The 204665-nt window shown below is 44.9% G+C and overlaps 14 protein-coding genes, 4 long non-coding RNA genes and 11 other non-coding genes across 47 annotated transcripts; 14 read left to right on the top strand and 15 right to left on the bottom strand.

Moving 5' to 3' along the window:
• The first annotated feature begins 5023 nt into the window (after positions 1 to 5023).
• On the top strand, positions 5024 to 6540 carry LOC111946369. Its single transcript, XR_002872049.1, has 2 exons — positions 5024 to 5589; positions 5884 to 6540. It is a non-coding gene; the product is annotated as an uncharacterized LOC111946369 (long non-coding RNA).
• Positions 6541 to 16276: 9736 nt separating this feature from the next.
• LOC110016521 (glutamic acid-rich protein-like) lies at positions 16277 to 19644 on the bottom strand. Its single transcript, XM_023949081.1, has one exon. The coding sequence runs from the start codon at positions 19421 to 19423 to the stop codon at positions 16661 to 16663; it is 2763 nt and encodes a 920-aa protein (XP_023804849.1). The 5' UTR covers positions 19424 to 19644; the 3' UTR covers positions 16277 to 16660.
• Positions 19645 to 20912: 1268 nt separating this feature from the next.
• arpc2 (actin related protein 2/3 complex subunit 2) lies at positions 20913 to 28403 on the bottom strand. Its single transcript, XM_004066628.4, has 10 exons — positions 28178 to 28403; positions 26144 to 26178; positions 25776 to 25888; positions 23551 to 23596; positions 23269 to 23455; positions 23067 to 23160; positions 21851 to 21977; positions 21675 to 21775; positions 21498 to 21598; positions 20913 to 21307 (listed from the first exon to the last, which is right to left on the bottom strand). Exons 1-10 carry the CDS (start codon positions 28249 to 28251, stop codon positions 21286 to 21288), a joined length of 900 nt encoding a protein of 299 aa, XP_004066676.1. The 5' UTR covers positions 28252 to 28403; the 3' UTR covers positions 20913 to 21285.
• An 8686-nt stretch (positions 28404 to 37089) lies between these two features.
• On the bottom strand, positions 37090 to 37593 carry rnase4 (ribonuclease A family member 4). Its single transcript, XM_023949873.1, has one exon. The coding sequence runs from the start codon at positions 37591 to 37593 to the stop codon at positions 37090 to 37092; it is 504 nt and encodes a 167-aa protein (XP_023805641.1).
• A 9811-nt stretch (positions 37594 to 47404) lies between these two features.
• On the bottom strand, positions 47405 to 57069 carry LOC110016517. 4 transcript variants are annotated; one of them, XR_002291833.2, is made up of 3 exons: positions 56957 to 57069; positions 52163 to 52266; positions 47405 to 51431 (listed from the first exon to the last, which is right to left on the bottom strand). It is a non-coding gene; the product is annotated as an uncharacterized LOC110016517 (long non-coding RNA). The 4 variants fall into 4 exon arrangements; XR_002291834.2 differs by having other exon boundaries at positions 52163 to 52269; positions 56957 to 57068; XR_002872027.1 differs by lacking the exon at positions 56957 to 57069 and adding an exon at positions 56326 to 56438 and having other exon boundaries at positions 52163 to 52269.
• On the top strand, positions 52144 to 55703 carry LOC101170744 (C-X-C chemokine receptor type 1). The gene is made up of 2 exons (XM_004066744.3): positions 52144 to 52245; positions 54310 to 55703. The coding sequence occupies exon 2, from the start codon at positions 54324 to 54326 to the stop codon at positions 55380 to 55382; it is 1059 nt and encodes a 352-aa protein (XP_004066792.1). The 5' UTR covers positions 52144 to 52245; positions 54310 to 54323; the 3' UTR covers positions 55383 to 55703.
• Positions 57062 to 61501, top strand: slc19a1 (solute carrier family 19 member 1). The gene is made up of 5 exons (XM_023949036.1): positions 57062 to 57381; positions 57741 to 58494; positions 60166 to 60358; positions 60436 to 60577; positions 60935 to 61501. The coding sequence occupies exons 1-5, from the start codon at positions 57091 to 57093 to the stop codon at positions 61112 to 61114; spliced, it is 1560 nt and encodes a 519-aa protein (XP_023804804.1). The 5' UTR covers positions 57062 to 57090; the 3' UTR covers positions 61115 to 61501.
• An 884-nt stretch (positions 61502 to 62385) lies between these two features.
• LOC101160468 (carcinoembryonic antigen-related cell adhesion molecule 1) lies at positions 62386 to 69883 on the bottom strand. Its single transcript, XM_004066626.4, has 11 exons — positions 69641 to 69883; positions 67282 to 67431; positions 67090 to 67215; positions 66863 to 67020; positions 63590 to 63698; positions 63424 to 63522; positions 63300 to 63320; positions 63028 to 63048; positions 62927 to 62953; positions 62814 to 62855; positions 62386 to 62741 (listed from the first exon to the last, which is right to left on the bottom strand). The coding sequence occupies exons 1-11, from the start codon at positions 69687 to 69689 to the stop codon at positions 62737 to 62739; spliced, it is 807 nt and encodes a 268-aa protein (XP_004066674.1). The 5' UTR covers positions 69690 to 69883; the 3' UTR covers positions 62386 to 62736.
• A 774-nt stretch (positions 69884 to 70657) lies between these two features.
• LOC101170499 (docosahexaenoic acid omega-hydroxylase CYP4F3) lies at positions 70658 to 75561 on the bottom strand. Its single transcript, XM_023949022.1, has 14 exons — positions 75424 to 75561; positions 74025 to 74250; positions 73812 to 73956; positions 73694 to 73747; positions 73493 to 73620; positions 72721 to 72842; positions 72499 to 72645; positions 72313 to 72415; positions 72179 to 72245; positions 71982 to 72111; positions 71771 to 71904; positions 71251 to 71315; positions 71099 to 71181; positions 70658 to 71024 (listed from the first exon to the last, which is right to left on the bottom strand). Exons 2-14 carry the CDS (start codon positions 74226 to 74228, stop codon positions 70817 to 70819), a joined length of 1590 nt encoding a protein of 529 aa, XP_023804790.1. The 5' UTR covers positions 74229 to 74250; positions 75424 to 75561; the 3' UTR covers positions 70658 to 70816.
• Positions 74484 to 77737, top strand: LOC111946350 (insulin receptor substrate 2-B-like). 2 transcript variants are annotated; one of them, XM_023949008.1, is made up of 6 exons: positions 74484 to 74745; positions 75481 to 75901; positions 75983 to 76226; positions 76325 to 76574; positions 76636 to 77140; positions 77320 to 77737. In XM_023949008.1, exons 1-6 carry the CDS (start codon positions 74730 to 74732, stop codon positions 77567 to 77569), a joined length of 1686 nt encoding a protein of 561 aa, XP_023804776.1. In that variant the 5' UTR covers positions 74484 to 74729; the 3' UTR covers positions 77570 to 77737. The 2 variants fall into 2 exon arrangements, with proteins under 2 accessions (XP_023804776.1, XP_023804784.1); XM_023949016.1 differs by having other exon boundaries at positions 74486 to 74632.
• A 1034-nt stretch (positions 77738 to 78771) lies between these two features.
• cfap47 (cilia and flagella associated protein 47) lies at positions 78772 to 104415 on the bottom strand. 3 transcript variants are annotated; one of them, XM_020709437.2, is made up of 57 exons: positions 104013 to 104404; positions 103087 to 103244; positions 102897 to 103012; positions 102466 to 102607; positions 102094 to 102178; positions 101877 to 102017; positions 101639 to 101808; positions 101210 to 101316; positions 100620 to 100849; positions 100364 to 100538; positions 100129 to 100291; positions 99846 to 99998; positions 99596 to 99767; positions 99417 to 99513; positions 98838 to 99054; positions 98526 to 98770; positions 98318 to 98448; positions 97807 to 97929; positions 97595 to 97726; positions 97444 to 97521; positions 97107 to 97358; positions 96732 to 96900; positions 96579 to 96655; positions 96325 to 96511; positions 95255 to 95462; positions 94336 to 94453; positions 94161 to 94261; positions 93331 to 93431; positions 92713 to 92829; positions 92455 to 92632; positions 92322 to 92393; positions 91995 to 92132; positions 91802 to 91883; positions 91624 to 91719; positions 91257 to 91547; positions 90668 to 90784; positions 90451 to 90585; positions 90245 to 90357; positions 90019 to 90163; positions 89859 to 89947; positions 89714 to 89785; positions 89595 to 89635; positions 89235 to 89371; positions 89001 to 89100; positions 87651 to 87856; positions 87425 to 87560; positions 87183 to 87304; positions 86424 to 86489; positions 86192 to 86335; positions 85224 to 85397; positions 84610 to 84721; positions 83533 to 83586; positions 83353 to 83450; positions 83082 to 83257; positions 80178 to 82558; positions 79642 to 79694; positions 78772 to 79540 (listed from the first exon to the last, which is right to left on the bottom strand). In XM_020709437.2, the coding sequence occupies exons 1-55, from the start codon at positions 104154 to 104156 to the stop codon at positions 82474 to 82476; spliced, it is 7488 nt and encodes a 2495-aa protein (XP_020565096.1). In that variant the 5' UTR covers positions 104157 to 104404; the 3' UTR covers positions 78772 to 79540; positions 79642 to 79694; positions 80178 to 82473. The 3 variants fall into 3 exon arrangements, with proteins under 3 accessions (XP_020565096.1, XP_020565101.1, XP_020565099.1); XM_020709442.2 differs by lacking the exons at positions 78772 to 79540; positions 79642 to 79694; positions 80178 to 82558; positions 83082 to 83257; positions 84610 to 84721 and having other exon boundaries at positions 87645 to 87856; positions 104013 to 104415; XM_020709440.2 differs by lacking the exons at positions 78772 to 79540; positions 79642 to 79694; positions 80178 to 82558; ... (1 more) ...; positions 83353 to 83450; positions 83533 to 83586 and adding an exon at positions 83593 to 83731 and having other exon boundaries at positions 87645 to 87856; positions 104013 to 104414.
• trnag-gcc lies at positions 85760 to 85830 on the top strand. The gene has a single exon. It is a non-coding gene; the product is annotated as a tRNA-Gly (tRNA).
• Positions 101366 to 101437, top strand: trnad-guc. Its single transcript has one exon. It is a non-coding gene; the product is annotated as a tRNA-Asp (tRNA).
• On the top strand, positions 102093 to 106492 carry LOC110016515. 2 transcript variants are annotated; one of them, XR_002291829.2, is made up of 3 exons: positions 102093 to 102205; positions 103160 to 103263; positions 106130 to 106492. It is a non-coding gene; the product is annotated as an uncharacterized LOC110016515 (long non-coding RNA). The 2 variants fall into 2 exon arrangements; XR_002291828.1 differs by lacking the exon at positions 102093 to 102205 and having other exon boundaries at positions 103149 to 103263.
• Positions 106493 to 106971: 479 nt separating this feature from the next.
• Positions 106972 to 107042, top strand: trnag-gcc. The gene has a single exon. It is a non-coding gene; the product is annotated as a tRNA-Gly (tRNA).
• A 151-nt stretch (positions 107043 to 107193) lies between these two features.
• trnad-guc lies at positions 107194 to 107265 on the bottom strand. Its single transcript has one exon. It is a non-coding gene; the product is annotated as a tRNA-Asp (tRNA).
• A 236-nt stretch (positions 107266 to 107501) lies between these two features.
• trnak-cuu lies at positions 107502 to 107574 on the top strand. The gene has a single exon. It is a non-coding gene; the product is annotated as a tRNA-Lys (tRNA).
• Positions 107575 to 109990: 2416 nt separating this feature from the next.
• trnad-guc lies at positions 109991 to 110062 on the bottom strand. Its single transcript has one exon. It is a non-coding gene; the product is annotated as a tRNA-Asp (tRNA).
• A 592-nt stretch (positions 110063 to 110654) lies between these two features.
• Positions 110655 to 110725, top strand: trnag-gcc. The gene has a single exon. It is a non-coding gene; the product is annotated as a tRNA-Gly (tRNA).
• A 547-nt stretch (positions 110726 to 111272) lies between these two features.
• trnad-guc lies at positions 111273 to 111344 on the bottom strand. Its single transcript has one exon. It is a non-coding gene; the product is annotated as a tRNA-Asp (tRNA).
• Positions 111345 to 111803: 459 nt separating this feature from the next.
• On the bottom strand, positions 111804 to 111876 carry trnak-cuu. Its single transcript has one exon. It is a non-coding gene; the product is annotated as a tRNA-Lys (tRNA).
• A 202-nt stretch (positions 111877 to 112078) lies between these two features.
• trnam-cau lies at positions 112079 to 112151 on the bottom strand. The gene has a single exon. It is a non-coding gene; the product is annotated as a tRNA-Met (tRNA).
• Positions 112152 to 115934: 3783 nt separating this feature from the next.
• Positions 115935 to 128031, bottom strand: LOC101159729 (N-chimaerin). 3 transcript variants are annotated; one of them, XM_004066624.4, is made up of 15 exons: positions 127916 to 128031; positions 127556 to 127640; positions 125355 to 125393; positions 125223 to 125278; positions 124054 to 124085; positions 123837 to 123950; positions 121914 to 122040; positions 121687 to 121842; positions 119334 to 119411; positions 118966 to 119050; positions 118708 to 118881; positions 117897 to 117974; positions 117689 to 117826; positions 117503 to 117608; positions 115935 to 117422 (listed from the first exon to the last, which is right to left on the bottom strand). In XM_004066624.4, the coding sequence occupies exons 2-15, from the start codon at positions 127584 to 127586 to the stop codon at positions 117251 to 117253; spliced, it is 1386 nt and encodes a 461-aa protein (XP_004066672.1). In that variant the 5' UTR covers positions 127587 to 127640; positions 127916 to 128031; the 3' UTR covers positions 115935 to 117250. The 3 variants fall into 3 exon arrangements, with proteins under 3 accessions (XP_004066672.1, XP_023804761.1, XP_020565108.1); XM_023948993.1 differs by lacking the exon at positions 127916 to 128031 and having other exon boundaries at positions 127556 to 127890; XM_020709449.2 differs by lacking the exons at positions 127556 to 127640; positions 127916 to 128031 and adding an exon at positions 125720 to 126273.
• Positions 128032 to 128123: 92 nt separating this feature from the next.
• Positions 128124 to 128197, top strand: trnai-aau. Its single transcript has one exon. It is a non-coding gene; the product is annotated as a tRNA-Ile (tRNA).
• A 176-nt stretch (positions 128198 to 128373) lies between these two features.
• On the top strand, positions 128374 to 163002 carry LOC101170009 (FERM, ARHGEF and pleckstrin domain-containing protein 1). Of its 4 annotated transcripts, none has more exons than XM_023948962.1 (28): positions 128374 to 128635; positions 132657 to 132843; positions 143750 to 143854; positions 144213 to 144255; positions 144394 to 144472; positions 146152 to 146249; positions 147079 to 147193; positions 147766 to 147913; positions 148076 to 148171; positions 148244 to 148410; positions 149429 to 149497; positions 149577 to 149652; positions 149815 to 150007; positions 155318 to 155514; positions 155590 to 155679; positions 157096 to 157229; positions 158140 to 158221; positions 158296 to 158357; positions 158430 to 158605; positions 158677 to 158807; positions 159010 to 159078; positions 159144 to 159233; positions 159302 to 159384; positions 159459 to 159559; positions 160643 to 160797; positions 161010 to 161117; positions 161196 to 161347; positions 162448 to 163002. In XM_023948962.1, the coding sequence occupies exons 2-28, from the start codon at positions 132673 to 132675 to the stop codon at positions 162521 to 162523; spliced, it is 3066 nt and encodes a 1021-aa protein (XP_023804730.1). In that variant the 5' UTR covers positions 128374 to 128635; positions 132657 to 132672; the 3' UTR covers positions 162524 to 163002. The 4 variants fall into 4 exon arrangements, with proteins under 4 accessions (XP_023804730.1, XP_023804736.1, XP_023804728.1 ...); XM_023948968.1 differs by having other exon boundaries at positions 132654 to 132843; positions 155593 to 155679; XM_023948960.1 differs by having other exon boundaries at positions 132654 to 132843.
• Positions 163003 to 164713: 1711 nt separating this feature from the next.
• Positions 164714 to 167002, bottom strand: ggact (gamma-glutamylamine cyclotransferase). 2 transcript variants are annotated; one of them, XM_020709427.1, is made up of 2 exons: positions 166796 to 167002; positions 164714 to 165704 (listed from the first exon to the last, which is right to left on the bottom strand). In XM_020709427.1, the coding sequence occupies exons 1-2, from the start codon at positions 166982 to 166984 to the stop codon at positions 165237 to 165239; spliced, it is 657 nt and encodes a 218-aa protein (XP_020565086.1). In that variant the 5' UTR covers positions 166985 to 167002; the 3' UTR covers positions 164714 to 165236. The 2 variants fall into 2 exon arrangements, with proteins under 2 accessions (XP_020565086.1, XP_011483982.1); XM_011485680.2 differs by lacking the exon at positions 166796 to 167002 and adding an exon at positions 166140 to 166244.
• arl13b (ADP ribosylation factor like GTPase 13B) lies at positions 166906 to 171370 on the top strand. 5 transcript variants are annotated; one of them, XM_020709415.2, is made up of 11 exons: positions 166930 to 167420; positions 167745 to 167906; positions 168330 to 168400; positions 168491 to 168740; positions 168815 to 168920; positions 168986 to 169188; positions 169262 to 169370; positions 169438 to 169573; positions 169675 to 169788; positions 169994 to 170062; positions 170512 to 171370. In XM_020709415.2, the coding sequence occupies exons 1-11, from the start codon at positions 167362 to 167364 to the stop codon at positions 170586 to 170588; spliced, it is 1356 nt and encodes a 451-aa protein (XP_020565074.1). In that variant the 5' UTR covers positions 166930 to 167361; the 3' UTR covers positions 170589 to 171370. The 5 variants fall into 5 exon arrangements, with proteins under 5 accessions (XP_011483962.1, XP_020565074.1, XP_020565078.1 ...); XM_020709419.2 differs by having other exon boundaries at positions 169672 to 169788; positions 170675 to 171370; XM_020709412.2 differs by having other exon boundaries at positions 169672 to 169788.
• Positions 171371 to 172242: 872 nt separating this feature from the next.
• Positions 172243 to 174636, top strand: LOC111948850. 2 transcript variants are annotated; one of them, XR_002874847.1, is made up of 4 exons: positions 172243 to 172335; positions 173313 to 173507; positions 173729 to 173865; positions 174338 to 174636. It is a non-coding gene; the product is annotated as an uncharacterized LOC111948850 (long non-coding RNA). The 2 variants fall into 2 exon arrangements; XR_002874844.1 differs by lacking the exon at positions 174338 to 174636 and having other exon boundaries at positions 173729 to 174330.
• Positions 174637 to 182053: 7417 nt separating this feature from the next.
• LOC111946323 (formin-like protein 20) lies at positions 182054 to 185986 on the bottom strand. Its single transcript, XM_023948908.1, has one exon. It carries the CDS (start codon positions 183537 to 183539, stop codon positions 182355 to 182357), a length of 1185 nt encoding a protein of 394 aa, XP_023804676.1. The 5' UTR covers positions 183540 to 185986; the 3' UTR covers positions 182054 to 182354.
• Between the last annotated feature and the right edge of the window lie 18679 nt (positions 185987 to 204665).

Raw genomic sequence — 204665 nt, 5'->3', positions numbered from 1 at the left:
TTCTATTTTCAATGTTCAGCTTTTTCATAATATTTCTACTTTCATTCAGAAATACAGCATTCAACCCTGCATTTTCTTCTGGAAATGCAGCTCCTTCTAGTGTTACATTTGTTTTCCTCTTATGCTATCTTCCGCCGTTTTTCGGCACTTAACTCCTTCTACAATTTTTAACTTATTTTAACCGTTCATCTTTTAAAATGTTCAGCTCTTTCATCTTATTAATGCTATGACTTTTGGCTTTTGAAATCCTTGTACTTTTTAAGATATTTTAGGATATTTCAGGATTTTTTGCTTCCTTGAAATACATTGAAAATCCTAGCCCCGCCCACGGCCTCTACGGCTCATGGGAAGTGTTGATTCCCACACCATGAGTTAGGTGGCTGTTACGAGAAGTCACTATCATGTTGTTACACCATACATGTCAGTGGTTAAATGACAAAATGATGCTGTGTCATTCAGCTAGCTTGCTGATGATCCATATATCTCATTCATTATACGTGGATGAGTGTGCTAACATTGATGGCACATGCATTGTTGACAAAACTAATCTTGAGGCTCAGCATTTGCCAGAATGTACTCTGCTGCAGGACATGACCCCACTTTTACTGTCAAATGATCAGTGCTTTGGATTACAACATCAATGTTTGAAATCATCATGGGATGGAGATTGTTTGGCAGCCATTTTGTGTTTTTCAAATCTGAAGCCTTTGTTTCTTTAAACAAATATAACTTCAACATACTTGTAGCTAGAGACATCGTTCAAACATTAAAATGATCACAAGGCTTTGGACTATAAAATACGTTTAGAAATCATTATGGGATGTCGACACAACCTAATGTTGGTGGCCTTTTTATGACAAAATCTGAAGCAAATGTTGCAATAAACTTCATCCATGGCTGGAACTGAACATATTGAAATTCACTGGATCTGGACATATAAGGAATGTGGGCGTGGTTAGCCAACAAACTTCGTTGCTAAGGACGTCCAAAGGTTTACTTTTTCCGATTTGTCTGAAACTGACGTCGATTTGTTCGTCATCCCATGTCGACCCAAACGAAAAATGGTTGCTATGGAGATAAAATTAATAGAAAAGCCGCCATTTTGAAAAAAGTGGATTTTCTGTCAACTTAGAACATGTAGCTTTTACCAATATGATACTCTTAAACAATGTGGTTTTTTGAGTCAGTTGATGATGCTGATGCTAGCACTTTTAGCCATTTTAGCATCATCTTCAAATTTTCAACAGTACATCCATTTTTTCCACAATTTCAGCTTTCATGCTTAACTCCGTCTACAAATTTTGACCTGTTTTGGTCATTCTACTTTTACAATGTTCACCTTTGACTCTTGGTACTTTAATTTTTCAAAATATTCCAGGATTTTCCAGGACATTTCAGCCATTTTTTCAACAATTTTTTAGCTTTCATGCTTAACTCCTTCTACAATGTTTGACCTATTTTAGACATTCTACTTTTACAATGTTCAGCTTTTTCATCATATTTCTGCTTTCATTCAGCAATACAGCATTCAACCCTGCATTTTCTTCTGGAAATGCAGCTCCTTCTAGTTTTTATAGTATCTTCCGCCGTTTTTTGGCGTTTAACTACTTCTACAATTTTTAACCTATTTTAACCATTCTACTATTAAAATGTTCATCTCTTTCATCTTATTTCTGCTATGACTTTTGGTTTTTCAAATCCTTTTACTTTTTAAGATATTCCAGGTTTTCCGGGAATTTTTGCTCCATTGAAATACATGGAGAATTTTTCGTTCAGAAGTTCACAGTTAAACTCCTTCTACAATTTTTCACCTATTTTAACCGTTCGACTATGAAAATGTTCAGCTCTTTCATCTTATTCTAGCTATGACATTTTGGTCCTTCAAATCCCTGAATTTTTCTATTTATTCCCGGATATTCCTGAATTTTCCAATCTTTTTGCTCCATTGGCCACACCTTTGCTTCTTTAAACAATTGTAACTTTAACATTCTTTTGGCTAGAGACACCGTTCAAATATTGAAATGTTCACAAGGTTTTGGACTTCAACATAAGGTTTAAAAATTATTATGGGATGGCAACACCACCTACAGTTTGGCGGCCATTTTGTGCCAAAATGTGAGGCAATTTTAAACTTCTTCAAACTTTCACCTATTTTTACCATTCTACTATTACAATGTTCAACCCTTTCAGCTTATTCCTTTCAGCTACGACTTTTAGTCTTTCAAATCTTTGAACTTTTCAAGATATTCCAGGATTTTCCAAGATTTTTGCTTCATTTAAATACATGGAGAATCCTTGAAAACCTTTGTTGCTTTCAAGCATTATAACTTTAACAAGCTTTCAGCTAGAGGCACCGTTCAAACATTGAAATGCTCACAAGGCTTTGGACTTCAACATACGTTTTGAAATTATTATGGGATGGCAACACAACCTACTGTTTGCTGGGCATTTTTTGACAAAATCTGAAGCAAATATTGCAATAAACTTCATCCATGGCTGGAACTGAACATATTGAAATTCACTGGATCTGGACATATAAGGAATGTGGGCGTGGTTAGCAAACAAAGCTCGTTGCTAAGGACGTCCAAAAGTTTACTTTTTCCGATTCATCTGAAACCGACGTTGATTTGTTCCTCATCTCCAGGCGACCCAAACATAAAATGGTTTCTATGGAGATAAAATCAATAGAAAAGCCGCCATTTTGAAAAGAGTGGATTTTCTATCAACTTAGAACATGTAGCTTTTACCAATATAATACTCTCAAACAACGTGTTTTTTGGAGTCAGTTGATGATGCTGATTCCAATGCTAGTACTTTTAGCCATTTTAGCAACATCTTCAAATTTTCAACAATTCAGCCATTTTTTCAACAATTTCAGCTTTCATGCTTAAGTCCTACAAATTTTGACCTATTTCAGCCATTCTACTATTACAATGTTCAACTTTTTCAGCTTATTCCTGCTAGGACTTTTGCACCTTTAACTTTTCATGGTTCTTCCAGTACAGTTCAGCCTTTTCTTCAGCTAATTCAGCTTTCATTAAGCAGTACAGCATTCAACCCTGCATTTTCTTCTGGAAATGCAGCTCCTTCTAGTTCTTTTTTACTTTTTAGAAATATTGTTAGGGAATAAATTTGTTAAACTTAATCCGGCCGAATCCCGTGGTTTTCTCCTTCTCGACTTTATTGAACATGCAACAAGGAAAGTAATCTCAAAGCGACAGATTATATTTTCCAACACTGTTCACCTGTTCAAATCCTCTGCAGCTGAGAGTTATTTTTCCCCGCGCTCCCAGTGTATTCCACAGAGAGCACGCACGATAGTTGGGGCAGCAGAAGGATGAAAGAGCTGTGACTCTATCTGGCAACACTGCACTGGATGAGGAAGGAAGGAGCAGGTTTCCTGGCAGGGACATGATGTCAATTGATAAAGCAGAAAAGAACCTCAAACGAGCTTCATCGTGAGACACGCATGGTGTTCAGATCTGCGTGCCGATGCCCAACTGAGGCCAGAACAGCAAAAACGGGAAATGGCTGAAGCTAAAAAAAAGTATTTTTCCATCAGGAAAAAATTCATTCATAGATTTTCAGCTCTGTTGAACCATTACAATTTTTTTTTTTACTTTGACCTGCATCTTTACCAGCTGGTTTAGCGCGCTTCAGGCCGTCTGTCTGCACGCGGACACACGCACACTTTTAACCGAACAGGATTTGTGAAAATATATTTAATAATTAAGTTGCACATTACACAAAGGAGGAATGCATGAAAAGATGAGGCTGGAGGAGGGACATGAATCTTTTTAATAATATCAATACCAATACCTGTTTTTTTCCTGCGGGGCGGGGGACGATACAAAATGATCTCACGAAAAACGGTTGAATTATTGCCATGAACTATTGCCATCTAACAAAGTTTAAAAAAACTGTCTCTACTGAAATGCCTTCCGTCGTTTCTATTGAAAATTTCAGTAGTATGTGTGTGAGCATTTTCAGTAGTGTGTGTGAGAGATTTCATATGTGTTTATGAATGCTAATTCTGAATAATGTCCTACACGGCACCTCATACATTCTGATTTCTGGAGTCACCAAGGAAATGCGTGGTGAAAAAAAAAGAGAGCGCTATACTTCAGTGAGACGGAGTCGGAGATTTTAATGATGGAGTATGAAGATTATACGTCCATCAAAAAAGTAACACGGCTGCATCATCAAGAGAGAGTTTCTGCTTGGAGAAAAATAACAGACAAAGTAAACGCATGAGTTTCTGATCTTGTTTCCATTTCCTTGTGACGCATATACATATATATATATATATATATATATATATATATATATATATATATATATATACATATATATATATATAAACTTATCCAATTTTGCCGCCTTAAATGAATTACTTCTATTGGTAACAAGTAATTGAGTTAAATGTATTCAACCTTATTTCTTAGGGTCCGTACACACCGGGACGAATTTCGCGCGTGATATTCGCCGACGTTTAACGCCTCGTGACTAAACAAAGGGCACCAATGTGAGTGTGCACACCGACGCGAAAAACGCCACATGTCAAAGCGTCATTTTGGATTTTAGATCCATTGGCCTCTGTGAGTGAATGAGTCATAATAAGTAATTAGGTACCATGTTGGTATTTTTCCAACTGAGATGAACAAACCCAAAAACAAAGCCACAGATAACCAGCTGACCAGAAGTTATTTGGCTTTAATGTTACGGTCCGGCTCACTTGAGATCAGAATGTGGCCCTGAACCAAAATGAGTTCAAATCCCTGCTTTACGCGGTTCATGGTATCACCTCACAGGCTCCTCTTGAAGCTCAGTTACAGTCAGACAGAGACCAGAGATGAAGGATGAAGAGCGAGGAGGAAGAGGAGGAGATCTTCCTCTTTGGTCTTTAAATGTCCATTTTTTGTCCATTTCTGGTGACCAATCAGATGTCTTTAAATCCCAGCGCCTGATGATGCCGACCACCAGAACCTCAGCTGTGTTCAGACTTGGGTTGTTCCTCCACCTCATCGGCTGCAGTTCCTGCGTCCATGGAGTCCCTGGATCAGTTGGTATCGGTTACTTGGTTCTGACACATGGACTGTTCTGGTCATGTGATTTTCCTTAAAGCGATAAGATGACCAACACAGGGTTCTGCTGTCTCTGCTCGGCACATGCCAAGGTTTCAACATCGTCAGATAACTGGAAACCCCAAAGTCTAAATGGGAAACACCTCTAACCTAACCTCTGATGAACATCTAGAAACCACCTCTGTTGCTAAATCTGACATGACTGTCAGTCTGAACATGATTCTTCATTTCTAACAGTCAGGCTGAAGAGAGGAAACCTGAAGGAAACAGTTTTGCTGAGAAACTTTTCTCCTGAATGTGGAACTTCTTCCTCATCTTCACTTCCCTTTCTCTGATCTGCATCTGTCCCTGCAGACGTTTCCTGTCCGTCTGCTCTCTATAAAGAGCCTGTGAGATCTTCAGAGACTGAAGACCTTCAGCAGCTGACGCCTCAGAGGTCCTCCTGCCTGAACCAGCGTGGGTCCAGCATCCCGTTCTGAAGCTCCTGAAGAACCAGAGACTGTGGGTGAGACCATCAGCCATCAGTTCACTCTCCAGAAAGTCTGGAGTTCCTTTCAGACCTTTCAGTTTGAGGGACTTTGAAAGTGTCCTTAGAAAACTGCTTTATCTGCTGGTTCCTTCTTCTGAACGGAGACAGACAGACGTTTAGAACAGAAGGTCCTGGTCCTTCTTTGGGGATGAAACAGGGAATTCCAGGAATGTCATGGCTAAACGCTTTCTGGAAGAAAGTGTTGAGGATCTGCAGCTGCTTTGGTAGAAAAGCTGAAAAACCAACAGATGTTGTTGTTTCTGCTTCCAGGTGACCATGAAGATCCTGCTGAGCTGTTTGCTGATCCTCATGCTCTTTGCTGACTCTTCTATGGCTACATATGAAAGTTTTTGCAGGAAGCACATAGACATAGACATGACAGACATGGTAACAACGGTAAACAACAAATGTGACTCAGTGATAAAAGACAAGAACATTTACGACAACAACAACTGTAAAAGAATCAACACTTTCATTGCCTCTGACCTGGCTGAAGTCGAAAAAATCTGTACAAGTGAGGGAACCCTAAACAGTCAAAGTCAAATGATGGAGAGCAAGAAAATGTTCACACTCATCAACTGCAAACTGAAGCACAACGATGCCAAGAAACCCAACTGCCAATATGAAGGCATTCTCCTGACTAACAGGAAGCTGTTGGTCCAGTGTGACAACAACAACCGGCCTGTTCACTTTGGTGGTTACATAGCAGAGCCTGGTTTCTGATGTCTGGATTCCTGAGGCGACAGTGAAATGTCCTGCTGACCTTCTCTGAATCCCACTGAACATCTGGCTTTACTGCAGCAGAGCCGCTTATCTAGATCAGCTGATCCTGTTCTGTGCTGCTCACAGGTTGCATTCCTGTACTCTGCTTGCTCCAACTCCAAACAAAGAGGAGTTCTGCTTTCATCAATAAAAGTATCAAGTTGACTCACAAGGACTCAGTTATTGACCCACATTTGGAATCCTGATCAGTTCAGAACTAGGACTTCTGTAGAGCCAGTATCTCTGGTCCCAATGATGGATCAATAAACCTGCAGGAATGAGTCTAAACCTTTAAACTCTGCAGAAAGCTGTGGAGGCTTAGAATGACCTCACTTCCACTAACAGATTACAATCCTGTCATTTCTAGTGGAAACTTTCCTTTTCTGATGGAAACATGTTTGACTTCCACCAACAGAAAGAAATGTCCTTCAAATGTGGATGTTCAGCTCCACGGAAATACCCGATCTTCATCGAAAGTGGCCGATCCGGTCTGTGACGTCACGGGACTTTCGTTTGACTTCTGGTCTTGAAGGAAAACTTGAACTGAGTCAATGTTCTCTCTGACAAGAATGTCTGATGTTTCCTCATTTATTGTCCTCACCTGAAGAAACAAGCGCGTGTCACCCGGAAATTCCGGCACACCTGCATTCCCACAATCCTTTGCAAACATTGTTTTTTTACATCTTTATTGTACAAAGTGGAATTGCATTGCAAAACACAATTTTACAAACTAAGCTTCAGATATTCCAGGGGAGCAGACATATAACATGCATTTACATAAAAACATTCAGGTTTCTACAACTTTCATATAAACATACAGCTTTCTGATTAAGACTCTTGGAGATGTTACCGATATACATTTATATTTGTTTGATTAACACAGGAGAAATAAATAGAAGATGAAGAATATTTACATTTATGAATATAAAATTTAACAAAAATAATAATACAATTAATTATGAGTTTTTTGTTCGAGTTCAAGTTTTTATTATGAAAGCCAAAAATTATATATTTAAACTTTACAGTAAAGTTGGGGTGAATATGATGTCTAATAAATTGTAAAAACTTTTTCTAAAAATTCTAATTTCAGTAGAATTCCAAAAAAGATGGTTAATTGTTTCTGGATATTCTCTGCAAAAAGTACAGTTAGAATCAATTGTTTTAATGTATTTTAGCATGAATTGATTGGGGGGGGGGGGGGGGGTAAATGTAGTGAATGTAGTGAATTATTTTCAAAGAAACTTCTTTCATTTTATTATTTATCATAAATGTTTGGGTCACACTCCAGCCTTTCCTCCAGAAACTGTCAGGAACAAAACGTCTCCAGTAGGTTTTAGTACAGAAATGACATCACTTTGAAACAACACACGTATTTATTTGTTGTTATTCTTGTGGGTGGGGGTAAAACACATTTTTCCTGTGGGGGTGTCAGTTGCATCCATGGGGGGCTTTTCTTAATTCGTAGCAGTTGTTTTGAACATTTGCCATATTTCTGTGGAAACAGCATCAAACACAATGAATATTCTTTAGGAGTCACTAGATTGTCTGTTACATTCAGGAGATCTACATAAATGCCCATGACCCAGATTCATCTGTTTGCTCAGCTGTTGGACAAGTTCACAAAAAGAAACTAGGAGTCCATCTGCTGCTGTGCTGCAGACACAACGGCTCAGTGGAGGCACGGCTGACCTTTCAATCAAAGAGAGAGGGTTCAAATCCCACAAAGTATGGTCCAAAAAAGTGTTTTTTGAATAGAGTGTGGAACATCTTCACTTCAAAACAGAGACCAGCTGCTGATCTGCTGCAGACAGATCAGCTCAGTGGGAACCACTTGATCCTGGGAGCAGAAGACTGAGGGTTCAATTCCCTCCTAATGTCTTTCTAAATCCATCAACAGTTTTTTCAGAGTCTGGAACGTCTTCACCTCATCAGAACGACCAGCTACTGCTCTGTTCCAGCCATGAGGGCTCAGTGGAAACACATCAGACCACCAATGCAAAAGGTTGAGGGTTCAAATCCTGCTAAGTATCTTTGGAAAGAAACTCCTAGTTTTTCCACAATGTAGACTGTCTTCACCTCATCAGAACGAGGAGCTGCAGCTCCAGTCTAGGTAGAATAGCTCAGTGGTAGAGAGCAGGTTATTAACTAGGAAAAGGGTTCAATTCCCAGCTGGAGACAGAGGCAGTAACTTACCTCTGTCATCTAAAAACAAGAACTAAAGAGAATTCAACAGGAAGAAACAAATGATAGGATTCATTGGTAAGTCAGTGGAGGGGGGGTTAGTGGGGGGGGTGGAAACTGGCCACAAAGGAGGAAATGAGAGGAAGAAGACTAATGTGGTCAGTTTCCAAAGGGAGCATGGGGGAGATGATAGGAGGAGTGAAGGAGGGAAAGGATGAAGGTGGAGATAGAGGGAGGTGTGTTTTGAAAGTTTATAATTCCCCCCAACCCAGATACATTTTAGTTTATTCCAAAAGCCAAATATTCTCTAACCTTTTTTCCCTTTGTTTAGCCTATGTCTTCCTCCCCCAGAGGGGCTGGTCACATGTTTCTGTTGTTTTCCATGTTTCTTTTCTGTGACCAGCCCCTCATCCTTCCTCCTTCACTCCATCTGTGCTGCTCTTCTCTATCCTCCAACCTTTTCTAGCATCTGCTGCTGCTTTCTCCCATTTCCTTGACCTTTGCCAACCAGACAAACTCCACTGACCTTGATTGACCTTCAGTCTGACAGAGGGAAGTTACTGCCTCTGTCCCAAGTTTGGAATTGAACCCTGCACTCCCACCCATAATAGCCTCTTCTCTACCACTGTGCTATACTTCCTAGACCAGAACTGCAGCTCCTCGTTCTGATGAGGTGAAGATGTTAGACTCTCTGAAAAAACTTGGAGAGTTTCTTTCCAAATCCATGCGGTGGGATTTGAACCCTCACTCATCTGCTTGTTAGATCAACTCTACAACGCTGAGCTGTTCTGCTTGTGTCAAATCAGGTGCTGGTCTCTCATTTAAGGTGAAGATGTTCTCCACTTTGAAGAAAATGACAGAGATACTCAGTGGGATTTGAACCCTCACAGTTGGGAATTGAGGTCAGGCATCATTTCCCTGAAGCCATCAGTCTGTCTTAGAGGAGCGGCTGGTGGTTCTGATGAGAGAAGATGTTCCACACTCTGAGAAATGTTTTAGATGAAAGTTGGGATTTGAACCATCAAGCTGGTGTTTAATGGTCAGCTGTGTTTTTCCTGAATCCTATTGTCTGAACCAGACCTGCAGCTGGTGGTTCTGATGAGGTGAAGATGTTCCACTCTGAGAAAAAATGATGATCTTCTGAACAAAGACTCTCAGTGGGATTTGAACCCTCAGGCTTTTGTATGCTCTTCTGGTAATGCTCAGTGAGAAAGAATTTTGCGACAAGTTTCCCAGGGTGGATGTTAAAATGCAAATGCAATCCCCGCTTTGCATTTTCATTTTAATAATGACACAGAATAAGCGGTTTTAAGTAGAAAATGAAAAAGCATTTTGAAATATATATATATATAATAATAATAATAATAATAATAATATATAAATATTGCTTTTTCCTTTTAATTTTGTGGCATTTGATGCAGCTACATTTTGAAAATGAAAAAGCATTTCTAGTTATGACTTTGCTTTTTATTTATGATGCAGATTGGCTTCCATAGTCTGAGAGGCGAACAGCACAACTGCAGAGGCAGCAGATAGTCTCAGCATTATCATTATCAGCTCCTCGTTCTGATGAGGTGAAGATGTTCCACTCTGAGAAAAAATGATGATCTTCTGATCAAAGACTCTCAGTGGGATTTGAACCCTCACCCTTCTGCTCACTCTGCCTCCAACTCCTCTATTCAAGCCAATAACTCTATGCTGTTCTGACTGCATCAGAGCTGCAGGTCATCTAAATTATGAGAAAAAAAAGAGAATAAACCTGTTAGATTATTTACCAAGAGACTAAGTGGAATTTGAACCTTCAAAGGTCAAATTAAGGTCAGGCAGGATTTCCCTGAACTCTTATGTCTGCGTTAGAGCAGCAGCTCTTGGTTCTCATGAGGTGAAGATGACTTCAAAGTCTGAAAAAAGCTATTTTTTTTTTATCAATGGTGGGATTTGAACCCTCACCCTTCTGATCAAGCCAATAACACTAAACTGTTCTGGCTGCATCACATCACTGCAGAAAACTCCCACTAAGTGTCAGGTTTTTTTCAGAGTGTGGAACATCTTGACCTGGTTGCTGCTTCAGAGCCAATGGCGGCACGACAAACCCTTTTCCCTTTTTTAGCTTCTATTGTTTTTCATTGAACAATTGGAACTTTCAAAAAAACATGACTGAACATCAAACATTTGAACAAAAGAAGGTTTTTTTTGGCTCCTCTACCAGTTTGAATTATTTTAACTGGATTTGAAATTCACTAATAACTATTGTAAATTGGGGGTGGGGTGGGGGGGCTATACATTAATATTTATGCATATTGAATTTGGCATAGAAAATAGTTTTATTCTATTGTGTTTTTCATTCTGAGACCAAAGATGATGATGAAAAGAGTAAATGTTGGTCATGACGGGTTTCTATTTTTCTACTTATGTTTATTTTTGTCCAAATAATTTGTGTTTGGGGACATGACCCCCCCCCCACTAAATCCTAACCGATGTCATTTAGTTTGGGGGGAAACAGAATCTTTCATTGGTTTGTTTTTGATGAACTTCTTTGCATCGGCAGCAGAATAGACTAAACTCTGGACAAACATTTCACTTTAGTCCAATAAATAGACTGAAAAATCTCAAGTTGAGATGAATATGAACTAGTTTGGATTTGATCCTTTACAGAGATGGATTCCTAAATCAATTCTTTCTGATTTGAAAAGGATACGACTATTTCATTCAAAATGGATTGACTTAGTTTGAACTTGAAATCTAAGGTGTTAGAGATTCATTTGACTTTCTAAAACCTGGAGTGCCACACTAAACCCCTCACGCCTGAGACTGAGGCCCACCAGATGGTTCAATCCAGCCCAGTCATGAAGAGTAAAAATTATAAGAATGTTTAAAACAACAAGCACGTTTGTAGTCCATTCCTGTGGCAAGTTATGATTTTTTAAAGAAATAACCGAAATGTGCAATCCCGCCACTAGGGGAGCAAAGAATAAGCAAAACAGGTGAAAATGCATATCTTTACATCTGCCAAAAGTGAAACCTAACGGCTCTGTGTCTGAATTAGATGTAGTTTAATTCCCCGCAAGCCCCACTGCTGTCACATTGTTATAAGAATGATCAGTAGCGACACCCTAATGACCAAAATGTTGTCAAAGAGAAAAAAAAGGGTTGAAGTGAAGGGCTGAGCTTTCCAGGAAAAATGGATAAAGTTTTATTTGTTTACGGAGTTGAATGCAAACCTGCATGCTTGTTATGTCATCAATAGGTCTCAGTGCTCAAAGAATATAATATTCAGTACCACTATGAGACAATGAGGAAAGTTTCACTATTTGCAGTTAAGAAAAGAGAAGATTTACGAACTAAAAGCTGGACTGAAAAAACAACCGTCTGCATTTACTGCAGCTTGACGTCAGTGATGGAGCAGTGATGGACACCTAATTACAGACAGGTTGGAGCAAACATCCAAAAGATTTCATTGATGGCGCTCCATCAAAGGTCAGGAAGAAGGCAGGTGTTGCCACAAAATTGAGGCAGAAACCAGGAAAAGATTCTTGGACATTTCACTGTGTTTTGCACACTTGAATGACAGTAAACATGTTTCTGCACAGGATCTGAATCCTGATATTGATTGCTCGCTGAAGTGTCAGGAGAGAAAGGAGGTTAACTCCAAATTCTTCTTATGTTCACAAATGTTTGCAAGTTTGATTTAGTTTAATTATTCATTGATTTACACATTTACATTTTAGGCAGGTGTTTTATTTTTTTCCGTAGCTCCTCTTGAGTTTATTATAAGGATTGATTCAGTGTCAGATGTAAAATATTCAGTCTGAATAAAATTAAATAAACTAATTTTTTAAGTGAAATGCATTTTATTTTACATCCATTGGCCTCTGTGAATGAATGTGTAATAATAAGTGATTAGGCTTATTTATTTTTTACCAACTGAGTAAAAATAAATAAATAAATATGTTTTTTGCTTTTATGTTACTGCTCCGGCCCACTTGGGATCAGACGCCTTGAATGTGGCCCCCGAACCAAAATGAGTTTGACACCCCTGCTGTAGGGGGCGCTGTGTCAATAAGGCAGGGGTGTCAAACTCATTTTCGCCGAGGGCCACAGCAGCATAGTGGTTGTCCTCAAAGGGCCAGATATAACTTATACATGTAACCAAATAACGAAAAGCAAACGCAACTACTCGATGTTAAATAACTCATCATTTAGTTATTGTGACAATTCCAGTTGCATGGAAAACATGTTTGCTTGTAACATTAGCATAAATCCTTTTACATTTGATTCTGTCAGGTTAGGTTATATATATATAACCTAATATATATATATATAGGTTAGGTTATATATATATAACCTAACCTATATATATATATATATATATATATATATATATATATATATATATATATATATATATATATATATATATATAATTATAATTTTTTTTTTCTGTTTTAATTTTTATATTCATCTACAATTTGTACACATTTCTATTCCCCCTGAGACATTCACATTGTTGTTGTATTATGGTGTTTGTCAATAAAGTCTGAAAAAAATCATTTTCCATCGGCGGACGGGAAACAAACCTGCAGGATGCACAGCAGCTGCAGTTACCGGTGACTGCCACGAGAGGGCGCCAAACAGCTGCATATTCAAATCTGCTGCCTGGAACAAACGTCAACACTTTCCATTCAACGACCGACTAGAAGAGCATTTCAAATCTATCCAAATACCTTCTGGACTGAGAGACTCTGGTGGTTGTGAAGTAATTTTGAGAAGTGTTTTTGTTTTTTTTGTTTTTTTTATTTAGGTTCTATCAATTTGTAGGTAGATAGAAGCCTTGGCTTCACCAGACACCTTTTTCTGTTCATGTTGATCAGTGTTTATGTTGATGTTTTAAGTTTGTGTGTTTAACATAACCAACATAAATCTCTCTCTCTCTCTCTCTCTCTCTCTCTCTCTCTCTCTCTCTAAAAAAGTTCCCGCCTTTCACTAATGCAGAACGGGTTTAGTGCTGGACTTAGCATTAACAAACCTGGAGACAGAACCTTTAGAACCTTACTCCATGAAGAGCTGTGATGAAGAACTGTTCACCATAAACACTCAGACCACAGAGGATCTAGAACCAGAACTTTCAGAGGTTCTGATGGTCATATTTCTCCATCTAATGCTGAACAGAAAGGATGTCAGCTGGAATGGAAATGTGTCTCATCACAGTTTAGGTCCAAAGACGTAGTTCAGCCTCACCAATCAACACGCCTCCACAACAGAACAGCTGATGCTGGACAGCTTGGTTGGAATATTAAGTTTAATGAAGAAATGAGAACATTGGTGGAGCGCTCTGATTGGCCAGAGAGGTGAGTCATGGCTCTCTGTCCAATCAGATTTTGGAACATGTCCCACAAAGCTTCCTTCATGTTGAACGTCTTTCTCTGTCATCCATTCACTGGATTTCTGATTTCATGCTCAACATTTCAAGCTGATGTCTTTGTGTCTCAGCCTCCAGAAGGTTTCAGCACCACCATCCGGACAGCTCCCACTGCATGTTCTCCTTTAAACCCAGCCGGGCTCCAACCAAGAGTTTGGGAAGAAATCAGGAGAAACTGGAGAACAGAGGAGGAGATCTGAGGATCTCTGCAGAGAGAGATCCTCAGAGGAGACTGTTCCTTTCATGTCATACTTGAAGTCTTAGTCACATGTTCCTGTACAGGTGCTCCAGGTTTCTGGGTGGGAGGGTTCATGGAGGGTCATAGAGAGGAGTACAGGTGTGTCTGCAGGTCCCTCGAGGCTGGTACAGCCACCTGAACGGACATCATAGACATCAAATGGAACGTACCATTATCCCCGTTTCCATCACATCAGGGGTCACCACAGCCGTGCCCGCGGGCGCATTGGTCGCCTGCGAGGACCACTTAAAGCGCCCACGAGTCACGCTCTGAAAATCTCACAGATCACAATGAAATTCAATAGAATTTAGTAAAGTTTAATTCATGTTGGGAACAAAGTAGAAGTACAAGGATCAGTACAAAAAGACATCATAGCATTCACATCTCTGCTAGCAAGACGTCGGCCGTTAATTGGAAATCTATTAAATGTCCATCTATTTCACAAATGAATAAATGATGGGATGTTTTTTTTTAAATCAGAGAAAATTAAATACACATTGAGAGGACGCACGCACACATTTGACGACAAATGTTTCATTCACTACTTTTCACATTTAGATCTGTTACCGGGATGAGTTTGTGTCTGTGGTCTACTGATCTATGTCAATATTATTTTTATTCTCTGTCTGATTTTCATGCTGGGATGGGGCGGGGGTGGGTGGTTTGTTCCATGATCTGAATGTTTAGATTTTCTATTCACGTATGTTGACTCTTGTACAGACAAAATGGTTCAAAGTATCTCTCAGTTGGATCATTTATTAATATGTTCATAAAATAAAAAGAAGTACATGGATCAGTAGATTCTGCTCACATACTGCAGATTAGCCCCCCTGTCCTCCCCCCTCCTCTCTGTGAAGACCTCTCTGAACCGAGACAAAGTATCCATGTGCTTAATGTTTGAGGCCCCCTTGAGGCCCCCTCAGGCTTCCCTGGCCCTCCTCAGGCCTCTACGGGGCCCCGTAGGTCTCCTCAGGCCTCCCGGCCCTTTTTGTCTTTTATTTACTTTTTTTTGGTTTGGTTTTTTCTGTGGGACGTCCATCCAACAACCCTCTGCATTTATCCGGACTTGGGACCGGCACATGTGAGCACTGAGTGGTTCCACATGTGGTTGCATTAAAACACGCAAGAACCTCAAATATTCCAAATACCATCAAAGTACTTTATATACTTTATTTATCGTGTTTTTATTTGTTTTAGGAATGATTGTATTATTATTAAAAATTATCAAATCAAATCAAATCAAACTTTATTTATAAAGCACTTTTCATATAAAAATATAACACAAAGTGCTTTACATTAAAACAACAAAATATAAAAACAAGCAAGCATTAATAAATAAATAATAGGGCCCCCCTCCCCGTACCTAGCCCCCCACGCCTTTCACACCTCCCACTCTCCAACTGATGGAAAATGACAATGAAAAATAGGCTGTAAAACATAGGCTGAGCACAAAAACATGATGCGGGAAACGCTAGTAATTGGAACCTCCCCCCCTGTGAACAGCCGCATAGACAGCCAAATGCAACATCACAGGCGGGGACCGCTCCACCACAGCTAAGCGGTGATGCAGGTCCCCACCCAGAGCCGCAGTGGCTGAACAGCAGCCGTCCCAGAGGGAGAGGTTCCAGCTGAGGAAGCACCGGAAATAAAAATGAATAAAAAAATTATGAAGTGATAAAGCGCCTAATGCCTTGCTTTACTGTCCTGGCATTGCTCCTGAGCTTCTCTACAGACAAAGACAATCCCATTTTCTCAAAACTCTTCAATTCTTTTTGGATCGGGGAAGCCGGAGCGCCCGGAGAGAACCCGTGCCAACTGGATCCTCTTCCAGTGAAGCCACAGTGCTGATCCAAAGAGCACTAGAGCGGGAAAGACTGCTGGGACTTCCATTCAACAACAACCTTCAGTGTCTTTGCCGGTTACCATGGTGACGGCATTTTTAGATGGAAACGGTTGGGTTGAAGGTTCCACTTCCCTGGAAGAGGATCTGGTTTAAAATCCCAAGTGGATCAAAAATACTTTGACTAATAATGAAATAAAATATTTTAACAAACAAAAAGTTTGTATGTTTTTTTTTACTTTGTGATGAAAACATTTTAGAAATTCCTCCTGATTGGAGGAAGAATCAAACTGAAAGGCTGAAAGCTCACATGCTAATGTTGGAGCTCTGCTGTTAGCTAAGATAAACCCAAAAACAAAGAAGAGAACAAACCTACAGAGTCTAAAATAGGATCCTAAAAACCCCTTTCCTACTACGATCTAAACAGATTCCTAATCTGGATGTCTAATCATCTAAACAGATTCCTAATCTGGATGTCTAATCCTCTAAACAGATTCCTAATCTGGATGTCTAATCCTCTAAACAGATTCCTAATCTGGATGTCTAATCCTCTAAACAGATTCCTAATCTTTGTTTCCTACTAGTGATCTAAAAGTGTTCCTCATGTTTATGTCCTAATGTTCCTGATGGAGCCTGTTCCTTCCTTGGAACTCACAGAATCTTCATCATCTGAAGGATCCTGGAGCTCTTCATCAGAACCAAAGTCCTCATATTCCTCCTCTCCCTCATATTCCTCCTCCTCACACTCTTCCTCATATTCCTCCTCACACTGCTCATCATTTGAAGTATTCCAGAACTCTTCATCATCTGAGAGATTCTGGAGCTCTTCATCAGAACTGAGGTCCTCATCGTCTTCCTCTTTATTCTCTTCATCTTCCTCAGTCAGTGAAGAGACAGAAACTTTCTTTTCAGTGATGAAGACTGTTCCTTTAATGGAATTCACAGACTCTTCATCATCTGAAGTATTCTGGAGCTCTTCATCAGAACTGAGGTCCTCATCATCTTCCTCTTTATTCTCTTCATCTTCCTCAGTCAGTGAAGAGACAGAAACTTTCTTTTCAGTGATGAAGACTGTTCCTTTAATGGATTTCACAGACTCTTCATCATCTGAAGGATTCTGGAGCTCTTCATCAGAACCAATGTCCTCATATTCTTCCTCCTCACACTCTTCCTCATATTCCTCCTCACACTGCTCATCATCTGAAGTATTCTGGAGCTCTTCATCAGAACTGAGGTCCTCATCATCTTCCTCTTTTTTCTCTTGGTCTTCCTCAGTCAGTGAAGAGACAGAAACTTTCTTTTCAGTGATGGAGACTGTTCCATTAATGGAATTCACAGACTCTTCATCGGGGAGCTCTTCATCAGATCTGATGTCCTCATTTTTGTCTTCATCCTCTTCCTCACATTCTTCCTCCTTTTTCTGTTGGTCTTCCTCAGTCAGTTCAGTGATGAAGACTGTTCCTTTAATGGCATTCACAGACTCTTCATCATCGGAGAGTTTCTGGAGCTCTTCATCATCTGAAGAACTTTGGAGCTTTTCCTCATCTGAAGTTATCCGGAACTCTTCATCTTCATCAAAACTGATGTCCTCATACTCCTCATCATCTTCCTCTTTTTTCTCTTGGTCTTCCTCAGTCAGTGAAGAGACAGAAACTTTCTTTTCAGTGATGAAGACTGTTCCTTTAATGGCATTCGCAGACTCTTCATCATCGGAGAGTTTCTGGAGCTCTTCATCATCTGAAGAACTTTGGAGCTTTTCCTCATCTGAAGTTATCCGGAACTCTTCATCTTCATCAAAACTGATGTCCTCATACTCCTCATCATCTTCCTCTTTTTTCTCTTGGTCTTCCTCAGTCAGTGAAGAGACAGAAACTTTCTTTTCAGTGATGAAGACTGTTCCTTTAATGGATTTCACAGACTCTTCGTCATCTGAGAGATTCTGGAGCTCCTCATCATCTGAAGTCCTCTGGAGCTCTTCATCAGAACTGACCTCCTCATCATTTTGGATGCCTGATGAAGAGGAGGATGAAGACTCCTGGAGGCTTGCTTCCTCCTGGTCTGTGAGGATGTTCCTGATGGACTCTGTCAGGTCCTCCTTGGTTTTCTGGAGGTCCTGGTTCTCCAGCTGAAGAACATCTGCTGCAGCCTTTTGCTTCTTGAACTCTTCCATCCACTCCTGAGCTTCAATCTCTTCCACTTTCAGGCGTGAGATTTCCGTGTCCAGACCTGCCTGCTGGTTCTGCAGGCAGCAGATGTCCTCCAGCATTCTGGAGTACTCCTCCCTCATCTGGTCTCTTTGGTGGCGTCGGTTCTGCAGCGTCTGACGTTCCTGCTGCAGAACCTCCGTTTGCTGCTGGAACTGCTGCATCTGGAGGTGCAGCTCTTGGATTGTTCCCTGGAGAGAGAGAGTTTCCTTCTCCATCCTCTCTCTTTCCTCTCTGGCGGCACAGACTCTGTCCTCCAAATCCAAATGAAGACTGACTTCCTGTTCCAGTCTGGAGATTTCCTCTGAGAGGTCAGAGTTGATCTGGACCGCCTTCCTGGTTTGAGCTTGGAGATGCTGACATGCAGATTGCATCTCCTCCACACCCTGAAAGGAGCGTTGGACTCCTTCCCGTCTCCTCTGCAGGTCTTTGGTTTCTTTTCTGAGCTGCATCAGCTCCAGGCTGAGTCTCTGGTGCAGCATGCGGAGCTGGATGGCGTCGTTGGGCTGCTCTCTCAGCTGGGACAGCTCTGCCTGCAGCTCTTTCTTGAGTTCCTCCAAACGGCATCGTTCTTCAACCATGGCGGGGAACTCTTCTCTCAGTTGGTCTCGCTCCAGGATTTCTGTCTGCAGCTTCTGAAGCTCCGTTTTCAGAGCGGCGGTCTCCTCTTCCAGAGCGTGGAAATGGTTGAACTCCAGCTTGTAGTCCATTTCCAGGACGGCTTGGTGGCCGACCTTTTTCTGCAGCTTCTGCAGCTCGGCTTTCAGAACTGCAGACTTCTTCTCCATGATTTTCCTCTCCTGTTTCACCCGCTCCTGCTCCAGTTTCAGCTCTTCGTCCAGCCAGAGTTTGGACCTCAGAGCCACCATTTCCTCTTTGCTTTCACGGATGTTCTCAGAGAAGGCAGCGATTGTCTGTCTTTCTGCCTCACATTTCTCCTGGATCTTCATCTGTTGCTGAACTTGTGTGTTCAGGGTCTGCAGGGATTTCAGCAGCTCTCGGTTTCTCTGAGCAGTAGCTTTCCTCTCCCTCTTCAGGTTCTTGCGGGTGCTCTCCAGATCCTTCACGTTGGACAGGTTTTTGCCAATCTTCTCCATCTGGCTGACCATGATGGAGTTCTGGGTCAGGATTTTCTGCGTACTTTGGCTGATTTCTTTCAGAGACATTTTCAAACTTTCTTTTAGAATTTCTGGAACTGTTCCTTTGCTGCTTTGAGTCTCTCTTGTCGCTTCTTCTCTTTCTGTATTCCCTTCCACTAGTTTCTCTCCAACCGATTTGATTCCGTGAGTTGCTCAGATGGTCTTATTCAAAGACTTTGGAGGTGAAGTTTCATGTTGTCATCTGACCCTGAATGACCTCATTACCTGCTAAACAGTCGTAGTCATGACGTCATATGCCGTCATCTGTCTGAATGCAACCTTTTCTGACGACATGTGAAGTGATCACAAACGTGATGTGACGTGCTGACAGACGTTATTTTATGGATTTATGAAGCGCTTCATGTTCACGCATGCGCGCTGCATGCGACCTTGTAGAGGAGCCGTCACACACACAGACAGCGCGCATGCGTGCTGACGCCGTTCCACCGGCGGCGAGAGGAATCTTTCATCACAGTATTGAAGCTTCTGGACGCTATCGATCAATATCAATACTACAGTGGTATCGATTGATTGATTTTGAAAAGCCCGCGTGCTGCCGTTATGAATCACAGGTGTTCAAAGGAACCGCCGAAGGTCTGCAGACTTCTTCCGGTTCTGAACCCGGAAGTCGCACCGGAGACAGACGGACGAGTTGAAGATATTATTAAAAATAACAATTAACGATAATAGGAAGGTTATAGACTAAAATAAAGGTTTCCAAATATTTTCTTATTCTACTGTAGAAACAATTACAGGAATTTATCAAAAATGCTCCAATTATCAACAAAAAAAATGTCAAATACCTTTAGTTTTATACATTTATGTCTACATTTGTGATTTAATGTTGTTTAATGTCCTCAGGTTGAATTAAATCTGGACCTGCTCCAAAGAAAATCCTGATTTTGGTGTTTTCCATCATGTTCTTTTATGATTTTTCTCATGATGGACATTTATAAAGAGAACTAAGGAGGTGATGGAGAGGAGGTCACTGAACAAGCTCTTATCCATCATGGACAACCCAGAGCATCCTCTCCACCCTGTTCTGGACAAACAGCGGAGCTCCTTCTCTAGAAGGCTCAGACAGCTCCGCTCCAAAACTGCCCGGTACCAGAAATCCTTCCTGCCAAATACGATAACCCTGTTCAATAATTCACAATGCAGAAGATAACATTTGCACATTTTTTTTTTCTCTTTTCTTTATTTTGCACATTTCTTTTGCACAACTCTTTACCTGCACTGTTATGTAAATAGCTCTTTAAATTATACCACATTTTCCTTGTTCTCTTTTTTTATTTTTATTTATATTATTCTTACTCTTTTTTTCCTGTCAGTTGTTATGGTAACGAACAAATTTCCCATGTGTGGGATCAATAAAGTATTTCTGATTCTGATTCTGATTCTAAGCTTCAAAGTGCATTTCCGAGGATTTCTTTCTTTAATTTGTGGTAAATCAGGAGCAGCTGAAAAAGATGGAATTTGTGACACAGAACCTGAATGGAAAGAGGCATCAAAGGAGTTGAAAGGAGCCAGAATTTTCTTCTGATTTATTTTGGACCAACAGTTCAGACGACATGAAAGCACAGAGAGGAAATCCTCTCACACACATGGACCCGTGTGTTCAGGGCTGAAGGGCGAGCCAGTACCAAATGGAGGAGAAATTCCTATCAAAAATGTTCATATATATATATATATTTATAATCTATTTATGACTAATAATTCTCTTTAGCTAAGCAAAGCAGAAAATGCCCTTTTTTCCATTTTTCATGAGCCTTTTTCCATGTTGGCGTTAACATGACGGAGCGTCAAACAGAGGAGAGAATGGAGGCTTTTTGGGAGGAAACGTGTGGAGGAGTCCAACGCGGCGCCGAGCTTCAGCGTTTGGGTCGGCCTTAACGGGAAAAGGTTTTTCCGCTGGAAACAGAGATGACAAAGCAGACGGTTAGCGGTAAATCAGCACAAACTCTTCCTCTATTCCAGCATTCTGGGTCAGAAACTAGAAATGTAGGAATCAGACACAGAAATGAGGTCCAGCTGATGTTCTCCAGAACTCAAATGCTCATCTTGGTCCTTTCAATCTTTGGAGTTTCTGCTTTCAACTCACGATATGGTCTTCATCTCCTTCTTCTCGGCGTCGGGTCGAGCCCGGTTCAGCACCTTCAGGAAGTCGGAGGTTTTGGCCCTCATGCGGGTGTGGATGTAGGCCTGGAGGGAGGCGACAGATCAGAGACCGGAGCCCCCACCTCACACAGGTGTCCCCCCACCCCGCCCCCCCGCTCACCTTGGAGCACTTGATGTGGTAGTGCAGGTAGTCCCTGAAGGTGTGGATGAGGTTGATGGTGTTGTCTCTGGCGTTGGCGTTGGTGTGGCGCGGGAACAGCACTGCGGCAGACAGACGGCCAGCGTCAGTCAAAGGTTACCAGAGGTCAAGCGGGCCGAGCGGCGCCCGGAGCTCACCGAAGGTGATGTATCCGATGTTGTCCCCGACGGCGGCGTCCGTGTCCTTCAGCTCCAGAGGAGGCTCCCTGTGGCTGAAGAGCACCTGGGGGGCCGTGTGGCTGGCCCTGCGGCCCTCCTTGAACTCCTGGAAGCAGAAACATCCAGTGGGTCCTTTCTACGCGTCCTCCATCAGGTTCTCATCAGCCTCTGGCAAATCACGGCTCAACAGGGCCACAAATTTGAAGCTTTTCCCCGAATCAGCTGATTCACGGGGATCGGGTCAACAGCTGAAGATTTACGGCGTGTTGAGGAGTCCGTGTTACTTAGGTGTGAACTACTTACAGAGTTAACTACGGTGGCCCTGAAGTACAAACGCATTTAAAAAAAAAATCATAATGCAAAAACATTATTCAAATCAGAACAATTAAGAAAGATTTTAAAAACCAAAAGTAATTTTCAGTAATGAAGTGTGAACCACAAACATGAATGTTGTTCCTGCCGACCCAAACAAAGCTGCTGCTGTCAAAGAACATTTTCATTCAGGAACTTTCTGGATCTGCTCTGAACTAATCACTGAACTTTAATGACTTCCTCTTCTTTTGGGTTGAAATTTCAGCTCTGATGATGATGATGATGGTGACGCCGTTTTTATCCAAAAATTAAAACCTGTGTGGCTTCTAGGGCACAGAGTCTCTTCAGAGCAGCATTAGAAATTCACCTCTGAGTTGTGGGAGGAATTGTTGTTGCAGAGTAAGCCTGCCACTACTTCCCATCATCCCTTTGTTCCCACTAGCTTACAGCCTCTCACAACCTGACATTAGCGGTAGCAACATCAGATCCATCCATCCATCCGTCCGGTTCTGATCCAGATTCCAGCTCAGAGCAGGAAAACAAAGACGTTCATGGATCTGTTGGTCTGCAGGTGGATGATCAGAATGGAGCAGAGCAGGAAGACTGTGGAGGCCAATTGGTGTTTGTACACAACTAAGAGCTTTTTCAAATGGCTTTTTTTCATCCTGATTCACAAAGATTTAAATAAAGAAACACTCAGAAATGCAGGGTTCATCCCAGTTTCATTCCTTTTCCTCCATTGTGGGGAAAAACGCTACCAGAACGTGTTCAAACAGCAGCACCTCATTGGAGTGGGTCTTTAAAGAGAAGTAAAACCAGTAAAAGGATCTTTGAAAACACCCAGATGACTAACTTCCTGCGATCTGGCCCCGCCCCCACTGACCTGCATGAAGACCTTCCCGATGATGACATCGTCGTCGTCTTTGAACACGGTGCTGAACACCACCGTCACCCGGTCTTTCTTGGCCTCTACATACCTGAAGCAGCCATGGAGAATTTGTCACAACCAGTTCTTTAGGGACATTTCTGACAGAGAACGTCTTCACGGCGTGTGAACTCTAAGCATGTTCCACACACAGACGTACATGGACTCGTCGTCCCTGTAGTGCACCACCGCCCTGCTCTCGCCCTCTCTGCCTTCTTCCTGGAACTTGAAGTACTTCTCGAACACCGAGGCGAAGCAGTTCCTCTTCAGCATCCCCGCCTGGTGGATCACGTCGTCTTTGTTGGCGGGCAGGGCCTCCAGGTCGTACAGCAGAGACACGTTGTAGCCTGAAAGCAGCAGCGGCGGGCGCCGTTAGTGCCGGCGGCTTGAAAGGGCGAGCAAAGACAGACGAAGACCTTCATCACGGACTGTAAGAACTCACCGGCTTCTGTTGAGACCAGGAAGTTCCCATAGATCCTCTTGAGGAGCTGAAATCAGGAAGAGATGTGGGCTTTAGGGAACGACGCCCCATCATGTTATTCAGCTTTAATTATAATAATAATACAGAGGAAGAAGAGAAAATGGATCTGCAGCCAAACAGACCGAAACAAGAGAGGAAGATGAGGGTTCACCTTCCTCTCTGAATTCATGGCTGTCATTCACTGAATGCTTTTCATGATTCTCCATTTCTGTCCATGTTTGATGAACAAATAAAGTCATTTCAGTTCCCCTCCTCCGTTTCCATGACTACAGAGCTTTAACCCACACCGGGCTCAGGAATCTATCACCCCGTGGAACTCTGACCAATCAGAGACCTGGATTTGCCTGAGAGATTTCTGTTTTTACAGCAAACGTCATGTAAAATTCAGGTGTTTGTGGAACAGAATGAAGCTCAGCTGCTGCCTTCTGTCCATGTAGGGAAGAGGACACAAAGTGCAGCTGAACACACAAAAGACGAGTTTTTCAAATAGATTTTTGAATTGTTTTGATTTTTATTTCTTGTTTTAGATCTTTTAGAAAAATGTGTACATTTTTATTCTATTTATGCACATTTAATCTATGTTATAAGACATAAAAACACTTTGTTCTCAATTTTCTTTATTTCACAGCATTACCTTATAATTATAATTATACAATTGCTTAAGTAATTGCATGTATTTTTTAATCTTAGTCAGGATTTTTCTAATGAAAATAATCCAAATATATTTTAGATAACTGATCTGCATTTTCTATGTTGATTTCCATAATATAGTTTTGTCTATTTTTTACATAATAATGAAGTAATTCTTCTTTGTTATGTGATTTATTGATACTTAAGGATTCTTAATTCTGTCTGATGAAAGTTATGAACCAGATTATGATAAATAATGTCATAAAATGGTTACGGTAGAACAAGACTATTTAAGTTTAACTATTTGATATGTATATTTATATAAATGTATAACTGCTGATCGTAGTGTTTTGAGCATTATTCTTATTTGATTGCTTGAAATAAACCATTTCAAATCCAATCAAATTTTTGTGGAATTAATTGTGTTTTTCGTGCAGTTTATTGTGGGTTTTGCTTTTTTTAATGTCACGACCATCATTAAAACGTCTGCTTCCTTACATGAAACTCAATTACAGAAAGATTCTCAGACAGAATCTTTAAAAAAATAAGACGCTCTGGCTGAGGGACGAGCTTCTCCTCCTCCTCATCCTGTACCAACGTCTGCTGCTCTTTTTTTCATTCCTTCACTTTAAGCTGTGTGGGAAAACGTTGGACGGCAGCCAAACCGCCAGCAGAGCGCCTGCGCAGCTCTCAGCCGGCACTTCCTGTGCTGAGGTGACTCACTTCCTGTTTCAGCGTCTGCTTTCTTCCTTACATGGCAGCAGGGCGGCTGCAGTGAATGAATACAGAACTTCTGCTGGATAAATATGAATTCAGAGGAGAATTTCACATTTCTGTGGGCTTTTATCTGCTGACAGGAAGAGCCTCTTCAGAGAGTTTCTAACTTCCCTCAGCAAATATTCTGGTCTTGGTTCACTTGTTGCTGCTTGTTCCTTTGTGAGGTTTTAACTTTGTTTTTCTGTTCTGTGTGGAAACTCATATTTTAAGCACAACATTTATAGAATTGGTTTCATTAGCTGACGGTTTATCGTTCTGCTGAATAGTCTCTGAAACCAGAAGCCACAGAGTTTTTCATGTTTATCCTTTGATTTGATGTTTTTAATTGATTGTTTTTTAGGATTATATTTTTTTAAACCATGTTTATCCATGTCTTGAATGTCAAGATCCTCTAAAAATAAAATGATTGATGGAGTTCTGCAAGGAAAAGCTGGGTTTTTATATATTATATGTTTAAACAGAAGAAAGTAAACTTTAAAAACCAGATTTTCTAATTTGGTTTCAGCTCTATAAAAATGGAAACTATGAGCCAAAGATGTTGAGTCTGTAATCAGTAAGACCCTTTCAGCACTCCTCTGCTGTAAACATCTCTGCTTTTAAGGTGGATTTTTGTCACAATCGTCTGATTGGTCAGATTTAAACTTCTTCTGCTCAGCTGGATGTTTCGTTTGAGGTTCCTCAGCTTTAGCCGACCTCTAACCTTTTCTGATTTCTGCCTTTTTGCTATTTTAGATTTCCTTCTTAAAGGATGTTTGTGAGCTGCTGGGCTCCTCGTGTACCTCATCGGCGCCGTGCTCCTGCAGCTCCTTGTAGAACTTCAGGGAGATGCTGACCATCAGTTTGGTCTTGTCCCCATTGGGGTTGGAGATGTGGTACAAGACGCCATCGAAGTCTGCAGGAGTGAAGAGCAGCGTTAGTCGTGCTGGAAGGGTTTCCTCTGGACTCAGTAACGCTAAAGAAACAAAGTCCTCATGCACGACTGCAGACGCACGAGTCACAGCAACCAGCAGAACCAGAAGAAGATGCTTCCAGAACTACAACCTGTGAAGCTTTCAGCACTAAAGATTCAGAGACGTTCTCTGGGAACTCCAACCGCTCTGCAGAGGAGAAATGTAAGGACAGAAACCAGGAAGTAGGAAAGGTTTACCTGCAAAAGTCACATCGACAGCTTCTGGTTTGGTTCTGAAACATAAAGAACACGAAGAAAAAATGAAATGAAAAAATGAAGGCGAAGCTGCAGCGAGACTGAAGGAGAACAGGAAGTTGTAGTCCTTAACATTCAATTTACTTTTAATATGCCTCTCCCCCTAAGTATGACCTGTGATATTACATCTTTTATAATTATTTTAATGTTTTGTAATGGATGTAGCCTTTTTTTAATCAGTTGGTATTAAATTATTTTAATTGATCAGTGAACTACAAAAAACCCATAAGGACACATGTCCCATAATGCATTGTTTTGTAGTCTGTAGGGCAGCTTTCAGTCAGTTCAGTACTAAGTTTCTATCTGCGTTCCCTCAGGTTGGGGTCTTGCTTCCGCCCCTTTCTGGTGATATTTTTGTTTTGATTGACAGGTGATGTTAGAGCAAAAACAAAAATATACATCTCACACCAGGTGATCTGTGCAGCGTTGAGTCCACCTGGGTGATCTCAAACACACTTATTGTGCATCTTGGCTGCACCTATTTGGTGTCACCAACATGAATTTCCATCCCCTAATGTTTACATACATTTAAGTATTGTTTGAAACTGTGAAATGACCGAAAGGTTACTACGGTAATCACTTTGTTACTAAAAACTTTTTTTTTATTCTGAATGTATGGTATTTTCTTTACTATTTGTACTGTCATGACAGCGATGGCGATGTCAGTTTACCTCGTTGTTGCATCTTCAAAAGTGCAGAATAAAATGTGACACTGAATTTAAAACAGCACATTGTAATTTCTGCATCTATTATTAAAGTATTTATTCGTAATACAGTGGAAATTAGTAGATTGGTTAGCATGTTGATTTACAGTATGCGCCCCTAAATTTTCTGGTTGTGCCCCAAAAATTTTCAGTTGGGGGCCACAGGGCTCCTAGTGAAAAAAGTTAGTCTGGAGCCCTGGGTCTGATTCTGCAGCTTCACATCAAACCTCAAAGCTCAGAACAGAGACTGACTACTTCATTTTCAGCATCACCACAAACAGAAATGAACTCTTCAATCCGGTAATAATAACTGAAACTTCTCCAACGTTTTGCTCTGAGATGTTTGTGGATAAAGTCAACTAGGAAGTACATAACAGAGGGCGATATTGTGACGATCATGTGACACATCGAGGCTTTTCAACTTTTAATTGCAGGTCATCCTATAGTTTTCATGAAATTACCTTAATTAGTTTGTAATCATTTTTTTATACAATACACTTCCACGGTGGGTTAAAAATATAAAGTCTGTTTTCCAGGTATAAAATTACTTCACACATTTTATTAAATGCACTAACACACTAGAAATGGTAGAAAACCCCAGAAAGGCCAAAACCCAAATGTTTCATCTGTCAGACTGTGTTGTTTTAGCGGGGATCCTGCAGGGACTTGTTCATGTTTGGATGCTGCAGGCGGAAGCAGCAGAAGCAGGAATGCGGAAGTAAAAAAAAAACAGCGCTTTAATGTAATTAAAAATATGTGGGGAAAATACAAATATGTGATTTTACGGGGGGAACGTATATTCTGAGATTATTGACTCAATTAGAAGTAATTAAAACAAAAAGGTTTATTGCAGATAATATTAATAAATTCTGTATGCCTTTACAGAGTTCCATTTTGCACAAAACAGACTCAGAGCAGGAAATTACACGTTTAAAAATAATAACTATAGGCAATGAAAAAAAATAAAAACAAAATGAAATGATTACTAGGTAAAGCGCTAGGGGAGGGACTAAAAAAATGGGGTTACAAACACGGTGATGCACGCCCAGCGCAGTCAGTCAGTCACACCCCAGCTGGAGGCAACCAAGAAGGCAGAAGTAGCTACCAGCGTTAGCATGTAACGAAAAAAATCTAAATAGGACTATAGAAGCCAGTTTTGATCAGCGGCAGGGTGGTGTATTGCATCAACTGTTATTTAAAGACGTGCCTTTGGGGGGAAATGCGGAAGCTAGCTCAGTTAGCCGAGCTAGCCAGGTGTAACAAAGATCCTCACCCGTTTGATGCGCCGTCAAACTTCAGCGTCAGCGTCTCTTCGATGATGCGGTTGTTGACTTCTAACAGGATCATTGCCGCTCACGGTGACGAGGAGGGATGGGGGCAGAAAAAAGCAGCGATTTGGTCGCGTTTTCAGTCAAATTCTGCAGTTTTCCCTTCCTTTCACAAACGACACCGTCCAAGCTACTTCCGCCCGCTGCTTCCGCGAACAGAGTCTTCAGGACCCCGTCAGATTTAGGTGGCTAAAACACTGCCTGCAGAAGAGATGGCTACTTGCACTGAGGAGAACCTACAATTAATGCATTGCATTTTGCATACAAAGCATTACACATATGCCACAGAATACAAATTAATTTCTTTGTAAATTAATGTTTTTTTATTTTTAATGTAAAAGTTTCAATATTTTTACGAGATGTAGATAGTATCAATTATGATATGCTGGATGACCCCCCCCCCTTTTTTAAATAAACGATTGATTTACCTTACTTTGAACAACAATAACAACATTACCAGGAATAACGATCACCATAACCTAACATCAACAGCATATATAGAACATAATAGGAAAATAATAAACAGAATACACACACACAAAAAGATTTTTTAACTACAAAATATAAACATTCCAAATTGTTTAATAATTTTTACGTTTATATTTCTTTACAAAACCAAATAATTTCAAGCCATTCTTCTTTTTCATATCATTGAGTGATTGAAAATAAAAATAGAGCTCTTTATGGAAAGTATTAAAAAGGTCTTTAGTCTTCAAAATCTTTTTTTTTTGTGAATATAAAAATTTCCTTGCAATGTACGGACATTAAGAACAATATTTACTGGTCTATTAGATGTTAGCACCCCGAATAAAACATTTTTTGCATCTAAATGAACTGGAATTGCAATTTTGGAAGATTTCCAAAAGCAGAACTCTTCTCAAAAGGTTTTTATGTGACTCCTCAGTTAAATAATCCACAGTCTCAATGACCTTTGAACAAAAACTGCAGCTTATATATATATATGCTGGATGATTTGTCAAGTTTTTGTTTACAACAATGTTAGTTTAAGATGCAAAAATATTCACAACAGTTTAGAAACAAATCACCTTCTTTACCCACTGTCTCACATTTGATCAACACATTTTTTTCATGGTGTAACTGTATTATAAAGTTTTACTTATTTAAATATTTTGCATTCTTTTAGCTTACCAAGTGGTAATTTAAAAAAAAAGAAAGAATAATTAGATAAGTTTGAGATTTCATGGCAGCTGCTCTTTTCAAATGAGCAGGAAAAGCTATTCTACTGCCCCTAGTGGAATGATGAGGAACTACAGGTCAGAAGTTATGATAAAAAGTTATCTCATGCTACTTAAGTAAAAAAAATGTGTTCAATAAAGGGTTAAAGTGACAAGAGGTCAAAATACTTACATTATATGTGTATGTTAATAGTTCTACACAACCAGGGTTGTTGGAAGTAACTGTTAGAAAAGTAATAGGAAACAGAAACACCTTTGTTTTTCCTGTAACCAAGTGCTACAAGGTGCTACTATGGAATTGTTCTGACAATGTTTAGCTTGTTTATTAAAGCAGATCAGCCGCGCACAATGGAATTCAGCAAAAACCCGACACATGAACCAATAATGATTTGATTTATTGAAGAGAATGAGATAAAACATGCAAATATATGAATCACATTTCAGATATAAAGTAACAAACTGAAAAGAAAATGAATAAAAAGTTCACATATATGTTAGAAGATGAGGGTATCTTCTTGAAGAAATGGTTTTAGACTTTTTCAGGTGGCTATAGAAAGTACGGGCTGTGCTCATTTCTCAGTGCTTAGAGTTCATCTGATGCATTTCTAAAGTCCAACAACGTTCAGATTATTTATTCTTTTACCGTCTGTGGTTGATTTATGTAGAAAAGTTTCCAAATGTGGTCAAATCCTGTCAGCTCAGAGTGAATTATGAACTCTCACATCATCTGAAAGATGAAATTCAGTTAGTTCAGATTAGAATGAGACGTGGAAAATTATTTTTACTATAGCTGTAGTTTCTCTGACTGTAAATAAAAGCACAATTACAGTTTGAATCTTTATTGTTTTTGCATTTAAAGACAAAATAGGCTACAATAGTTTGGTCTTGTCTGCAAAAACACAAGACACTGATTCGTTTTTGTGTCACTTTATAGTAAATTTAAAATGAACTGTTGTTATTTTCTCTTTAAAGTTCAAGAGAAAAAAAGCCTTTTTCAAAATATGAAATAGTTTATTACTTTTCACAGAGGTTTACACGACTTCCTTTCAAAATAAAAGACACCCTAGGCTCATCCCAATAGAGTTAAAAAAAAAGATGTATTTGATTTTTTTTTTTGCTCTTAAAATCATTTGATTTGTTCAAAAATAGAAATTTAGTTTCTAATCCAGTGTTTGTGAAGGACAGTACTGCTTACTTACTTCTTACTTTACAGTTACTTTTTAAAACTCAGACCTATGGAGCCCCAAGAGCAGATCCAGACCTGCAGATCCAGACCTCTGGTCTTGAAGAAAATCCAGTTTGTCCTAAAGAAAACTCGCTTTTTACAGCCATAAATCAAACACTACAATGACTGAAAAACGTCAAACCGCCCTGCAGGAATGTGGTTTGATTGACACGAACAGATTCCAGCCTCAGCGTCAATCCTGCTGAAAGACGTCAAGAGAAAGCTGTCAGAAGAGGATTTGGTTCAGTTTCATGCTGACAAACCTGGACAGTCTGCAGAGAAAAGCGATTCTTCTGCTTTCAAGGATACAAACCAGCAGATCCACTACAATTAATGCTTGAAATCAAATCAAATCTGTGATTTCCACACAAGAATAGGTCCATTTATTCAGAGTTCTTCAGGTTTCTGGACCGTCTACTTGACCTTCTTAAAGATTTGAAACTTTGTTGTTTTGACTTTTACAGTCCAGAGTTTTGTTCCTTAAAGAGCTAAGAGCAAATTAATATTAAAATGAGTCCATAGAAATAATTGACAATGGAAAAACTCGACTAAAGACTCAAGAAAACTCAAATTTCTCTGTAATTTTGGTTCAACTTTAAGATGTTTATTTAAATTTCCATAAGGTTATTTAGCCATTAATTGGCATTTTTTTGGAAACAAAAATGAAGATTTATTTATAAGAATAATTGCTAGTTAAGCCAACTTAAGATTCTCATTTTGTTCTAAAAGGAGTCATTTCCACTGTTTATTCTAGTTTTGTGTCACTTTATTCAAGATAAACTAGGATTAGGAGCATAAAACTTCAAAATATGAACTACTAATTATTATTAATGGGCCAATAATAGGGGTAATTTTATCTAACAGCTTTTTTAGCCTGTTTTTCCCCCTTTTAAAGTTTGTGTGGAACCAGATTTGGATCTTTTATAACATTTATTGTTCAGATCTGCATAAATAGATCATAAAGAACCACTTTCTAGGGATTTTGTTCAGAAGATTATTTTTAGGCGAGCTCTGTTTTCTTTAGAGCTTCTTGAAGAGCAGAAACCGCCCGTCTGCAGAGCAAACACAGTTTTTCAAATGTGCAAAAGATTCACCGGATGAAGCTGAAGCACTTCAAGCTTCTAGAATTAAAAGGACAACAGATTCTTCCGGTTTTCTCCAAAAAACACTTAAAGGAAAAACACATCTTCATCTTAAGTCTTTGACCGCTCAGAATCGAGTGTCTGATCAGAAATGACACCAACCCAAACGTGAACTCCTTTCCTGCCCTGCGGCGGCATGAAATGTTCCCTTTCGCTTTCTTTGGTGGAGTCAAACCTTTTCTCTCTGCATAGGAATCTCATGCATTTCCGCACATAAACAGGCAGAGACGGGATATTTTCTAACTCACCTTCAAACCTGGTTTTTAAAAATTCACTGAAGCAGAACAGAAATCCGACAACGGATCAGCAAACATAAGATTTAGGCTCTTCTCTTTCATAAATCTGTGCTGCAGACCGACTCACTTCAGGTTCATGACATCAAAAGGTGGAAATGTTATTAATATTAGCTTTCACTGAACCATCAGGTTTACCATAAATGTTTTATTTGTTTTATTCATTCAAAGATGTTGGCATTTCATTTACACCACAAGGTTCTACTTTCCATTACATTTGAAACAATAGGAAATAATTTAGACATATTTTGGCACAATACCTGATAAGTAAAAGGAACTGATATAGCAGACTCTTATTTTGGTAAATCTGGACTACAGTTGATCCTCTAATGACTGATTTAGCTTCACTGTGACCATGCTGTCTTTACGTAGGGATGCTTCTGGATTTGGACTTGGACTTTTCTGCCAAATATTCGAGTTTAATGAAATTGTCTGTCAGTAAAATATGTTGTTTGAGGCTGCTACTCTTCATAACAACCTGGTTTCTTCATTTAACACGTTCTGGCTCCTCAGTCACAAACTAGTCATTACTGACACGGTTTCTCTTGACCCCATGACCCTTCAGGAAGTCTTCATTTAAATCTGAGATGCTCTCAGTGCTCAGAAGAAAATACATTTTTGATTTTTGATATATTTAATGACCATAAAACCATCAACCAACCTGCAGAACTGTGGTTTGTTAAAGGAACAGACTCCAGCCTCGGCGTCCCGCTGACGGCCCCTAACGGTTGTTAGGAGAACATCTGAGCGCGCTCAGTTTCATTCTGACAGACGATAGTCTGCAAACAAAGCAGATTCTTCCCCAAAGCAGACAAAACCGGCCGATCCAGAAGGGAAGAATTCTGGCGTCCAGAACAGACAGGAGTTCATGTGTTCCTGACTCTCTGTTTGAGAAACTGAAGCTGAACAACAGAAAACATCTGCTCCTCCAGCCCGGCGGGCCTGCTGCCTCTGGGACTGACCCACGCAGGGCGGCTGGACCAGAACACAGCGCTGCTCAGAACCTCAAGACCCACCTCCATGTTTTGAACATGTTCCTGTGGCATTTTTCAAGATCGAGATTCATTTATTTTGTCATTGTCAGTGAAAACAACAAAAATGCGTTTGGAGCATCGACAAAAGTCAGTCAGTTCAATTCACCAAAGAAATACCCAAAAAATAAATAAATAAATAACCATTTCTGATGTTGGAGGTCATACGTTCAAAAAATGTCAGTTTTAAACTGCATTTCTGAGTATTGCAGGTCTTAGTTTTCCTGGTCTGAGCTGGAATCTGGATCTAAACTGTTCGGCTGGATAAACACGACATTGCACCAATAGCATTGGGTTGGGGGTGTGGCTGTAAGCTGGCAAGAGAGCGTGTAAACTAGGGGCGCCCAAATCCAACCCTGCCTTATCTGCTGCTGATCACCTGATCAGGTGTGTTTATCCAATAATGGCAGGACGGTTGGAAAACATGTGGGACACCGGCCCTCCAGGCCTGGATTTGGGCACCTCTGGTGTAAACAAGAGGATGATGGGAAGTGGGGCCAGTATCACTCCGTGCCAATGGTCCCGCCCACATCTCAGAGGTCAATTTCTAATGCCGCTGTCCTAGAAAACCCCACAGGTTTTTAGATTTAGGCTAGAAACGACATCGTCATCTTTTAAACACGAAAACTTGACGGAATTGAGCTGCAGAGCAGGAGAATGTTAAACGCTAACAAACAGCCCAGATGATGGTACCAGAGAAACATCCACCGCCATGAAGTGCCTGCAGACGCTGGATCTGGAGGACATCAGGTCACATGACCCATTGTTCACCGCTCTCCAACTGGACTCTAATGTCGTTTCTAGACTTTTGCTCAGTTTTTCAGCCCCCAAAACTCTAAAAAAACACACAGAAGACCTCTCTGTGCCAACAGGGGCTGGGGTTGGCATCATCACCTCAAGAATCCCCCCCCCCTCTCATAAGGCTGAGGACAGGCGCACCAATCTCTGAGAGACGGGTACGGACCCCAGAAGAAGACCACCACAGCATCCCCCACTGACCATCAACAGCGCTGCTGTGGAGACACGTCCTTCGGTGTGGACTCTGCTCCTGGACTACCAACAGGAGAGCCCTCAAAGTCTTTATTAGGATCATGACAGGAGAGGATCAACTATTTATTGGTTGTTGTTTTTTTTGGTTTGTTTTTTTATGTATCAGTATATTTTTCCTGAATTTTTGTCTTTGAAAATCATAGTGCTATTTGGTCATTGTCTTATTTCATAAATAATGTTATTTATTTTATTAAAAGAATCATGAATGAATGAAACTTTATTCATACAGCACTTTACAACTCGTTGAAGGAACCAAAGGGCTTTACAATAAAAAAGAGATCTAAAATGGGAACAAAGGTTTTCAACTAAAAACTCTAGAATATTCTGTTTTAGTTGCCCTGTGATTGTCACATTGGGTTTAATTCCCATGTGTCAAAGCGTCCTTGGGTTAGACTCTAGACCTCTTGATGCTCCTGGAGAACGGAGGAGGAGATCGGAGGATCTCTGCAGAGAGAACGTCTGTCCTGCTTGACACATGTAGCGTGTTTCTCATGAGGACTCGGTCAGAGAACTGGCTACATTGCACGTCTGTCTTTTCTCCACACCTTCTCTCTGCAGAGATCCTCAGATCTCCTCCTCCGTTCTCCAGTTTCTCCTGATTTCTTCCCAAACTCTTGGTTGGAGCCCGGCTGGGTTTAAAGGAGAACATGCAGAGGGAGCTGTCCGGATGGTGGTGCTGAAACCTTCTGGAGGCTGAGACACAAAGACATCAGCTTGAAATGTTGAGCATGAAATCAGAAATCCAGTGAATGGATGACAGAGAAAGACGTTCAACATGAAGGACATGGACATTTGTTAAATAAAGTTGAACAATCAGACACTAAAAAGGTATGTTGGTCAGGACTTTCACAATAAAACAAATAATTAAGAAGCATGTCTGTTTTTCAAAATAAAATAGTTTCCAGATCAACACGCTGCAGAAAAATCCTCTCTCATTGTGTGAGGCAGAAAGGCGGGAACTTTTTTAGAGAGAGAGAGAGAGAGAGAGAGACATTTATGTGGGTTATGCTAAACACACAAACTTAAAACATCAACATAAACATTGAACAACATGAACAGAAAAAGGTGTCTGGTGAAGCCAAGGCTTCTATCTACCTACAAATTGATAAAACCTAAATAATAAAAGTAGAAAAAACAAAAACACTTCTCTAAATTACTTCACAACCAACAGAGTCTCAGTCCAGAAGGTATTTGGATAGATTTGAAATGCTCTTCTTGTCGGTCGTTGAATGGAAAGTGTTGACGTTTGTTCCAGGCAGCAGATTTGAATATGCAGCTGTTTGGCGCCCTCTCGTGGCAGTCACCGGTAACTGCAGCTGCTGTGCCTCCTGCAGGTTTGATTCCCGTCGGCCGATGGAAAATGATGCGGAGGAACATTTATGTTTATAAAGCAGAAATGACGTCAGCGCACGTTAGCCGTCTGTGGCTGCAGATTGTGGAAACTAAATTATGGGATATGTTGGCATGTATAAATGCACACAAACATCCCGCCGAATATTTTTTTTCTTTTTCTTTGACATATTCAGGCTTTTTTTAACAAACTTTATTGTACATGATGTCATTTTACAAGGATTCACTTTCAGGTTTGCAATAAGAACATCATTGTAAATAACAAATACACACATGTATAAATCTACTTTAAATGAAACCATGTCATTGTAATTTTCAAAATAAAAGCATGTTGTTCAACAGAGTTGTACTTTTCTAGCCGCAGACGTTTTTAGCGTTTGAAAAAGTTCTCATCTGCTCCAAAACAGCCACCAAAGTGTATTTTGGAGATGTAGCTTTCAGCCTTAAAGGAGGCGGTGCTGTCATGGTGTGGGCTTTCCACTCTGGGATCTGTTTGTTCCCAAAAAGCATCTCAAAGCCATGAGGACTTTTCTGAACTTCCAGTCCCACACAGACACATGAGTTGGTTTGGTTCTCCTGTGTTCTGCAGCAGAGACGTTTTCCTAAACTTGTTGATGACTAAAGTTCTGCTGGGATTTTTCCTCTTCCAAACAGAACCAGAACCTTTTGTAGAGCTGCTTGCTTCAGTGTGTAGAGGAGTGTTTGATTCTCACATCTGGATCTATTTTGGCTAAAGGTGCTGTTTGCTCGTCCAGAACATCCAGCAGCTGCAGCTCTGCAGTCTGCCAGCAGAGGGCGCCCTTCCTGAAACTCTAATGCATCAGGTGTGGAACATTGATGTTAAAACACGGAATGATGAACTAAAATACCAGAGTATGAATGAAAAAAACACACAATGAGGATTTAAAACCACATCAAACATCACAGATTTAACACTGAAACAGTTTGATGTTGAGAACAAATTCATGGACTTTAGAGCTTTTTGTTTTTCTACATTTAGTCTGACATCCACAAAATAAAGAAACATGTGGGATTTAGTTAGAAAATGGACATTTATGGACATAAATGAGCAAAGAGTAGGAATAAGTTTCTGAGACATTTGAAGGACATTTCTTTCTGTTGGTGGAAGTCAAACATGTTTCCATCAGAAAAGGAAAGTTTCCACTAGAAATGACAGGATTGTAATCTGTTAGTGGAAGTGAGGTCATTCTAAGCCTCCACAGCTTTCTGCAGAGTTTAAAGGTTTAGACTCATTCCTGCAGGTTTATTGATCCATCATTGGGACCAGAGATACTGGCTCTACAGAAGTCCTAGTTCTGAACTGATCAGGATTCCAAATGTGGGTCAATAACTGAGTCCTTGTGAGTCAACTTGATACTTTTATTGATGAAAGCAGAACTCCTCTTTGTTTGGAGTTGGAGCAAGCAGAGTACAGGAATGCAAACTGTGAGCAGCACAGAACAGGATCAGCTGATCTAGATAAGCGGCTCTGCTGCAGTAAAGCCAGATGTTCAGTGGGATTCAGAGAAGGTCAGCAGGACATTTCACTGTCGCCTCAGGAATCCAGACATCAGAAACCAGGCTCTGCTATGTAACCACCAAAGTGAACAGGCCGGTTGTTGTTGTCACACTGGACCAACAGCTTCCTGTTAGTCAGGAGAATGCCTTCATATTGGCAGTTGGGTTTCTTGGCATCGTTGTCCTTCAGTTTGCAGTTGATGAGTGTGAACATTTTCTTGCTCTCCATCATTTGACTTTGACTGTTTAGGGTTCCCTCACTTGTACAGATTTTTACGACTTCAGCCAGGTCAGAGGCAATGAAAGTGTTGATTCTTTTACAGTTGTTGTTGTCGTAAATGTTCTTGTCTTTTATCACTGAGTCACATTTGTTGTTTACCATTGTTACCATGTCTGTCATGTCTTTGTCTATGTGCTGCCTGCGAAACTTTTCATAACGTGGATTGGGGGTGGGCTTGGGGGTGGGCTTGGGGGTGGGCTTGCCTTTCCTTTTGCGAGACTGAGATGAGTCAGCAAAGAGCATGAGGATCAGCAAACAGCTCAGCAGGATCTTCATGGTCACCTGGAAGCAGAAACAACAACATCTGTTGGTTTTTCAACTTTTCTACCAAAGCAGCTGCAGATCCTCAACACTTTCTTCCAGAAAGCGTTTAGCAGAAACCAACACGTCTAGAGATCCTAATGGGACCAGGATCACAGTGATGGATGGCGTTTCTGCAGAAACCATGACATTCCTGGAATTCCCTGTTTCATCCCCAAAGAAGGACCAGGACCTTCTGTTCTAAACGTCTGTCTGTCTCCGTTCAGAAGAAGGAACCAGCAGATAAAGCAGTTTTCTAAGGACACTTTCAAAGTCCCTCAAACTGAAAGGTCTGAAAGGAACTCCAGACTTTCTGGAGAGTGAACTGATGGCTGATGGTCTCACCCACAGTCTCTGGTTCTTCAGGAGCTTCAGAACGGGATGCTGGACCCACGCTGGTTCAGGCAGGAGGACCTCTGAGGCGTCAGCTGCTGAAGGTCTTCAGTCTCTGAAGATCTCACAGGCTCTTTATAGAGAGCAGACGGACAGGAAACGTCTGCAGGGACTGATGCAGATCACAGAAAGGGAAGGGCTGCACTGTGGTTAGCGCTCTTGCGTCACAGCAAGAAGACCTGAACCAGAACAACAATGCGGGACCTTTCTGTTGGAGTTTGCATGTTCTCCCCGTGCATGTGGGGGTTCTCTCATGGGGTCTCCAGCTTCCTCCCACCGTCCAAAAACACGTTTCATAGGTTAATTGGCAACTCTACAATGTGAGTGTGTATAGGAGTGTGATTGTGACCCTGCGACAAACTGGTGATCTGTCCAGGGCGTCCCCTGCCTTCCCCCATAAGTGGCTGGGATAGGCTCCAGCAGCCCGTGACCCTGAAAGGGAATAAATGGAAGAAGATGAATGAAGGAATGAATGAAAGAAAGGGGAAATGAATAGCATAGATCCAGATAGAAATGCCTTTATGGTCACTGTCCACTTGGACATTGAAGAACTTCCTGTTGAAATTGTTTTCTTACATTTATTGTTAGAATTTCTTTACTCTTTTCTTCTCATTCCACTTCAGATCATGACATGAATGCTTGAGTGACCATCTATGGTGATGTGTGAGCTGTTTAGTTGTCAGAGTTTGTTTTAAAGGAAAGAAATGCAGCCACAGTGACATTTCACACCTTTTTAACAACAGCGAGGTGTGAAATGTCACTGTGGCTGCATTTCTTTCCTTTAAAACAAACTCTGACAACTAAACAGCTCACACATCACCATAGATGGTCACTCAAGCATTCATGTCATGATCTGAAGTGGAATGAGAAGAAAAGAGCAAAGATATTATAACAATAAATGTAAGAAAACAGTTTCATCTTTATTCCCTGTTTATGATATATTTGCTCTAAAATAACATGACTGAAATATTCCTTCTAGTTCAGATCTTCAGTTAACGGGTCATTCTATGATCAAAGTAAACGTCCACTCAGGGGTCATGTGAGACAGAATCCTGCTGAATCCTCCAGCTCCATGTCTTCAGTTTGGTCTCCACCAGAGTTAACCATCAGAGGCTGCAGCTCTGCTGGAATCGCTGTGGAGGGGAGACGATTGCACAAAGAACACAGACCAGAATGCAACAACATCCCCAGAGGTCAGAATGGCAGCAGATCCAGCTACAGACTCCAATGAGGAAGCTAGCAGTGAGCGGTATTCCCCAACACTCACAGCCAGGAGTCCCACATGGTGGGATCCACCGGAATGTTCTCCTTTCTGACCATTCAGGGAGTGACGTCCTTCAGTGGCCGTGGTCAGACTGCCGTCTGAGGCCGTGTTGTTGTCATTTATGGACATTTTTGGTCAAATTGGTTGGTTTTCTTGTCATGCCATTGTTTAGTTGCTGTCATGTTTTTTTCACAGTGTTTTTCATTTTCTGGTGTTTGTTGCTGCATTTCTTTAGGAGCAGTGTTGTCTACTAGTGTTTGCTCCTCCATCACTAATGTTTGTGTTGGTTTGTGAGCTGCTTCTTTTGCTGTTCTGTCTGCAGATGTGTTGTCCAGTGAAACTGCGTCTTCTCCTGTTGTGTGTGTGCTGCACATTTGCATGCTGCCAATGTTTTCTGTAACTTGGAGCAGCTGTAGCAGGATTTTAGGGTGTGGAACAGGTTTACCAGCAGAGTCCCCCCCCCCATACTGAGTGAATGTGAGTCCTGTAGAAAAGTGTTTGTGTAAATCGTGACGTCTTTCTCTTTCTTTATCTTGCACGCTGCAGCTAACGCTACTAAGTCTGCTGAAAGTGAGAGAGGAGAGCTTCAGCTTCTAGAACTCTGTTGTGTTACCACAGTGGAGCCTGTTTGAGTCTCCCAGTCATTTTTAGAGTTGAACCATCTACTAAAGCACCTCTCCTTTCTCTCAGGCCTGATGTTTTCAGTCTCTCCTGCTTTAGCAGTTTGTTCTGTTCCACCCTGACAGTCATGCTGTTCACCGTCTTCCTGCAGGGGGACGAGTGGAGCTGGACTGAGTGTTTCAACCTTCTGTTTTTAGATGAAGCCGTGACAGAAATGTGACCGTGCACTAAAGGTGTGGCGCTGGGCAGAGAAAATGTCAGTGAGTGTGCAGCAGCAGAGCAGCAAGCGCATGTGGAACTTTCCGTGTTCATGGATGACATCACACTATGGCTGCAGCGGCTTCAGCAGACAGAGATGCTGCAGCCACTGCTCACACACAGGGAGGTAACACACACTGTCCAGTTTAACCCTTGTTCTATCCTAGGCACTTTAACATTGGGAGTTGGGTCATCTAGACCCACTAGACAGAGCTCTGAACCTTTTTTCTTCAATGATTTGTGATCTTCACTGGTGTCCATGGATTACATGAAATCTTTCCACCTTTATCCACCTTTGTCATGGTGGGGAGAACACGTCAGTGTAAGGGGGGGGTCATAGTTAAGCTGCTGGCTTCAGCTTAGATCCATGCTGCTGTGCTAGGAGAGACGTCCTAAACGGATCTGTTTCCACCATTTGGATCCATTCTTTGCTAAAGCAACATTTGATGCTAACGCTTGTTTTATTGGACCAAATGCTGTTTCTGCTTCTTCAGTCCACTTCAGAGGAGATCATTTCTAGATCTTCCTCATATTTAACTTTTTTCTTTTTTTTGGGGAGGGGTGGGGGGGCTGTTGTTTCTGCATAGTTTGACACCCAGCTGTGGCAATAGTTGGTTAGGCCTAAAAATGACATCATTTGTTCTTTTATTTGGGGTTCAGGGGCCTGGAGGATCACGGTTTCTCTGTCTTCCAGGATGGAGCGTCCTCCTGCACTGAGACCGGGAGCCAAATACTTGACCTGTCTTCTCCAAAACTGCAGCTCATTTCTGCTGCTGACCTTGTGGTCTTCAGCTGCTAAGTGTTTCAACACACCCAAAGAGTCCATTTAGCATGTTTCCTCATCTGGAGAGGACAACACAACATCATCTGCATACAGGAGGATTTGGCTTCCTCCAGGTGGTTGAAACCTGCTGGTCATCAGGACCTGAGAGGAAATAGTAGGGCTCTCACAATACCCTGGTGGTAACTTGTTAGGGGGGGTCCACAGTGTAATAATAGTGGAGGTCCCCCTTTCCCTGCATCACAACAATCCATCTTTTTGATCCTCACGCTGATGCCTTTTCTCCATCATTTTGTTGTCCAATCAGGAAGGAGTGCTTATCTTAGCATCAGAATTCCATCACGTCCTCATCCATTTGCTGGACTTTCTGCAGATTTTAAACGGATCATTTCCAATGGTGGCCATCTGGGTCCTCAATCCCATTTCTTCTTTCAGCATCAGCTGCACTCACTCTTCCTGGATTCAGCTGTAGAGGTCAGTTTGGGACCTGTTCTCTGCAGTGGTCCTGCATGCTCCTGTGTCACACACAAATGCCCTTTTCTTTCCATTTATCAATAAAGTTATTCCAGGATAGCTCCAGAATAAAGTCATTCTAAACAAAGCTGCTAATTCAACACCATTTCCTCCTCCTCTGTCATTTCTACAGCATCCTCATCTCATCATCACTTTCTCTTCTCCATCCAGTCCTGCTTGGTGAAATCCTCCCAGATGTATCTTTTCAGCTTGCAGGGACAGATTCATGATTCAACTCATTTATTGTTCTTAAAAAATTTAGAGACTTGATTGTGTTTGACTTTTGTAACTGTACAGCTTCCTTCAGTGTTTTGAAATAAAATGCATTATTATTATTAAAATGTATTTTAGATTTTTTTACTGATAATTTGATCATTTTTGATAAATTCCAGGAATTCTTTCTACAGTAGAATCAGAAAATGTTTGGAAACTTTTATTTGACTCAAAAACTTCCTTCTTATGATCATTAAATGTTTTTTTTTACTATTTCTTCAGCATAAACTGGTCCGTCTGTCTCCAGAAGTTCAGAACTTTGGGCGGTTCCTGTGAACATCTCTGCTTCATGACGGCAGCTCCTGAATGACCCTGATGAAGAACTGTAGTTTGTCTGTAGTTTGAAGGCTGTTCTCTGCCCAGCAGCTGCTCACAGGACACTCATTTATTTCAGCTGGACACCAAGAAACAGCTTTAGGAAACTGATAAGGAAAATATGAAATGTAAAACATGGAGACTGCAGAATGACAGTCGGTCCAGTCGTTGGTACCGGTTCAGAGTAGCAGCAGTTACAGTTGTGTGTGTGTGTGTGTGTGTGTGTGTGTGTGTGTGTGAATGAACATCTGTTTTTCATTTATTGACCAAAAAAAATACTGAAAATGTTTTGAACTCTTCTGGTTTCTACATTTGTTCTATGATTGTTGTTCAATAAAAATGTGTGTATTTTATTCCACGTAGAAGTTTGTTGCTATAATGTTTAGAGAAATGTGAAACGATTGTGATGGACTCCCAAAAGGAGAGAAATCAAAGTGACGGCAGCACATGCAGAGTTTCCCTGCAGTGTGAGGATGTTTGTAGTGTTCTCACTGGTCTGATGTGTCAGTAGATCCAGTTTGTGTTAATGTGGTTTTAGGTCCAGCAGCAGGATCCCACCTCTGGGAGAATTGTCTGCTGTCTGTTGGTCACTTTTCTTGGTTTTCTTCATTTTTTATTCTTCATTTCTTGTTGTTCCTGTTTAGCTCACAGTCTCAGTCACTCTAACTCAGGGGTGGGCAAACTACGCCCCGCAGGCTGCATCCGGCCCGCCTCCATGTTTGGTCCGGCCCACTGAACAATATCAGAGACCCATGTTTTTTATTTTTATCTGAACACACGATGAAGAAGTGACATTTTCTTACCCCCTTCTGCAGTCTGTGTCCCGATCTGAAACCCTCTCAAATCTCTGTCTAACAGAACAGAAGACAGTCTTCCTTTTCTACGTCGCAGTTTATCTTTCCCGGTTTAGCTCATTCTTTAGCGATTATACTACTGCAGCAGCTGCAGAGGATGTGATGAACAGGTGAACAGGTGGAGAGGAGAAGCAGGTGGAGAGGCGGGGGGGGGCTTTTTGCTTCAAACTCTGTTAGAGATGGAAACACGGGCGTCAGATATAGACGCAGGTTTCACTGCAGGAGTTGAAGCAGATATTTTCTCTGGGTTGATCTTATGAACTCAAACATTTATTTAATTTGTTTTATATCTACATCATGACAGCAATATGTCAAAACATTGCTGTTTATTTTTCTTTAAATAACTTATTTTTTCATGTATTTTACTCTTCAAGTTGGAAAAATGTATCAAGTAAAATGTTTTGTTAAAAAAAAAACAATATTGCATAATGAGGAAATAAAACCCTTTATGTTCTTAATTTGTTATTTATTTATCGTCCTTCAAAATTATCCATAAGAGTGTAGCTGTCACAAAATATGTTTTAATTTTGTAAATGTTCCATATGTTCAAATTTTTGTGACTCATTGCTGACCCCTTGTGGTGAACTGAAAAATTGACTGTCCATGTGAGGGCACACAGTAATATTGTTTCATTATTTTGTAATTTTGTACAGTGTTTTTCCTGATCATATCAAAGAACTTAAGGAGCAGCTATAGTGAAAAATGTTATTGATGTTCTAAGTTACTTGTTATTAGTGTGTTACTTGATGCCTTTTGAATTTTGTTATTGTTGAACATTTAAAGATAGTGATTTGTCAATACTGTTCTGATGATGACTACTGAAACTTAAGAATTAGAGGTAATAATTAATGCGTTACAGTCTGAAAATGCTCAACTGGAAGAAAAGTTAAACAGTGTTTACCTTGATGAGTCAGAAAAGGAACAAATTGAGGTACGCATAGGAGAGATTTGTGCAGACCTGGAAATACACAAAATCGAAATACAACCAGGTTCTCATGCTGACCCGCAAGTTAGACGTTCTGAAAGAGAGAAACGTTTGACTGAAAGGATGTTTGAGTTGAAGAAAGATGAGTTGATAAAGAGAGAGAAAAGCTTTTTGTCAACTTACATGCAGCTCAAGGCAGAAGTTCTAAACTTGAAGTGCAATGCTCCAAATCAGAGCTAGTTGAGAGAATTCGTTCGATTGAACAGTCTGAATGTGAAGTCAAACATCATTATGAGTCAATACGTGAAATCACTGCACCGCCTCAAGACATTAGGAGGAAAATGGACAGTTGTACATCAGTCTCTGCTGAAGTCATTCTACTGTTGAAAAGGCGTTATGCAGACGTAGACAAGGAGTTTGACGCTGAAGCAGTAAAAGAATCACTTCAGAAGTTACTCCAAAGACAGGATGCGAAGTGGATATATGGCTCAACCGTATCAACAGCAGAAAAGAGTCAGCATGATTTAAGTTCTCAAAGCAGTCATGTAACAGCAAAAAGGGCAGAAGCTGCTGCACACTTAGCAGCAAAAAGGGCTGAAGTTCATCGAGAAATTGAAATATCCTCGCAGAGACGGGAGATTGTTGTTCAACAAGAAAGGCTAAAAATGTTGGAAATTCACAGAGATCTTGAGGCAATCGAAGCAGAATATAGTGTGTATGTCGAAGAGGAAACAAAGGCAAATGCTATAATAAGAGACATTGAGGCAGAAGCCACTTCACTAAGTCAGCCGTTAGAACAGTGGCACAGTTCCTTGCAACCTCAAGTTCATCTGAGTGCAGCTCCACTTCCTTTTCCAGCCACAAGAAATGTTCAGGATTCCGAGAAAGTTGCAGTTCCCCAAACTAGTGACATTCAGATCCCAGGTAAAGATAGTGAGGTGTCCCTAGTTGAGGCACTGAAGGAATCCCTGACAATGACAAGACTTCCAGCTCCAGAACCGTTTGTGTTTAGTGGAGATCCTCTCAAGTTTGTGGAGTGGAGAACATGTTTCACGGCTCTTATAGAAAGTGGTTGTGTAAGTTCAGCACATAGACTGTTGTATTTGAAAAAATACATAAGTGGAGAAGCTCTTAGTGTGTTGGAGGGAACGTTCTATCGCAGTGACGAGGAAGCCTACGTTCAGGCTTGGGGGGCCTTGAATAAGCGATATGGCCATCCTTTTGTAATTCAGAGAGCATTCAGAGGAAAACTTAGCAGCTGGCCAAAGATTGGGTCGAAAGAGTCGCTTAGATGGAGAGAGTTCAGTGATTTTCTCATTTCGTGTAAGAATGCAATGCCCTATGTGCAGGGTGTCAAGATTTTAGATGACTGTGAGAAAAATCAAAAAATACTCCTGAAACTTCCTGACTGGGTGACTGCTCGATGGAATAGACATGTGACTAAAACGTTGGATGAGGAAAAAGAACATCCTGGATTGGTTGGGTTTGCAGAGTTTGTGGCAAAAGAAGCGCAAATAGCATGAAATCCAGTCTCATCTTTGTTTGCATTAAAAGGACTTGAGAACCCAGTCAAGGAGCAAAAACGCGTTAAAGCAAGTGCCTTGATTACAACAAAGACAATCAAAAACTCAAGGACCTGTGGTGCAGTGCAGAGTACCAAATCAAATCCTGACACCTTTCCAGCTCGGAACAAAAGTCGGATTGAATCGCCAGAAAGCCAACTGTAATATTTGCAGGAAAAACCATCCCACTCCACTTCATGAAGATCATCCTAAAGTGGACAAATGTGAGACGCAGCTGGCAGAGGAAAATGCATCAGCAGTGTCTAACAATGTGAAAGTGGACCACAGTGATCACACGTCAACGATTGTTCCTGTCTGGCTGTCATGCACAAAAGGTAATGAACAGGAGACCTTGGTTTACGCTTTGCTAGACACACAGAGCAGCAATACATTCATTGACAAAGAAATTTCGGACAAGCTCAAAGCCGACTCTGAACCTGTGAAGTTAAAACTTACAACAATGACAGACAAAGGTTCAATCAGACCAAGTTTCCGAGTAATTGGATTAAAAGTAAGAGGGTACTACTCACAAGAGTACATAGAACTACCCCCCGCATATACTCGTGAGCATGGCCGGCCCTCCCTATACGCGAATTACGCAGCCGCGTAGGGCCCCCGTCACCAGCAGGGCCCCGAAGTGGCGACAAAAATTAAATTAAAAAAGACCCAAATCTGGCGACCCATTTCATAGAACTTCCTTACCAACGTGTGCTCTGAATGTTGTGCAAAAGAAAGTTGCCTGCACTTTAATGATCCCCCTTGTCAGCACACATGAACCAATTTGGCAACCCAAATAATGACGTTACACCATTTAGCAACGATTGGTCAACATAATTACATCTGAGACTGGCATGGTGTGCATTTACGAGCGCATTTTGTTTCAATAAAGTTGGGGAAAAGAAAAAAAAACAGCACATTTTGTCACGCTGATCAAAGCGACAACAAGAAAACGTCATGCCTCTGAGACTTTATCCACCACCAGGAGCTAAAAAAAGATAAAGAACTTCAACATCAATCACAAGGTAAGTTTGGAGGATGTTGGGGCTTTATTTTTACATTATCCAGCATTTCTGTGCAGCTGCGCAATTTACGTAAAATACGAAGCGATCTGAGGTGAAGTTTGCACATAAACGACCCCGTTTGTCGTAATTTCCCATGGAAAACTCGAAAATAATTTTGATACCCAAGTTTCCAAGATGAGGTTGGACATGACCTTCTAAAACGGGGGAAAGTAAAGAAAAGTAAATAATGACAACTATATGGTGGCTGAAAAATGTTTTAACTCACGTTATCGTTTTGTTTCATTGTTTTGCTAACACATATTTAGTGCGTTCTGCATTCTCCGGTTAATTACAGCATAAAAACTGCTGTTTATCTGTTATAGACAGGTAGTCAGGTAGTCTGAGTTTTACAACAATGAGTGTGTCATAAATCTTGCATTGGCATGAAATATGGAGAATAAAAACTACCAAATACATAGGAAATAAAGGTTCTCATCTATAAATGACAAACAATAAATGTACTAATTTTAAAATTATGAACATACAAAATAATACAAAAAGAAGTGTATAAAAGGCTTATATTTCCACTTATTCTCAAATTAGTGTTCACGTTTTATTATTTATAAGTAGGTACATTTATTTCTTATTTGTATTTTGCAGTTTTGGTTCTACGTAGTGATGATGTTTTGCACAGTTCCGTCTCAGCCGACAGCTTCTTCTGCTCTCAAAAAGCATCAAAAGTACTGGAGGAGGTGCAGCGTCCACATCCCAAGATGTTCCTGACTTCACTGAAGATTTCATCTCAGGTCATTTTAAAAGCATGTAAAGTAATAAAAAAACAGTGTCTGCATAAACCCTTTTTTCATAAACAGCAGCTGAAGAGTATGGAGCTCCAAACTGTTCATAATTAAATTAATGAAATATGACCTTATGCAAATATACAATCAAACAATAAACCTCTCATAAATATATCAAAAGATCATGAAATTGTGAAAAACCTGCACACAGATTTTAAATGAGCCACTAAATCAGAATCAGAATCCTTTTATTGTCATACGCACAGCTTTTACACTGACATACGATATTGTTCCAGTGCAACCCGAACAAGATCAGACATACAACAAATACACATACAGTTCGAGTTTTACTGAGGCAGCAGCAGCAAGTGCGCACCTATTTTTCTTAGGGTGGGTAAAGATGGTTACAATAGGTGGGTAGGGTGATTGGTGACAAAAAAAGTCGTATCTCAACACTGTGATACAATGTGTAGATACAAGAAAAAAACACCGTCTGAACACAGAAGCACATATTCTCACGGCCACGCAGTACACAAGGATCACTGGGAAGGTTGGATAGGGGGGGTGGGGCCCCCCCCTGTGTTACACTCCGGTCGCAGCTGCTCCTCACGGGCGCTCGCGTCTCCAGGAGTGCTCACTCGGGGGCGGGGGGTGAGTTCCGAGGAATGTCGAGGTCGAGGGGGGGTTGAGCAGCAGCATCGGCCTTCAGCACAGCGGCGGTTTTCACACTCTGAGAGCGAATTATGTTTTGGTTGGAGCCAAGGAGTCTCAGCTCAGGGGGGGGGGTCCGATTAGATTAGATTTTCCGGCGCCAGCAGGTTGTTTGCTCTGCTGGCTGTGTCCTTGACTGGTCTTGCACTGAGAGGCAGATTTGATCCAAAATGTTGGCAATTTAGACCTATTTAGAAAGTATTATTAGTATTCTGCTAAAGTTATTTTATTAGCTTTATCATTGATTATTGTATAATAATAATTCTTGTTTTTTAGCTGCAGAAGAAACTGCTGTCACCACATCTACTGTTGAAAGGGAAACATTTGACTGTTTGACTTTTCACTGTTTGCTTTTATTGAAGTTCTGTCTCTTATGTTCCAGAGGCTCCAAGAGAGGCGTATATGGAAGAGGAGCCGACTGGATCCAAAATTCCACCTACCTCAAATCCAGTTGGTCCAGCTGAATGGCCAACCACACTCTCTGATCCAGTAAGAATGGATTTGGTGCAAAGAGGTCCTTTTCAGACTGATAAAGACTCTGACTTTCCAAACTCCCCCTCATTGAGCTGTTGTTTTCTTTACTTTGGATTGTTTTATAGTTATTTGATTTGCTATTAAGTTGCTGTTTGTAATAAGTTGGAGTTTTGTGAATGTCATTTGTTGACTGCCTAATAATACATTAAAAAATATATATCTATATATCTATATACATTTGTCATTGATTTTTTTTCTTTGCATTTAAAATTTGTTTGGCACCACTTAATGTGCATCCAACATCCAGGCAATATACTGTATTCAATTATTTGGCAGCAACCATAATTCACAAATGTATTAATAGAGATATCTCATTTATATTACAACAACAGTTGCGTTTTTTGGTGCTGCTGATCAGTTAGAGGGCCCACAAATTAAATTTCGCTTAGGGCCCCCAGAAGACCAGGGCCGGCCCTGCTCGTGAGTACATTCCGCTTGAACAAAACAGTGTACCCACTTGTAAAACAGCAGAAGCATGGCCTCACTTGCACAGTATTCCAAAAGAAATACCCAATCTGTTGGATTGTCCTAGAGCACTTCTGATTGGTTATGATTGTGCAAGAGCTCTAAAACCAAGAAAAGTAATCCCAGGCAACGACCATGACCCCTCTGCAGTGAAAACAGACTTAGGATGGAGTATAGTGGGATCCATGAAGCCTTGGACCAGTGCTATGGATATTACTGGAACATGCCATCGTCTTAACGTGAAAGAGCTGCCATGCATCACACCCGCTTCAGTCATTAAAGTGTTGGAAACAGATTTTATGGACACAAATCCTTCAGAAGGAAACATCTCAGGAAGACTTCCAGTTTCTGCACTTCCTGAATGAAAACATTCACTACAACAGCGAAGACCATTTGGAAATGCCTCTACCTTTCAAAGAGCGCCATCAACTTCCAAACAATAAACAGCTTGCAAAACTGCGCTTGAAACATCTAAAAGGAAAGATGCAAAGAAATCCAAAATACAAAGAAGACTATGTGAGATTCATGGCCAGTGAATCTAATACTCTCATAGGAGTTCTTTGCAGATTCCGCCAACACCAAGTTGCAATCAGTTGTGATGTGGAGAAGATGTTTCATCGTTTTCATGTTTGCCCCAAAGACAGAGACTTCCTAAGATTTATGTGGTGGCAGGATGGAAATATTGATAGTGAACCCAAAGACCATTGCATGCGAGTTCATATTTTTGGAGCGTCATCTTCGCCAGCATGTGCAAACTATGGACTGAAGTTTCTTGCTCAAGAACACGAGAAGGAATACCCCGAAGCAGCCAGCTTTATTCACAAAAACTTCCATGTGGATGACGGTCTCATCAGTCTTGATTCAATCCAAAAGGCAAAACAGCTAGTCAGTGAAGCACAAGAAATTTGTAAAAAAGGAAAGTTGCGCTTACACAAATTCATGTGCAACAAGAAAGAGGTCCTGGATGCCATACCAGTGTCTGAGCGTGCTTGTAATGACAAAGACGTAAGTCTGAACTACTCTGAACTTCCAATGCAAAGTGTTCTCAGAGTCAAATAGAATGTGGAAATGGATACGTTTTCATTCAGTGTCAATCTCAAAGAAAAGCAAAATACACGGAGAGGAATCGCAATTGTGTCTGATCCACTAGGATTTCTTTCTCCCTTCATACTGACTGGAAAGCAAGTTCTACAAGAAATGTGTAAACGTGGAGTTGGATGGGATGAACCCCTCCCACCTGCATTGGAGACCAAATGGAAAGCATGGCTTGAGGATCTGGAAAACTTTCTAAAGGTTCAAATAAAAAGATGTCTCATCCCTGAAAACATTGGTGCAATCCAGAAAATAGAGTTGCATCATTTCTCAGATGCCAGCAGTAGCGGCTACGGGCAGTGTTCATATGTAAGGGTTGTGTCAAGTGACAAAGTACACTGTGCCCTGGTTATGGCAAAGGCAAGAGTAGCGCCCACAAGAGTAGTGACTATACCATGTCTGGAACTGACAGCTGCTGCAGTTTCTGCAGGAGTAAGTCATCTTCTCCGAACAGAAGAATTTTTCTGGACAGATTCCCAGGTGGTACTAGGGTACATAAAAAATGAAGCGCGTCGCTTTCATGCTTTTGTTGCCAATCGAGTGCAGAAAATCAGAAGCCTCACAGATCCAAACCAGTGGTTTTACACTGAGACAGACCAAAATCCAGCAGATCATGCATCTAGAGGACTCAAGGTGGCAGAGCTTACTGAATCAAACTGGATCACTGGGCCTAATTCTCTATGGGAACAAACATTTGTCATGAAACAGCATTCTCCAGAGCTTTTAGGTGACCCTGAGGTAAAAGTTCTAAAAACACAAGCACAGCAGAGGGACAGTTTTCCCGAGAGGTTCTCTAGATTCTCTGACTGGGATACGGTGAGCTTTGGGAGAAAAGGGTGAACGCTTGAAGCAAGTGTCTTTTCTTGAACGCCCAGTTCAAAAACTTGTAGTTTTAGTACAACATGAGTAAGATGTTAAAAATGAAGGTTAACGGTTTAAGGTTCTTTATATTGTTATTTTTTTTAAATGACAAGATTTTACATGTGTACATACAAATCTTATGTAATTTTGGTGGCAGTGAACCTGTCACAAAATTAGGTTTTCATTTTGTAAATGTTCTACATGTTTAATTTCTGTGACTCATTGCTGACCCCTTGTGGTGAACTGAAAAATTGACCGTCTGAATGAGCCGAACCAGCAGATCTTTCCGTTCATACCACACGGCTTTGGTCAGAGTGGACGTGTTCTCTTAATGCTTCTGGACCTTCTGGTGACGTTGACCATCTGCCTCCGAAGCTCCTTCATGTCTCCTAAAGAGAAGAAGCCGTCCTCCGCCAGCCGTCTCCGTTCAAACATCTTCCCTGTTCAGAGGTTCTGCTGCACTTTGTGAGCGTTGTAGATCAGAACTTTAACGAGTCCTGCAGTCCTTCTCCTCCCGCTGAGTCCATTCGTTGGTTCTGAAGGAACTTTTCAGGCAGAGTTACCCGATAATCCAACTGCAGGGGCACAGAAACCCTGCAGGAGAAACATGAAGGTTCAATGAATAAATGTGACAAAGGTTCAGAGAGTCCACCAAACCAAAACGGGTCAGAGGAAACGGAAACTTCCATCCTAGCAGAGGGTGCGTTGTCATGGTAACAGCTTTCTGCTGCTAGATTCCTCAGCTCTCAGCCTGTTTTTCTGTGAATGCGTTAAACATACCGATGAAAAAACGATTTATGGACATCACTAGAAGAAGATCCATCAGTCTATGGATGATGGAGATCCTCCTGCTGACCAGTTCTCTGTTCTGTACTGAAAAACCGCTTAGAAAACATTTCCTCACTTCCTGAATGAAGCCCAAACGACAATTTGAGAAAGACTTTTCTTCACATCTCCGTTTGCACAACAGGATCTGCAGATCCCCCCTGTGAATCGATGTCACCGTACAGACGACGATCATAGAGAAAGAAAAGAGCTTGTCAGGAATTTGTTATCATCCATTATTCTAAGAGAAAATCAGTTAAATGTGTTTTTTACTGATCTTTTCTAATGTGGCTTTTCAAATTATCATTACGTTTTAGTCATATCTGACTCCACTGTGGCTCCTGCGTCCATTCAGGTGAAACTAAACCGGTTTACGAGGATGACGATGATGCTCAGGGGTGTTTTGAAACCCCTTCCCTCCCCAGCGGTGACAGATTTCAGCCAGAAGATGAGATGACGCAGCCTCCCCCGTGTTGAAATGCGAGCAGACGTTGGGTCACCTGTCCAGGAAGTGAGCGGAAACACAGAGACGTGGACTTTGAAGAGACGCCGGTCCTCCCTGAAGGTGTAGTGGACGCAGAAGGTGAGATTCGCCGTCCGCCTCCTGCTGGGAGACAAAACACAGATGGAGTCCTGAAGAGGGGACTGAGGCGTTGTTCGGACGTTCACCACTAGAGGGCGCGGCCCTTTTTTGACTGAACACAGTTAGAAACTGTAAACAGAAGTAAAAGAGCACCAACATTTCCAGAGCAGTTCTGTTCTAGCAGCTTGAGGTGCGTCCATGAGAGCAGTGAGCCCATTTATTGTGTTTGTATTAGGGAGAAATCTGCTAGTTTGTTGTTGTGGATGTTTTCTGCTCACTCAATAAGTTAAGGAAGTTTATTGGATTTCTTTAGTCACTACAGTTAAAATCATAAGTTTTTTTGTATAATATTTTGAGTATTATTGCTATAGAGGTTTGTGGAATGTTTGTAATGTGCAGATATGATAGGCAGCATTGTTTGTTTTCTTTATTCTAGTATCTTTATTAGTTTGCTATCTCTGGGTGGGGGGGGAGTGTCCCTCCCCCAGGTGGAGGAGTTTAATTATCTGGGGGTCTTGTTCACGAGTGAGGGAAGACCGGAGCGTGAGATTGACAGGTGGATCGGAGCGGCATCCGTAGTTATGCGGTCGCTGTATCAGCTCTCAATTTACCGGTCGATCTTTGTTCCAGTACTCACCTATGGTCATGAGTTCTGGGTCATGACCCAAAGAACGAGGTCCTGAATACAAGCGGCTGAAATGAGCTTCCTCCATGGGGGGCTGGGCGCTCCCTTAGAGATCGGGGGAGAAGCCCGGCCACCCACGGAGAGCTCGGAGTAGAACCGCTTCTCCTCCACATCGAAAGGAGCCAGCTGAGGTGGCTCGGGCATCTAGTCCGGATGCCTCCTGGACGCCTCCCTGGAGAGGTGTTCCGGGCATGTCCCACTAGGCGGAGGCCCCGGGGAAGACCCAGGACACGCTGGAGAGACTACGTCTCTCGGCTGGCCTGGGAACGCCTCGGGGTCCCCCCAGAGGAGCTGGAGGAAGTGGCTGGGGTAAGGGAAGTCTCTGCTTAGACTGCTGCCCCCGCGACCCGGTTCTGGATAAGCGGAGGAAGATGGATGGATGGATGGATGGATGGATGGATGGATGGATGGATAGATGATGGATGGATGGATAGATGATGGATGGATGGATGGATGGATGGATGGATGGATGATGGATGGATGGATGGATGGACAGATGGATGGATGGATGGACAGATGGATGGATGGATGGATGGATGGATGGATGGACAGATGGATGGATGGATGGACAGATGGATGGATGGATGGATGGATGGATGGATGGATGGATGGATGGATGGACAGATGGATGGATGGATGGACAGATGGATGGATGGATGGACAGATGGATGGATGGATGGATGGATGGATGGATGGACAGATGGATGGATGGATGGACAGATGGATGGATGGATGGATGGATGGATGGATGGATGGATGGATGGATGGACAGATGGATGGATGGATGGATGGATGGATGGATGGATGGATGGATGGATGGATGGATGGATGGTTTTCTTTTTTCTGTTTTAGAACCACACACACAACCACCTACATGTGCTGGACTGTAAATCCAAACCCAGACTAAAGAAGGAACAGAGAAAGGTCATCCTCTGGTCTGTCAGTGCTTGGGAGGATACACAGCCTTGACCAGTGTGCTCTCTGTGATCATCCACATCCAGAACCCTTAGTAGAGACCGAAGTCTCAGATCAGATCGAGTCCTCCATCCGGTTACATTTAGAAACGTCTGTTCCCAGTCCGCTTCAGGATCCATTTGAGGACTTCTCTTATTGCTTCATGAAAGTCTCAACAGAATTATTATTCTATCAGAACTGCCTTTAGTTCATGATGCTCCCAGAATCCTCTGGTCCTTAGGTTAAGGTCTGCTGGAACAGAAACCCTCTTCTAGCAGCGTGACCTTTGACCCCAGGAAGAGGCTGCCATCTTGACTTTTCCTCCTAGAGATTTCAATCTATCACCCCTGAACTCCTCAAGCCTCGTTAGGAAGCTTTAAGATTTGTGGATTATAAATTGAACGCCACCCGTTTTCCCTCCCCAGCTCCGTCCGGCACCATGTCGTCCGTCACCTTCACCCTCGACAGTGACTACTTTGAGAACGACACCGACCTCCCTGACCTGAACACGCAGCCGTGTTTGCTGGTGTCTCTGGGACCGGCGGTGAGTCTGGTGCTCAGCGTCCTCCTCGTGGCCACCTCCGCCCTGGCGATCCCCGGGAACCTGCTGGTGGGGTGGGTGATCGGCACCAACCAGCGGGCTCTGACGCCGTCGGACGTGTACTTGTTCCACCTGACGGCGGCCGACGGGCTGCTGGCTCTGACGCTGCCCTTCTTCGCCGTGGCCTTCGTCCGCGGATGGATATTCGGGGACTTCCTGTGCAAGTTCCTGAACCTCATCATGGAGGCCAACTTCTACACCAGCATCATCTTCCTGGCGTGCATTAGCGTCGACCGTTACCTCGCCATCGTGCACACCAGGGGGTTGCAGCAGAGCCGGCGCGGGTCGTGCAGCCGGCTGCTGTGTGCAGTGGTCTGGGCGGTGGGCTGGGCCCTCGCCCTGCCGGCTCTGTTCAACGCCACCATCGCCGTCACGCTCAAAGATGGGTCTGAGACGTGGCTTTGCACCGAGAGCTTCCACGTCGGCCGCCCCACGGCGTGGAGGCTCGCCACACGCGTACTCCGGCACGTCTTTGGCTTTGTGCTCCCACTGGTCGTCATGGTCGCCTGCTACGGCGTCACCGTCGCCAAGCTGCTGCACACTCGCGGTTTCCAGAAGCACCGGGCCATGAGGGTGATCATGGCGGTGGTGGTCGCCTTCCTCCTGTGCTGGACGCCCTACCACATCACTCTGATGGTGGACACTTTGCTGAGGGCGGAGCTGATGGCGCCAGGCTGCGGCGTGAGGGGCGCGGTGAACGTGGCCCTAGGCGTAACCAACAGTCTGGCTCTGCTGCACAGCTGCATCAACCCTTTCCTCTACGCTTTCGTGGGGAGGAAGTTCAGGACCAAAATGAATCTTCTCCTCCAGAGGAAGTTCAGACGTGACAAGATGTCTGCGTCGAGGGTCAGCAGGTCAACCTCCCAGACTTCAGAGGGAGCTGGAACGGTTCTCTGAGAAACCCCATTCCAGTTCGAACTGATTTTCAACGATAAGTAGGAATCAGTTTAAGTAATCATTTCATGATCTTCATTTCCTTTTTTTGTTCCAAGCTGCCTTTTTTCTGCTTGGGGAGCTCTGCTGCCATCTGCTGGGTGCGCTGCGGTACTGCAGCAGTTAACCCTTTGCATGCCAGTCACATCCACTTTTTAAAACCTGTTGGGAGTTTTGTTTCCATTGCTTTTATACTTTCTGTGAAAAAAACTGTGTTTGTTTTGTCTATGAATGTATATGTCTGTTAATTTTTTTTACCGTAAAATGCAGAGAAATGTTCATGTATTCCTGGATATATGAATAAATAATTGGTACAATTTTCAATTGTCAAATTTTTCAATTTCTGCTGTTTTTTTAAAACATTGATGGATAAAGAACCTATTATGTTGCTGCACAGTAAATCTTCCCTAACGTGTAAAATTATAACGAAGACAGTCGTGGTTATTTATAATTGAAGCTTTTGTTGAACAAGAACAACATTTTGCCTTTTTTTTTTGATAAAGAATAAATCTGTAATAAATACTTTATTATTGTTTAGTTGGTTTTAATGGTTTGTACATTTTTTAAACATGTGTTTTAAAGAAATAAACTCAATTAATTTGATTAGGAATAATTGATTTAACAGTGTCCTTTTGTCACATCTGTTATATTTTGCTTCATCACTTAAAATACTGCGTTTCCCTTAAATTATCTTATTGAATATTAATTCATACGTGAGTTTTAAGCGTTTTTACAGAAGCAATAAGTCAAAAACTTCTAAAAATGCTTGTAAAAGTTGTTTTTGAATTCAGTTTCTTAACTTAACTACAATTCCCAACAGCCACTGCGGTGGGATGATCTATTCTTCGGCGCGAGGAGCTTCATGTCGTGGACTACAGACACTTTTTAACTGGTTTTTCGCACTTACTCAACAGTTTCGGTCCTCCGATCGCAGTCGGACGTTTTTATCGGACAGTTTGCTCATTTCGTAACACATCACGTGATGTGACGTCGTGCAGGAATCCGTTTTTCCCCCTGTACTGTTAGCCCGCCTTAAAAAAAAGATTTTCATGTGAACCTTGTTTTAGGGGACTCGCTGCTAACGAGCTGTGTCGCAATAAGGCAGGAGCAGGGATCGCGTGCGTGGCGCCCGCGTGACCCGTTCGTGTTCTGCTGTGGACGTTCTCTCTGGGTTTGTTCCGATTCTGACAGAACCGCGTGCGTTAAGCGTAACAATGCTTTTATTTTGAAGTTTAGTCGTTGTTTCGTGGACATAAAGGAGTGAATTTTTATATAAATATGAAACTAAATCAGATCTGATGTTGTTTTATGACCTTTTGTAGTCAGAAACCCGCTGTTTGTCTGTTTTGAATGCCGGTTCGGTTCTGATGATTCTGGGTTTCTGTAGAACCTGTCTGGGCTGGCGTTGATGCGTAAAGGCGCGCGCGCGCTCCTGATGCTTCAGAACAGCTGGACTTAACGGTTCCGGTCTTCGCTGCTGGCGGCGCGTGCCACGTTGTGAAGAAGCGGGTCAAAGGTCACATCGGAACCGCCCTCACCTGGACATGGACCCGTCTGCTGCTCTTCGCTGAAGGTGTTGTGCTTTTCAAAATAAAGGCGCTGGCGGCGTGCCTGTGCTTTTCAAAATAAAGGCGCTGGCGGCGTGCCTGTGCTTTTCAAAATAAAGGCTCTGATGGTGATCTGTCACAGCAGAGCCCGTCCGCTCCGCAGCGGTGGTGGCGGCTTGGGATCGGAGAAGGACATGGATCTGAAGAAGGACGCCGTGGTGGAGGAGGATGGGGGGGCCGAGGCGCCACCGCCGCCCCACCAGGAGGAACCCTCTGAGAACGGCGAGAAGGCCAGACCGTGGAAGCTGTCGGTGTTCTTCCTGTGCTTCTACGGCTTCATGACGGCGCTGAAGCCCGGCGAGGCCTTCATCACCCCCAACCTGCTGAGCCCCGAGAAGAACTTCACCAGAGAGCAGGTGGGTGAGCGGCAGCAGGCGGAGGACGCTCCTCCACGGCGTTCTCCTGCTTTAGGACTCATTAACAGAACGTACAGCTCCCATGATCCTCCTCCTCACTGTGGCTAAAGTTCACATTCCTTCCAAAGTGGGTCAGCGAGGCGGACTCATGAGGTGGAGATGTGGTCCGTTTGTTTGCCTGCTGCTGACCGTGACCCGAGAGCGGGTCATGCAGGCAGAACCTTGACCTGTCCGGGACAGAACCGTCCCTGAACCGTTAGAGATGTCGCCGCTTTCTTTGTCCGGCCTGCCGTGGAGAGGAGGCCCAGCTCCAGATCTGGGTTTCTTTTTCTTTTGGTTAACCCTTCGGTGCTCTCCAGGTGACCAACGAGATCATGCCGGTGCTGACCTACTCCTACATGGCGGTGCTGGTGCCGACCTTCCTGCTGACGGACCTGCTGCGCTACAAGCCGGTCCTGATCCTGCAGGCGCTGAGTCAGGTGGTCATCTGGCTGATCATGCTGCTGGGGGACCAGCTGCTGCACATGCAGCTCATGGAGTTCTTCTACGGAATCACCATGGCGTGCCGGGTGGCCTACTCCTCCTACATCTTCTCCCTGGTCAGCCCGGACCTGTACCAGCGCGTGGCCAGCTACTCGCGCTCCTCAGTGCTGTTCGGCGTCTTCACCAGCTCCGTCCTGGGCCAGCTGTGCATGTCTCTGGGGAACGTCTCCTACTCCACCCTCAGCTACGTCTCCCTGGGCTTCGTCGGCTTCGGTTTGCTCCTCTCCGTCTTCCTGCCGTGGCCCAAGCGCTCCTTGTTCTTCAATCGGACTGCAGGCGGGGAGCGGCCGGCGGCGTCTAAGTCAGAGCTGGACCGGATGAAGCCGGCGCCGGGGGCGGCGTCCCCCGCCCCGGCCTGGAAGGAGTCGGTGTTTGTGCAGATGCTGCTGGAGGTGAAGAACGTGGTGAAGAAGCCCCGGATGAGGCTGTGGTCTCTGTGGTGGGTCTTCAACTCCACGGGATACTACCTGGTGCTGTTCTACGTCCACATCCTGTGGAACAAGGTCTACGCCGCCACCGAGAACAAGCACGTCTACAACGGGGGCGTGGAGGCCGCGTCTACGCTGCTGAGTGAGGAACGCCATTGACGCCACCTACACACCGACATGCACGCCGCCAACAAGAACCCCATAAACACGGGTTCCTGAGCGCCTTTAGCTCACCATGTTCACACTGGACTGTCGCCACCCGATACCACCGCATGGACCTACCAGCGTGTCAATCTGGTGCATGTCGCTCCAGACTGTTGCTTTCTCAGCTCTATTCCGATTAATGAGACTCAAGACACAAACCGCTATTATTCAGTTCTCCTCCATGATCAATTTTCAAGCGTTTGGTACGTCCGTGACTTCAAATGAATCCAAGCGTGACTGCCAAACGTGAGTCCTAAATGGGTCAGAGTTCAACGTATTTAACTTTAAAATGTGCGTTCAGTGACCGCCGGTTTGGTATGTAAGACCCAAAACGTAGGGATGCGTGAATAGAGGAGTCACTGGTTGAATGTGCTTTTCAGAGTCCGGTGTGATCCACTGACTGTAAATACAAACTGGACTGAGTGACCCCGCCCCCTGACGTTCCAAACAGGAAGTGGCTTCAAGAAGCCAAACTCCTATAGACGTCTATAGAGACACAAACAGCTGTTCCTCAGTCTATTGGTCAGAAGAACCGTTTTGGATCTGATACCTTTTTAACATTTTCTTGACAATCCTCTTATTTTTCTTAGTCTCTTTTCTTTGCTGCAAGTTATGCACGTTCTAAACGGACCAATCAGACGCCTCAGTAACTGCATGGGGTGTCCGCTGGCCCCCCACCTTGAATGTTGAGCCGGTTGCAGTAGAAGGCGTGTGGACTTTGAACAAGCCAACAGTAGTTGCCCTAGAAACTGATACAGACCAATCACCGTCATCTGGCTCCTAATGTCGGCGCCCGCATCGTGGAAGAATGGCGACTGAATTGGCTTTGTTTTTGCTGGGGCAGGAGGAAAGACATTTCCCCATCTCTGTGCACGGACGATGGCGTGATGAGGGTTCGTGGTCAGCTGGTAGATTTATGGGTAGTTTAGCAACAACGCTGGGTGAGGTTTCAACACGTCGGTGGATCTGGACCTCAGGAACCAGGATGTTGGTGCAAAGCTACGTTTACAGCGCCCTCGGAAACGTTCACTCGAGTAGGATAAAGTCTACTTGAAACACGCGTGTAGGACTTCAATGTTTAAAACTCGTGTTGACGTGTTGCTGCGCGAATTTTTGAGACTCAAAAGTTTTGGGCTTTTGAGTACAAAAGTCCAAATAGTTAAACTAGTAGAACTTTGACCAATCAGGGACTCCGATTTGGTGGTGATGTCACATCATTTTTCAATTCACAAAAAAACAACCGTTTGAAAATGAATATTGGAACAGAGCTGGGAAAGACAAAGATTCACAGCCGGACTCTTCCGGCTGCAGGATCCTGTACTGGTGTCAGCGACGGTCCGGTGTGAACGCCGTATGCTAAAGCGTTTCTGAGACTCATTTTTTAGAAAATACTTTTGTTTTTTTACGTTTTCTTCTGGTAGATGTTTGACTTGATTGGAGTTTTCTGATTCTTTGCCGATTCTCCCTAACATACCTCACATTTAAAGCATATCTTTTTTAAAGCTTGTCTTTGTATTTTAGGCGGATAACGTCAGAATCAGAAAAATGATGGTCTCAGAGCGTCATCCGTGGAAACTCCACCCACTCTGACGGCTTCTCCCCCCCACAGGCGCCGTGGCGTCCTTCACGGCGGGCTTCGTGAAGATCCGCTGGAGCGTGTGGTCGGAGCTGGTCATCGGGATCATCACCGCCGTGCAGGCGGCGCTGCTCTTCGTCATGGGCTACACGGACAACATCTGGGTGTGCTACGTCTCCTACGTGCTCTTCAGAGGCTTCTACCAGTTCCTGGTTCCCATCGCCACGTGAGCGCCTCCGTCCCCGCCGTCCCGGTGCCGACCCGCCGCCGCCGAAGCTCTGAGGGTTTGTGTTGTGCCGCCAGGTTCCAGATCGCCTCGTCGCTCACCAAGGAGCTGTGCGCGCTGGTGTTCGGCATCAACACCTTCCTGGGAACCATCCTGACCAGCATCATCAACCTGATCTTCTCAGACAAGAAGGGCCTGGGTTTGGACGTGCACGCTCAGGTGACACACACACACATCAGCTTTAGGGGGTCTACAGAAACCCACATCAGAACCATCTCACAGAACTGTTTCTGCCGATCAGCCGGTGGTCCTGGAACCGTTTCCAGGACACAGAGTCTCTGCCTGATCAAATGTTTTCCCTCCTCACAGCTGAGGACACAAAGGCTCAGGAAACCCGCCAGTTCACAAACAAACAAAGTGGCGAGGCTGTAGAGAGCAGGCTTTCAGGAGGGGAGGGGCTTCAGGGGGATCGCAGCAGAACCGGTTTAGAGTCCAGAGTCTTTTCCTTCCAGCCAAACAGAGTTCATCGCGGCGTCTTTTCCTCCACGGACGCTGACTTCCTGTTTTCTCTTGCAGTTCCTGGTCTACTTCATTTACTTCACCTTCCTCACCGCCGTTTACCTCGTCTGCGCCGTCGTGGTCGTCGTCCGCCACTTCAGGAATCAGCCAGAGGGGGGGGCTGAGCAGCCCACCGAGCTGACCCCCGTGGCGGCGGAAACGGAACCGCTCTCCGGCGGCCGGGACACAAAAGCCTGAGGCGGCGGACCGAGCTCCAGGTTCTAAACAAGGAGCCCGTATCATGAAAGTGCCTCCGCAGCTGCGTCAGCCTAGTTTAATTCAAGGGATCATCAGCAGAACAGAACCAGAACCTGAAGGAGGGTAGGGTTCTAGAACCACTCCTGTTCTCCGTGAAGAACCTGCATCAGATTACAGTTTAATATGCTGGATTGAAGCGGATTAGGAGCTGCTGGATTCTCCTCTGCAGCTTCTGCACCTGATGGGATCAAACGTCTGATTTTAGATCGATAGTCTTAAATCATCTAAAAAGTAGGAACTGTAGTCTTTTATCTTTAACTAATGATAAAAACTGTAACTTCTATGAATGTAAAAAAAGAGGAAATAAATCATTGGAACAATTAAAAATGGTGAAATGTTGTTTTTGTTCAACTTGTTCAATTCAAATCCGAATATTTTCTGAAAATGTAACATTTTCTAGATTATATAAAAATAATCCAAAGATTTTCCAGAATGTAAAAAAAAAAAAAATCTTTTAGGAATATTTGAAGAAAATCTAAAACAAATTTCCAGAAAATCTTAAAATTCTCCAGAATATTTGAAAATAATCACGATTTTCCATATTTAAAGTTAATATGTATATTTTTCAGAATATTTGAAAACAGTTGTAGATTTTCCGTAATACTTTTAAAAAATCTCATGATTTTCTATATTTTGAAGATAATCGGATGATTATCCAGAATAAGGGAAAATAATTTGTGAAATTTTTAAAGATAATTTGAAGATTACCTGAAGATTTTTCAAGAATATTTGAAGATAATTTGATGATTTTTGAGATTATTTGAAGATGATTTGAAGATTTAACAGAGCATTTAAAGATAATCTTCAGATTTGAATTGAATAATTGAATTAATGATCCCGGTTCCAGGGTTTGAGCTCCTGAAGATCAGTTCTGCAGAAATCAGCGCCTGCAGTTCTGCCGTTCCTGCTCAGGTGTGGAGGTTGATTTTCTTGGTGGCAGGAACAAAGTCGGGTTTCTGAAGTGAAACTGAAGCCGTTTTCTGTTTTACTTTGACGGCTTTTTGTGTCTGATGGTTTGAAGAAAAGCAGAAGCTGGAGCCCCAACAATCAGGAAGATCTTCTTTTTGATTCTCTTCTCTGCTCTCTGCCTTTTCTTGGTTGGAAACTGAAAGTGAAACTTATTCTGGTTCAGCTTCAACTCTTAAAACCACAAACTAAAAAAACCTTTTCATCTGGTTTGCTGCCCTCTAGTGGTTGGAGGAAACACGCCGTTTGTTTTTAGTCTTTATTAAATATTTTCCGTTTTTGGATGAAAACATGCAGAATAAACTCCCTTCAGAATCTCTGCTGACCTCTAGTGTTTCTGTAAAAACAACTGTTTCTTCCGACCGCCTGCACGCCGTCAGACGGCGCCGCTGCACAAACCTCCAATTGTTGCAGGCGGTTCAGAATGACCTTCTTTTGTCTCGCTGCTCCTCGCGACCCGCTCAGATCAGGTACGCCGTCCGTCACAGGAAGCGCCTGGACTTCCAGGAATTGTCCGATGGATTCTCCTCACCCTGGGAGAACGGGGTTCCTCCTGGTTCTCTCTCCGTGGCGAGGAGCGTCTCCGGTTCCGGGTGTCAGTCTACAGACGGAACAAAAAGGTTCTGCAGCCACGGACCAGAAAAGGCGTCTCTGCGTTTGAAGATCGGCTCACCTTTTTCTGAAGCGGCGTCGTCCGTCGGCACCGACGTTCTCTCTGGATGAACAAAAGACGGATTTGTAACGGGGTTCTCTAGGGGGTCAACAGAACCCTGAGGAGAACCTTACCTGGACTCCCGTTTCTCCTCCAGAAGTCTGGAAAACAGAAAAGAGGCGTCAGCGACAGCAAAGACACGCTGCAGACGGACAATCCTAACAGAGATACTGACCTGCTTCCCAGGGCATGGAGTCTGCAGAGACAGAAGCAGAACTTAGACACAACAAGCAGGAGAACGTGCAGAACAAAGCGGTTCCACCCTAAATGTGAGCTTTCCCTGCAGCTGTGCTGCTCCCTAACCCTCAGAAAACATCAGAACCAGCAGGTTCTATCAACCACCAGCAGATCTGATCCTCTGGTTCATTCTCAATAGTCATGTCTGCTCATAGAACCCTCTGCAGAACCGAGCCGCAGCAGCAGCAGAAACCAAGGAACCCGACTGACCTTTCTGGAAGAACCAGGACCCTGAAAGACGAGGAGGAGACGGTTTAGAGGCTGAGGACATGCAGACCATGACAAAGCAGCAGCAGCAGCAGCAGCTGATGATGATGATGATGAGGATGATCACCTGTTCTCAGCCTGTGGAGGACCCCCAGCAGCAGCACCAGAACCAGCAGAACCACGAAGACCGTCACTCCGGTGGGGATATTCAGGCTCCCTGCAGCGCCTTGAAGACCAGCGGGTTTTAGAGAGTCTGGAAGCGTCAGACGCCTCAGAGACGGGAGCAGACTTACCTGGAGCCTCAGTGGGGGAGGAGGAGAAGGGGTTGGGGGAGGAGCTGCTCTCCTGGCTGACCGGGTTCCTCAGCTCACAGAGGAACTCCTTCACGGAGGACTCGTTCTTCTACCAGCAGAGGGTTCACAAGAAACGCCTTTTTAGTTTGTTTGTTCACAAACGAGACTTCCAAGTCTTTGAGACGACAAGTGACTGCTGTTGCTAAGCAACAGAAAAGCAGAGAGGACACCAGAGAGGAGCTGACCAGCACAGTTACTGTCATTGATGCTAACGTCCTAATGACGACGTCTGGTTTGGGTGGACGCCGCCGTGATTGTTGCTGCTGCTCACCGGTAACTCTTTGTCACCTGACGTCACGTCTCTGGAAGTTTTGAGGCAGGATATCACGTTTGTTAAAGTAACACTTGGACTGTGTTGTGGTGCCCTGACAAACAAAATGACAAACTTAATTCAAGTCCGACTGCCTCCTCCTAACCGCGGCCTCCTCCCCCCTTGGAGCTTCCTGTCTGTCACATCAGCGTCTGGCCTCCTACAACCACCAGATATGTGGTCGTCCAACCTCCTCATCTGGTCAGCTCTCACCTGGATTCTCCTCTGGCTCTCCCATCATCCAGATGCTGGGATTATCCGCTCACTTTCCAGCAAGAGTCAGGACTTCATTTCTGACCGTAAGCTTGACTTCCTCTGTTTAACGCAAACCTGGCAGCATCCAAACGACTTTTCACACCTCAACGACTCCACCCCTCCCGGCTTTGTTTACATCTGCAAACCTCGTTGCACGCGTCGCGGGGGAGGTGTCGCGATGTTACATCACGAGGAAGTGGAAAGTCTTGCCTGTTGAGATTCCGTCCTTCAGCTCCATGGAATGCATTGCCTGCATGCTTCCTGGCCCCACCCCAACTGTTCTGGCTGTGGTTTATCGCCCTCCCAAGACAAACTCTGACTTTCTGAATGAACTTGGAACTCTTCTCTCCCATCTCTCATCCCTCTCACCCAATGTCATACTGATGGGTGATTTCAATGTTAACTTTGAGAACAGCCTTCTTCCTCTCACCAGAGACTTCAGCTCATGTTTGGACAGCCTTAACTTTACCCAGCACATCAGTTCTCCTACTCACTCTAAAGGACATATTCTAGATTTATTCTGCTGCTCTGGATTAATCCCAACTAACTGCTCTGCTGATGAAATTCTTGTAACCGATCATTTTCTTGTGTCATTTAACATCTCCATCACTCTGTCACTAAACCCTCCCGTCTCATGTCTTTTCGTAATGTCAAAAATATCAATGTGAACGCACTTTCCTCACTCATACGTGAGATTCCGATCCCTAACACACCAAACCCTGATCAACTCGTCTCCTCTACAACAACCTTCTCTCTGATTCTCTCAACCATCTCGCTCCTGTCAAAACTCGCCCTTTCTCCTTCTCCAAATCTGCCCCCTCGTTCACCCCTGACCTCTGTCTCATGAAAGCCAAAGGTCACCGGCTAGAGCGACTCTATAAAAGAACTGGCTTAACTGTTCACAAAGAAATCTATGCTTCACATCTCACTCAGTATAAGGACCTGGTTTCTACCACTAAAACAAACTATTTTTCTGAACTCATCTCCACAAACAAAGGCAACTCAAAAACTCTGTTCTCTCTGATGAACACTGTTTTCAACCCCCCTGACTCTCTCCCTCCCCATTTCTTTTCCACTGAAACCTGTAACTCCCTCAGGAAAATTCATGTCATCCATCAACAGCTTAGCTCTCCTCTCCTCCCTCCCATCCCTGACTCTTTCTCTCTCAATCACAAGTTTTCCTCCTTTCAACTGCCTGATAACAATGATACTTCCTCTCTTATCCTAAAACCCAACCTGTTCTCTTGATCCCCTCCCATCATCTTTAGTTACAGCCTGCCTCCCCACTATCCTTCCGCTCATTACTGCCATTATTCACTCGTCACTCTCATCTGGTACTGTCCCATCACTTTTTAAAATGGCAGCTGTTAAACCCATCCTGAAAAAACCTGGTTCAGATCCCAACGTATTCAATAATCTCCGTTCAATTTCCAACCTTCCCTTCATTGCCAAAATTCTAGAGAAAATAGTCACCTCTCAACTCTATGATCTCTGGAACCTTTTCAGTCTGGCTTCCGCCCCTCCCACAGCACGGAGACTGCTCTCCTCAAGATCACCAATGACCTCCTCACTGCAGCTGATTCTGGCCTCCTCACCATCCTCATCCTCCTTGACCTGAGTGCAGCCTTTGATACCATTTCACATTCCATCCTCCTCCAAAGGCTCTCCTCCCTCGGTATCACCTCCACCCCCTTCACCTCTCTGACTGAACCCAGTTCATTCATCTTAAATCCTTTAAATCTCAGCCTTCCTCTGCCTCTTCTGGTGTCCCCCACAGTTCTGTCCTTGGTCCTCTTCTTTTCATTACTTATCTTCTTCCCCTTGGCAATATCTTCCATAAATTTAATGTTAATTTTCACTCTTTTGCGGATGACACCCAGCTCTATGTATCCAGTAAACCTGACTCCTCTCTTCCACCCTCCTCCCTCCACTCCTGTCTATCTGAAATCAAAAACTGGTTCACCTCCAACCTTCTCAAACTCAATAGCGATAAAACCGAGCTACTTCTCGTCGGTTCCAAATCCACCCTCTCCAAAGCCACAAGTCTTCCTCTTTCCATCGACTCGTCTTCTGTCTCCCCCTCCCCTCAGGTAAAGAGTCTGGGTGTCATCCTAGATAGCTCCTTATCTTTTCAGTCCCACATCAATAACATTACTCGGTCAGCCCATTTCCATCTACGTAACATTAATCGTCTACGCCCCTCCCTCACTGTCCCCTCTGCTTCTATCCAGGTCCACAGTCTGGTCACTTCCCGTTTAGATTACTGTAATTCCCTCCTCTCTGGTCTCCCCCAGAAAACCCTCAATAATCTCCAACTGGTCCAGAACTCAGCTGCCCGCATCATCTCCAGAACCCCCTCCTTCAGTCATATCACTCCGGTTCTCCACCAGCTGCACTGGCTCCCCAGAACCTCCAGAATCCAATTCAAACTCCTCCTGTTCACCTTTAAGGCCCTCCATAACCCGGCTCCTCCTTATCTCTCCGACCTCATCCATATCTAAACCCCCTCTCCTTCTCTTTGTAAATTATAAACCTTTGTTAAGTGTCCTTGGGTTTCTTGAAAGGTGCTTTAAATAAAATGGATTACTATTATTAATGATCTAATCCCAAAGATCTGGTCTTTCAGAGTCATGGATCAGGATCTGTACCTGGATCTGTAGAGTCTTGGACCGTTGAACTTCTCGACCGTCTGCCTTCCACACAAACGTGGCGGGTTCGGCTCCTGCCGTGTCTGCCTCACAGGTCATCTTGCAGAGGGTCCTCTCCTCATTGCAGGAGGCTGTGATGGAGGGAACGGGGACGGCGGCTGAAAGCAGACACACATCTCCAGACCCTGAAGCTCCTCCTGCTGCTCACAGACCAAAGATGAACTCACCGATGACGGACAGCTGGACCGGGTCCAGGATTCGGTTGTTGATCTCCGGGGTGTACTTGCCGGTGTCGGTGCGGTTCAGGCTCCTCAGCACCATGGCTCCGGTGGAGGTGTTCAGCTGGGTGCGACCTTCAGGCAAACATGGCGTCAGCTGAGATGTCCCAAACAGAATCCCCCCCTAAAAACACAGCCGACCTTCGAAATGACGATAGTAATCCACCGTGGCTCCATCCCAATCCGCGGCCAAATCCGGCCCAAACTTCCAGGAGATGCTGGTTATGGTGGGAGGGGCTCCCTCAGCTTTGAGCTCCACCTCCCCACCTTCCTGCACGTATGTCCTGCCCCCTGCAGGAAGAACAGCAGGAGTCACATTGGGAGGAGTCCTCAAGTGAGTCGACATCTGTGGAAGTGTGGTCTCACGGTCAAATAACATGGACAGTGCTCTGAAATCAATGAGAGCGATTGGAAGCCCTATATTGTTATTTGATGTAGAAATGTATTCATTTAGACTAAAGTGAGCTTTAACACTGATGAGTGTTTTGTGTTGTTGAGCATAACATGGACTGGAATGAAGAAACTCCACGTAAAATCACATCTGGTCCTGTCGACTCTTTCTAAAGTTGCTTCATTTAAGGTGATGTAAGACTTTCACTGGATTATTGTTGGTGATGAAGTTCATGATCATCTCAGCAAGTTTGAAGGAAAATGACTGTAGAAAAGTAGAGAGTCCTAAAGAAGCCTCAGCTGGCATCTCTGTCATTTTATTGGATTTTTTAAACATTTTTAAAAACTTTTCTTGTAAACAAACACATTTAAAAAGTAGATTTACTATTAATTGAAATGAAAACATCCCTGCTGTCTCCTTTCAAACACCAATAGAAGCGGTTCTGATGAGGACTGAGTGGCTTTTCTTTAGAGTAAACATGTCCAGTCTCTTCTTTCTCTTTCGGCTTTTCCCATCAGGGGTCGCCACAGCGAATCATCCTTTTCCACCTCACTCTATCATGAACATCTTCTACCCTAACGTTAGCCAACTTCATGTCCTCTGTTAAGACATCCATATATCTCCTCTTTGGCCGTCCTCTTGCCCTCCTGCCAGGCAGCTCCATCTCCAACATCCTTCTACCAATATATCCACTATCCCTCCTCTGAACATGTCCAAACCATCTCAGTCTGGCTTCTCTGACTTTGTCGCTAACACAGGCAACATGAGCCGTCCCTCTGATGTACTCGTTCCTTATCCTGTCTAACCTGGTCACTCCTAAGGAGAACCTCAACATCTTCATCTCTGCTACCTCCATCTCAGCCTCTTGTCTCTGTCTCACTGCTACCGTCTCTAACCCATAGAGCAGAGCTGGTCTCACCACTGTCTTGTACACCTTTCCTTTGAGTCTTGCTGGCACTCTTCTGTCACACAACACTCCTGACACTTTCCTCCACCCGCTCCAACCTGCCTGCACTCGCCTCTTCACCTCTTTTCCACAATCCCCATCACACTGAACTGTTGACCCCAAGTACTTAAACTCCTGCACCTTCTTCACCTCAGTCCCCTGTAACCTAACGCTTCTACCTTGATCCCTCTCGTTCAGACACATGTATTCTGTCTTACTACGACTGACCTTCATGCCTCTTCTTTCCAGAGCAAACCTCCACCTCTCTAGCTGTTCCTCCACCTGCTCTCTACTCTCACTGCAAATTACAATGTCATCCGCAAACATCATTGTCCAGGGAGATTCCTGTCTTACCTCGTCTGTCAGCCTGTCCATCAGCATAGCAAACAAAAAAGGACTCAAAGCTGATCCTTGGTGTAGTCCCACCTCCACCTTGAACTCCTCTGTCTGACCTACAGCACATCTCACCACCGTCATACTTCTCTCATACATGTCCTGAACTACTCTGACATACTTCTCTGCCACTCCAGACGACCTCATACAGTACCACAGCTCCTCCCTTGGCACCCTGTCATACGCCTTCTCTAAATCTACGAACACACAATGCAGCTCCTTCTGACCTTCTCTGTACTTTTCCATCAACATTCTCAAAGCAAAAATGGCATCAGTGGTGCTCTTACGGGGCATGAAACCATACTGCTGCTCACAAATCTCCACCTTCTTCCTAAGCCTGGCTTCCACTACTCTTTCCCACAGCTTCATTGTGTGGCTCATCAACTTTATTCCTCTATAGTTGCTGCAGTTCTGCATGTCACCCTTGTTTTTAAAGATCGGAACCAGAACGCTTCTCCTCCATTCCTCAGGCATCTTCTCACTCTCTAAAATCCTATTGAACAACCTCGTTAGAAATTCCACTGCTGTCTCTCCTAGGCACTTCCATACCTCCACAGGTACGTCATCAGGACCAACGGCCTTTCCGCTCTTCATCCTTTTCAGAGCCTTCCTAACCTCATCCTTTCCAATCTCTGCAGTAAACATGTCCAGTCTGATCCAAACAAACCGGTCTAACGGCTGTGGGCGCGCGCGCTCTGGGTGCGGCTTTGATGAAAACCCCGCGCGCCCGTTTGGGAGAAATGACGTCTGGATCGTGGATATACGTTCACCTGGATCGGCGGAAACGGCGGAGAGGAGAAGCAGAAGAAACCCCAACATCGTCCGTCTGACTTCAGGGCCGCTGTCCGTCACTCCGACGGGGAAACACGAAGCGCGCTTCGGCTTTCTTCGGGTTCCGGCCCGCAGAAACCAACCGGGAGACGTTAACGGAAGACAAACATGCTGGAATTCCGCCTAAAACGCAGTTGGCGTGAAAACGATGCGACTTCAATGCTGGAGGAAGAAAGTGAAACTAGGAGGAGCCTCTTCCTCCTCCTGCTGCTCCTCCTCCTCCCATGAGGAGAATGACTCCTCTGTTCTGCTCCCAGCCTCCAGAACGGTGCTGGACGTGATCCAACCTGAAAGACTCTGTGGTTTGAAGTTGAAGATGTTTTTTTTTTTTACCAACATCATCGCCGTTCCTCCAGTATTTAGAGATTATTTAACTTAATGTAACATGTTTGGAATAAACTTAGTAAAGTTTTTAGTAGGCTGGAAGTTTGGTCTGGTCTCTGCTCCCACACTTGGCCGTGGACCTCGTCTGGCGCCCCCAGCCGCCCCCCCAACTCCATCTGGATGAAGTCCATCAGCTGGACTTTAAACATGTAGTTGTAGAGTCAGATAAGTTAATTTATCTCTATGAGGTCTGGTCCATCACCTGTCTGTCCTGGGGGAGGATCCCTCCTTCATGTGGAGTTTTTCCTTACTGATAAGGGGGGGGGGGGGGGGGGGGGTCTTAGGGCAGGGACCCCCACTGTAGTTTAGTATTCTCCTATTGAATTCTATGCATTCATGATCCTTGATTGTACGTTTACTTTAGAATTCCCGGTACAAATCCCACTGAGACGCCTGTTGCTGTGAATTTGGGTTTTATAAATAAAACTGAATTTGGGTTAAATGTTCCTCCCCCTCCCTGAATCCTGTGGTGTAGATCATTAGTGGGTCGCCCCGTCTGAACCAGGTTCTGACACACAAACGTGACTTTGTTTGTTTTTTCATGTAGTGCTGAAGACATTTCTGAAACACAATTTCACCACAGTTGTGTTTATCATCCAGTTAAAGTAATTGATTACAGAGTTTATTGATCTTTATCATTAAATCACTGAAGCTGAAGTCTGTTGACTTTTAGATGCATAAATGAACATTTTTCAGGACAAAGCTCAGCTTTCTGCATCGCCGCATTCCCTTCACGGGTCGGTTCCGGCTGGGTCCAGAGGCTCCAGCTGCAGCCACAGCCCGCCTTCGGCCCGCAGCACCAGCTGGGGGAGGCGGCGGACCGGGCCGGGGCTGCCCCCCAGCTCAGGGTTGGACCCCGGGTGGAGGCGGAACCGCAGCAGAGTCAGCGCCACCACCACCCGGAGCTCGGCCATGGCAAACTTCTGCCCGATGCAGTTCCTGCAGAAAGACGCCGGTTAGTCCCCGTCCCAGTGCATGCTGGGATTTGAAGTTTCACGGGGATCACACTGGACCTGGGCCCCGAGGAGAACGGGATGAAGGCGTGGGAGGAGACCCTCTTCTTGTTTTCCGGGTCAAAACGAAAAGGATCGAACTCCTGCTTGACAGACGGGAGGGTTAGACAGGACGGGTTCTAGAACAGAAACTAGAACTCTGGAGTTCTCACATGGGGGTTTGTCCAGACCGCCGGGTTGTGGTGCGTTCCATAAATGCTGACCAGACAGATGGCGCCTGGGGAAGTGCACAAACAGAAACTGCAGTTCCTTTTTTGCAGAAAAAAAACCCCACCAGGCTGGAACGCCGTGAAGGAACCCGCCAGAGTTAAGGGTTCTAACAGCTCTGGACATGATATTCATGAACACAAACGGTACCGTCAAATCAGTCATTTGTGGCTTGGGCCCACAAAATATTAATTCTACTGCACAAAAAACTAATTTTTACCCAGAATAGACTGATATGTATACAAAAAAAGACTATAATGCCTAGAAAATATCACTTTGATTGCACAAAATACTAATTTAAGGCAAAAAATGCTAACTTGTGAGCACAAAATGCCACTCAGTGGTCCTGCATTTTTATTTGTAGGGAACGATCCATTTTTTGTCACCGTCTGGGCTTCTTAGGCTTTAAAACACATAAAATTCCGGGTGTTCCTGAGTCGTGGTGTGTCTCGGTAGGAACCTGACCCTGTGGAACGGTGAGGTTCCCCGGCAGAGGCATGTCCTGCGTGTACTTCCTGGTCACGGCCTGCACGGGTGGGTGGAGCCTGAGGCTCTCGCGGATGCACATGGAGGTGAAGGGGAGGTTGGACAGGTCCTCCCTGTGGATTCAGAAACGCTTGGCATCAGGGATCTGAAGGAACGGGGTTCGAACTGTACACGGGCGCCCGCGTCCGACCATTCGATGTCACGGCCGGCGCGTCCTCGCATCAGGTCCATCACTTCCTGTCGGCATTCTTCCTGGTAGTGTGGATGCTGGGCTAAATTGTACAGCGTCCAGGAAATGGCGCTGGCTGTGGTGTCGTGTCCTGCCAAAATAAAAGCATGGAAAGGCTGTCAGTCAGAACTCTCACAGCCACGGCTGTGGAAGCCAACCTGCAAACATGAAGGTGTTGGCCTCGGCCTGGATCTCCTCGTCTGACAGGCTGCGCCCGTCTTCATCCTGTTTTAGAAGAATCTGATGAGAGGAACTTCCAGAAACTCCCTGATCTTCCTCCTCCATCATCTACCTTGGTGGTCAGGATGATGTCAACAAAGTCCCGGCTCTTTGGGGCCGTCTCCCCCTGCTGGCCAATCAGCGCCCGGCGCTTCTGCACCACTTCTCTGGTGAACCTGTGAGGACAGGAGAGCGGTAGAGGCTGCAGCAGATCCAATGTTAGGAAACATTCATCCACGGTTCACATAGAGCTCCGTACTCGTGAACAACACTCAGAGCCCGCCTGAACCTCCTCCCCTGCTGGGTTCTCCAGTAGATCCAGTCCCAGTGGTGGAGGATCCTGAACCTGCGGTCGATGATGAGGTCGCTGAGCTCCACGATGGCGGACACGTATGCGCAGGTGGACCTGCAGACAGACAGAGACCTCTGTGAACGTCACGGCGCGGCGGCGGCGAGAGCCCAAGACAAAGACTGAGTTTACTCCTGGCAGTCGCTCTGGAAGCTGAAAGCACACTTCAGCAGACTGTCCAGCGTCATCAGAGTCACGTGACCGAACATCTCCAGGCTGGTTTCCCCTGTAGCCACCAGGCGGCGCCATTTCTCCTTCAGAAGGGACAGAAAAGGATTTCCTTTAACATTGAAATATGATCAGATTCCTTTAAAGGTGATTTTTCTCCGTCTGTGAGGACGATCAAATAAACCGACTGAAGTTAGCAGCTTTGAACCACTGCAGAGCAGAAAACCAGGAAACAATTGGACTCATTTCAAGTCATTACTTCCTGTTTTCATGTGAAACTAGTACTTACACTAAGTACTTCACTGTTTTGTTTACTTGTCCATAGTTTTTAGGGGGAGTTTTACTGTTGCTCAGTGTACTTTACAGTTGTTATTCTGTGTACTGTAGTTTTGTACCCTTGTTAAATATTTCCTGCTGTGAGGCACCACATTCAGGTACTATTAGGTGGATTTAACCCCCCAATCTTAAAGCTGAGTGTCAAGAAGGGAAGCATTAGGTCCCATTTTTAGAGTCTTTGATATGACTCAGCCTGAGTTTAAACCCACAACCTTCCAGTTAAAGGGCGGACACTCTAACCACTGTCATTTTGTGTACTTCCTGCATATCCTGTTGTCAGTCTGTGAACTTTGCTGTAGTTCAGTGTATTTTTCTGTAGTTTTGTGTACTTCCTGTATATTTTGCTGTCAGTCAGTGTGCTTTGCTGTGCACTGTGCAGCCGTCATGGCGGCGGTCTTACGTGCATGGTGTGGGTGGAGGAGTTGAAGGTGGAGACGGACTCTTTCAGGACGTCGAAGTGAAAGGCTGGAGTCAGCAGTCGTCTCTTGCGGGACCACTCCTCCCCGTTGCTTAGCAACAGACTTTGTCCTTGGATGAGTTTGAGGCGATGAAGGTCGTTTTATTTTAAATACGGATCTGGAGCACAGAGCGTGGAACTCACCTAACCACGGACGCAGGTGACCATAGATCAGGTCGTCCTTCACCGTCATCTTGGCTGTTGGACATGAGAGTAGAGTCAAGTCGGGGTTTGGTGAACGGACGTTCCCGCCGCGACTCACCTGACGCCATCAGCAGCGGTTTGACGTAGTCGGGGTGGAAGACTCTGACCAGGTGGTAGAACGGGCCGAGGAACCAGCAGCAGCAGTGTCGGTAGGTCTGCACCAGCTGGTCCACGCGCTGGAGGCCTTCCTCGCTGCTCTGCATCTGCACACCACAGTTTGGGCTGAGCGCTCCGTCCGCTCCGCGCGGGCGCCGCCCCCGCCGCGTCTTACCTGGCCCAGGTGACCCAGCAGCCAGGAGCGCGTCCTCGGCCTGCTGAAGCGGGACATTCTGCGGGTGAACCAGGCGTGGCGCAGCAGCAGCCTCGCCGCCCAACCCACCAGCAGCGCCAGCAGACCCGTCCCGACCCACCGCAGCATGAGGGGGGGGTCGGCCCAGAGCAGAAGCGGAGCCAGGGCTCTGAGGAGCAGCGTCATCCTGAGTCCGCGGGTTTGAGTCCTGCTGTCACAGAGAAGAAGCCGTTTATGTTGAAAGAGTTTCAACACTCTGGGTTGTGACACAGCTTCCTTCAGGACCGCTGGTCTCACCGACCCGCTTTCAGGCCCTTAATCCAGACAGAACCTCAGATTAAGGTTCATCCTCCTCAGACTATCTAATGCATCATCTTCATCCTATCAATCAAATGTTTGTTTTCTGCTTTGTTGGTCCTGTTTCAGGTTCACCCTCCACCCCAGCGTGGGTTTTTACGAGGTGCTCCTGAACGCCTCACTGATTTAGCACCTGATGCAATCAAACCTGCAACCAGATGCGTGGTGTGTTTGTCCTGCATGCGAGACGGACGCCCGCAAAGCGGCGTGATGCGCTCCTCCACCACTGTAAGGTAATCCTAATCTGCAGCTGATCTGACATTTCCTCCATGAGCAGAAACTGAAACTAACGGAGACGCATGAACGCTCCTTTAAAAGGAGAACCTGCTGATGGTGCTGCGTTCAGGTGATCTGCGTTCAAAAAAACTGTTAAAGGTCGTCTGAAATACCGGATTAGGCTCAGATTACTGGAGGAAGTTCAGGAGGTTTGCGTCAGGTTTTTCAAATTAAAAGATGCAGAAAAATCCACTGACTGAACCAAACCACGTGTCGGGGATGTCCAACAGAAGTGTTGATGTTATTATGGGATGGGCACACGACCTGTGGCTTGGCAGCCATTTTATAGCAATGATAAGGCGATAATAAGGCGATTTGAACATTTTCCCAAAATATGAGAAAAGAAAACTTAAGCTGTATTGACCTTTGACCTAGACCCACAATCTTTAACTTTACCATAAAAAATCCCCTCCTCCTCCTCACATGCTGTGAACATATCAGGAATGTGGGCGGGGTTAACAAAAACCTCCGTTGTCAAGGAAATCCCAAAGTTTACTTTTGCCGATTCTTCTAAAAATGACACAGACGTGTTCGTCGCCCCCAGGAGACCAGAATATAAAATGGTTGCTATGGAGATGAAACCAACAGAAAAGCCTCCATTTTTGAGTGAGTTTTTAACATTTGGCTCTGACCAGAGGGCCACACGGGAGCGGCGAGGGTGGGTAGCACCACACAACACCGCTTCATTGTTCTTATCATTTCCTCATGAAAGCAAAGAGTTTGCTTGTGACCGACCGTGTTCAAATACCTTTTTCTTTAGTTTTAAAGGCATCAAACTTCTCATGAATTGTTCTTCTGCTTTCAGCGTCTTGGTTCTGCTGGGCTGAGCCTCGGTGTGTCGTCTCCGTCATGGCTGAGGGACACGATGAGGACTCCCTGCTCCTCCCTCCCTGCTCCTCCCCTCCCCAGCCTCCATGGAGTCTCTCGGAGCCGGATAAAGCCGTTCCGGTCCGGCAGCCCTCCACTGGTTTCTACGAGGAGCTCTTCTGGAGCCTGCGGGCCCCCGTCCCTCTGGCCGGGGCGTTCATGTCCTCTGGACCCCAGAGCGACGTGGTGAAGCAGGGCTACCTGGGGAAGCTGGACAGGAACCGCAGGAGGTACTTTGTGCTGAGAGCGGGGAGCCACACCGGGCCGAGCCGGCTGGAGTGGTACAAGAGCCGAGAAAGGTTCACGGCCGTGGAGAAGTCCGCTGGGAGGTCGGTGCTGTTCGGATCCAACAAGCAAGGGTTTGTGAAGGAGACCTCCGGCAGCTCCTCCGTCCACGCCGACGCCAAAGGCCGTGACGTTTCTGCGGATCTCTTTCCCAGGGTCGTCTACCTGCGCTGCTGCCTGGGCGTCAGCCGGATCGGTAACTCCCGCAAAGGCCACGTGGTGGAGCTGTACGCCAAAGACCACACCGTGGTGCTGCTGGCGGAGGACCAGCAGCAGAACCAGGACTGGTATGCAGCCATCAAGACCCTGATGGAGGAGGAGCAGAGAGATGAAGAGCACGGCGCCGAGGAAGACGACGATGGGTACTGCACCCTCCCCCCTGGATCTTTCTTTAAGGAGGTGGGGGCGTCTTCTGAACAAACTAAACGTCAGATACCGCGTCAGCTATGGAACAGCATCTCCTGTCAGAATGACCTTTGACCTCCTCCCCGCCACAGGTTTGGCCCGTCTCAGTGAAACCTCGCGGTCTGGGCAGCTCCAAGCCCCTCAGCGGGGAGAACCGGCTCTGCCTCACCGCCACCTCCCTGGTGTTGGTCCGGCTGGGAGCCGGTTCGGAGCTGCCGTCCGTCACCATCCCTCTGCTGAGCGTCCGCAGGTTCGGACACCTGGACGGCCTGTTCTACCTGGAGCTGGGCCGGTCGGCGCCCAACGGTCCCGGGGAAATCTGGATGGAGGCGAAGCAGCAAGGTACTGAAGTGGCGGTGAGTTGAAGTCCTCCGAGGTTCTGATGTCTGGTGTGTGGGAACAGCCCTGGCCCAGCAGATCCACGAGTCCATACGGGAGACGGTTCGAGCCCTGCGAGCCCTTCCGGGCCTCAGCGGGTCACCGGCCTCCAGCCACAGCCAGCATCCGGGCCTTTGGGCCTCAAAGCGCTGCCGGCCCAAAAACAGAGACAGGCCGGGGAACGTGAGGCCGGCACAGTCCAGAACCTCAGACCCGCAAAAGAGTCCCGCCCCGAGTCCCCTGAGGTCCAACATGAGCGATGACGGCAAGCCGGACACCACCAGCTCTCCCCTCAGTCCCTCCAGAACCCAGCAGGGCCCGGCGTCGGGGGCCGCAGCGGCAGCCTGTAAGCTGCAGAGCTGGAGCTCCTCAGAGGGGGAGGAGCTGCTGGGGTACATGGTCATGACCCCCCAGGCCGGAATCAAACCCTCTGCTCCGCCTCAGGATGACTATGTGACCATGGAGAGCCCGCAGAGGCTGGACCGGACGGCGTGCTCCTCCTCCTCCTCCCTTCACACCTTATTCAGCAGGTAACTTTGCTTTCCTTACCGGTTGATGTTCTGGATCAGGGATGGGCGGCTCCGGGCCTGGAGGAAACACCTGAACCAGGTCACCAGTCATGCGTAGGGCTTCCTGCAGCCCTCCAGGCCCGGAGTTTTCCATCCCTCCTCTGGACTCGGACTCCTGACGGCGTCTCCTCTGCGTTCAGCCTCACCTGCGACAGCCCGTCATCTCTGCACGCTGTCGACCTTCGCTGTCCGCTTGCTCTGCTTCCTGGCGCGGCTCCTCCAGCTGTCGCCCGGCGGGACCCGGCTCCGCCCACGGCCTGTACTCCACGCGTGTGGAGGGCCTCCAGCGGCTCGGCCGTCCCGGACCCCGACCTCCTGCGGTCTGCGGTCAGAAGGTCCTGGCTCCCCGCGTGTCTCCTGTCCTGTCTCAGAGGTGGAGACAGAGGCTGACGGGTGGAGACGACTCCGGACCCTCCAGACCTGCAGCTCCTCTGGGGTCTTCACCTGGAGCCTCAGGTGTTCCTCTCCTGTGCATTCTGGGGTCGAAAGACTCAAAGATCAGAAGTTCTACAGGTTTCAGAAATGTGAAGGAAAATAAAGTTCATCTTCTTGAAGTTCTTAAGACTTTTAGTTTTTACTTTACTGTTTAAATGTCAGAACCAAAAAAATCTGCTTAAATGACGTGACACAGATTTGAAATATTAAAAAAACAGCTGGGTTTTATAATGTTAGCTTGAATATTCTCATTAGTTTTAGGCAGAGACGACCAGGACAGAATTCTGCAGCCCCCCCCCCCCACAAACCCCACAAACCCCTGCTGTTCTTGAGGCATTCAAATGTGTTCTTGGTGAAGCAAATATTTAGGAAAATGATGCTTTTACAGACACAGGAAGTTGGTTCCAGTTCCCATAAATCCCCCATCTGTGTTAGTCTGGTATCACCTGAAGGACATCACTGCTGGACCCCCGTTGGTCACCTGTCAGTCGTCACACAGCACCGCCTTCTGCAACACGCCGGATCTCCTGGGACCAACGGGAGGCGGAGCAGCTCCCTTCCCTTCTGCGTTGTGATTGGAGGAGCTGAAACCACTGAAACAGCTGAGATGTTGGTGGACTTTAGAAAAGCGGCACAACCTCGCTCCTCTACAGAGGAGACCTTTGGGTTCCTGCCGCTGCCAAAGAACATTAGAGTCATCAAGAGTTCTATCAAATCCGTTCCTCTGTCCCCGACTGCGACCAAACGAGTCAGAATCAGAACCACAGGTGATGGAGGACCTGAAGAACAGCTCCCATCACTAACGTAGACCCAGAAAACCCAACATCAACTAAACTCCTCCCCTTCTGACATCTGTAGGTGAAGACCAGACGTCACAACCACGCTCAGCTCATCACAAACGCCTGAAACCTCAATGTTTTGTTGTTAATTAGATGAAACTGAAACCAGATTGAACTTCCAAGTGAGTTCACACACCTGACCTTAAAAAACGGATTCTGACCAGAGACAGAATCCAGGTGAGAACCTGATTTAGATGTGAGAACAGCTGTGAAGATGATGAAGGAACAGATCTGTCTTTTCCCACAAAGATCACGCTATATTCCACTAAGAAACTCATTAAAGTGCTTTTAGAACAAAAAGGAGCCAAAACACTGAAAGAGACTCAAAGAGCATTTTATTTTGAAAAAAACAAGAAAGGAAGCAGCAGGTGCAAAGCAGAGAAAATCATTTATCATTGGCTGTTTAAAAAAAAAAATAAATTTAGTCCAGTTTAAACATTCAAATTCAATTCTGTACTTGAAACTGTGAAACATTTTTTATCTTTTAGCAGGAATTCTCAGAAGAACTGCATCATAGAAGATTCAATGCTGTTGGCGGGAAAGCTTCTACCAGAACACGTGCACTAAATTATAGATGCAGTTACACTTTCAGAAAGTTTTCTCTCAGTCTATCTGCAGTCAAAGCTGAAAATCGTAAAATAAGAAAGGTTTCCCCTTCAGAATGAGAAACTTAATTTTTCTTTTTACCGGAAGTCTTCTTGCTATAAGGCTTCCCATAATGCACAGGTTCAATTTTTTGACCACACACAACATCAATTTTGATTGATTTTCCTCCTGTCTCTGTGTAGGTGCATACTGGGAAGTTATTGTCTTTTAGTTCACAAAGGTGTGTGACAAACGGGTCTTTCGATGTAGCAGGCTCTTGGTCTTTCTTGCCATCACAGATTTCATGTAACGAGTGACTTGGATCAACAATAAACGTATTTTTATCTTTACATTTATGTAAAGGTTCATTGATGGCTTTCATTTTCTCGTCACAATTCCCGTTCCATTCTTTTACGACGTGTTTCTCAAAAAAGTTGTGTCCGAAGATGTGTTCAGCAGAGAGAAGCAGCAGCACAGAGATGACCTGGATCTTCATGGTTCCCTGCAGAGACAAACATCGTCATGACGACACGAGAAAAACGCTGCAGTCAGATCTACAAACCTGCAGAATGACTGAGGATTCACAAAGTCAGACAATCTTACCTCAAAGTTCAGTTTCTCCTTCAGGCTTCCTTTAAAGATGTCTGAGGTTAGACCTGAAATGATGGAAAAGTCGACATTTGACCAAAGCAGAACCATTTATGATAGAATCAAATAAAAAACTAAACAACTTTGACTTTAAACATGGTGACATGTAGTAGTTATAAGTAGTTTTCCTAAACCAAAACTGTGGAGAAAGAAAAGTCTGTCCAGGAATGAAAAGGAGTTTTTATACATATTTAAATTTGTAGTACAGTTTGCTGATTAAAGAAAACCAAGTGTTTATTGTTTCTTGTATCAATCTGACAGCATCACAATCACTGGATGTCTTCTTGCAAATATGTTTGCCTCCATGATGCCTTTTCAAAATACAGTTCATCAATGACTTACAAAAAAAAAGGTTTAAATGACCAAAAAACAGATTCCTCACAGACTTTTGCTCTTCTGAAAATTAAACAGAAATAAATCCCAAATCTGTGTTTGGTAGCTTTTAAATAAACTGTTGTGCAGAGATAAATCTACAGCAGGACTCCTCTTACCTGGTGGGGGGCTCAGGTGTGATGTCAGCGGCTGACCGTGAGAACAGACGATTAGGGAGGAGAGCAGCGTCTGAAGATGCGGTCCAGCTGAAGGGAGGACTTTATAGAGGGACAAATCCACGACAGATGGAGACGGGGAGGGACGGCTTGATAAGGTTTGTGGGTAAATTTGCAGAAATGAGTGATAGGAAAAGATGTGGCCGCGCTGTGTTTGGTCTGAAAATGGTGAGAATTATGAACGTTTCCTAAAGAGCTGCGACGATGACATCATAAGAACACCTGCCTGCTCTGACTCACCAGGTAACCAGAACCAGAACAGTTCCTCATGACACCACCAACCAGACATTTACCCTAAACTACATCACAACCGTCAAATATTGAAATCTCCAAGTTTGCGTATTATCCGATCATATTAAGGTCACCGTCTGAATAATCTGGATTTCATGCAAACATGTAGAGTAAAGACATGATCCGTCAAAGACGACGTGGACAGGTTTTGCTCCCTGTGAGCTCCAGCTCCTGAGGAGAGGTCCACAGCAGCCCACTGCAGTCCTAGAGTGTTCTCACAGAGGCTGGAAGGGTGGCCTTTGGGTCACACACACCTTTTACAAAAGGAAAATCTGTTTAAACGTTTGCTCAAAGGCCTGGGAATGTGATCTGGACTCTGTAAATGTTTTAATCTTTGAATTGTTCACAATGATTCATCCAGCGTGAAGAATCTTCCCTGCCTCACTATGTAGCCACGGGGAGGGGGCTCAAGTCTGGGTCTCCCTGTGCCGGTCCCCAGCCCGGTCAAATACAGGGATCAGTGAAAGCTCAGGTGACCCCTAAAAGGATGTGCTGAAAGGTTCGGCCCCGCTGTCTGGACCAGGACCCCCCTCAGAATGAGACTGGACTGAAGGAGGCTTTTCCTGGTCAGATAAAGGCTCGTTAAAGCGGAGGAACGAGGAAAAAGCTGCAAGAATCACGTTTCTGTTTTAGAAAAACCTACTTTCAAATAAAAATATCCAACTTGAAATGTTTCAGAGTTTTGTCTATATATAAAAACTAAACATTTTTGAACCCTTTGTTACTAAAAACTGAATTTCTTTGGCCTTCAAAGTATTCATAGTCAAATTTCAGCTTCAGCAATCCGTCCATTAAGGAAAGATAGAAAGTTCTTTGTAGTTTTATCTGTAATGCAAATTTGAGCTAATAGTTAAAGTTCACTTTGACTGTTAAATATCGGGGAGGTGTCTCCTTAAATCTCCTTATCAGTCCATTGAAGGTATAGAAACGCTGTTAGAGTGTGGATTTCTGCTTCTTTTTTATTCATCCAACAGGCTTTTCTCTCAGAAGAACTCAATCTGACAGGAAGAGCTTCATTTCTCTGAAAACTAAAACTATTTGTTCTGAAAAATCCACTGCAGATCTACTGTGGTAAATGTTTTAATTTCTTACCCCAAAAAAAACTTTTAGAAAAGTTTTGTTATCATTTTTTAGTCATTATAATGTCAGTTCTATGGTTAGAAGAGATTTAGAAAAGAACGTTGTTCATCCAGTTTGTGGCTCTCTTCTGGAAATATGTTTTTATCAATTTAAAAAATGTATAAAAATGTAGAATTTTGACTTTCTCTGTTTGATTCTTTAGTGTCTTCCTTTGATCGCCTTTTTGAAAGACGCACATCTATACAACACAGCTCTACGTGTTCCAGCTCTGCTTCATTCAGACAGAGAAGGTTGGAAGTGGAACATCTTTCAGGTATCATCCACCTCTGTTCCACAGAAACTCCAACTATTCATCGGTTGACTAGAAACGTCATTCAAGCTGTTTATCCGACCATCGTGACCTATAACCTTTGTCCTTTAGCCTATGCTTCAGGGTAAAACGAGGCTGGTCCCTTCATTTATCGTGGTTCTGTGACGGAGTGGACCGGTGCGACCCGGCACAGGACCAATCAGGAGCAGGAGGTTTGTGTGATGGGACCATTCATGCCTTTATTTGAGGTAAATGGTGCGCGCTAACAAAGAGTTCACTAAGTCACATTAACACAGGGCAGGCACACACATCAACACGTGAAGGCAGGGCTGAAACCTTCCAATCCCAGGGCAGCCACTGCCCCACAGCTGCAGCAGCAGTAACTACAGCAATTATTTTACACCTGCATGGATGACAGCTGGATGAAGTGAAAGAAAAACAGGAACATCTCAATTGTTCGTTTGTGTTACGTGTTGTGTGAGAAAGTCTCTGCAGTTTTAACGAGAACTTCTCCTCATGGCGGGTTTCAGACCTGCGTCAAGTGTTTCTGATCCGACCTCAGGCCTGTGGATCTGCAGGAGGGAGACCACAGAGGTCCAACTGGTACCAGAACTCCTTCATCTGCTCGGACTGGAACACAACACTGCAGAAACCCAAAACGGCATCGGTTAGTTTGGGATCAGAACGTCTGAAAATGTTCAAAAAGTTCCTAGAATCTGTTCCACAAAAGTATCAGACAGAGTTTTACTGTTTTCATAAAAAGACGTTCCATTAGAACATGGGCTGCTGTCTGCTTTATCAGTGGGCGTGGCTAAAGCTCCCATAGGTCCTTTTACAGGTGCCATGTGTCCTTGCTATGAAGCCGTTTCTGATGAATTTTAAGAGTCAGTCTGTGAGATCCACATGGATGGAAATGTCCTTGATTCAAGACCTGGACAGCCTGTTTAGCTGGAGCGATCGCCGGATCCGGGAGTTAGCGAGCTCAGCCATTGGTGAGCTCCACTGGTCAGTGGCGCCATCGTTCCAGCTCCACAGGCCCAACAGAGGCTGGGACAGTTTCCTCACATGTTGATATGACTACTACATTGACTTAACATTGAAACTTGAGGCGTGAATCCCCTCCGGCGTGAATGCTGCTTCAGAGTCCCTCCAGCTGAGAGCCTCACCTGCCCGTGCTCCTTCCCGCCCTGACGGGACAGAAGGTCACTTTGTAGGTGAGGGTTTCCAGAGCGGGAACGCAGAGCCCACCGTCTCCAGTCAGACCGTCTCCTTCCAGCAGCACCTCCAGCATCAGCGGCTCTCCTCCCCCATTACAGACCGGAATCTCTACCACAGCGAAGCTCTGGACACAACAGACACGTTTGGTTTCTTTCTGTGTCACGTCCAGAACACAAACTACGCTGATTCCAACAGAGTCAGGAAAAACCACTGCCTTACCTCAACGACACACTGTACATGAACGACCTTCAGGGGGGCTGCAGGCTCACAGATGACCTCCAGAGAGAACGTGACTTCATGGTTTGGTCCTGAAGCTCCTAAACACAGAAACACGCCGCGTGTCTCAGTGTGTTCCAGCAGACACCGTCCTCAATCTGGGTTTGCATTCAGAAACCTCACCTTTTCTGTGTTTCACCTGGAGACCGTCACAAACTTCCAGGAACGACAACAAACCTGCGTGGGAAGATAGATGAAGAGTTGTTCCTGTAGAACCGTTTCTGTTTGCATGATCCTTTCCATCTGCAGGTTTTCCATCAAATGTTCTGTCCACAAACAGCCCAGTCTGTGTGACCAGACATGAGCGTTCAGCTGCATCAGTCTGACCAGAGAACAGCGGTGACAAATACAGACGAATACATAGAAAAACACAGCAGCTTACCACCACAAATCAGACAAATGTCCAAGAATGAAGGAAACGTGAAAGTGTGGTTTTAAAATCTCCATTCTGCAGACAGACAGCTTTTGGGAAGTTCTGCCTGGTACGGTTGTGTAGCGGCTGCCAGAAGGCAGCAGTGTGTAAAGGTGGAGACCGGGGTGATGTTTCTGGCTCTGCTGAGGCAGCAGCAGGTGCAGATGGATGTCACTGTGGGTAGGGGGTAACCGCTGATTTTCTGCAGTGGCCTCAGGAGGCGTGTTCTCAGTGGTGGAGCGATGGAAGGTCACCAGCAGGTTTGGGTAGAAGTGTAGCTGCTGCCAGGCCTTTCTGACCAGGTCAGAGGGGTTGGACGTCCAGGACAGGTCTGCAGAGAGGTGGACTCTCCCTGCTCCACCTGTTCGCCGTGGATGCATCTTGGCGCGTGGGCGGCTCTGTTCTGCAGGAAGTCCAGGACGAGTTCCTCAGTCTTGGAGATGTTCAGTACCAGGTTGTTAGATGGACTCCTCTCTCCATGTTTCAGGACTTCATCTGTTCTTGTTGTGAAACGCCCAAGTGTCTTCATCAGTCTGAGTGGTTCAAGTCCCACAGACGACCTCCGGGTGAGTCCTTCACATTTGTGATTGAATGGTTCATTGAGAATCCAGACTGAAAAGTCTCTCTTTCTAATCCCTCCTGGTCCAGCTGGAGTCCAGGTCTTCTCAGGGCCCAATGGAAGGACAGCATGGTGACCAGGAGACAAAGTCCGCCTCTAAATCCAGACGCCAGGACTCAACTCTAAGACAACGTCACCTGGATGAAAAGGGACCTTTATCGACAATCACCTGAGCCTTTCCCCCGTTTCCATGGCGACACAGTCAGTGTGTACGGCGATACGTCGCCAGGTTTAATCACCAGGCGGGGTTTGCCGCTCACAATAGGTAAATCCGTCACCACCTCCATGCAACAAACAAGAAAAGGTAGAAAAATATAACATTTGGAAATATTATAGTCCTGTGTGGAATATACATGCTCCTACTGTCAGCAGCAGTCTAGGACTGCATGGACTCTACTGTGACCACTATCTCTATTATTATGGTCTGTTGCAATGCTTTTTTATTGCACATTAGTGTGTTAGTGTGTCCTTTAAAATCACCAAAGTTGCCAAACACCTGGTGAAAAATGAACAACTCCACCAGACGAGTGATCATCCCAGAAGGAGAAAAACCCCAATAAATGGGCGGGGCCAATGGCTAGCATTTTTAGCTATTTCAGCATAGTTTTTGTTTTATAGGAATGTATTGACAGAGAACCTTTAGGTATTTTAGTACAATTAGCATCTTTAGTGAAATTAACATGTGAACAATTACTAATTGCTCATTCAAATTAGAGAAGTTAGCATAGTTAATGGTGACAGTGTTGACCATGCTGAGGATAAAAACATGCCGTCTGTCTTCACCTTCAGAGTGACGGGGGTCCTGCTGGGGTTGGGGATGTCCAGCTGAGTGTGGGAGGTCCTCCCAACAGGGCAGTGAAGCACCACGTGGTCCTCCGGAACAGGGGGCCCCCCGACCCCCCTGAGGGCAAACACACGCTCCGAGTCGGCACAGCCCCCCTGCAGGGACAGCTTCCCCTGTGGGGAGGGGACGGAACCCACACAGAGAGACAACGTTGTGATTCAGGAGTTTGGTAACAGACAACATGACGAGTGGAAACAAATATAAACCATGAAACATCTAAAACATAAACCACAGTGTTTGGTCCTGAATGAAAGTACAAAACAAACAGGATGTGTTTGGTTTTTTTGTGTCTCTGTGTCAGAACCCCTCTTCAGTATGAGAGAGAGGGGGAGGGAGAAAGAGAGAGGGAGGCAGGAGAGAAAGACAGAGGGAGAGAGGGAAAGGGAGGGGGGAGAGGGAGCGAGAGAGAGAGAGAGAGAGAGAGAGACGCTCTCTACATTCTTATACTGCCCTCTGTCCCCTTCCACATATATAAGCATTGGTGGTTCAGTGGTAGAATTCTCGCCTGCCACGCGGGAGGCCCGGGTTCGATTCCCGGCCAATGCAGATAGTTTTTGCCCCTGACATTCATTTATGACCTTTTTTCTGCATCTGAAGGTAAGGGAGGGTCCACATCAAAGAAAACCTTTACTTGGTGACAACGTGATGAAACCACCACGTTTTGAAGGACCTTACTGCAAACATCTGAACAACACTGAAGACTCAAACCGTAAAGCAGCTTCAGTTTCTGCTCTGATCTGACATAAACCAGTAAATGTGTGGCAGGAAATGAAAAGACTTCACATTACATAAGAATAAGAAGTGTGTGTGTGTGTGTGTGTGTGTGTGTGTGTGTGCGTGTGTGTGTGTGTGTGTGGCACTGCTGATGGTTCAAGACAGAAACCACAAATCCCTCATCGGGGGTTACCGTGACGACGCCCGGAGCAGCAGGCAGGAATGTGAGGGGGTAGGACTCCTGAGTTCCTGACTGGACGTGTAAAAGGTTTGGGCCGGAGAAGCCTTCACCGCGCACGACAGCCTCCATTCTCCAGTTCTGCTGCGTTCCGTTGTACTGCAGCAAACAGAGTGACGTCACGTCACCAAGTTCACATAAATGTTCTGAAGCAAAAACAAAGAAGGGGCTCCTTAAGTCTCCTCACCACAGGTATGTGCTGAGTGAGTGAACGGCGGACAGGTGAGCTGAACTCCAGGTGGCTGACTCCTCCCTGTTGGGAAAAGGAAAACTGTAAAAACAAATCCCTGCTGTCATTGTTAGAAGCAGCTTCATAATGTGAACGGTGGAGAGACGGCAGAACGTAGAACACTTGCTCTAACGTTTATGGGATGTAGAAACGGTGAGTTCAAAAGACTAGAAAGATGTTTAGATATCAAAAAGCTGGAGAAGTCCCACAAATGTCCTGCAGAGCATCTAGTTTTGTGTTTTGCAGAAGGAGGAGGAGCTAGCGTCTGTGCATTACACAATTAGCAGAGATAATGCCGGGAAAGGTGTGCATTATTAAAAACTGACGGACGACACGCACATCTCGTCGGGCATTATCCAGTTTATACCATGATCACTTAAGACAGAAATATGCAAACTTTAGTACTTAGATTTAATAGCTTTTTCACAAAAAAGCGGACTATTTGTCGTCTGAACTGGCTAAGCCGGTCACCTGAAAGAAAGCCAGTTCAGACCTCGACGGCATCGGTAAAGGAAAGTGATATCTATGCTGATGATCACGATGTGTTAACTAAAGCATCAGTTCAGAGAGAACTGATCTTACCGCTTGTTTCTGTCCCTGTGATGAAGCTAAAGTTTGTTTTAAAGAATCCAGCGCAGTGATACAGAACATTGAACTACTTTTTTACGTGTGCATTATCACCTTTTAATGCACACCCAGCAGCCTACCTGCACCTACCTGTGCAGTCACCAGCACCTCCAGCAGGTACAGCCTGGTATCCAAGCAGGACTCCATCACCATCTGGCATGTAAACTGTCCCACAGAGTCTGCTCTGAACCGGAGGGGGACGTTCACACAATCTGTGACGAAACACACACCGTTCATGGCATCAATGCATGGACGTTTGAGGGGAACACACACGTTCAGATGTCAGTCGGGCAGTGGTGAAATGCATCGTTCAGAGGCTCAGGTGTTTGTACCTGTAGAGTCGTCCCATGGTGCATCTGCATCCTCCTTCACAGGTATGGAAACAGAGGAAGGCAGAACGAAGTATCGGGGCAAAGAGACCTCCACTCTGTACTCTATCTGCTTCTCCTGGTAGATCTGCCTCCACAGCTGAACCAAAGAGAACCAGGTGAGCATTTCAACGCGTCCTGCAGCTCACCTTTGACATCTACAGATAGTTCTGCGTGAGCACGCCTGTACCGACTGTCTGCAGGTCTTCATGAAGGCCATGCTGGTCCTCACAGTGCTGCTCTGTAAGGTGTGCGTGAGCTGGCGCCTCCTCTGTTCGTCTTCACTCATGCAGTGTTGAGCCCAAACGGCCAGAGCCTGTTCCCACTGCAGATTGATGCGAGGGATCTGCAGAACCTCCTCGAGAAGGTCTCCCACCCTGCAGTGAAGGTTCACAACTGACGAGGAAAACATCAGAAAGATCAAACTAGTCCTGGTGGGAACAGAAACAATGATCTAGAGTCCAAGCTGCAGGTTAGCGTCAGGTTACAAACCTGGAACGACAAAATTAACTACAAGGTAAAAGCTCATGCAAGAACTAAATGAACTAGAAATCCTGCCTGATGCTTCTGCTTGAAAGCTGCAGCTACCAGAGTGCAGAATAAAGAGTGTTATACGAAGTATTCAAAAACAGAATTCCTTCACTACATAGTGCACTATCTAGTGCGTTCTCCATTTTCTAGTGCTGTCTGAATCTACAGTTCCAAAATGCAGAGCCCTAGAAATTACCCAGAAGTCTCTCTAAAATACCAGTGTGCTTCGAAGCCCACTAGATTGTCGAATATAGACCACAATGCATTGCGTCAAAACAATTTTTGCAAAGAAAATGTATTTTTTAAATAAACCATCCATGTTTTTATTGTCAGAACTCAGTGGACTCACAAACAATCATCATAAAACGCTCATATTGATAAGATTTTAACTTTGTGAATTTGATGATGTCATAATCGCCGTTTAAAAACAAAAAGTAGAGAGCGTGGTGTTAGAATAGCTTTTAAAATCCAGGGCACCACATAGTGCTACTATATAGTTTTTTACTAGATTAGGGTGGGAATTCAGACACAGCCATAAACACAGTTATAATCCTCTTTAAGTCACCACCAAGGGGCGCTAGAAATACTAGACCTTTGAGCAACACCCACTTCCATGTCCGGGCCTCTACCTATTGTAGTTTTAGGGATACAAGGCTAAAGGCTGGCACATTTTGCAGCGCCACCTATGGGTCAGTTAGCAACAAAACTTGTTCATCACCCGTATAGCCACTATAGTTTAAACTTTGATGAGGGAGGGGGTTGACCTGTGGAGGATTTATAGCAGCACAAAGTTCCTGTGTAGTCTGGAATGTAAAGGTTTTGACGGACACATTGGGACGTTAAACTGCAGATGAGAGCTAACAGTGTGAAGGTGGGATAGTTAGTTAGTGTGAAGGTGGGATAGTTAGTTAGTGTGGAGGTGGGTTAGTTAGTCAGTCAGGTCAAACAAATCCCAGTATAAACACACAGTTGGTGCAGATAAAGTCATGTGATCGCTCTAGTGAGATACCAGGAGTCCTCAGAGCCAATGGAGAGCTGGTCCTGACAGAGAGAGGAGAAGGAAGAGGAAGCTGTGAAGTTGCCTTCACCAGGTGAACCATGTCTCCCACCTGCAGGGACACAGTTCCACACATGACTTTGCTTCAGGTCTTTACAGTAAATGTCCTCAGAAAAGCCAAATGCAGCAGAGTCTTAAAGTCACTGAGTTTGCATGCGTTTGTGTTGTGCACACACACACACACACCTGTGGGCACAGCAGCAGCACGCAGAGGTGTTTTTTTCCTGGGAAAAAGGGCATGTAGAGGACGTTCAGGGAGTCTTCCTGACTGGCTTTCAGAGAAACACTTCTGGCTTCACTCAGGAAGTCCCCCTCAGCTCCATCTGTGCACAACAACAACAAAAGTTAGGAGGAAAAAACGAGAAACCTTCCACAGATTTACTGGATCTTTTCATTTCTTTTTCAACGCTGCTCAGAGGAAAACATGAAAAAAAAAAGGAACCGGGTTTACATGGAGAACACGGCTAAAGTGGGCTAACATGGAACCAAATTGTGGAACCACCAGAACCCTTTCTGACACTCAGACTTGTGTTGAGGGTTCCTTACCCTGCATTCCCCCCTCAGCAGTTCCGTCTGCTGTTCTCGTGCTGTGGAGGAGGACAGGAACCCGTTTCAATCAAGAGCAGAGGATTTCCAGAACACGAGCTGGGAGGAGAGCGTCTTACGCCTGATGAACGATGCTGTCTATGCCGGATTCAGACTCCAGCGGGTTGAAGCTGGACTCCACCAGCACCACCCTGAGCACAGAGGTGGAGGCTCCGTCTCATCATACGTTGCTGACACAGCTGTTCTCTGTAGGGATCCACATACCTGAAATGAGCTTCTGTCTGGAAGCTGTTGGTCAGCGGCAGCCGGATCCTCCTGAGCTGGTAGCAGGGAGACTCACAGGTCAGCGTGCTCTGCAGACAAACAAAGGTCACAGCTGGAGCTGCAGGTCTGCAGGACGATGGACCGGCGTGAAGATGCTCACCGTAGGAGAGATGTGAGAGACCCGGGTCCTCAGACTGAAGGCAAGAGAGCAGACGTCAGACGCAGAGCTGCAGATCAGAACCAGAACCGCCTGCATCTGGCGCAAACAGAGGCAGCTGGACTGGACGGTCAGCTCTGCACTCGATCTGTAACAACAGTAAATATTTCTGTCTGAATCCAGGAGGTTGAAGGACATCTGTCCGCTCATCTTCAAACATCAGACGCACTTTGGGGGAACGATGACCTTTGACCCGGCAGGAAAGGAAAACCACCGAGCGTCTTCTCCGAACAGTGAGGCCTGGTACCTGATGGTCTTTGAGGACGGGTTTGTCAGACGCACCTGCAGCTCACAGAAACACAGAGGAGAGGAAAACGTGAAAATATCAACTGAAAAACTTTGCAGATGATTGAGCACTGATGCGGTTTCTCCTGCCTGTTTGCTGAGGGTGCCGTGCAGATTCCCGGACAGACTGATGGTGTCCTTGGGGAGGAACTGGGGCAGCGCCTCATACAGGTGAGCGCAGAGCATCAGCACCTGCACCGGGTTTGGCTGACACAGGTCTGTGGGCTGAACACACATGGCAGAGTGCTGAGAGGAACCAGCAGCTTCATCCCAGAATGTGGACTTCAGCCTTCAGCTCTGGGTTTACCTGAACATTCATGCTGAGGTGAAGTCTGCTCAGGACCTGAACCACCAGCAGATTGTTGTGAAAGATTTCCTCCAGACTGCTGGGATCCGCGTACGTCCTGGACAGGAAGCCTTTGATCTGACAAGGAAAAGGCGGTTTAGGGAGGAGCTGCATGAATGCTGGTTAGACCACAGAAACACAGAGGTTTTCATTTTACTTCAGATTTGATGCACAAATCAAGCTCAATGATTCGCTGATAGATCCACTGTTTTTACTTTTTAATATCCACAAAACAAAACATAAATAAAACATTGCCTATTTTTTAGCTTCAGATTCTGCTGGATTCACGTCAGTCGGTTCAAGAGTTACCGTAATCAAAGGAGATAAAGCAAGTTTGTTTTTTCTGAACGGTTCCTCACACAGCATCAGAGAAAACCTTGTTCTCTTTTGCTGGAGAAACTGCAGTTTAAGGTATAAAATATCTGTGAAAATTGACTTTTTTCCCTTTTGCTTTTGTAGGAGCCTTCAAAGTTCCCGAGTTCTGGAAGGAGCATCCCTTCCTTCAGCAGGAACATCTGTGGTGCCCAGCAGACAGCGCTCAAACACTAACCAGGTAAGGGCAGTGAGCGGCCAGCAGAGAGGCCAGCACCAGCCCGTCCGTGAAGTCCAGGTCAAAGTTGACGATCCAGCGTGCCGGGGTGTGAGCGGTTCCTCCCGCGGCCCACGGAGACCCCCTCATCCGGTGGTAGTGCGTGTTGAGCCAGAAGAGCAGCAGCAGCTCCTGGGAGGAGTAGACGTTGCTCTGCACAGACGGGTAGCTGCTGAAGAGGAGGCCCGCCGCCTCGCTGTGGTCCAGAGGTGAGGTCTGACATCCAACCGACACGCGCCGCAGCACCAGAACCTGAGCGGAAATGACCAGGAAAGACCAGAGTCCTAGAACCAACCCAGCCTAACCAGAACGGAAGGTGCTGGCTCACCTTGTAGGTCTGCAGAAGAACGTCGGTCCACGAGCGTCTGCTCAGAGATTCATACTCAGCACCTCTGCAGTCCAGACCTTGGTGCCAGGATCCTGCCTGAGGGAATACACTCGTCTGTGACCTTCTCACACAAAAGGGCGTGGAAAAGCGGTAGCAGCAGGTGTTTGGGTGTAGGTACCTGCAGGAGGCACCAGTGTTCAAACTCCTGCTCATCCAGGAGGTCCTGCGGTCTGATGTGGGAGAGGCAGGCTCCCTGCACCCTGAAAAACCACAGATAAGTGAGGAGGGAGCAGATACTGAAATCATAAAAACCTTCATGGTTTTACAGAGACGAGCTGAAAGCTTTGTAAAGCGTCTGCAGTGAAGCTCACGTGAGGAAGGACAGAGCGGCTTGGTGGCGCCGCAGCAGCTCCTGGACGCGGCGTTCCACGTCGTCGCTGAGGCTCCGGCAGACCGGAACGCCAGGAATCTGTCTGCCGCTCAGATGCTGAAGCATGTCCACGAAAGACCTTTAGAAACATGGAAGCCTCACATCTGCACGCTGACAGGACTGTGACACGCACATGTCCAATACAACACAACTTTATTTATAACACAAACACGGTACGGAGCAAACAGAGATACTATAAAAAGATGCAAAAATAAGACTTTGGGGTTGAATAAATAGATGTAGGCCGTTGGACGGCGTCCACTCTCACCTCGTGTCTCTGTTTTGATTGACACGGCGACTTCCTCCATCAGCGCCGCTGCTTTGAGCGTCTAATGAGACTCTGAGCAGACAGCATGAGTGAGAAAGTGTTCTGCATTGTCAGCTGAGAGCTCGGGGTCTACCTTCTGAGCGTGTGCGGCACGGTGACGGGGTGTGGCCCCGCCGGCCATCCAAACAGGCTGAACCACCTCTCCACAGCCACCAACACGGACCGCTCAAACGCCCCCTCCTCTGTGTCGGCGGCAGCAAACTGTGGGGCGGAGGCGTCCCCGCCGACCGACTCTGTTGATCCGCCGCCGTCTGAGTGAGAGAGCGAGGAGAGCACGGCGCCGGTAAAAAGACGAAGAAACGTCCCGAAATCAGTGGAAATGCTTTCAAACCTGAACTCTGGTTTGCTGAACTGCTGTGATGGAATGAAGACGATGACAATGCTGAGGGTCCGGACGCTGAACTCGGGGAGCTGACGCTCTGAAGAAACGCCGTTACTGTCGGATCCTCTGGAGGGAAAACATTCCATCAATAAACAGAGTTCTCTGAGAGGATCCCTTTGCATTTGTCCTTCAAACAGAACCACTGAAATGATTCAGCCTCATTTCTAAACTTTTCCTGTCACAGAGGTGAAGCGGTTTGTACCTTCACCTCACAACAAGAGGGTCCTGGTTCAAATCCCAGCTCTTCCTGTGAAAGTCTTCAGAATAGCCTTTAAATTACTGCCTGCATGTATTTTGCTGGCAGACAGGAATATCTACAAAGGAAACATCATTCCTGAAAGAATTTTCCAGATTTCAGAACAGGACTGCCAAACCCGGATCTACAGTCCAGTTTGTTTTTCCGACACCTCAGTGTTCCAAAGTTTAGAGAACCTGTCGTTCCCAGTCTATCAGAATCTGGACCTGACTGCTGATTTAACATTGTAATACACTTCAACGCTGAAATAGTGGATTTGACATGATAAGGACCCTTAAGGGTGGTTCTTTAGGGTTCCATCTAGTGAGTACCTATCTTCACGACGACCCGCTGGTTCCAGTGATGCAGGGCCAAGTATGGCCAGAGAGTCAGCAGACTGTTGTCAGCAGCAGCACAAACCTCAAAGCTGAACCTGGAGGAGAAAACAAAAACACCTTTTCTCACAGGTTTCATCCCGCTGGAAGGAGGATGACCAGTTAACCTTTATTTAAAAGCAGAACATAAACAAACAAAGGTCTCTGTGGTCACTAAACTGAACTGTGTTTATCCACAAAACCCGTTTGTAAAAAAATTAAGGTTTTCTGACATGAAACTACTGTTTCTGATCATGTGACCGATGTCTGGTCACAAGAATGAAGAATGGCGGCTACAGCGAGAGACGAACTTAGTGACAAGTTGGTACCAGTACCAACATGTACAGTACTGTGTTCAGTTTTGCTGTACTATTCCAGCGATTGTGGGCGGGCTCATATTTCAAGGGGTCAGCCCGTGAAGGTGGGCAGAGTCTAAATGGCAAAGCTAACGTTTTTCTGAACTTCAGTTTCTTTCCTCAATCAGAGACCTGACGGGTCAGAGAGACATGCACAACGCTCTGAGAAAAAAGAGCAGCACGGTCGAGGTGAAACGCACGTTAACGTCAGCGCGTGTGAAAACAGACGCAGCGCCGCAGGGCGAACTGTCAGAATGAAGGAAATAAAGCATCTTAGACGCCTCTGCTTCACCTGGTCACGCTGCTTCATCCCTCTCAGCGTGGACGGGTTTTATTTACACTTTTTGAAGCAGCGTTTAGGCACCGGAACCGTTTCAACAGTACCGTTTCCAAAATCCAACAGTAGCCATCATCCTGGGGTGCAGCAGGTACCTGTTGTGCATGTGGTCGGTGAAGGTGATGTTTGTGCGCAGACACACACGGACGGCAGAACTGAAGGTCACGGTGCAGGTCAGAGATGCAGCACTGGCCTCCTGTTCCAGAGACATGGAGAGAACCAGCTGTTCTCCAGTGTTCCAGCCTCACTTTCAGGACTCAGCACCGGTACCTGTTTGTGGTTCTGAGCAGGAACCGTGTTTCCTTCAGGAAAGGCGACAGAGAAAGGCCGACTCTTCGTCCCGTCCTCCAGCTCCACCTCATCGACTTCAGCAGAAACCTTTGTCCCACTAAAAGCAAACATGAGCAGGAACCCTGAAGGTTCTGGTCTCATTCACACCTCTGACTGATCAAAGATTAAACATTAACATTTGTTCATTCATGAGCAAACTAAATCTGTTGTTTTATACAAACGTGATAAATGACTAGAACTCCAAAATCAGCCGTGTTCTAAAGTCTACAGTTCTCATTGAATGCTCTGCGTCCAGTTTCAATGTGACGTCAATGTTCTGATGCCATGAAAGGTCCAGGAGCGTTGTGAGCATTTATTGATGTTTCGATATCAAACTGTGGTGTCAACCAATCGGGGACTCAGCTTTGGTCTGTGACGTGTTGATGATGTAATCAGTGGGTGGAGTCAGAAACCAATAGGAAGGAGAATCTGACCGTTCTGCTTTTGAACTTTAGGACATTTTTCTTTTTCCCATCAAGACGATAATAAAAAGTTCCACTGATTTTATTTGTACTTTTTGCCTCCTCAGACCAACAGAAGTCCCGCTGAACGCGGCCGTCGTTTTCAGACGCTGCTCATGCAGAACACGGTGAAGCTCGCCGTAGCGGGAGAATCTCTGAATGACATGGAGTCGCGGTTACCGACGTTCTTGTAGAGCCCTTCAAAATAAATCAACCTGATCTCTTCACATCAACCGTGTCTTCCATGATGCAGCGATGAGGCTAAAAACCTGATGGAAGCTCCACCCACATGTGGTGGGAGATTGACGGCGTCCAGACAAGCGTCCAACCTTGTGTTCAGCGTGAACGGAGCTTCACATCGTATTCAGTAAAGGTGATGCATCTCTGTAGAGACTAACCTGGGATATCCGTCAAGTTTCAGCGTGAGTCTGGTCTCCACGCTGCTCCTCAGAGGAGCTGGGCCCACAAGGACTCTGCGGGGCTGCAGGCTGATGGTCGGGAGGTTAAAGGTCACGGTGACCAACAGTCTTCTGTATGGAGATTGCCCTTTGACCTCCTGCTGTGGTCCCAAGTAAAGAAGGATAGATGCTTTGGTTCCTCGAGTTCCTGAAAGGAAGACAGTCTCTTTAAACTCTCAGAGCGGGTTCTGGAGAGGTTCTTGGCGGGGATGGGAAAATAACACAACCTCTTTAAACTACGGCTTGTGCTATGAATGTAATGCAGAGAGCTGGGAAAAGCAGCTTTGTGCTGAGGCAGCCGCAGTGGGAGTGGAGCTCTGCTGAGAAGAGTTGCTGGTAGAAATAAGGATGGCTTTCAGCTGAGTTTATTGGTTCTATGCAGTGGAAAAAGTTAGAAGTGTTGTGAATATTGAAGGCTTTCAACCCGTGCGTGGAGAGCTTCTGCTGCTTCTTAGGAGGAGGAGAAGGAGTTGGAAAGACACTAATGTGCCCAGATGTAGTAAATAAACATAGATGTAATGTTGATTGATTATTGATTATTAGTGTGTGGTTTCTGTGGTACTCCTAATTTGTGGATATCTGTTCCCAGAAATACAAGATGCTCCTTCCGTTCCTTCCCTTCACTGACTCACATCCCTCCGTCTGCGTTCAGAGTTTCTTGTGATGAGGGGATATCAGAGGAAGGTTTTCTACAACAGAAGCATCCCTTGGATGTGTGAAGAAAGTGAAGAAGGAAAGAAAGGTTCACTTTTGTTTTTGTGCTTTAAGAAGCTGTGGCAGAAAACTGAACCATCCAGATAAACAAAACTTCACGTGCTGGTTACAACAGTCCTGTCAAACCCTGTTTTTTGTTGTTATTTCACATAATTTAGGGATCTGGAACATAAAAAGAAACATTTCTTGACTGATGTTAGAAGAAAAACTTATTCTGGAAAAAAGGGGCAGAAAAATGTCCCACTCCAGGGAAACTTGTGGGTTAGCGTTTTCTGACACGTATGCAGAAAGCGGACCTGCAGGGAGGACCTCTGGGTGGACGGTCACCACCACATGGACGGACTGGTCCGGCTCCAGGCTGCCGGATGATGGAGACACGGACAGCAGGCCTGCTGCTACTCTGCAGTCAAACCACCAGCAGACCGGATATCCTATCAAACTCCAGCAGACGCCGTCTCTGCTCGCCGCTTTCAGCTCAACCGTCTGTCAAAGCGAGAGAAAACTTTGAAAAAATGCAGAGAGAGAGGAGGCGAACGGGAGGAGGGGATACCTGAGAGGACAGGTGAGACTGAGGATCCAGATGAAACTCCAAAGCGTTGGGAGACATTTCCAGAGGGGGGGGCAGAGCTGAAGACGGTTCAAGCACAACGTTAAGTCAGAGAAGCTCACGGCGTGTGGGAGCGGTCACCTGTCGCCGCCACACCTGTCGCGTGTATCAGCGGTGCTGCTTCCAGGCTGTCAGAGCGACAAGGAGCTTTGATGAGGCTTCTGCCTCTGGCTGTCCGTGAGGAAGAGGAGGGCGGGGTGGGAGAGGAAGGTGGCCAGTGGATTCCATTGACATTCAGATGAAGGTGGAACTCGTGGCTGGCCACCTGGAGATAAAAGGTCTCTTCAGGGACGGATCACCCATCACTGATGACTGTGGTTGTCATGGTAACCAGGAGTGCATTACATTACAAACATTAAATTACAATAATATTTCATTAACTTTTCTAAAAGACACAACTTTATTTGTTTCATTTGAAACTGAAACAAATAAAGTTTCCCTAAAACCTGCAGACTGGTGGTCCACTTTGACCTGGGTGGGGGAGAAGACGAGGGAGCACTCCTCCGTCTGGCCGGCCTGGATCTCCACACCGTTCAGGCCTGGATCTGTTCTGTGCTGTTGGTGAGAACTGGTACTTGGTGGGGGTGGGGGGACCTGGACGAAGAAGTCTTTGTGGTCTGGCAGATGGAAGGCGACTCTGGCGGTGGTCGCACTGCGGTTGGTGAGGCTGAAGGGGATTCTCTGCTGAGAGCCGACGTAAACGCCGTGAAACTGGAAGTGGGTCTGAAATGAGCAGAAAAACATGGCGGTTTTTCCTAAATACCACAATGCATTCTGGGGGAAACCTTTGTCCAGGTCGGCCCCTCACCACGCTCACGTCTACGTTTGGAGGCTCCACCGTTCCCACCACCCTGAGCTCCACAGACTTCATGTTCCTCAGAGATATCTGTGATAAACCCAGAGGGAAGCTCCTCACAGTCGGGTCTGAAAACTCTCTGCTTTCTGCTCATCAAGCTCACCTCCACTCTGGCGTCCAAACGAGCGACTTGTTCTGGACTGTAGCGGATCTGTAGCGCGGCCTGACCTTTGCTTGGTATGACTCCTTCACCCGGACTCACCGCCATGCCTGCTGGGAGATGCTCCTCTGCAACCTGCCTCACACCAAGAAAGACGATCGTCTCAACAGACGTTCCTGAAGAACAGCCTTAGTTCAAAGAGCCGATGGGAGAACCTTGTAGTAGGCGTGGTTCTGTCCGCTGTTGTGTAGGACAGCAATCCTGACTGACGGCGCGTTGAGCGGCACGGATCCAAACGTGATTCTGTCCTGGGCCGGCTGCACGGACGTGGATCCCAGCTGAGAAACCAGAGTTTCAGTTTGGAATCATTTGATGCAGAAATGAAGTGATTCCAGCAGAAAGCGGATCAGGATGTGAACCAGCAGCTGAAGGAGACTTCCTGGTGTTAAAGTTCTGCTAAAGTGGACTGGGTCTATTGTCTTGACCCAGAAGAACCAGGAAAGACAAGTGGGATAGACTGAGTGGAGCACAGAACACGCCACACCCCCCTTCATCTGGTTTCCTTCCACAGACGGACTGAACCAAAGTGGACCAAACCACGCATCACCAACACCCGCTCATTAGGGGGCGTGGCTGGTTTTTGCTGCTTGTTGATTCATTTACATCATTGTTTCCAGATTATGAATCACTGATTACTGTTGAAAGATCAAACCAAATCCCTGTCACCTTGGCGACACAGTGCAGTTGTTGCGTGTTGCCCTCGTGCACAAAGACCTCCAGGTCTCCTTCAGAGGAGGAGGAGAAGGACGGACGCCACACCACCTCACAGTCTAACTCACTGAGCGGCCGGACCGTTCCTGGAAAGTACCACGGGACATCGCACAAAAGACAAAACAACAACCAAAGAAGGGAAGCAGGAGTTGCACCGGAGCACCTGTCGCCGGTCGAACGGAGAACGGGAAGTCGTTCTGCGTGACGATGGGGCGCCAGGTGAACTCGGCGGCTCGATTGCACGGGTTTCGTAGGGTCACGGCGCTCCTGTGCCCTGCTGCTGCCAGCACGGTGGGGGTCGGGGGGAGCGCCAGCAGGGTGGTGGAAAGCTCCAGAGACAGAGGGATCACCTGGGCCTGGACCACTATCTGACCAGGATGACTCTGGTTCACAGAGTAGGTCAGAGGTCTGGAAGGAACCGCATCGGTGTGAGACGACTGTGGATCCCTCTGGTCCGGAGGAGCCGAGCACAAACCTGCAGAAGGAGCCCGGAGCGCTGCTCTCAAACACCAGAGGGAAGCTCTGATGGGAGAGCGGAGGAAGGATGTGGGAGAGGGGGGCGGAGCCTCCAAGCTCAGGACAGTCCACCTCCAGATTCAGCCACACGTGAGCTGGTAGAAGATTGATGAGCGTCAGCGTCTGAACACACTGTGAATCCACACACACCCTCCCAAAGTCCAGGAGGCGGGGCTCTGTGGAGGAGACGAGCTTTCAGACAGAATCTGCAGCTGAGGCCTTCATTCCAGTCCTGTCACTGGCCTTCAGGCAGCAGTTATGGGTCAGAAGAAGACCTTTCTATGCGAGCACTTACAAACATTTATACAGAATTTATACACGAATGAATCAGGAGCGTATTCGTGGCATGGCCACACGCTTCCTGCTCTGCTCTATTCTGATCATCCACTGTCAGACCAACAGATCGATGAACGTCTTTGTTTTCCTGCTCTGAGCTGGAACTATGCCATAGATAACGACACTAAAAACCTACTTAAAGACGACTGGGAAGACGTTGACGCTAGCTCAGAGGCTGATGGGAGCGACAGGAAAGTCTCACCTACGATAACCCGGTAGAGCTCCTGAGGGGTCAGAGTTCTGCTACAGTCCTCCTCCTGCTGACTGGTTGAAGGAACTGCATTCGTCATCTCTGAAGGCTTTGCAAAATCCAAACAAAAGGACGTTTTTAAGCTACCTTGAAATGAATGATTCTAAATACTAAACCGTCTCAGAGTTTACCTGAAGTCTGGACTCTGTGTCCAATGAAAAGCTGCGTTTGCTTCCTGACAACAAGCTGGCCTTCAGCCTCGGCTCGGAGGTTTCGTTCTCCTCCGGGTGAAGTTTGGGGGGGAGGAGGCCGTGGCAGGGAACGATCCCGATGTCCACGCCGTCCTCCAGGCTCTTCTGCTCTCTGCAGGAACACGGTTCACCTTAAATCTGTTCTGCTGAATTGTTGTGAAAATTTAACGGACTGATAAAGCAAACCGACCTCTCCTTGATCTGATGAAGTCGTGTTTGTCGGCGGCGCCTGATGAAGTCCACGTAGGTCTGGCGGTGCTGTCGTCGCCGCTCAGAGTCTTCCTCACTCAAAAGGTGCTGGTTGTCCACAGACCGACAGGGTGGGACACCAGAACCCATGGACCTGATCTTACAGAAACACAGAAGAACAGATTTCTGACTGACTGTGACTTCTAGATCCTTCCTGATGAGATAAACATCTCAATAATCCTCAGAGGATTTATTACAAAGTTTAGGAAAAGAACTTCTCTCACCTCCTGCTGGTTTCTCTGTGAGGAGACGGCATTCTGATGGCGGGCGCTGGGCTGTGGTGATGAAGAGCGCTCTCTCCATCCCTGCTGCTGCTGCTTGTCTCTGTCTGGCATCTCTTCAGCTGCTGGTCTTCCAGCTCACAGTTGTGAATGGGACGCTGCAGCCCTGTGGAGATCCCTTCTGAATATATTTCAAAGGCACAAACCTCGCAGTGAACCAACGGTGAAGTTTCCTGACCAGCACTTTGCATTTTGCAGGTAGCAGAAAGATGCAGAGTGATGGTGTGGAAGCTGCAGAGCTTCAGATCCACTTCCTGGTCTTCGTTCCTCGAGGAAACGCGTCCCTGGACATCCAGCTTCTGCCGCCCACAGAAGCTGCCGTGCTGACGGGCCTTAAAGGTCAAAACTACATCCTGAACACAAGACAAATGCAGACAGTGGTCAGAAATGCTGCACAGTCGTGGAGGGACTCTCCACGCCAGCCTCACACCCACCAGGCGCTGGCCTGGGCCGACGGTGGCACCGGAAGGTTCTGCGGAGAACTGAGCCAATTTCCGGAAACGGAAGGTGACAGGAAGTTGCTGGCAGAGATTCTGCAGCACGCACAGGACGTCCGCACGCTGGCCGGGCGCACAGCTGGGGAAATCGAATCTGTGTGAGGGACTGGGCACCAGACGCACAGGGAGGCCTGAACCGGTCACGGCCACCTCCACGCTGCTGCGAGCTGAGAGGAGACCAGAGGTCAGTCCTGCTCCTTCATGACACACGGCTGATTTAAATACACAAAACATACGTTTAAAAAATACAATAATTACTCTGTGAGGTTTATCTGCTCAGAAACTCACAGAAATAAGTCTTTGCTTTATTTTATCTGTTAAACTTCTTTTCCATGATACTCAGAATACCCTACAGATTCTGTTTTATGTCCATTTGACTTGATTATTGTGTGAATTTTACATTTCTCAGTGAGACAAGGAAAAACAAATCACATGTAACTCAATACACCAGTTCACACCAGGTCGTATTTTATTTTTGGATCTTCTGAAAATACTCTGTAACATGCAGCATGGGGGGAGGGGCGTACCAGCACCATGAGTGAAGCCGTGTCTCCTCCCCACGGAGTCAAACAATAGGAACAGGCAGTAATCCTGTCTGCGGGGGGAAAGGTCACGTGCCCTCTGGCCAGCATTCCTGAAAGAGCAAATAAAAACCCTTCTAACACAACCTGACTCACAGCAGCTCCTCGTTAGTATAGTGGTAAGTATCCCCGCCTGTCACGCGGGAGACCGGGGTTCGATTCCCCGACGGGGAGTTACATACTTTTTATTCTTCTCCTGTACCATTACTTATCTTTTGTTTTTATTAAAATGTCATTTTAGAGTTAAAAACTATCAAACTTCATCACTGCATGAGCATTTCAGAGCATAAACCACTCTGATGTTTAAACTACCGGGAGAAATGTGACATCAAAGTCTAAATTTACACGCAACACATGTGGAAATAGATGAAATACCTGCTGTAGACGGGGCTGAAGCACAGAGATAATGTGGTTTTGTCATTTGGACTGAGCCGACCCTGATCCGGCACGCAGACCAGGGTCTGACGGACGTCATCGTTGGCTGAGCTGCACTTCCTCATTTCCTCCAGCAGGGCGGCGTCTGTGCTCCTCTGAAGATCGGTTCCCTGAATAGCAGCCAAAGTCAAACCTCTGAGGTGTTTCTCTGGGCTGTTGCATCCACAGAATCACTCACCAGCTCAGTGCCTGCAGCCGTTTCCTGCAGCAGACAGACCCAGTCACAAGCCGCTGGGCCGCGGTTCCTCAGAACCGCTTCCTTCACATGGGATGTCCCAAAGTAGACACATCCAAACTCCAGGCAAGGCAAAGGTCTCCCCTGTGCAGAAGCCCGTGTTTACAAGATAGGAAATGACCCCCCCCCCCCCTTCCCTTTGTGAAATGTGATGTTTTACCTGCAAGTCAGAAACTTCCAGACGCTGCTCCACCACCTCTGCACTGATGCTGAGGACAACCACCGGTCCGTTCTGGAGCTCCACCCTCACACAGAAACATAAGGGAAGCTAAGTAAGCATAAGTTCTAGCTGTAATAAGTGTTTAAAGTAATAAATCTATTTTCATTTAGGACTGTATTCAGACTGGAAAAATCCTTTGTTCCAGATTGAGTCCTGTGTTCAGACCGGTATCAAGAATCCTATCGTGTTGCAGACCAAAGCTTGTAAACAAAACCACGTGACTAAAGATCTCTTTAGTCATTGGCCAATAACTATGAGGGTGGGGCAAAACTACAAGAGCTGCGCTTTACAATACAGAAACATAAGACACACAGAAATTGTTCTGAAATCTGCTTGGGCCTGTCGGTGTTCAGTTCCACTTTCAGCCACTTGGTGGCGCCAGCGGCTACGACTCCACGGTGGGGTGAAAGGCTGAGCTGAGCATCTCTGCCGTCACATTGAATACGAAACATGCCTGCGGAAAATAAACAAATACTAGCAAACACTGTGAACGTTATCAAATATACTGGGTCTGATTTAAACAAATATGTTAAATAAAACATTAAGGAATAAATGTAATGACAGGAAAAAACAATGACCACAAGAAAACAACAGAAAAGTCCCAACTTGTGTACTCATACATTGAACTCAACAAAACATACTGACGTGCTTGTATATTTCATTATTCCAGAAAAGTATAAAAATTATATAAACTATGTAAATAAAAGAGCACTAAAACACAAAGGTTTTTATTTTGAGCTTACCTGGCGCTGATCCATGGTTAGTTATAGGATGATGTTTGACGATCACTTCACTGCTGGCAGCAACACAACCAAAGTCAATGGATGAATCCATGGAGAGCAAACACACCCTGGGAGGCCTGAACCAAAGAAGAATATTAAACAATTATTCAAAGATGACTTTACTGACTTTCAGATAATGAGAGAAACCTACACCAACAGTGGGATAGAGATGGTTTCTTCGTCGTCAACGTGAACTTGAACACAGTCTCTGATCTCCTCGTCAGACTCCGGCGAGAACTTCAGAGAGACGCTAACCGACAGGCCAGAGGCCAGAGAGACAGCTCCACATGGTGGATCAAGCTGGAACACCTGAGGGGGAAATGGACAGGTGAGCTGTTTCTCAAATTGGAGGTGTGCACATTTTCGGTCTGCTCTTCAGCATAACTGACTTAGAAAAGTTTAAACTTGAAATTCAAAGCTACTTCTTCAAATTATGTCCTTTTAGGTCTAAATAAATCAATATAATAGACCAATAGGGAACAAATAGCAAAACAAATATACAACTTCAATCTAATGTGTTACTTTTGACAATAATTTCATTGCAATAAACTACATGAGTAAAAGAATAGTTAGCTTAGTAGCTAACATTAAGTATTTGCATTACTAGCTGAAAAAATCTTTTAAAATACTTTATTTACACTGTTCAACACGTTATTACAATATTTAGAACTTCTCAGATTTAGGATACAAATCAAATAACTAATTAAAAAGTTTTTTAACATTGTAAGTCAGAAACTGTTAATTTTTTAACACCGTATTAGCTAACCGAAAAACATAAATCATGACATTGCCATTACTAAACATCATGGGTAAATCATTATATTGAAATGTGTCTTAAAAATTTTAATTAACAATCAATCAAATCAATGAAGACTAAAATGGTCGCTGATGCCTACATTTATTTCAATTCAATTAATCTCTTAAATACATGGTTTACTTTTTCACAAGCTAATGATCCATTTTGTCACGTGCCTCGTTTTAGCAGCATCTTTTTTTTCTCAAGGGAAATACGTTATTCCGCCGTCTATAATTAGTTTTCTTATATAAAAATAACGCAAAGGTGTTATAGGAGGTTACCTTCAGTGTAGGTTTAGTAAAAACGATTTTCTTCACGCTTTTCCCGATGTTCGTCACCGCTAAGACGGTCTCGTAAACCTCCCCGCCTCTCGCATTCTTGAACTCAACCAGTGGCGGGTCGACCCGAACACAACTTCCAACCATCGCGGTACGAAGTCACACTTATAAGTTTGTTTAAAAAAATAATTCCGAGGTCAAAATAATAAAACAAATTTACTCTTACAACCGGGATATGCCGCTATTAAACGAACGTTGTCGGCGGCTGTGGTAGTTTTTTTCGTTGCTATGATAAACGATGATCGACAGCTGTTACTAGGCAACATGTCGCAGGGGGGGGGGTCGCTTGTTTTATGGCTCGAAGGAGCACAGAAGGGCGGTGCAGCGGCCACCCCTTACACCGCCTCACCTCAGTGGCAGCTCTGGCTAAACCAAACATGAGAGCAATGCCAAATCCAATGTTCTTCAAAATAAAAATACTTTTAACTAAACTAATTGTGTTGGGAAAAAAACAAGTTTTAAGAATAGAAACAATAAAAAAAACAGCAATACATTATATATCACAAATGACAAACTGTTTCATTATAGTTAAAAAAACGAAGTATATTTTAAATTAGAGTCAGATTTTCAGGACTAAAACTCTAATTTCTTGGAGAAACGTCACCTGAATGACGGAGAACCTTTACTGACATATTCAGAATACTTCACAGCTCAGTGTGGATGAGAACTGTTCTTCTGAATCTTTTCCAGTAAATGTGAAGATTATTGTGCAGTTCCTCTTCCAACGGTAAATACCAAAAAGTGAAAGGATTTTTAAAGTGAAGACCACTTCAATAACAGTCATATCGGACTAAGCCGCAGTTTTCCCCAGTATTCCTATGTGGGAACCACATCCTTATTGATGCAGCCCACAGCTACAATGACACAACCAAACTGCTATTGTTACCCGTTTTTGGTGCAAATTTGGGGCTCCCGGTATTTTGTGTAGCTCGCAGCATCCCACACTCCACTGGAATAGGTTTGTTGTGCTGCTTTGTTGACACAAATTTCAGGCAACACAGCTAAAAAAAACCATGCCTCTCTTGTTAGGGTCTTTTACTTCCAGAAGGGCCATGCCATCTTTTCAGAAATAAATCCATTCATTTATCTTGACAAACTGAAATCATTTGATAAATATCGTTTTTGCTTTGTTTGTCAAAATCCCAATTTTGAGTTAACTAAGAAAAATTAAGAATTCACGCAGCTCTGAATTATATATTTGTGACAATCAACTATGGTCTTTAGCTGAGTTAAAGATGGTACTTCACTGAAATCAAAATCAAGCAAAAATAGTTTGTTAAATCAAAAGACTTGAGTATAAACATTCAAAGAAAATGTCAAACAATACCATCAACAATATTTATAATCTCATCAAAACTGATACTGTAGTTCATAATCACATTTTGTCATGAATTTCAGGCTTTTTAAACAAAAACTAGTTTCAAACACAAAACGCAGGACACAAGTGTTCTGCAGTGAGTTTAAGATTAACTGTACGTTCATTCGTTAAGAAATGAGCTGCTGGAAGGAAACCGCCATCCCACGGAAAGTGGTTTGCTTCTTATGTGACCTCTGCATTTCTTAGGTTGAATCTACTGAAGTAAAATCCACCACAATGTAGTGTAACAGTCCTTTGGAGGTCAAGTATTAAGCAGTTGGGAGGTCAGAAATGGCAACAGGGTCTTCAGTGCTGTGGTGGTGATCTCAGGGTATTCTGCCATGACCTTAATCCAAAACATGGGTCGAGTTGTTGTCAGTCATTACCATCAGTGATGTTTTTCTTGCACAGAGATGCTGATTCAATTAAATTCAATTGTTTTGGTATAGCCCAGTATTACAACACAGTTGTATCAATGGGCTTCACTAATTGTAGAAAACATAAAATCAGTTATAAAGTACAATGGGTAATGGCTTAATTACACTAAACTAGACAAAACTAAACTGGGCATCCCTGCCTTTCGACCCTCCTCCTCAGAAAAAGAAAAATTCCAAAAAAATAAAAACGATACCAGCGAAAATAGGAAGAAACGGACAGGTGTTGTACCAGATAATTAGCTTATCTTACTCTACAACTACAACAGATGAGCTTCATCCAGATGGAACTGGGCGGCTCGGAGTGCGAGACGAGCCAGGGGCAGGGTCCACGGCCAAGTACAGTAGCAGGAGCAGAGACGAGCCAGAGGTGAGGTCCACAGCCAAGTACAGGAGAAGGGGCAGAAATGAATCAGACGCAAGGTCAACAGCCAAGTACAGGGGCACAGACGTCCCAACTGGAATCTGGAATCACTGCTTCTCCCCTGGAGAGGAGTGGGAAAGAGTAACAATGCATGTACAAAATATAAAATCAGTTATAAAATACAATAGATAATGGCAAAACTAAATTTAACAGACCAAGCTAAACAGGGCATCCTTGCCTTCAGATGCTCCTCCTCGGTAAAGAAAAACTCCTAGAAAATAAAAATGACTCCAGATGTAAAAAAGAGTACATCTCAGGGGTTTCCTCATAAAGGAAGATCCTCCCCAAGGATGGACAGGCGATGTACCAGTACTCTTAAAGAAAAATTTGGCTCATCTAACTCTACAACTACATGTTTGAATATTGTAGCAGATGGGCTTCATCCAGATGGAACTGGGCGGCTGGAAGCGCGAGACGGTCCAGAAGGGGGCTATAACCAAGTACAGCAAAGGACAGGCACAGGGGCACAGATGAACCGGAGGCAAGGTCAACAGCCAAGTACAGGAGCACAGACGACCCAACTGGAATATGGCATGCTCGAGAGGCCAAGACACAAGCCCTTAACACACAACACCCTTGACAGCACCCAGCTGAGGAGCACGCCACGCCCAGGAGTCTTGAGCTGCATCCAGTAGTCTTGGAGTCAGTTGTCGAATGTGGTGATACACAATCTTTCTCATTTCCAGTGCATTGGTGGTTCAGTGGTAGAATTCTCGCCTGCCACGCGGGAGGCCCGGGTTCGATTCCCGGCCAATGCAACGTTACCTTTTATCTTTGCATGATAACAGGAGAATTTGTCAAAAATTGTTGAATATTGCAGTATGGCTTATGTTTACTTTTCGGGTTAACATTAGAATGAAAGTGACAGGCTGTGAAAAAGTATTTAAATTAGGGTTAAAACAAATTGAACTCCCCGTCGGGGAATCGAACCCCGGTCTCCCGCGTGACAGGCGGGGATACTCACCACTATACTAACGAGGAGATGACGCAAACATTGCACAGGCATGACTTTGTCGGCAACAACTGGGTGAGTCACTCTCCATGACTCTTCTCATTTATCCTCTACATTAGTTCTTAAAACTTTAAATCCAATATACCTTTTCACCGCTTGTGAGATTATGGCAGTGCTGTTACCACATTGACATTTTAACTGCCGTTAAAACACCCATGCACCTCCTCCACACTGAAGAAGGAGTAATAAAAATAAACTATGACAAGCCCGGCTAGCTCAGTCGGTAGAGCATGAGACTCTTAATCTCAGGGTCGTGGGTTCGAGCCCCACGTTGGGCGCTAGCTTTTTATAGGTCTGTTTTCTACTTAAATTTCTACATTTTTGATGGCTGTTTTTTTCTGGTTCTGTCAGTAGTGGTGCTTGTCAACCCCAAAACTTGAGGATTGTAGCAGCTATCAAAGTAATTCAAGACCAACTTTATTAATCCCCGTAAGGAAATTTAGTTGTAGTAGCAATACCATGGAAATAGGGGAATAAAGATAAACACAAGACACAGAATATACAGGGAAGAAAAGAGAAAAAATAAAATAACTATACAGTCAATAAACTCTAGAACACTCAATCTTATTTACATCCAAGTCTGCCAGATGAATTGTGAAGTCTAATGGCTGATGGCAGGAATGACTTCCTCTATTGTTCTCTGGCACAGCGGGGGTGTATAAGTGCTGTTGAAACTGCTTCTCAGTTTGTCCACGTCCCTGAAGAGGGGACTGGAGGGATTGTCCATTATGGTCCCCAGTTTAGCCAGTAGTCTGTCCCCCACTACCTCCTCCAAATTGGCAAGCTTGGAGCCAATAACAGACCCTGCTTTTCTAATGAGTTTATTCAGTCTGTTGGCGTCCTTTGCTTTGATGCCAGTACGACAGCACAGTGCAGCAAAGAAGATGGTGCTCGCCATGACAGACCGGTAGGACATGTGGAGCATCCTACTGCAAACATTGAAGGACCTGAGTCTACTCAGGAAGTAAAGTGTTAGTGTCAGTGTTAGTGGACAAGTCCAGTTTATCGTCCAGATGTACACCCAGGAACTTGTAGGACGAGACAATTTCTACATCCGTCCCACCGATACAGACTGGGGAGGGCGGAGACTTCCTCCTGCTAAAGTCAATCACCATCTCTTTTGTCTTGGCCACGTTCAGCTGCAGGTAATTTTCCCCAGACCACCTGACGAAACGCTCCAAGAGCCTCCTGTACTCCTCTTACCATCCATTTTTCACACATCCGACTATAGCTGTGTCGTCAGAGTACTTCTGAGGTTGACAAAACTCAGAGTAGTGCTGGAAGTCAGCTGTGTAGGTGGTAAATAGGAAGGTGGACAGCATGATTCCCTGAGGGTCTCCTTTGTTGCTTATAAGGGTGTCAGACACACAGCTCTGCAGTATCATAAACTGTGGTCGACATGTCAGGTAGTCCTCAATTCACAAGACCAGGGGGGCATCCACCTGCATCTTCCCTAACTTCTCCCTCATCAGTCTCAGCTGGATGGTGTTGAAGGCTGAAGAGAAGTCAAAGAACATGATATTCACTGTGGTGTTCGGGTTTTCCAGGGAGGAGTGTGCCCTCTGCAGCAGGTATATCAGTGCATTCTCCACTCCAGCCTTGGGTTGGTATGCAAACTGCAAAGGGTCTTGGAAGGGGCTCACCAGGGGTCTGAGGTGTGACAGCACCAGCTCCATGACCTTCATAACATGGGAGCTCAGTGCTATAGGCCTGTAGTCACTAGGGGCCTCAGGATGGTTCTTCTTTGGCACTCCATAGAACTGGGATCCTCTGAAGGTTAAGGCTCAGGTTGTACAGGTGCTGGAGTACACCACATAGCTAACTGGAACAGTTCTTGAGTACCCAGGGACTGATGCCATCAGGTCCAGCAGCCCTTTGCTGGTTGAGCCTCTCCGGCACTCTCCTCACTTGAGTGGGTGTGATGAACAGTCCAGTCTGGGGGGTGGGGGACGTTGCAGGGTCTGTGAAAGATGTCAGCTGTGGGGAGGGAGGTGGGGATTTCAGAGGTGCTGATGGCCCTGGAAGGTGAGTGGAAGAAGTCCAGTGGTCGTTCAGAGGAGAAGTGGGTGGACTGCTGGGGGAGGGGGAGCAGGTATCGAACCTGTTTAAAAACTGGTTCAGGTGCCTTGCAGGACAGCTGGGGGAGGGAGGTGGGGAAAGCAGAGGTGTTAATGGCCCTGGAAGGTGAGAAGAAGTCCGTTGGTCACCCAAAAGAGGAGTGGGGGGACAGCTGGGGGAGGGGGAGCTGGAATCAAACCTGTTAAAGAACTTGTTCAGCTAATTCGCTCGATCCACATTTCCTTCAGCTGGACATTTTCCCTTCCTCTGTAGGCCTCTTTCCTATCATTCAGAAGGGCCTTCAGCTCACAAGTAACCCAGGGTTTGTTGTTTGGGTAACATTGCACCCTCTAACACGGATGGAGTTGTCCGTGCAGAATTTGATGTAATCCGAGAGACAGTCTGTTAGTCCATCCGGGTCGTCACCATGAGGTTCATACAGAACAGACCAGTCTGTGGTTTCCAAGGCATCACGCAGGCTTTCCATGGCACCGTCAGACCATTTTGTAACAGTCCTCACAGTGACTGGTTTCTGTTTAACCACCAAGCTGCCTGTTGGGCTTCCGTTAGATTCCCGGCCAATGCAACTTCAAACAATATTGTTACCCACGGTGTTCCAGAAAAAAATTATTATCACTCCCCGTCGGGGAATCGAACCCCGGTCTCCCGCGTGACAGGCGGGGATACTTACCACTATACTAACGAGGAGATGATATAACATGTGCCAGCACGAGATCAGAACATTGTAAGATGACACGAAAGACCACGACATATTAGACTCTCGCCAACTCTTGCCTCGAAGAGGAGTTATTATTGCCGCCACCGCCGCTGCCCTCTTGAACGAGCCCTTCTTGTTCCCGTGCATGCGCAGATGCACCCCAGCTCGACTCTGTTCCAGTGGTGGTCTTGGAGGTAGTACCCCATCGCGTCTCTGTTCCAGTGGTGGTCTCGGAGGCACCCCATCCTTTAATTTATGCCTGACCTGCCAGCTAACTGCTGGCCTGACCCGCCTGCCCTCTAGGCCAACTACTTAGTGGAGACCTCTGTTCCTGTTTCCGCTTCCTCTTTGTTCCTTCTTCCGACCCACCAGCGCACTCTGACCTTCCTACAAGTGACGTTCCATGTCGGCCCTGTGACTGGAAGGTCATGAGTTCAAACCCAGGCTGGGAACACCCAAGGTGTAGGGTGGAAGGTCAAGGTCTGCCACAGACACCACGTCAGCAGCCGCTGGCCCACCCCACCCAGTAGTCTCGGCGTCAGTTTTGGAATGGGGTGATAGAGGATACTACTCAGTTCCAGTGCATTGGTGGTTCAGTGGTAGAATTCTCGCCTGCCACGCGGGAGGCCCGGGTTCGATTCCCGGCCAATGCATCAGTATCTTTTTCCTTAACAGGAGAACTTGTCAAAACTCGGCGGAATATGGCAATGTGGTTTTTGTTTACTTTTCAGGTTCACATGAGAATAAAAGTGACAGGCTATGAAAAAATGAGGGGTAAAACAAATTACACTGGCCGAAACAGACCAAAAACTTAAAAAATGGGACATAATGGCTCCCTGCTTGACATTCAGCATTAAGGGGTTGGATTGGGGGTGGTTCAACCACCAAAATGGTTCCTGAGCGCGGTTGTGTCTGCAGTTCACTGCTCCCCCAGGGGATGGGTCAAATGTGGAGAACAAATTTTGCAAACTTAGGTGTGTGATAGATAGTGGAACTATAACTTTGCTTTTGTGTCACCCCTGTGCAGAGAGTGGAACTTTCACCACTGAACTACCAACACATGATTGTTAGGGATGATCAAACCAAATTCACATGAATAAAAAGTTTGAATTAAACCAAACCAAAACCAAACAAGAATTATTTTTTTCAGCTTTAAGAAAGTATCATAGAACACATAAAAGAAAAAAAAAAGATATCACACTCCCCGTCGGGGAATCGAACCCCGGTCTCCCGCGTGACAGGCGGGGATACTTACCACTATACTAACGAGGAGATGACACCACCTGACCACACACCGAATACTATCCTTTAACACGGTGTGTGAGTGTGTTGGTTGGAATACTTTTCATCAAGAACAAAAGCATGTGAGAAACTTACTGATATGACTGAGAGGACAAGTCATAGGATCATACTTACCGCAGGCTCCACCTATTCACTAGCAACTCAATTACCTGAGAGCTATGCATTTTTTCTAATAGTTAAAGCATGACCTTTGCCTCGATCATGTAAATCTTGTAACAGCTTGTAAACTTAAATACCGAAATATGTTTTAAAACCCTTTGTCCCTAGAGGGACCTTTCTTTTCACTTCAAAAGCCCACTTTAGTGGTTGCCACGATTAATTATTTGTCTACATCAATAATCTATGAATAAAACCTTCAGTTATATTACAGTTTACTGTGAGAATCCTTTTCTCTTATACGATCTGTCACTACAACTCTAAAAAATGTTACGCCCAACGTGGGGCTCGAACCCACGACCCTGAGATTAAGAGTCTCATGCTCTACCGACTGAGCTAGCCGGGCATGGTGACTTGCATTTCCTGGCCTTTATAAGTATTTTTCCATTGTAGCGAAAACAACATTGTCCTTGCAGTCCTTAACTGCTGGAGCCATAGTTAAACCTACAGTTAAAAATTGCCAGGCGACCATTACAAATGGAAAGATTTCATCAAATCGCATCTAAAGGCATAAAGGGTTGTAATTTATGAAGAGGAGAAAAAATCTATGCCCCGTGTGAGGCTCGAACTCACGACCTTCAGATTATGAGACTGACGCGCTGCCTACTGCGCCAACGAGGCCATGAAACCCCAGTAGGACAATCGGATCTATGAATGGGCCATGACATGCATACTTACTAACATTTAGATGAGATTGCACAAATCAAGTTGCAGTGACAGCTACATAAAACAACTTCTAAACCCCGCCCCAAATTCCCTTCAACAACAGGTCAGCCACAGGACCTCCTCCTCATTCAACCTGAAAATGTTAAATGCTTTGCGATGTTTGCTTTTTGGTGGAGGCAGCAAACAAAACCTCAAGTTGTTTAGTTAGTGGCAGTATCAAGACTAGCAGGTTAATTTGAGTTCCTCCAAACTGGCTGAGCTAGTGCCATCTCACAGAGAGACTTATGTCGTAAAGGGGAAACTTGATTCAGCAGGTTGTACCTGGGATCTCATCTGGTCAATCAAAACTCAAAGCTTTTTGTCATTAACTTGGGAGTTAGAAATGCACATTAATGGATAAATGAAAAAGTACAAATGTTAACACCTGATAAATATTTTCTGACGTCAACCATTAAAATGGCAAAGTAGGACAAAGTAATGTTTGAAATTCTTTTGGGTCCAATCCAATATAGATAAGATCATTGACGTCAGATAAAAAAAAACTTTAAAAAAAATCCTGTGGCCTTTAAATCAGTGGTCCCCAACCACCGGGCCGCGGACCGGTATCGGGCCGGGGACACTTGGCACCGGGCCGTGGGAAATTTTGACACCGGGACGCACAGAAAGAAAAAATAATTTCCATTTTATTGTTTTTTTTCTCTCGAAAAGAACGTTTTATTTTGAAAAGTGACCGGATTCTCTCCGTTACATTCGTAACACTTAACGCACAACAAAGTCGCGACACCAAACATCACGTGATACACACCTTGCGTTGCACCTCAGCCCCCCACCCCCACCCCCACGGGTCCGCGGTAAACGTGCCTTGCGTTATACCGTTCCGCGGTGACAAAAAGATTGGGGACCACTGCTTTAAATTACCTTATTTTGTTTGTAACAAACTCGGAACCATAAAGTGGGGGCTAAATACGCATATGTTAATGGTAGGTTAATAGTAATGAGTTCCCTAATATTAATACGATCCTTTCTCACTACTCAGGGTAAATTTAAACTTACTAGTACATGGGGGTCTAAACTTAAAATAGACTTTAAGAGACTTCCATTCAAAAAATGCCAAAGTTAAAGAAATTAGCTAAACTAGCTAAATAAATAAACTAACTTTAACTATGTAGGAAGATTTTTCTTACCACAAGCATATTCACTCCATCCATTTTCTTCCACTCTTCTTCCACTCCATTTTCTGGTTCACGGGCAGCAATCTAAGCATTAATGTCCTGACTTTCCTCTCTCTGGCCACTTCATGTTGCTCCTCTCAGGGAATTCCAAGGATTATCCTGGCCAGCTGAGAGACTTAGTTTTTCCGATGTGTCCTCCGCCCAATGGGACCTTCCCGAAACACCACCAGCAAAGTGTCCAGGAGGCATCCGAACCAGATGGCTGAACCACCTAAGCGGATTCCTCTCAACATGGAGGAGCCGCGGCTCTACTAAGAGTCTCTCTGGCAGACTGGGCTCCTCGCCTTATCTCTAAGGGAGAACCCAGCCACCTGATGGAGGAAACTCCTTTCAGCCACTTGTATCCAAGACCTTGTTCTTTCGGTCATGACCCATTGCTCATGACCATAGGTGAGTATGGAGCAAAGATCCACCGGTAAATGAAGAGCTTCGCTTTCTCACTCACTCTCCACTTAACCAAAACGGACTGGCATAGTGGACGCCACGTATCACAGTGGACGCCACACCAATCTGCATGTCGATCTCATGCTCCGATCTTCCCTCACTCGAGAACAAGATTCCAAGATACCAAAACTCCTCCACCTGAGGCAGGAACTCTCAACCAGAAAGGACAAACTGCCTTTCTCTGGTGGAGACCCATGGCCTCAGACTTTGCGATGCTGTCGCAATGTTGGTCACAATGACTTAATATTTGTGCATGCATGGACGGATCAGGTAGCCATTACAAATTGGGTAGCCACAAACCCTAACTTCATTGAATGTTCCCTGGTAGGTAGTGTTTCACAGGGCAGCTGGAGCACTGCTTTACAGGATGTGTACTTGGTTGTTGTTTTTATTGCATAATAATGTGTTTCATAGATCATTAAAAGATTTTCTAAATAATTTAAAATGTTAAAAAAAATTGTTTCTTCACTTCTCACTGATCAATTTATCTCTCCTTTAGACAGGTTTAACATTTTTTGAATTTAACTCTACTTTTATACTTAAATGCACACAATAAAAGTTTTCAAATCATTAAAAAAAAGTTTATGACCCACTCCAACCATCTTTTGATCAATTTTCAATGTAGTGGTCTTTCAATTATGATTATGCCGTTTTCAGCCAAAATAACCAAACAAAAAAAAGGATAATTAGAAATTCACCTCTTGGTTGTGGGTGGGGCTGATGGTGCAGACTAAGCCCACCCTCCTTTCCCATTATCCATTTATTAACACGTTTTGCCGCTAGTTTACATGCAAAAACATAAAAAATAAAAAACATTGGAGGGGGTCTTTAAATGCACACAATTACAATCTTCATGTCACAAAAAATTGTTAACAAAATAAAACTTACCTGCTTCAACAAAAAGAAAAGCTCAAGAAACCAAGAAACCTTTAAAAAATTATTTTCAGTTTTAAACGCTTAACTTAAGTTTTTTCTTAATGGAAATCTAAAAATAAAAAACTTGAATATTAAAGGCGGGGGGGGGGGGGCTACCGCTTGCTAGCAAAGTCGTTGCTCAGAGTTAAGAAGTTAAACTTTACTGTTCACTATTACTAACTAAAACATTAACTAGCCATACAGAATATAACATTTGTCTTATTGAATTATATCAGAAACGTATTTAGTGCTGTAACAGCGTGAAAGTAACTCACCGATTTCGCTGCGATAACTGCGTCACGTTTGCAGAGCCGCCATTATGAGCCGCGAGGCCGAAGCACGAATCCTTTTTATATTTTAATAAAGAATTTCGTTACTATTGTCTATCAAACTGGTTTTAAAAGCTACAAATACGTCGTTCGCCTGAATAAAAAGTAGCGGTAACACGTAGATAACTGTGGCAGAGGACCTCAGGACGGGGCCGCCGAATCCGCTGGAGACCCTGCGGCGCCCGGGAACGTGCGTGAACGCGGACGGGAGCGCGTGCGTTCTCTGGGCCTGACGGCAGCCAAGATCAACGTCACCAGCGAGCACGCGGAACTACTTTTATTTATTTATATTTATTCTTTAACTGTCATAACATTACATTTTCTATAAAATTGTACCTACAATTACAGTTAGAAATAATTAAAATATTTTGGTAAAGTTTTGAGGAAAAATTCTCCCCATTTCTAAATATTTTTATTATTTATGTTTGCATTTTATTTTGTGGTTTTTAGTGACTAATAACTTCATTTTGAATACATTTTCATTTTAAATTGTACCACACTATGTATTTGGAGACCTTTTTTCGTATTAAACTATGTATCAATAAAGTTTTTCCAGTATGTTATTTCCCCCAAACTGTTCAGAACATTTAGATCCAGATAAAAGGTTAAAAAAATAATGAATTTCATTAAGGTGAAGACATAACATGTTAATAACGACAATTAATTTACCGTCTAAATATCCTAAGTTGATACGTCTCTGTATGAATGTATAATTACTGATTGTATTGTTTTGTGCATTATTCTGGCTTTGATTGCTTTAAATAAACCAATTCAAATAAAAAACAAAATCAAATAATAAAGTAAATTCATTCCACAGGTTGTAAGCCATCATCAATAATTTAATTCCACCATGCATAAAACATAGAAAATACTTCACAGCAATGACAATGATAAAAAATACAGATTTCATTATGCTAAAAAAAAAAGAAACAGATCACTGGAGGCTCACAAATTGTTAATCGGATGCAGGTACGTGGAAAAACGATCTTCATGGAACTAAGAAAAAGTTTAGAAAAACGAATTTTAATGCCATTCCGTTTAATCTAAATCCAACTCTGCATTTAAAGCCAAACTGAAAGCAACGCCCCGACAAAAATGGGGTAAAGGACGGGGTTCAGAGTGCTGAGATACATCCATCTTTACCAAATAATTACGCGCAATAAAGAAGAAAAATTTTAGTCCTTCATGTTAATCGTCCAACACTTATACCGGAGCAGGAACCTTCAAGTAGCGATTACTTCTACAAACCAAGCAGATTTGCTTTAGAGCAGCTAAAATAGTCAAACGAAGCCGGTCACATGTTCACCTGCTGCTTGTGGACACGAGCGAATGACAACACATCGTGTGGACTGGCACTACTTTTTTTACATTCCCCTGACGCGGCTGTCGTCTGCGACTTCATCCTCAGGCGGGTGGAGGAGAGAACGCAGACGAACCGCCGTCGTCTTTACCCGATAACAGAACTGATTTACTCTTGAGTAATAAAAGGCTGTTTTTTGCTTTTTAGATCTCTGTGCAATTTTAGGTTAGCTAAAGTAGTTCATGAGAGAGAAAAAAGAGACTGAGTAGGTCCAGATCACGTGAAATCCTTCTGAGGGGTGGGCGGGTCACTTCTTTGATTCATTCATCCTGCTGTCTTAACCTTCAGAGCCAGAAATGGACAGCAAACATCTGGAACTGAAGCGAAGGAAAGCATTTGTGACGAAGGTTATGGAGGAAAAACGCTTCCTCTGCACCTAAAATAGACCTTATGATGTCACTTCTCATGCTGTCCTCCTTAACGCACACGTCAAACTCTCCCTTTGATGGAGCGTTGGGTTTGCCGTCTTCCTGAACGTAGTGACTCATCCTGCGCTCCGAGGCTCGTTTTGTTTCGGAGGTGGGAGGCACAAACGCTTTCTAATTTTATGGGAAATAAAAAATGTGAAGGAGTCCAATTTAAGAAAGGAGGGATGAAGACAGAAGGATGGATCCCACAGCGAGAGAGAAATGGCATCCTTCTGTCCTCTCGCTGGTTTATTCGTTACGGTTTCTCCTTCAGAACTTCCTTCATTTCTTCTCAGCTTCTTCAACGCTAAAAAATGGGTTTGAAGACTTTCAAGCATCTCCAGAGTTTTCCCCCTCGTCTCCGCTCTCAGAAGACGACGTCCTCGTGGGCGATGAGGGTTTCCACCACCAGTCTCTGGTACCGGATGTCGTTGAGCGCCGTCATGGCGTCCAGGCCGGGGGCCCGCATCAGCGTGGGGCCGAAGACGATCCCCAGGTTCTCGCTGGACATCAGGTTTTCCTTCTCGTACTGGGTGACTCTGAGTGAACAAACGGTTAAAGGTGAGATATACGGGGGGCAGAGGTGGGGCGCCATCAAAGGCCGTGGAGGTGCTCAGACCTCTTGAGGTGACCCATGAGGTATCGCAGCGTCTCGCAGTGCGCCGGCGGCAACAGCTTTAAGGCTTCGTGGAGAGACTCCAGCAGTTTCTCTGGATCTGAAATCTCTGCAAAAAAGCAATATCGAGTCCTGACGATGAAACCCTAAAGCGAGTTTCAAACCTTCAGGGGGGGGCGGAACACCTACTGGCAGCTTCAATGAAGCGGGGGTACGCGTCGTAGGTGATGAGGGGAATGGGCAGGTCCCGGAAGTACAGCTTCAGGGCTCCAGTGATGATGTTGATGTCTTCATACGCGCTGGAGGAAATGTCCGCTTTTTCTCCGTCTGCCAAGGTGGGAAAGGCCGATGAGGAAAAAGCAACAGCACATAAAAGCCAGCAGGGGGCGCCGCTCACCTCTGTCAAAGGCCAACTTGACGTCCTCTATCAGCTCGCTGAAGCCGGAAATTCTGTACAACCCTTCAGACTGAAGACCTGGAGGTTTGGAACAGTGACTTGTTTCAGACATTTTATCAAAGCAAACTACAGGATTGTGGACTTTAAAGTCCCACTCCGACCATCGGTTCCTCTAGATTCAAAGCCAATCAAAAACCTGTGTCGTTTTCTAGGAAATACTTTCTGCAGAGCTCCAGGAGTTCATTAGAAATTCACCTCCTTGTTGCTGAGAGCACTCTGTTTACATGCCATTTTAAAGCTATTGTTTTCCTGTTTCTCTTTCTTTATTTTAGTATTTTCCACCATGTTTTCCTGCTTAACTCCTTCTACCCTTTTCAGCCATTTCAACCATTCAACTGTTCAAATCTTCAGCTCTTTCAGCTTTTTCCAGCTGTGACATTTGGTCCTTCAAATCCTTGAACTTTTCCAGCTATTCCAGGATTTCTGCCTCCATTGAAATAAATGGGGAATCCTTGGTTTAGAAGCTCGCTTGTCGATACCTGGCATTTTTCACAAAAATATCTTTTTTGTTTTGTGCTGTTTTCACTTTATTTATGGTCAACTTCAATCATTTATTTATTTAATTTATTTATCTTGCCAAATATTACCCTTTAAGTGTCATTTTCATTCAGTAATATAGCATCAACCCTGGATTTTCTTCTGGAAATGCAGCTTCTTCAATAGTTTTCTTTATATGTGACCTCCTTCATCATTTCATGGGAGTGGGTCTCTACAGAGAAGCGGTGGTTTCTAATCCCCTCTTTTGCCTCACCTCTAGCCTCGATCTCCTGGATGCACATGTCCACCACCATGGGCCTCTTGGTGTTGTGGGCTTTCACCAGCGTGGTCAGGTCGCAGCTGTACACCTTCTTGACGTGCCGGAGGTCGGGCTGGCAGTCGTTGGGCACCACCTTGGAGCACTGCTTGTGGACGTTCAGCCCGCAGTCTGTCCGAGGAAACGAGATTTAAATGAGATTTAAATCCAGGCTAAAAGAAGGGTGGAAGGGTTTGAACAGAAGAGCGTCCGTACCTGCGCACTTCACACCCTGAGCGATGAGACCCCACATGAAGTTGGCACAGTATTCACACCAGTGGGGGCCCCTGAATGTGTGAACCTGGACAGATGGAGAGGAATGTAAGAGTCAGAAAAAGAGGTTTGAATCCACTGATTTATGGCTGCTGTGGTGACATCCTGATGACCCGTGTGTGTTTCTGAGGAACTCTGAAGCTCTGACCTTCACACACATCACTCCTAACAAACACAACAGCCGGACTACACACAGACGCACACAAACGCACACAGACGCACACAAACGCACACAGACGCACACAAACGCACACAGACGCACACAAACGCACACAGACGCACACAGACGCACACAAACGCACACAGCTCACCTTGAAGTTGTGAACCTTCTCGTATTTGGGTGCCAGGTCGCTCTCCCTCAGGGTCGCCCGCCGCACCAGCGATGTCAGCTGTGAAAGGGCAAACGATCTGATTGGCTGCCAGAAGGTGGAAGCGGGGGAGGGGGGTTTAGGGGGGGCCGGAGCCCGCTTAACAAAGAGTACGGGGGTCGGGACCGGATCCGTTAAGCCGAGGGTGAAGTTAGACAGAGAGCTTTTCTTCTCTCTCCGCCTCCGATGCTGCTTTTTGCCTCCTTTGACAACAGCAGGCGACTCTCTGCTCGGCATTGTGGGTAAAAAAAAAAAAAAAAGGATTTAAATAAAAGAAAAACTAAATCTGGAAAACTGGAAGAAAAAAAAGTTGAATTTGCCAAATAGGAATAAAAGACTTTTAAAGGAAGGGGTTTTCAAAATAAAAGCCGGTTTCAAACTACGCACTCTCCATCTAACGAGAGCGTCCAAACTGGAGAGGGGGGCGTGAAGGAGGTCCTGCGGGGTTAGGAGGAGGAAGATCAGCCGGTTGGATCATCGCAGCCCGGAGATGGAGCCGCATGGTTCAGGGAAACATCCATGGAGATCCAAACGAAGCCGGAGAGAGTCGGAGTGATCCGACCGCACGGACTGATGTGACAGAATTCCTGCGTGTCCTCTAGGTGAGCGCTCCCGCCCACGTGGCTCGGTTTATCCGCCCTCCCCATCACACGCTCTCCAGACAGAAGCAGCGTGGGGGGGGGGGGGGGGGGGGGGGGCTACAGCGCATGAATTTAACAGGTCATAATCAGAGGGGAGCGAGCCAATCAGGGTGCAGCGGGGCCTGTTGTTCACAACCAATTCTGCCTCATCGATTGTCCCGGTGGGAGGGGGGAGGGGGGGGGCAGCTTACAGACCAGCTGCTGTTTTATTCTTTTCTTAACCCCCCCCCTTTACCTTGTGGTGTCGACTTCTCTGATTTACATTTATGATTTATTAATTACAGAAACTCAAGCAGCATTTTTTCCGTTAAAATGAGAGGAAAATGACAGACGGAATGGAAGCTTTCAACCTTATTCTGACATAAAAATCTGCTTTTTTAACTGAAATTGTTTGCTTTGAATGCATTTGAAACAAGAAAGCATCACTAATTGGATGATTTTGGAGGATTTTAAAGGTTGCTGGCTCCAGATTCAGAGCCATGATGGATGAAATGATCTTTATATCCTCAGAGCTGAGTTGGTTACGTCTGCCTGAATCCCAGCAGGAAGACGACGTTTGAGTGTTTTTTCCCTGCAGAGCTACAGCTCAAAGTCACGCCTGCATTGCTGTGTCTGCAACCCCCCCCCTGCACGAGTGCACACATGCAGCACGCAGACAGTGATGAATGAGGCGCAGTGGAGCCGCAGGTCACGCGAGGCCTCGGGAGTCTCGGCGCCGACCGCTCCACGCCTGGTTCTATTGCTAAATTGAAGAGCGTGCGTGTTTGGAGGAGCGCAGGAGTGGTGGCGTCCAGCCTGCAGGGGAGGTGCTCCTCTTGAACATTGAGCTCCAGCTGTGCCTTTGGGGGATCTCTGCGGTTATGTAATTTTACTGCAGAGCTCTTGGCGGGAGGCCATCACTGCATCCATCCTCCTCCTCCACCTCCAGCTTCCGCCGGTCCTCCGTCCTGCGGCTCCATTTATGGTCTGTTCGGATTCTCCGATCACCTCTGCCTGCAGCCCACGCGGCCTGAGCTGCGTCTTCTGGAGGCTGCGACTAGAATAGTTCTGCACTAGTTCACCTCGGAGGCGCAGCGTTCTGGTTACATAAGGTTTACTGACGCAGGTAAGAGCAGTGACGAAGAAATCCTCATGCAGGCTATTTCTGAGGACGGACTCAGAATGAATCCATTCCTGACTGATAGGTCGGACCAGAACTCAGCACTTCACTTAGTGTGATATATTTTCAAAATAAAAAGATCCACGTCAAACAGGACTGAAACTTTCTGACTCCACCCGTCTGTCCCTGACTCCACCCATCTATCCTTAACTCTACCACTCTGTCCCTAACTCCGGATGTCTGTCCCTTATTCTATCTTTCTGTCCCAGACTCCACTCATCTGTCTCTGACTCCACCTGTCTGTCTCTGACTCCACCTAACTGTCCCTAACTCTACCTGCATGTCTCTGACTCTGTCCAGTCGATGCCTGAAGGACTCCATCCCCCTGGTTTCCTGACCCGTTTCTTTCTGCCCTTCTTCTATTCATCCTCACTTCCATCCCATAAACCTGTCCTCTTCCTCTTTGGGTTTTTGCATCCTAAGGTTCGGTTACTCTCTTCATCTCTGACATTTACACTTTTGCGTCTCTTGAGCAGAGGTTCTGTTTGCTCCTCACCCTCTCCGTGCTGCAGTCGTTCCTGCCGCGGGCGGCGTCGGGCTCGTCCGGGCAGCGCTGCACCTGGTTTTTCAGGGTGGGCTCCTGGTTCAGGGTGGTGTAGCCCACGTGCTCGTAGATGGGGTTGATGGTCATCTTGGCGATGTACTCCGCCGCCTTAAAGAGAAGAGGTGAAGGTCAGGTCACGGCGGACACAGTGTTTAGGGAGGACGGATCCGGAAGTGCACCTTCGTCTCGATGTAGAGCGTGATGAGGCCGTCCGTCACCAGGTCATGGATGGACTCGAACCTCTTCTCGCCCACAAAATGCTTCCCGTCATGGTACAGACGGAAGTTTCGGGTTTGATTCCCAAACCTGAAAAAGGAGGAAAGAGGAACCAGACCGTTTATCGTTCCTTCAACAGAATGTAAACATTTTATTTTTATTATTTTAACAAAAAGGACACACATATCACTCGTTCCATTAAAAGAGCTAAAAGGTGGTTAATTTAATTAAATATAGCTAAATATGAATAATGAACTTTTATGACTCTCATTTATAAGATCAAATATTTATTTAGAAAACATGTACATTGATGTTTCTATGCTTTATCTTTAGTTAGTTATTTCAGCTTGAATTCATGTGTTTCTCTGAACATGCTAGAATTACCCAGAAGGCTTTGCTTCATCTGCAGTCTCTGTAGAAAGTTAAATTCACCCTAAACGAAACAAAAAACTACAAAAAACCACAATAAAAGACAATGTGGAATAAAATGTTGATTAAAACTATAACAGAGACGGACAGCTGTTCTTTACTGCACTTTAATAATGGTGGTTTTCATTTGTTTGATGGAAATATGAAGAATTGGTGGTTTTGGTGGAAAACGGGGGACGTTTTGGGTCTGACCTCCAGTTGAAACCGGTCTTTCTCTGGTTTACCATCAAGCTCAACAGAAAAACCCGTCGACTTAAATGGGGCCACGCCTTCTCAGCTCCTTCCCAACAGATTCATTGCAGGATCTGAGTGGCACAAGTGAGTCATTAACCCAAAATCCTTTTTTTTGCCCCCACAGAGACAGTCAGGGAGGGTGTATTTATGGAAGGCAATTAGAACGGCCGTCAGAGCGCAGGTGGAAGAGTGGCATCGCTATGAATAGACCGACTGACCCAAAACCACATTTATATCAAGCCGTGCGCCAATTCAAAAGTGTGACTGTCGCTCGGAGAAAATGTAGAAAACCGACTGCAGGTCAGAAAAAAAGACAAAGAAAAGCATTTGTACGGCGACGCAGAAACTAGAGTGAAAAGATTACAGCACGGCAGTTATTTTAGGTTTTCACAGCCATTTCCATGAGCAGAAAAATGAATTTTCATCTTTTCTGAGTGTAAATCCTCAGAGTAAAATGTGGTTCCCGTCATGATTGTGTCTTTTCAGCCGAAAATTTCACATTTTCTTTGATGATTTAGTCTCTTCAGGTAATAGTTTCATGTAAACAATGTTTGCAGGGTTTAAAAAGCTGGATTAGTTTCACCTGAAACTATTATTTTTCCAACTGTGTGGTCCCACCTCTGAATGACAGGCCACTGAAATACTGTTATAAATTTAACCAATCAGGAGAGGCTTGGAGATGTGGGGCGGAGCATCAGCTAAAACAATTTAGAGAGATGAGGATCAAGAAAATCAAACAAATGCAAAAATGAAGTCTGGTATTGAAGTATTTTAAATAATTTGTCTTAAAAATTACAAATATCGGAGGCAAAAGCACCTTAAACGTATTTTTTTTCCATGTGAGGCTTTTGCCCCAAAAAAACAAAGATTATTAAGTTGGATGGTAGTTTTTTAGATGCTTTCTGTCATATTTGTCCAGCAGTAACTGTGGTGGATTGCATAAAAAAGTCTCGACGGCCTGTTGAATGAACCATTTTCAGTTCAGCTGCAGCTTTGAGTCACAAAGACACAAATGTACTTCACAATAATCTGCACAACAAGTGCGAATTATGAACTTCCACCTCCGTGCTTCTGAAACAACGTTGTCGTTTTCATCTCCTGCGGTTTGTTTGGAAAGGTTTAAAACATTTAGATGTTTTTTTCTTTTGGCAAACCGCCCCAAACTTGAGACTTTGAGTTTCTGTGAACTTAAAACTGAGCTCCTGGTCGGGGATCAAACCCACCTCAGGGCCAGGGTGTAGGTGCCCGGCTGCCTCTGGCTCTCTCGGATGAGGTAGCTGCCTTCGGCCTGACTCAGGAGCTGGTCCGTTTCCTCCCTGGAGATCATCCCGTGGAACCTGAGCGGAAGCAGAGCAGAACCTCCAGCAGACCCGTCATGGTGGAAAAGGCGCCAACATGGCCGCAGGGAGGAGGAGGAGGAGGAGAAGGAGGAGGACTTACTCTCTGCCGTAGTATTTAGGACGGTTCTCCACCTGCGGGGACACAAAGGTTTTCCATGTCAAACATGTGGGAGGGGCTTCAGGACCCCGAAGCTGCCTGGTGAGTGTGTGTGCACAGAGAATAGTGCATGAGTCAGACATTGTGTGGTTCCCCACAAAACTGCTGCTGAGCCAATAAATCAGCGGGGGGCGGCGAGCACGGCTGTGAATATCAATCCGGGGGCTGGAGCGGAGAGGTTCAGAGCTTTTCTGGAAGAATCTTTTTAGACGTGAAGAGCGTCACCGCAGACGGCAACCAGAGCTGCTGGTGGCCGACTCTCAGCATCACGCCGTGGAGAGCTGAGGGGAGGAGCGGAATCAGACGGGGAGGGGAGCCTATTTTCAGTCCCTCTTTGGAGAGGATGATGAAATGAGTTGTTCTGGAGCCGGAGGCAAACATGACACGCATCTGCAGGAGAGACTCGCTGCTGTTTTCATGAGCCTAAGCGCAAAAAATAGACCGATTCTGAACCTCCACCCGTGGCAGAGTGGTGTTTGTGAGCTTCCACAAAGCCTTTCAAATCTATTTTTGACTGAAAACTTTAGTCTGAAGGATTTCAGAAGGCAGCAAAGAGGAAACACGAGTGAACTTTTCTGTTTCACGTCAAAAGTAGTCGACATTTATTAGAGAAAATAGTTTGAAAAGTTAACTTTTTCACTTCCTGAAATGTGAAATACATGCCATAATATCACCACGACACCTTGACACCCCCACAATGAATAAGAGCAGCGAGTCTGTGAAATGGCGTGAAGATGTGGGGGGGGGTCTGGGGTTCTTTTTTCATTCCTCCTGCCCACCGGTTTGTTGTCGGTCAGCACCAGCTGCCCCTCTCAGGTCATTCAGCAGTTTTCCATAGGAACCACAAACACCAGATGTGCCCTCCCACATCTTTACTACCCCCAGGCAAAGTCTGCACTAGAGTGGGGAGTAGCACAGAGTGACCTTAAATAAGCTGATTTAAAAAAAAAAAAATAAAGGTTTATATTGAATGGGTAACAACCCGCTGAACAGCTGCAAGTCAAACCAAGAAAGACGTTTGGAAAATCTGCACTGACGAAAATCGGCTTTTCCAGGTTTAAAGGTTGGATCTGAAACAAGGCTGGACAGTGAGGTGGGAGGAAGCGTCTCACCTCGGAGGTGCAGGTGACTCTGCGGGGGTGTGGCGCCTCCTGCTGGAGCTGGTACACTGCGACAGACAGTTGGTGTGTGAGGACCGCCGACTGACAACATGGACACCGATTCAAGCAAAGACCTGTACTCACAGTAGGACTTCCACACCGGCGGCCGATAATCGTCATGATCTGGAAACACAAAGAGGCATCAGACAAGGGGAGGGGGGGCGACCTCTGACCTATGAGTCACAGGTTTGGTTACCGCCTTGTACGGCTAAGTGGTGAAGTGTCCTTTGGCAAGACCCCGAACACCACATTCCTCCTGGTGGTGACAGAAGTGACTTTTATGGAAGCAAAATGTTTGTATATGTCTGCAAATGTGTGTGTGGATGTGTATGTGAATGTGTGTGTGTGAATGGGGCTGTAAACCAAACTGAATCCCATTGACAGTACAAAAGCATCGTGGAAGCACCATAGACTGTAGAGACAATGGAGGAATGGAGGTGTGACATCACCCGTAGAAACCTCCAGCTCTTGTGAAACGAGGCCAAATCCATCACCGTTGCTTCGTGACACGGGCGCCGCCATGTTGAATCCGGTAGACAGTCATCGCTCTGAGGCCGTGTCCGAATTCTAGGGCTGCATTCTTCCTGGGCTGCATTTGAAGGCTGCTTACGTCACGCGACACGAGCTGTCCAAATTCAACGACTCCTTCAAATGCGGCCTCTAAGATACGGCCTTCTTTTTCCCAGATTTCAAGGATTGATCTGCTGTATCCGTCTATGCTGTACATATCCCAAGATGCATTGCAGCCAAACCTAGATATTTTCTGATAACGGTGGCAGACTGTGAAGTGGGAGACGGTGTTAAAAAATGATTACACGTTTTTATAATTACACCTCCAAGATTAAAAGTTGGATCAAATAAGGCAGGAAAACTTTGAGCTGGTTCAATACTCCGCTCTGTTTTCGGGACTCACGGTTGCTAGGCAACATGACATTCACGGATGTAACGGCTGGAATTATCGTCCAAATTCACAGCCGTTACATCCGGCCTAGCCACTGGACGAAGGACAACATCACCCGGAAGGACCGGGATGCAGCAGTCGAGTTTGGACACAGCCAGAGTCATCGCATCAACTGCAATGGCGACAGTAGTTGCCATGGATACGATGACTTAGAGCGTCTCGGACCAATCACTGTGGACTGGTTTCAACAAGGCGGCGCCCGTATCAGGAAGCAACGGTACTTCCTATTTGGGAACAGGAGACAGGAGGGGTTGAGCCGTCCATTGTTTTCACAGTCAATGATAAATACACAGTAGCTACTGTCCCTCACTTCCTTAAAGCTCCTTCCCTTTCAGACACTGCCACCATGTGGACAATGGATGAGCTGCAGCTAAAGTTAATCATTTCCCCATTAGTCATCAGTCAAACAGACCATAGAGCACAACACCGTCCTTCAAACACATTATATTTCAGCCAAGAGACACTATATAGTTTTTTTCCACAGGATGATCCTCATGAGCATGTTTGGATTCCAGATTTACAGTCGTGGTCGTCTCTGGATCACAGAACCAAACTCCTTTAGAGCTTTAAGCGTTTCTGTAGAGATGATAAGGACTTGGACGCTCACTTCCTGTTGGAAGGAGCTTCTGGAATCGGGCCGGACACCTCAGACGGATGTGTCCTTGAATCCGACCGTGATTAAAAATGACCTCAGAGTCGTATCTTTGGTAACCGGAGATCCTGACCAGTTGAGGTCAACCTGAACATCTTGGGTTTTTTTTAAGATAAGGTTGTTGTTTTTCATAAATACAATGTTTTTTTTGCTGAATTCCTCTGTTGGGTGACCAGCGGAGCAGCTAAAGACTTAAATCCGACCATCTTTTCGGCTTCTGTGGTACAGAAACCTTCTGAAGTGGGGTTTTCTGCCATCGTCCATATCTGTGTGTGACACCAGTAGGCGGCCTTCCTGCCCCGTGTCAGACCTCCTCCACGGCCTTATCTGCCCCTCACGGAGGCTTCTGCATCCTGTCCTCCATTCCTGCTCAGGGAGCGTCTGCTCCTGGCTGTCATGGCGCCGTGCAAACCTGTTGGACACACCGTCTTTCTGCACCAGGAAGCTAGCCGGCGGTTTTGGGAAATTGTCATCTGACTTTAGAGGAATGTCTAAATCTCTTCTCTTCTCTGAAATGAAACTTTACGCACAGTTGCCTTGGACTAAACTGTTACGGTCACATTTCTTCTGTTCTCTAAAAAAAATGTACAACCTTTAACCGATTAGAGGATGCCAATTCACTCAAATGGTGATTAAAATGACAAAAAAATAAGATTTTAATAAGATGCTTACCAAAGACATTTAAGGCCATCCTGATCTCCATATGCTGAACAATGGAACCGCAGACCTGAATCCTGTCCTGAACTCACTTTAGATCCTTCAGAGAAGCAAAGGAGAAGCAGAGAAACATCAGAGGAAGCTGCAGACAGAAGCTGCATGTAAACAATGGCTGATCAGTCCATGACCACAGCTAACGTTAGCGGGTCGTTCTGCGCTCTTTCTGCTCAACCGAACCCCAAACCCTACAGCATTTGTCTCATTTGGACCAGAAAAGACTCATCCTCCGCCGTAATAACGCGGAACCGACGCGGTAATAAGGCTCCACGGCGGCCGAGGGGGCAGCTAGCGCCGCGGATGATACAAACTACTCACATTCACGTCCCGTTCTACACTGTGGTCGCCATTTTACTAGGTCACAGGAGCAGTCTCGCCCTCTCCACCGGTAACTATGGCAACGGGAAACTACAAGGGCGCTTTGTGTATGAAAGTGTTCGAATGTGGCCGGTTACGTCACCTCCGGTTCAAAGATCGGTGGACGATGACAACGTTGAATAATGATAATCTTCGCCGTAGTTGGCATGGCCGGTTAGCTCAGTTGGTTAGAGCGTGGTGCTAATAACGCCAAGGTCGCGGGTTCGATCCCCGTACGGGCCACAACATGTTTTTTCTTAGAGACTTTGTTTTTGTTAATCTTTTTTAACCAAGAAATGTTACGCGGAGTTACCTTTAAAGTCTTCACATTTTTGTTTCCATTCATTGAATCTCCACGTAGTGGCAGATTTGTGAATGTGTTTCCCCTCTGCACCAGCAGGGGGCGCCGCCGCGCCGCCCGCCCCTCGCCTTGGCGGGGTGCACGCGCTCCTCCGGGGCTGGAGGCGGTGATTCTCTTTATTGTTCCAGCGGAAAGGCTCCCTTCTCCTGCGGCGGCCCACACTCTCGTCGATGGCCGCCGCGCCGAAGCCTCGTCCCGCCTGAGCGCCAGGCGGTTCTGCCGCCGAACCCGAACTCCACTCCGCCGTCGCGTGGGATTTTAAGCGTGGGAGTTAAAGTTCTCGCGTCCGTGGATCCAACAGCAGGAGGAGGAGGAGGGGGGTAAGGAAATCACGGATCCGGATACTAAAGCGAGGTTTAGTTTCAGGACAAACGGCGGTTTTCTCCGGTGTTTTGAGCCATTTCTTTGAACCGGTTCCGCCCCAGAGGATCCAGAGGTTCTACTGCAACCCCAAAGTCAGTTTATTCGGAGGGGTTGATGAATTATTTTTGGGGGGGTTTGTAGACTGTAAGCTCCTCATCTGTCACAGTAATCCACTCGTGTCTTAACCTCACGGTAACCCACTGACACGTTTGCTGCGGGATTACTCCGCTAACCCACATCCTGGAGCTGCTCTTTGCCATCTGTCCGCTCATCTTCTGACTGACAAAGCTGACACCTTCAGCTCTCCTCCATTGATCCAAACCAGCCCCTCCTTCCTGTAGTGGAGGTCAGAGGGGGGTCAGCCGGGACCCTGGGGTCAGCCGGGACCCTGGGGTCAGCCATCCTGCATGTCTTTGTGTCTCAGGGCCACAGGTACAAACGTCACCCTGATGAAAGCTGCAATTCAATTGTATTGATATGGCCTAAAATCTCATTAGTCGCCTCAATGGGATTCAAACCGTTGACTGTTCACATACAATCATACGGATCATAGAAAACATAGAATTGAACAGGAACATTCTAAACTGAACTGGACAATAAGGAAAAACTCCTAAAAACAAAACGGATTCAGGGTAAACGAGACCTCAGGGGTGTCCACATGAAGGAGGGATCCTCCCCCAGGACGGACAGGCGATGGACCAGAACTCAGAGAGAAGAATTAACTTATCTGACTCTACAACTACATGTTTGAACAGTCCAGCAGATGGACTTCATACAGATGGATTTGGGGGGGCGGCTGGGGGCGCCAGACGAGGTCCACGGCCAAATTTAGGAGCAGGAGTAGAGACGGTGGTTCTGACCTTTCATCTGGACCATCATCTGGTTCAGTCCGTTTGGGGAACCACATGTCTGAAGGTTCGGCTTTTCAGGATGGAATCAGGAGGCTTGTGTTGCAGCTTTGATGCATCAGAGATGCTCTAAAGTCTAAGTTTTGTAATAAAAATAAGAAAATCCGCTCCGATCATCCACTGATCTACTTAGTTCTCAGGGGTCTTTGAATGATGATGAGCCAAAATCCCAAAACCTGTAGTTTTCATAAAACATAGTTCCTGCATACTCTACCTCTGACTGTTGGCGAGGAGTGAGGCTCCCTTCATTTCCCATCATCCCTTTGTTTAGACTCTCTCCTGCTAATGCAGCCGTCCAGTTCTGATCCAGAATCCAGTTGTGATCCAGAATCCAGCTTGGAAACAAAGACGTTCGTGGATCTATTTGTCTTACAGCGGAGGCATCAGAAAGGGGCGGAGCTGGGAGACTTTGGCCCCGCCCAGCAATTACATACCGTGATTTTCAAACGGCAGTTTTTCATCTGCTCACAATTCATCATTTGAATTAAAAAAAATACTCAGAAATGCAATTTTAAGCGTTGTTTTCTTTCTATAAATGTCCCTCAAGAACATAAAAAGCCAAAATAAAAATAACCAAAAAACCAAAATAACAGACCGTGTGGTTAACAACAGTTTACCAATCCTGTTGACAATAAGGAGGGAAAATGGGAACATGGAACGCCGATGAAAATAGTGTTTTCTGTTGGAGAAAACGAAGCCTACATTTACCTTTCTGAGGATTTTTAAGACTTCAAATGAATCGGGAGCAGATACAAAAATGCTGTTTGAAAAAAATCGTATTTGTGACGTAGAAAAAGTACTGGGCGGAGCCACAAGCTCCCAGCTCCGCCCCATTCCGGTGCATCCACCTGTAGACGTATAGATCCACGAACGCAGCTCAGATATCAAGTTTTTCTTCTGATTTTCTTTAGGAAAACTACTTCAGAAGTACAGACAAGTACTCTGTGGTTAACAGTGAACGTGACGTACAGGTGTATAAAAACCAATCTAGCTGGGAGTTTTGGTTGAATGATTAACCAAACTCGTTAGTCCAAAGGAGTGCAGAGGAGTTGGAATGAAGGCCGCCTCCTGCTGATCAACTTAATGAAAAGATCTCTCTCTCTCTAATGGGAAGTCTTGAGAAAACACTGCCCCCCCCCCATGCCCTTTTATGGACTCCTTGTGCTTTTCTTTCATCAGTATATTAGCTTTTCTTTTTTCATTTTCACTTTACTGAGCTTTTATTGTCTCGTCCCTGCCAAGCTCCTTTTATGGCCACTTCCTGTTGTGTAACCCTCATGCAAATGCTGCTGGTCCTCGGGGACTTTTGCACGCCTCCATCCGCGGAGCTGCCGGCTCCTCTGGACGACTCATAATGGTCGTGGTGGTGGTGGTGGGGGGGGATTCTCAGGACCTGGCGCCCCTCTCTTGGGAAACTTCCTGCTAACGGCGGTTGAAAAGCAGCTTTAGAGGGCCGGCTGAGTTAAAGCGGCGCTGCTGGACGCTCCCACACAGGCCTCCTTTGTGGCTGCTGGGGGGAGCTGCTCGCTCTGTATTCTAACCCCCCCCCCATGTCCAGCCCGGCAGAGGAAATGAAGACATGTCCAGTTTCCAGGGGGTCAGACCCTGCAGCGAGAAGCGTCCTCTGAAGCCCCGCCTCTCAGGTCGTGGAGATCGAGTTCCCACAGGTGGAAAGAGGAACTTGACTGTCAGGTTCCCGCCGTAGCGGGTCATTTCCTTGGCCCGACTCCAGGTTAAGCTTTTCTGCTGTGGTTAAGAGAGGTAATGACCCCGTGGGGGGGGGATTAGCATGGACTGACCTGTTTGTGGATTTCCCTAAATACTAACAGGTTAGCATTTTTCCCTCATTGACTGTTTTCAAGAACTGGAATGAGTGGCCACGCCCCCCCATGGCGTGCCTCATTTGAAACTTCCAACAGCCTCGCTCCAGACTGGCTAGAGTGGTTGCCATAGCAACGTTGACTCAGAACATTGACTGTTTTTGAGTAAATAGCTTATGCCGCATTCGAGAACGCGCTTACCGTGGGATTTTGAACGCGTTTTTTTAAGCAAACCGCGATTATTCAAATCCTCCTTTATGATCAATCTTCAAACGGTCCATGGATGTTACTAGCCATCAGTCACTATCCCATCCGAGTCCCTGATTGGTCGAAGTTGAACTGGTGTAACTTGTTTCTTGTACGTAGAATCCGAAAAATAAACTTAAAAACTCCCACGGTTTTTGAACGCGGACGTCCGAAACGGACCTTGGAAGCGGTCGCTTGAACGGGTTTCTGAGCCCAACGTGAACGAAGTTTAACGTCCGGCTCGAACCAAATGAAGTCACCAAACGGACGCCGCCATGTTGGAACCAGACGTCATCAGTAAGAAGTGATTGGTCCGAGTTTCTATGACGACCACTTTTGCCAACTGGAGCCCACTTGAGTGACCTGTTTGTTGCTGGAACTTTCTGATGAAAGTTTTCGTGGAGTCGCCTCTCCCTGTGGAGCGTGCTCACTTTGGTGTCGGGATTCGAACATTTGCCTCCAGTCGAGGTCTCGGCTCCTGAAACCTGCAGCGGTCTGAAGGGTTTCCCACACAGATCCCATTCATCACCGCAGCGTGTTTATCCTCAGATGGCGCTCGAGTGGACATTAGACACGGTAAATGAAGCCTGCTGTAAACAGAGCCTCTGATGTTCGCCACCCGTTTGCCGTGCTCCGCCCTGCATGTTTACAGCGGCGGGGGTTTGAGTGAATGCAGAGGAAGAGGCCGCATTCCTTCACCGTCTGAGGTTTGGAGGTGGGGAAGGGTCGCTGGGAGGAATTCAAACGGCGCTGTTGCATCCTTTTGTTGTGGGGCACGTCTGGACGGGTTTGGAAACCCCACCTGTGTGCCGCCGTACCTGGGGGGCTGTCTGGAAATCTGTCAGTCTGCACCCTCAGACTTATGGTTGAGGTTACGGCACGCGAAAACGTCTCCAACACAAATGAGGGGAAACGCCAGAGTGTGAAAAATCCCACAACGCCTGAAGGGGGCGCCGCCACAGGTGGATGTTTTTCAATCAACCCGCTCTCCTTCTCCCCAGCAGACGACAGCAGTGAGACATGGACGCCGCCGACAGACCGTCCACGGCCGGACAGAGGCTGAGCGCCCCCGAGAGCTTCGGAGTGTCCACCCTGGAGCCGGGGCAGCGCCCCCCAGCGCACCCCCCGGGGAGGCAGGTGCCCATCAGGGTCCAGATGCTGGACGACAGTCAGGAGGTCTTCCAGATAACCGTGAGTACCGCCCGCCACTTCCTGGAGACACGCAGGAAGTGTGTCTGACCTCTGACCTTGTGTCGGACCATGCGCCCCCCCCCCCCCCCCCCCCCATCATGGATTTGTTTGGCTGCTCCTGAAAGTCCAGCAGGTTGCTATGGAGTAATGTTTATGCACCATGTTGCACACAAAACCTTCCAAATCAGTTCCAAATGAAAAATTAAACATTCGTTTTCATTTTTTTTTTTTTGTGCAGTCAAAATTTTTTCTGAAAACTTAGAAAGTTTCTGTGCATCATGGTGGCATAAACATGTCTCCATAGTTTGCAGGCTTCTTGGGAAAACCCAGCCGCTGGATTATTAGTGACGTACGTGAGGAAAGAATCCAGTCTCTGTGCTGGGGGAGCTTCCAGGCCCCCCAGGCGTGGGGAGGGTGGGGGGGAGTGTTGGTGAATCAGCCTGTCGGTGTCTGAGTACCTTCATGTTTGGACATCCATGCAGACAAAGTGGAGGACGAGTGTCTCATTTGTTGACTTTACAGCGTGTTCCCATCCGTCTGGACTGGGGGGTGGAGTGGGGGGTGGAGTGGGTGGGCGGGCGGGCCACTCATTAACCAGCCTGTTATCTTCAAACTCCAGGCCGGCTGTGATGGATGAAGGTGCCGTCGCAGTTGAAGCTGACTTCTTCTGGAAAACCTCTGTGGTTCAAATGTCCTCCATGGTTTCAGTTTAGTTTATTTAAAACTAAACTGCTGCTGAGAGGTTTTGTGCATGGGACACAGGCGATGACACCCCAACCCCCCCCCCCTCGCCCTCGCTGCATCCTCTTTTGACCCGCCCTTTCAAAAGAGGATGCAGCGAGGGCGGCCTCCGCCACCCTGGTCATACATTTATAAATTAAAAACACTTCTTTCTAAATGGCGGCTTTTCTTTAGGTTCGTCTCCATAGCAACCATCTTCGTTTTTGGTCGTCTTGGGACGAAGGACGGGTGGATGTAATTCTTAGAAGAATCGGCAAAAGTAAAACGTTTGGATTTCCTTGGCATCCGAGGTTTTCAGTTTTCAGTTAACCACGCCCACATTCGTGATATGATTATATTGTACGTTATGTCGTTTTGTTCAGCTTGAGCCAGGAATTCACATGTTACATTTGTACAATATATTTACAGGGGAACGGCACTCTTGCGAGCTCGCCACGGTTACGCCGTTTTTAAAACTTTTCGTAGCTTCCTGTTGATGCTCGAGGAGTAAAGAGGCGATAGATTAAAATTCCTAGGAGAAGATTAAATTTGTAGAAGGTACTAAAGGTGACTTTTTTGGGGGAGATTCAAGATGGCGGCCTCTTCCTGAGGTCAAAGGTCAAAGAAACTTTAGTGTTGAAAATTTCATGTGTGTTTTGGTTTTGTTGGCAATATTCTATTTGAGTCTCATAAAAGATTTTGGCCCCATTCATTGTTTTGACGGTTTCTCCCGCTGTGATGTCATCATTTTTATTTTGGGGGGGGGGGGGGGGGGTGTCAAAGGTGCAATAACATAGAAGAATTACAGAAACGACAGTCCGGGACGGCTGCGGGACAGAATGATAAACAAAAAAACCATCTGTGAAACATGGAAGGTTATCTCAAAAAAGATCACAAACGCTCGAAAGCTTTTATTTTGAAAGAAACGTATGACAGAAGGCGATCCAGTTAATGTAAAACACACAAAGTGTTTTTTAAAAGCAAACCTCTTATTGATGTGATGATGTTTAATTCTTCTACTTGAGCAGAATGTGAGGCTTTTCTGCTTTTTGGCTTTTAGAAAATAAGACGACCTTGTGACCTTTTGATGTTGACCTTCTGCTCTTCAGCACAGAGTGGAGGTGTTCCTCTGGATTTGAACAGTGTCTGTGAGCAGACACTCTGTGCGTGCACGTCTGTCTGTCAGGCAGTCAAAGCCTCATCTTGATTATTCATGTGGCCTGAAGGCAGTCCCCGCCCCTCACCTGCTAAATTATTGAGTTTTGAGGGGAGGGGCTCTTTGTGTGTGCGTGCTAACGGACGCCGCTCCTCGTGGCTGCGTGGTCGCTTCAGCGGCTTCTGTGGAAATGCGACGGTCCTTTGGCGAAGCGTCAGACTGGTTCTACTCTGAAGAGGCGCCACAACAAAAGCTCATTCAGGAGTTTGACGGCACAGAGGAAGTCCTGGAAACCAGATCCGTCTGGTGTTTCACTTTTAGCGCCGTTATGACGAACCCTCAGCTCAGAGAGGGAGATCGGTAGAGCTAAATAGAAGTCTGCTTTGCTGCTTCACTCAGGTGTGTTTGGGATGAATAATCCAGATTAGAAACAGGAAATACAAAGAGGTAATCTGGTCAGGTGAAGGTTTCAGAAGTGATTGATGGGAAAAAATCCCAAATTCTGGAAAAACCTGATGGAAAAATACTTTTATTTTGGAAGTTTAAGTTTAGTTACTCTATTTTTCAACATTTTAAAGATTTGTTTTTGTGCATAAAGTTGGACATGCTCATATCGGTTTATTAAAAGTATATTTTGGGATTATTCAAAAATAAACAAACTAAATCTCCTTTACTCCTGTGATGCTTTTATTCTGAAAAACCTGAAGGCTTCTTTCGAGTTGAATTTTCTCCTTCCTGTGTTGATTGTGGTCGTCCCGCCCGCCGGCACGTTTGACCTTAATCTCCGTAAGCCTCCGGCAGAGGGACCGAAGCAGCGGGAGTTCGACCCCCCCCCCCCAGCTTCAAAGGCTTTGTTGTGCGATCAGATTGTGCGTCTCTCCATTGTGTGTTTGTGTGGCATCAGGCATCAAGGATGATGGCTCTGCTTCATCGATGACGTTATGGGATGGACTGGCAAGTCCTCCAGGAAATATTATGGAATGCTTGATGATGTCATGACGCAAAAAAAAACGATGACATCACAGCGAGTTAAAAAAATGTTATACTAAAACAAACGGGGCTCGAAAGAAATATTTCAAAATCCAGTAGTGAACCAAAATTCCAAAGGAAGTTTTCAAATTATTATGGGATGGCCACAAGAGCTACGCTTTGGCAATTTTTCACATCTTCCTACAATATGGAAATTGAAAACTTTTGTTTGTGCGATCGTCACAACATTTCACACACACCCCGCCAGGTCAGGTCCATACCCACAGCCAAAGTTTCATTGACCTTTGACCTCAGGACCGTCCTTCATTTCTCCCACCCAAAAAAAATCCTCTTTAGTACCTTCTACAAATGTCAACTCTCTCGATCTATCCCTTCCTAACTCCTCGAGCATCAATGGGAAAAATGTTGCCAGTGCGGCGAGCTCGCACATAAAGTGAAACACCTGAATCTCTGGCTTTGAACGTGGCCGTGATCAACTAAAAACATCCGTTGCCAAGGGGAATTCAAACATGTACTATTGCAGATTCTTCTAAAAATGGCATCGACCTGTTCGTCACACTCGGGAGACTGAAAAGTAAAATGGTTGCTATGGCGATAAAACCAACAGAAAGGGCGTGTAGCAGCTGATAGTAGCAGCTAGTGAAGGCGAATCAAAGGAGGCAGCAAGGGCGGCGGCGGGTCGGCCATACGACGCCGCTTCCAGCTTGAATGTTATTGCCTTTTCCTTTGTTTTTTGCAGAGAATTGATTGAAATAAACCAAACCAACCAAATCCATGAATGAATACTTGAACACATCAGTTTGAGGGAAAGCTGCGGGTTAAAGCTTCTTGTTTTCAACTTCCTGTGTGGTCTGGAGAGGATTGCATCACAGTTTTCTTCCAAAATGAGACAAACATCTGAATTAAATCTGCAGTCGTACAAAGGGACATGAAAGCGGTTCCTCCTGCGTTTGATTGCTCGCCGCGTGGCGCGTTTCCCAGAGGGGGACAGAAATGCACGTGATGGCGCTCCTGTCTGTCTGTGGGGCTCTTCTACAGGCAGACGGCTGGTTGGACGCTCCGCTTGTCAGATACAGACGAGTTTATCGCTAAGATTTAGTCTGAAGGCAGACGGGGAAACCAGATAAGAAGTTCTCTTCTTCCTGGTTCTGCAGCTCCCAGGCTTGGATGTGAGGAAGACGCTGGAGGTGTCGGCTCTGACAGGCCTTCATCCATCATCCACAGCCCAACTCCCTGCTCAGATCTTCACAGAAGCCCATAATGACCCTCTTTAGACGGACCCCGGGGGGCCGTTTCATGCGGCCTTGAACTCATTTGCATGGCGTTCATGATGCGTGCCAACTCCTCTGTTCTCTGTTACGGTTTTGAGGATTTAACATCTTCAGCAGAAGCAGAAGCACATTTTAGTTTGGTGCTGGATCATGATGTGGAAGGTTAGGAACGTCATCTGCTTCCACTGGAGACGTCTGAGTTGACAGAGAGGATTCTGGGAACTCCTGACGTTTCAGAAACCGTGTCAAACCCTCGTTTCCCTGCAGCCCCTTTACGTTTGCTTTCAGTGTGTTTGCGTGTTTCTGTGTTGTTGATTTTTACTTTGTGTGTGTGCGCGCGCATTTTTGTGTGTGATTGTTTTTGTGTGTTTCTTTTTGTGTGTATGTGTTTCCATGTGTGTGCATTTCTGTTTTTGTGTGTGTGTGTCTCTTTTTGTGTTTTCATGTTTCTATATGTGTGTGTGCTCTTGTGACTTTGTGTATTTCTGTTTGTGTGTGTGTCTGTGTCTCTTTTTGTGTTTGTGTTTTCCTGTTTCTATATGTGTGTGTGCTCTTCTGTCATTGTGTGTGTATTTCTGTTTTTTTTTTTTTTTTTCTGTGTTTGGGTTTTTCTACGTGTTTATCTCTGTGTGCGATTGTGAATGTTACTTTTTGTGTGTGTCTGGGTGCTTCTATGTGTGTGTTTTTTTGTGGGCATTTTTTGTGTGTGCGCACGTTTCTATGTGCATGTGCTCTTGTGTTTCTGTGTCTGTATATAACTATGTGTGTGTTTCATTTGTGTTCGTGCTATTTGTGTCTCTTTTTCTGTTTCTACGCGCATGTGTGTGTGTTTGTGTGCATTTTTGTGTATGTGTGTCTCTGTGTGTTCGGTGTCTTGCCTTGTTAAATCAAAGCACAGACAAAAGGGTGTAGAAGTTTTCCTGGATTCACTTTTTCTCTACACACACCAGATTTTGTGGAATGAAGCCTCAAAGCTTCACGAGGCTTCATTTGCTCGTCACTTAATTTGTTTTCCCTAAAATCTTCCGGATCTCTTCTTTGCTCTATCGAGTTTACCTTTCATGGTCTCGCTGGAAAGATCTACAAATCCTCTGGTCTGATCTTCGCTTTTCCTTCTATTAAACTGGATTTTTCTTTCTACGAACTGTGAGACTTTAAACTGGATCAAGTGAAGAGTTTCACAGCTTTAAAAAATCTAGAATGATTCTAAAAAATAAAGATGGAGACTTATTGCAGGTAATTTATGGAAAGGAACTTCCCTGAGACGCTGTAGCTTTACTGTTAGGAATGATTAGAAACAGAATAGTTAGAAACTCCCTTTTTCATTTTGTTAAACTAACTTTTACCTTTTATTACATTAATGGCTTAACCTCGATTTACTATGTATTATCATCTCAAAATTATATTACACTCCAGACAGAGCACAGCCAAGACTATTGTCTCGCAAACATTCCTTTAACATCCTCCCTTTTCATCTTTGTGTGTTCTGGTGTATGCGTTCTGGCAAATGTCTGCAAGAGATCTGACACTTTAGCTGCTCTGACCTTCGAGCATCTAGCCTGCAACAGTCTGTGGGTGTGTTTTTCACACCATGATCCATCGGATGAGGTTCTGAATATGCAAATGCAAGGTATATATGCCAGGCCTTTTTCTGAACCCCTTTGTTCAGACTTTGAATGCATCTTGTTCATCTGTCTGTAACCCTGCGTACAAATCTGTGGTCCTTGTGCGGAGTAAATCTACAAAAGATAAGTAACTGTCTCTGAGTCGTTATTCATTATTTCTGTGTGTAAGAAACTGACGGGGTTACGAACTAACACAAATACAGTCCTTTCTAGAAAATCCAGTTTCTTCACATTTACTCTACAGCAGGGGTCGGGAACCTTTTTGGCCGAGAGAGCCATAAACGCCACAAATTCTTAAATGTATTTTCCAAAGAGCCATACAAAAATGTAGTGTCCCTTTCCCACATTGAGGCACGGAGACTTAACCTCTTTTAAGGTTCTTTATTCTGGTTACTGTAGACCACAACAAACGCCGTACAATCAATTCAGCAACTCCTGAATCTCTCCCGCCGAGACGAGAGCGCTTCTCCCAACTTTATATTCCCCTGCTCCCGCTCCAGCCCTCCCATTTTGCTTTATTCGGCCCATAGCTGAACCCCATTGGTCCAAACTACCTAACAACAGGCTGAGCGACAGAACTGAGGGCCAATCAGATCTCTGCTTGATGCGTTCAATGAACTCCAGAACTTTTAACGCGGCCCAACAGCCAAGTTAAACTCAGTCCGCTACAATATGTTTAAAACTAAATATTCAACTGAATGTGTGCATTTGATGTAATTTCAAAATTTTTAAAGTACAATAAGTCTGTGGATTCTTTTTAATAATATTGTTATGCTGTTGCTGATAAATGATGAGTATTTCTCGTGGTAGTTCTGCTGATGGTCTAGTCTGGTTGATACGTGGTGAGTTTCTGCTTCATGCAGACGTTGAGACTTTAAACGTGATCGTAGGTCTGAATGTTCTGTAGATGTGAGAAAGACTGATCACATGCAAATGTGGAGCCAAACACATACTCACACTGCAGTGAGTGACGGGCAGTGGGTTTTACGTTTTTACAATCCCTGCGCGATTCACCTGCTGCCTGCCCCCCCCCCACCCTCTGCTTTCTTCCTCACACATCCCGTCCCCGCAACTTTGCGCTCTTCCTCAGAGACGGGAGCGCGCAGTTTTAGGCACGGCAATTCACAGGGGTCCGGCTGGTACAAACTAATAATAATAATAGATAATAGTAAACTGATAGCGATGGCGTAGATTTTTCTCTCTAAGCACTGCTACTACTGCGCGCCTCTGGCATCGCATCGCGCCCGAGAATGACTGGTCTAATGAAGAAAAAAAAAGTATAATTAAAGATTTGTCTGCGAGCCACATGTGACCATCAAAAGAGCCATATATGGCTCGAGAGCCATAGGTTCCCGACCCCTGCTCTACGGTGATGATGCTGTCCTCTTCCTCACTCATGTAGACCACCTTCCGGGATACTTTTTTGTTGTCAAAGTGCTACTGCTAAAGTTTTGATTGGCAGTTGAACGGAAAAAAAACGTTTTGTGCCCGGCCCACTTGTCCGTTTGCGGGAAGGCCAAGGCTCTGATTTCTGGAGAAAATGAAGTCAAGTTGAGAAATCCATCTTCATCTTTTGTTGAACACATCATCAACCGTCTGTTTGAGAGATTTGAAGAAGCTGCTGGAAAAACCGCAGAGAGGAGCGTTAGCCCACAGTCTGAATCCTCTCTTTGAGGTCCTGGACCTCAGGAATGAAGCAGCCATGCCAGCTATTGCATCATCCTCTGCGGTTCTTCACAGCCGGGCTTTTGTTGGAGAACTGGAACAGCAGAGGGGTTCCCACACGGAACAGCCAATCGGAACCGGCCTCCTTTCAATCTGCTGTAGTCTCTGCTCGTCTTCATGCAGAAATCGGAAACATTTGGGTTTCCTTCGGGGGGGGGCTCATCAATCATTTGTGATGGGGAAATGTCCATGCACGTGAGCGTGCATGTGGGCGTTTGGGTAGCAACTCAGATTAAGACCTGCAGAGTTCTGACTGTGCTGTCCTCCGTGAGGGGGGGCGGGGCAGAAAGGGAAAGGGCTCCTGTGAGGGAGTGGGGGGGGGGGGGGGTTGTTGTGGAAAAAGACACAGATCCACCCCCCACCCCCTTTAGAGAAGCTGTTGAATGAAGCCCTCCTGCCCTCCTTCAGTAACGCTGCTGAAGGGTCAGCGGTCTGTGCTGGTCCCGCAAGTGTTCTGGTGCAAGTGTTCTGGTGGTGCGTCTGTGCTGGTCTAGCAGGTGTTCTGGTGGTCCATCTGTGCTGGTCCAGCAGGTGTTCTGGTGGTCCATCTGTGCTGGTCCAGCAGGTGTTCTGGTGGTCCCTCTGTGCTGGTCCAGCAGGTGTTCTGGTGGTCCCTCTGTGCTGGTCCAGCAGGTGTTCTGGTGGTCCCTCTGTGCTGGTCCAGCAGGTGTTCTGGTGGTCCGTCTGTGCTCTGCAGGAGATGTGGTGAAGGCCCCTCTGACCGCGCTGCTGAGGAAGTTTAGGAGTTGATTTGGACCGTCATGGATATTTCTATCCTCTGTGGTGACATTCAGCCTATAATTTGTGCCTCGGTTCCCCTAAAAACCACTCTGGACCGTCTTCTGAGAGGTGTGGAGAAAAGGGGAGGGGCTTCTGCAGGCTGACTCAGAATGGTTTTCCATGTTCCTAACTGGTTGTTATTTCTTCTCCGTGGCCTCATCACCAGACTGTAGAACCTGCTATAAATATGCATAAATGTCCAGAACAAACTGGAGTTCTGTCTGGAAACAAATCCAGGATCTACTGATTCTGAAACTCCACTCTGATAGAATCTAATGTGTGTGTGTGCACGTGTGTGTGCACATGCGTAATGTGATGTTTTTGGTGGACTCGGAGAGCCTCATTGATGGACGTTACTGAAAGGAACGTTTGTGTTTGAAAAGAAAGAACGTCAGTCTGGACTCTCATGCCAACATGGAGACTTTTTTTTAGAAACTTTAGTTTGTTATAATAAAAACTTGAATTCTTTCTTCTTCTTTTCTTTCATCTCTAAAGGAGACACTAAACTAGAAGTCTTCATCAGATAAAGCCCATCATCACATGATGTTTTGTGTTCTTTGTTCCTCTGGAAGAACACGAAGAGCCACAGATGTTCTCATGAGAGGCAAAGAATTGAAATGCCTCAAGTTCAACAGGAAATGACATCACGTCTCTTCACCTTTACATCCTCAGGCTACGCCCCACTGTGCCTTAACACAGATTGGTTGTCATGATAACCCTGAAAATAATGTTTAAAATGCTGCTTAAACTGCAGAGAAGTGGAATGAGTAGCTTCGCCCCCTGGCGTTCCAAACAGGAAGTACAGTAAGGGGGACTTCTGTACTTCCTGTACAGAAGTCCCCCTTACTGTACTTCCTGTTTGGAAGTACAGTAAGGGTGACTTCTGGCTCCAACATGGCGGCGTCTGTATCGTGTCAAAATGGTGACTGAGTTGACTTCATTCGATTAGAACCGGAAGTAATTCAGTTAAGCCTGCGTCCCACAGCCGCTACGTACTTTATGCGCATCTTCCACGTATGAAATGTTGGTCTTTCGTGATAATTGGGTTACGCAGTTTACGAGTATTTCCAGTAATTATTATGTACATTTTATGCAATTATGCGTGATCTTTGCGTTCTTTGTATGTCTGAATCACTTTTCATTTTCGAAGCACCGATGTATATCTTTTATATCTCGTATACGGCACACATATCACATTCAAATTAGTTAATTGACGCACAAATCACTAATAATTTGCATATTAACAGCAGAATAATCACGCGGTTCATGTTGTACGTTGGTTTGCGTGTTCTTTGCGTAGTTTATTTGTACTTCTTCTGTAATTTTAACGTGGTTCATTCCTGATACATCTGTGAAATTTTCACAACTTTTCTCCCTTTTTCCACGTATACATTCACATATGACCAATTTTCATCCATACAATCTGTGCGCTAAATGTACGTAGCGGCTGTGGGACACGGCCTTTAAGCCCCTAGAGGTTAGTCGGTGAACTGCACCTGGTTTTTCGGTGGTTTGGGGTTGAATCAGCTTCAGATAGGTTGACTGCCATAAACATTATAATCGAGGTCATCTGAGTTCATCTGCAGGTACAGAGTTTTATTTGACCATGACGTCATTTCCTGCCTCGTGTCTCCGTTTTACGACCCTCCAGGTGTTTGATAAGAGCCGACTGGACCTCCTCTGCGATCCTTAAAGAGACAGGGACGGATCGAGGCCGGCGGGACGTGTTTTGGTATTTTGACGGGAACGTTGTTGATCCAGAAAGAAAGCTCTGACTTTCCAAAACAGAGCAGGAATGAACTCAGGCTGATACTCTGCCCACAACCAGTTCAGGCTTGACGGCAGAAGGCCTCCAGTCTGACGGTCAGACCGGCCGGGTTTTTGGGTTCCAGAGGAGCCTGCAGATCTGGTTTGGTGACGGTTTTGCTCCTGCAGCTGGACTGGAGGAGGTTGAACTCCTGTGTTATCCTAAGGAAGGCGGACATTTGAGGCTGCAGAGCTTCCCGTCTGCATTCCTCGGACCGTTATTACTTCAATAAGGGGTCCAGTGTGAGGCTGCCTGGTTATTGGAGAAGGAGCTGCTGTTTGTGGAGGAAATTGCAGATTTGGAGCTCCGTCCACGGAGCAGAACTACAGACCTTTGCCTCATGTCTAAAAAAAAAAACAAAAGTTGTTGTTTTATGATGACAATTCTTCCTTTTTATTTGCCGCTTTCTGCCAAATCCACGTCTTTGGGGTCAAAGTTTATCTTCATCTCTCATTCTTTCCTTCTCCTCTCCATCACTTTTTACCGGCTGAGGAAATTCATTTAACCTTTAGCTGGAAAAACACAATATTTAATCCAATTTCCTAAATATTTGCAGTACATGTTTGTGTCCCGGCGTTTTTACGGAGCTGGACGTTCATTCCAGAGCAGGAAATCTCATGGAGACTGTAGAGTTTCCTAAACGGATCTGGTTTTTTGGGTGTTTGTTTGTTGGAAGCAGAGCTGTAGACTGAGGTGGATCCTCCTTACTAAAGAACAGCAGCAGACTGCAGAACTGCACCAGCTGATCCCTGACCTCCAGCTCCCCATCAGAGATGACGTCCAGAAGAACCAAAGCTCAGCTGATCTTCTTCTTCTTCTTCTTCTCCTGCAGCAACGGTCACCTGGTAAGGGCCTCTTTGACCTGGTCTGTGCTCACCTTAACCTGACGGAGGCGGACTACTTCGGACTGGAGTACCAGGATCACCGGAAGATGACGGTAAGGAGGAGACGCAGCTCCGTGAAGCTGCTGAAGGAGGCGTCTGCAGACCTGCTGTGTAATGCATGGGTGTGTCTGCAGCTGCAGGTCTGCATGGCTGCACTTAAGTCGTAACAGATGGCGGGCGGCTGTCTTTTATTGTCTGCAGGAGCTTGTTTTGTCGCCTCGCAGCAGAGAAATCCGAGCTGCTGCCAAACCCAAACGTTCACCTGAATGAAGGAGCCGTAGCATCGATTTTAAACGTGTTTAGTGACGGTTTTCCTTTGGCCGTCAGCTGGAACCGTAAGGTCCAGACGCTCAGATTCTGCAGACGTAGATGAAAGCTGATCTATGGCTCCCGCTTCTGCTCTTTCCTCAGGTCTGGCTGGACCTCCTGAAGCCCACGCTCAAGCAGATCCGCCGTGAGTGACTCCCCTCTGACCGCTTGTCTGAGTTTTCCTTCCTCTTGCGGCGATGCGTCTGATTTAACGGGACGGAAACTTTGCCGCATCCTTCGGTTTTCCCTTTAGCTCCTCCCCCTTTTTCCTGTCTGTCCGCAGGGCCTAAAAACACCATCCTTCGCTTCGTGGTGAAGTTCTTCCCTCCTGACCACACGCAGCTCATGGAGGAGTTGACCCGGTACGTCCTGGAACTCCTCAGGGGTTTCATGTAAAGCTGTAGAGTGCTGCTCTGTCATTTAGGAACCATAAAAGCTGCTAAAAAGAGACGCTCCTCAAAAAAAACCCCGCTTAGTTTTTCACTTTCAGAGACTAAATCATCTGAACTCTGTGTTTCCTTAAGTCTGCGTTTGTTTGTCCTCCTCCCACATGGTTTGTTTTTTTTTTCCCATGAAGCCGAGCTTCTCCTCTGCCCAGCTGCACGGGCTGGTAATGAGCAGAAACCCCTCCCAGCATGCATTTCTCTTCTCGTTTGGAGTTTTAGGCCAGGTTTCTGCTGCCGATGAGACCTGCAGACTACAGAATTCACTAAAGTCTGAATATGACCGAGTCTGCAGAGGAATTCGTGCATTTTTGACGCTAAAGACGGTTCAAACCACTTTTACCGAAGAGGTTCATTCATTTGAATTTTTCAGCAGCTCAATAAATGTGGCAGAAACCCTGAAAACAGGACGTTAAATATAAATAAGGGGACTGATTTTTATTAGGACTTTATTTTCTTTAAATCAGCAGACATTGATTAGCCCAAAGAGGGTTTCTGAAGGACGTCACGGATTCTGCAGGGCTAACGGAAACTTTAAAAAACTGTTTAAAGTTGAAAAAACTAAAACTAAAAAATACTGGAAATCTGAAAAGAAGAAGTGGGAATTTAAAAAAAAGGATTATAGATTTTGAAGAAAATTTGAATAAAAAAAACAATAAATCTGTTTCCAAATAAAATCTGTTTAGTTTTTTCATTTGTTTGTTTATTTTCTTATCCTAAGTTTTAATTCAGAATGTTCAAAATCAACAATTTTGTTGTTTTTTTTGCAAAGAGGAAAATCACATCAATGTGAGCGTTTTATGACAAATATTTATGTGTTTCTAAAGATGAAAACCTTGATGGTTTATTAAATAAAAAAAAAACCTTTAAACAGTTTTTTAATACACAAACGCAATGCATTATGGTCTATATTTGCCGATCTAGTAAGCATCGATGCTCACTGATTTGTCGCAGAGACTTCTGGGAATTTTCTAGCGCCCTTGACTTTAAAATTATGGATTGGGACGGCCCTGCAGAATGGCGAACGCACGATATAGTGAAGGAATTCAGACACAACGCATAACTTCTGTCAGCCAATGCCTGTCCTGTCCTCGTGGCCAATGGGCTCCAAGCTTTTTATTAATAAACTCTTGTTTTCATTTACAAACTGTTTTAGGTTTTTAGTATTTCGTCAAAGTTTTGTAATTGTTAATATTTCTTTTAAGTTTAGGAAACTTTATGTTAAAACCACTAAGTCCAAACAGAACCGCTGGATCTGATCTGGATCAGAATCTGTTCATTTAGTGTCAGATCAGGTTTAAAAACATCTTTTTCTTTCCGTTTTTCTTTTATGATCAAAAACTAAAATCAATGAAGGAAAAATGGTCCTTTCATTGACAGAAAAACATTATTTTTGCTAACATTCTCCCAAAACCAATGTAGTTTGATTAAAAAGCGGTGATTTAAACGGAGCAAAGACAGAAATTTATAGATAAAATAGTAAATGTTTACATCCAAATAAAGCTGTTTTATTTTATCTGAAATCGGATCGCTTGTTGTTCTGTCTTTGGGTTGGCCGATGTTTTTTGATCTTCTCACGTTTCTCCTCACGTCTTCAGGTATCTGTTCGCCCTGCAGATCAAGCGTGACCTGGCCTGCGGTCGCCTCATCTGCAACGACTCCAGCGCCGCCCTCATGGTGTCCCACATCATCCAGTGTGAGTTTCAGCGAAGCCCGCCGACCTCCTGGACCTCCTGTTCCGTCTCCTCGTGGAGCCGGGCCGTCTGCGTTCTCTGGTTTAGAACTCGCTCTGAAGCTCGTTAAGATGACTCACCGAATTCACCGTCCAGTTCATAGAAGCTCACCGTAAACGAACACTGTGGAGGATTTGAGGCTAACCTGCTGGTCAGAAAACCGTTTGGCTCACCTGCACCACAGGTGTTCTTACACAGGTCAGCCACTAGGGGGAAAAGGGTTCTGGTTTGATTCTGTCGGCTGGTTTTGCTGTAAAGTCAAAGTGGACTCCGTCATGTATGCAGCAAGCCCCTGGTGCAGTAGCGATTTTAGGCATGGGGCATATTGGGCGATTGTCTGGGGCGCAAAATTCCAGGGGGCGTCGGCTCAGTGCTTGCAAACAAACAAACAAAGGACAATCTGCGCCACTTTGGGTCTTCTATTATCTGTTATATCACAGAGTTTGGAGCGGCATGAAACCTGCGGCCTGAACTGCGTCTGGCTTCATGTAAATCGTCTTTAATGAGCTTCAACCTGGAAGTCAAAGTAGAATTAACTCCTTCACCGTGATCGCTGACGGTCTTTGTTTTCGGCGCCGCGTGTGCATGAGGCCAGGGCTGGCAGACGAGTGGCAGACGGCTGCACAGCATGCAGGGGGAATATTGGCTGGTTGTCACGGCAACCGCCGGTGCGTGCATCTGCAGGCGCTGATGCCCCTGTGGGGGGCAGTTCGTGCTGCTGGAGCGGGGCAGATGGAAGGAATGAGACGTGGAGCGCCGTCACCTAACATCTTCTTCTTCCTCCGTCTTCAGCCGAGATCGGAGACTTCGATGAGACGCAGAGCTGGCAGCACCTCCTGCACAACAAGTACCTGCCGGACCAGGACGCCATCCGGGACAACATCATGGAGTGCCACCGCAAACACGCGTGAGTCACGGCGTTCAGACGTCAGCACAGCGTCCTGAAGGTCAAACCCTTTGGTTTTTCCCGTCACTCGTAAACCAGCTGCTGTTTTCGGTACTTTCAAAAAGTCGTAATTCTTCTCCAAAGTTCCGTCTCTGCGGAACCGGGTGGATTTTCTGGGAATTCCTGCGTGCGTTTACGGCCACGCCCCCTCGCACAATTGCTTCCACCACCCAGAAAGTCGGTCCCACAGGGACCACGGCCGTGCTCTTTCCCATCATCACTCTGTCAGCAGAGGCCTTCGTTTCCACCCCCCACCCCCCCTTCACAGTCCGATAAGAGATCAAAACAAAAGCAAAGGTTTGAGTCCCGCGGGCCTGCCGCTGCTCGCCCCGCTGCCAGCACAGGAAGGAAGTGGCCAATTCAGCCGCTCCATTCAGGAAACAGGAAGCTGCTTCAGGATTTAGTGGGGAAACAAAAACGCGCGTCGTGTCAGATTCCTGATAAAACTCCCTTCAAACCGAGAAAAACTCTCACTGCGGCCGTTGCCTTGGTAACCAGACTGAAAGGGTTTTGTCGCTCTTGTCCGGTCCCAGCGGCCAGACCCCGGCGGAGTCGGACTACCAGCTGCTGGAGATCGCGCGGCGGCTGGAGATGTACGGCGTGCGCCTGCACCCGGCGAAGGACCGCGAGGGCAGCCACCTCAGCCTGTCCGTGGCGCACACCGGCGTGCTGGTCTTCCAGGTGAGCACGTTTATCTCAGACGGCCTAAACTCTGTCTGGAGATTCACTGATGTCCACGGGCAGAGATGCAGAGGTTTCTAACACACCAGGTTCTGGTTCTGTGATGGACCGGTCAGATGTTCTGCTGCTGGACGTTAACAGAACTCCCGTCTGTGTTCTCAGAACCACACAAAAATCAACGCCTTCAACTGGGCCAAGATCCGCAAGCTGAGTTTCAAGCGCAAGCGCTTCCTGATCAAGCTGAGAGCCGACCCGGCCGTGAGTCCCGCCCAGAACCGTTCTTCCGGACCCCTCTGCTCCTCAGACTGACCGTAGGGATTTGTCCCACAGCAAAGCGCTCACCACGACACGCTTGAGTTCGCCATGGCCAGCCGGGACTGCTGTAAGGTGTTCTGGAAGATCTGCGTGGAGTACCACGCCTTCTTCCGGCTGTTCGAGGAACCCAAACCCAAACCCAAACCCATCCTCTTCACCAGAGGCTCCTCCTTCAGGTTCAGGTGAGAAACGTCTTCGTCTGCCTCGTTTGCTTTTATTTCCCTTTTTTTTTTGCTTCTCTCTAAATGTTTTGTCACTAAAAACCTGGATGAGATGAAGTTTATAGTTTTATGATACAGAGATTATTCCAGTGGTATTTTTGCAGCTTTTCGTAGCCCGTTGCACATTTATTTTCAAAATAAAAGCTGTATTTTATTTTTGTATTCTAAAACTTTTCTGTACATAAAATCTGAAATTGTTTATTACAAATAATATGTGATAAAAATACAGATAATTCTGTATTTCAAAAACAAAAATCCAGTTTTCTTTCAAAATAAAGTCAGAAAGTGTTAAATCTTTAATATAGATAAACTTTCTTTAAACTTTGAGCGATATTCACACACATGCTGCCAGGTCAGGTCTACAACCGAAGTTCCACTGACCTCTGACCTCTGGATACGGCTCACAGCTTCTCCTAAGGAGAAGTTGAAGTTAGAAGTAAATTTTGAACGATGTTAGCGTGGCGAGCTCACAAAAGTGACATTTCCCAGTTGTTTGCATATTTTTTACTGGAATATTGTGAACATTTAGTATATAAATCCCTGACTAAAGCTGACCAAAACAATATGGCGCACAATAGGAACTCAGTAGGAATGTGGGTTAGCAAATAACCTCCGTTGCTAAGGAAATCCAAAAATTAACTTTAGCAGATTCTTCTAAAAATGACATAGACCTGTTTGCCACTCATAGGTGACCAAAAACTTAAATGGTTGCCATGGAGATAAACCAACAGAAAAGCAGCCATTGGTCATTAAAACCCTGGATGAGTTAAGTTAGTTTATGATAAAGAGACTACTTTAGTGGGATTTCAGGAGATTTGTCACATGCGGCTCTTACCTAGGACGAACATTTACATTTACAACAGGAGTGTTTGTTGCATCTTCAGATCATTCTTGTGTGGATTTGTAGGTTTCTTCTGAGTAAAGGACGACATAAAAAACTCAGATCTGAGCTTTTCTTCCCTGCTTGTCTGTCCCGCAGCGGCCGGACCCAGAAGCAGCTCATCGACTACGTGAAGGACTCTGAGTTTAAGAAGATTCCCTTTGAGAGGTGAACCTCCGTCAGTGGATGAAGCCTCTGAAGGTGGTGGTTGCTCGGGCTTTGACGTGGGGGGGTACTGTCTTCACAGGAAGCACAGTAAGATCCTGTCCAACAGCAGCGCGTCGCCTCACTCGTCTTCCCTCCGACTGCAAGTCCCTCCTGAGGTAACATCTCACCCGGATCAGTCTTGTTCCTCCAACAGTTTTCCTCTTGCTTTGCTGCTGGTTACATTAGTAGCTTTTCTGTGGGGAAGAGGGCGGAGCCTGAGTGTCTGTAAAAGCCTCTTTAACTCCGCCCATCAGTCAGTTTCTCCGTCTGTTTCCCAGAACGCCACGTCGGGCTTGCTGACGGACCAGCCTGACTCGGGGAGGCTGCACCAGGACGCCAGATCAAACGGCCTGGAGGACCTGCCAGAGGCTGCGCCGCCCACCAACGGTTTCCATAACGACATGACCACACAGGACGCGATCCGACGGAGCCACCACGGCGCAGAACCGAACCAGCACCTCCTCAATCCAGGTCCAGCCTGCAGGGCAGACAGAGGCAGCAGCTCCTCTATTCCATACATAGACTGCAGTGACATAGACAGCGAATATGATGTGACAAAGAGCAGCAGGGCCCCCAGGGGCCACGGCGGCGCCCATGGCGGCGGCGCCAGTGACAGCAATGAGGAGGAGCCTTACAGGGAGGGGGGCAGGGGCAGAACCAGCAGTCTGTTTGGGGCCGTCAATGGTTTCTATCACACCAACCATCAGGGGATGATGCAGCAGGGCGTGGTGGGGCAGCAGCAGGGCATTCTGGGTAACCGGAGCAGTACCGATCAGGCTCAGGCAGCGAAAACGTTTAACGTGAGTCACGAGGTAACCGGCGCCGACCTCCTGTCGAACGGTAGCTCGTTCAGCAGCCGCCTCCCGCTCCACAGCACGCTGCTGGACGAGGTCCTGCAGACCCGAGACTGGCGAGGGGCGGCGGGCGCCCGGCCGCACGGCTCCGGGACGCGCAGCCAGTGCTCCAGCCCGGTCATCGGCAGCTTTCACCCTCGCACCGGCTCGCTGGGCCAGGTCGAGATGACGAACGGCCACAGCCAGCAGCGCTCGCGCTGGGACGATGGCGGCCATTACTTCAGTAAACGCCCAGGAGTGCTCCCTTTGGGAACGCCCTCTCTGCCCCCCCCGACGTCCCACCCGCCGAACCAGTACGGCAGCTACTCCCCCATCACGTCCAACCGCACGCCGTCCCATTTGACCAAACCGTACAACAACAACAACATGAGGAACCGCTCCGACACCGATCCGTTCCTCCTCAGCCAGCTGACCTCCACTCCCATCAAGGAGCTGCAGCGCTCCGGGTTTCGTAGCCACGCCCCATGCTCCGCCCCCACTGAGCGCAAAGCCATCGTCACCAATGGCAACCACGCGAACCTGCTGGTTCCGGGTCAGCCCCGCTCAAACACGGTCCAGAGGCTGTTCGGCCGTCAGGGAAAGTGCGGCAGCGGCAACCTGAACCAGCCGGTCCAAATGATCGACGGGTCCACCAGCAGCGGCACCGACACCAGCGACACCGAATCCGACACGGGCAGCAGCGCGTACAGCCAGCCGCTAATGTACGGGAACCCGGCCGCCATGCGCTCCACCAACTCCGTCAACTCCAACGGCGTCAGGTCGTCCCCGGCGCCGCGAAGTAAACTCCTGTACGGGAACTTGCAGATGGAGGAGGGGGAGGATGGGGAGGAGGAGGAGGAAGGGTGTTACCACTTCCACGAGGAAGACATAGGAGGTCAGGTTTTCAGCTGCTGAACAGGAAACGGATGAGAAGTTTCATGGATGCAAACCGTAAACGGTCTCCGAGTTTTAGTCAGACTCAGAAATCTAAGCTGTTAGTGTTTCTCTAAAATGTGAATTTTTTAACCTATTTTGTACGAGTAGAGCATAATAACAGTGACAGTGAGGTACTCTACCTTTAGAAACCTTCAGCCTGCTGAGGTTACAGGCAGAGAACGGGTTTCTGGGACTTCACCATGTGCCATAACTTCAGAACTGTATCTAAACCTCAGCGTCTGCCGCTAGCCTCCGTCTTTTCTCTCTTGTTTAGGCCCGTTTGTCTGTTGTAGCAGAGAGGTTTGTTGTTTTTTTATTGTGGCGTTTCGGTGGTTATTTTAGGGGATCTACTTCCTGTTTTGTGCGTCCCGACTTCTCCCTGAAAGCAATCGACTTCCTGTTGTGCAATAAAGTTGGATTATGAATTTGAGGTTAAATGGAGAGCAGTGTTCAGGTCATTGACTGTAAATGAGGACTGGACTGGGTCCATGTGACGTCACCCGTAGAAATGGTTTATTCCGGCTCCAACCAAATTAAGTCACTTCGGTCGAAACTATTTCCCCCCCAATTCGCCATGTTGGAGCCAGACATAAGAGCGCAGTAATGGGTCACTGGTTGGTCAGTTAATAAATTGAAAGGTATCGGAGCCAGAATGTTTATTCTGACCTATAGAATGAAGGATTTTAATGGTACTTCCTGTTTGGAAAACCTGGAGTAAGAGTGACAGTCCAGGTCTCATATACAGTCAATGGTTCCGGTCCTCATGAAGCCTCTGACTGACTGAAGTCAGGGATGGATAGCAGTGAAGTCTCACCTTGATGGAGAAACGTCTGCGTTTCCTCCAAAAGGATCGTCCTAGTGGACGTTTCTCTCTCCAGCACTTTTTCGTGTTTTATTTCGTTGCACTGAAGTTTGAATTTTGTGGTAGAGACTTTTCCTAGTGACTTTCTTTTGTATTGACCTCCAGTTGAGGGTGGATAGCTGACAGAGGAGTTGGTCTGTAACCCTTCGGTGTGTGATTGGATCACGATGAAGCTCTTTTCTCGGTTTTTGTTCCACACACAAAAAGGCTCACCCACTTCCTGCTGCCGCCGCCGCCGCTGCTTTTCTCACCTGTTCACGGCCGGCTTCCCATTCCCGCCTGCTCAAAGGCAGAGCCGGCGCTGCATGCCACCGCTTTCACTTCACAGATCTGCCGCCACACTCAAGAGTCGTTTGGGTTGGAAGACGTTGGGTTGTGTCTCAGAGCGGCTCACGCGTTCTTCTGCTTCCATGATGGTGAGCGCATGCGAACCAGGAAGAAACTCCTACTTTCCCTTCACTCTGATTTCTGTCGTAAAGCTCCAAACGGTTCATGAGGCTTCGCAAGAGGGCCGACTTCAAGCCTTTACGAACCGTTTGGAGCGTTTCACCAGTCGTCTGCTGCACGAGGACGAAGCAGAGCCACTCGACGTCAGCGTTCCGTGAACAAAAAGTGGGAGGAGTTAAGTCAAGATAAACGCATTATGTAAGTGCAAAACATTAGGAGTTCCTCTGGAGGGTTTGGGTTTGTTAAACTGTGCCGTCAGAGAAATGTGTCTGCAGCGGAACGCCGGCGTTGAGCCCATCTGTCGTCCTCTGGCTGTTCCTCATTCGTCTGGATCTGCTGTCATGTAATCATGTATGATCTCTGTTCATGGACTGAAGAAACATAGGTTGGGATTAAGGGCCATTTTAGGTTGAAAACGCCTAAATAGGAAGATTTAAAGGCAAAGACGTCTTTAAGTTTGTAAGAATGTGAAAATGACATTAATTTTTTAATCGTCTTAATCATTTTTTAACGTTAATATTTAAGATTTTGTGAAATTTTTTATAGTTCTGATCATGTTTATACCTAAAATGACCCTGAAGTGTGAACAAGTTTGACTCCGTCTATGTGTAGCCAGGCTAAATTATCTAAAATAAATCACATTTTGTGTTTATAATTCTGCAAAAAAAAAAAGGAAAGCTCCAATGTTGTTGTTTTTTTGTCAGTACAACTTGGATAGAAAAGCAGAAACGGAACGTTCTTGTCTAACAGCGCCGTATATTAGCTTAGAGCTTAGCTAAACTAACAAAATCCTCTAGAAAGTTACTCCTAAATGTTTTAAATCAAAATTCTCTTGTTTTTTTTTTCTGTAAATAGTCAATTATGACAGCGGCAGATAGTTTAATGACATTGTTTTTCTATAGATCTTTCATGTGTTCCGCCTGAGTCTCAAGCTAAGCTAAGCTAAAGCTAAACTAGGCTAAGCTAAGCTAAAGCTAAACTAGGCTAAGCTAAGCTAAGCTAAGCAAAGCTAAGGTTATGTCTGAAATCCCTCACTACTCTCTAACTGTTAAAAGACTAACTAGTATCCTTTATTTTTATTATAATTCAGACACTATGCTCAGTTTTTATATATATTTTTTTAACGTTAAATATGGCGCCGCCCATTTGCCGACGTAAAAACCTTATAAACACAAACATTTCACCTACGCTATTTTAGAATCCACTGTGTTCTGATGATGATGATGAGACGCTTTAAAAACTCATTTAAATTTCCAATGAAAAGTTGTCTAAACGCAATGCATTGTGGTCAATGTTCGCCTATCTTTTTAGCATTGATGCACGCTGTTTTTGTGTGTGCAAATTTCTGGGAAATTTTCCAGGGCACACGATTTTGGAATTGTGCATTTGGACACCATGAAAAATTGGCAAACGCTTACTACAGAACACTAAGTACTAAGTTGTGAGGGAATTCGGACAAAGGCTAAGCTAAGCTTTAGCCTGTGTCTTTAGCTTTAGCTTAGCTATAGGTAAGGCGAAATAGGAAAACGAGCTATTTGAATACATTTAGATCACAATGTTGATGTTTTCTAAGGCATAATTTATAAATAAATGTGTGCACGTCATTAATCTTTTACTTTTGTTGCCTGACCTCGTAAGAACGGAACGTACCACCTTGTGGATGGTTCTGCCACGGCGTCGGTGATGCGTGGCTGCCTGAGTCTGCATGCTGCATGCTAAAGCTGGAGCACGGTGTGAAGTGTGAGGAAACCTCTGGCAGAGTAACACAACTGTTGTCTTTGAGCGCTTGTGCTCATGAAATGTGCTGATTCCACCTCCGCTTGTGCCGAGCCACTCGCTGCACATTTACCCACAAACCCTTGCTGGATCTTTCCTCTCTGTTTCTGCTCTGAACCCTTTTTGCCAGCTCTTCTTAAACTCTGTAATGTTCTTTAGCATTAATAAAGTTTGATTGAAGCAGTGGGACTCTGGAGTTATCTGTACCGCGTTCGATTCCCAGACTGTGTCCTGTGTTGTGCTAGATAGTTGTAGTGTAGAACCTCTCCGTGTTGGTGACTTGCACGTTGTTTATTTTTGTTGTTGATTGATTGTTGATTTGTTGTTTGGCGGTAAGTTCTCTTTATAGCGCCCCCTTCACAGATCCGTGGTTTTACACATGACCCGGTTTGGTGTAGAGAACTGGACTCTGTGGAAACTTTTTCAACTGGGCAAGTATTCAGCCGCAGCTTAGCCATGTAGCTAACATGTGTAGCTGTAGACAAACGCGTATCGTTTTAATCGGTAAGATATTTGACATTTTTGTGTTGTTATGCTAGCAAAATTCACTTATTTATTTAATTTTTTTTATATCTGTTGAAATATCAAACAGAAACTTTTATTTTGAAAATGTTCTGGATGTCGTGATAATTTATATGACAGATGGTCACTTTGTTTTGTTTTTTTCTTTTGTGTTTTAGTTTATTAGTTTACTCTGAAACAGAAGATTAACTTCACTTTAACAGAATAGTTGTTTTATTAATCTAAAAATGTTTTCTGAAAAAAGTACTAAAAAGTTTTTGTACTAATTTTTTTAAGACTGGCTTTTCCAACAAAACAAACAAACAAAAAGAGAACATTCATTTTGGTATGTTGGGGTTTCCGTAGAATTTCTAAAAATGTTTCCTCCTTCTCTATTTTTTCATATTTTCTCTTTTGCACTAACAGAAAACTCAGAGGACTCTCCGCACGCCGCCGACCACGCCGTCACAAACGGCGTGCTGAGCGGACCAGGAGCGGACGGCCCTGACATTCCCAATGCGGCGCAGATTCCAGCCGTGCAGACGTTCTCCCCGCTCACGAGCCCCCTGCTGGCAGAAGCAGGATATGTCCGCAACGAGGATGAGGAGGAGGCCAGGAGGAAGGTGTGATGACTGCAGGCTTTAGACTGAAGGGAGTGTGGATTGGTGGAATCACGCTCATCCTCAGATTTTGTCCAGAAGTTTCCCACAGATAAGGCGTACTTCATCGCCAAGGAGCTGCTGACGACGGAGCGGACGTACCTCAAGGACCTCAAGGTCATCACGGAGGTGAAGGTCTCCGTGTTTCTCCTCTGCTCTCCACCTTTAACCCCTCCATCCCATCAGAGGTCTATCCTCATAAACGCCTTCAGACCATGAGGTAGTCGGGCTTAATCTAACCCCGCCTCCTTACACGCTCCTTAAAGGAGAAGCTCCTCCCCCAGAGCAGAGAGTCTCTGTCCTCTCTGGCAGATCCCATCTCTTTGATGTGGCGGGGGTGTTGGCCAGAGCTTCTTTCAAAGCCTTGGGCGGTTTTCTTTGGGTGGTTCGGCCCTTAACCCCCCCCTTGCCTGTTTTCACACGGCCCCTCCACCCCGCCGAGTCTCTGTTGCACCGCTGGGCGCTCCACCCGTCTCACCGCTTTGTGATCTACCCGGGGGGGGGGGGGGGGGGTCGAACACCTCGGCTCTTGGAGGAGGAGGGGGGGTTGTGTTAGTGATGAACCGTCCTGAACTTGAGGACAAATTCCTGAGAGGCTGGCTGGGATTGTGTCCGGGTGTGTTTGTGTATGTCTGTTGGGGTGTGTTTTTCTGCCTGTTTGTGCATCTGTCACTGTGTGTTTGTGTGTATTGTTGTGTGTTTGTGCGTCTGTCAGTGTGTTCTGTGCGTCTGTCAGTGTGTGTTTGTGTGTATTATTGTGTGTTTTGTGCATCTGTCAGTGTGTTTTTGTGTGTATTATTGTGTGTTTTGTGCATCTGTCAGTGTGTGTTTGTGTGTATTGTTGTGTGTTTGTGCGTCTGTCAGTGTGTTCTGTGCATCTGTCAGTGTGCGTTTGAGTGTATTATTGTGTGTTTTGTGCATCTGTCAGTGTGTGTTTGTGTGTATTATTGTGTGTTTTGTGCATCTGTCAGTGTGTGTTTGTGTGTATTATTGTGTGTTTTGTGCATCTGTCAGTGTGTGTTTGTGTGTATTATTGTGTGTTTTGTGCATCTGTCAGTGTGTGTTTGTGTGTATTGTTGTGTGTTTGTGCGTCTGTCAGTGTGTTCTGTGCGTCTTTCAGTGTGTGTTTGTGTGTATTATTGTGTGTTTTGTGCATCTGTCAGTGTGTGTTTGTGTGTATTGTTGTGTGTTCTGTGCGTCTGTCAGTGTGTGTTTGTGCGTCTGTCAGTGTGTTCTGTGCGTCTGTCAGTGTGTGTTTGTGTGTATTATTGTGTGTTTTGTGCATATGTCAGTGTGTGTTTGTGTGTCTTGTTGTGTGTTTTTTGCGTCTGTCTGTGTGTATTGTTGTGTGTTTGTGTGTCTGTTACTGTGTGTCAGTGTATGTTGTTGTGTGTCAGTGTGTGTTGTTGTGTGTTTGTGTGTGTCCCTTACTGTGTGTTTTGTGTGTCTGTCTGTGTGTGTATTGTTGTGTGTTTGTGTGTGTTATTGTTGTGTGTTATTGTGTTATTTTGTGTGTCTAATGTTGTCCAGTTTCGTCTCTCTCAGTCGCTCCAGAACGTGGCCAAAGCTGAGGAGGCGTTTCCAGATTCTGTCAGGGTTCTGCTGGCGGCTCACTACGACCCGTTCCACAAGTTCCATCAGGGCTTCCTCAGAGAAACGGAGCAGCGTCTGGCCCAGTGGTGAGCAGCGGTCCAAACCCCTCTTCAGAGACACTTCCTGTTTCAGAGGAAGTGCTGTAACTTTATTTTGAAAAAGAAGTCATTGAGCAGCTTTAGTGAAGTGAAACATAATCCAGATCAAACTGATCCCTGAGGAACTAAGATGAACAATGATCCAACTGTTAAACACGGCAGTGGTTTCATCATGATATGGGTTGTGTTGCAGCTAGAGGAACAGACAACGTCCCGTTTCTAGAATGGATTCCTTTAAAAATCTCTTTCAGAAATCTCCTTTGAAAAAAAGAAGAAAATATTCTCGAAAAAGATTAGATATGAAAAATTTCAAAATAAAACAGCAAAAGTTTAAAATAAAAAGTTTAGAAAACATGAAAATGAATAAAATCACAGGACTAAAAAAAGTTAAAAAATTAGAAAAAGATGATTTTAGGATTGTTAATGAAACACGTTTAAAAAAATCTTTTTCCAGAAATTGCTTAGGGAATATTTCCTTAAATACTTTTCCGGATAATTCCCAAATATGGGATTCCAACGTCTGAGATGTTAATGCAAACGAGCAGAAAAACCGTCTGACGGCAAAAGGAGAAACATTTTGGAACCAGATCGTCGGTTGAGGAACAATCGCCGCCAGCTGCAGTAAAAAAACAAAACAAAGCAAAGGAATTTACGGCGACGCGTCATCTGAGTTTTTCCATCAGCTGTTTGATCTCTGACACGCTGGGACACGACGCCACGGGGCCGGAGGCTAAAGCAGAGAGAAACTCTGTGGTTTGGAAGTTCCCACCTCTGAAAGTCTGCAGTAAAAGCACAGAAACGCTTCAAATCTGCTCTTATTTTGACAGAGAGGGCTTCCTGTTAGGATGTATGTGTGACACCTAGTGGTGAGCAGGTGTAACTGCGCGGTTTCTCTTAGGGAGGGTCGCTCCAACGCCCACATCAAAGGCGACTACCAGCGGATCGGCGACGTCCTGCTGAGGAACATCCAGGCTCTGAGGGTAAACAGGAAGTCTTGGCTCCGACGCCCATTACTGTCATTCCAGTCTGACTCTGGTGTTTTTGTGGCGAGCAGCAGCTGACCGCTCACCTCCAGAAGCACCCGGAGTGCTTGGTGGAGCTGGAGCGGGCTTGCAGGTGGGTGCCGGAACCGTCTGCGGGCGCAGACGCCGGAGCGAGTTTTCCTAACGCCCACGTTCCCGCCTGCAGGTCCAGCAGGAAGGTGGAGGCTCTGTGCCGGGACTTTGAGCAGCAGCGGGTCTGCTACCTGCCGCTCTACGTCTTCCTCCTCAGGCCTCTGCACCGCCTGCTGCACTACAAGCTCCTGCTGGAGAGGCTCTGCAAGCACTACCCGCCCACCCACCTGGACTTCAGGGACTGCAGAGGTGCGTCCCGCCCGCCCGCCGGTTCTCAGGGCGGTTCTTCCCGTTGTAACCCCGGTTCTGCGTCCTTCCAGCGGCGCTGGCGGACGTCTCGGAGATGGTGCTGCAGCTTCAGGGCGTCATGATGAAGATGGAGAACTTCCAGAAGCTCCTGGAGCTGAAGAAGGATCTGACGGGCTTGGAGAACATCGTGGTTCCCGGACGGGTCCGACTTTAGTTCAGATCCAGCTAACTGGATGTTTGCAGAGTTTTCCATCAAACAAATGACAGAATCCTTCATAGATGATAGTTTAATGACATTTTTATCCTTTTTATTTAACTTTTTCGTCTTTAAAAGACCGTTTCTTGCTTTTATTTAATGATACTCTTTCAGTGAACTCCTCCTGACGGGCCGCTTTGCTCCGCAGGAGTTCATCCGGTTGGGTTGCCTCAGCAAACTCTCGGGGAAGGGGCTTCAGCAGAGGATGTTCTTCTTGGTAAGGTTTGCCCCCTCTAGCTCTTACAGTGATGAAGATCTCCAACGGCGTTCTTCCTCCTGCAGTTCAGCGACTGTCTGCTGTACACCAGTCGAGGGACGACTCCATCCAACCAGTTCAAGGTCCACGGTCAGCTGCCGCTCTACGGCATGACGGTGCGCCGCCTCCCTGAAGGTTTCCTGCCGCTTGGCTCAGACGCTGACTCTCCGTCCGTCCGTTTCAGATCAGGGACAGCGAGGAGGAGTGGGGCGTCCCGCATTCCTTCACCCTGTCTGGGCAGCGGCAGTCGCTGGTGGTCGCCGCCAGGTACGGACGCGGCCCCCCGCCTCCGCCGGGACGGCGACCTTCTGACCCTGAGACCGCTCTGCTCCTGTGTGCAGCTGTGCGGCGGAGATGGAGCGCTGGGTGGAGGACGTCCGCATGGCCATCGACCTCTCCGAGCAGACCGCCGGCCTGCTGCCCCCCTGCCCCCCGGAGCACAGTGAGTGTCGGGACCCGGCCGTACGGTGACCCCGAGGGGTCACAACACCACACTGTAGATACGGCTACACAAAATAACGCACTACAATTAATCACACTAAACGTTTAACTTACAACACAGTCATAGGTCACAACACAATGACTCACAACACAATAACACACAACACAATGACTCACAACACAATAACTCACAACACAATAACACACAACACAATAACTCACAACACAATAACTCACAACACAATAACTCACAACACAATAACTCACAACACAATAACTCACAACACAATAACACACAACACAATAACACACAACACAATAACTCACAACACAATAACTCACAACACAATAACTCACAACACAATAACTCACAACACAATAACTCACAACACAATAACTCACAACACAATAACACACAACACAATAACACACAACACAATAACTCACAACACAATAATTCACAACACAATAACTCACAACACAGCCGGTTATTGTTTTGTGTTGCGAGTTAAAATGTTGTGAGTTATTGTGTTGTGAGTTATTGTGTTGTAACCCTTCTGGGCCACCGTAAAACCGGGAACTTCTGCTCCTTGAACTTGCTTTTTTCTGACCCCCCCCCTTTGGTGTTTCCCATGATTCATAGCTGTTCACATTCCTGCACAAAAGCTCCTGCAATCATTTTTCTGCGTTTTATCTGCTTTGACCCGTGTTTCATTTGGATATATTCAAAATCAGAGGGGTTTGAGCACAAATGCATGATGGGAAGTGTAGTTTCCGTGAGAATAGGGAAAATGAGGAGCAGTTTGAATGTGGCGATAGAATCAGCTTCATCTTTTTCTCACTGATTGGGGATTAAGAAATACATTTTAGGGCTCAAAAACAACTTTTTTCAACTTTATCTGTATTTAAAAACAGTTTCTTGGAAAGTTTTGGGCGCTTGAAAACCGTACTTCATCATTTAAGCGTCTCAAGGTCAGATTTACCCTAAAAGTGTAAGACTGAAACCTGCATGGCCTAAAACGACATTTATGAGCTAAAACCTCCAGGAGGAGGTGCTATGTTTTCACAAACCCGTGTTCCTCAGAGCTCTCAGACGACGGAGCGGAGGAGGAGGAGGAGGAGCTGGGCGGCCTGCGCGCCTCCCTGGAGCGCCAGTGTCCACGAGGAAACACCACGGTGCACGTCTGCTGGCACCGCAACACCAGCGTGTCCATGGTGGACTTCAGCATCGCCGTGGAGGTGGGTGTCTGGGTCCTTCATGAGGAGGGGCCCCCAGTCTGTCTGTTCTGCTGCAGAGGCCAGAACACGACCTTTTGCTGACACCTGCTGGAGGACGGAGGTACTGCAGGAGCTGAAACCCTCCAGAAAAAGAGGGACCATCAGGAATGTGAGGACGTTTGTTCGGGTTTATAAAGACAAACGTGTCTGAACGTCATGATCTTCTCCTGCAGAACCAGCTGTCTGGAAACCTGCTGAGGAAGTTTAAGAACAGCAACGGCTGGCAGAAACTCTGGGTGGTCTTCACCAACTTCAGCCTCTTCTTCTACAAGTCTCACCAGGTCAGGTTTGGGTTCTGTGGACCATCCTGTCCATCAGAGGACAGGGGTTCACCCCTCCCCCTCTCCGTCTCTCTGCAGGATGAGTACCCCCTGGCCAGCCTCCCCCTGCTGGGATACTCCGTCACCGTCCCCGCCGAGGCCGAGAACATCCACAAAGACTACGTCTTCAAGCTCCACTTCAAGTCCCACGTGTACTACTTCAGGTCAGAGAGCGAGTACAACTTTGAGAGGTGAGTTTTGGCACCGACAACTCCAGGCGTTCACAGAAAGACAGAAACGTGGGTTTGGGTTCATGTTGGAGAGAAAACACACACAAAGAAAGATTTGAATTCTTGTGTTTTGGGTTTTTTTGTTGTATCAGTGCGACTCCAGACCAGAAATATGAAGAAGTTGTCAATAAAATTGAAGTTTCCGTAAATGACTGTAAAATGGATCTTTTTAAAATATATTTGGGCATCTTTTGGGAAACCAAAATCCAAACTGCCCCCTGACCCCGACTCCCCGTCCAAGCAGAGAGAGACGGAGGAAGTTTGGACGTTGAAGTCAACGAAGTCGCTACGAAAAATGCTTTTGGACACCACTACAGCTCCAAACACCCCTACAATTGGAGCAATAGGGAGGAGCCAGTGGAGCAGTTTGGATTTGACATTTGCGTTTCAAAGGGAGAAGAGTTTAAATGAGAACCTGCACATTAAAAATGTCCTTGTTTGTTTTTATTTTTGATAAAATCCCCCACATTGTTAGTTATTTTATAGATGGAGAACAAAGTATCATCTGCAAAAAAAAAACCTTTACTGTAGGATTTTAATAACTGGTTTCATTTAAAAAAATAGAGAGAGAGAGCCCAGAACTCATCCTTGTGGGACTCCAAATGTAGTTTTAAAAGCACCAATGATTCAACTAACCCAAAACCAAAAGTGTCCAGAATTTTAGAGACTTCCGGTTTTGGATGTACTCTGATGTCTGCAGCCAGGTGCTCCTGTAAAAAAAAAAAGTGTCTTTAAATGTAAAGATGAGCTGATTGATATTCAAACAGAGAATTTATCTATTTTTTAGGGAGAAAAAACATTTCATTTTCCTAAATTCCTGAACTATAAATCACTGTAAACCCATTCTAGTTGTCTTTTATTCTCTTTATTATTTGTATTAAATTAAAAACTGGTTGCACAGATTATTTAAGCACATTCCTGACATGTTTATGTTGTTTGAAATTATCATAATTTTTGACTGCTTTTAATCTCGATGTACATGCGACAGTGATCAGAGGGACATGTATCGTCTTCCATTTCTGCTGTTTTCTGCTTGAACCAATGGGACGCTGACGTTTCAGGTGGATGGAGGTGATCCGCAGCGCCACCTGCTCCTCCAGCCGCCCGGCGCTGGGCTCCAGGAAGGACCTGTATTGATGCGTCTCCGCTCTCCTCCTCTGGGTGACCACCTCCCCGGCTGCACAAACGGGAGGCCTTCCGGCCTTTCTCTCTCTCCTGACACTCGCCCACATTTCTGTGCCAAACCGGAAGACGCCAACAGTGTTTTTTGCTTCCCGCAGAGCTGCTCGCCGCAGGTTAGCACCGTCAGTCATCCAGAAGAGCCGTTTCCGTTTAATGTGACTCCAGTTTGGGCGCAGAGACGCGTTTTCCTCTTCGGTTCGATGCCTTTTTGTATATTTTTCTTTTTTACACTGTGAACTCTAATTATTGCTTTAGTCGACGTGATTTCAAAGCCAGCAGAGATTTCAACAGCCGGTCGGCGTCTCCAGCTTCCTGGATTCTAGTATTTTAGACAAATATCAGACAAAATGTGTTTATGAGAAATAAATTAAGCAGCTCTGATATAAGGTTGTGTTTTTATTTGTCATTAAAATAAACGATGCGAAGAACTTTTAGCCGTTTTGTGTCTGGATGAGCCTGAATAATCCCACTTCACCTCCAGGGGGCGCCTTAGTGCCGGTAAAACCTCTTTTTACTGACAGTTTTTTATTTGAGTCCATTAATAGGACAGATTTCCTGCCCGGGGGGGGGGGGTGTAATAGAAAAAAGGGCGGAGTCTCTGAGTTCGGAGACGTTTTGAAAGGAAGTTCCTCATTATTTTGGGGATCCTAAAATCACAAACAACACGATCTTCTTTTAGACTCATTTTCTGCTCGTCTATCATGATGCCTTCAGAAAAACCACCAAATATCACTTTTTGGAGATAAATTTACCTCCTGAACCTTAAAAACAAAACAGATCACATCTTTTGATTAAATTTTTGGGAATAATTTCAAAATAAATTTTCAAAAAATAAAAAGCTTTTTAAGTTCAAATCCTGCAGTCTGCTGTGCAACTTTTACTCACGTTTCTTTGAGGACTTTTCTACTGAAAACCCTCCTGCGTTTTGAAAATAAGTCCTTCCTGTTCCGCCACAATAAAAGCATAACGGTTTCGTCACATGTCAACTCTGAAAATGAAAATCAAATGACAGAAACAAGAAAAGTTAACTGCAGTCGCGACAATCCAACCAAGAAAATCCCCCCAAAAGATAAAAAATCTTTTATTAACGGAAAGAATTTTAAATCTACACATTAAAAAGCGTTAAAGGGTTCTGGGTTGCAGCGCGGACGCGCGTGGCTCCCTGCGGCTATACAACTATCCTCAAATGACTTAAAAAGTTGATTTTCTACAAAAAAAGAGAGCTGATTGAGAACATTTGGGTTAAAGGCTGCATAATTTACGTCAAACCACTCGGTCCACCGGACCGGCCCAAGGTTCTGGTTGTTAACACCATGAAGGACTTTGAGAAGTGTTTGATCACGGACGTCTGAAACAACATGGAGTAATAAACCAAAGAGCCAAATAATTTCAAGAAATATGACGCCTGGATTCATCACTTTCTCCATAAGTCTGAAGTGACCTGATTAACAGCAAAGTTCTGACCTGCAGACAACTTGACCTCAACTTTCACCGCAGCTGATATCAGCTGAAGAAGGATATGGACCTGAATCTAATGTCTGCAGACATAACATGGAAGAGAACTAGAAATTCTGTTTGTACCCAGAAGAACGGCTGACAATCAGCAGAAGAAGAAATGCCAACCTTGGAGAAAATATGGACCCTTTTTATTTTACTTCACAGCATTACTTTATTAAAAAATAAATAAAAATACAAAAAAATAATAAAACAAATGATTATTCAATTATTAAAATGGTTATATTGATTGACAATTAATGATTTTACTTCACTTGCTCCAAAAAAATTGCTAAATTGATTCATGATTTTTCCTAATGTAGCATAATTTTGCACATATTTTTAACTTTTGATACTTGATCAAATTTTGCTATGAAAATTCCTGAAACAGTGTTTTGTCTATTTTACTGATATAGTATTATTTTTCAATCATACCAATGACTTTTATAAGTAACATAATCTTCATACATTTGGATAATTCATTGCCATGTTGATTTCTAAAAGTTATTTTTTACAAAATAATTTATGTAATTCATCTTTGTCATGTGCTTTATTGATATTTCAACATTTTTAATTCTGTCTGATAAAAGCTAGGAACCGGATATTGATAAATCATGTAATAAAATGGTTACAGTATAACAGGGTGGGATTATATAAATTCGCTGCTCTCCACTCCCTTTCAAGATATATTTATTAATATGTCTAATTATCCAAAGTTTGATTAGTTATTGTACGAATGTATAACTGATGATTGTATTGTTTCTGTGTATTATTCCTATTTGATTGCTTGAAATAAACCATTTCGAATCAAATGAAAAAAACATAGAAAAATTAATTAAATAAATATGAAATTTAACGGTTTGCATAGAGAGAATTCATTCAGTCACTAAAATATCTTTACACTGACAGAAATGTTCTAAATTAATGAATTTCATTTGACTATTATTAAAAATGTGAAAAAGTTTTAGTCCAGCAGCATCAGAAGTGGTTTGTTTTTGATTATAAACCTTTACAAGTGCATTGTGGGTAAAAATATAGAATCTAATGAGGAATTCCGTTGCTCTAAACTCTCCTGCATGTTCTGGATTGTGGATCTGATCCACGTGGGATCTGAGGAATGGTCAGGTGGCGATCTTCTCCAGACGTCCTGACCTCGTGACCCCAGAGGGCCGCGTCAGTCCCGCGCCTCTCTGTAAACGTACGGCAGGCCGTGGTCGCTGTGGGTGTCGTAGCTTTGGAAGCTGCGCCCCGACGGCCAGTCTGGCTGGTAGGAAGTGGTGCTGTACACAAACACCTGCGTGATGCTTCCGGGAGGCAGCTCCGCCCCGCCGTCCTCCACCTCCAGGTCCACCACCGTCCTCTGGTACATGCTGGGGACGCTCTCGAAGGCGTCCAGGAACGCCAGCATCCGCTCGTCCACCTCGTAGATCTCCCCCCGGACTCGCTGACCCTGACCGGGGAGGTTCAGGAGGAAGGGGATGTTGTACTCGGTGGCGATGACCAGCGGGTACCTCTGGGTGGTGAGCGCTGTGGCGAGGAACTCCGCCTTCCCGTTGGTGGCGTCCAACATGCGGTAGTGGTTGGGCTGACCCCGTTTCAGGGTGCCGTAAACGAAGACCCGAGGCATGAGCGGCAAGGACACCTGAGAACCAGGAAGAGAGTTAAACCCTGACACTATTATAACAGAGGGAGGGAGAAAAGTCCCAGCATGCATCTGTTCACGTCAACTGAAGCTGAAGATACCTTCAAACTATTCATCACTTCCTTTAAACTGCAGATCTGAAGCAACAATAATCTTTATCTGCAGATGCAAGCTTCATAAAAAGCTTAAAAATTAACTCGATTTACTTCCTGTGTAAACCCAAAGGTCATTTTCTGTAAAGACAGAACGCTGAGTCATTGAAACAGACGGTTTTATGACCCATACTACGACGATGAATCATTGATTTTCAATCAGAAACGCAGAAAAAACGGATGATTTTACCCCAAAGACCAACGAAAAATGAAATACGTTCATTTTACGGTGAAAAGCATTTAGTCTGACGTAAAAGCAGTTATGAAACTGTATGTTCTTTACCTTAAAAAAGTTAGAAAGCGCCGTTCTAGGTTTCTGCGGTTTGATGACAGCAGACGGAAACGACTGTTTGCACATGCGCACAACGCTGCCCGAAACCTCCACCGCTTCCGGTGTGACCAACTTTATTCACAATGACAGAAATTACAGCACGCTTGGAACGCATGACAAAGGAAAAATACAGTTTAATTATAATTATTTTCTGTCGTTATTTATATAACTATAAGCCAAGAAAAACTCATATTGTGCTTTAAACATATGACACAAGCCATGATATGAAAACACACATGATATTGCGGTTTCTGCCATTTTTGTCTTGTCTTTTGTTTAATTGATATCAAATTGTCTATTATTAATATTTTTTTTCATGATGAGCTCAAAGCTACTTGTTGTTTATTGATTGATTGGTTGATTTATTCTATGTTAGTCTATAAAGCCATTGTTCTAGACGGTTTATCCTATTATTAAACCCACACACAAAACATACCAAAAAGAAAAAACAACAACAAAGATTTTGTTCGATTTCCTGATATTATTAATACCAATAATGTCAATGTTTTTTAAAATATATTTTTACATTATTCTTTTACCTATATTAATTGACAGTAGACCCAAAAAAACATTTAAATAATATTTCATATTTAAATAAGATGCAGTACCGTATGTTTCCAGCCGTTTCCCCAAACTCCGTCTCCCTTCCCTCCCGGCTCTCTCGTGGGACGAAACGCGCATGACAGATCATGACGTAAGCACGTCTGCAGCCTAGCAGCAGAAACGACAGCGTAAACAAAACGCAAAACTGCACAGCATCTATTGCTAATTGCGAAGCGTTTTTTTTTTCCTTTCATATTTTTCGTTAAAAACGTAACTGTCGCGAATTTATTCCGAGCGGGAACGTTGCTCCTTAGCATTGCCATCGATTGTTTACAAATGAAAAGCTTCGCTTGAATTTATTTTTATAAAATGAAGATGAAAACATCGTTGTAGCTAGCTTGATAGCATTAGCATACATCGAGTAACGGGGTTTTGTAGTTCCATCCGCTGTTGTTTGATTTAACTCTGTAGTGACCGAGGTTACGGCATCTATTTATTTATTTTTGAACAGGTCCGGCCTTGTTTTTGTTGTTGTTTTTTCGTCATGTAGCACATTCCGATATCGAATCGTTTGCGCGGCGGATCCGAAGCGGAGCTGCGGACCGATGAGCTTCTCTGACGGCGGACGGAGATGTTCAGCCTGATGGCAAACTGCTGCAACTGGCTGAAGCGCTGGCGAGAGCCCGCCAGGTGAGCCCCGCAATCTCTGCACCGCAGATGATGCGGCGCGTCCGCATCATCAGCACCCGCGCGGCGCCGCGCGGGTCGGGGCGATTCCTTCTGCATCTGCGGCGATGCTTCCGTCTAACAGAATGAATGTAAAATGTGTGTAAATGAGGGATTTTAGACTCCAGATCCTCTAAAGAAGGAAAGAGCTGAAGTTTTCTTTAGGAGAATTGGACCTGGAGTCTGGGACTAAAGGCCAGCCTTAAGTGAACATCACTCACCTGACGCGGTGACCATGAGACGCCTGATCCTCTGGATTTACTCTGAAATCCGTCACTAATCCTGCAGGCTGCTAGGAGCTGCAGGTCGGTCAGGAGGGCATGGGTTAGCACGCCGTTTTCTGTCTCCTGCGGCTCCTCCAGAACGTCCTCCATCCATGACGTCCAGCTGGCTCCAGAGGACGGTTAGATGGATCGTGCAGTTGATGTCTTTCAGACGCAAGTGTCAAAGTTAAGTATGAGGACCGGCGCTCTTCTGGCGGTCGCCCGTTGGATGGCTTTGAGGTCATGATGGTGTGAGATGAGGGGTTCGTCTGCCCGCTGCGCTCTGAAGAATCCTGTCTGATCTGTAGAAGGGTGGCGGTGGTCTGGAGCATCCGACATGTGGCTGGTTTGTCTCCCGTATGAATGCGGTTGCATGGAAACAGTTTTTTCTCTCGTTTTGGTCAGTTAAATCTGCACTCGCTGCACTATGACTCATGCAGGGCGCTGTGTGTCGCTCTGACGCACTCGACCCCGCTCCACGTTGGTCTCTGACTGGTCACTCAGATTAAAATCTGGATTATCCGTTCCACAGATGCGTCAGGGAGGTCGCAGGTTGACTGATGTTGGGATTTAGGCTCAGGTTGATTCATTTCTCCTTGTCGCTCTGCAGGAAAGTGACCTTGGTGATGGTCGGTCTGGACAACGCGGGAAAGACGGCCACGGTGCGGGGCATCCAGGGGGGTGGGTATCTTCTGCACATGTTTGCTTGTAAGACGTTCGCCGTGAATAAACGGTAAATAATTCGTGCCGCTCGTCTGACGACTGTTTCAGAGAACCCCCGGGATGTGGCTCCGACGGTGGGCTTCTCCAAGGTGGACCTGAAGCAGGGGAAGTTTGAGGTCACCATATTTGACCTCGGGGGAGGAAAGAGGATCAGGAGCATCTGGAAGAACTACTACTCCGAGTCGCACGGCGTCGTGTTCGTGGTGGACTCCAGCGACGTGCAGCGCATCCAGGAGACGCGGGAGGCCATGGCGGAGGTCCTTCAGCACCCCCGCATCGCCGGCAAACCCGTGCTGGTGTGAGTGACCGCCCCACACCCCGAGACGCGTCTGCAACGATCGCTCTGAAAGGTGTGCCTCTTTGTGCGTCCAGACTGGCAAACAAACAGGATCAGGAGGGAGCGCTGGCCGAGGCGGACATCATCGAGAACCTGTCCCTGGAGAAGCTGGTCAATGAGAACAAGTGTCTCTGCCAGATCGTAAGTGCTTCTGCCGCTGCCGCCGTCCGGCTCGTTCCCGGGGTCATCCTCTGTTCCCGTCTCAGGAGCCGTGCTCTGCGGTCATCGGCTACGGGAAAAAGGTGGACAAGTCCATCAAAAAGGGGCTGAGCTGGCTCCTCAACAACATCGCCAAAGACTACGAGGCCATCGCCGAGCGCGTGCAGAAGGACACCGCCGAGCAGCGCGCTCTGGAGGAACAGGACAAGAAGGAGAGGGCCGAGAGGGTCCGGAGGATCCGAGAGGAGAGGTGAGGAGGCGGAAAACGCAGGAGGAGTCCTACAGAAAACAGAAAGAGGGATGAGGTGCTCCTCCACCCACAGGGAGCGGCAGGAGCGCGAGGAGGCGGAATCGGACGGCAGGCCGATCCAAGAGGAGGAGCTGGAGGACATTCAGGATCCCTTCCAGCCAATAGGAAGTGTTGTTTCTAAGGTACACGCCCACTGCGTCCTTCATCCTGTCGCTTTTCGCAGCTGACAGCTTGTTTGTTGTTTGTCAGAACGTGGAGAGAGAACAGCGGGAGGGCGGGGCCAACCGCTCCAGGACATGGGTGGAGCAAGAGGAAGAGGAGTTGGAGGAGGACGGCAGGGAGGCAGACGGCACCAGACAGACGCCAGAAAACAACAGCGGCTCAGGTGAGCGTTTTTACGTGACGTGAACGCCGGCGTTTTAACGTGACGATTAGAAGAGACGGCGTTTCCTCACGCCGGCGTTTCTGCGTCTCCCTCAACAGCAGGGGAACAGAGCAAGAAGAAGAGCAGTAAGCTGCACCTGAAGAGGAAGCACAAAGTGGACCCGCTGAGGACGGAGGAGCGGCCGGCCGAGAGCCCCACCCCTCCACCCCCTCCAGGTGAGCCCCTCCTCCTCACGGGGAGCTTCGCCGTTTCAGGTTTGATGCTGACGGGTTTATCATCCACCTGCTGGATCCTGAGGACTTCACATTCAGCGGGTGGATTCTTCCGCCCTCCTCATGTGTTTCTGTGTGTGGGACTGTGCTGTAAACAAACAGCTCTCATCTTCCAGCGGGCGTTCTCATCAGCTCTCTGTCTCCTCAGTGGGATGGGCCTCACCCAAAGCCTCTAGACTTCCCAAACTAGAGCCACTCGGAGACTCGAGACACTCGGGTAAAGCTGGCCGTGAGAGCCTCCGCCGTCCCGCCTCCTCGCCGCCTCATTGGCTCAGGGTTTCCTCCACGCCGCTCCGTTTGCAGTGGTTGATTCATTTTCCCGGCACAGAGTCGCCTTTGTTCCGCTGTGAGCTTCTGTGGAGGAAACTCTGAGCTGCGTCTGCCCCAGGATGTGTGGGGGCTACTAATGAATACCCCACTCATCTCTGCCCCCACCCCCACCCCCCTCCTCACCAGGCATGTGCTTGAATGTGTGGCGCTTCCAAACGTCTTCCTCAGCTCCAAGCCCGGCCTGTGGCTGCCTCCTCCTCCCGTCTGTCTCCTCCTCCTCATCTTCATCGCCTCTGCTGCCTCTTCTGTGGCGTCTCTAATTGTCTGGAGTCTGGCATGAAGCACGAACCGCCGCCACGGACGCACTTGATTAACCTTCTCTCCTCCCCTCCACAGATTTTTACAAGAAGCCGCTCCCGCCTCTCGCCAATAGACAGCGGCCTAACGGCGACTCCCATGACGTCATTTTCTAAACTTTTTTTTTACATTTTTTTACCCAGAAACGTCACGGTTCCATCAGTCACGGATATTTATTGTGTTTGTTTTTTTTTGTCTCAAGCCACTGGTGTGTGACTGCCAAACTAAAGGCGGAGCAGAGGCGGCGGCGGCGGCGCTGCAGTGCAAAAGGACACGGATCGCAGAACTGCAGAACCTGAACCACAGCGGTTTCTGTTTTCATTCCACACACTGATGTTTCTCCTGTCAGTATTAAAACCTTTGATTTCCTGTAAAAAACAAACACTACAGTCACGAATGCGTCACCCATTCATGAATCTGCTTTTTATTTTTTGCACCTTGAGATTCAGAACAGAACGATCAGGAAGACGAGCTTTTCTCACGTCGGTACTTTTTAAAAAAATGAGTTTTGTGATTAAACATGAAAAGTCTGTGTAAAACATCAAATTATGTGCTAATGAAAAAAGGGGGGGTTCTCACCTCCTGCTGGCGCTATGGCGCAGTGTCTGTCCGCTTCCTGTTGAACGTTCTGCTGGAAAAACAGCGTTTCCCGCCTGGAGAGAGAGCTGGACGTAGCAGGACTCTGCCGTCCCAGAAGCCTTTGCGGCTGGGAGCGGTGCTAGTGTTTTTACACGATCAGCAGCCTTCGTAGTGACGTAAAACCACAGATGTTGTATCTGATCTGTGTCGTGCAGCTCGCTTTTGTTAATGACCTGGATGTGTAAAAAAAAAGAAAAAGCTTTTTTTTCTATGCAAATTGAGTTTTATAACGACACAATTAAAGATGTCTTTAATACGACGACTCTGTCATTTTTTCTGTGAGCGGTGAGGCGTTGATGTGTTTTGTGGCTCAGCATGAACGTTCAATCCCAGCCTTCTAATGAGCTGTCAAACCTCTACACGCCTAGCACGACTTCTGTTTAATTGAGTGTTGCTGCTAAACGGCCTGTTGTCAGTTTGTCGTCGTGAGACCAACGGCAGGAAAGTCTGACATCCAAACACGTCGGGATCAAGTTTCACAAATGACCAATAAAAAAAAATATATATATAAATCAGTAAACAAGAAAGCTGCCAATAAGTGACAATCATTGGGTATTTGTTGAGGCACGCCCCCAAATAAAGTCCTCAAAGCTCCGCCCCTTTAGTTTCATGTTCCTGAATCTGCTGGATGTTGATGTGAAAATACAATGAAAAATTACATTTGTATGTATTTATTATTAATTAGTTTAATAGTTTAAAAAAGATATATTTGGCCTCTATAGGAAAACAAAAGTATATCTAATAGGAAGTTTAAAACTTGCAAGTAGAAGTCCCATTTTTATGGTTATTTATCTAAATTTCCATTTATTTTTTAATGTTTGGTAGAATATTTTGTTATGAAACATTGTTAAACTGTTTCATATTCATAAAGAAAAAATGCGGATATATATGCATCCTTTCCTCGATGTTCTGTGTTTTATTTAGAATTTTGACAAAAATAAATAAATAACAAAAATGGCTTCAGAAAAAAGCCTCCCAGACTTTAGCATTTAGGTCAACTTTAGTGATTTTTTTCTTGTTTTAAATCCAATGGAATTTAGTGTTGGATTCATCAAAAAATATATGTAATTAATAAAACATAACATAAATATTTTTAATCAAAACCCAGTAAAACCGGAAGATTCCCGAGTAACTTCCGGTTGCGAGTGGCGCGAATTGCTCTTCCTTCGTCATTTCAATTCTTTCAGAAACAGAATAAAAAAAACAAGAAAATGAAGCTCTGAGGTAAATTCCGTTTTTCTATTTAATATTGTCTAACTTTTAGTGTTGATTTATGAATTTACATCCCTGTTTGGTGATAATATTCGTAAGGAAATTACGTTTTTTCGTCCGTGAGAGGTTAGCATAAAATGTTGCCAATAGGCTTTTGAGAAGTTAGCGCAAATGTGAAATAAATATGCTATAATTGATAACTGCTTTTAAGAATGTTACTTTGTAAATATTGAGTAGATATAGTTAAAGTTACCCAAGAAAAAATTGAATATGTTAGAAAAAATATAGGTTTATTTAAGAATTACAGTGAAATAACAACATGTTGGAAAGCAATGCAGTGGCTGACATACATGAGGTCCTTAGGCTAAAAGCTAGAGTCTGTAATGTAAACTGAAAGTTAGAAAACAATACAAAAAAAATAAACTGAATAACCAAATTACGATAAAAATGTGACACGAAAAAGGAGAAAATCAAACGACTAACAGAAAGAAATGAGTCTACAAAGAACAAGTGAGAAACTTGTGAACCAGAAAGCTTTGCAGAAGATTTACAACTTTTCGAAGATTGAGGAAACGTTGTTGATGGAGAAACAAATCATGATGGAGGACGAGGCGTCCAGACTAAAAGTCTATGTTTTATCCACGAAACGGAACGCTGACAAGAGTCAAAGAAAAAGAACCAATTCTCCAACATGTACAACAAAAAATCCAAACAATTGATGAGGAAAATTGGTGACCAGAAGGAAGATATTGAAAAATAAACTGTCTGAATCAAGAAGCTCAATAGTAAATGGAAGGAAGGCAGGATCTACTTGTGGCAGAACAGGAGAAGCTAAAATAAATAAATAAATAAATGCAGGAAAATGGCGAGAGAACAAAATAAAGCCGATGGCCCTGTAACGGGGAAAAAACGTATTTTCTGTCTTCTCTTGTTTCGGTTTTCACGATAATATTGCACAAATGCAAAGACTTTCATATGCATCATTTTAGATGAAAGAGGAACCCCATTGGAGCAGAACGCAGTCATGATGTTTTCAGCTGCTGGTTTGCCTGGAAGCTTTGCTCCTTTTTCTCTGTAAAGGATGAAGCAGAGATGTTCTTCACGTCCACTTTTTCCAGAGCGACTGCGGTTCGATTCCCGGCTCCTCCCTGCAGCAGGGCCATCGCCGATGCTGAGAGTTTTATGTGAGTTTTTAAATTTTCTTCAATCATTTTCAGGCTGTCCGGTTTTGGAGAAGGAAGACTTGGAGTGTGTTCTGCTTTCCATCTCTGTTTCCTAAAGCCAAAGAGCCAAAGAGTTGCAGGACGGCCGAGAGAAAAAACATTGGTTATGTTTATCTTGATGCTTGTTTGTCATTTTTTTCTCCAAAACTCCAACCTTCTGCTTTTTTCCCTGGATTTTCTAGCCTTCCAGGCGAGCAGATGAAGCCCACGCCGATGCTCGTGTGCTGCAACACCCACCTCAGGGCCCGCCGGCAAAACCCCTTCTTCTCTGCTTCAAGTCGGCGCCGAGGCTCCACAGGTTCTGCTCACGACCGCTCAGGTATGACGCAACCTGCAGAGCACGCTGCCATCATGCAAGCCTCCAACTTTCAGGCTTGGATCCGTCTTAAATCAGAGGATCGTTGAGTCATTTTTACTTTACTGATCTCCTGATTTGTCTATTTATAAATAAAGATACACGACAATAAAAGAAGAACAACGTTTTTTATGAGGCCAATGCATCATTTCCATACCATAAAATGGAAATGAATCCTTTTCAGCGAGCAGGAGGGTCTGTGAAGCAGACGTGGGCGTCTCCACGCACGTCTGCAGATGCTCTCCTCTCTGTGATCCAGAGGGAGTTTGCTGTTCAGGGTTTCTGCTGAGTCATGACTTCTCCTCCTGTTAACGTTGATGTGCAGCGTGCCGCTGGCTGGCGAAGGTCCACGTCCTTCTGTTGTCCCACTTCTTCAAATTGTTGGTGTTTTTTTTTTTTATGTTTACCGCGGCCTCGCCATTGATCACGCACACAGCAGCACCGGCCCCCGCAGGAGTGCGCTCGCCGTCGGCCGTGGCCGTTAAGGAGAGGAGTAATGCTCTTCTGAAGGGGAGAGGGCGGCGTTCTCCTCCGGGCCTCAGACCGTGCACCTCCGTCATGGCAACAGCAGACGTTGTCGAGCAGGTGTGTTAATCATCGGGGACAGATCTTTATTGCAGTGTCATAGTTTCAGAAAAAAGGCTACAGTGGCGAGGGGGGCGTGCGGCGGCGTGCGGACAGAAAGATCTGTCATCAAACCTTCAGGGTTAAATAAAAAGAAGGTGATGCACAGGCTGTGATAGACTTCTGCATCTGTCTTTGAAATGAATAGGAGGGGGGCCACAGCAGGTGTCAGCCTGGGTGGGAGGGTGATGCTGCACATATTTACCCCTTTCCCGCCAGCAGGGGGCAGTGTAGCTCCAGTATTGATCGGTGGGAACGGTTCATTTTGCTGAATGACGTCTTTGAGTTTGTTTCTGAGACAAAAAAAAATAATAATAATTGAAGTGGCAGAAATGTGTAACGCAGCTTTTAGATCAGGAGCGTGAATTGTAACTAAGGAACTGTCATCTGATAGAAGTAATGGCTCACTATGCAGCGACACAGAGAGGAAAATGAAGATGAGCAGATTTGGACCGGAGCCCTGGAGGAGCAGACAGATACAGTTCAGCTGCTCCGACTGTGACATGTTGACTGATAGGAAGAGCAGCCACAAAAAGGGAGTGTTGGAGTCACTTCAGTCATTGTTGTTATGGCATCTGCTCTGTGCTTTCCCAAGGATTTCACTGAAAGTAGCTTCTTTATGCTGTTAGGGATCTCAGTGTTTCTAAAAAATACTAAACTACTGACATCAAGAACTCTAAATGTCCTATTAAAAACAATGGATGTCTAAAATTGGAAAAATACAAAAATAGATAAGCAACAAAGGAACAACCAGTGTAAGATGCACAATAGATACTCAATGTACACCCCTAACAGACCAAGTGCTTATGGTGACGGATGGCTCATGTAGTGAAAGAAACAGTAGGATAAATGCCCCCCCCCAACAGAGGGACACGAGTGAAAGGGTGCCCCTCAGTACGAGTGACTAGGGTGACGGACGCTCCCCAAATCGAGGGACCAGGGAGAGGGACGCTCCTCAAATAGAGGGACCAGGGTGATGGACGCTCCCCAAATAGAGGGACCAGGGTGACAGACGCTCCCCAAATCGAGGAACCAGGGAGAGGGACGCTCCTCAAATAGAGGGACCAGGGTGACAGACGCTCCTCAAATAGAGGGACCAGGGTGACAGACGCTCCCCAAATTGAGGGGACCAGGGAGAGGGACGCTCCTCAAATAGAGGGACCAGGGTGACAGACGCTCCTCAAATAGAGGGACCAGGATGACAGACGCTCCTCAAATAGAGGGACCAGCCTGATGGATGCTCCCAGACTAGGGGACCTAGGTGATGGGAACCCCCCCCCCCCCTCCTCCTCACAGAGTGACGCACCCTCCCCAAACTGAGGGAACAAGGGAGACGAACACCTCTTTGGCAGAGGTACCAGAGTTACTGCCGTTTCCTGGACTGAGGGACCGGGGTGACGGACGTCCGCCTGGACCATTGTGCATCAATCTGGTTTTTAAGTTAAATGTGTCTATCAAATATGGTCATATATAAAAATGATGATTTTTCTTTTAACATATAAATAAAAAATAAAATAAATTGTCAATAGGACAAATATGTTTAAGATAAATTTAATACCAAACCAAAGATTCATCCAGATAGTTTAATGCGGCTCTCCAGAATGTCTCTGCTTTAACGGCGACTCTAAAGACATTTGACATAAAAAAAGACACTGAGAGCCCAGTGGTTGTTCTTTAACTACTCTTAGCTAACATAGCTAAGCAGTCAAAAACATCAAGTAATGATCTAAAGCGGTTGTCTTGTAGGTCCTTTAAAGTTTCTCTTCTTTATGGCCCTCAAAGCTAACTTTAGCCTTCTTTCTATTTATGTTTTTCTCCACCATAAAACCTTTCATCCGATGTCTGAATCCAAACTCTGCAGCCAAAGTCTCTTTATGTGGGGGGGCCTGCATTACGCTGCATTGTCCCTGCAGAGAAATGACTGAAGGTTTTACTGTTTAGTGCAAAGTCAAATGCTCCGTAAACATCTCCCTAATTTAGATGTTCCAGTGGTTTGGCATAGATGGAAAATTATAAATATGTTTTTTCCTTTCCCGCTCTGACTTTGAGGAGTTTTCCTGTAGCAGAAGTCTTCCTAAATAATTAGAGAATGAGCCGCAGTGATGAATGTTTTTATGTTTCACTAGGGAGCAGTGGCTCTACAAGCTGGCATCGCTCTCTGTATGTCATATCACACAAACTATAGAGTTTTTTAAGTGCTGGCTAATGAGATTCAGGCCAGATTCCATGAAGGCAATTTGCACATATTGGTGAAGATGACTACAGTGGATGTAAATGAAGAAAACTGCCCTGAAAGCACTTGATCCAAAGCCCTGGCTATCTGGTGCCCCGTAACTACACAGCACTCATCCGTGTTAATAGTGGATCTATTTCAGTGTCACATTATAAAATCATTTCTGATTCCACGGCCTCATTGCTGCTCTAATGCTCGTCTAAAACAATGGACTTGGTGGGCCAGATGCACTCTGCTGTTAGTCGATTGGTTTTGCCCGATATGGTCGTGTAGCGCCGCTCGGCTGATACGGAAAACCACGATGGAGGGTGTTGAGATTAAAAAAGGAGGCTAACAAATGTGGCCACGAGATGCAGAGAGGCGGCAAAAGAGGGAGATAAGAGAGGAAAGGGCGGTGAGAGATGGGAGCCAGACCAAGAAAAAGCAGATAAGAATAATAAGGTGTTGGCGGGGAGAAGCGATGGGGGGGGAAAAAGAAAAGAAAAAGTACCGGTAATTGGTGAGTGGGTTTTGAGGAAGGGACAGAAGATAAAGGGGGGAAAAAGGAGGTTTGTGCCCCAGCTCAGCAAAAACAGGAGCTGAAGGAGGTGAGAGGCTAACAGGATTGTGTGGAAGCTGGACACGGATGAAGCTGTTGCCCTTTGACGGGACGGCGTGCGGCGTGCGGTCGGGCAGTGTGGGAACAGGAAAAGCGGGAAATGTGAGCGTTCTTTTTATTTATTTTTTTCCTTCTACTGAATAAAACAGAAAAGCTTGAAATCAACCAGCAGATAGATGTCAAGTCTTCTGTTTGAAACCCTCGCTGTCAAGATGAACTTGACTCTTTGGCCCCTCGTGACACAACCACAAGACAAGAATGTAAAAAAATAAATAAAAAAGAAACAAATGTTTTTATTTCACTCCCACTGTGGTCTCAATGAACACAATTAACACGTCTTTATGCTCCTGAAAGTGGAACGGCCGCTTTAAAGTGGAGTGCAGAGGTGAAGGACGACTTATTAAAGCTTAAGATTGGGTGGGGGGGGTGTTCTGTGAAGACCTTTGATTATAATTGTTAAAACTAAAGCACCTTGGGCTGCTTTTGTATGTAAGATGATTTTTAAATCAAGTTTTCATGGTTTGTTACCTAACTGAACTGAGCCCCCCCCCACACACACACACACACACTTGACTTCGATAGAGAAATTCACAAAAGTATTTATGTATTTTTTCCCCCCAATCAGATTCCTCAATAAAAGTAGGTGGAGCCTACGTCCATCGTTCAAAACGTTCTACAGATTTCGTTTAGCTCGCTTTTAAGTGGTAAGGGCGTGGCCTTCCAACAAGCTCACTCCTGATTGGAGAAAGTGGTTGCCATAGAAACTCAGACTGACTCGGACTAATCGCTGCTTAACTGATGACGTTTGGCTCCAACATGGCGTCACCTAAAAAATGGCAACATTGACTTGGATTGGTTGGAACCGGAAGTTAACCAAAAAAAGTGAAATCGGTGCAGTTAAAGTCACGTGTGTTTTGGAGGCGGGACCTACGTTTCAGATGATGTTTGATTGGCCATTCTATGTGCCAATCAAGGGACGGATTTCACGATGATTTGCTGACAGATCTTAAAAAAATACATTTTCAGGTTATTTATCTTTGATGGGCTGCAATCTACCGTCACATCCTTTACCATTGACCTGAGAACCCCTGCTCTAAAGAGGCCGTAAAAGTCATAAGATTGTCTTAAATTCTGGTGAGTGGGTCTTAAATTGTTTCTCATCAGCGCGATGTGACTTCCTGTCACTAGGATGCCCTAGAACTGGTCGTAAATAGTTTAAGAACTGCTAGCTAATAATCTTATGGTCTTTGGCGCGTAGAAATGGGGAAAAAAGGCATGAAAATATGGACTAGTGTTACTGGTTAAAACCGGTTAGCAGAAATCACGGTTTGAACACGATTCACGTATTGTGTGACGGGTATTTAAACTGGCCGATCTTTCACCCTTCTAGCACTTTACACCGAGTGAGGGTCTACCACTCCCTCCGCCCAGCTCACAGGACTTTGGCAGGGTGGTGTGTGGCGCGGATGCGACACTGGATATGCGCTAGGCCTTTCTTGCGGATCTCCCCAGCTGGGGTTCTCCCAGCTGTTACGATAATTCAAAGAATTGCGAGGGCTTTGGCTGGCGCTGACCATGGTGCTGACGCGATGTGATTTCTGCCCAGTCCGCTGAAAGTCAACATGAAGAAATTCGCTTTGACTTCCAATGAAGCGCGGATTTACCAGCTCTTTGCTAGGTTTATTCATACTCACTTGCTTTTTATGTGGTTCCTGTGTAATACATCTTTGAAAATTTCATGTAAAGACCACAACTTTACTCACTTTTTTCCACGTATATTCGCGTACCAATTTTCGTCCATGCAATATGCGCAAATTGTACGGCCTTAACCTTTGTAAATCTGTAGACGCCATGAAAACATATTGGCTGTTCAGCTAGAACTCAGAGTAGCTTATTATAGTACACTTCTGTACATTTACAACAATTTTCCAACGACGTGCATACAAATAATGTCTCTAAATGAAGCTGATTGGTGCTCAGGTCCTGTAGGATAAGATTATGAAAGTTCCAGGAAGTAGAAATGATCTATTTGTGTTTCTCCTCCTGATTATGATGAATGCAGTTTGTCATGGTGAGCAGTAGCTTCAAAGTACATCAATTCTTCTTAAAAAAAACTGACTGTTACTTTAAAAATATGGACTTCTGGGACATATTTTCCATTTTTAAATGTAATCCAAAGCCGGGTTTGCTCTGCTTGTTGATTTTATTCACTTCCTGTCATGAGTACTGCAGACACAGTAGTGTCACATGATGGTAAACCTCCGGAGACCATCCGGGCTGCAGATATAACGCGCTTTGGTCGACAGATTTTATTTCCAGGACAGTGTTGGGTAATTTCTTCTTCAGCTGCTCATTTTCTCTGGAGGTGTAACACCTCAGATCAATACCTCTATATTAATGGCTGTAAATATTTGCCCATATCATATTGAACCGCCATTCTGTCTTTGTTGGATGTAGCTGATGGTGTTGAAGAACCTTTTCTCCTAATAATGGTCTTTTTATCTAAATTTAACGTATTTAGAAGGCCAAAACGACCTGATTTATGTTGTTACATATTTAATGGTATCATTAAGTTCCCTTTATTTAAACATACATTAAAATGTGTCCCCAAAGATGACACTTGAAGATACATTTCTCTATCTGCGCTGTCAAACTCCGACCTGGAGACGAAGCACGGCTGAAGCTCCCAGCCGTCCTCAGTGATGCCGTTCACGCAGCATCCTGCCTCGGAGTTATGGATGTAATGTAAACGGGGGGGGGGACCATCTGAAGTGTCGTGTTTACCAGCACTCACGGAAATTGCAGGCTTGGTTGCTTTGAGCCCCAGGAAAGTGTTAAAATATACACAGTTAGGATTCAAGCTGCACCAAACGTGTCTGTAAGCAATCAGATGCAGAGGGCCAATTTAACCTCTGATTGTTAAGAAGAAGAAGAAGAGCTGGGCTCCAGTTCATCCAGCATTTGTTAGAATTCATGTCATGTTCAGATCAGACGCAAACGATTTGTCGAAATTCAGGACCAAACTCCACAGTGGATTGTGTTTATGCTTCTGCAGTATGAAGGTAATAAAACCGGCCAACCTTAGGAGTGTAGAAATTCAAACTGCTGTGGCTCATGCGGTTGAGTTTTTTTTTTTTTTAGAATACTTCATTTATTGACAGGAAACCATCTGATCTTCTGCTCTATAACAGGTACAATCCAATAGGTCACTTGATTTGAAGGGGGGCTTGGGATTTTTAGGTTTTGGGGGGTCGTAGAGAGGAGTGGCGCGTCTAAAGACGATCGCCCGTCGAGGTTTTCGGTCAAGAATTACAAATTTTAGGCATATTTGACGTAGTTTATATGCAATTGGGCAAATTTTACTCATGTTTACTGCAAATTCGTAGCTTTCCACGACCGTTCCAGGCATGCCTAACAGACTTTTCAAGCATGCACCACCGATGTATAGCTTTTATTTTGCATGTGGTTTCCTTGAGGCTCGTACAGCCACCTCAAGGGACGTCATGAAAATGGAACCTACCGTTGTTGTGCATACACCCTTATTGTCTAAATTTCTTACAAAAACATGACAAATCCGTACGACACACCTGCTTCCCCTTTACTTATCCTTATGTTTTGTGTACTTGTTCACTAGGACTATAACATTTGAACTCTATACAGGCCCATTGATCGGTCTACATCCTGGATATTTTGTTTGCTCGTATCCACCCGTAAGGGCAGTTGGGACTACCAGTAGATACTGAATTCTTGGTTCTTCTGCTACCAGACACGGTTGTGTGGTTTTCTTCCCACATACCTGACATGTTGACGAAGACTGAAGACGTCCATCTAAACATGTCAGGTATGTGAAAAATACACAACCGTTTCGGATAACAGAAGAATCAAGAAGTCAGTTAATAACACAGACACTATAAACTTCATTTATGAAAAAAAGGAGACATGCAAACAGGTTGCGTCAGTCTTTGGCCACAGACGCGGTTTAGGGTCACATTTTCTCAACACAAGACCCGTTTTTTGTGTTCCAATGATTTAATTTATTTTTAAACTTCTCCTTAACTATGTCCTTCTTGTTCCCCCCCAAAGGCATTTGAGTGATTCAAACTTCACAGTTGGCACTTTGTTACTTGGTACAATAAATTAGACGCTTTGTGGACAAACTGAACAAACAAAACAGCTTATCTGTTCCAAACCTCAGATTACAGGAAAATCCACTACAGACCTCTCTCATGTAAAGATAATGGAGGTTAGTTTACTTAAAATAACTGTGTTTAATCTAGTATGTTGGGATGTAGAAAACATTCACCTGGAATTCTAAAAGTTTCTGAAGAGGATTTATTTGACTTTTGTTTAGACAAACTTCTTTTTTTTACTGAATCTGCCTTTAAAAAGTGTAGGTATTAATCAGGTAAACAACTATATTGAAATGCAAATTAATATTGATTCTAGATATATTGTTACAATTCTTTACATATGGTAATATCCCACTTTTTCGCATTTCTTTATTATAAAAATAAAAGTCCTAAAGAAAATCCGACCCATGCTGAGAAGGATCTGTTAATAAAAAATTGGTAAATATTACTAAATCAATGTCAAACTTGCCTGTATTGAAACGTATTTGTGGTCTCCCATCAGCACGTCAAAGTTGATTTTATGAAATTTGGCGTCCTGCGAGCTGCACATGGCGCTCGGGTGACGGGCACATGACATTTCCTCTAACCAGAGTGCCACATGTTCTGTAAAAGGGTTCAGGTCATGTTGCAGCAAATGTACCAGTCAATCCCTGATATTGCGGCCTCTGCCACGGCCAATGACTGTCTGAACGGCTCATATGATGCTGTCGAGGAGCAGCCAACGGCCTGTGTGCTACAGACATCAAATGTCAGAGGGGATTGTGGAGTTGTTCCTGTCTGTGGACGATGTTTATGCATGTTTATAGGTGTTACATTTTCTGATTCTTCAGGGAAATTACAGTAGCTGACAAACTTGACAAATGCAGGTTTATGCAGGAAAACAGTTATTAGTCATCCAGAGAATAACAAATGAAAGACATCTAATTTGATACACAATCGTCTGTTTGTTTATTGCAAGAATAAAAAAAACAAAACACTCATAATAATAATAATAATAATAATAATAATAATAATAGATGACATCCAGCCCATCTCTGTTCTGGTGGTGGTCCCGGATGCACCCAGCCAGACTCTTGTGATGTGGTCTCTGATAAACCGCAGCCCAACTCTGTTCCGGTGGTGGTCCCGGACACATCCCAGCCCGCCTCTGTACCGTTGGTGGTTCCGGACACATCCCAGCCCGCCTCTGTACCGTTGGTGGTTCCGGACGTACCTCAGCCTGACTCTGTTCTGGTGGTGGTCTCGGACGCACCCTAGCCCAACTCTGTTCCTGTGGTGGTCCCAGACACATCCCAGCCCGCCTCTGTACCGTTGGTGGTTCCGGACACATCCCAGCCCGCCTCTGTACCGTTGGTGGTTCCGGACGTACCTCAGCCTGACTCTGTTCTGGTGGTGGTCTCGGACGCACCCTAGCCCAACTCTGTTCCTGTGGTGGTCCCGGACGCAACCCGGCCCGCCTCTGTTCCGGTGGTGGTCCCGGATGGAACCCAGCCTGCCTCTGTACCGTTGGTAGTTCCGGACGTACCTCAGCCTGTCTCTGTTCCAGTGGTGGTCTCGGATGCACCTCAGCCTGACTCTGTTCTGGTGGTGTTCTCGGACGCACCCTAGCCCAACTCTGTTCCTGTGGTGGTCCCAGACACATCCCAGCCCGCCTCTGTACCGTTGGTGGTTCCGGACACATCCCAGCCCGCCTCTGTACCGTTGGTGGTTCCGGACGTACCTCAGCCTGACTCTGTTCTGGTGGTGGTCTCGGACGCACCCTAGCCCAACTCTGTTCCTGTGGTGGTCCCGGACGCAACCCGGCCCGCCTCTGTTCCGGTGGTGGTCCCGGATGGAACCCAGCCTGCCTCTGTACCGTTGGTAGTTCCGGACGTACCTCAGCCTGTCTCTGTTCCAGTGGTGGTCTCGGATGCACCTCAGCCTGACTCTGTTCTGGTGGTGTTCTCGGACGCACCCTAGCCCAACTCTGTTCCGGTGGTAGTTCCGGACGCACCCCAGCTCGCCTCTGTTCCAGTGGTGGTCCCGGATGCACAGCAGTCCGACTCTGTTCCATTGGTGTTCCTGGATATACCCCAGCCCGACCCTTTTCAGGTGGCGGTCTTGGACACACCCCAGCCCGTCTCTGTTCCAGTGGTGGTCCCGGAAGCACCCAGCCCGTATATGTACCAGTGGTGGTCCCGGAAGCACCCAGCCCGTATATGTACCAGTGGTGGTCCGGGACGCACTTTAGCCCGATCCGTCCAACAACTGGTCCATGTGCGGGTGACTGACCACTGGCCCTACCTCCCGTTGCACTCCGACTCTGCCACGCCTGCCGCAGACTCGCCTGCACTCTCAGCCCATGACTCGGTGGACGCCTCTGTTCCTGTTCCCGCCTGGGCCTTGGCTGACGCCTCAACGGCCAGCTGGAACTGCCAGTACCCGATGACTGGCCTGTTCGCTGGTTCACCCCGACTTTGCTACGCTAGTCCTGACCCAATGCAGGCCTCATTCCCCACAGGCCCCTGACCCGCCTGACTCCCCGCCAGTTCAGACTCTGCCTGGTCCCCTAGACCTGTCTCGATGGACAGCACGGCCTCCGGGCCCTCCTCGTTTGCCTCGGCGGGCGTGGTTGCTCTGCACCAGCGGTTCTGCCCACAACTCAGAGGCAAGGTTAAACTTTAACCTAAAACCTCTGTTGGGTATAAATGTTGAGAATTAAAGAATAAAAAAAAAGATCTGCTAATGAAGATTTTTAAACTGAACGCATTCTGGACAGAGTGGATTTACTGATAAATCTGCCAAATGATTGCATTAATTCCCGATTAATTACGGACAAATTAACACTTTTTTAGAAATTGCACTTGTCTCAGTTTTAGTCTATAACTATTGTCGTGTTCTGAAATATGAAAACAAAGGTCCAACTATTTACTCACTTGAGCGTTTTTTGTAAGCTCAGCACAAAACACGTTTCACATTAAGTGCAGGTCTTAGTGTCTGTGTACACTTCCCACGCTGCATCGCTACTGTGACATCATCAATGTGGGATTTTGTAGTTCTGGATTGAAAAGAAATCCCCTTTGCTGGTGTAAATGTAAAGGTAGGAAGTCTGCTGTACTAGGAAAACTTGATCAAGCCACCTTTTTAGTTGTTTTCCGATCTTTTACTGCAAGGTCACAAATTTAAATGAAAATACCTCAAAATGAGACTTTTCACAGCAATTGTTAGGTTTGATTAAGAATAGAATAATCAGATGAATTGATTACAGGTCATGATTTATTTATCACACATAATCACTAAAAAGAAAAGCGTACTTTACCGCAGAGATTAAAAAGGTAGACCTTGTTATAGTGATGGACAGCTGTACAGCTGGATGCGTTTCTGTAATCGTGTCTTTACTGCTGCCCATCAGAAAACACACCTACGCTATAATGCAGCGGTTTCAAAGTCGATCACTGCTTTTTTAAATAAATCGTGAAGCAGGGGGGGGTGCGTGTAAAAGCAGGCTATTCACAAGACGGATCACATCCCGCCAAACGGGCCATTAGGAGCGAGCCGTGATTCATAAACAAATGGCATGACGATGACAGGGCGGAGGGGAAGATGGCTTTTCTATGCGGCTGCACTAAATGCAGCCGTTAACAGGAGCTGTTGGGATAAATCAAGCAGAGGCCCGAGCCCTCCACCAAACTGGAGGAGCCCCCGCCGTCCGTCGTCTTTGTCGGAAAGCATCCGAGCGGCTCGGTCGTTCCCGTGGACTACGCGGACGGCGCCAACTCCCAACAGCTAGTTCCTCCTACGACCTTAACCGTAACCCGGTCTCACAACGCCGCCTCAGATGGGTCCCGTCATTTTTCATGATGCATCCTAAGCCCACCGCCACATCACAGATTAGTAAATCAACAGCCACACATGTAAGGAAATATACAAATAGCTGCAATTATCTGCAGTGAGGTAGGCGCTATTAATCATAATAATGGGTGATGCCAAGGTGGCGGAGCTGTTAAAGGAAGCGTTTCATTATCCAGGACTCCACACAAGGTGTCTTCTAGCATGATGTGGCTGTCGGCCCACATGTTTAGTCACGCTCCCGTCAAAAATGAACCGTGGACCCCCTCTTTGACACCCATTCAGCAGTAAAATAAAGCGACAGAGGAACCCAAAGGGCCGCGCTCAAACACTGAAACTGTTGGAGTAAAGGAAATTTACTGCAGCTAAAGCTGCAGTTTATGAGCGCTTACCAAACGTCTCACAAGCAGCCCGCTAATAAATACCAGCTACTTGGCATATTGGTGAACGGAGCCCCGTTCGTGTCTAGAAGCTGCTGACTCGGCCGCTGTGGGTTCAAAAACCAACATTATGTTTTGGTTTGCCATTTCTGTCATAAATAGTAATGGAGCGTCTGAGCTCAAGGACTTTGGGGCTCTAAGAGTGCAGATCATTTTTATGTTCCGTCTAGCTGGAACAGGAACACATGTTTATGATACCGGCTCACAACTGTCTCTGTCTTCAAAAATGAGAAGAAGAAAAAAACATTGTAGTAGAACACAACTATGATAAAATCAGTTTTTTAACTTCTGGATGTGCTATGGAGAACTAAAGAAAAAAACTTGTGACACTTAGCTGTTTTTTTTTACAAAACCAAACACGATTATACTCAAATTTAAATGATATATCTTCCCGTGTGAAGCTACAATTATAGTGTGTTGACTTGCATTCAAGCGGCCACCTTCAATGAAAAGTCTACTTGAATACACATTGCAGAAAGATTTATGTTTATTCTAAAGACCTTCTCTTTCTAACCTGCTCAAAAATCTAAAAATCATTAGCATATCTAGCCTTTGCCTCTTGTTTATTTTATTGCTTAATTTGACCAAATCTCATTAAAAAAAACCTGTAGTTTAGTCTCTTATCACACAAAACCACCTTTAATGTTTAATCTTTCCATTTTAGCACAAACTCTACCATAGGAAAGTAAAACCATTGTAATTGATTAGGAATAAACTCCTTAATGGAAAACAAAATGAGGTGGCTTTATAATGGCATTACAGCGAAATGAACAAAGGTTTTACAGGAACATCTGGACTGGGAGAACCGGGCTGTCAGATCCACTTAGCTCCTTTTAGTGTTTGTTGTATTCTGCTGATGAAGGAATCGATAGCAATGCGGCTGCTCACTGGCAGCTTCTTAAGAAACGGTGTAGTGCACCAATCGGCACAGCCTTCAAACACGCCCGCCTTGTTCTGTCCAGGTCCCAGAACAGTTGTGGGCCACTGAGGCACAGGAACACGGACGCAGGTTTGAGCCTGGAGCGTTTGATGCCCAGAAACACCAAAGAGTGGATTTGGTTTTTTTCCCAAAGCTAATTCTCACAACAGCTAATGTTTAGAAGGTTCCTCATGTCGATAAATTAACGATTAATAAACTAATACGCATTAAAAAGTGACTTTCATTATAATATAAGGCTGTGGGGAAATTGTGCTGGTCGTGCCTCAGAGTGTGAGGACTGTTTTACTTGTGGTTTTGTTTTTGGAACACTTTTCTTTTTTTAATAAACCCATGATTCGTAGCATGTGATGCTAATATAGCCTATGTGGCTTTTAAGATGGAAAAGGATGCAGGGATGGTGATCGTGGTGGTTTTGGGTGTCGTACAACAAACTTATAAATAAATGGAGTTTATTGTGTTGGTGGTATCATGGTTTGGGCTTGTTTTGAGTGTTCAGTCAGGACTTGAAAAGGAATTAAAATCACTGGGATTTATCAGAATTTAAAGTTTTAAAAATTTCTGACTTGTTTAGAGAACGGACTTTTCTTCATTTGACCCAATACTTAAAACAGTGTTAAGAATTTTTTATCACAAAAGCTTTAACCTTTTGAAAACCCACTCCAATCACCTTCTGATCTATTTTTTTAAGCGTTCCCAGTGGTATTTTAAGTCCCAATCCATTTCTAGGACATAGTTTCTGCAGAGCAACAGCAGTTCTTTAGAAATTCCCCTCTGAATTGTGGGTAAGCCTGTCCTGCTTTACCGACAACATCCCGCTGTTTACACTCTCCCGCTAGCTTACAGCCCCTCCCAACCCCAACCTAGCATTAGCAGTGCAACAAAAAGGGCGAGCGATATCAAATCTATCCAGCCGTACCGCTTGGATTTAGATTCCAAAACCAAGACATGTACATGGATCTGTTAGCAAGTTGATTCATATTAATGGAGCGGAGCAGGGAGACGGCGGTTTTCCCACGTTAGCACCTACGTTACTGCTACAGGCTTTTTCTGACGGCTTTTTTTCATTTGACATTGCAGTTAACTTTCCTTTAAATAAATGAGATTTTTCAAGACGCCTTTCGCCAATCAATTGATCGTATTGATCGATTGATACGACACCGGCAGGGAATTCAAAACAACGGTGAAGTCATAGCACAGGTCAATTTACCATCAAGTCCACTTTACTATATAAAAGGTGTTCTTCCTGAATAAAGTATAGGGAAGAGAAATGCTAAACTTCTACAAAGTCTTCTACTAGTTCACCAGATCTTGATTTCTAACTTTACTCCCGACTCTTAAACAGTGGATGGAGGCTTTGATCTTTACCACATAAAACAGAAAAACATTTAAACAGATTTTTACCAAAATGACTCTGAATTTCATATTTAGAGACCATTCTTTACCGCTCAGCTTAGTGTAGCTAGCATGTCTCGTCTTGATACTGGACTCTGTGAAAACGGCCAAAGTCTCTCGGCATGTCTCGTTAGACTCAGATGTTTTACTTTCAGGGTTTTAATTTACGTTTGACACTTTAGAAATGAGCTGGAAAGTTTTGCAAAAGGGTCGCGCCAAAGTGTCGCAACAGGTTTACCATAATGTAGCCAAAGACGATCAAGAAGTCACACTCAGTTAATTATGACAGGAACTCGCACGCCGGTGGAAGTTTGAGCGTGGGCCGCGTTTGGCCTTTATGCCGGACTTTGGACATGCCTGGTTAATTCTGTTAATTGTGTCAATGGTTGAAGAGTTGGTAGAGGACGGCAAATGCCCACAGTTTAACATATGTTTGTTAAAATATTGAACATTTTACATATTCATAAAAACATCTTGAGGAGTAAATTCATTTATTTTCCGTACATCTTTTGTTTTTTACGGTTGTGCTGCCATTAAACATCAGGAAAACATTAGATATTTTTATTTATGACAGTTCTTTTGTATTTAAAGATGCGTCTGCAGCAATCATGACTTTGCTCCGTGTACAAAAACAGGCTTTTATCACGTGAAGTTGGCCTGAGCTGTCCGTCAAAGCTGAAAGCAAGTCCTGTGAGGAGACCGGGCCGGCGGTGGTTTTTTCAGAAGCTCAGACAACAGATGCATTCCAGGCCACGGTCCCTTTCCAAATAACGGCTTTGAGGGAAAAGTGCATCTGAAATTGCACTTAAACACTAGTTGCAATCAGCTCCAACCCTTGCTGAGAAATCAGTGCACGCACTTTAAGTTCACACGCGTCTGATAAGCAAATTGTCAGTGTGCCAGTCCTGTAATTTGATTGAAATTGCTGTCGCATCAGAATGCCAATTACAGCAAGTGTGTGATTACACCGATCGTTCTGAAAGTGACCATCACGCGATGTGCTGTCACTCCGCCGCGTTTAATTAGGCCGACGGGAAATGTTGGCCTCGCCGCACGAAGGCCGCCGCTTTCGGCCACCTTGTGTTCGGCTCAGAAGAGCGTGAAGTTCTGTTGCTGGAAACCAATCAGAAGTGGACTTTGGAGAATAGAGGGAATGTTTTTAAAAAAACAACAAAGTGGAAGGAAGTTCCATACAGTAAACAGCAGATTTTATTCATGTTTTACCTCTAAAAGGACATTCTATATAGTGAACTTTCTGTTTAGTGTCCTTCAGTTGTTGTTTTTCAGGGATGATTATCCTTTAAAACAACCACTAAAGTTATTATTCTTGCTTAGGGTTATTGTAAACCCCCCCCCCAACACTTGGGGAGGCAAGCACTTAGTAAACCATGACTCTGAACTCCCGATTGTTGTATTTTAGCACGTTTATTGACTTTATTTCTAATTAAAGAAACCTTTTAGACACGTGGTGCAGTTTTTTTTTCTCAAAACGGGCTAGGAGTGACTTTTTCTGATTCATGAGAATCTGGTGGCGTCTGGTTTGAAGCAAACGGCGCCTCCTTTGTTACCAAAAACGTCCAGCAGCAGCTCATCCGGCCTACAGATACTCCCTTCTCCATTTAACGTCATAGATCTTTTGTGAATTCTTGGAGTATTGATTGTAAAGTGTAATTAATCCTAATTAGTGCGATTACCTAACACGCCCAATAAAATCAACACAAGTTTAGTTGTTTGACATCAGTCAGACACGGAGAAACTCAACGTTCTTCATGGAGTAAAGACAAGTTAAAAGCAGATAGAAACAGGAAAAACAATTATTTACATCCAGTTATAAACAGAATTGACCAGACAGTTCAGTAGTTTCTATCCTGGACTTGAACATTGTCAGAGAAAACTCCTCTGATCACCTGTGCTGCTGTCGTTCCATCTCCGTTCAACACTTTGATTGTTTTCTTTTCCTGCTTGTGTCTTTAGACTGAAGGAATCAGTTATCAGAGGAATCCCAACAGTCAAAACGTTGCTGTGATTCCTATTCTTGATTGAAAGTCTCAAAAGTCATGAGATGTTCTTGTTATTCAGTAGTTAATTAATTAATGTAGTTTGACAACAATCAAAATGCGTTTTCTCCTTTATTGTCTGACGTTTTTATGTTGGGTGGTTTTTGTTCTGATGTCACATGTCATCACGTCCGCAGAGACTGCAAAAACTAAATGCATTGTGGGAAAAGGCCACCTGATGTGCTGATCCGATAATAGGGCTTGAACAAAAAAAGAAGCGCTCGCCGACAATCAGCAGGAGACTCTTTAAAATTCTGATGAACACCTCAAGAAAGGTGTAAGCAACAGTCACACAGGAATATGAAAAAATCAACTAATACAAGTCAACTACCGTAACTAAAATTACTTCAAATAATGGATCACAGATAATCAACTTTTTAAAAATGCATTTAATTGTTTCATTTGATGTATCAGCATCAGTCAGATCTCTTCATCCATACATTCAAATGTGAATTTACATTGATTTGTTTGCTTGTCTCCATTAACTTATTGCTCAGTAGTTATATAATGTATCTACTCTAAAAAGAATTCAGTGTTTCACATAGTTGTAGGTCTTACAGGACATTATCAATCATTCAGTCATTCGCCTTCATCTCAAGCGTCTTTCCCCGCCCCCTTTCCCCGTCAGATTGCCAAAGACGCTACGCTAGCCTGCTACCATTGATACGTAAAGAGCGACGCCGTATTGGACGGGTCAGTGAAGAATTAGACGCGACTTAGCAGACGCAGTGAAATGACCATAAATGCTTAATTTTGGTCCCTCATAAAAACAAGACCCAGGTCATTGTATGAATGTTTTTGTTCGCCTACTGATACCAAATGTAAAGGGGCGGAGCTCTGGGAATTGTAGTTTTTAGTGGATTTAGTGGAAACATTTTTGAATTTGTCTCTGGTAGTCGGGATTATCACTTACTTTTTTTGTCCCTCTGCAGCTTCTTCTTTTTTTATATTTAATAAAGTTTTTACTCATCATTTGTCTTTTTTTTAAAGTCAGTTTCCATCCACTTTTTTTTTTCTTTTTCTTTCCAAACCGATTCCACATTTGGGATTGAAATGCCTTTTTCCGCCATGAATTCTTTCATGTCTTATATAAAGATTTAGATTTATATATTTAATCTCTATGATTTGCTTTTGAACTAAACCAGTTTATCATTCAACAGCAACATAAGGATCGTGAAAAAGACCTTAATTGACTTCATTTGATTGTTTTGGTTTGTGTATCGGAAACAACCATCAACACAAATCACTAAAAAAAATGGCCTCTTGTAAAAAGCTAAATCCTATTTTATTTCAATGTGTTTACCTGAAGTGGGCCTTTCAGAAATAGAAATGAAGCATTAAAAATCCCACAGCATCCGTGTGCAGTACTAATAACAGTTTTTACACACCGCGCAAACTTTCTGCTCGTTCAGTTTCATTAAATTTTCATCTGTTCTGTTCAGCCAGTAGATTTTCTATTGATCTTCATTCAGGTGGATTGGCTCACCTTCGTTTCCATTCATTCCCCTCATTTTCTGTGTCGTTACAGTAAAGACAAATGCGGCAATTTCCCCGCAGTGGTGGATGAAATCATTGTATAAAAATCAAGGTGCAGTGCTGCCATCAATCACCGGAGAGAAAAAGGCCAGTTTATTCCTTATGAGTCGGTAACATCCTCTCAATCAAACTGATTAGCTTTATTACCATAAAACAGGAGCTGCATAATAAAGTCATAGATCCTCCTTACTGCGTGGAGAGCATTACAAATGTGTGCATTTCACTACATTAAGGACATTTTATGTGTATCTTCTATGTAATGTATGCGTTTTTTTCATAGGAGGAAGTTAAATTGAAGGTAAACTTTTTCTTTTCTCCTTTTTTTCCTCCTCGATGTCTTTAAAACATCCATGTTTTCAGTCTGTTCAGCTTTTGTTTCTCTGAACGTGACTGAGGATGTTTTTGACTCATCCTTAAAGTTCTAAAGGATTCATTAAGACAGTGATTGCCTCTTCTTTGCCCGAGATCTGAAGAGAAAATGATCCCGCTTCCTTGAAACATGTTTTTTAATTTTTCTGAAGATGATGAGGATTAGTTTAGTTTAGTTTATTTTTCCACAATGTGTCACAAATAACAAATAACCTCACAATACAGAACATGGAAAAATTGGACACCCCCAAAGCAGATGCTTATTATTAGGAGTCCATCATTTAAGTCATGCGTAAATGAAGAGGAAATACGTGCCGGAAATAGGGTTGGGCGATGTCTCTTAAATTGGCCGTTGACGATGTTTGCTGTCAACCATCGGGATGGACGATGACATCGTCGGGGGGGGGGGGGGGGGGGGGGGTGTTTTTTACATTTTTCGTTCTTATATAACTGCTATTCGTTTTTTATTTCCGAATCCGCGATGATCCAGTATAAACTGAGGGAAGTTACTTTAACAAAAAAAGTAACAAACAAAATAGAAGAGAAGTAGTCCGCTCCCGCACTTCCGGGGGAGTGCGGATTTACAGCTTTGTGTTTGATGGGAAGGGGGGGGTACATGAGCGGTATGTGTGGGAGATTTAAGACTGCGATCCGTCCCGCAGCTCTAGGGGTACAAGCAACCGAACTCAGAACCGGGTCTAAAAGTGTGTGTCTGTGCACAGCTCGGATCGTCAGCACACACAGCGGTTTGAGCTTCAAAGCAGAAATGTCGCTCAGTCCTTAGAAAACATTCAAACAATCACGTGGATTTGTGTTTCCAGTCGTGTCCCGACTAAATAAAGGCTGATGTTATTCTTACATGTTTACGTGCAGCCAGCAAGCAGCGCCACCCAAAGCTAATGTTGTTAGCCCGAGTTAGCATACTGCTAATCCTGGCTTCGTTCAGAAAAAGCACTGACCACACGGATTAAAATTCAAATGATGAGCGAACAGGTGTTTCATAATAACCGTAACATTATTAAAAGCACGTTTAGAAGATCATCTCGTATTTTACCGAGCTGACATGTCAATGTATATAGCCGCTCGGCGCTATTTAACATTGTTTTGTATTGAATTGTTACATACAATAAAGTTTGAAAAAAAAAAAGCCGCTCGGCGGAGTTTATATCCTTCCGTTTTTCAAACCCTACTGCGCATGTGCGAATGATTTATTCCGACGGAAAGTGTGACCTTAGTGAACGTTTTTATATTCTAAAAACATTTTTCTGGAACCATGTACACGTTTGGATTCTAATCCGACCATTGATCCCATCAAAATATTTTGTACATGTAACCGCGGCTTATGGTGTCGACGCGCAACGTGGCGGGGGCGTGGCATCACGATGGTGGTCTCTCCATCGGGATGTCAGTCACCCATCACGATGGACGATGATATCGTCCATCGGCACAACCCTAGCCGGAAAGAACATATAACAATACTTGAATAAATAGAATAAAATAATAATTTGATGGTAATATTGGAGGAAAGTGTTGGACAATAAGACAATCGGTTTGATACAACATAAACTTAGATGTGTTGCCATTTAAGTGTCACAAAAGAGAGAAAAAGAAAACACATTACCATAATTGCCAGGCTATAGCGCGCACCTGATTCCAAGCTCCACCCACCCATTTTGAGGATTAACCACTTTTTACAGAGTCAAACCACACTTGTATACAAGTCGCTTGTTGTGGCAATTCAAGTGTCTCGTCACTGAGACCACAGTAGTCTCAGTGAGGGAGGAGTAACCAGTAATTTAGCCTATTTATTTGAACGCACCCACATCTGCCAAACAGCATGGACCTCACTTCAGCTCACAGCTCCCTCACTTATGGTGTGGAAATTCACACTCAGATTCCCCACTTCCCATGAGTCTTAGGGGTTTAAGGCGGGGCTAACCCCTTGTTTGCCACACTGTGTTGTAGATTGAGGATGTATATGAGCTGAAACCGCGTGCGTGTTTAAGAAGGAGCAGGGAGCTACAGCGGAAAGCGAGAGCAGCTCTCCCCTCCTTCCGCCTGTAACACGGCAGCAATGAGGAAATAACAGGGCTGGATGAAAAGACACACAAGCAAAAGAGAGCAGCAGTGACTTATAAGCACACGCCTATGCGCGCTCTACGCGGCTCTGCGTGGGGCGTGCACCAGAAGTTTCCTTCCACAACACAAGGAAATTTCTGGCACGCAGCAGACCGGCTTTTCCAAACCCGTTGGTGATTGTGGATTTTTTTACACTGCTTTTAATGATTGCTTTTAACTAGAAAGCTGCGTCATATTGTAGTGGCGGTCACGTGCACGTCGGGTCTAATGGCACCAAAGGATTGTGGGATGCGGCTGAGCACGGGTGTTTCTTTTATTGCACCATGACTGAAGTGTCTAACAACTTCAGTCAGGTCCATGCTGTTTGGCTGCTAGAGTGTTTGTCAAAGCAATTGTGCTTGTTGCTAGACAGATTTATGCAGACAGTTTCTCCTCAGAGACTGCCTGAGAGCTGCTGGCGGACGTTAAATAAAAGCATAAATTAGCCGCATCATTAAATAAGCCGCAGGATCTGAAGTTGGTGACAAAAGTAGTGGCTTATAGTCTGGAAAATACGGTAATAAGTGGTTTTGGACATCATTATAGACAGTATGTTGACAATAATTGCAATTTCAGATTCCTTTTAAACATGTATATTGTAGCAGACTGTTTGATGTCATTGTCTAAAGTATTCCAAATTTGGAAGCATTCCTGGTCCCCACATCAGATTTTGTCCATGCTGGAAGGTTTCTGACTGGCTTTTAATACACGTGCTTCACAATTGACTAAAACAGTAGTTCACAACTTAGATCTTCCTAAAGTGGCTCCACAACAGAAAAACATCAATCCAAGAAGATTTACATTTTTTTCTTTATTCCCTTTTTTACTAAATGGCCCATTTAGGTGACCAACAAAGGAAACTATTTCACTCTTTTAGATTGGGTTAACCCTTTAGCGTCGAAGCTTTAGCTTCAGTGTTGATGGTCTTTAAACTACCATAACTCTTCAACCAGCTGTGCAAATATTATAACTTCAATGGAATCAGAAAGATGAGAAAAGTAGCTTTATGCCGATATGCCATATTGTGAAGGTTAAAGTTTACACTTTATATTTATTTATGTAAGTTTAATAGACCTGCACAATAAATCGCAAATCTATCGTTATGGCGATATCAAGCTGTGCAATATTGCTAAAAATCGGCTAAAATTGTGATAAATGGTTATCTTATATGTGCTAAAACAATCTTATGGCAGCTTGTAGTTTTTAACGAATCAAATAAACCGCTTTATGCATTTGACCAATCGGATGGACTCATTTACATCATTGACCAATAGGATGGAGCTTTTCTATGTTAGGTGTTTGCATTCTATGTAGACGAGGGTCATTTTGAGTGTAGTTTAACTGATATTTGAATTCAACTGTTGCAGTGAAATAGAAATGTCGTATTTAGTTGTTTTGCTATTTGTTTCTTCATCGCAAGTTATATCGTCAACGCGATATTGATCACTAATATCGTAAATCGTGAATTTTCCTCATATCGTACAGGCCTACACGTTAAATGTATTTATGTAAGGTTTACTCTTTAAGCTGCTCTTCCCTTCTCCAGAATCCCTTGAAGTTGTGTTAATTGCATTAGTTCATTGCATTATAATTGCAGTAGTTCGAAAGCTGTGGTTCATTTCTTGTCGTTGGCGACAGCTCGGACGTTAGAGGGTTAAAGATCAAAGCTACTTTTGCAGATTTAGCACAGCACGAGTTAGTAAAAACCATCAACCCCTTAAATGTTTGAAGGGTTTGTCAAACTCGCTGGCAAAAGTGACACAAAGTTAATAAGACTTGGAAGAATGTGGCGACAAAATCGGTTTAAAGTCCATGTTTATGGGGCTTATTTTAATCGGTGATTCTTCACCACAAGACATTTTCCAACTTCACGTCTCATCACATTAGCATTGTGCTATTTTTCTTTTAAAATGTAAATTGATTCTACTTTTTTCTCGTTGGATAGTTTGTTTGCATTCACACCGGAAGTGAACCGTGCCAGGGTTCACTTGCTGACAAACCGAACCGAATTTGCCGCTTCCACAAATGAAATGGACTATCTGTGTTGATGAACCCTGATGATGGGAGGGGTCCTGATGCGGCTCTGACATTAGATTAACGTCTTTCGGGTAAATGTGGGCAGAAAGTAGGACCAATCGTGCAAAGAGACACCGGTTTCTCACAAAAGGAGTCAAGACAATGTGGGAAATCTTCAGGCCATCATGCTCCACCTTAAAATGACAACTCTGCTGCTGTCATTGAACATTAAAAACATCAATTTTCACACCACAAAGCCTTTTTTAAAGACACAAATAAACATTAAATAAAACTTTGCAGAAAAGTTCCAGACTTTAAGACACTTTAGGTGACTGACATTTTTAAGCCACAGGCTTTATTCCCTCCCACTGGAGATATAAACTCACCTGAGGTGTAAGAGGAAAAAGGGAGAGAGGAAAAAAAAAACCTTCATTCGAGTCTATAATTCCTGATTTCTAAACAGACATTTTGCTGCTTTTTTTTTCCCGTCCAGAGAGCCATAATGGATCTTGCGTCTCTTTAAATATCAGACAGCCACAGTCATTATTTTTGACATGTTTCTTTTATTGTCAACCAGGCAGCCTTGTTCAACATGTACCCAATTTAAAGTCCCCACTTTGTCGTCGGCGAGACATTTCCTGGCTGCTTTCATTGATGTTGTTTTTAAACCACAGCGATGGGGAAATTGGCAAGAATCGTCGGCTCTGGTGAGAAGAGAGAGATAGACGCTGCCAGGTTTCTGGTGCCAAGAGAAGGCGACGATAGAGATGGGAGAGGATGATGACATGCAGGCAGAAAATAATGTAAACGAATCAAACGTCACTGTTACAGTTACAGCAGCTGAGGTGTTCTGTGACAAACTACAGCAGGGGTGGGAAAACCTTTTTGACTCGTGGGTCACGAAGGGTTCTTAAATTCATCCGAAGGGTCGGATCAGGAGCAGATCTGTGTCGTGTTTTGATAATCCACCTTAAAAAATTTCACGATTGTGATTGAAAATTTGGTAGATATACATTTTAACTGAACATTTAAGAGCTTTTATTTCAAAACTGTGACTTTTTTTCCCTTAATTTTACCACTAATTGCACCAATGTGTTGATGCCTCAGGTAAAAGGGCAATCTTAGCGAAATGCTGCGTTCGTGTGCTGTTGGAGTGAGCGGAAAAATGACTGTCCGACTTGAAAAACGCACATGAACATCTGCATAACAGCAAAATCTTCCAACACCACATGAATGCAGAATGCCTTTTTGCACCGTAACATGTATTTGTAGAGCACCATCCATGGTGGGGCACCATCATTACAGAGAAAATAAACATTAATAAGCATAATCACTGTGATTCATACCAGTTTAACGGGCCGTAGTTTGCCCACCCCTGAACTAAACGGTTTTTCTCAGTATCTCTGAGGGGGAAAAGGATGCCAAATGCGGCTAGAAAGCAAAACTGCATTAATCTTTTTTTTTATTTTTACTTTTTTTAAACTTAAACTACGTTTTTTTTTGGGTGGGGGGGGTTCAATGGACCAAGAAAATCTACCCATACGTTTTCTAAACACGCCAAACAGGATCATAATAAAAGCAGAAAATCGCATCCGCTTTTGCCAATTTATCCAATTTTCTTTTACCATTGATCCCATTTTACCTTCCTAATTTCTTGTATTGGATGTGGAGAACTAGTGGGATTGTTTTTCTAATATATTGTATATTTACAGTAGCTGTGGGAACTCAAGTATCCAAAAAAACGGATACACAAAAGTTTGTTAGAGCAGTTGACACATGCAAAGGACCTAAGCAACTCGGCACAGCTGTAACGACTGATCACATGACGCTGAAGTTGGCCTTTGATTTACATTTTTAAATTGGCCATTCATCTTTTAAATCGCCGTTTAGGGTCATCGGGCTGCTGGAGCCAAGCCAGTTATTGAAGTTTGTGTGTAACCCTAAAGCACGATCGCCGGGTGATTTTCATCCGAGCAAAACTGTTCACATGAATTTCAAGATGTTGAGGAGTCTGAGCCTTCACCAGGGAAGTCTCACACGTCCCAGGAATGGGTGGAACAAAGTCCTTGTTTCTAGTATTACTTTATTGTTTTTGTAGGAATTGTTTTGTTCTCTAATTCCTAATTTTTCAGTCATTTTTAGCATGTTTTAGGAACTTCCTACGTTTTTCTTTTTCATTGAAACATGCCACAGTAGAAAATAAAAGAAATCCACTAATTTATCATGTGTTGTCATGTTTTGATCAATTTTTTATGAAAAGTACTTTTTGTTGGGTTTATTATATCGGGTCAAAATTACCCGGCAACAGTGATGGCGTAACTTTTTATAGCTAAAGTGTTGTAGGGTTAATTGAAAATGCAGAGACTGTGCAGCAGATTTCAATGCGACTCTCCATTCAAAAGATGGAATCAGAAGTTAACTTCAGTGTCATGTTTTCATTGTATATTCTGGGAAACAGTTTTTTATTCATAGCTTTCCTCCAGTCCACGTGTCTTAATTTAATTAGCAGTTTACATTGAGATGTCTCTGCTACAAATAACTGCAGCTTGTTTTATTTCTGTCTCACATCATCTTAGTTGAGCTTTGATTTCCTTTACCTCCCATTTAAAAAAAGATTTTCTCTGCAAAGAAAAGTTTGCCAAGCAAACATGTAAGATGTGAAATCCAACGTCCGACATGTGAATCTAAGTTGACGCCGCTTTTCCGCGGCACATGCCAAGCTTCCTAAGCACCCAGCTGGTGTTCACGAGTTGCCCAAAACTTTCCCCGCCAACTGGAGTTGTTTGCCTCTTCTAGCCGGCAGAGCCAAAACACGCTTCTGCGCACAGCCAACACGCCAGAGTTCAAACCCACAATTACTGCGACATGCAATCTGCTTGGTGGTACGGCCTCGAAATGTGACGAGGCGTGTTCATCGTGGATGTGTCTTCCACATATTCCGCCGCTTTTTGGCACTTCTCCTTTTGAAGTTAATGTAAAATCATCAGCGTCAGAGCGGCATGCACACTCCAAATCTTCTGGGACAAAAGCCCCATTTGGCTCAAGCGCGTGAGCATAACATCTGAGCGGTGTGCGCGTCCTAAACCTACAGGATCTGTAAAGAATTACCCACACGCTCCAGAGCATGCTGGGATATTGTCAACACGGCGGGCGAGGCGAGAACATAATTCATAACGAGGCCGTGTAATCGCTTGGGTTGCTTCTCGACACGAGTCTAACATGTATCCTGGTGCCCAGTTAGCTCGAAACAGAGTCGTCCAAAAACCTTCCCCAAGAGCTTTCCAAATATTTAAACTTCAGACATCACAATAGATGGATTACAAACCTTGGAAATCCTATATTTTTAAGTTTCTGAACTTTGGAAACAAACATCTCAATAGAAGCAACTCTCTACTTTCATTTTAGAAACCAAAGAATGACTTTTTGCTGGTCAGAAACGGCCGTCTGTCTTCTAAACCTGACTCATCCACTTTTTGGGTCACTGGACGTCTGGAGCCACGCAGCTGCTAAAGGGGTTCAACTAGTTTTAATAACTAGTGTAAAAAAAAAAACATTTTAAAATCACTTTATGCACTAACCTTAACCCTAGAACACTTTCACTGTGAAAAGTTACACCATCACTTTTGCTGGGTAATTTTTACCCAACAAAAAGTACTTGTCATAAAAATAGATCAAAACATGACAACACGTGATAAATTAGAGTGGCTTTCTTTTATATTGAACTGTGGTATGTGTAACAAAATGAAATAGAAAAACATAAAAAGTTCCTAAAAACATGCTAAAAAATGACTGAAAAATGAGGAAATTGAGAACAAAAAATTCCTAAAAAAAAATAAACTGATTCTAGAAACTTGTTCGTTGGTCCACCCATTCCTGGGACATGTGAGACTTCCCTGGTAAAGGCCTCCTTAAAACTCAACGTATTGAAATTCATGTCAATAGTTTGCTCTGGTGAAAATCACCTGGCGATAGTGTTCTTGGGTCAATCATAATTAATTGATGGTATTTTAACCCCTTTAAGCTATGGTCACACCGCCCCTCCCAATGAAAAAGTCAATGTAAACTCACCTAAATGTGCATTTTGGGCTTCTGTGTTCAAAACTTTCGCGGTCATGTGTTGTTGAACACACACTTAATTTCATTCCATCCATCCGTCCGTCCATCCATCCATCCATCCATCCATCCATCCATCCATCCATCCATCCATCCATCCATCCATCCATCCATCCATCCATCCATCCATCCATCCATCCATCCAAGGGCCACTGAATGTTGAACTTTAACCAATCAGGGACTATGATTTTGTAGTGACGTGTGGCTGGCGTCCTTTTTAATTCTCGGGAGTGTCAACCGTTAGAGTTTATCATGGAAGAGAAATTAGTAATTGTGGTTTGTGTCCGGCTGGAATTCTTTGACACTAGTCTTTCATTTATCGGAATAGAGCTGTGAAAGCAAAAGCCTGAAGAAAGATTTACCCCGCTTTGACATTTCACACCAAGACTCTGTGTAACTGTAGGTGGCGGATATGTGCTAGCTAGTTAACAGTAGAAAAAGAAGCCGTTCCCTGCTCGTCCAGTGTGAACACTAAATGACAGCTGTTCAAAAACCCACGTTTAGCGCGTTCTTGAACCTGTGTCACTTGCCTGGTGTGAACATGGCGTTACAATCGGAGCTTTAACTCCAGAGTCGACTACTTGATTATGACTAGAGTGACTCTTCAATTGGACGAAAGCAGCTTTCTGTTGATAAGCAACACTTTACAGAAGTGAAGTGCTTACGCAATAGACGTAAATCAGCCGAAAGACTTACGGTATTGCACAACGACGCAAGGCTGCAAATAAATAAATAAAATGGCTTTCTATCCCAAATAAGTCTTAAGAGGGAAGGATCTGGTGGGAGCAGAGATCAGTTAGACAGGTTCAGTGCAGCTCCTCTTGCAGCCTTTGCCCCTGCGACGTTCACTGCGGGTGTAAAGAGACGTCCTTACTCTCAGCACTACAACAACAATGTCTGGACACACTCTCTCTCCAGAGTTAAAAGTGCCCACGTTCCTTTACTTAGCTGAGAACCGGTGAGTAGTTCCTCCCACACAGCGCGTCACGTCCAGGCCTCGTCTTCTTCTCTCCCGATCCCAGTGAAGTCCTCACTTGCCTTGGGTGTTTGAATTCCTCCTGTGAGCGCGCCTCCGTGTAGCTCTTGTGGGTCTCCCTGCACTCCCTCCGCTCAGGCTCTTCTTCGTCGGAGCTTTGCCGTTTTTTCTGCTCTCGCCTGCCCTCTGGCTTTTAAGAGAGGGCATGACGCCCACAGCCAATCGTATGGGGTTGGGGAGGGGTTTTCCAATTAGTCCTCTTTCCCTGTCATAGTAATAAATTGCACAAATCACAGCAAACCAAAACATCAGAGCACACAGAGAAAAAAACAAAAAAAAACAAAGCATGCACCAAATCTGGGAAAAAGGTAAACCTTCCGACATACACGTACGTAAATCAGCGTGCCAAATTTACAACACGTACGTGCAAATTCTCTTGCAGTTTCGAGTTTCTCTAAAACCCATAGAAAAAAGCGCAACAACATCCGCCTATCACTGTGTTCTTCCCCCGAACAAACACAGCTGCACCGCGGGCTTCAGAAGAAGAAAACACTGCAGAGAGGAGTCAGGATGCAGCGGTTCAGTCTGAGGAGCAATGAAATACACCTGAGTCACTATTTGTCCAACTGTACTTTGTATTTAATTCATAATCATTTTAAATTTTCTCCCGTTTAATCCAATTACTCTCGGGTCGTGGTGGGCGGGGCTAATCTCTGCGATTTGAAGCCTTCTGTTCACATTCATGATTAAAATGATCATTTGACAATTTGTTGGAAAACTTTTCTAAAGTACTTTTATTTGTGAAACAAATGCTTGAGCCTGTAAAACGGTTCGTTCTTTCTTTTCAATGTATAATAGAGTATTTAATTGTATTATACTTGTTAAAAAAATAGAGGTTTCTACTTCACGGATTTTGCCTATCACGGGTTCTTTTTGGAACGGAACCCCCACGAAAAACAAGGGTTTAATGTATATTTTACCTTCTTGTTTAAAAGATCAACTAATCCCTCAGCTGCAGATCTTTGACATTGACATGTTTTGTTCACACCATTAAATGTTCTCTTTAGTTTCTCTTTAAGCGGCATCCATCTTTGTTTCTGACAAAGCTCAAACAGTCTCTTTTATCTGATCTCCATAACATGAACCCCAGATGTTTTCATCCCTGATCCCATCCACTGCAGATAACGTCAACATCTTCAGCTCTGTCTTCACTCCTCAGTCTCAGTTTCCAAATCAGTCAACACTGCTGGTCTTTTCTCTTTCGTCAGCACCATTTTACTCTCCTGACACTTTCTTTGCCTTCCAACCTCCATGCCTCATTTCCAAGCTCTACCTTCAGACCCTTCAGCATCTTCACCTTCACTTCCTGTAACCCTGTAAGTGATTCAACCAGCCCCACCTTAGAGGTATTAAAAACCAAAAAAAAAGTTTGCAGTTCCTCTCTTTTTGCAGCCAGTTTGTCATCAGTTGCAGTGAAAACCATGTGAGGAGTATCAATCAAACCACAGACGCATGCAGATTTTTACACTATGCCATTCGTTAGCGACTTTTCATGAGCGTTTGGCAGCGACGATGCAGCTTTAGTGAAGAGACACCATTGAGCAAAGCAGTTTATGAGGTTTTGTCTGTCAAAAAAAAGGGATGTTTCATCTCAAATTGTGGTGCTTGTTGGGGTTCATACAGTCACATGGTGCCAATTGAAAGAGAGGCTTTATTTTTATGCTCTGGGGCGTGAAAGGAAGTTGTTTTGGAAAAATTCATGATGCTTTATTTTTCTGTAGAGTCCAAGCATTGACTTTATTGATCATTCATGCAGCACTCCTCTCCATTGGCTCTGCACGCCGCGCTCTCTGAACCTGCTGTCACTGTTCCATATACACCTGTATGCTCTCGATCCCCCACCTGCCCCCTCATTCTCATCTTAAACGACAGTGTCATCTGCAAATATTCAAGTCTGGAAAGGGTTCTTCATTTCCTCTGTGTATCTCCATCCTCATGGCAAACAAGAAGGTCTCAGACCTCTGGAAACTGTAAATTTCTATCAATGCTCAGACAATGTTGTCTCCAGGGGTTCTACTGAAATAAAAGTAGATTATTTTCTATCCTAAACCAAATGCTAGAACGAAACCTCAGCGTCCACAGAAAACAACAGGAATACTTTTCTGAGCATCCTAAAAAACATTGACTACAAACGTCTTATTAATACCCTAATATATGTTGACCAACCGTATTCCGCAGTTTACCGTCCTCCACGTACCCCGGCAGTTTATGATAACTTCATTAGGTTTATCTCTTAGATAATCAGTGATGAAAGTCTTCCGGGAATTCCCGGAAATCCGGGTTTTTGAGCAAACCGAACGTACTTTCCGGGAAATAAAGACCTGATCTCTACGGACAAATCGCTTTCCGGATTAAAAAATGGTCTGAAATCAGCTAATTTTAGCTTTATTTTCTATATTTCTCCGCAGATCGCTTCCTCTATGGTCGTGGCCATCTCTCGTCTTCCCGGCCTAATTGACCAATGACGGGACGTTTTAGTTGCTTTCGGATGCGTCGACGGGTCTGATTGGCTCTGTCTGCACCACGTGGTCAGCGTGACTCGCTTCCCTAGAGACCAAAACTGGCGGACCCACGCTAAACTTTCACAAACACATCTGAAGAGTTTGCGATCAAATTTGTGTTAAAATAATGGCAGGCATCGTCATTATTGAGCGTGGTCACGACCTCAGTTGTGAGAAGAAGATAAAAAACAAATTGAAGTGGTCTTGGCTGGAAAAAAAAGATTTTTAAGGTAGTGTAGGTCAAATACTTTTTTGTGTAAAATAATCTCAAAACCACATTTTGAAATAATTTCAATTTTAGTTTTGAGTTTCAGTTTTTATTTTGAATACATTTCTCTATCTAATTTATTTGTATTTCCTAATTACCATGATTTAGTTCAGTATAGTTAACATTAATTATAAGTATTTGATGGTTTGGACCCGCACTCCCTTAAAAAATAATGTTTACAATGTTTAGTTTAGTTTGTATGTTTGTTTTGATATTTCCCAGATTACTTAGTATTGGTGTTAAAGAATTGATGTATTATGTTATAGAATTATAGTTTAAAGCAGATCCCATATTTTGATGTAATTATAGTTTGAGAAAACAGTGCAAGTGGATGTTGTACATCAGTCATTTCTAAAGCAGAAATAATGTATAAATAACTGAGGTATTTTCATAGAATATCATAGTTACTGGTGTTCTTTTTGCCATTTGGGGCTTTGATGTTACTATATTTTAGCAATTGTATGTTTTGCAGCTTTAAGGAAAAGCGTAGATTGTAGGATTGTGTTACTTTGAGCAATTTTCCAAATTCTTTTTTAGGACCAGCAAGTCCTTAATGGAGAGTCAA

This window comes from Oryzias latipes, chromosome 2, assembly GCF_002234675.1.
Source record: "Oryzias latipes chromosome 2, ASM223467v1".
Taxonomy (NCBI): domain Eukaryota; kingdom Metazoa; phylum Chordata; class Actinopteri; order Beloniformes; family Adrianichthyidae; genus Oryzias; species Oryzias latipes.
Note: the sequence above shows the minus strand (reverse complement) of the source record. Positions and strands in the feature narration are given on the sequence as shown.

What these genes read in the sequence shown, in the direction of transcription:
- LOC110016521 (XM_023949081.1), bottom strand. Translation starts at nt 19,423, where the DNA reads ATGTCTCTGAAAGAAATCAGCCAAAGTACGCAGAAAATCCTGACCCAG.
- arpc2 (XM_004066628.4), bottom strand. Translation starts at nt 28,251, where the DNA reads ATGATCCTGTTAGAAGTCAACAACCGCATCATCGAAGAGACGCTGACG. An exon ending in TTTGACGGCGCATCAAACGG is followed by an intron (nt 26,179 to 28,177) that starts GTGAGGATCTTT and finishes TTTATGTTTCAG; the next exon opens with AACCAAACCAGAAGCTGTCG. An exon ending in TACAGGGACGACGAGTCCAT is followed by an intron (nt 23,161 to 23,268) that starts GTACGTCTGTGT and finishes TGGCTGCTTCAG; the next exon opens with GTATGTAGAGGCCAAGAAAG.
- rnase4 (XM_023949873.1), bottom strand. Translation starts at nt 37,593, where the DNA reads ATGAAGATCCTGCTGAGCTGTTTGCTGATCCTCATGCTCTTTGCTGAC.
- LOC101170744 (XM_004066744.3), top strand. Translation starts at nt 54,324, where the DNA reads ATGTCGTCCGTCACCTTCACCCTCGACAGTGACTACTTTGAGAACGAC.
- slc19a1 (XM_023949036.1), top strand. Translation starts at nt 57,091, where the DNA reads ATGGTGATCTGTCACAGCAGAGCCCGTCCGCTCCGCAGCGGTGGTGGC. An exon ending in AGAACTTCACCAGAGAGCAG is followed by an intron (nt 57,382 to 57,740) that starts GTGGGTGAGCGG and finishes GGTGCTCTCCAG; the next exon opens with GTGACCAACGAGATCATGCC. An exon ending in TTCCTGGTTCCCATCGCCAC is followed by an intron (nt 60,359 to 60,435) that starts GTGAGCGCCTCC and finishes TTGTGCCGCCAG; the next exon opens with GTTCCAGATCGCCTCGTCGC.
- LOC101160468 (XM_004066626.4), bottom strand. Translation starts at nt 69,689, where the DNA reads ATGTTGGGGTTTCTTCTGCTTCTCCTCTCCGCCGTTTCCGCCGATCCA. An exon ending in TTACTATCGTCATTTCGAAG is followed by an intron (nt 67,216 to 67,281) that starts GTCGGCTGTGTT and finishes GTTTGCCTGAAG; the next exon opens with GTCGCACCCAGCTGAACACC. An exon ending in CTCCATGCCCTGGGAAGCAG is followed by an intron (nt 62,954 to 63,027) that starts GTCAGTATCTCT and finishes TCTGTTTTCCAG; the next exon opens with ACTTCTGGAGGAGAAACGGG.
- LOC101170499 (XM_023949022.1), bottom strand. Translation starts at nt 74,228, where the DNA reads ATGACGCTGCTCCTCAGAGCCCTGGCTCCGCTTCTGCTCTGGGCCGAC. An exon ending in CCTCCACCCACACCATGCAC is followed by an intron (nt 72,843 to 73,492) that starts GTAAGACCGCCG and finishes TCCCTTCTGAAG; the next exon opens with GAGAAATGGCGCCGCCTGGT. An exon ending in CCGTTCTCCTCGGGGCCCAG is followed by an intron (nt 71,025 to 71,098) that starts GTCCAGTGTGAT and finishes GTCTTTCTGCAG; the next exon opens with GAACTGCATCGGGCAGAAGT.
- LOC111946350 (XM_023949008.1), top strand. An exon ending in TTCGGATCCAACAAGCAAGG is followed by an intron (nt 75,902 to 75,982) that starts GTTTGTGAAGGA and finishes TCTCTTTCCCAG; the next exon opens with GGTCGTCTACCTGCGCTGCT. An exon ending in GATGGAGGCGAAGCAGCAAG is followed by an intron (nt 76,575 to 76,635) that starts GTACTGAAGTGG and finishes GTGTGGGAACAG; the next exon opens with CCCTGGCCCAGCAGATCCAC.
- cfap47 (XM_020709437.2), bottom strand. Translation starts at nt 104,156, where the DNA reads ATGGTTGGAAGTTGTGTTCGGGTCGACCCGCCACTGGTTGAGTTCAAG. An exon ending in ACCTCAGCATGAATGTTCAG is followed by an intron (nt 90,586 to 90,667) that starts GTAAACCCAGAG and finishes ATGTGTGTTCAG; the next exon opens with CCCACAGACCTGTGTCAGCC. An exon ending in ATTGGCTCTGAGGACTCCTG is followed by an intron (nt 87,857 to 89,000) that starts GTATCTCACTAG and finishes TTTCCTCGTCAG; the next exon opens with TTGTGAACCTTCACTGCAGG.
- LOC101159729 (XM_020709449.2), bottom strand. Translation starts at nt 125,792, where the DNA reads ATGGCGGCGCCCGTGTCACGAAGCAACGGTGATGGATTTGGCCTCGTT. An exon ending in TCAGGGTGTGAAGTGCGCAG is followed by an intron (nt 118,882 to 118,965) that starts GTACGGACGCTC and finishes TTCCTCGGACAG; the next exon opens with ACTGCGGGCTGAACGTCCAC. An exon ending in CAAGTTGGCCTTTGACAGAG is followed by an intron (nt 117,827 to 117,896) that starts GTGAGCGGCGCC and finishes CCACCTTGGCAG; the next exon opens with ACGGAGAAAAAGCGGACATT.
- LOC101170009 (XM_023948962.1), top strand. Translation starts at nt 132,673, where the DNA reads ATGGACGCCGCCGACAGACCGTCCACGGCCGGACAGAGGCTGAGCGCC. An exon ending in GGTGTCCCACATCATCCAGT is followed by an intron (nt 146,250 to 147,078) that starts GTGAGTTTCAGC and finishes CTCCGTCTTCAG; the next exon opens with CCGAGATCGGAGACTTCGAT. An exon ending in TGCCGCTCTACGGCATGACG is followed by an intron (nt 159,234 to 159,301) that starts GTGCGCCGCCTC and finishes CGTCCGTTTCAG; the next exon opens with ATCAGGGACAGCGAGGAGGA.
- ggact (XM_020709427.1), bottom strand. Translation starts at nt 166,984, where the DNA reads ATGAAAGGAAAAAAAAAACGCTTCGCAATTAGCAATAGATGCTGTGCA. An exon ending in GAAACGGCTGGAAACATACG is followed by an intron (nt 165,705 to 166,795) that starts GTACTGCATCTT and finishes CCTGGTTCTCAG; the next exon opens with GTGTCCTTGCCGCTCATGCC.
- arl13b (XM_020709412.2), top strand. Translation starts at nt 167,362, where the DNA reads ATGTTCAGCCTGATGGCAAACTGCTGCAACTGGCTGAAGCGCTGGCGA. An exon ending in CGGAGGATCCGAGAGGAGAG is followed by an intron (nt 169,189 to 169,261) that starts GTGAGGAGGCGG and finishes CTCCACCCACAG; the next exon opens with GGAGCGGCAGGAGCGCGAGG. An exon ending in CGGAGACTCGAGACACTCGG is followed by an intron (nt 170,063 to 170,511) that starts GTAAAGCTGGCC and finishes TCCCCTCCACAG; the next exon opens with ATTTTTACAAGAAGCCGCTC.
- LOC111946323 (XM_023948908.1), bottom strand. Translation starts at nt 183,539, where the DNA reads ATGGAACAGAGTCGGACTGCTGTGCATCCGGGACCACCACTGGAACAG.